This window comes from Spermophilus citellus (genome assembly GCF_964194105.1).
Source record: "Spermophilus citellus genome assembly, chromosome: 4".
Classification (NCBI taxonomy): Eukaryota; Metazoa; Chordata; class Mammalia; order Rodentia; family Sciuridae; genus Spermophilus; species Spermophilus citellus.
Genome location: NC_138185.1, coordinates 166,647,913 through 166,936,270, shown reverse-complemented (window position 1 = coordinate 166,936,270; position 288,358 = coordinate 166,647,913). Strand labels below are relative to the sequence as shown.

At 39.1% G+C, this 288,358-nt stretch overlaps 4 protein-coding genes across 8 annotated transcripts; 1 reads left to right on the top strand and 3 right to left on the bottom strand.

Annotated features, from left to right (window-relative positions):
* Positions 1 to 58,604: 58,604 nt before the first annotated feature.
* NIN (ninein) lies at positions 58,605 to 174,843 on the bottom strand. Of its 5 annotated transcripts, XM_081293530.1 has the most exons (32): positions 174,656 to 174,843; positions 174,089 to 174,142; positions 165,129 to 165,332; positions 152,550 to 152,631; positions 142,046 to 142,132; positions 140,323 to 140,492; positions 126,378 to 126,417; positions 124,989 to 125,179; positions 119,466 to 119,612; positions 118,837 to 119,004; positions 118,220 to 118,356; positions 117,755 to 117,895; positions 117,296 to 117,470; positions 114,633 to 114,743; positions 114,165 to 114,254; positions 111,871 to 112,009; positions 109,910 to 110,031; positions 108,288 to 108,793; positions 105,213 to 107,348; positions 103,825 to 103,950; positions 103,643 to 103,712; positions 101,802 to 102,017; positions 99,234 to 99,347; positions 97,371 to 97,493; positions 93,104 to 93,217; positions 92,206 to 92,352; positions 76,496 to 76,675; positions 74,838 to 74,987; positions 72,880 to 72,981; positions 68,537 to 68,734; positions 64,814 to 64,927; positions 58,605 to 62,412 (listed from the first exon to the last, which is right to left on the bottom strand). In XM_081293530.1, exons 3-32 carry the CDS (start codon positions 165,309 to 165,311, stop codon positions 62,203 to 62,205), a joined length of 6,489 nt encoding a protein of 2,162 aa, XP_081149656.1. In that variant the 5' UTR covers positions 165,312 to 165,332; positions 174,089 to 174,142; positions 174,656 to 174,843; the 3' UTR covers positions 58,605 to 62,202. The 5 variants fall into 5 exon arrangements, with proteins under 5 accessions (XP_081149656.1, XP_081149657.1, XP_081149658.1 ...); XM_081293531.1 differs by lacking the exon at positions 142,046 to 142,132; XM_081293532.1 differs by lacking the exons at positions 58,605 to 62,412; positions 64,814 to 64,927 and adding an exon at positions 66,439 to 66,944.
* LOC308648642 (polypeptide N-acetylgalactosaminyltransferase 1-like) lies at positions 93,894 to 96,820 on the bottom strand. Its single transcript, XM_081293540.1, has one exon. It carries the CDS (start codon positions 96,531 to 96,533, stop codon positions 94,854 to 94,856), a length of 1,680 nt encoding a protein of 559 aa, XP_081149666.1. The 5' UTR covers positions 96,534 to 96,820; the 3' UTR covers positions 93,894 to 94,853.
* A 38,406-nt stretch (positions 174,844 to 213,249) lies between the features above and the next one.
* On the top strand, positions 213,250 to 246,670 carry ABHD12B (abhydrolase domain containing 12B; the record flags this gene model as incomplete). The annotated part of the gene is given in 15 exon segments (XM_081289708.1): positions 213,250 to 213,344; positions 218,199 to 218,326; positions 219,180 to 219,282; positions 220,952 to 221,071; positions 223,194 to 223,224; positions 226,784 to 226,829; positions 226,938 to 227,067; positions 227,495 to 227,532; positions 229,402 to 229,481; positions 237,379 to 237,461; positions 238,799 to 238,877; positions 239,895 to 240,013; positions 246,456 to 246,487; positions 246,490 to 246,551; positions 246,554 to 246,670. Coding segments are annotated over 15 exon segments (1,263 nt in total).
* Positions 241,110 to 276,771, bottom strand: PYGL (glycogen phosphorylase L). Its single transcript, XM_081289704.1, has 20 exons — positions 276,314 to 276,771; positions 271,322 to 271,423; positions 268,696 to 268,774; positions 266,804 to 266,907; positions 259,494 to 259,625; positions 256,120 to 256,231; positions 255,747 to 255,829; positions 251,955 to 252,098; positions 251,635 to 251,727; positions 250,820 to 250,966; positions 250,320 to 250,483; positions 249,707 to 249,821; positions 249,129 to 249,230; positions 248,858 to 249,005; positions 248,678 to 248,736; positions 248,431 to 248,572; positions 246,622 to 246,829; positions 244,364 to 244,498; positions 243,857 to 243,923; positions 241,110 to 241,424 (listed from the first exon to the last, which is right to left on the bottom strand). The coding sequence occupies exons 1-20, from the start codon at positions 276,554 to 276,556 to the stop codon at positions 241,248 to 241,250; spliced, it is 2,556 nt and encodes an 851-aa protein (XP_081145830.1). The 5' UTR covers positions 276,557 to 276,771; the 3' UTR covers positions 241,110 to 241,247.
* Positions 276,772 to 288,358: the final 11,587 nt, after the last annotated feature.

The following is a 288,358-nucleotide window of genomic DNA, read 5'->3' as shown; positions in this document are numbered from 1 at the left end:
GATTGCCTTGAGCCTCAGAGAAGACTTTGGACTTGAACTTTGAGCAATCTTGGAACTGTTGAGACTATGGGGACTCTTGGGAATGGACTAAATGTGTTTTGCTTTGTGAGATTTTGGGGGGCTGGGGTGGAATGTTATGGCTTGGATATGAAGTGTTCCCCAAAAGCTAACACGTGAGACAATGTAAGAAGGTTCAGAGGAGAAATGATTGTGTTGTAAAGGTCTTGAGGGAATTAATCCTTCGATAGGGATTAACCAAGTGCTAACTGAAGTGATATGGTGTGACTGGAGAAGGTGGGAATTGGAGTGTTGGTATGAGTACATATTTTGTATCTGGAGAGTGGAATCTCTTTCTTTCTGCTATCTAATCACCATGTAAGCTGCTTCCCTCTGCCATACTCTTTTACCACGATGTTCAGCCTCACCTCGAGCCCCAGGAATGGACTATGACCTCTGAAACCATGAGCCCTCAAATAAACTTTCCTCCTCTATAATTGTTCTGGTTGGGTCCTTTAGTCACAGCAGCAAAAAAGCTGATTAAACAAATACAAATAAGAAAAGAAGAACTCAAACTATCCCTATTTGCCAATGACATGATTCTGTATTTAGAAAACCCCAAAACTCCACCAGAAAACTTCTAGTACTCATAAATGAATTCAGCAAAGTAGCAGGATATATAATCAACACCCATAAATCAACTGTGTCTCTATACAGCACTGATGAATCAACTGAAAGAGAAATTAAGAAAACTATCCCATTCATGATAGTCTCCAAAAAAAAAAAAAAAATTCTGGGAATCAATTGAACAAAAGAGGTGAAAGACCTCTACAATGAAAATTACAGAACACTAAGGAAAGAAGTTGAGCAAGACCTTAGAAGATGGAAATATCTCCCCTGTCCTTTTTTTTTTGGGGGGGGGTACCAGGGATTGGACTCAAAAGGCACTCAAACTCTGAACCACATCCCCAGACCTGTTTTGTATTTAGAGACAGGGTCTCACTGAGTTGCTGAGCACCTTGTTTTTGCTGAGGCTGGCTTTGAACTCATGATCCCCCTGCCTTAGTCTCCTGAAATGCTGAGATTACAGGCATGTGCCATCACACTTGGCAATCTTCCATGTTCTTGCATAGGCAGAATAAATATTGTCAAAATGGCCATACTACCAAAAGCACCATACAGATTTTATGAAATTCCTATTAATATTCGAATGATGTTGTTCATAGAAATAGAAATAGCAGTCATTTGGAAAAATAAGAGGGTGAGAATAGCCAAAACAATCCTTAGCAAGAAAAGTGAAGCAGGAGGTCTGGCATCATACTATGAGACTTTAAGTTATACAACAAAGCTATAGTAACAAAAAACAGCATGATATTAACACAAAAACAGACATGAAGACCACTGGAACAGAATAGAAAACACAGAGACAAACCCACATACAGTTATTGAATACTAGACAAAGGCACCATAAACACCCATTGGAGAAAATATAGCCTCTTCAATAAAGATACTAGGAAAACTAGAAATCAATATATAGCAAAATGAAATTTAACCCCTATCTCTTATCTGGCACAAAACTCAAAGTGGACCAAAGACCTAGGCATTAGACCAGAGACCCTGCACATACTAGAAGAAAATGTAGGCCCAATTCTCCATCATGTTGGCTTGGGAACTAAATTCCTCAAAAAGACTCCCAAAACACAAGAAGTAAAAGCAAGAATCAATGTATGGGATGGTATCAAACTAAAAAGCTTCTTCATAGCAAAGGAAATAATCAAGAATGTGAATAGAGAGCCTACAGAATGTGAGAAAAATCTCTGCCACTTCACTTCAGATAGAGCATTAATCTACAGGATATATAAAGAACTCAAAAAATTTAAAACCAAACCCCCCCAAATAACCCAATTAATAAATGGGCAAAGGAACTGAACAGACACTTCACAGAAGAAGAAATATGAATGGTCAACATATACATGAAAAAATGTTCAACATCACTAGCAATTAGAGAAATGCAAATTAAAACTACACTGAGATTTTATCTCACTCCAGTCAGAATGGCAATTATCAGGACTACAAGTGACAATAAATGTTGGTGAAGATGTGAGGAAAAAGATATACTCACTCATTTCTTGTGAGATTGCAAATTGGTACAACAACTCTGGAAAGCAGTATGGCAATTCATCAGAAAACTTGAAATGGAACCACCATTTGACCCAGTTTTCTCACTTCTCAGTATATGCCCAAGGGACTTAACATCAGCATAATATAGTGTCACAGCCACTTCAATATTTATAGCAGCTCAATTCACAATAGCTAATCTATGGAACCAACCTAGGTGCCCTTCAACAGATCAATGGATAAAAAAAAATGTGGTACATATACAATGGAATATTACTCATCCATACATAAGAATGAAGTTATGGCATTTTCCAGGAAATGGATGCAGCTAGAGACTGTCACACTGAGTGAAATAAGCCAGTCCCCCCAAACCAAAGACTGAATGTTCTCTCTGCTATGTAGGTGTTGACTCACAATAAGTGGAGGGATCAAGGAGAAGAGGTTCACCAGATTAGACAGGAAGAAATGGGAGGAAGGGAGGAGGAATGGAAATAGGAAAGACAGTAGGATGAATCAGACCTAACTTTCCTGTGTTTTTATATGAAAATACATGACCAGTGTAACTCCACATCATGAAAAACCACAAGAATGGGAAGTTATATTCCATGTATGTATAATATGTCAAAATACATTCCACTGTCATTTTAACTATAAAGAACAAATAAAGGGAAAAAAAGAAGGAGGCAGAAAAATAGTATTATGAGGTTTCACTATGGAAGAAAGAGGTTGGTTAGTTTCAAGGATGAAACCCTGAGTCAAAGAATGACCCAGCTTCTAGAAACTGAACAGGCTAGAGCCTCCAGAAGTAACCAGCTCACTGACACAGACTTTAGCCCAGTGAGACTGATTTTGGAACTCTAACCTCCTCAGCTATAAGATAATGCATTTGGTAATTTGCACCACTAAGTTTGTGGTAATTTGTTACAATAGCAATAGGAAACAAACATAAGGAGTTTGCAAATAGTGTCAAAATTTTTGATAGCCAAATTCCCATCAGCAATGCATATAACTTCTAAACTTAAGTGCATTTCCTTTCTCATTTGAATAGCCTGTAAACTTCTCTAGGATATGAAATGTATCTATTACCTCTCTTTTTTTTATCTCAAATAAACATCTTAAACCTGATGGATCCTCAAAAATATGTATTAACGATGTTGATAAGTTCCAGTAGAGTAGAAATAGTTGACCTGAAAAATTTTTCAAATGGGTAAGTTCCACTTTGGGTCCTTACAGCTAAGTTGAGAAGTAACATTCATGAGGCCCTGGGTTCAATCCCCATTATCAAAAGAAAAAGAATAGTAGTAGGTATAAATATTTCCTAGATCTGATATTTCCTAGGACAAATTTACCAGATGCACTATGCTGTGTTACCAAAATGAGGAAAAAAATTGAATGTAAATCATAGAAGTAGAAATATCAAACTATACAGAGTAATATGTAGCAATCTGCATATGCATTATGATTAACAACCTCAATTATACATTCTTTTCTTTTTTTTTCTTCTGTGCTACTGAGGACAGCTCTACCTTGGGTTGTATCCTCAGTACTTCTTATTGTTTGTTTTTGAGGTGAGGTCTCACTAGGTTGCTGAGACTGGCCTTCCTCAGTCTCCTGAGTAACTGGGATTACAGATGGGCACCACTGCCCCCAGCCTTCATCATTCTTTTTCCTCTGATGTTGTTCTAACACATGTTTTTCCCTGTCCGATTTCCCCTTCATTTTTTTCTTAATGACTTTATTGAGCTTTAATTGATAATAAAAGATACATGTTTTAAAATGTACAATGCAGTTAGTTTTGACATATGAAACCTGAGAAAACATCACCACTTGAGGATAATAAAATAGCCTTCACCCCCCAGATTTTCCTTGTCTCCCTTTATATTTTCCCCTTTCTATTCCTCTGGCAGGTCCCCATTCCTGAGTGTTTTATGTCACTTTTGATTGGTTTACATGTGCTTGGAGTTTATATAAATTAAATTATACAGTATGCTATATGAGTCTTTTTTTTTTGTTTTTATTTTTACTTTTGGTTTTGTTTATGTAGTGCTGGAGATCAAACTGAGGGCTTCATGTATGCTAGTCAAACATTCTCCCACTGTGCCATATCCCTAGCCCCAGTGTACTGGGTGTCTTTAAAATTTTTTCTTATCATTTCTTTCAGAATAATTATTTTTGGGTTGCCATGTTATGTGTATAGTAGTAGCTCATTTTCTCTTCATTGGAATAGTAGCTCATTGTATGAATATTCATAATTTGTTTATCCATTCATTTATTGATGGACATTTAGGTTGTATTCAGTTTTGGACCATTATAAATAAAGCTACTATGAACATTCATGTACACATCTTTGTATGGACATGTACTTTCACTATTATTGGCTAAATGGCTAGAGAGACAATGACTGGATAATGTGGTAGGTGCATTCTTTTAAAAAAATTTTTTAAGTTGTGGATAGACACAAAACCTCTATTTATTATTTTTATATGATGCTGAGAATCAAACCCAGTGTCTCATGCATGCTAAGCAAGTGCTCTACCACTGAGCTACAGCCCCAGCCCAGTAGGTATGTTCTTAACTTTTTAAGAAACTGCTAAATTGTTTTCCAAAGTGATTGTACCATTTTACAATCTTACCCGTAGTGTGTGTAAGAAGTTCAGTTTTATAAGGATGTATCTCAATGTGATTTTTTAATACTGTCATTTATAACTAATTGTTTTAATTAATTTTTAAATTTTTAGAAATTTAAATTTAAGTTAAATTAATTTAAATTTAAATTTTAAATTAGCATTTCTCTATTAACCATTGATGCTAAGACTTTTCATGTACTGTTTTCCATCTAATTGTATTAATTAGTTATACATGACAGTAGAATGCACTTTGATCAATCATATATAATGGAGTATAATTTCTCATTCTTTTTTTAATATTTATTTTTTTAGTTGTAGTTGGACACAATATCTTTATTTTATTTTTTATGTGGTGCTGAGGATCGAACCCAGAGCCTCCCACATGCTAGGTGAGCGCTCTACCACTGAGCCACAATCCCAGCCCCAAATTTCTCATTCTTTTGGTTGTATGTGATGTAGAATCACATGGATCATATGTGTACATAGGGTAATAATGTCTGATTCATTCTACTACCTTCCTACTCCTATAACCCCCTCCCCTTCCTTCACTTCCCTCTGCCTAATCTAAAGTAACTCTATTCTTCCCTAGCCACCCCCCATTGTGAGTTAGCATCTGCTTATCCAAGAAAACATTTGGCTATTGATTTTTTGGGGATTGGCTTATTTTGCTTAGCATGATATTCTCCAGCTCCATTTGTTTACTAGCAAATGCCATAATTTCATTCTTCTTTAAGGCTGAATAATAATAATAATAATAATATTATTATTATTATTATTATTATTATTATTATATATCACATTTTTTAATCCATTCACCCGTTGAAGGATATCTAGTTTAGTTCTATAGTTTAGCTATTGTGAATTGAGCCATTTTAAACACTGATGGGGCTACATCACTGTAATATGCTGATTTTAAGTCCTTTGGCTATAAACTGAGAAGTGGGATAGCTGGGTCAAATGGTGGTTCCAAATTTTCTGAGGAATCTCCACACTGTATGATTTTTAAATTACCATTTCTCTTTTAACTATTGATGCTAAGTATAGTATTGTTTTCCATTTTATGTGTTGTTTGGTTGCTATTCAAATCTTTGTACATTTTTATTTGGTTTTATTGTAGAGTATTGAGAGTTCATTATACTTGTAAAAGTCCTATATTTTTCTCCTAGTCTCCAGCTTGTCTTCTTATATTATGAATAGTTTTTGAAGAGTAAAAGTTTAAAATTTTGGAGTCTATCAGTTTTTTTAATGGGTAATACTTTTATCATATCTAATAAATATTTGTCTAGTCCAAATTCACAAATTCATATTTTCCTGTTTTCTTTTGAGTTTTATTGTTTTAGGTTTAATACTAGGTCTATGATCCATTTGGGGTTTTTCTTGTATGGTGTGAGGAATGAAATAAAAATTCAGGTTTTATATTATTTATTTTTTGTTTGTTTATGGCTATTGAGTTGTCCTAGACAAATTGTTAAAAAGTCTATCTTTGCTCAATTGCCTTGTACCTTTGTAAAAATCTATTGACCATGTATGTAGGTCTATTTCAGAACTTCCTGTTCCATTGATCTAGCTGTCCATTTTTATACCAGTATCATAATGTCTTGATTCCTGAAGCCTAAAGAGCAGTCTTGAGTCAAATAGTCTTATTTTTCAGCTTTGTTCTTATTTTTCAAAGTTGGTTTGGTCATTTTCATTTTCATATGAAATTTAGGATCCAGTTGTCAATTTCTATAAGAAGTTTACTGGGATTTTGATTGTAATTCCATTCATACTGCAGATCAATCTGGAGAGAATCCATATCTTAACAATATTGGGTCTTCCTGTTCATGAACATGGTATCTCTCTCCATTTATGTGGGTCATTTAAAAAATTTCTATTAGAAATGTTTTATAGTTTTCAGTATAGGTATTTGTAATGTAATATTGTGCTATACCAAGAAATATGTGTTTGGTCTCTGCTTTTAGTTCCTGAGATAGGGCACCTAACTCCCTCATAGATGGGTGTTCAGAGAATTTTTTTTGTTCTAATAGAGGTCAAGCATCCCTAACTAGAAAATGCAAAATCTAAAATTCAAAACTATTTGAGCACTGATATGACATTCAAACTTGAGACATTTCAGATTTATATTTTTGGATTAGAAGTACTCAATCAGTGAAGTATTCACAAATATTCTAAAATCTGAGAAAGCTCTGAAATCTGAGACATTTTACATTCCAAGCATTTCAGAAAAGTGTATAGTTTCTGACTTTTTTTTCCTGACCCACTGTTCCTAAAACCTTTATAAATTCTTGAGTGATAGCAATGTGTGACACAGAGCTCCTAAATTCTTTGGACATTTCTAGGTGTTAGGAGCATCTTTTGTTCTAATGAGTTGACTCTTGGTTCTATTGTTTAAACCTTGTTAAACAAGTTTGTGGTAATTTGTTACAACAGAAAAAGAAAACTAATATGCTTGTATGTGTAGTTATCACTTCCAATGTTCTTCATTTTTTGTATAGATCTAGGTTTCTAATTCATGTAATTTTCTATCTTCGTGATTAAAAAATCTGAAATACTTTTTATAGTGATGCTGTATTTCAGCTAGTTTGTGTCTGAAAAAGTCCTTATTTTGCCTTTTTTTTAAAAAAATATATTCATTGGTAAAGAATAAATATATTCATTGGTAAAGCTAGTAGGTTTCTTGTTTTGTGTGCTTCATAGATGTTATTTCGACATCTTTCTGCTTGTATTCTTTCTGATGAAACATCAGCCGTTATCTTTATCTTGGTTCTCTGTAGTTAATGTGTTTTCTCTTGCTACTGAAAATGAGTAGGATTTAGATTTTCTTGTAGTTTCCATTTTATTATTTTTTCCTAAAGACAGGCTTTCTTCATTCTTTAAGGACTCAAATTCTTACATGAGCTTTGGTGGAAGTCGTGGGGCAGCACCAGCAGATCTACACTAAAGAGGGGGTGTTTGGTTCTGAGCTTCACCAAATCAAGTCCTGAGTACCCTGCTGGCACAACTCCCATGCAGTAATGTAGTCTCACAGCTTGGGAAGCACATGAGCATTGACAATGCTCACTTTAGAAATGTTGGAGTTCAAGGTGAGGCAGGATATCATGGCAGAAGAGTGAGGTGGAGGGAAGCAGCTCACATGATGCATGATCAGAAAGCAGAGAGAAAGACTCCACTCTCAAATATATACACCAAACCATGCCCCAATTCCCACCTCTTCCAGTCACACCCTATCACTTTAGTTAATTCCATTAGGGATTAACTCACTGATTGGGCTAAGGTTATAACCCAATCATTTCTTCTCCAAACCTTCTTGCATTGTCTCACATGTGAGCTTTCTGGGGAGATCACATCTAAACCGTAACACCTTAGTTTATTCATCTTCAAGAAAATGTCCCAAAGTGTGTGATATGGGAATACAATTGATGAAAAATACCTGTCATTAAGGAAATTTGAAGTATACTTAATGTAACTTTTAAAAAAAATATTTATTTTTTAGTTTTAATTGGACACAATACCTTTGTTTTATTTATTTATTTTTTAGGTGGTGCTGAGGATCGAACCCAGGGCCTCACACTTACTAGGCGAGTGCTGTACCGCTGAGCCATAACCTCAGCCCCTTAATGTAACTTAAAAATTTAAAAAAAAAAAAATCAAGGATGTTAGTTCTACAATGGCTGTGCTTTAAGTGGATTCTTTTTAATGAGGTGAATAGTAACTTATAAATAAAAGAAAAAAAATTCTATCCAAAGTCTGGGGCTGGGGTTCAGTGGTAGGGCACTGGCCTGGCATGTGTGAGGCACTGGGTTTGATTCTCAGCACTGCATATAAATAAATAAAATAAAGGTCTATCAACAACTAAAAAAATATTTTTAAAAATGCTGTCTAAAAGCCTAAATTTGAATAACTGAAGTTTTTCTATCACTCTTTCAAGCGAAATGGTGAAAAAAAATGGAGAAAAAAACAGCTAGTCTATCACAAAGAATCACATAAATACTTTTGTTTGAGATAATCATCATACTTTGATATAGAGCAAAGGTGTTTTCTGTGTATTCACTATTTCATTGCATGAAATACTAAAAAATGCATTTGGAAGAGTCAAGATTGTATAAAATTAACTATTATTACTGCTTCAGTAAGCATCTGATAAATGTATCCTAATATTTTGGGCTCACCCATCTGCAATTCTCAATATATTTAGCTCTTATAGTATGGAAAACTAATTGAAACAAAGACTTTAAATTCTTCATTATTGTATTTCTTTCTAGTATATGTTGTGTAAAAATACAAAATTAAATAATGAATTATTATATTCCTTAAAGATATTTAATCTCTTGGAATTTCCATGTCTTCATATAAAAAATTGTAAGTAAATATTTATGGCACAATGTTCTCTGAAAACTTAACACTGATTGTTCTTGGTCCATGTTAGATGACAAAAAGAATTGTTCAAGTGTCGAAATATTATCTTGATGATAATTTTATCTCCCCAAAGACAGAAGAAACAACAAAAGGAATTACTGCTCTGTATTTTATTCCAAAAGAAAGAAATTAAAAGTCAATGGTAGAAATCGTGGGAAAATCAAGCGGAGTTAAAATTAGAGTCCTAATAGGGGGAGAAAAAATGGACATAGATTATCAAGACTGTAAGAAGCATATCTCAAAAAATTGAGAAAAAACAGGATTAAAGAAAAGAGAGAGAATATTATTTGATATGGGACCTTAGAAGGAAAGATGAATCAAAAGAAATTATAAATTCTCAAAATCTGTAAGTACAAATGCGAATGCTTTCAAAAAGAAGCAAGAGGAATTAAGTCTTATATTGTTGAACAGAGCTCAGATGTTAAAAGAATTTGCACAGACAATGAAAGACAGGAATATAATTAAGGAAGAATATATGAATGTGGCACAGACCTGAAAGAATGCCAACAGAAATAAGAAAAATGAGCTTAGACTTGGAAAAAATGAAGAACAATAGAAGAACTTTCTATGATCTGAGAAATCAGCCATTGGAAGAGGAGAGATTCTGTAAAATGATGTCATATTTGCAGATAAGAAAAACTTCTCTATTCCTATTTTGCTTCTATCTTTTCAGACAAAAGAGAGGTTTTTGTAGTAGAGAAAAAAGCAGAATTGTGTGAGATCCTAAAATAAAGAAGATACACTGATGGCTATTCCTTTCCTGTCTGAGAAAAAATAAATTTCATGTTAACAGAATTTGTGAATGAAATTGCTCAATTTCTACCAGGGACTTTTGAAGAATCATGGATAAAGTGAGAAATAGTGTTGGGAAGAACAGAGAAAGGATAATCAGCAACAATTTTAAGAAAACATCCTCCAGAAGATGACAAGGGGTAGAATACGGTTCACAAAGGTGCTAGCTTAGGGAGCAAGGGTATTTTACTCATTATAAATTAGAGAAGAGATACAGGGTGTAAGTAGAGTTAGTAGGGATGGTTAAAGGAGATCATTAATTCTGAGAAATCAAAAGGAATCAGATGATATTAGTTGAGAGTAAGGATGAAAATGAAGGTATTGGGGCTTTGAGTAGAAAGAATGTGTGAAGCCATATTCTAAATGGAATGGAATGGTTAAACAGTGTTGAAATATGTTCATAAATTTTTTGGTGGGGATACTGGGAATTTAACCCAGGGACGCTGAGCTACATTCCCAGCCCCTTTTGTTATTTTATTTTGAGAGAGAGTCACTAAGTTGCTTAGGGCCTCACTTGTTGCTGTGGCTGGTGTTGAATTTACAATGATCCTCCTGCCTTGGCCTCCCAAGCCCCTGAGATTACACATATGCATCACTGCACCCAACTTGTGTTCATAAACTTAATGTGAGTCATTCAGAACAGCTGATTTAATTTTTCTCTAGTCATTTTCAGTCCTGATGTAATTGCAAATTGAGTTTAACCAGGTTTGAGATTGTCCTGGGTTATAATGAAGGTTGATAGGGGGAAGCAAACTGATTGTGTTTCACAGCTGTGGACATGGTGATGGATCATGGAATATGAACTGTGCAAAGAGTTCTAATGAGGACATGAAGAAGGTACATGGATTAGTGATAGAGAGTAAAAAAGTATAGGACTGGTGGATGAAGGAAAGGAACTTTAGAATTGAGAAGAGGAAAGATATATGTTCAGATCTGGATGCTTTAAAATAAAGACTTCATATCATGATGAAATCATGGTGACAAGGTAGGGTGAGGGAAGAGGAAGCCACATGACACGGATGTATCAGTTACAGGATATTGAAAGCATTAAGTAGTAGTGGAAAGGATTCAGTGATTCATGTTCTAAGATCATTAATTAGGGGTATGGTCAGGAAGTAGGTAAATGACCATAAAAACTAGAGGTTAGTTCATTTTAATGGTAGCCTCCTGTTGGGATTGGTCTCTTGGGCAATTAGTAGTGGTCAGGCTGAGGTTTGTGGTGTCCATAGCCAGGAGAGGAGTAGTCTAAGCAAAAACATACAGAGGATTCTTGGCTCATTCACAGGTTTCTGTGGATAATTTCTCAGCCAATGAAGTGGTCATCCTGGTAGGGAAGAGATACTGAACCGAGAGAGTAGAACAAAATGAAAACTCACTTGTTATTTTTTAGACTTTGCACTCAGAAAGTCTGAAGAAACCTAAATAATCTTTTTGAAGTAAATCTTCAACTATGTTCTTTTAATATAGTTTAACACTTGTTTTAGGACCCATCATGAATGGTAAGTAGGTAAGAAAAAAATCTGCAGAAAACTGTCTAGTGCCTATATTCTGATTATACGGCTCCTTTGGGCAAAGAAACTTATATCTTCTAAAGACCTTACATTCAGACAACAGCTGCAGTTCTTAGAACCAATAATGTCAGAAGGTGGTCTCCCCAATACCACATCTGCTTGTCCAATTCTCTTAATTGGTCAAGACCAGTCTTATGTCAGAGGCAAAGTGCAGCCAGTTTAGTACTGCTTGAGAATCCAGGGGCTGGTGCATTGGATGTCAATATAAAAATAAAACTGCTGTATTTATTATTGTCTACTACTGCTGGCTGCTGCTGCTTTGTTTCCTCTCAAGATTCTACCACTCCTTTTCTCCAGCCAGATATATCACATTTAAATATAGAAATTGCCCTTTTCTATCCAGGAAACCAACTGCATAACTATGTTCTTTTTTCCTGGCCTTCCCTGTCTTTCCTAGAATGGCATACATACTGCATCTTCTGTAGGTTCAGGTTGAATGATCAAGACATTTCATTTCACTCCAGTATTCAACTAACTCCCAGTCTCAATTAGAGTTAGGTTTGGCTACACATGATAAGAAAATCCACAGTAACAGTGTCTCAAACAAACTAAAAGTTTATTATTTTCATGTACAGAAATCCAGAAGGAGTTAATTCTGACTGTATATGACAGCTACACAAATTTGTCATACAGACTCTTTTCAGCTCTCCACTGTGCATGTGTAAGATGAGAGCTTACATTTATTATGAAAGATGACTGCTGGATTGCCAGGCTTTTCACTCCAGGCAGCAGAAACAAAAAAAGGGACAAAGAAAGGCTTGTCCTCTTCCTTTAAGAAGTTCTCCCAGTCTTTCTACACACCAGTGGCCCAAACCTAGCTACCTGGCCACATCAAGCAGCAGAAGCTGGGGAATGTGATCTTATAGCTGGATAATAACAGGCAGGGTTAAATTTCATTCTTTTTCTTCTCTTTCTTCACGCCCCTCCTCATTATTATTCAGAAAAACAACAACAACAACAAACATTTGTCCTGACTCTCCTTCCCTACTCAAAACACAGGGCTGGGGATGTGGCTCAAGCGGTAGCGCGCTCGCCTGGGATGTATGCGGCCCGGGTTCGATCCTCAGCACCACATACCAACAAAGATGTTGTGTCCGCCGAGAACTAAAAAAAAATAAATATTAAAAAAAAAATTCTCTCTCTCTCTCTCTCTCTCTCTCTCTCTCTCTCTCTCTCTCTCTCTCTCTCCTCTCTCACTCTCTCTTTAAAAAAAAAAAACACAGGTACAAAATAGCAAGAGACACCCTTACATTTGAAAAGTTGAACAAATTAAAAATGACTGAGTCATTGTGGGGCAGGGAGTAGTGGTGAATAAGAATCAGGGATTAGGTTCTGAGCATGAAGGACCTGTAAACTATGTTAAAGAATTGAGACTTGAGCTTGAGGATGCCGTTAATACTTAAGGATTTCCAGGGACAAGGTTGGATTGGAGAGATGTTGAACAAGGGAGACAAAATTCCTGTTAGGTATGAGGAATAAAAGTAGGAGATATATTGTAAATCATGGTGACTAAGGCTAATAACCATGTATTATATTCTTGAATATTGCTAAGAGGATTCCTTTTGAGTATTTTCCTTTAAAAAAAAAATGGTGGGCTGGGGATGTGGCTCAAGCGGTAGTGTGCTCGCCTGGCATGCATGCGGCCTGGGTTCGATCCTCAGCACCACATACAAACAAAGATGTTGTGTCCGTCGAAAACTAAAAAATAAATATTAAAAATTCTCTCTCTCTCTCTCTCTCTCTCTCTCTCTTTTAAAAAAAATTTTAAAAAATGGTATGTGAGGTAATGCATATGTTAATTAGATCAATTTATCCATTTCAAAATGTATATACATTTAAAACACATTAAGCAGAAGTGTGTCATGCAATTTTGTTCTAGAAGAACTATTTTTGGAGGCTGTGTGAAAAACAGGTTGCATTGGGGAAACTTAAAGAGGATAATGATGATCTTGGCAAGTGAGGATTTACTGACATGATGAGGGCAAGAGTTAGGAAGGCAATTCCAAGCTTTCCAGATGCTTGATTTCCTCATTTCTTATAATCTTTTCCTCCAGATACTTTATCACTACTATGTGGACTCCATCAGAAATTTTTATTTTAAACATTCTACTTTTTGACCTTCACTTACTTTAGCATCCCCACTTCAGAAAGTCTGTATTCCCCAACATTGACCCTACTGCTTCTCAATATATATTCCAAAACACATATCCACAAATAACTCTCATTTTCATCTTTACCGATCTCAAATTCTTCTCCCTTTATCATGAAGATGGTACCTGTTATTTCTACTGCCTAACATCAGTATCTTCTCACAACCTGTAATCTTGAGTCTCTCCGATTTTAAAATAATAGTCTTCTTTCTAGATCATACCCTCTTCTACCTCCCACTTTCTTTCTGGGATTCAGGTGCTAAACTTCAATAAATGGGGACAACTAGAGGGTGAAGTAGGCAAAAAGTTGGTAGTTGGGTCTCTTGAGTGATCTTATAAAGGAGGAAGACCACCCAATCACGACCAATATTGGGTAACTCGCTATCAGCTGAAGTATTCAGAGTTTAAATCCAGATTTATACTGATCAAAACAAATAATGTGGGGCTGGGGTTGTGGCTCAGTTGTAGAGCGCTCTCCTTGAACATGCAAGGCCCTGAGTTCAATCCTCAGCACCACGTAAAATAAACAAATAAAAAAATAAATGTATACTATATATATAGTATATATATAATGTTTATAATATATAAAACATACATATGTTAATTATATATATATATATATATATATATATATATATATATATATATATATAAAATGTTTAAAAATAATAATAATGTGACATGGACCCCACTTGTGCTGGACTGCTGTGACCCAGATCCCTGACCATGCAGACCTACTGCCCACTCCGCTCCTCATTTATCAACACGGGGCTCCCCACCCACCCCTGCCACGTGGATTTTGGAACTCTGCAACCGCTGCCATAATCTCCATGTGGTAGCCTCCTAGGGACAGTGGACAGGGCCTGGAGGTAGCCACCTGCCATAGCACCACATGCCACAGCACTGCATCTCTGAACAGGCCACCCAATGCCACCACATGGCTTGCCCTTGCTGCCCCAACTCTGAAAGCAGTCACCTCCATCTTTGGACACTTTTGCCACCATCTTGGGTTACCTCTGCTACTGCCATTGCCATCTTTAGTTGGGGAAACTTCCATCTTGGGATACCTGCCAGTGCCTGGAAGCCTAATATCAAGGTACCTATAGTCTCCCAAACCACCCCCAGCCACCGACCCAGCCCGGTGCATAGAGCTACATAGCTGGCCTTCAGCTCTCTCTCAAAGCCTGGTCCTGATATGCTGCATACAGAACAGCTTCCTATGACAGGGGTGCAGGTCCAAGCACTCAGCCCTCAGGACCTCCAGAGAGAGAGAGAGAGATTCCTGATTGGGAAGTAGAAAGGGTGAGGGTAAGATAAATATAGTTTAGAGACTAAATTAGAGACCAGGAATTGTGGAGTTCATGGGTGACATAAGGGGCTAGGACCAGGCACCTACACCATTACAAGTGGACTCCAAAGGAGATCTCTGGGGTGCAGTCTTCTAACAGGGCCTGGCAAGTGCTGTTCCCCACCTGTGGGAGTCCCACCTCCAAGACCAACCATCCCACCCTAATAATCTTCACTAACCCACCGGTAGAAAAACCAGCAAACTCCAGACAGCACCACCTATCAGATCAGAAGGGAAGCAAGGAATATGTTAAACTTCAACAGAAATAATCATTCAATTTTCCTTCAAGATATTTTCTTTCTTTCTTTTCCTGCCCTCACATCCCCAACATTAGTAAAACCAAGTACTTTTCAAGCATTAGGCTACTGAGGATTAGGATATTTGAATAATGTATTACAGTTTTGTTATAGATTATTTTATCTTTTATTTTTACAGTTTTTTCTTTTTCTTAGCTTTTTTTACTCTCTTTATTTTCCTCCCACTTATCTGTCTCCCCAGAGTTTTTTTTATTTCTTTTTTTCCTGTTAAGAGCCAAATTCTTTTGGCTCTTCTTTCATGCTTCCTATGATCTATACCTCTATATTCTCACCTCCTACCTCATTAACATCTCATCCTACACCCCTATTCTCTTTTCCACCAGTAGAAACTGTAGACACTTTTGCAAACCTACTGTTTATATTGTAGATAATAATCGAACTCACCATTATGGTTTATTGTGACAAAACTTTAAAATTTTACTAGGAGCTATTTGGTTTAAGGCTGCATATTATTTTCATGGGGTGCTATTAAAATTGATCTCCCCCTTAAAGTTAAAGTACTGAAACCTTTAGGAACACTATAAGTCAATAGGGTAAAAACTGTAATATGAATAACATGAAAAAAAAAAAACAAGGGAAGAAAGTGCCCCAAACAAACCAAGCTGCTATAATAATAGAATCCTTTGATAGCACAGTAAAAAAAATGTCACAGTAGTTCAGTATGTACATAATTAAAATGACCTGTAAAGTAAAGAATGATATAAGAGAGCAAACATAGGCAACAAAGATCACTTCAATTAAGAGCTTTGAGACCAAGTATAGGAAGCAAAAGATTACTTCAATAAAAAGATAGATATTCTGAAAACAAAACAAACACAGAAATCCTTGAAATGAAGGAAACAATAATTCAAATTAAAAACTCAATAGAAAGCATCATCAACAGACTACATCACTTGAAAAACAGAACTTCAGACAATGAAATATATAATCTTGAAAATAAAGTTGACCACACAGTGAAGATGTAAAAAACCATGAACAGAACTTTTAAGAATTATGGGATAACATGAAAAGATCAAATTTAAGAATTACTGAGATAGAGGAAGGCACAGAGTTCCAAACCAAAGGAATGTACAATCTATTCACTGAAATAATATCAGAAAATTTCCCAAACCTGAAGAATAAAATAGAAAATCAAATACAAGAGGCTTATAGGATGCCAAATATACAAAATTACAACGGATCCAAGTCACATTATCATGACTATATAAATAAATAACCTAACATTACATCACAAAGCCATAGAAAAAGTTAATGCCAAAAGCAGTTCAAGAGAGGAAGTAATTAAAATTAGAGCTAAAATTAATAAAATTGAAACAAAAGAAACAATTGAAAAAAATTGACAAAACAAAAAAAATGGTTCATTGAAGCAATAAATAAAATTAATAAACCCTTAGCCATGCTAACAAAGAGAAGGAGAGGGAAAACTCAAATTACTAAAATTTGTGATGAAAAAGGAAATATCACAATGGACACTACTGAAATACAGAAGATAATTAGAAACTATTTTGAAAATTTATACTCCAATAAAATAGAAAATCATGTAGACATCAACAAATTGCTAGAGACATATGATCTACCCAAACTGAATCAGGAGGACATACACAATTTAAACGCATAAATTTCAAGCAAAGATATAGAAGACACCATCAAAAGTCTACCAACCAAGAAAAGCCCAGGACCAGATAGATTCTCAGCCTAGTTCTACAAGACCTTCAAAGAAGTATACCAATACTCTTCAAATTATTCCATGAAATATAAAAGGAAGGAACACTTCCAAACTAATTCTATGAAGCTAGTATCATCCTTATACCAAAACCAGATAAAAACACATCAAGGAAAGGAAACTTCAGACCAATATCCCTGATGAACATAGATGCAAAAATTTTCAATAAAATTTTGGCTAGTTGTATACAAAAATATATTAAAAACCTAGTGCACAATGATCAAGAGGGGTTCATCCCCAGGATGCAAGATTTGTTCAACATACAGAAATTCATAAACATAATTTATCACATCAATAGATTTAAAGATAAGAACCATATGATCATCTCGATAGATACAGAAAAAGCATTTGACAAAATATAGCACCCCTTCATTATTCAAAACACTAGAAAAACTAGGGATAGTAGGAACATACCTGAATATTGTAAAAGCTATCTATATTAAGCCCAAGGCCAACATCATTCTAAATGGAGAAAATTGAAAAAATTCTCTCTAAAAATGGGAGCAAGATAGGGATGTGCTCTTTCATCACTTCTATTTAACATAGTCCTTGAAACTCTAGCCAGAGCAATTAGAGAGCTGAAAGAAATTAAAATGATATGAATAGGAAAAGGAGAACTCAAACTATCACCATTTGCTGATGACATGATTCTAACTTAGAGTATCCAAAAAATTCTACCAGTAAAACTTCTAGAACTAATAAGTAAATTCAGCAAAGTAGCAGAATATAAAATTAATACCCATGAATCAAATGCATTTCTGTTCATCAATGATGAATCTCTGAAAAAGAAATCAGGAAAACTACTCCATTCACAATAGCTTAAAAAAATACTTGGGAATCAACCTAACAAAAGAGGTGAAAGACCTCTACATTGAAAAATACAGAACACTAAAGAAAGAAATTAAAGAAGACCTTAGAAGATGGAAAGATCTCCCTTGTTCTTGGATAGTCAGAATTAATATTGTCAAAATGGCCATATTACCAAAAGCATTATACAGATTTAATGCAATTCCAATTAAAATCCCAATGACATTGCTCATAGAAATAGAAAAAGAAATCATGAAATTCACTTGGAAAAATAAGAGACCCAGAATAGCCAACAAAATCCTTATCAAGAAGAGTGAAGAAGGAGGTTTTCACAATACCAGACCTTAAACTATACTACAGAGCTATAGTAACAAAAACAGCATATTAGTACCAAAATAGACATGTAGACCAATAGAATAGAGGACATAGAGAAAAACCCACATAAATACAGTTATCTCATGCTAGACTAAGGCACCAAAAACATACATTGGAGAAAAGATAGCCTCTTCAACAAACTGTGCTAGGAAAACTAGAAATCCATATGCAGTAAAATGAAACTAAACCCCTATCTCTCATCATGCATAAAGCTCAACTCAAAGTGGATCAAGAACCTAGGAATTAGACCAGAAGAAGAAAGCACCTAATAAAAGAAAAAGTAGGCTCAAGTCTTCATCATGTCTGCTTAAGACTTGACTTTATTAACAAGACTCCAAAAGTACAAGAAATAAAGAATCAATAAATGGGATGGATTCAAACTAAAAAGCTTCTTCTCGACAAAGGAAACAATCAATAAAATGAAGAGAGAGCCTACAGAATGGGAGAAAGTCTTTGTCACCTTCACCTTAGAACACTAATCTAGAGGATATATAAAGAACTGAAACTTAACAGCAAAACAAACAAACAAAAAACCCAAATAACCCAATCAATAAATGGGCTAATGAATTGAGCAGACACTTCCCAGAAGATATACAATCTATCAACAAATATATGAAAAATTGTTCGACATCTCTAACAATGCAAATCAAATCAAATGCAAATCAAAACTACTCTTAAAATTTCATCTCACTCTAGTCAGAATGGCAATTATCAAGAATACAAGCAACAATAAGTGTTGGCAAGGATGTGGAGAAAAAAGTACACTCATTCATTGCTGGTAGGACTGCAAATTGGTGCAACCACTCTGGAAAGCACTATGAAGATTCATTAGAAAACTTGGAATGGAACCACCATTTGACCCAGCTATTACACTTCTCGGATTATACCCAAAGGACTTAAAATTAGAATACTACTGTGATACAGATACATCAATGTTTATAGCAGCTCAATTCACAATAGCTAAGCTAAAAAGCTTCTTCTCAGCAAAGGAAACAATCAATAACATGAAAAGAAGCCTACAGAATGGGAGATGACTCTCAACCTAGATGCCCCTCAATAGAATAATGGATAAAGAAACTGTGGTATATACACACAATAGGATATTACTCAGCCTTAAAGAAGAATGAAATTATGGAATTTGCAGGTAAATGGATGGAGTTGAAGAATATCATGCTAAACAAGATAAGCCAACCCCCCAAAGGCCAAATATTTTCTCTGATAAGTAGATGATGTTCTATTGTGGGGGAGGAGTGGCAAGGGAAGAATGGAGGAACTTTGAATTGGGCAGAGGGGAATGAGGGAAGGGAAGGTGGGGGATGGGAAGGATGGTGGAATGATATGGATATTATTACCCTATGTATGTGTATGACTCCGCATTATATACAACCAGAGAAATGAAAAGTTGTGTTCCATTTGTGTAAAATAACATAATAATAAATAAAAAAGGAAAATAATGTTATTTCTTACATGAAAGTTGTGAATAAACCATGTGTGTCCTATCATATGTACACATACATGTGTGTCCTGTCATTTATTAAAAAAACTGGATAAGCATTAATGTGTGTGTATGTATACCTGTAAACATAGGTTATGTCTGGAGGAGAAATCACTAAAATTTTAGCATAGGTTCCATGAAAAAAAAATCACTAGAATTTTGTCATTTTATTTAGAAAAAGTTTATCCTGTTACATTGCCTTTACAAATAATTTGTCTGGGTATTAAATTTGTTCTGCTAATTTTCAAGAGTTGTTAGATTTTGATTTTTTAAAAATTTTTATTTGTTCTTTTTAGTTCTACATGACAGTAGATGTATTTTGGCATATCGTACATACATGCTGTATAACTTCCCATTCTTATAGTTGTACATGGAGTTACACTGGTTGTGTATGAAAATAGGAAAGTTATATCTTATTCATTCTACTGTCTTTCCCATTCCTATCCCTCCTCCCTTCCTCCATTCCCCCCTGACTAATCTGGTGAACCTCTTCTCCTTGATCCCCCCACCTACAGTGAGTCAACATCTGCATATCAGAGAGAACATTCGGCTTTTGGTTTTTTGGGATTGGCTTATTTTACTTACCATGATAGTTTCCTGTTCCATCTATTTCCCGGCAAATGCCATAATTTCATTCTTCTTTTTGACTGAGTAATATTTATATTATAAATATATATATAAATATTTTCTTTATTCATTGATCTGTTGAAGGGCACCTAGGTTGGTTCCATAGTTTAGCTATTGTGAATTGAGCTGCTATAAACTTTGATGTGGCTGTGTCACTGCAATGTGCTGTTTTTCAGTCCTTTAGGTATGTCAGGAGCAGCGAATAAATTATAAGTTTATCTGAAATGTCCCAAGGTAGAATTGATATCCCTCTGAGAACTCTTGGTGGAAAAGTGCTGATCAAATTTGCTTAGTCACTGGTGACACCTGTTCAAAGGGGATTCTGTGCAGCTCCCAGAATTTATTGGTTCATATCCTTGAGTTCAAATGTCAGTTACCTGAAGGTAGAAGAAATATGGACACAAGTTGAAAAGTCCCAATTAGGCTGTTTTGCTCATAGCTTTGTTTTGTTTATCTTGAAGAAGCTTTCTCATAGTTAATCCTTTTGATGTTGAAACCTATATAATAAACACGCAGAGCCTCTCTTGGCCAGTCTTCTCCCAGCAGGATTCTCCCATCAGGAGTTTGGCTGGTCCACTGAGTCCCGATTTCTCTATATTTGTGTCTGTTTGTCTTATTTCCAATCCCCTCATCAGCCTCAGTTTGGGAAAACTGAATACAGGTTGTGTGAGCCACGACATGGGTATTTGCTGAGGAGTGGAATAACTGGGACAAAAGGTGGTTCCAAGTGTTCTAAGGAATTGCTGTATTGCTTTCCAGAGTGGTTGCACTAATTTTCATTGCCACTAGCAATGTATGAGTGTACATTTTCCCCCACATCCTCACCAAAAATATTGTCACTTGTATTCTTAGTAATTTACATTCTGACTAGAGTAAGATAAAATCTCAGTGTAGTTTGATTTTGCATTTCTCTAAATGCTAGTGATGTTGAACATTTTTTCATATATGTGTTGACCATTCGTATTTCTTTTTTTTTTTTTTGACTTATATTATTTTATTTTATTTTATTTTTTTAATTTATATTTTTTTTATTGGTTGTTCACAACATTACAAAGCTCTTGACATAACCCACTTCATACATTGGACTGAAGTGGGTTATGAACCCCCAATTTTACCCCAAATGCAGCTTGCAGAGTCACATCGGTTACACTTCCACATTTTTACATAATGTCCTATTGGTAATTGTTGTATTCTGCTACCTTTCCTATCCCCTACTATCCCCCCTCCCCTCCCCTCCCAACTTCTCTCTCTACCCCATCTACTGTAATTCATTTCTCTCCTTGTTTATTTTCCCATTCCCTCACAACCTCTTGTATGTAATTTTGTATAGCAATGAGGGTCTCCCTTCATTTCCATGCAATTTCCCTTCTCTCACCCTTTCCCTCCCATCTCATGTCTCTGTTTAATGTTAATCTTTTCTTCCTACTCTTCCTCCCTGCTCTGTTCATAGTTGCTCTCATTATATCAAAGACGACATTTGGTATTTGTTTTTTAGGGATTGGCTAGCTTCACTAAGCATAATCTGCTCTAGTGCCATCCATTTCCCTGCAAATTCTATGATTTTGTCATTTTTTATTGCTGCATAGTACTCCATTGTGTATAGATGCCACATTTTTTTTATCCATTCATCTACTGAGGGGCATCTGGGTTGGTTCCACAGTCTAGCAATTGTGAATTGTGCTGCTATGAACATCGATGTGGCAGTATCCCTGTAGCATGCTCTTTTAAGGTCTTCAGGGAATAGTCCAAGAAGGGCAATAGCAGGGTCAAATGGTGGTTCCATTCCCATCTTTCCCAGGAATCTCCAAACTGCTTTCCAAATTGGCCGCACCAATTTGCAGTCCCACCAGCAATGTACAAGTGTACCCTTTTCTCCACAACCTCTCCAGCACTTATTGTTGTTTGACTTCATAGTGGCTGCCAATCTTACTGGAGTGAAATGGTATCTTAGGGTGGTTTTGATTTGCATTTCTCTGACTGCTAGAGATGGTGAGCATTTTTTCATGTACTTATTGATTGATTGTATATCCTCCTCTGAGAAGTGTCTGTTCAGGTCCTTGGCCCATTTGTTGATTGGGTTATTTGTTGTCTTATTGTCTAATTTTTTGAGTTCTTTGTATACTCTGGATATTAGGGCTCTATCTGAAGTGTGAGGAGTAAAGATTTGTTCCCAGGATGTAGGCTCCCTGTTTACCTCTCTTATTGTTTCTCTTGCTGAGAAAAAACTTTTAAGTTTAATTAAGTCCCATTTGTTGATTCTTGTTGTTAACTCTTGTGCTATGGGTGTCCTATTAAGGAATTTGGAGCCCGACCCCACAATTTGTAGATCGGATCCAACTTTGTCTTCTATCAGATGCAGAGTCTCTGGTTTGATATCAAGTTCCTTGATCCATTTTGAGTTAACTTTTGTGCATGGCGAGAGAAAGGGGTTCAGTTTCATTTTGTTGCATATGGATTTCCAGTTTTCCCAACACCATTTGTTGAAGATGCTATCCTTCCTCCATTGCATGCTTTTAGCCCCTTTATCAAATATAAGATAGTTGTAACTTTGTGGATCAGTCTCTGTGTCCTCTATTCTAAACCATTGGTCCACCCGCCTGTTTTGGTACCAGTACCATGCTGTTTTTGTCACTATTGCTTTGTAATATAGTTTGAAATCTGGTATCGCTATACCGCCTGATTCACACTTCCTGTTTAGAATTGCTTTTGCTATTCTGGGTCGTTTATTTTTCCATATGAATTTCATGATTGCTTTGTCAATTTCTACAAGATATGCCGTTGGGATTTTGATTGGCATTGCATTAAACCTATAGAGAACTTTTGGTAATATCGCCATTTTGATGATGTTAGTTCTGCCTATCCATGAACAGGGTATGTTTTTCCATCTTCTAAGATCTTCATCAACTTCTCTCTTTAGGGTTCTGTAGTTTTCATTGTATAGGTCTTTCACCTCTTTTGTTAGGTTAATTCCCAAGTATTTTATTTTTTTTGAGGATATCTTGAATGGAGTGTTTTTCCTCATTTCCGTTTCCGAAGATTTGTCGCTGATATACAGAAATGCCTTTGATTTATGCGTGTTGATTTTATATCCTGCCACTTTGCTGAATTCATTTATTAGTTCTAGTAGTTTCTTCGTAGACTCTTTTGGGTCTTCTAGGTATAGAATCATGTCATCTGCAAATAGTGATAATTTAAGTTCTTCTTTTCTAATTTTTATGCCTTTAATTTCTTTCATCTGTCTAATTGCTCTGGCCAGTGTTTCGAGAACTATATTGAATAGAAGTGGAGATAGAGGGCATCCCTGTCTTGTTCCGGATTTTAGAGGGAATGCCTTCAACTTTTGTCCATTCAGAATGATGCTAGCCTGAGGCTTAGCATAGATAGCTTTTACAATGTCAAGGTAGGTTCCTGTTATCCCTAATTTTTCTAATGTTTTGAACATAAAGGGATGCTGTACTTTGTCAAATGCTTTCTCTGCATCTATCGAGATGATCATATGGTTCTTATCTTTAAGTCTATTGATGTGGTGAATAACATTTATTGATTTCCGTATGTTGAACCATCCTTGCATCCCAGGGATGAATCCTACTTGGTCATGGTGCACAATTTTTTTGATGTGTTTTTGTATTCGATTCGCCAGAATTTTATTGAGGATTTTTGCATCTAGGTTCATTAGAGATATTGGTCTGTAGTTTTCTTTCTTTGACGTGTCTTTGTCTGGTTTCGGAATCAGGGTGATGTTGGCCTCATAGAATGAGTTTGGAAGAGCTCCCTCTTTTTCTATTTCCTGAAATAACTTGAAAAGTATTGGTTTTAATTCTTCTTTAAAGGTTTTGTAAAACTCCGCTGTATATCCATCCGGTCCTGGGCTTTTCTTGGTTGGTAGTCTTTTGATGGCTTCTTCAATTTCATCCATTGATATTGGTCTGTTCAAATTGTATGTATCCTCCTGACTCAGTCTGGGCAAATCATATGACTTAAGAAATTTATCGATGTCTTCACTATCTTCTATTTTGTTGGAATATAGGTTTTCAAAATAATTTCTAATTGTCTTCTGTATTTCTGTAGGATCTGTTGTAATATTGCCTTTTTCATCCCGTATGTTAGTAATTTGAGTTCTCTCTCTTCTTCTCTTCGTTAGCATGGCTAAAGGTCTGTCGATCTTATTTATTTTTTCGAAGAACCAACTTTTAGTTTTGTTAATTTTTTCAATAGTTTCTTTTGTTTCAATTTCATTGATTTCCGCTCTAATTTTAATTATTTCTAGCCTTCTGCTACATTTGCTGTTGTTTTGCTCTTCCTTTTCTAGGGCTTTGAGGTGAAGTGTGAGCTCATTTATTTGTTGGTTTTTTCTTTTTTTGAGGAATGACCACCAGGCGATGAATTTTCCTCTTAAAACTGCTTTCATTGTGTCCCATAGATTCTGATATGTTGTGTCTGTATTTTCATTTATCTCTAAGAATTTTTTAATTTCCTCCTTTATGTCTTCTGTAACCCATTGATCATTCAGTAACATATTGTTCATTTTCCATGTGATGTAGGATTTTTCCTTCCTTCTTTTATCATTGATTTCCAGTTTCATTCCATTATGATCAGATAAAATGCATGGTATTATCTCCACCCCTTTATATTTACTGAGGGTTGCCCTATGGCATAATATATGGTCTATTTTTGAGAAGGATCCATGTGCTGCTGAGAAAAAAGTATATCCATTTGATGATGGTTGATATATTCTATATATGTCAGTTAAGTCTAGGTTGTTGATTGTGATATTGAGTTCTATAGTTTCTTTATTCAATTTTTGTTTGGAGGATCTGTCCAACGGTGAAAGAGGTGTGTTGAAGTCACCCATAATTATTGTGTTGTGGTCTATTTGATTCTTGAACTTGAGGAGAGTTTGTTTTATGAATGTCGCAGCACCATTGTTTGGTGCATAAATATTGATAATTGTTATGTCTTGTTGGTGAATGGTTCCTTTTAACAGTATATAATGACCTTCTGTATCCCTTTTGATTAACTTAGTCTTGAAGTCCATTTTATTCGATATGAGGATGGCCACTCCTGCTTGCTTATGAGAACTGTGTGCGTGGTATATTTTTTCCCATCCTTTCACCTTCAGCCTGTGTATGTCTCTTCCAATCAGATGTGTCTCCTGGAGGCAGCAAATTGTTGGATTTGTTTTTTTAATCCATGATACCAGCCTATGTCGCTTTATTGGAGAGTTTAGGCCGTTAACATTCAGAGTTACTATTGATATATGGTTTGAACTTCCATCCATGTTTGAATGTTTATCCTTTTTTTTTTTTTAAATATTTAGTTTGTTTCTCCGTGATTATCTTTCCCCTCGCCCTCTGTCTTTACTGAGGCACTTCCCACTGATGGTTTTGGTTATTGTTTTTCATCTCTTCCTCGTGTAGTGTTTTGCTCAAAATGCTTTGCAATGCAGGTTTTCTGGCTGCAAATTCTTTTAGCTTTTGTTTATCATGAAAGATTTTTATTTCGTTGTCGTATCTGAAGCTTAATTTTGCTGGGTACAGAATTCTTGGTTGGCATCCATTGTCTTTCAGTGTTTGAAATACGTTGTTCCAGGATCTTCTCGCTTTCAGCGTCTGTGATGAAAAATCCGTTGTCAACCTTATTGGTTTACCCCTAAATGTAATCTGTCTCTTTTCTCTTGTAGCTTTTAATATTTTCTCCTTGTTCTGTATATTGGATAGCTTCATAACAATGTGTCTTGGCGTTGGTCTACTGTGATTTTGTGTGCTCGGTGTCCTGTATGCATCTACAATTTGTATATCTGTTTCCTTTTTTATTTCTGGAAAGTTTTCTGTAATTATCTCATTCAGCAGGTTATTCATTCCCTTGGCATGAATCTCTGTGCCTTCCTCTATCCCGATGACTCGTAAGTTTGGTTTTTTTAAGTTATCCAAAATCTCTTGGATGTTTTTCTCGTGATTTTTTACCAGCCTATCTGAGTTGGCTAGACTCTTTTCAAGTTGATATATTTTGTCTTCATTATCTGATGTTCTGGCTTCTACTTGCTCCACTCTGTTAGTGATACTCTCGATTGAGTTTTTAATTTGGTTTATCGTTTCCTTCATTTCTAGAATTATTGTTTGATTATTTTTTATAATCTCTATCTCCTTATAAAGATGCTTAACTTCTTCTTTTAGCTGTTTATGTAACTCATTCTCAATGTGTTCTTTCGCTGCTTGAATTTGCTGTCTCGTATCCTCTTTGAGGTTCCATTCCATCTGTCTAAGGTGTTCCTTGAGGTCTTTATATGACCTTTTTTCTGATGACTCTAGGTCCTCCTGAATATTTAGGCTGTCCTGCATTGCTTGTACTCCTCTTCTTCCTTGCTTCTTGAAGCTGCTCATGTTGCTTCTTGTTCTGGTTGACTGCTAGGTTACTGTTGTTTTCCTATAAATTTATTTGATGCTAGGGAGGAAAGGTATTAGAAGGGAAGGGAAGAAGTCACTAAGGAGAATGAGAGTAGGCAGGTAGAATTCAAGGAAGGGGGGATAAGAAAAATGAAAAGACAAAAGAAGAAAGAAATAGGAACTAAAAAAGAACAAAAATTTAAAAAAATATTAATAATAATTAAAAAAAATTAAAATTGAGATTAGAAGAGAAAGAAGGAAAAAAAAGAGAAAAGAAAGAAAAAAACAAGATTGAAAAATGAAGATGAAAGAAAAACCCCAATCAATCAAAAAAAAAAAAACAAAAAAAAAACAACAATAAAAAAGACTAGTAAATGCCGTCTTAGAGTTTGATTAACTTCTCTTCCACTAGGTGGCGCTGTGCCCACCAGGTCAAGTCTTTCCCGTCAGTACGCGGGAACCAATCACTGTGCAGCAGCTCCTCCCAGACTGGGCGAGTCTCCAATCCTGAGTGCCTAGGGCCTCCTCTTGTGTCCAAACACTTCCACTTTTCCTCTAGCCAGGCCCCTCTCACCACAATACTGGCTACAGGCCAGGTCTGCTGCTCCCGGGAGCCCTGTTTTCATGAACGACTGGGCTCACTCCTCCAGATTGCCATTCCCTCAGACCCTAAGCTTGTAGAGCTTGGTGCTGAGAATCCTCAGCGAATTTTGCTTGCCCTCCGGTAGCCACACCCCCGTAGATGGTGCAAGAGACCTCAACAGCCAGCCCTGGAGGGAGCGGCAGTCCCGCAGCACCTCTGACTCCCTTGGGCTGGCTGTAGCACTCTCGGGAGAGCTGGGAGGGGCTCTTAAGGTTTCCCTGATGCGTGGAGAGGGAGAACCAGGAGACCACACACCTGCTGCAGCAGGCTTCAATGAATTTATCTCCTCCGCCGCAGTCCTGCCACGCCAGCTCTCTGCCACAGTGGTGTCCTCCGCAAATGGCTGCAGTTCGCCTCCCCCTGCCGGGTGACCAACGCCACGGGGGGGTCCCCACTGTCTCCCAAGCCCCGCCTGGACCCTGCGGCCACTACCCACGAAGGCCCGGCAGGCTTCCACCTCCGGGGAATGAGAAGGGCTGACCAGCCGCCTCAGCCGGATAGCTTAATGCTGAGTCGCAGCTGTCTGTCTTAGCTTTTCAGACGCGGTGGTGCGGGGCACGGAACAGGAGGGGCTTACTCACTTCCCGCCGCCATCTTTCTCCTCTCCCCATTCGTATTTCTTATATGAAGTGTCTGTTTGGTTCCTTTGCCCATTTATTGATTCGGTTATTGTTATTATTATTTTTTGGTTTCAAGTTTTTTGAGTTCTTTATATATCCTGTAGATTAATATTCTGTCTGAGGTGAAGGTGGCAAAGATTTTATCCCATTCTCTAGGCTCTCTATTCAAGTTCTTGATTGTTTCCTTTGCTGTAAAGAAGCTTTTGTTATAATCCCATCCATTGATTTTTGCTTTTACTTCTTCTGCTTTGAAAATCTTGTTGAGGAATTTGGTTCCTAAGCCAACATGATGGAGGATTGGGCCCATTTTTTCTTCTACTAGATACAGGGTCTCTGGTCTAATGCTTAGGTCCTTGGTCCACTTTGAGTTGAGTTTTGTACAGGATGAGAGATAGGGGTTCAATTTCATTTTGCTACATATTGATTTCTAGTTTTCCTAGCACCATTTGTTGAAGAGGCTAATCTTTTCTCCAGAGGATGTTTATGGAACCTTTGTCTATTTATGTGGGTTTGTCTTCACATCTTCTATTCTGTTTCATTGGTCTTCATGTCTGTTTTTGTGCCAATACCATGCTCATTGTTGAGAGCCACAGCCGAGTCAGAATGACACCTGGCATATCGCTAGAGGGAATGGTTGAAAGGTAACTCCATCGAACCATTGAGATGATGTATGAGTTAAGTTAACCATTGAGTTAAGCTGTATATAACTGCTGTGATGCTGGATTGATTGAGTTGTATATGGACTCTGCTCCTGGGGAATAGGGCGGCTCCAGGAATCTGCCTTGGGCACCCACTACTTTGGAGTTCCCGTGCAGTTCTCGCGGGGGTCCGGAGACATTGGGCGCGCGGAGCCTGGTGGAAGGAGTGTGTTCCCGAGTAGTGTGTGTGCAGTGCCGGTGAGAGTTGGGGAATAAAGAGTTGCTGTTTGAACCTATAAGGCTTGTGGCTGCTCAGTTATTTGTGCCCAGTCAGACTGCAGCATTTGGTGGCCCGTGCAGGGAATGCCTGAAGTTTGGAGGTAAGTGAAATTGCTCGCCCCTGAGGAAGAGCGAGAGAATGGGTGACCACTTCAAAAAACAATGTGTTCTTGTTTTGATTTATTTTGTTTTTATTTCAAGTTGCCTGTCCCTAGAACTTTCTCAGGAAAACTGGGGAAAATGGTTGGCTCAAGGCTTGAAGTTGTTCGCCCCTGAGATAGAAATAGAAATAGACCACAAATATACATTTCAAGAAAATAGGAAATTTGATACAATGCATTTTTGTTCCATTTTGGTTTCATTCTGTTTTGGTTTTGTTTTGTGTTATCTTTATAGTAGAAATATGGAATCAGAAATTAGTAAAAAACAAACTGAAAGAGTGTTAAGTAAATTGTTAGAGATTCAGACTATGATAGAAAACATGTTAGATCAAGCAAAAGAGAAGGTCTCTCGAGCTAGTCAGAGGAAGAAAATTTAAAGGAAGAAAGCTTACAGGAGAAACAGCTATCAGGAGGGAAGCTACAAAGGAGGCTGCTACTAACACCGTTCTATCACCAGAGGGTGTAATTCAACCAACAGCTCCATCTATGGAGACAGCTGAGTGGCCCTAAACCCCTGTAGTTGATAGATGGGATCCTGAGACAGGACCTCAAAGTTTAGCATGCTCTGTACTTGAGCAGGCAGGAGGGCAGCGAATTCACCGTGCTCTAGATTTCAAAACAGTGAAGCAGTTAAAGGAGGCTGTAACAACCTATGGTCCCCAAGCACCCTTCACTGTAAGCATGGTCAAATCCATTACCAACTTGGATATGATGCCAGCAGATTGGGCTAGTATGTGTAAAGCTCTGCTAAGTGGAGGGCAATATTTGTTATGGAAGGTTGCTAATGAGGAATTTTGCATGGAGACAGCTAGGCGAAATACCGCACCAGTTACCCTCAAAGAAATCTAGATATGTTGTTAGGAAAAGGACCTTATGAGGGTCAGCTTCAACAAATTACATATGATCCTGCAATATATTCACAAATTGCTGCAGATGCAGTTAGAGCATGGAAGACTTTACAAGGACATGGAGATTTACAAGGTCAATTATCTAAGGTAATACAAGGAGCTAATGAACCTTACGCTGAATTTGTAGATAGGCTTATTCAAACAGCTACCAGAGTTTTTTGGGGATACAGAACAGGCAATGCCATTAATAAAAAACTGGCATATGAACAAGCAAATAGTTTCTGCAAGCAGGACATTAGACCATGGAAACATGAAGATTTAAATGCATATATTAAATTATGTAGAGACATTAATGAACAAGGGCAAGTCTTGGCAGCTGCAGTACAACAGGCTTTAGATGCCAGGCCGAAAACATGCCACAATTGTGGAAAAAAACAGGACATTTTAAAAGGAATTGCCCCATAGGAGGAGGGTTTAACAAAGCTAGGTATCAAAGGAGTAGAATACCATGTATTTGCCCACGATGCTGTAGAGGGAGACATTGGGCTAATGAATGCCATTCTCAAATCACCATAGAGGGTACTTCATTATCAAAAAATGGTCAAGGGCCAGGTGTTTGCCCATGATATCATGGAGAAAAGCATCAGGCTCCATTGCCAAAAAATGGACTGGGAGGCCCAATGCTCTGGGGCCCACGACCACAAACATACAGGGCACTGGAGGAACCCAACAATACCAGGGAGGAACCCAGCAACACCATCAGGGTAGTGCCCAGGACACATTATCCATCAGATCTCTCATCAGATGAACCAGAGGGAGCGCAGGGTTGGACATCTGCGCCTCCGCCAGAGCAGTACTAACTCCAGAGATGGGAGTTCAAATCATTCTCACAGGAGTAAAAGGACCTCTTCCCCAAGGAACAGTAGGCTTATTGTTAGGACGCAGTTCTTCTACTCTAAAAAAACTTATGATAAGTCCTGGGGTAATTGATCCCAATTATGAAGGTGAAATAAAAATTATAGCTAGTTCTCCAAGAGGTATATCAGTAATTTCACCAGGAGATAGAATAGCACAGTTATTAATAATACCCAGCCTGCATGATAAATTTTCCAGACATACTATAGAAAGAGGTTCCAGGGGATTAGGTTCCACAGGTGTAGATTGGGCTATGCTGTCTTTATTTTTTTTTTTTAATAATAGAATCAAGGCTTTATTGAAGTACACAGGTGGCAGCTGACCAGAACACAAAGCTGTTCCCTTGATTACCCTCAAATAATTGTGAGGGTGCTATGCTGTCTTTGAATTTAGATTCTCACCCAATGCTAAAACTAAATATTCAAGGATATGAATTTAATGGGTTACTGGATACAGGTGCAGACCTTAGCATCATCTCTCGTCAAAAATAGCCGAAACATTGGCCATTATAACAGGCCACTCAAACGCTTTGAGGCCTAGGAGTGGCAACTAATCCCCATAGAAGTGCAATGGTATTAGATTGGAAGGATCTTGAAGGATGTGAAGGAACCATACAGCCATACGTATTGTACCATCTTCCTATAAATTTTATGGGGATGAGATGTCCTAGATCAATTAGGTTTGACATTAACAAATAACATCAATCAAAATGCGCCCACTATTAGGGCTAGACAAGGTTTTAGGAAAGAAAAAAGATTAGGAGAACAAGAACAAGGTATAGCAGCACCAATTCAAATAGATCAAGGAATAAATAGACATGGATTGGGTTTTCAGAAGGGACAATAAAAATTACTTGGAAATCAGAAAGACCAGTATGGGTTCCTCAGTGGCCCCTGACTAAAGAAAAGATACAAGCAGCCCATGACCTGGTCAAACAACAATTAGCGGAAGGACATATACAACCTTCTGTATCTCCCCATAATACTCCCATTTTTGTCATTAAAAAGAAATCTGGTAAATGGAGATTATTGCAAGATTTAAGAGCCATTAATAATGAGATGGTTATTATGGGACCTGCTCAATCAGGGATTCCTCAATTGTCTGCTTTGCCAAAAACCTGGTATGTTTTAGCTATAGATATTAAAGATTGTTTTTTTTTTTTCAATTCCAATTCATCCTGAGGATAGTCCATGTTTTGCATTTACTATCCCTGCACTGAATCATGAAGGTCCCGATCAGAGATATGAATGGAAAGTACTCCCTCAAGGGATGGCTAACAGCCCAACTATGTGTCAAATTTATGTTAACAAAGCAATCCAGCCACTTAGAAATCAAAATCCTGAACTACAAATATTTCACAATATGGATGATGTATTATTAGCACACAAAGATAAAAACACATTGCTAGAATGTTATGCCACACTTACAAATTTATTAAAAAAGTATAATCTAGAGGTAGCAATAGATAAAGTACAATTAAATTTTCTAATTAATTATTTAGGAGTTCTATTATCCTCAACCATGGTCCGTCCACCAAAAATTCAAATACGAGTAGATCAACTCAAATCACTTAACGACTTTCAAGAGTTATTAGGAGACATAAATTGGATAAGAACTTATCTAGGCATACCAACAAGAGAGTTGGAACCTTTATTTGATATCCTAAAAGGTCCATCAGATCCAAATTCACCCCAAATTTAACATCTGAAGCAAGAAAGGCATTAAAAATTATTGAAACATATATGGAAAATATGCATTTGGATAGAATTGATATAAGTTTGCCTTTATTGTAATACCAACAAAAAATATTCCTACAGGAGTATTTTGGAAAGAAGGTCCATTATTGTGGATACATTTATCTTATTCTCCTGACACTATTCTTACTAGATATCCTGAGGCTGTAGGACAATTAATACTCAAAGGAATAAAAGCAGCAAAGGGAGTGTTTGGGATTTCTCCCAATAAAATTATTACTCCATATACTATGGATCAAATTGATGAATTAGCTAATGAGTTAAATACTTGGGCAATAATCATGTGTAAAACTAGTGTTTCATTTGATAATCTCTTACCATCTAATCCTTTATTGTCTTTTTGGTCTAAGCATCCTGTAGTTTTTCCAAAAATGACAAGAAAAACCCCTATCATAAATACTCCAAATATATTCACTGATGGGTCAAATAATGGTACAGCAGCAGTAGTTACTCCTGATCAAACTTTTACATTTTTAGTACCCAAACAATCAGCTCAAAAGGTAGAGCTTAATGCAATATTACAAGCTTTTGTGGTGTTTGAAAATTCTGTATTTAATTTATTTTCTGATAGTCAGTATATAGTTAATGCTATAGTATCCCTTGAAGATGCTGGTAGGATTTCCCCTTCCTCTACTGTTTTCTCTTTGTTTTCCACTATACAAAGTCTAATCTGGGACAGAAAAGATTCATTCTTTATAGGACATATCAGGGCACATACAGGATTGCCTGGAGCCCTAAGTTTGGGCAATTGTTTAGCAGATAAAACTACATATGACATACATATTTTCTCTACACTAGAAGAAGCTACAAATTTTCATAAAAGGTTCCATGTCAATGCTAATACTTTACAAAAGTGTTTTAAAATAACTAAGGAACAAGCTAGACAAATAATAAAACAATGTCAAAATTGTGTGACCTTTTTACCACAAGTTAATCTTGGAGTCAATCCTAGAGGACTGATACCTAACCATATTTGGCAGATGGACGTCACACACTTGCCAGAATTTGGAAAATTAAAATATTTGCATGTTACAGTTGATACTTCTTCCAGATTTTTGATGGGCTCCCTTCATGCCGGAGAAAAAACTAAAGATGTTATAGCTCATTGCTTACAAAATTTTGCCACTGTGGGCGTTCCAAAACAGTTAAAAACAGATAATGCCCCTGGCTATCCCTCTAACTCTTTTAAACAATTTTGCTCATCATTTGGCATTACTCATATAACAGGAATCCCATACAATCCATAGGGACAAGGCATATTTGAAAGAGCTCATCAAACTATTAAAATGTACTTATTAAAGCAAAAAGAGGGAATTGGAAAGGGGTATATATCCCCCAAAGATAAACTTAAAATAACGCTTTTTACTCTAAACTTTTAAAATTTGGATTCATCAGGGCTTAGTGTTGCAGAAAGGCATATGTGTCCAAAAAATGTACATAAGCCCAGGGTACTTTGGAAGGATATTCTAACAGGACAATGGAAAGGTCCTGACCCAGTGATTGTCTGGAGTTGGGGGTCTGTTTGTGTGTTTCCAGAGGGAGAACAGCAGCCGATTTGGATTCCAGAGAGACTAACCAAAGCGATTTCTACAGACCAAAAAGAAGATGATTTGACTCAAATCCATAACAGCTGATATCCAGAACTCCAGCTTGGCTATTCTTACATTTGCAACAGTGATTCTCCCACACCTAGAGGATAATGAATAATGAACACCATTAAGGCCTATTTCAAATGTAAAAAACCTTGGGGCTTGCTTGTGGGAATACCTTCAGACCCATATGCAAGTTATAGGAAGAAGGATGGGATAACAAACAAACAAAAAAAGTCAAACCCAGGTTTAACCAGGATGCTTTTTAAAAAATATCTATTTTATTATTGCCTTTTCCCATGTCATAAAGTTTTATATTGTTTTTTGAGCTCATACAGACCTAGGTTAATGTTTTTCTGATCAGTTCTACTTTTTGACTGTGGAGTTTTTAAACATTGCAATGGAGATTTCACCTATGAAAACCTACAAGGCCTTTACTATTATATTATGTGTTGTATGTTACGTGTGCACACTTGTGTTTTGTGTTCTATGTCGTATATGCGTATTTCATATATTATATATGAGGAGCGCTCATGAAAAATTTTTTTTTATTCACAAGATTTAAATGGTTTAATTTAAATTGGGTAAACAGCTGTTGAGGATTGTTTTAATATGTGAACAAAAAGGGAGGTTAACAGATCTGTTTGTTTACTTTCACCTTTCCTTTTCATTATATTTAATAATTCTGTTCAGGGTAATGTAAATTGTTCAGAAAATTGTTTTCTTAGTGCCTGCTGGAATGTTACATAAATTTTTTTTAGCCATCATTGCCAGAATTCCTATCTTCATCCCAGTGCCAGTGAAGACAAAGATAAGCTTCTACTATAGCTATTACAACAAACTGTATAAACTGATGCATCAATGAATAATAACTCAACAAGTGATGCTCAATCAAGGAGTCGATTTACTTTGGGAGGAAATGGACATATTGATGGATTCCTCTGCTTTGAACTGCTTCCAGAACTTGTCTGGACTATGTATCGCTTGTATGCATTGTGAACTATCTGTTGGTGCAGCGAATTGTGGTAGTGCTGAGGCATCTTTGCTGATGGTGGTACAATCTTTCCAAAAGGAACCGTCATTTGGCTTGGTGTCGTGGCATTTCTGTATCCTCCTCCCTTCTGCTTGTGATGGTCTAAAATTTGGGGGCCAACTGAGGTGAGGCAAAGAACATCACCCCCCCACTGGTGCAAAGGCCTATCCACAAGTATGGCTGTATGCTGGACCGGTAGTCAATGACGGGTAAGATCCAATTGCAATGGTACCAACCTAAGAAAAGAGGCTGATGCCTTGAGGTCAGCTCATCTGATGACAGGTAAGGACAATATGTAGATTTGGACAACCTAAGACAGGCACGGTTCCTAAGCCACATGCTCTTTTTTTTTTTATTGGTTGTTCACAACATTACAAAGCTCTTGACATATCATATTTCATACATTAGAATCAAGTGGGTTATGAACTCCCATTTTTACCCCAAATACAGATTGCAGAATCACATCGGTTACACATCACATTTTTACATAATGCCATATTAGTGACTGTTGTATTCTGCTACCTTTCCTATCCTCTACTATCCCCCACTCCCCTCCCCTCCCATCTTTTCTCTCTACCCAATCTACTGTCATTCATTTCCCTCCTTGTTTATTATCCCATTCCCCTCACAACCTCTTATATGTAATCTTGTATAACAATGAGGGTCTCCCTCCATTTCCATGCAATTTCCCTTTTTTCTCCCTTTGCCTCCCACCTCATGTCTCTGATTAATGTTAATCTTTTCTTCCTGCTCTTCCTCCCTGCTCTGTTCTTAGTTGCTCTCATTATATCAAAGAAGACATTTGGTATTTGTTTTTTAGGGATTGGCTAGCTTCACTAAGCATAATCTGCTCTAGTGCCATCCATTTCCCTGCAAATTCCATGATTATGTCATTTTTTAGTGCTGCGTAATACTCCATGGTGTATAAATGCCACATTTTTTTTTATCCATTCATCTATTGAAGGGCATCTGGGTTGGTTCCACAGTCTAGCTATTGTGAATTGTGCTGCTATGAACATCGATGTGGCAGTATCCCTGTAGCGTGCTCTTTTAAGGTCTTCAGGGAATAGTCCGAGAAGGGAAATAGCTGGGTGAAATGGTGGTTCCATTCCCAGCTTTCCCAGGAATCTGCATACTGCTTTCCAAATTGGCTGCACCGGTTTGCAGTCCCACCAGCAGTGTACAAGAGTACCCTTTTCCCCACATCCACGCCAGCACTCGTTGTTGTTTGACTTCATCAAGGCTGCCAATTTTACTGGGGTGAGGTGGTATCTTAAGGTGGTTTTGATTTGCATTTCCTTGACTGCTAGAGATGGTGAGCATTTTTTCATGTACTTGTTGATTGATGGTATGTCCTCCTCTGTGAAGTGTTTGTTCATGTCCTTGGCCCATTTGTTGATTGGGTTGTTTGTTTTCTTATTGTCTAATTTTTTGAGTTCTTTGTATACTCTGGATATTAGGGCTCTATCTGAAGTGTGAGGAGTAAAAATTTGTTCCCATGATGTGGGCTCCCTATTTACCTCTCTTATTGTTTCTCTTGCTGAGAAAAAACTTTTCAGTTTAAGAAAGTCCCATTTGTTGATTCTTGTTATTAACTCTTGTGCTATGGGTGTCCTATTAAGGAATTTGGAGCCCGACCCAACAATATATAGATCGGAGCCAACTTTTTCTTCTATCAGACACTGAGTCTCTGATTTGATATCTAGCTCCTTGATCCACTTTGAGTTAACTTTTGTGCATGGCGAGAGGAGGGGATTCAGTTTCATTTTGTTGCATATGGATTTCCAGTTTTCCCAACACCATTTGTTGAAGATGCTATCCTTCCTCCATTGCATGCTTTTAGGTCCTTTATCAAATATAAGATAGTTGTAGCTTTGTGGATTGGTCTCTGTGTCCTCTATTCTGTACCATTGCTCCACCTGCCTGTTTTGGTACCAGTACCATGCTGTTTTTGTTACTATTGCTCTGTAATATAGTTTGAAAGCTGGTATCGCTATACCACCTGATTCACACTTCCTGTTTAGAATTGTTTTTGCTATTCTGGGTCTTTTATTTTTCCATATGAATTTCACGATTGCTTTATCTATTTCTACAGGAAATGCCATTGGGATTTTGATTGGCATTGCATTAAACCTATAGAGAACTTTTGGTAATATAGCCATTTTGGTAATGTTAGTTCTGCCTATTCATGAACAGGGTATATTTTTCCATCTTCTAAGATCTTCTTCTATTTCTCTCTTTAGGGTTCTGTAGTTTTCATTGTATAAGTCTTTCACCTCTTTTGTTAGGTTGATTCCCAAGTATTTTATTTTATTTATTTTATTTTTTTTTAATATTTATTTTTTAGTTCTCGGCGGACACAACATCTTTGTTTGTATGTGGTGCTGAGGATCGAACCCGGGCCGCACGCATGCCAATCGAGCGCGCTACCGCTTGAGCCACATCCCCAGCCCAGTATTTTATTTTTTTTGAGGATATTGTGAATGGAGTGTTTTTCCTCATTTCCCTTTCAGAAGTTTTGTCGCTGATATACAGAAATGCCTTTGATTTATGTGTGTTGATTTTATATCCTGCCACTTTGCTGAATTCATTTACTAGTTCTAGTAGTTTTTTTGTAGACCCTTTTGGGTCTTCTAGGTATAGAATCATGTCATCCGCAAATAGTGATAATTTAAGTTCTTCTTTTCCTATTTTTATGCCTTTAATTTCTTTCATCTGTCTAATTGCTCTGGCCAGTGTTTCGAGAACTATATTGAATAGAAGTGGTGATAGGGGGCATCCCTGTCTTGTTCCAGATTTTAGAGGGAATGCCTTCAATTTTTCTTCATTCAGAATGATGCTAGCCTGAGGCTTAGCATAGGTAGCTTTTACAATGTCAAGGTAAGTTCCTGTTATCCCTAGTTTTTCTAATGTTTTGAACATAAAGGGATGCTGTACTTTGTCAAATGCTTTTTCTGCGTCTATCAAGATGATCATATGGTTCTTATCTTTAAGTCTATTGATGTGGTGAATAACATTTATTGATTTCCGTATATTGAACCATCCTTGCATCCCAGGGATGAATCCTACTTGATCATGGTGCACAATTATTTTGATGTGCCTTTGTATCCGATTCGCCAGAATTTTATTGAGGATTTTTGCATCTAGGTTCATTAGAGATATTGGTCTGTAGTTTTCTTTCTTTGAGGTGTCTTTGTCTGGTTTTGGAATCAGGGTGATGTTGGCCTCATAGAATGAATTTGGAAGAGCTCCCTCTTTTTCTATTTCCTGAAATAACTTGAAAAGTATTGGTATTAATTCTTCTTTAAGGGTTTTGTAGAACTCCGCTGTATACCCATCCGGTCCTGGGCTTTTCTTGGTTGGAAGTCTTTTGATTGCTTCTTCTATTTCATCTATTTATATTGGTCTGTTTAAGTTGTGATTTTCCTCCTGACTCAGTCTGGGAAAATCATATGACTTAAGGAATTTATTGATGTCTTCACTATCTTCTATTTTAATGGAATATAGTTTTTCAAAATAATTTCTAATTGTTTTCTGTATTTCTGAAGCGTCTGTTGTAATATTGCCTTTTTCAACCTGTATGTTAGTAATTTGAGTTCTCTCTCTTCTTCTCTTCGTTAGTATGGCTAGGGGTCTGTCGATCTTATTTATTTTTTCAAAGATCCAACTTTTGTTTTGTTAATTTTTTCAATAGTTTCTTTTGTTTCAATTTCATTGATTTCTGCTCTGATTTTAATTAATTCTTGCCTTCTGCTACATTTGCTATTGTTTTGCTCTTCCTTTTCTAGGGCTTTGAGATGAAGTGTGAGTTCATTTATTTGTTGGTTTTTCCTTTTTTTGAGGAATGACCTCCAGGCGATGAATTTCCCTCTTAAAACTGCTTTCATTGTGTCCCATAGATTCCGATATGTTGTGTCTGTATTTTCATTTATCTCTAAGAATTTTTTGATTTCCTCCTTTATGTCATCTGTAACCCATTGATCATTCAGTAACGTATTGTTCATTGTCCATGTGATGTAGGATTTTTCCTTCCTTCTTTTATCATTGATTTCCAGTTTCATTCCATTATGATCTGATAAAGTGCATGGTATTATCTCAACCCCTTTATATTTACTGAGGGTTGCCCTATGGCATAATATATGATCTATTTTTGAGAAGGTTCCATGTGCTGCTGAGAAAAAAGTATATCCACTTGATGATGGTTGATATATTCTATATATGTCAGTTAAGTCTAGGTTATTGATTGTGATATTGAGGTCAATAGTTTCTTTATTCAACTTTTGTTTGGAGGATCTGTCCAATGGTGAGAGAGGTGTGTTGATGTCACCCATGATTATTGTGTTGTGGGCTATTTGATTCTTGAACTTGAGGAGAGTTTGTTTTATGAACGTCACAGCGCCATTATTTGGAGCATAAATATTGATAATTGTTATGTCTTGTTGGTGAATGGTTCCTTTTAACAGTATATAATGTCCTTCCTTATCCCTTTTGATTAACTTAGTCTTGAAGTCGATTTTATTTAATATGAAAATGGCCACCCCCGCTTGCTTACGAGGACCGTGTGCGTGGTATATTTTTTCCCAACCTTTTACCTTGAGCCTGTGTATGTCTTTTCCAATCAGATGTGTCTCCTGGAGGCAGCATATTGTTGGATTTGTTTTTTTAATCCATGTTACCAGCCTATGTCGCTTTATTGGAGAGTTTAAGCCATTGACGTTTAGAGTTACTATTTATATATGGTTTGTACTTCCTGCCATGTTTGATTATTTATCTTTTTTGTTTTCCTAATTTAGTTTGTTTCTCCATGATTAGCTTTCCCCCCGTCTTCTGTCTTTACCGAGGCACTTCCCGCTGATGGTTTTGGTTATTGTTTTCCATTTCTTCCTCGTGTAGAGTTTGCTCAAGACGCTTTGCAATGCTGGTTTTCTGGCTACAAATTCTTTTAGCTTTTGTTTATCATGAAAGATTTTTATTTCGTTGTCGTTTCTGAAGCTTAATTTTGCTGGATACAGAATTCTTGGTTGGCATCCATTGTCTTTCAGTGTTTGAAATACGTTGTTCCAGGATCTTCTCGCTTTCAGCGTCTGTGATAAAAAATCCGTTGTCAACCTTATTGGTTTACCCCTAAATGTAATCTGCCTCTTTTCTCTTGTAGCTTTTAATATTTTCTCTTTGTTCTGTATATTGGATAGCTTCATAACAATGTGTCTTGGCGTTGGTCTACTGTGAATTTGTGTGCTCGGTGTCCTGTATGCGTCTACAGTTTGTATATCTGTTTCCTTTTTTATTTCTGGAAAGTTTTCTGTAATTATTTCCTTCAGCAAGTTACTCATTCCCTTGGCATGAATCTCTGTGCCTTCCTCTATCCCGATGACTCGTAAGTTTGTTTTTTTTATGTTATCCCAAATCTCTTGGATATTTTTCTCGTGATTTTTTTACCAGCCTATCTGAGTTGGCTAGACTCTTTTCAAGATGATATATTTTGTCTTCATTATCTGACGTTCTGGCTTCTACTTGCTCCACTCTGTTAGTGATACTCTCGATTGAGTTTTTAATTTGGTTTATCGTTTCCTTCATTTCTAGAATTATTGTTTGATTTTTTTATTTCTCCTGATAAAGATGCTTAACTTCTTCTTTTATCTGTTTATGTAATTCATTTTCAATGTGATCTTTCGCTGTTTGGATTTGCTGTCTCATATCCTCTTTAAGGTTCCTTTCCATCTCTCTAAGGTATTCCTTGAGTTCTTTATATGACCATTTTTCTGATGACTCTAGGTCCTCCTGAATATTTAGGCTGTCCTTCATTGTTTGTACTCCTTTTCTTCCTTGCTTTTTTATGCTCATGATACTACTTGTTCTGTTCAAAACATTAGAAAAACTAGGGATAACAGGAACTTACCTTGACATTGTAAAAGCTATCTATGCTAAGCCTCAGGCTAGCATCATTCTGAATGGAGAAAAATTGAAGGCATTCCCTCTAAAATCTGGAACAAGACAGGGATGCCCCCTATCACCACTTCTATTCAATATAGTTCTCGAAACACTGGCCAGAGCAATTAGACAGACGAAAGAAATTAAAGGCATAAAAATAGGAAAAGAAGAACTTAAATTATCACTATTTGCAGATGACATGATTCTATACCTAGAAGACCCAAAAGGGTCTACAAAAAAACTACTAGAACTAATAAATGAATTCAGCAAAGTGGCAGGATATAAAATCAACACATATAAATCAAAGGCATTTCTGTATATCAGCGACAAAACTTCTGAAAGGGAAATGAGGAAAAACACTCCATTCACAATATCCTCAAAAAAAATAAAATACTTGGGAATCAACCTAACAAAAGAGGTGAAAGACCTATACAATGAAAACTACAGAACCCTAAAGAAAGAAATAGAAAAGGATCTTAGAAGATGGAAAAATATACCTTGTTCATGGATAGGCAGAACTAACATCATCAAAATGGCGATATTACCAAAAGTTCTCTATAGGTTTAATGCAATGCCAATCAAAATCCTAATGGCATTTCTTGTAGAAATAGATAAAGCAATCGTGAAATTCATATGGAAAAATAAAAGACCCAGAATAGCAAAAACAATTCTAAGCAGGAAGTGTGAATCAGGTGGTATAGCGATACCAGATTTCTAACTATATTACAGAGCAATAGTAATAAAAACAGCATGGTACTGGTACCAGAACAGGCGGGTGGACCAATGGTACAGAATAGAGGACACAGAGACTAATCCACAAAGCTACAACTATCCTATATTTGATAAAGGAGCTAAAAACAAGCAATGGAGAAAGGATAGCATCTTCAACAAATGGTGTTGGGAAAACTGGAAATCCATATGCAACAAAATGAAACTGAATCCCCTCCTCTCACCATGCACAAAAGTCAACTCAAAGTGGATCAAGGAGCTAGATATCAAATCAGAGACTCAGTGTCTGATAGAAGAAAAAGTTGGCTCCAATCTACAGATTGTGGGGACGGGCTCAAAATTCCTTAATAGGACACCCATAGCACAACAGTTAATAACAAGAATCAACAAATGGGACTTTCTTAAACTGAAAAGTTTTTTCTCAGCAAGAGAAACAATAAGAGAGGTAAATAGGGAGCCCACATCATGGGAACAAATTTTTACTCCTCACACTTCAGATAGAGCCCTAATATCCAGAGTATACAAAGAACTCAAAAAATTAGACAATAAGAAAACAAACAACCCAATCAACAAATGGGCCAAGGACATGAACAAACACTTCACAGAGGAGGACATACCATCAATCAACAAGTACATGAAAAAATGCTCACCATCTCTAGCAGTCAAGGAAATGCAAATCAAAACCACCCTAAGATACCACCTCACCCCAGTAAGATTGGCAGCCTTGATGAAGTCAAACAACAACGAGTGCTGGCGAGGATGTGGGGAAAAGGGTACTCTTGTACACTGCTGGTGGGACTGCAAACCGATGCGGCCAATTTGGAAAGCAGTATGGAGATTCCTGGGAAAGCTGGGAATGGAACCACCATTTCACCCAGCTATTTCCCTTCTCGGACTATTCCCTGAAGACCTTAAAAGAGCACGCTACAGGGATACTGCCACATCGATGTTCATAGCAGCACAATTCACAATAGCTAGACTGTGGAACCAACCCAGATGCCCTTCAATAGATGATTGGATAAAAAAAATGTGGCATTTATACACCATGGAGTATTACGCAGCACTAAAAAATGACAAAATCACGGAATTTGCAGGGAAATGGATGGCACTAGAGCAGATTATGCTTAGTGAAGCTAGCCAATCCCTAAAAAACAAATACCAAATGTCTTCTTTGATATAATGAGAGCAACTAAGAACAGAACAGGGAGGAAGAGCAGGAAGAAAAGATTAACTTTAAACAGAGACATGAGGCGGGAGGGAAAGGGAGAAAAAAAGGGAAATCACATGGAAATGGAGGGAGACCCTCATTGTTATACAATATTACATATAAGAGGTTATGAGGGGAATGGGATAACAAACATGGAGGGAAATGAATTACAGTAGATGGGGTAGAGAGAGAAGAGGGGAGGGGAGGGGAGGGGGGATAGTAGAGGATAGGAAAGGTAGCAGAATACAACAGTCACTATTTTGGCAGTATGTAAAAATGTGATGTGTAACCGTTGTGATTCTGCAATCTGTATTTGGGGTAAAAATGGGAGTTCATAACCCACTTGATTCTAATGTATGAAATATGATTTGTCAAGAGCTTTGTAATGTTGTGAACATCCAATAAAAAAAAGAAAGCAAGTAAAAAAAATAATAGTAATAATAATAAAATAAAAAGAGTTAAAAAAATTGAAACCATTAATAAAAAAGTTAAAGAACAACAACAACATATACAACAAAAAAATGAAAATGAAATTAAAAAAAAATAAGAATCATAAAAAAAATAATAAATGCAGTCACAGAGCTCGATTAACTTCTCTTCTAGTAGGTGGAGCTCTGCCCACTGGGCCAAGCTTCTCTTCTTGATAGGTGGGATCCAATCACTGTGCAGCAGCTCTTCCTCCCAGACTGTGCGGGTCTCCAACCCTGAGTACCTAGGGCCTTCTCCTGTGTTTCCTCAAGCCGGGCCCCGCTCACCTGTGACACTCACCACAATACTGGCTACATGCCAGGTCTGCTACTCCTGGGAGCCCAGTTTTCATGGATGCCTGGGCACACTCTTTCTATTTGCCTCCCTCAGACCTTATGTTTGTAGAGCTTGGGCTGAGAACCCCCAGCGAATTTGTTTGCCCTCCGGTAGCAACTCCCCTGGTAGCTGATGCAAGGGACCTCAGTTGTCAGCACTGGTGGGAGCGGTAGCTGGGAGTTCTGCACCGCTAGTCCCGCGTCACTCCTGATTCCCTCAGTCTGGCTATCGTGCTCGGTTGGCTTTTACCTCTGTGAGTTCAGGTGTGCCGACTAGTTATTTCCGCGGGATCATTAGTGCTGAGTCACAACAAGCAGGCGAACCGGAGCTAGAATGCAGCCGATCCGGCTCAGTGTGTTCTGAGAAGGCCAGACTGTTCACCCGGGATCCACATCAGCTCAACATTGCCTAGTGGTCCTGAGCAAACAGCATGTTGATAGTTTACTTCTCCCTATGCCTGTGCAGCTGAAGGGGTTAGAGACTTGATCTCTCCGCGTCCGCCACCATGTTGGATCACTTATATTTTAAATTGTCACTCATCTTATCAGCTGTTCCAGTTTGCTCGGCAGGTCACTCGCGCGGTGAAGAGTCTGCTCTAAGGTGCTCTGCAGGAAGTGGCGGCAGCAGCTGGGCAGTCGGAACGCCCGGGGAGGGGGTGCGGGCTCGGGGAGGGGAGGCAGCCCCGTCGGGCCCATAACGGGCCGGGTGACAGGGCACACGAGCGATTGGGCAGGGCGGGGGGAAAGAAATTGAGATCTAGATTTAGGGAGTGAGCGTGGGAGGAGAGACGGCGGGGGAGAAGCAAAGCGGAAATGTGGAGAGGAGAAGGAAAAGGGGCCGAGAGAGCCGGGCAGCTCGGGGGCTGCAGCCTTACGCTTGCACTGGAGTCGTGACAGGCTCACTCCACCTTGGCTGGAATCGTGACGGATTCACTCCACCTAGGCCCCTTTCTTGACACGGTGCTTAGTCTTTGTCAACAGATCTCCTTTAATGATCTTTACTTTTTCTTTTAAGACGCGGCAACACACGCTGCGGGCGCGGTGGCGTGGAGCAGGGATTGGCTCACTCCCTTCCCGCCGCCATCTTCTGAATGAGCTTATTTGACCTGGCAAACACTCCCTCGTTGTTTAATTAAACAGAAGTGGGGAGATGTTGAGAGCCACAGCCGAATTAGAATGATGCCTGGCATATTGCCAGAGGGAATGGTTGAAAGGTGATGCCCGCGAACCATGGAGATGATGATTTGAGTTAAGCTGTATATAACTGCTGTGATGCTGGATTGATTGAGTTGTATATGGACCTTGCTCCTAGGGAAGGGGCAGCTCTGGGACCTCGGGCGCCCACTACTTTGGAGTTCCCGTGCAGTCCTCGTGGGGGTTTGGAGAGATTGGGCGCGCGGAGCCCGGTGGAAGGAGTGTGTTCCCGAGTAGTGTGTGTGCAGTGCCAGTGAGAGTTGGGGAATAAAGAGTTGCTGTTTGAACCTATAAGGCTTTATGGCAGCTCAGTTATTTGTGCCCAGCCAGACTGTGACAGCTCATTTTATTACTATAGCTCTTTGTACAATTTAAGATCTGGTATTGTGAAGATTCCTCTGTCATTTTTCTCACTGAGGATTTCTTTGGGTATTCTGGGCCTGTTATTTTTCCAAATGAATTTCATGATTTCTTTTTCTATTTCTATGAAGAATGTCATTGGAACATTAATAGGAATTGTATTATATCTCTATGGTGCTTTTGGTAGTATGACCATTTTGACAATGTGAATTCTGCCTCTTCAAAAACATGGGAGACCTTTCCATCTTCTAAGGTCTTCTTTAATTTCTTTCTTTGGTGTTCTGTAGTTTTCATTTGTAGAGATCTTTCACCTCTTTTGTTAGATTGAATCCTACCTATTTTTGGCTATTTTGAATAGGATAGTTTTCTTAATTTCTCCTTCTGTTGATTCATCACTAATATATAGAAACGTAATTGTTATATGGGTGTTGATTTTATATCCTACTACTTTGCTGAATTAATTTATGAGTTCTAGAAATTTTCTGGTGGAGTTTTGGGGTCGTTTAAGTATAGAATCATGTCATTGGCAAATAGGGATAGTTTGAGCTCTTCTGTGGGAAGCCATTCATGAACTGTATGTGAACTAAAGCGATGTTCAAGCCATTGCACAGGAAGCCTGGTATCAGGAACTCCCAGGAGAAACTCACTGGTTTGAGAATGCTTGGTTCCTGTGGTGTCCTGCCTAACTCACCACTCAAGTTCTAGCATAGCACTGGAGGTGGGCGTGACCTGCTAAGAGCCATACAGTCTGCTTACCCTGCCCACATCCTGTTCTTTGTGAAGAAGCAAGCATGGAGTCAAGATTCCTCCCACACTGAAACCTTATGCCTACCAATTCCCTTTGATCTGTTCTGTTATTAATAAAACAAGCTCAAGCTCCATCTTTATTAGATGCTGCACCCCTCTGGTTGGCTTCACCCATAACTGCACCTGCTCTACAAAATATATTTCTGGTCTTTTGTGTCTATTTTGTGGTTCTTCCAGAGCTTTTATTTTATAGCCAGCCCATCCCTCTAATCAGAACCCATTTCCTGGCGCACATGCAACTTGAGCAAGACTTTCCATTTCCTATTCATATTTCTTTAATTTCTTTCATCTGTGTAATTGCTCTGACTAGAGTTTCAAAGACTATGTTGATTAGAAGTGTTGAAAGAGGGCATCTCTGTATTGTTCCAGTTTTTAAAGGGAATATTTTTAATTTTTCTCCAGTTAGAATGATACTGGCCTTGGGCTTAGCATATATAATTTTTACAATGTTGAGATATGTTCCTAATATCCCTAATTTTTCTAGTGTTTTAACCATGAATAGATGCTGTATTTTGTAAAATGCTTTTTCTGTATCTACTGAGATAAACATGTGATTCTTGTCTGGAAGTGTATTGATATGATAAATTTTATTTATTGATTTCCATATGTTGAACCAACATTGCATGCCTGAAATTAACCCCATGTGATCACAGTTCACTAATTTTTTAATATGTTTTTGCATGTAACTTGCCAGTATTAAGAATTTTTGCATCTTTGTTCACTTGGGATATTGGTCTGAAATTTTCTTTCTTTGGTGTATCAGTATCTGGTTTTGGTATCAGGGTGATGCTAGCTTAATAAAATGAGTTTGGAAAGTTTCCCTTCTTTATTATTTCATGCAATAATTTGAGGAGAATTGGTGTTAATTCTTCCTTAAAGGTCTGGTAGAACTCAGCTAAGAATCTCTCTGATCCTAGGATTTTCTTTGTTGGTAGATTTGATAACATCTTCAATTTTATTGCTTGAAATTAATCTAGTGTAGTTCTTTCCTTTCTGGTTTTCATTTTTATTTTTCATTTCTTCTTTATGAGATATCTTATTGGGTATGTTTTGGAAAGCAGTCATGAATTCTCTAAAGCTTTAGATATTGTGGAAAGTTTTTATTTAATCATCAATTCTGAAGCTTAATTTGATGGGTGTAGTTTTCTTGGCTGGTCTCCATTTTCTTTCAGAACTTGGTATATATTATTCCAAGACCTCCTAGTTTTTTTTAAAGAGAGAGAGAGAGAGAGAGAGAGAGAGAGAGAGAGAGAGAGAGAGAGAGAGAATATCTTTTTTTTTGTAGATGGACACAACACAATGCCTTTATTTTTTTAATGTGGTGTTGAGAATCGAACCTGGGTCCCGCCAGTGCTAAGCAAGCGCTCTACCGCTGAGCCACAATCCCAGCCCATGACCTCCTAGTTTTAAAGATCTGTTGATTATGAAATTAGCTGAGATCTGGATTGGTTTCCCTCTAAATGTGATCAGTTATTTTTCTCTGGCAGTCTTTAAAATTTTATCTTTATTCTGTATGTTAGTCATTTTTATAATAATTTGCATTTGTGTGGGTCTGTTGTAATTTTAGATATTTTTGGTCATATAAGTCTGCTGTATTTGATTTTCCATTTCATTCTGTAGGTTTGGAATAATTTTTGATAGTATATCATTGAAAGTAGTGTGCATTCCTTTGGTTTGTATTTTGGTTCCTTCATCTATCCTAATAACTCTTAAGTTTGGTCTTTTCATGTTTTCCCATAATTCTTGGAAGTTCTGTTCATGGTTTTTAACATCTTTTCTCCACAATTAACTTTACTTTCAAGATTATTTATTTTGTCTTATTTGCTTGAAACTCTATTTCCAAGTGGTCTAGTCTGCTGGTGACACTTTCCATTTAATTTTTAATTTAGTTTATTGATTCCTTCATTCAAGGATTTCTGTTTGATTTTTTTCCCAGAATCTCTCTCTTTATTGAAGTGATCATTTACTTCCTGTATTTTCTTTCTGATTTTATTCCTTACATTATCCTTTAACTTGCAGATTAGTTTAACTATGTACATTCTAAACTCCTTCTCTGGCATTTCTTCCACTGTGGTGCCCATGGATTCTGTTATTGAAGTATCTTGGTTTATTTGGGGTGATTTTTCCCCTTGTTTTTTCATGCTTTTTGTGTTTCTACCCATCTTACACTATGGATCTGAGGCAGCAGAGTTTCTATCCTGTGTACTTATAATGTCTCTGAAGGTTTCTAGTACCTCACTGTTTGGGGACAGATAAACAGCCAATACAAATCATACACAGCATTAAGCCAAATAGTTCTGGCTATGACATCTGCAATGTTATTTGTCATAATAAACAAAATGATGTGATTGGTTATTGTGTACAGTAATAACAATAAGTTTGCAAAAGTGTTTATACTTTCAAATGTTGAACAGGGAAGGGAGAGAACAGAAGAGATATAAGATGTGATGATTATGAGGTATTAGAGAGAAAATATAAGTAAAAATTAAAGGAAGAATGAAAGAGAACAATAATGCTTGGATGTTAGCAGAATAAAAAAAAAGAATCTAGGGAAACAGATAAATAAGAATATATATATATATATATATATATATATATATATATATATATATATGATTAAAATTCAAAAAATAAAAATAAATATAAACATAAAATAGAACCAAAATATACTATTTAAACATTCTAGTCCTCAAAATACTAATTCATAAAAAATAACTGCCTTCAGAAATTCTAGAAATGGGAAAATAGAAACAAGTATGCATAAGTGTTCATGAACCATTCAGGACACAATTAAACACAGAAAAAAAATTGTGATTAAAAATTTAATGCTTCCTTTGGAGTTCAGAAAATTCTCAGCTTCCTTTCTCAGCATTGTTAGGTGGGGTGGACGAGAGTGTGATATCTGCTTCTCCTAAAGGGTGGGGTTGCTAAAGTGTGAGAGGAAATCCTGTTAGCTGGCTTCCTGGTGCTGGGTTTTTTGCTTAGGTAGGCTCCAGATCCTTCATTTAAGGGCAATTTTTTTTTGAAGATTTTAAGTCAGTACACTAGCAGGGCTGAGCAGTTGCTGGTCCACACTAGGAGACTGCACCTCAGGAATCTCCCCTGGATTCCACTCATGTGGTGGAGGTGCCAATCCTTAGTCCTCTCCATCATTCACAGACCCCCATGTTTCCTGGTCTCTTAGGTTCAGTCTCCAGACTCAATCACTCCCACCCCTGCCCTTTTGAATTCCTGGCCAGTCACATCTCTGGCCAGCTGGTCCTGCAAGCCACTGCAAGCCACTGCAAGCCACTGGACTCAACGGGTTGGGAGTCCTGGGTGGGTTTCCATGATCTGTATTCCTCTGTATAAATCCCTCTCCATGTTTGATTTTCTCCTGGTCACTTAGGCACTGTTTATGGCATGCAGTGTGAGTTTGCCAGGCCTGTATTTTGGCCCCACTTTTGGTTTTCCAGGAATTTGGCTCCCCCACCTGCTGTCCCCGAGCTGCGGCTGCAAAATGGTTATTTCCTCTGTCCTCCGTAGGCAGCCGGGAGTGAATGTGGTTTCTTTCCTGCACTAGGATATTTTGCAGCATGCCTTTCAGGTTAGTCCATACCCAGATAAATCACAGGCCTCCTAAAAATGCATGCTCCTTTAATTTCCTTATCCATTCCCTTTTCTCACTGGGGAACCACTCTAGTGGGCACCACCACTGTTAGGGGAAGCAGTGGCACTGGGGATGTTTTTCTTATTATTTCCGACCTTCTGAGTCCCCAATTTGTTGATCATTTTGAATGTCCACTGTTAATTCCCAATAAAGCTCCCCTTTTATTCACCCACGTTGCTGAGAAACTGCCCATCTGCTTTCTTGGTTTCATACCACAGAGAAGCCAGAAAAGTGAACCTCCTCTATTCTACCATTTGAAACTCCTCTTTCACTTTCTTTGTGTGAGTAGTAGTAGTAGTAGTAGCTCTTGTGGGTGAATTTCTTTCTCCATGAATTAATTATTATTGTATACAAAGCTACTGATTTCTGTATGTTCATTTTTGTGTTCTGCCACTTCGCTGAATTTGTTTATCAGTTCTAATATTATTTTTTGTATGGAATCTTTAGGCTTTTCTACATACAGAATCATATAATCTACAAACAGGGATAGTTTGACTTCCTCCCTAGCTATATGTCTTATTTGCTCTGGCTGAAACTTCTAGTACTATATTGAATAACAGCAATGAGAGTTGACATCCTGGTCTTGTTTCTGATCTTAGAGGAAATACTTTCAGTTTTTCCCAGTTTGGTGTTTTCTGTGGGTTTGCCATATACATACAACCTTTATTATGTTGAGGTCTGAAACTTCTATTTGTTCAGAATTTTTTTTTAATGAAGAAATGTTGATCGGAGCCAACTTTTTCTTCGATCAGACGGAGAGTCTCTGATTTGATATCTAGCTCCTTTATCCACTTTGAGTTGACTTTTGTGCATGGCGAGAGGAGGGGATTCAGTTTCATTTTGTTGCATATGGATTTCCAGTTTTCCCAACACCATTTGTTGAAGATGCTATCCTTTCTCCATTGCATGTTTTTAGCTCCTTTATCAAATATAAGATAGTTGTAGCTTTGTGGATTAGTCTCTGTGTCCTCTATTCTGTACCATTGGTCCACCCACCTGTTCTGGTACCAGTACCATGCTGTTTTTATTACTATTGCTCTGTAATATAGTTTGAAATCTGGTATCGCTATACCACCTGATTCACACTTCCTGCTTAGAATTGTTTTTGCTATTCTGGGTCTTTTATTTTTCCATATGAATTTCATAATTGCTTTATCTATTTCTACAAGAAATGCCATTGGGATTTTGATTGGCATTGCATTAAACCTATAGAGAACTTTTGGTAATATCGCCATTTTGATGATGTTAGTTCTGCCTATCCATGAACAAGGTATATTTTTCCATCTTCTAAGATCCTCTTCTATTTCTTTCTTTAGGGTTCTGTAGTTTTCATTGTATAGGTCTTTCACCTCTTTTGTTAGGTTGATTCCCAAGTATTTTATTTTTTTTGAGGATATTGTGAATGGAGTGTTTTTCCTCATTTCCATTTCAGAAGTTTTGTCGCTGATATACAGAAATGCCTTTGATTTATGTGTGTTGATTTTATATCCTGCCACTTTGCTGAATTCATTTATTAGTTCTAGTAGTTTTTTTGTAGACCCTTTTGGGTCTTCTAGGTATAGAATCATGTCATCTGCAAATAGTGATAATTTAAGTTCTTCTTTTCCTATTTTTATGCCTTTAATTTCTTTCGTCTGTCTAATTGCTCTGGCCAGTGTTTCGAGAACTATATTGAATAGAAGTGGTGATAGGGGGCATCCCTGTCTTGTTCCAGATTTTAGAGGGAATGCCTTCAATTTTTCTCCATTCAGAATGATGCTAGCCTGAGGCTTAGCATAGGTAGCTTTTACAATGTCAAGGTAAGTTCCTGTTATCCCTAGTTTTTCTAATGTTTTGAACATAAAGGGATGCTGTACTTTGTCAAATGCTTTTTCTGCATCTATCGAGATGATCATATGGTTCTTATCTTTAAGTCTATTGATGTGGTGAATAACATTTATTGATTTCCGTATATTGAACCATCCTTGCATCCCAGGGATGAATCCTACTTGATCATGGTGCACAATTTTTTTGATGTGCCTTTGTATCCGATTCACCAGAATTTTATTGAGGATTTTTGCATCTAGGTTCATTAGAGATATTGGTCTGTAGTTTTCTTTCTTTGAGGTGTCTTTGTCTGGTTTCGGAATCAGGGTGATGTTGGCCTCATAGAATGAATTTGGATTGTGGGGACGGGCTCAAAATTCCTTAACAGGACACCCATAGCACAAGAGTTAATAACAAGAATCAACAAATGGGACTTTATTAAACTGAAAAGTTTTTTTCTCAGCAAGAGAAACAATAAGAGAGGTAAATAGGGAGCCCACATCATGGGAACAAATTTTTACTCCTCACACTTCAGATAGAGCCCTAATATCCAGAGTATACAAAGAACTCAAAAAATTAGACAATAAGAAAACAAACAACCCAATCAACAAATGGGCCAAGGACATGAACAAACACTTCACAGAGGAGGACATACCATCAATCAACAAGTACATGAAAAAATGCTCACCATCTCTAGCAGTCAAGGAAATGCAAATCAAAACCACCCTAAGATACCACCTCACCCCAGTAAGATTGGCAGCCATGACGAAGTCAAACAACAACGAGTGCTGGCGAGGATGTGGGGAAAAGGGTACTCTTGTACACTGCTGGTGGGACTGCAAACCGATGCGGCCAATTTGGAAAGCAGTATGGAGATTCCTGGGAAAGCTGGGAATGGAACCACCATTTGACCCAGCTATTGCCCTTCTCGGACTATTTCCTGAAAACCTTAAAAGAGCACACTACAGGGATACTGCCACATTGATGTTCATAGCAGCACAATTCACAATTGCTAGACTGTGGAATCAACCCAGATGCCCTTCAATAGATGAATGGATAAAAAAAAATGTGGCATTTATACACCATGGAGTATTACGCAGCACTAAAAAATGACAAAATCACGGAATTTGCAGGGAAATGGATGGCACTAGAGCAGATTATGCTTAGTGAAGCTAGCCAATCCCTAAAAAACAAATACCAAATGTCTTCTTTGATATAATGAGAGCAACTAAGAACAGAACAGGGAGGAAGAGCAGGAAGAAAAGTTTAGCATTAAACAGAGACATGAGGTGGGAGGGAAAGGGAGAAAAAAAGGGAAATCACATGGAAATGGAGGGAGACCCTCATTGTTATACAAAATTACATATAAGAGGTTATGAGGGGAATGGGATAACAAACATGGAGGGAAATGAATTACAGTAGATGGGGTAGAGAGAGAAGAGGGGAGGGGAGGGGAGGGGGGATAGTAGAGGACAGGAAAGGTAGCAGAATACAACAGTCACTAATATGGCAGTATGTAAAAATGTGATGTGTAACCGATGTGATTCTGCAATCTGTATTTGGGGTAAAAATGGGAGTTCATAACCCACTTGATTCTAATGTATGAAATATGATTTGTCAAGAGCTTTGTAATGTTGTGAACATCCAATAAATAAATTAAAAAAAAAAAAAGAAATGTTGAATTTCATTGAATGCTTTTCTTCATTTATTGATGATCCTATGATTTTTATCCTTCATTTTTAAATGGGATACTGATTTGTGTATGTTTAAACATCCTTGTATCCTTTAAACATACCTTGCATCCCTGAAAGGTAACCCACTTGATTATGGTGAATGGTATTTTTGATGAGCTGTGGAATTTAATTTGTTAGTATTTGGTTAAGAACATGTATATCTGTGTTCATCAGGGATATTGGTCTATCTAAAAGTTTGTTGATTTTTGTTTGTCTTTTAAAAAAACAAAACTCTTTGTTATGCTGATCTTTCATATATATGTAGTTTTTAGTTTATATATTTCTGCTCTAATCTTTCTTCTACTGATTTTGGGGTTGGCTTTTTCTTTCTTTTCTAAATCCTTGATATGCCTTATCAGTTTATTTGAAATCTCTTTTTTAATGCAGACACTTATTGCCATAAATTTCCATCTTATTACTGCTTTTGCTGTATCCCTTAAGTTTTGGTATGTTGTATGTCCATTTTTATTTGTCTTGAGATAGTTTAAAAATTTCTTTTTGATTCCTTTAATGATCCCTTTTTCATTCAAAAGTGTTGTCCAGTCTCTATATATTAGTATAATTTCAAAAATTTCTTTAGTTTTTGACTTCTAGTTTTATTTCATTGAGATCATAAAAGATACAGGAAATTATTTTAATTTTTCAAATTTGTTTAGACTTGTTCTATATCCTAATAAATGATCTATTCTAAAGAATGTTTCATGTTTAAGGATGTGTAGCCTGAAGCTGTTGGCATGTTCTGTAAATGTCTAAATTCATTTGATTTATAATATAGTTTGTTTCTTTGTTGATTTTTTTTTTTGTCTTCATGGTCTGTTCCTTGATGAAGATGGAGTATTGAAAGCCCCCACTGTTAGCATACTGTAGCTGTCTTCCTTTCTCCCACCCCCACTTTATGAATACTGCTCTTATTCCCAAGAAATAGACCAAGATAAAACCCACCTGCCTGGAGACATGCTGGTCTCTCCCTGTTCTCTCATTGAGAGATAGGAGACAACTTACAGGCCCCTGAGATGGGGATGTACTGGTTTCCCTGTTCTCTCCTTGAGAAGATAAAGGGACACGCCTATTTCCTTGTTCCCCTTTCTGAAAGATATGAAAACTGCCTGTCTCTGTTCCCAAGAAACAAACTTGGCTTCCACAAGATCAGGGGATGCTTAGTATATCAGTCACTAAACCCGCCCCTAGTGCTCAGGGATGATTCTAGCCTATAAAAGGTAACATTCAAGAGGGGAGTTGCTGCTGCTCTCCCTCCCTCCTTGCCACTGCTGTCCCTCTCTTTGTGCAGGGCAGCCTTGTCAGGCTCCTGACAATACACCTGCTTCTTATCCCAGGTGTGTGATCAGTCCTGCACCACTTTTCTTTCACTCACTATTATTGTATCGGAGCCTATCACTTCATGTAGGGTTTGATTTGATAAAATTGGGTGCTCTGTCATTGGGAGCATATAGATTTACATTTATTCTATCTTTGTGTTGAATTGTTCCCTTGATCATTATATAGTGAACATCTCTGCCTTACCAGCCTGTTAATTAGAGAATTTAGTCTGTTTATGTTCAAGGTTATTATTGATAGACAAGGATTTACTCTTGCCATTTTATTTTCTTCTAGTTGTTTTACATATTATTTGATCTTTTCTTCCTCTCTTGTTCATATTTGTGCTTTGATGGTTCACTGCATTGATGGGTTTTGATTATTTTCTATTTGTTTATCTAATCTAATGGATTGTACTTTCACATGCTATCATGATAGTAGCCATCTTTCTTTCACTGTTGGATGCAAGACTTCCTCAAACACCTTTTGTGAAGTTGGTTGGTGACCATGAATTACTTGTTTTTGCTTCACTTGGGAAAACTTTATTTCTGAAGGGTAGCCTTGCTGGGGATAGTATTCTTGGTTGGCAGCAATTTTGTTTCAGGACTTGAAATTTGGAATTCCATTCCCTCCTGGCCTGTACAATTTCTGCTGAGAGATCTACTATTAATTTAATGAGGATACTCTTAAATGTGACTTGGAGCTTTTCTATTGCAGATTTTAGATTTTTTTCTTTGTCTTATACTTTTCACCGTTTAACACAGAATCCTGTAAGCCTACTCTACATGGATGTCTGTATCCTTCCCAAGATTAGGGAAGTTTTATGCTACTATTTCATTAAATGGGTTTTCTATGCCATTAGCTTTTTTTCTCCTCACTTTTGGGTATTCTAGAAATGTTGATATTTATTCAGTTAACATGTGTGACTGGAATATTTCAAAAGATTTGTCTTTAAGTTCTTTCTTCCACTTGATCTAGTCTGTTGTTAAGGCTTTCAACCGTACTTTCTGAATTATTGATCTTTTCATTTCTAAGATTTCTATTTGGTTCTTTTGTAAAATCTCTCTTTGCTGAATTTCTTTTTTATATCCTGCATTGTATAGTTTTCTTTAACTGTTTATCTGTATTATATTTGGTTTCCTTGAGTTTTTTTTAAATAATTCTTTTAAATTCTTGATCAGACATTTATTCATATTGATCTCTCTGGGAATCTGTTGTTAATTATTATGTTCTTTTGGAGGCATGATATTACCTTGTTTTTTCTTGTGTTCTTGTGTTGAGATTTTCACATCTGGTAGATCAGGTATTTCTACCACTTTTGTGAGGTAGCCTTAGCAAGTGGATTTTTCTTGGAAATGTGTCTGGGGTATTGGTTTGTTATGCAATTTGGCTTTATTTTTAGCCAGATGCCATAGTGTAGTCTCCCTATAGCTTCTTTGGCTATGATTAATGACTTTGGGCATGATGTGTATTATGGTGGAGTAAGATCTACTGTCCTTGCAGCTACACAAAGGTGGGGACACGCTAGCCATTCAGGCAGGTGTGCTACAGATAGCAGTGGGTATGGGGTTCTCACTGTGTGACTACTTTGACAACAGTAGTGGTAGCCCTATAAGGTCCACAGTTACCTCTGATTTCCTCAGGCACCACTGATGTTAACTCTGCTACTACTAAGGGCTTCCGGCACTATTGCCAGTCCCAGAAGTGGTGAGGGACCTGAAGCATTGTCCTTTGAGCAATTAGTGACGGGGACCCAGACGCCAACGGGTGTGGTAGAAACCACAGTATCCCTCCTGTGTTGCCCACACCCAGTCCTGATAGCAGTGGATGTGGAGGAAGGGTGGCAGTGGGAACCACATAGGTGGGGTGTCAGCAGGAGCTATGATGTTCCTCTCTGCTGGTGGCAGTGAATGCCCAGGAGTTGGACGTGGCTGTCAATAGGCAAAATCCTCTTGGCTCTCTGACCACATTGCCAGGGCTGAGGGATGGCTGAAGCTGGGGCTCCTTCTCCACACTACTGCAGCAGTAGCTTGTATCTGGGGGCAGGTTGGCAGCTGGAGCCATGAGAGTTGCTCAAGTCTCCCTAAGCATGCTCCTGTGGGCAGGGCAGTGGAAACCACTGTGTTCCCTCCCTGTCCTGTCAGTAAGAGAAACCTGAGTGAGGTGCAGGGAGGGGGGTGGCAGGAACTATGTGGGTGTCTGCCTTCAGTCCTAGCACTGGTCTCAATGAACCAGACCTTGTTCTTAAGGGTGGTGCTTTCCATTCCCCTTTGCATCAAAATACCAGCCCTACATTGCAGGTCACCCAGATGGCTTAGGTCACCTAGATCAAGTTAGGTTCACAAAGCAGGCAATCCTCAAGCCAGTGTGGTGGAATGTCTATGAAGTCACAGAGATGGAATATGTGGGAGTTTCTGACCCCTACAGCAGTCTAAACTCAGACAGTAGCTTACTTTTCAAGATTTCTCTGGGCCACTGACAGATGATGTGAGGTCCTTTTCCAAAGCAAGGCTATTGTGCAGTTTCCACGTTACTTATCTAGGTGGGCTGCCAGCCTGTGAGGATTGTGTAACTTTCTGGTATCTAAAATTGCCAACATCTGAGTCAGTGGAGTTTTCTGGAATTCTCTTTCACCCTTATCCCTGTGAAGAGGAGATTCCCCTCCCCTGGCTGTGGAGCAGGGTGGCAGAAGCTAGGATATTTTGTTTCTTTCTATACTGTTATCCCAGATCTCTGAATCTTAGAAGGTTCTGGTCTCTCTCTTGCTGACTTCACATTCTCCCATGGTCATTCACCTTGAAATGTAGCTACATACTTGTTAGCTTTAGTTCTCCTTTGTGGAGGAGGAGATGAGTGCTAGGCACATCTATTTTACCACCTTGGATTGTCCCCTCTACTCCCAGGAATGTTTTATGTTTTTCTTGAGAGCACACTGTACATGAATCAACATCAATTAAATGTTCTTCCAGAAATAGGAGTTGATCCAAATGTTGCAGCACATTAACAGACAAACCTGGACGAGTCCTGAGTCCATTACTTAGTTAGCACTGTGGCTTTCAGGAAACTACAACTTTGCCAAGCTTCAGTTTTCTCATCTGTAAAGTGAGGATCATAGTTCCTGCCTCATAAAAGCAGTGTAAGGTTGACATAAAATCTTTGAAAACAAAGCAGAGTTCCTAAGATGAGTCTAGTTTGGCTGACATTTTCATTCCACATTAGCAGTCAGCCTATTAATAATATGCCTTCAACATTTTAAAAAATTTTTTCTTGTAGTTGTAGATGGACAGCATACCTTTATTTTATTTGTTTATATTTATGTGGTGCTGATGATTGAACCCTGTGCCTCACACTTATGAGGCAAGTGCGCTGCCACTGAGCTACAGCCCCAGCCCCTCAGGTTAACTTTTGTATCTATAATTAAAACTATCTCATCACTCATGAGCAGCCAAAGTAACAAAGTCCAAACCATCCACCCATAATGATGGCAAAGTGAAATAAAGCCACCTCTGAAACATCCAAAATCCCAAGTAGGCCCTGGCCTGAGGTCAAGTCAGAATTCTGCTGGGGAATATACACTACCACAGTGTGTGGGACCCCAAACTGCCATCACTTCTTGGACAGTAACAGAATCTCAATGCTCTAAATCACAAACACATCACTTGGGGATCACATTAAAACAAAGATTCTAGTTTAGCACATCTGGAACAGGGCCTGAATTTTGGCATTTGTAGAAAGTGTTTAGTGTGATATTTTGATGCGTTCTTGCTCAAGACTAAGGATAAACACATTGAAACTGTTTATAAAAGTTCAGGGTAGATATAAAACAAGAAGTATATTTGTAAAATTATTTATTTACATTTTAAGCTCACATTAAAATCTTTCTAGGATAGAATGGCTAAGATGAAATATACAAAGCTGATATAAACACATACACTCAACTTTATTGGAAGAAAGTTCTATGGATTTTAGATAAATTCAGGTTTTCTTTTACAAAACCAGTGTTTTCTTAAACCATGCTGTGATAGTGTGTCTCCTCAATGAGAATAAATCGAATTTGTATCATTTTAAAAAGTTGAGAAACAAAAAGCTTTGACTTGTTGAATAGTTATCCATAAAAAATTATGCCATAAAGTCAAAATTATTTTACAGTGCTGAGATGTTTAAATAGGTCCAAACAAGATATAATGAATATATTTTAAACATGAGTACTTTGGTTGTTAAGCTTTGACTTGGTTTTGGCATTACTTATATAATTACATTATTCAAATGAATCATTCATTACAGGTAATCCATTCAAAACATGACTTGCTTAATATTACAGTATTGCAAAGCACTTAGACTTGCCTTGATTTGGAATACCTTCAAAGATGTTGACAATAGCTACATGTTTCCTTTTCTTCATTTAACAAAATAAAAAGAGAAGTCACAAATTCATTTTCCATGTATTAAAAAGCCTAAATCTGTCACAAAACCTTATTCATTTCATTAAAAATTTTCCCCTCAAAACAATACCTGTTCTAGGTACTGGTGCATTATTAAAATACTAGACCCGTAAGATCTCTTTCTATGCCTCAAAAGCCTATTATTTCATGATCTATTTATGTAAAATGCACTGATGAATATATCAATAGTACACTGATACTTCAGGGGTGGATTCACATTTAAAACAACTTTCAAAGCCTAGATTTACTAAGAGTCTTAGAAAAATAAATAAAACAAAATGCTGTGGTTGGTTCTACCCCTCTCCTCCACTTTTCTCCCTTCATAGTTCTGAGCTTGGATTCAAACTTTTAAATAGCAGAAGAAAGCAAAATAGGATAATAAAGGCTTTACTACCCACAGTTTCCTTTTCTTATGTAATGTACTATCCCCAAGGTAAACTTGATGCAAGGAGGATCACACGTTTGAGGCCAGCCTCAGTAACTTAGCAAGACCCTAAGCAACTCAGTGAGACTCTTCTAAAAATAAAAAAAGCTGTGCATGTAGCTGAGTAGTGAAGTGCCCCCTGGCTTAAATCCCAAGTTCCAAACAACAACAACAACAAATCTGTAAACAAAAGCTAAACATAATTTGAAGTTTACATTTAATCTCTTTGAAATTCTGTTTAAACTCTAAGTTATATCATAAATGATCTCTTAAAACTCCCACTCTAAACTTTCTCAAAAATAAACTGTCACAAAAATTTATAAATTTAAGGTATCCCTGATGTTTCTTATATTCATCTTTTTTCCAATTTTGTGGTGGAAAAGCAGGAAATTAAGTTCCGATATGTGGCTAAATTTACTTGCATCTGATTTTGGATTAAGTATTTTGTATTTGTATTTTGGATAAAGGGATTCTATGTGCAGTCTAAAACTTTCCCCAAAGCCATATTTACATTAATCATACAACATTTTATATACACATAATACAAATTCATAGGAAACAAATTAACCTACACTTTTCATAATGTAAAAAATAAAAATAAAAAATACAAATGTGACCACATGCTAAGTTGACTGAGAAATATGCGTGGTGTCTGGTTCCAGTGGTTCCTGGGGTAACTTGAAGCATGTCACATAAACACACTACAGATGCTTAGTTTATTGTTGACCTCAGCCTAGGCCAACCCACAGTTTTAAGTGAAAAGTTTTCTGTTAAAGCTAGTGCCATACAAGTACTTGAGTTTGCTGAGAATATCTGCACAGGACAGAAAAGATTTAGGGAAGGCATGATAGTAGATGGCAAATGTTTGGAAGCATATTATAGGGAAGGATTAAAATTCTTTTTCCAGGGGGAAATCAGAGCTTTCTAATAAGAGCTATGCAAATCCTGAAAGTTCTGCTTCACCAGTGTGAACTCCTAGTCCTGTGAGTAGCAGTGCCTTTTCAAGGGCCTGGTAGTGAGGACTCCTGGACTGACAAGTGGTTAGCCTGTTAGGATCTCTGAAGTTCCTTGATGGAAATTATTTTGTTGAGATTGATTTTCTGGCATTATATGACTTCTTAGGCAGCTGGCTTTATCTTGTGTTTCTGCCTATAAAGCAGTGTTTGATTTCTGTTATACTCTTTGTAAATAGAAAGAACCTCTTGAAATAGATCAAAGTAAAAATTTCTGATCTCATTACTCTCCCATGAAGACAAGTAGGTGGCTGTGATGAGCTTTGGCAGCATTCTGCACCTTGTAAGTCTTCCGCCATCCACTGAAGGAAGTAGGCTAGAAGCAAAGAATTAAACTGGAGGTAGTGGGGGTGTTATCCAGTTTAAAGTGTTTACTGTTCCATGATTCCTGATCTTGAGAAAGAATGGGAAGTCCTGTTTGACATTCCTTTGCTTCAGATGGCATGCCAGTACTTACCACAGTAAGGAATTCTTAGGATCAGATTTGAGGTATAGTAGAGTAAGAAGCATGGACAATTTTGACCTATATTTAACAAACAATAACAACTCTCCTATAAGTTGGAAAAAGTTTTTAACTCTAAAATCAAGGCCTTTTTCAAACACTTAAATGCACTAAAATGTACATGAAAACCCTATGGCTGGAAATATATAAGACAAATAAATAAGGTCACATGGTTCATACATCTCAAATTCTTAGAGAGGCCTGGCAGTAGTTCAGGAAGACAGTTTAAAGAAATGTTCCCTGAGTTCTTGAGGCAACCTCACGGATAAGTCCATGACCTCCAAGACTTTTGAGATAGGAAAACTCACATGGACCGCATATCCCTTCTCCAAGAGTGAGTGTGTAGTCCAAAGTGGTTTGTTCAGTGCTTTTCCTACAGTTCAAATGCGTTAAGAATGTGGCTTTATCCATTTTTTAGAAAATGAGGGACCAAATGAAACTTCTAAGAGGAGGAAGAAAAAGACTGTTTAAAGAAAAGTGAAGCTTCATCATTAGTTAAAAGTGCAGTTGAATAAATCAGTTCTAAACCTCTCACATAGCAAGAGTAGTAATAGTAAGTGGAAGAAGGTAGAGCTCTATGGACTTGGGTTTTTCTGGTCTCAATTACTGAGCCCAGCCTTCCTATCAAAGAACCAAAACTATTAAAAGCAGAATGATTTTTCAGTATTTAAATGTGCAATACCTAAATTTGTTTTTAAATAAACTCCCTAATAACCATTTTAGTAAGGTCTCAAACTTAAATATATGGAATTTATATGTATACATATTGGCATACAATGGTGCTTTAAAAACACATTGAAAACTGGGATTTAAAGTTTCTTAAATTGTTTTCATATATTAATTTTCTTGGTACCTACTAGAATACTTAAAAAATAAATTATCTGTGTTAAATTTAAACAGTCAAATTGTTATAATGAATAGACTCCAAAATTTAGGTTGGCTTAATTTTAAGCCATTGAAAGTTTTTTTTGTTTCTTTTTTTAAACAGGGTTAAGAGATACTACTGAAATGTTCCTTCTCTTTCAGTAAAGTGCACAAAAATGAGTGCATCCTTTGGTGTGGCTATGACCTCAAGGGAGGCATAGAAGTCAATGGTGCTGGTGTCAGGTTCCTGACTATATTACTGAGGCTGGCAATCTTCTCTTCTAGGAGGTAATTTTTCTTCTCTGCTGTTTTCTGTCGCTGTTCGGTCATTTCCAGAGCTTTCAGCAACTGGGCATTTTCAACATACAAATCCTTCACCATTGCATCAGCTTTAGTATTCTTGCAGAGCTAGAAACAGAACCAGAAACACTGTGACTCCATTTCTGTAATTAATCTTTTAAATTTAAGGAAAGATATCAGGATATACATTATAAAGGCAAATCATGCCTACCAGTTACATTATTATCTTTTACAGTACAGCTTTAACATCAGATTCAGCATCAGGGAAACAAGAACAAACCCACTTTTTCCAAGCTCTTTGCATGTTTGTAGAAGTTACTAATAGAAAGAATAGATTGCTGTTTGAAGGCTCCAAAATGAAAGACTTATTTCCCACCTAAATAAACTAGATGTATTCCTTTATTTTTTTAAACATCACAAATATTTTTGTAACTTTAATTTTTGAGGTGTAAGGAGTGAGTGAATTGTATTAAACTCCACTCTTAATAGTAGAGCCTGAAGCTTTCCATTCGTAACTACAGCCTATTATTCATTTCAAAAACGGGCTCACAAATTACAACAAAGAGATGAGATGTGAGCAGTTGTTTTTCGTCAGCTTCTCCCTTTTTGCATGGGGCCTTGCTTAGAAGGTATATACTAATCCTTATGGTTAGAACATATCATCTAGGTTGGGGTGGGAAAACTTTTTAGCAGACCTGGAATACTTTTATTTTTGCTCCTTTAATATCTTCAATCTCCTTTCCCATGTTAACTCTTCACTCGACCCCCAATTTCAAGCAGGGCATCTTAAAGAATAAATGTTTAAGGGAATAAAGACCAACTACAAAATGGCTAAATTATTAGCATTTCAAAGGTCAATGATAATTTAGATGACTGGCAGGTATAACATACTAGCATTTCAGAACCTACTCTCTTTTGAAATACCACCTGTCTTTCCTTTTTCCCTCCCTTCTTTCACTTAGGAAACAATACAATGGTTCCTCATGACCTACAGAATAAAATTCCCTTTTGGGATACCAAGTAAGGCCCTCTTTTTCTGTCCTTTCCCGTCTTTTCTCCCAGGACAGTAGGAACTTGCAATATCCATGTATCTATAGATATCCACACCCCACATGGTGACCCAACTTCATGATGCTCTCATAGCCTAGAATGCCCTTCCCACAGTTATTCACTTGTTCAAATCTCACTCAACTCTCAAGATTTGATTTAAGAGACCTCAAGGAAGCTTTCTTGAAATCTCTGGGTTTTATCAAGGTCTCTTCTCTTGTGTGCCATCTACTGAAACAGGGATGACCCTATTTTATATATTTTTGAACCTATCATTTGGTGGAATACTTGGTACCTTGTAGGTGTGATAGAATTCACCTTCCATAGGGGCAGGGATGTAATTTTGTTCACTGCTGCATCTCTAGTGCCCCATATAGGACATGGCCCAAAGTAACTGTGTTGAACAAATGAGTACTTAAAGGATTGAATGGGAAAATGCTCACTGATAGGATTTTCTCTTTCTCCTCTGTTCATTAAGTTATAGGGCAAGGAACATTCCTGTCTACACCTATTTCCAGACCCTCTCTTGGGGTTATCATTCTCAGGTTTTATTTATCTAGAAAAACAAGTTGGGCAATTTCCCCTGCCCCAGTCTGTCTCAATCTTGGTTTCCAGAGAAGCTGATAATACTTTCCTAGGAGGTGGTTCTCTTTGCATAGTTTTTTTTCTTGGGGAGGAGTTTTGGGGATTGAACTCAGGGGCACTCGACCACTGAGCCACATCCCCAGCCCTATTTTGTATTTTATTTAGAGACAGGGTCTCACTGAGTTGCTAAGTGCCTCGCTTTTACTGAGGTTGGCTTTGAACTTGTGATCCTCCTGCTTTAGCCTCTCGAGCTGCTGGGATTATAGGCATTTGCCATGAGTTCCCAGCTCCCTCCTTGCCTCCTTGCGTAGCTCTTTGGAAGATGCACAACTAACCTCTAACCACCGAAGTCACTTCTGCCAACAGCAGTTGGAAAGGATAAGGCTTCTTAGTGGTCTGGCATTTGGGGTCCAGACTTTATACAAGGCACATCCTTTTAGGACAATGAGATACTTTTTGAGCTTGTCATAGCTGTTGGAAACAGGAAAGCTAACTCTCCATTCATTATCCACCAATATCATTTTTCTGTTTGTTTAAATGGCATATTGCTTATGTTGGACAGAAAAAGATCTGTTAAGTATTCATTTTGAGCCACTGAACCTCATCAGGAATGCTTTAGATCCATGTTAACCACTGTTAGCAGATATTTATTTTTTTAAACTTGGGGTGGACAAACATATACCTAGAAGAGTTTTGGAAAAATATAGAATATACAATTTACCTTTTGTGGGCATGTGAGGGAGAGTGAATCCTAAGTTCTTCTAGACATCTATAGAATTTGCCTTTATTAGACAACACGAGTTAGCAAGTTAATGGCAAGAAAGGAATGTTAAAACTGGAATGTGGGGTGGTGGAAGATGTGTCTGGGGAGGCTCACTTGTTCTTTGAGCTGATTCACTTTCTCTTGAAGAAGCCTTTTCACCAGTTTCAGTTTCTGTTCAACTTCTATCATTCGTTCCTCCATGACAGTTACCAGCTGTTCCTGGCTTCCCTGAAGGGAAGAAAAAAAGTATATCATCATTTGAAAATCATGCTACATTTAAAGCACTAGTTGTTTATTCTCCCCACAAGATGCCTAGAGGAAGTACAGCCAATGTTTCACCTTTTAAACAGGAAGGATGGATTTCTGATGAAATGGGGGAGTTCTGAGCACTGCATTGATTGCACATGTCAGAAAAGAAGTCCTATCAGAGAAAGAATCAAAGAGAAAACAAAAAATCTTACCTGTGGTATACCATTGTCCCCTGATAAAAAGAAAAATTCTTAAAACCCATAGTTGAATATCTGTGTGCACTTCATATATAGTAAAATGGGTATCCAAAGTAAATTAAAAGAGGGTGATCAATTCCCATCCTGATTTGGGTATTTATAATATTTTGGGTCTCTCGACAACAAAACAAACACTGAGTTTATTCAGGGTTGCTTAATGTTTCCATTCAGCTTGCAACACACGTCTGTTTTTCTTCAGAAATAAATGATTACTTTTTTGAGGGTGTTAGGGTTTTTTTCTTCATAGTAATCATATCTTCCTGCCAGTTTTTCTAGTCATCTGTTGACTTGTCAATATGAAGCAAACATCTGGATTGGAGGATGGATTTATCATCAGAGTAAATTGAAAATTAAGAAGCTTCCCTCCACAGACAACTCCTAGATAAAACCATTGGGCAGGAAGGGGCCCTAACTTTCTCCCTCTCCTCACACAACAGGGCGAGGTGTGTGGGTTTCTGGAAGCAGAGTGATGTAAACAGAGATTAGAGTCTGACTGATTGTCCCTCTCCTCTGCTGGCTCCCAACCCCTCAAAATTTCCAGAGAAGGAAGTTCACATTTCAAAAGGTGCTTCAAATCTTGTAGTTCAGGTGTTAATGGCTGATGGAACTTAAATATTCCTTTTTTTAAAAATTATTTTTTAAAGTATTGGGGATTGAACCTAGGGGTGCTGTACCACTGAGCTACATCCCCAACCCTTTATATTTTCTTTTGAGACAAGACCTCCCTAAGTTGCCCTATCCTTGAACTCTCCACCTCCTGTTTTAGCCAGTTGCTGGGATTACAAGGGTGTGCCAAGCCACATACTGGCTGCCCTTAAATATTCTTAAAAAGGCATACTTTAAAAAATACTCAGAATGACCAAATGTGTTAAAGCCAAAGTTTGCTTGGATATTAAATAACTAGCATTTAATTATAAAAGAAATAATTAACTCATGTGACTAATTTGAAGATAAAAGTTGTAGGAGGCAAAAGTCTAATGCAAAAAACTGAATTTCAATAAATTGGGCCTTGAACATCTAGACCCAACAACAACTTTTAAATAGTTCTATTTATTTTAAAAGACATATGGCTTTTTAAAGTTCAAATACAAATAAAAATATTTGATTTCCACTTGCATAAAAAAATCAAAATATAAAACCACAGTTACAGAAAATTCAAAGTATACAGAGTACAGCAAAAGAGTGGGGGAAAAGAGGAAAAACAACGGCAGGCATATATTTAAAATTTATTTTATTGTTTCATCAAAATTTTCCTTTTTTTCTGGCAAAAAAGTATTATACATCTTATACAAAACAGTATAAATAACCCTGATTGTCTTCAAATTCCATATATAAAAGTAGTACCTTTTGTTAAAAATAATTACAACTTATGGAATGAGAAAATATATAGAATACATCCTTTCAAGAATCTTAAATCCACACTCTTTAAATGGTATAAATAAAATGATTTGTAACAAGCAGAAATTTGTGAATTTGATTCACAAGATCTGTCATTTCTACATAAATAAATAATACTGCAAAGGCTTAACATAAAAAATCATAAAAAGAATAATTTTAAAGAGCACTTATTTCATGTCTCAGCTTATGCCTCTGTTAGTGTGGTTTATGTGTGTGTGTGGGTGTGTGCATTTGAGAGTCTGCCATAGTAACAAATGCCATCAATAGCAGCCCAGTTTTCACAGGTGCCCAATCCTTCTGTAGGAATCTGCATGCACTGCTCGCTGCTCCGGTAGCAAGGCCTAGAGAAAGAAGGCAAGTGGTATACTTCACCCTGATGTCAAGATTATGTATTTTTAGGGAGTCTAAATTCACACATTTATGATGCAATTTTTCAAAGCACACACATTAACACTACACTACACTACACACGCAAGCAAAGCAACACAAAGGCAGAAGACATTACATCACTCCACACAGACAACGTGCAGATTCCAATAATATTTTGTATTCTTAGAATTAGTGTCAGCTGGGCAATCAGAAATGAGAGAGTCTGAAGTGGTGATCTAGTCAGAGTAGCAGCACCCTTTGCTCTGGCTGGGTTTTTTTTTTTTTTTTTTTGGTATGAAAATTTTAAGTTTTGGTCTAATCCTGAAGCAAATGGAGTAAAAGAATGTTTTTAATTTTTAAATACGGGTGGGTGGGTGGGTTGGGAAGAGCATGCTTTGAAAATAGTGTTTATGGGAAGTCAATGAATAGAATCTTAGTCAAATCATTTAGTTTAGACAGTCCATTAGAAATGGAAGTTAAGGTCGTATAGTTCAATGATATAATAAAGAGTTGAAGCATCGACCATTGCAATTTTAATTTGCAAATTTAATTTTAATACTGGGAAGTTTAAAGCATAAACTTCAAAGTTTTGTTAGGAAGAATAGGTAGCAGGAGTACCAAAAAAAAAAAAAAAAAAACTAACAAAGCCCAGATATATACTAGTAGTAGAGAAAAACAACCGTTCCTATGGATAATTACAGTGCTCATGTAACTTTGCCAAGCTACTCTGAAGGGATTAAGAAAGAGTTGGGAAATTCCTTATCAAACATTATTGGAGAGGTAAGGTGTATAGAAACAGAAGTGCATCTAAAGCAGAAGGAATTTAGAATTCCACAAAAAAATTTATTCCTAATTATGAATTTACTACGTGGGCAAGACCAAAGAGTTATGAAACTTCTGAAAAAGGATGATTATGAATGAAGCACCAAAGAGAAATAACTGTTTGAATACCTAGGTAATATAAGATGGTATTTGGTAGTGACCCAGAATAAGGCTAATTCAAAGCCAACGGGAAGATCTTTATTTTCCTAAAAACCATTTTTCAAACTAGATTATAAAAAAATTGAGCTTAATGATCATATCAACTAAAAAATGTCACCAACTACACTTTCTTCTACCTTAATTGTGAAACGCCCTACCTGTAAATTCCATGGATGTTGGTGGGCCCCACCCGTCTGGTGCAGGAAAGTTAAGTATGTTTTGTTCCTAATGTAAATCCTAGAGCTACACTTGCATTTTTGTAGTATTTTTGACATGAGATGAGAATGATGGCCAAGTGTACACTATGCTCAAGTGATTCTGATGCTTTGTCTTCTACTACAAGTATGCAAAGGAGACCCAGAACATCTTAGAAGTGAAGAGCTGGAAAGTAGTGCTACAAAAACAAAACAAAAACCAGCACTGCAGAACTCTGGATTTGTGATACAGGGAAGTTGTCACTCTCTGAGAGTAGATTTAGGTTTTTTGTCCCCACCTTTGAACTGGTTTTATTTGAACTTTCAAATAAAAGTAAAATTAATTAGGCGATCTGAGTTTACTACTAGAGTTAAAGAACGCTTCATACCTGTGGTGTGTTGGTTTCAGAGGTCCTGTTGTCAAGTTCCTCCTGTAGGTGCTCATTTCTCCTTTCTGCCTGTAGTAGCTGGTGTTGAAGCTGCAGAAAGTGCTCCCTGGGCACCATTGGACAGGCTTGCTGCTGGAGCAGCTGCAGATCCCAGTGAGGGGATGGGCTAAGCATCACAGTGGACCTCAGGTGCTGCATCTGAAGGACAAGGGCAAAAGCCTGGTCAGCAGCAGTGCCTTCTATCACAGAGCTTCCCTTGAATGTGTCAAGCAATAGTGAAGCCTATAAATTTGTTAATGGCCCCACACCCACCCATAGCTTGGAAACAGGACAGCACATGAGCCCGAGAGAGATGTAAATGTGAAGAGCCATTTTGTTTAGGAACATAATATAATCAAGAGCAGGCTTTCTCAAGATTATTAGACTTTAAAAAACAGCACTTCCTCATCTTGAGTGACTGTGGGGGTCTGGGGCACAATAGTATATCTGAATTCCATCTCATTTTTTCTTATGTTTGATAACCCTCCTTTAAAAAAAAAAAAACTGAAGTTAGACTAGGGAAATAAGGGGAGTAAGTGATTATGTTTTAGGCTTGTGCTACTTTACTTACCATTCATAAAGATTCTTATTTTCCAAACCCAAGTAAACAAATTTTTAAAGAATCTTTTCCTGAACTTAAAATTATTTTAACCCATCATTGGTTTATCAATAGATAGTGAAACCCTTAAATAGCACAAGACAGGCAATTCTGGGGTATAAGGCCATATCCTAGAACATCTGGGAACTGGAGGACAAGACAATGAGGAAATGTTACATCAACATGAGAATCAAATTTAGGGAGAGAAAAAGGGGGAGACTGTATTTTGGCCAATGGAGCACGCCACCTCACATCTGTCAACACACGCAACAGACACAGGGCTCAAGGGAAGGCATGCAACAGCATGAGAAGAAGCACCTCCAGGCTTGAGTGGGGGAAAAAGGACTTCTAAAACTCAAACACAATTAAATGCTAAGATGAAACTTCAGAGCCACTATTCATTTCTTTAAATTTCTCCCATTTTGAAATACTTCTAGTTGATTCAGAAAAGCTACCACTTTATTTTCATGAATAAAAAAAATATGGAGAACTATGATCCCATGATTTTATACCAGTGGGATAATTTTCTTCATATAATGCTTTTAATACTGATGAAAATCCTAATGTAAATGCAGAAACGTATTTTACAGTTAAAACAAAATAAAAATGAATACTGGCTCTTACCAGAAGTATTTATTCACTGGTATAGTCATCAGAAATGATTACATGAACAAAGAGTTTAATGAGATGGCCCCATGCTATGAAAATTCATTGAAAGAGAATGTTCTACCTTCACACACTATCTCAGGCAGAGCACTGCACCCTTCTCTGCCACTTCCAACCACTGAGTTCTAGATACAGGTTAGCCATAGACAAAAACAAACAAAAGAAAATCACAGGAGTTAGAAAAAGAATAAGAAAAGTAAGAGTTACAAAAAGAGAAGGAACAGTATCATTTGGTTATGCTATATTCATGAATAAGAGCATATGAAGAGCTAACATTTACATTTTCCTATACATAAATTTAATAGACATTAAAATGTCTTAATAGCTTTACTTTTGCAACTGCATCCTCATTGTTATAATTTGGTTGATTTTGTGTGTGTGAGAGAGAGAGAAGAGAGGAGAGAGAGACCATGGGTACCCATCCCACTATAATTATTTTAAAAATTCCAGGTCTAGTATGGAATGGATCTGATGTTAAAACCCTTGCCACTGGAGATGCAGAATTTGTTTATTAAATATTTTTTTAGTTGTCAATGGACCTATATTTTATTTATTTATATGCGGTGCTGAGAATCGAACCCAGTGCCTTGCACATGCTAGGCAGGCACTTTACCACTGAGCCACCACTCCAGCCCTAGAATTTAAACTAAAACATTTTTGTTCCACTGTCTTAAGTTATTGGCTCTTACAGTGGTGTATAGCAGACTTGAGAACTGCTAAGATGGTCTGTACCACCTCCCTCTTCTTTTTTCAATGTTCAAACTGAATTGTTTATTGAATGCTGCCTCATCTAGTTAAATCCCTGGAGTGGAAGTCAAATTCTAGCCCTAATTCTTCCATCTCCTACTCTGGTAATTTGCACACTTTCATTACACTGGAGTAGGATATGCATTGGATTACATCAGGGACTTTCCAACTTGTATATAGAGAGGAAGAGAGACTTCCCCTCAAGGGAACTTGTACATCAGATCAGATCAGAACTGCCTAGAAAGCTTTGCTCAAATTCCCTGAAACCAGAGACATATCTCTGATGTAGACACATCTCCCTGTCTGCACACCACCCCTAACCTCACCAGGTGAGAATCTCTGCCAGAGAGGAAGGACTACACAGATCCCTCAGGTAAGCTTAAAAAAAAAGATGATGTGAAAGCCATGGCACATCCCCAAACTCGCTTAATGTATAAATACTGTACTCTAATAATCCAATTTATAAGGCCAAAAGTGGGAATGGTTAACGCTTAATGGTTATTCTGTTTAGAGTGATAAAAAGGTTTTGGAAATGGTTGTATGACATTGTGAATGTAATTAATGCCGTTGAATTTTAAACTTAAAATTGGTTAAAACAGCAAATTTTATGTTATGTACATATTTACCACAGTTTAAAAAATTAACAAGGTAATATACCCCAAACCATTTAACTGTTTACTTTAAACATGTGAACACCATATGTGAATTTATAGCTCAACAGAGTTGTTAAAAACTCCAATCTGTATAAATCTAGAGTTAACAGTTCTTATTTCCTAATGGAAGTTTCAACAGAAGAGTGTACGAAATGTTCTCTTTAGTGTTTGAATAGAACATTCATGCTTTTTCCTTATTCAGTTCCAGCGCCGAGAATACTCAATTTTCCTTATTTATTAGCAAATATTTACTACTGATCAGGGGAAAAAATCATAGGGAATTGCTTATGATGGCTAATAATATAAAGTGGGACTGAGAGATAAGGGGGCTTCCCAGGCTTGTAGAACAGGCGGAGAATCAGCCTCTTGGCAGAGCATTTGGAAAGCATCCAAAGGTATAATCACCATAGTAAGTATACCCTGTTACTTCTGAGTTTATTACCAGACACATTGGGCTTAGCTTCAGATATCTTATTCATTGGAATATATAATTATTTTGTCAGAAAAAAATACCTACATCTAAGTGTAGCCTGCAACTCAAGATTCTGAGTGTGTTTATTATATGCTGTCAGAAAACATGGTTTGGGTTTTACTATTTATAATTTCACTAATCTCCCTAGTAGCGGATAAATCGGAGAACATAAAATTGCCAGAAACCTCAATGGTCATTTAAATGTCAATGTGATATGTTTGCCCTTATTTCCCACATTATAAAACTAAGCATTAATTTTTAAAGTCAGCTAGCATGTATTCAGCCTTATAAAAAATATTTAAATATCTCTTCTGTCCCATAATTCTGGCTTAAAGATATTTCTATACAATTTTTAAGAGCATAAAAGATATTTTCTATACATACTTCTCTACCTTATATAAAATTTACAGTTAACTAAATGTTGGATTAATTAAAATGCTTTTATCTATCCAATGCAAAATATCTCAGTCTAAGTTTTACTTATTAAGGAGGGCTTATATATAAGTCGTTTTCAATGGTATTCAGTATGTATCACTAGGTAAACTGACTGAAATTCAATGTCCAAGCTGATAAGTTTTCCAAACATTTTTACATTGATCAGATGTACCTCCCAAAAGGCAGTGCTGTGGTATAAGTGCAGTAATGAACAAAGGCAATTCGTCCCCCCAGGGCTTGGGAGTGAACCTAGGGCCTTGCACATACTAGTGAACCTCGGCCTTGCACATACCCAGTCCTACAATGGCAATTCTTGAAAATGAACTTAAAAATGGAAATGCTCTCGGATTCCCTGGATAGATTTCCTAACTGAAGAGGTTGTTAGTGAAATACAGGAGTATCAGGACACTGTTAAATACACACCTATGCTGAGAGCTCTAGGCCCCTTGGCCAATATCAGGCAGAAGTTATTGCCACTGAATTTGTTGAGGTACAGGTCTTGGCATTTTAGGATATTATTTCCTCTTCTGAAAAGCAGTATGGAGTTACCTGATCATGTAATTAAGCAAAAATGTCTATTAAACTTGCTAAGATAGATCAAAGAATGCAGCTTGGAAGTATACTCAGATTTTCAGGACAGGAATTCAATGCCAGGTCTAGTTTCTTCCAACAAATGGCTCATTCATGGATTAAAATATTCTTCATAGTTAAGGCCATTTGCTTAAAAACTTACCTCCAGTAGCTGCTCATCCAGTTTCACTTGTTTCTTTTTCAGGCCTTCATTTTCCAAATGAATTGTTTCTAATTCTCGTTCAAGGGAATTCATCTGATTAACCTGTTAAAAAATAAAATTCTTTAATAAGAGAAAACAAACAAACATGAATCGCTCTATTTCATTTTGGTAAATTTGTATTAGTCAGAAATCTTGATTCTTGGAAGAAAATCAAGATAATTCAGCAAAGAAAAACAATAATGCAATTCAGTTCAATGCTGATATTTAAGTCATCTGGGTTGAACTAAAATTTAAGTAATGTAGATATCTTAAAAAATATATTTTTAGTTGTAGATGGGCACAATACCTTTATTTACTTAGTTATTTTTATGTGATGCCGAGGATTAAACCCGGTACCTCACACATGCTAGGCATGCGCTCCACCACTGAGCTACCATTGCAGTTCCAGTAATGTATGTCTAATCACTACTTCTTGCATGTAACAGATTCTTTAAGGTAGTTGACTTTTAATCTCTGTGTCATCCACTGTAAGAAATATGTTTTATTCTATAACCCCAAACCCACACTGTATGTGTATATGTGTGTGAGCACAGTTACTAGTACATGTCACAAAAAGAAAATGTTTATTAGGTAGTAATTATCCTTACCAGGATCCCTATACTGATATTTCCCAGTATATTTCATTAATAAAAAAATGCTGATTTTTAACTCAGTTGATTTAATGATCCTCTACTATAGATCTGCAGTGGGGAAATCACTGTCTTGAGAGTATATAAATCTTGGTTTATATAACTCCTTTTTCGATTTTAAAGATGAAATTATAAGATTTTATGGGTATCCACTTTTGGAATTCTCTTTATTATAATAGAATCTAATAAGCTACAGGACACTGGGATTCAGAGGATTGCTAAGTAGAAAACATGACACTATTCTAGATGATTTTTGCTTCTATTAAAAAGAGCCAAGGACAGCAGCTAACATTTCTAGGTCCATTTAATATTCATTGTTATTTTAAAACCCATCTTAAGACTTTTCACTTGGTGAGATTATAGATGAAACCTACTCTTTTTCTGACAACTTTACTTAAAAGTAACTGTAATTTCAACTGATATTTCAACTTAGCATACCAATTTTCTTACTACAAATGGTTATACTTTCACAAGTAAAAAAAATGAATATAACAAAATATTGCTCATTCTTCCCATAATTTTAAGCAAATTTTTTTAAAAATAGGCATCTGTTCCATTGGCTCTTTTTTTTAATATACCTTTATTTTATTCATTTATTTTTATGTGGTGCTGAGGATTGAACCCAGTGCCTCACATGTGCTAGGTAAGCACTCTACCACTGAGACACAACCCCAACCCCTTAAATGGTTTTTAAGAAGAGGAGGGTATTAGAGAAAACTGAGTTTAAGTTTAGGAAAAGAAAAACAAGTAACAACAGAAATCATGAGAATAACATGATCTAGAACCCTAACTCCATGAGAAAAGTATAGAAAGCAACTGGAGCTGGGCTACAAAAGTTTGGCCATGTGGTAGCCAGCCTCCAAGATGGCACCCAATGGTTCCCACCTTACAGTCTGAATCTGTCATGTAGACTTCTCTCAGACCATATCAGGACTAATCTGGGTATGTACAGACAATAGCAAAAGTGATGGTACGCCACTTCCAAGATTATGTTATGAAAGGCAGTATAGCTTCTCTCTTGGTCTTTTGGTGCCGTCTGTCTCTTATCATCACCTCAAGAAGAAATCAGCTGCCACATTTGGGCTGGGGTTGTGGCTCAGCAGTAGAGGGCTCACTTAGCAGGTGTGAGGCACTGGGTTCGATCCTCAGCACCACATAAAAATAAATAAATAAAATAAAGTCATTATGTTCATCTACAACTAAAAGAAAAATTAAAAAGAAAAACAAATAGCCCAAGTATACACATAGTGTATACCTCCCCAAACTCACCTTCTTATTAGTAGGAGATTGTTCTTTCTGAAACTGATCACATTCTCTCTTTAAGTTCAACTTTTCTTGCTCTGTGGGTTTCACAGTACCTGATGGGTTTAGATGTTTTTGGTGCTTGGAGGGAAGAAGGTTGGATTCCAACTGACGAACCTAGCAAAAACAAATGTTAAGAGGAAAAAATGGTTATGTAATCATGTAGCCAGAAAAAAATAAAAAATAAACATATGGGGCTGGTGTTGTGGCTCAGTGGTAAAGTGCTTGCCTAGCATGTGTGAGGCCCTGGATTCAATTCTCAGCACCTCATAACAATAAATGAATAAAATAAAGCTCCATCAACAACTAAAAAATATTAAAAAAAATAAACATGCAAATAAAGTTTTAATTCAGTACTTGGGTTCTGTGTCATTAAAAGTCTTTTCTTAGCAGGGTGCCTGTATTCCTAGCTTTAGGGAGTCTGAGGTGGGAGATCATTTGAGCCTAGGAGTTGGAGATCAGTCTAGCTAGGCAAGATAGCAAACTTGACCACATATCAGAAACCAAAAATGAGAGCAATAAAAAATGTTTTTCAGTCTAGCTTGCCAATTTTTTTTTTTTTTGGTACCAGGGATTGAAGCTAGGGGTGCTTAACCACTGAGCCACATCCCTAGCCCTTTTTAAATATTTTATTTAGAGACAGGGTCTTGCTAAGTTGCTGAGGCTGGCTTTGAACTTGTGATCCTTCGGCCTCAGCCTCCTGACAGGCTGGGATCACAGGCATGCGCCATCGCACCTGGCTTAGCTTGCCAATTGTTGAAGCTTACTTTTATGGATTTCCAATGATCCTTTCTAGGTAAATCTGGTTGGGTCTATAAACCCAACATCGGACAAGGTAGAAGGGATCTATCAAGACTCCAAGGGTCAAATTGTGATGTGATTATCAAGATCACAGACATAGCAGTCCTAGTCCCTGCAGCTCTGGCATGAGTAAAACTTTCAGAAGTGAACAGTCCCATCTGTTCTGTATCAGACTGCTTGTACCTGAAACAGTACATTCGCACTATTAAGTTCCATGAGGACAGGGACCATGTCTCTCTTGTCCCCCACCATGGCTTCAGTGACAATAGTTTCTAAAGGAAAATCTGTGACTCTCTAGTTTCTCCTCAGTAGAGGTCCTGAAGCACAGATTAAATATAAACAGTGAACTTAAGAGCAGAGGTAAGGAATTCAAGCATAGTTTGTTGGTTGGAAAAGATCTTTAAAAATCACTTTAACCTTGAAATGCTGACTCTAACTAACTCCTTATAAGGAGCTAGACCCATAAGATCTGAGTCTAATTTTGTCATTTTTGTAACTTCTGGTCTGGGCAGCTATCCAATTGGAATAAGAACTATATGGTTGACATAATTTCTACCAGTCTATATTTTTTATAACAGGATTAAAATCACAGATTTATTTTAATATAGAACTCCTTATACAAAATGAAAAAAATATTTTCTAAACATACTTGGATAAAATTATATGTAAGTAAATGATAAATGATACACTCTTAAAATAAGTCTTCTTTCACAGGCTACTCAAATCTGTACCCTAGAACCACTTCAATCATATCACACATTCATTTTCATATCAAACTAATCCTTTTCAGACATATGTCATGATGTGCCAGCCTTTGGAGTTACCTTTTCCCGGGAGTGTGTGAGTTCTGCTTTGGTGTTCTGTACCACAGTCTGGAGTCTCTCATTCTCTTGCCAAAGCAGCTGTTGTTCCTCATTTATCAGATGATCCAACTTGTCCCAAGACAGCCTTTTCTGCTGGCTATGGAGCCCTGATGGATGGGTGGCTTTTTCTGGGTCCCAGTTCTTAAGAGAGAATTGCAGAGGTAAGCCTTAAAATGACCCTGATGGGTCATTTCTGTTTTAAGAATTGTATCCTATTTACCTAATGACATCAATACTCATTAAGCACCTTTCAACCTTTTTTGTGTGCCTAATATGTATAGATATGAATAAACTATATTCTTAGAATATAGATATGATATGAATATAGATATGAATAAAACTATATTCTTGAAATTTGATTTTAAAAATCAGGTTTGGAAATTCTCTGTTCAAAATGGCCTTTGGGAAAACTGGCCAGTCAGGTTCAATAGCAAATAGGATTATAGAGCAAATCCCAATTACTAATAGGACCCAAGTATATGGAAGTTGGTGGCATGAAAATTGCCTTGTTCTTAGGAAGTTATCTTTGAACCCATATAATACTCTTTTTCAAAAAATATACATATATTTGTATAGATATATACAAATGGACACAATGGCTTTATTTATTTATTTAATGTGGTGCCAGGGATCAACCCCAGTGCCTAACGCATGCTAGGCTAGTGCTCTACTACTGAGCCCTAGCCCCAGCTCCTGAACCCAGATTTACTCTTTTGACTAACAGAAAACACAAAAGGAACTCTGAAAGGCACTGCCAACCTGAAACCTTTTACCAGCCAAACTTTTTTGTTTTCACATATGCAATCATATCCCTTTTTAGAATCCAAAAACACATATTGTCCATGTAATTGAGGCCTGGATTCAGGAATGTGCTTTAAATTAGCAGAGTGATATATTTTTTGAATCTAAAAATAATTTTAAAAAACAAAAACAAAAAAGCAATACACCTAAGTAAGTCTCCTCCCTTTTAAGCTAAATATGAAAAATAAAAAAGGGAGAATCTCATTTAGAAAAAAAGTCAGCCCAAAAGTAATTTTTAAAATACAAACTACATTATTTTTAAAAAGTACCACCAAGAGATAAAAATAACTGAATTAGTGCCTACTTTCACTATAGACAAAATCTTAACATCCACCTAAAGACTAGCATCTATAAAATTCTTAATTTACTTGTATACAGATTGATTAGCATTTGTGATAGTTTAAGATGAGACACTTTCTTTTTTTTTTTAGTTGTTGATAGACCTTTATTTTGTTTATTTATTTTTATGTGGTGCTGAGGATTGAACCCAGTGCCTCACACATGCTAGGCAAGTGCTCTACAACTGAGCCACAACCCCAGCCACTTTCTAACAACACTGTAATGTGCCAGCTAAGGCTTTAACCAGCTCTTCCTGGTTTTCCTGGTACCATAGGTGAAACCCATTAGGTAGCAATGAATTATCTCCTGAAATTCACCATTGTTGTATTATGCAATAGTTTTCCTTCTCAGGAAAAGCTTACTTTTCTTGCAGCCCTTGTGTGTGTTTCTTGATTAATTTCTTGTAATGTTTTTCTTGACTTAATTTTTTTAGTCACACTAAAAAATAGAATGCTCTTACATATCAAAGTTTGGAAGTGTTTTAATTTCATTACTACAAAACTCAACTCAGCTATGGTCTTTTGACTTGTTCAATACCAAAAAAATGACCTTTTGATATACTTTATATTTTCACTTATATGATGTTCAGAAACAAGCATCTCTGACCTATGGTGACAGAAGGTACATAAATCCGTCCCTTCCCAAGAGCCTCTCCTCTCACTGGTTCAGTGGGCACCCACATGGAAAGTCAGTTTGGCCCCAGAAAAGTGACCGTGAAACATATTTGCTGAGAACTTTAGGCAGTGGGAAGAGTGATCTGCTCGGTAGAGGGAGGCAGAAAGTACTTCCATTCAAAAGTGTAAGTTTGCCCTTTGTGACAAGGAGTGAGACTAGCTGTGTGTGGATTTATGAAGGGGCTGGGACTGGTGGATGCTTGGAGTCCCTCAGCTTGCCACCCCAGCTCCCTTTGGCTTGGTCACCTCCTGCAAGCTTAGAGGAATTCAGAGGCTACAACTGCTGTAGTTTGGACACTTGCCATATCCCTGAGCACATCGACTGGGGGTCTCAGGTCCAAGAGGGCACAATCCAGATAGATCCACAGGCTTGTTTGGTGGCCATGCTCCACCTTCCAAGTACAAAAAAATAAGCATTGGGAGTGAATGTAGCTGAGCTGTGGATAACTTTGCCCTAGCACAAGCTAGTGGGCAAGGAAGGGTGGAGCTCAGCCTACAGACTGCCCTAACTGGTTTGGCCCCTTTGTGTTGGAGCTGAGGAGGAACACACAGGACTGAAGCTGTAGCCTGCAACCTCACCCCCCCATGCCTCGTGGATTCCAAAATTAGAAATCCCACAAAAAAGTATATCCACTTAAAATACTTTGGACAAAAGGAATCTTAGCCTCTTTTTGTTTCTGCCTTCATTATATTCTATATTGTTTTGTTTTCCCTCATTTTATACTTTTATCTAATTTTATATTAAATTAAAATTATTTAGATTTTTTCTTTCCTTCTCATTTTTATTTCCTCTTTTCTTTCTTCTTCTTCTCATTTCTTCTCTTTTCCCTCCCTTCCCCACTTTTCAATATTTTAGTACTAATTTTACTTTAATTAATATGTCCTAGTGTAGCTTATTCTATATTATTTCCTCTCTTTGATTAGTAGACCTTTAGAGGTCACTTCTAATAGGGTTTTTTTTTTCTTTTTAGATGGACACAGTATCTTTATTTTATTATTTCTTTATGTGGTGCTGAGAATAGAACCCAGTGCCTCATGCAGGCAAGGCAAGTGCTCTACCACTGAGTTACAATCCCAGCCCTCAAATAGGTTTTTATTATATGTTGATATCTGATTTGTTTTTATTTTTTATTTTTTTTATTTTTATTTTTTTTTGTTTTTTTTTATTGTTGGTCGTTCAAAACATTACATAGTTCTTAATATATCATATTTCACAGTTTGATTCAAGTGGGTTATGAACTCCCATTTTTACCCCGTATACAGATTGCTGTATCACATCAGTTACACTTCCATTGATTTACATATTGCCATTCTAGTGTCTGATGTATTCTGCTGTCTATCCTATTCTCTACTATCCCCCTTCCCCTCCCCTCCCCTCCGCTCCCCTCCCCTTTACTCTCTCTACCCCCTCTACTGTAAATCATTTCTTCCACTTGTATTATTCTTCTCTTACCCCTCCTTTCCTCTTATATGAAATTTTGTATAACCCTGAGGAACACCTTCCATTTCCATGTGATTTCCCTTCTCACTCCCTTTCCCTCCCACCTCTCATCCCTGTTTAATGTTAATCTTCTTCTCAAGCTCTTCGTCCCTACCCTGTCCTTGGTTAATCCCCTTATATCAAAGAAGTCATTTGGCATTTGTTTTTTAAGGATTGGCTAGCTTCACTTAGCATAATCTGCTCTAATGCCATCCATTTCCCTCCAAATTCTATGATTTTGTCATTTTTTAATGCAGAGTAATACTCCATTGTGTATAAATGCCACATTTTTTTTATCCATTCATCTATTGAAGGGCATCTAGGTTGGTTCCACAATCTTGCTATGGTGAATTGTGCTGCTATGAACATCGATGTAGCAGTGTCCCCGTAGTGCTCTTATTAGGTCTTTAGGGAATAGACTGAGAAGGGGAATAGCTGGGTCAAATGGTGGTTCCATTCCCAGCTTTCCAAGAAATCTCCATACTGCTTTCCAAATTGGCTGCACCAATTCGCAGTCCCACCAACAATGAACAAGTATACCCTTTTCCCTGCATCCTCTCCAGCACTTGTTGTTGTTTGACTTCATAGTGGCTGCCAATCTTACTGGAGTGAGATGGTATCTTAGGGTGGTTTTGATTTGCATTTCTCTGACTGCTAGAGATGGAGAGCATTTTTTCATGTACTTGTTGATTGATTGTATATCCTCCTTTGAGAAGTGTCTGTTCAGGTCCTTGGCCCATTTGTTGATTGGGTTATTTGTTATCTTATTGTCTAATTTTTTGAGTTCTTTGTATACTCTGGATATTAGGGCTCTATCTGAAGTGTGTGGAGTAAAGATTTGTTCCCATGATGTAGGCTCCCTGTTTATCTCTCTTATTGTTTCTTTTGCTGAGAAAAAACTTTTTAGTTTGAGTAAGTCCCATTTGTTGATTCTAGTTATTAACTCTTGCGCTATGGGTGTCCTATTGAGGAATTTGGAGCCCGACCCCACAGTATGTAGATCATAGCCAACTTTTTCTTCTATCAGACGCTGTGTCTCTGATTTAATATCAAGCTCCTTGATCCATTTTGAGTTAACTTTTGTGCATGGAAAGAGAAAGGGATTCAGTTTCATTTTGATGCAAATGGATTTCCAGTTTTCCCAACACCATTTGTTGAAGATGCTATCCTTGCTCCATTGCATGCTTTTAGCCCCTTTATCAAATATAAGATAGTTGTAGTTTTGCGGATTGGTTACTGTGTCCTCTATTCTGTACCATTGGTCCACCCGCCTGTTTTGGTACCAGTACCATGCTGTTTTTGTTACTATTGCTCTGTAGTATAGTTTGAAGTCTGGTATCGCTATACCGCCTGATTCACACTTCCTGCTTAGCATTGTTTTTGCTATTCTGGGTCTTTTATTATTCCATATGAATTTCATGATTGTTTTATCTATTTCTACAAGAAATGCTGTTGGGATTTTGATTGGCATTGCACTGAACTTATAGAGAACTTTTGGTAATATCGCCATTTTGATGATGTTAGTTCTGCCTATCCATGAACAGGGTATATTTTTCCATCTTCTGAGGTCTTCTTCTATATCTCTCTTTAGGGTTCTGTAGTTTTCATTGTATAAGTCTTTCACCACTTTTGTTAGGTTGATTCCCAAGTATTTTATTTTTTGGGGGGATATTGTGAATGGAGTAGTTGTCCTCATTTCCGTTTCAGAGGATTTGTCGCTGATATACAGGAATGCATTTGATTTATGCATGTTGATTTTATATCCTGCCACTTTGCTGAATTCATTTATTAGCTCTAATAGTTTCTTTGTAGACCCTTTTGGGTCTGCTAGGTATAGAATCATGTCATCTGCAAATAGTGATAATTTAAGTTCTTCTTTTCCTATTTTTATGCCTTTAATTTCTTTCGTCTGTCTAATTGCTCTGGCCAGTGTTTCGAGGACTATGTTGAACAGAAGTGGTGAGAGAGGGCATCCCTGTCTTGTTCCAGATCTTAGAGGGAATGCCTTCAATTTTTCTCCATTCAGAATGATGCAGGCCTGTGGCTTATCATAGATTGCTTTTACAATGTTGAGGTATGATCCTGTTATCCCTAATTTTTCTAGAGTTTTGAACATAAAGGGATGCTGTACTTTGTCGAATGCTTTTTCTGCATCTATCGAGATGATCATATGGTTCTTATTTTTAAGTCTATTGATGTGGTGAATAACATTTATTGATTTCTGTATATTGAACCAGCCTTGCATCCCAGGGATGAATCCTACTTGATCATGGTGTATAATTTTTTTGATATGTTTTTGAATCCGATTCGCCAGAATTTTATTGAGGATTTTTGCATCTAGGTTCATTAGAGATATTGGTCTGTAGTTTTCTTTCTTTGAAGTGTCTTTGTCTGGTTTAGGAATCAGGGTGATGTTGGCCTCGTAGAATGTATTTGGAAGTTCTCCCTCTTTTTCTATTTCCTGAAATAGCTTGAAAAGTATTGGTGTTAGTTCCTCTTTAAAGGTTTTGTAAAACTCTGCTGTATACCCATCCGGTCCTGGGCTTTTCTTAGTTGGTAGTCTTTTGATGGTTTCTTCTATTTCCTCTATTGTTATTGGTCTGTTTAGGTTGTCTATATCCTCCTGACTCAATCTGGGCATATCATATGACTTAAGAAATTTATCGATGCCTTCACTATCTTCTATTTTATTGGAGTATAAGGATTCAAAATAATTTCTGATTATCTTCTGTATTTCTGAAGTGTCTGTTGTGATATTGCCTTTTTCATCCTGTATGCTAGTAATTTGGGTTCTCTCTCTTCTTCTCTTTGTTAGCATGGCTAAGGGTCTGTTGATTTTATTTATTTTTTCAAAGAACCAACTTTTAGTTTTGTCAATTTTTTCAATTGTTTCTTTTGTTTCGATTTCATTAATTTCAGCTCTGATTTTAATTATTTCTTGCCTTCTACTTCTTTTGCTGTTGTTTTGCTCTTCTTTTTCTAGGATTTTGAGATGAAGTATGAGATCATTTATTTGTTGGTTTTTTCTTTTTTTAAGGAATGAACTCCAAGCAATGAATTTTCCTCTTAGAACTGCTTTCAATGTGTCCCATAGATTCCGATATGTTGTGTCTTTGTTTTCATTTAACTCTAAGAAGTTTTTAATTTCCTCCTTGATGTCTTCTAAAACCCATTGATCATTCAGTAACCTATTGTTCATTCTCCAAGTGATGCATGATTTTTCCTTCCTTCTTTTATCGTTGATTTTCAGTTTCATTCCATTATGATCAGATAAGATGCATGGTATTATCTCTACTCCTTTATATTGTCTAAGAGTTGCCCTGTGACATAATATATGATCTATTTTTGAGAAGGATCCATGTGCTGCTGAGAAAAAAGTGTAACTACTTGATGTTGGGTGGTATATTCTATATATGTCAATTAAGTCTAGGTTGTTAATTGTGTTATTGAGTTCTATAGTTTCCTTATTTAACTTTTGTTTGGAAGATCTGTCCAGTGGTGAGAGAGGTGTGTTGAAGTCTCCCATGATTATTGTATGGTGGTCTATTAGACTCTTGAACTTGAGAAGAGTTTGCTTGATGAACATAGCTTCACCATTGTTTGAGGCATATATATTTATGATTATTATGTCTTGTTGGTGTATGTTTCCCTTGAGCAGTATGTAGTGTCCCTCTATATCCCTTTTGATTAACTTTGGCTTGAAATCTATTTTATTAGATATGAGTATGGACACTCCTGCTTGTTTCCGCAGTCCATATGAGTGGTATGATTTTTTCCAACCTTTCACCTTCAGTCTGTGTATATCTTTTCCTATCAACTGCGTCTCCTGTAGGCAGCATATTGTTGAGTCTTGTTTTGTGATCCATTCAACTAGCCTGTGTCTCTTAATTGGTGAGTTTAAGCCATTAACATTTAGGGTTATTACTGAGATATGGTTTGTTCTTCCAGCCATATTTGTTTATTAATGTTACTAAACCTGATTTATTTTCCTCTTTGATTACTTTCCCCCCTTTACTGTCCTACCTCCCACTGTTGGTTTTCAATGTTATTTTCCATTTCCTCTTCCTGTAATGTTTTGCCAAGGATTTTTTGAAGAGATGGTTTTCTAGCTGCGAATTCTTTTAACTTTTGTTTATCGTGGAAGTTTTTAATTTCATCTTCCATCCTGAAGCTTAATTTCGCCAGATACACGATTCTTGGTTGGAACCCATTTTCTTTCAGTGTTTGAAATATGTTATTCCAGGATCTTCTAGCTTTCAGAGTCTGTGTTGAGAGATCAGCTGTTATCCTGATTGGTTTACCCCTAAATATAATCTGCTTCCTTTCTCTTGTAGCTTTTAAAATTCTCTCCTTATTCTGTATGTTGGACATCTTCATTATAATGTGTCTAGGTGTGGATCTCTTATGATTTTGCACAGTCGGCGTCCTGTAGGCTTCTAGGATTTGGGATTCTGTTTCATTCTTCAAGTCTGGGAAGTTTTCTCGTATTATTTCATTGAATAGATTGTTTATTCCTTTGGTTTGGAGCTCTGTGCCTTCCTGTATCCCAATGACTCTTAAGTTTGGTCTTTTAATGTTATCCCATATTTCTTGGATGTTCTGCTCATGGTTCCTTAACAGTCTTGCTGAGCTGTCTATGTTCTTTTCAAGTTGAAATACTTTGTCTTCATTGTCTGATGTTCTATCTTCTAAGTGATCTACTCTGCTGGTAGTATTCTCAATTGAGTTTTTAAGTTGGTTTATTGCTTCCTGCATTTCTAGGATTTCTATTTGTTTTTTATTACCTCCATCTCCCTGTGAAATTGATCATTTACTTCCTGGATTTGTTTATGTAGTTCCTTGTCAAAGTGATCTTTCATTGTCTGATTTTGCTGTCATGTCTTCCTTGAGACTCCAGATCATCTGAAGCATGTATATCCTGAACTCTTTGTCTGACATTCCATCTGTTGCAGCTATTACCTCTTCTAAAGTTGAGTTGACCTGCATTGCTTGTGGTCCTTTCTTTCCTTGTCTTTTCATACTGCTTGCGTTTCTTTCTGCTTGGTGAAACTGTTGTGTTTTTGAAATTTTCCCCCTATTTATTTATATTGCTCTTGTATAGTTGGGAAATCTCCCTTGCAGGGCGGGTAGTGGCTGTGCTCCTCCTCTAATTAGGGTGATCTGTCTACCACGCTGGTCGGTCGCAGGTCTGCCCACCCTGTAGGCGCGGGTGGCGGCTCTGCTCTGCCCCCACTCCAATTGTGGTGACGTAACTACCACGCCCTCGGGTCGTTGGTCCTGATCTGGATGTGGGCGGCGGCTCTGCTCGGCCCCTACTCCAATTGGTGTGACGTGTCTACCACGCTGGCAGGCCTCTAGGCCTGTTCCGCCGGTGGGTCGCAGGTCTGCCTACCTTGCGGGCTCGGGCGGCAGTTCTGCTCAGCCCCCACTCCCAGTGGGGGTACCTGACTGCCTCTCCAACGGGTCGCTGGGCCTTTTCCGGACACGGGCGTCGGCTCTGCTCCACCCCCACTCCAACCAGTGTGACGTGACTGCCTAGGTGCTACTTGTCCACCACGCTGGCAGGCTACCGGGCCTGTCCTGCCAGTGGGTCGCAGGTCTGCCTACCTTGCAAGCTCAGACAGCGGCTCTGCACAGCCCCTACTCCAAATGGGGCGACTTGGCTACCGCGCCGTCGGGTCGCTGGTCCTGTTCTAGGCGTGGGCGGCTACTCTCTTCGGCCCCAGCTGCAGTTGGAGTGACGTGATACCACGCCGGCAGGTCACTTGGCCTGCTCTGGGCGCAGGCGGCAGCTCCACTCTGCACCCCTGGCCCCCACAGCACCCAGCAGGACCCGGACCGAGAAGCAGTTACTGCAGGTTCCCCAGCCCTGGACCAAAGCAGCTTTGGGAGCCAGAACCCGGCCTCTCCGATCCCAGCCACGCTCCGCTAGGAGCAGGCTCCAAGGAGCGACCCCCGCGGGTTCCCCAGCCCCAGGCCAAAACTGTTCCGGGAGTCAGGGCCCAGCCGCCCCGAGCTCAGCGCACGCTCCACTTGTAGCTGCCCTCAACACTCAGTCTCCGCAGGTTCCCCAGCCCTGGGCCAAAGCAGCCCGGGGAACCAGAATCCGGTCGCTCAGAGCCCGGCGCACGCCTTGCCAGGAGCGAGCCCCAAGGAGTATTCTCCACAGGTTCTCCAGCCCCGAGCCTGAGCAATCTGTCTGTGAGACGCAGGCAAATACCAGCCTGAAATCACCTGTTCCGTAGCTGAATGAGCTGAGATCAGTAGAAAACAGGGATGATTACATCAGCTCTCCAAGATGGCGGCTGCTGTCCTCCTCCGTGGTCCGACCGGTGTCGAGAATCGAACTGGACCGCTTCTCTCCTGTCTCAAAGCCGGAACTCAGCACTAAGCACGGCCATTGCACCACTGGCAGGAGCCCCCAGAATCCGCATCGCTGCACTCCTGCTCTGGCACCTCGCCGCTTCCCAGCGCGCGCTGCAGACTCCAGCTGCGGGGCAATCCGCCGATCAGGCAATGCGACCCTCCGTGCGGAGAAATCGCCCGCGACCGAGCCCCCGCAGCCAAACCTCGCGCAATGGAAATCCGTCCACTAGATTCTGGAGCACCTCAATTTCACTGGAAATTCCCAACAAGATAGCCTTCAGCTGTTTCACCTCGTCTTTCTCCCGCACAGTGACGCGGCGCACTGGGGTGATGCACTCCCTTCGCCGCCATCTTCCTGATCCTGATTTGTTTTTAAATTGTTTCTGTTTCTGGTGGTAATTTTCTTTTCTCAAAGTGGTGCTGGGGACTGAACATGTTGGGTGGTTGCTTTGATACCGAGATATACCCTAAGCCCAGGGTACATTGTAAAGATAAAGCCACTCACTAAAGACCCCAAACATGATAGTGGAAGAGCTATCCATCTAAACAGATGCATACATCTCAACATGGAAACACACACACACATACAAACAACAACAACAACAACAACATGAGAAAACAAGGGAGCATAATGTCTCCAATTTACAAGCTCTTGATAACTGATTACCCATAAATACTGAATTAAGTGAAATGCCAAAGATATAAAAAAAGATTGTTAAAATGACTAAAATGTTCAAAGATATAAATAAATAGATGAATGAAGGAAGGAAAACAATGAAGGATATGAAGGAGATTATGAAAAAGCATCTAACAGAAATCTTGGCAATGTAAAGACATTAAGTCAAATAAAAACTCAGTTGCAAGTCCAACCAATAAATGAGATCAAGTAGAAGAAAAAATATCATGGCTTGAAAATAAGGCTGAACTAGAACCATCAGATGATATTAAAGAAAAAAATATATAAGAAACTATGAATAGAATATACAAGATATCTGGGACAACTTTGAAATACCAAACTCAAAGATTCATATGTCTTGAGGTAGGAATGGAGATACAGGTTAATGGCACAGAAAATTCCCCAAATCTTGTGAATGAGATGGACATTCTGGTACTGAAGACATTTAGAATAAAAAAAAAAAAAAACCGCAAAGAAAAATACCCCTCCACAACATATTAATTAGAATGTTAAAAATTCAGAATGACCAAAGTATTAAAAGCTGTGAGAAGTGCCAAATAAATAATAAAGGCAAACCTAATAGAATAACAGCAGATTTCTCAACAAACTCTAAAGGACAGGAAGGCATGGAATGATGTATTACAAACCCTGAAAGAAAATAAAAGTCAACCTAGATGACTATCTGGCAAGGCTATCCTTCAGAAGAAATAAAGACCTGCCAAGATAAGCATAAACTAAAGGAAAGCATGACCACTAAGCCAGTACCACAGAGATACTTAAAGGAGTCCTACACAGAGAAGAGGAAGAAAGAATATCAGGGCTTCAAAATAAGGTGGATGAACTAGAACATTCACACAGAAATGAAAAAAAAATCAAGGGAACACAGGAAAGAATAAATCTCATTAGAAGAATAGATGAGCAAATGAAAATTAGGAATGAAAAAAAAATTAGAAAAAAAGAAAATGACAGAAATTAGTACATGCCTTTCTACCATAACCTTAAATGTAAATGGTCTTACTTTTCCAATTAAATGTTTCCTAATGAATTGTAAAAAGTCATCTGAAAATAATGGCAGTTGTATTTCTTCCAATATAATGATTATGCATTTTAAGAAAATGTTGCCTACAAGAAATATCTCACCAGGATGGAAAATAATAGTCTATTCAAATGAAATCATAAAGCAAGAAAGAGTACCTATATTCATATCTGACAAAACAAACTTCAAGCTAAAATTAGAAGAGACAAAGAAGGTCATTACATATGGGCAAATGGAACAATCCACCAAGAACATATAATGATTGTAAATATATGTACCCTGAATACAGGTGCATCCAATTTCACAAAACAAACACTACTCAACATAAAAGGACAAAGAGACCCCCAACTCAATGAAAGCCCAAGACTTTAATACACCACTTTCACAAATGGATAGATCATCCAGATAGAAAAAATCATCATCATCATCAACAACAACAAAAACAGTTAAGCTGTGCCCTACATCAAATGGACTTAACAAGCATCTGCAGAATATTCCATCTAAGGACAACAGAATAAACTTTCTTTTCAGCAGCTCATGGAACTTTTTCCAAAATAGATAATATTTTAGGCCAAAGCAAGTCTTAACAAATAAAAAAAATTGAAATAACCTTGCAACTTATCAGAATACAATGGAATGAAATCAGAAATCAAATGCAAGAGAAACTACATGAACACACGGCAATCAAACAGTACATTTCTGAACAATAAGTGGATATTGAAGAAATTAAGAGGGAACATTGAAGAATTCCTAAAACTAGATGAAAAAAGAAACAACAACCTAGTACACATGTGATATTGAAAAGTTCACATATACATATTTTATAGCTATGAGTGTCTACATTGAACAAATCAGAGAGATCTCAAATAAATAACCAATGCTACACTTCTTGGTCTTTAAAAACAAGAACAAGCCAAATCCCAAAAGAAAGAAATAATAAAGGTAAGAGGTAAACCTAATGAAACAGACAGAAAGAACAATAGAAAGGATCAAGGATACAAAGAATTGGTTCTTTGCAAAAATAACTACTGATAAGCTCTCAGCCAAATAAATGAGAAAGAAAGAGAGAAAGAGAAAAATAGATTAAGAGAGAGATTGAGAGATAGACAGAGAGACCCAAATTAAATAAAATTAGAGACAAAAAAGGAGATACTATAATAGATACCACTCAAATCCTGATGCGCATTAGGGACTACTGTGACTATTCTAATAAATTGGACAGTCTAGTAAAAACTGAATAAATTTCAATACCCTACAACCAACTAAAATCAAACCAAGAGGATATAAAAACCCTAAACAGACCAAGAATAAGCAATGAGATTGAAATAGTAATAAAAAGTCACCCAACAAAGAAAAGCTCAGGAACATACAGATTCAATTTTGAATTTTATCAGACCTTTAAAGAATATCAGTGTTCCTTAAACTATTCCATGAAATTAAATGGGAAGGAATTCCTCCAAATTTAGTCTACAAAGACAGTAACATCCTGATACCAAAACTAGAAAAGGATACAATAAAATAACAAATGAAAACAACAGACCAATATCTTTGATGAACATAGATGCAAAAACCCTCAATAGAATACTTGCAAACCAAATTTAATTACACATTAAAAAGATCACATACCATGATCAAATCCCAGGAATGCAAGGATGGTTCAACATACGCAAATCAATAAAGGCAATACACCACATATATAGAATCAAGGACAAAAATCACATGATCATCTCAATATATGCAAAAAAGCCCCCCCCCAAAAAAAAACCCAAAGTTCAACAAAGTTCAATATCCCTTCATAATAAAAGCCCTGAAGAAACTAGGTATAAGAGGATCATACTTCAATATAATAAAACTATATATGACAAACCCCAAGTCAACATCATACCAAATGGGAAAAAAAAGTGTTCCCTTTAAAATCAGATACAAGATAAGGAGGTTCATTCTCACCAATCCTATTCAATTTTGTACTTGAAATTTGTACTTGAAAAGCCAGAGGTATTAGATAAGATAAAGAAATATAAGGAACATAAATACAGAAGGAAGAAGTCAAATTATTCCTATTTGCAAATATGATCCTATGCTTAGAAGACCCTAAAGACTCTACAAGGAAGGAGACTTTAAGATTTGATAAATTCAGCAAAGTAGCATATGAAAAACAATAACTTTCCTATACACCAATAACAAATCTGATGAAAAAGAATCAGGAAAATAATTCCATTGACAATAATTTAAAATAAATAAATAAAACAACTAGGAACCAACCTAACAAAAAAGGTGAAAATTACAGAACAGTGAAGAAAGAAATGGAAAAATACTGCAACAGGTGGAAAAGCCTCCATATTCCTGAATCAGCAGAATTAAAACAGTTTAAAAGTTTGTATTACAGAAAGTAATATACAAATTCAATGCAATTCCTATCAAAATACTGATGACATTCTACACATAACTAGAAAAAACAATTCTAAAATTCATATGGAATCACAAAAGACCCACAATAACCATAGAAATCTTGAGCAAAACAAGCAATGCCAGAGGTATCATTATACCCAATTTCAAAATATACTACAGAGCTATACTAACAAACACAACATGTTTTGTTATTATAACAAAATAAAAATAGACATGTAGATCAATGATATAGAATAGAGGCCCCAGAAGTAAATCCCCACAGCTATGGCCATCTGATCCTTGACAAACGTGTCAAAAACATATTTTGGAGAACACACAGACAGCCTGTTTAACAAATGGTACTGGGAAAACTGAATACAGACATGTAGAAGATTGAAACTAGGTCTCTATCTCTCAACCTTATACAAAAGTCAATTCAAAATGGATCAAAGTCCTAAGTATAAGACCTGAAACTTTAAAACTTCTAAAAGAAAGCATAAGGGAAACATTTCAAAATATATGCATAGGCAATGACTTCCTGAAAGGACTCCAGTAACTTAGGAAATGAAAGGAAGAATCAACAAGTGTGATTACATCAAGTTAAAAAGCTTCTGCACAGCAAGAGAAACAATAACGAGAGACTTAATAAATTAGGAAAATCTTTGCTAGTTACTCTCCCAACAGAGGATTAATATCAAGAATGTGTAAAGAACTCAAAAAACTACCCCCTCCAAAAACAAACAAACAAACAAACAAACAAACAATACATGGGCAAATGAATTGAACAGACACTTCTCAAAAAAAGTACAAATGGAATAATTACATGAAAAAATGTTCAACATCTTTAGCCATCAAGGAAATGCAAATCAAAACTACCCTGAAATTCCATCTCACCCGATCTTTTATTTTATTTTTTTAATTTTTTTTAGTTGTTGGTGGATCTTTATTTTATTTATTTGTATGTGGTGCCTCATGCATGCTAGGAAAGTGCGCTACCACTGAGCCACAACCCCAGTCCCTCACCTGATCTCTTATATCTCAGTCAGAATGGCGATCATCAAAAAAAAAAAAAAGAGAGAGAGAGAAGAAAAAGGAATACAAAAATTAAGTACTGGAAAGGATGTGGGAAGAAAGGAAAGGAAAGAAAACCCTTATACACTGTTGATGGGAAGTAAATTAGTACAGCCAGTAAGGAAATTGAGCATGGAAGTCTTTTAAAAAAAATGAAAAATAGAACTATCACATCATCCAGCTATATCTTCTTGATATATACCCAAAGAAATTAAAGTCACATACTATAGTGATACCTGTATACCCACATTTATCAACATACAGTTCATAACAGGCAACTTATGAAGTATTATTCAGCCATAAAGAAAAATGAAATTATGATATTTGCAGTTAACTGAATGGCATTGGAGATTATCATGTTAAGAGAAATAAACCAGACTCAGAAAGACAAACATGCATGTTTTCTCTCATGTGGAATGAAGGGGAAAATAAAAAGATGACACGAAAGTAGAAGACTGAGAGGAGGAAGCATATGAGGGAGGGGAGAGAGGTAGATGCATATAGAGGAGGGAGACAGGAGGATACCGGGGGTAATGGGTGGGTAGAAATGCACAAAAGTATGTTATATGCATTTACAAATACGTCACAATGAAATCCACATAAGTAATAAGCACTAATAAAAAAACTATTCAAAGGAACTTCTCTTTATAAAACAAGTGGGTATCAGTATTATCAACTCAAGAGGACACAAGAGCCAGCTGGGTGCCAGAAATGTTCTATATTTTGACTAGTGGTAGTTACACAAACACATTCACAAAAATACAACTATATGTAAAATTATATATATCTATATGATCACATTATAGAAGAAAAAGGTGTGCCTCAATAAAAAAAAATTACCTTGTCACCCACATTCTGAAGTTGTTTGTGTAAAGACATCACTTCCTGTTTCAAAGCTTCCTTTTCCTGCCGAGTCACTCGGAGGTCGGATTTAATCCGAGACATTTGAAGATTCACATTCTGCAGGGTTTCCTCTAAATTCTGAACCTGCATGAAAAGAATAAGCTTACACTGCTACCCAAACCTCATGGTCTTACCGCCACCATATCCAGGAATGAATAAACAGGGACTAGAGAACTCCAAGGCTCCTGCTTCTGCTTACTATATCCAGTTCTCTTTTCAGGAGTTTGGTGGAAACCCAGGATATTATGTAGGTTTACAAGATGCTAAATTATGTTTAGGAAAATGGTAAACTGTGCCTGGAGCAAGGTAGTGCTGATAGTCACCTGGTAGATCGCCAAGTGATAGTTGACAAAGGAGAGTGCCGACTGGCATCACAAAAGGTGGCTTCACTGTGTCCTGGAGAAATCGAGTTTCAGCCTGTGGTACTGGTTTGTAAATGATCTCTTCATTGAAAATAATAATATATGCTTGTAGAATCCTATTTTGCACTGATATCTCATATATATTTCAATTAAAACTTTAAATTTTGTAAAAGGAATGTTGATAGAGATCTTTAATAGGGCATGGACCTGCTTCAGAAATCCTATTTCTAAATTGGGAACAAACACTGATTTCAATATACTATTCTCAAGGTTTCATAATAAGTAATCTCATAATTAAAGAACGTTGAAGGAAATGTTGTTTGCAATATATGGACATATTATATAACATGTATATAAAATTGGATACTATGTGATCATTCTGAGCCCACCTGGAGTATTCTTTCCACTGGGATTTCTATTGGAAGACATAGGAAAATATTCATGTGGTAATGAAACAGGAATTGTCCACACACCTTTTCCTGAGAAGCCACCAGCTGTGACTTCAAGCTCTCGCTCTGGTGCTCCCAAGACTTTTGTTCTTGCTTCATTGTAGCAATTCTGTGCTCTAAACGTCTTGATTTTGCCACCTGTTTCAGGAAGAGAAGCAGTGAGAAGGCATTTTTGCAAACATACCTAGCCTCAGTTTATCACCCTTTGCTTACACTGTCAAGAACAAGTACCATCTACATGGGAGATCAGGGAAAGGAAAAATAAAGTAGAAGTTTTCCTGACTCTGTTCTACTTCTAATTTTGAACCTTTTCATTTTTGGGTTTTCCCATTGTTTTTTTTCCCCCTTACTGCCTCATTTTTTTTTTTTTTTTTTGTAGTTGTAGATGGACAGAATGCCTTTATGTTATTTGTTTATTTTTATTTTTATTTTATTTTTTTTTTAACATTTTCAGTCAAATTTTATTAAAAAAAAAGCAGCAGATCAACATTACAATTCAAGAATCTAATCTAAATATGCACTTGACAATGAAGCACATCTGAGTATGGAGTGAAAAAGGTTTTCCAAAAAAACCATCAAATATATTATCTCCAAATACCCAAATTATAAACCACTCCTTGAAAGCCTTTTGTTAAATGAAATCATAAAGAACTGAAGATTTATTGCTGTGAAAACAAATCTGTAGTACAGTAGTATGAATCTTGGGTATTAAGCATAATCAGCTGAATCAAGTTAGGAAGGTGAAAATGTGGTAAGAATGTGTGTGTGTGTGTGTGTGTGTGTGTGTGTGTGTGAGACAGAGAGAGAGAGAGAGGGGGCGGGGAAGGGAGAGAGAGAGAATGAGAATGAGAGAGAAAAGGGAGGGAGGGAGAGAAACAGACAGAAGACCGAGACTGTAAGCCAGTTGACCCAAGAACAACTGAGATATCTAACTTGTTCAGTTGAGACCAGGCATCATGTTAATTCTCCATTTTTTAGAAGTCAATTAAAAGTCACAATTCCAACAGCCCACAAATCAAATAAAAATATTGTAGAAAGAAATTAAAACTATGTTCAAAGAGCTTTTTCTCCCAGCTCATTTTCAGCACCCCAAGGAAAATAAAAGCATCCATGACTATCACAGATGAAAATAAAATGAACGTCATTGGAATCAGTTATTTTTCCCCACTGAGGTATAAAATCTATATAGAAATTTGATACTATACTATAACAAATTGTACTTCTCATAGTTCTGTTTTAATTTTGTTTAAACCCTGTTTAATATAGTTTTTTTTTTAATGTAAAAATGTTGTTTTCATGATTCTGTATCTGGTTTCATTTCTTTTTCATTTGCTTTTATGTCAATGTTTAATATACTGGCTACCAGTTCTAATCAGGAAAAAAATCTTGGTAATCTCTTCATTGACAGCACACTCAGCAGAAATTACTGATGTGCAAGCAAACCATAAAAGGTGCAGCTCTCCAGAAAGCACATTTTGTTGACTGTTTCACTGTCTGAATATTCTTTTCCATGATTCTTGATGAAAGACTCTTTCAATCTTGTAAACATCAGTGTGCACAGTCTCACTACTATGCAGTTTCATGTCCTTGGACAGGAAGGCTGGTTCACAGCTAGTGAAAAGCTAGAGGAGTCTGAGTTTTAATGGCTGATAAATCTTACATCCCGCAGAGGAGGAAAGCACTTTTCCTTTTTTGCTACTTAAGAATGTGGCAGAAACGTATGCTGAGGTAGCCCAGTCAATCCTTATTTTTTTCTTTTTTTAAAAATTTGGTCTCAGAATATTTCTGGAAGGGTGACATTTCGAAGAAGCCACTGCTGGGACCGGCTTCCACTGCAGTCTCTAATGCTGGGCACCTGGCTGTCCTCTTCCGTGGCTTTATCCAGGCACTGATTACTGTTCACATGCTGCAGGGTTAATTTCACTGGGTCATACTCCCAGAGCTGGTTGCCTTTTAGGTGATGGCACTTGAGCATGGTAACTGGGCCATTAAGTTTGGAAACATCTAAGCAAAGGTCATCTGTTCTAATTTCTTTATTGGCAGTATAAGAGAAAACCTGATTGCCTCCCATACCATGACAATTAAAAATTCCAACTTTTTCATTCTCTTTTCTAGCCATGTTATCTAGACACTGATTTGTTTCCACATTTCGTATCTCTCCCAATGAAAAATAGTGACGTGGAATTTGAGAATCAGGGTAAATATTCTCTAGGTACCAAGAAAAAGGTTTGCATTGTAGTTTGTGTCTTAGACCAAGTCTTGATGATATATCCCCATAATCTACCTTTGTAACACCTGGAGAAATTATATAGAAGAAATTCTTGAATTCATCCATCCATACTTCTGCAAGTCGTCTGTTATTTTTATTGATAATTTGCCCTGTGCCTCCTGGAAATGTGTATGGGGTAGCCTTCCGAAACACATGTCCAACATGTGAGCAAGTGACAATTTCCAAAGTTCCTCCACACTGCCAAATCCTAAAGGAAATTTCTAAGTTTTCTCCTCCCCAAATATCCATTCCAGCATCATATGTTCCAATTTCCTGAAAGTAATCTCTGTCTATTGAAAAAAGGCCTCCTGCCATTGTAGGTGTTCTGACAGGAAGAGTCCTATCACCTTTTCTTCTGTCCATTTCTCTCTGGGGAACAGGATACCAGCGAAAATTAAGCTTCCAGTTGAATCCACCATAAGTCATATCAGAGCCTGCCATGTACTCAAAAGTATCATCACTGATCACATCAATGATAGGACATACCACTGTTCTCCTGTCATGTTTGATCCTTGCTAAGAGAGGCTCCAGCCATCCCACTGTGCACTCACAATGAGCATCTAAGAAGGTGATCACCTGGCCTTTGGACACTGCAGCTCCTTTCAATCTAGCTCTGATCAATCCAGAACGCTGTTCCATTCGAATTACATGAACTGGCACTTTGAGTTTCTTCACATAACTCTCTAGAGGTCTTTTCAAAAAGTCTCTTTCACTGGCATCATCTACTAGAACAATTTCTTCTATCATGTGTCTTGGTGAGCGATTAATGACACTATGGACAGTTCGCAGAAGTGTGCTCCAAGCCTCATTATGGAAAACAATCACGACACTTGTTGTAGGAAGATTATCTGGATACACCTTTGTTTTACACCCTTCTAACCTACCATCTGGTAAAGATCTGTTGAGTGCAATCATCTCGCTTGCCATTAAATTGAACTGATTGATTTTAAACATCTCTTTCATCTTTTCTTGATCCTCTTTAGGAATGACAACTGGTTTCCCCATTTCTCCAGGACCTTCATGAGGTTTTTGTACTGGCTCTAGAACATCCCCAGCAGGAAGTCCTCTTTCCTTTTTCTCATCACATTTGTTGCATTCACTGAAGTAAAGCAGCAAGAACATATCCAACAGTACCCAAATTAAGGAGGTGGCTAGGACCACCTTGCAATATGCAAATTTTCTCATGGCACTTTAAGTCAAATGCAAAATTTTAAAATATATATATATATATATATAAATATACAAAGATCATGAAAATTATTCCAATCCAGTTTCATCAGAAATCACATTCACACCCCCAAAGCAGTTTTTCAAATGAATTAATATTCCAAATCCACATGTCCCACATTTCCTCGCTCTGCGCGCGGCGGCGGCGGCGGGCGCTCCTCCGGGCCGGCCCGGGCGGTCGCGGCGCGGTCCCGCGGGCCGCAGCGCGGGCGCTACTCTGGGGCCGCCGTCCGCCGCGCCGCCTCCTCGGCCACTCTATTTGTTTATTTTTATGTGGTGCTGAGGATGGAACCCAGTGCCTCATGCCTGCTAGGCAAGCGCTCTGCCGCTGAGCTACAGCCCCAGCCCCATGCCTCATATTTTGATGGTAGGAAATGTTGGGCTGGAAGGCAATTAGAAATCTCAGGAGTGTACTGTAACAGGAAAACACAGAATAAGGCAGGTAGGGAGAAAGAAAGAAGAGGTTTTGGATCTGCTAAGGAAACTAATAGAAAAAATTGTCTATGAAATAGATTTCAGATTATTAAAAACAATGTATTAGTTATAGCATACAGAACAGTAGCATTATTGTATGTAGATATTATATATATTAAGCAGTATCCCAATATACTAAAATGAGACAAAGTCACAATCTTGGCTTCATGAGATCTAAAATGTAAGACCAGCTGAAATGCTGTTCCAGGAAACTCTGGAACAGGAAGGCTAACATGGGAGGCCCGTGGTTGAGTACCTCTAGAGAAATGCTCTTTAGGGAACACATTCCATGATGTGGTAAAGTCTTATTGTTTTTACTACCTTATCCACGTAGCTATTTAATTCTTCACTCAGAGCTTCTTTTTCTTTCAGCAGTTGTTCATTGTAGCTTAGAACACTAGAAATTTTTTGCTGGAAGTCAGAGAGATCAGGACATCTGTGCAGCTGTAAGAGATAAACAAATGAGCCCCACCATCATCTCCTGGCTGTGTTCATAAAGAGGTATTTATAAACAGGGAGTTTTCGTGACTGCTGAGATTTCCCTATCTGTAGATATTTCAGAGGACATATAAACTCTTGCAGACTATAATTAACTTTAACAAACCGTTCCCTGCTGGCTTCTCTTTCACTCCCCAGTTCAGTGCTGCAATGTCTGCTCAGATGGACTCAGACAGACATTGTTAAATAATGATCCCAGCTTTCAATTTCACCTTCAGGGTAACGTAACTGTACTGCCATTCTGCCATCCATCTAACTTGCGCACAGTGACACATTATATTGTCCTCATGCTTTTTCAACTAGAAAAAATCTTTTTTCAAAAAATGTGGGTCAAGAATATAGCATCACCATGAACCAAATACAAGGTATCAACACAAGGGCTGTTTAAGAACATAACAATCTGTGTTTTCTAGCTTGTTTCATGTGCCCGTTCCTTTGGAGGATGCCTAAGTTGACTTCCCAGTAGAGTGTTGCTAACGTGAATGCTGGGGCTTCTTCCTCTCCACGTTACAAACTAGGATGTTTCTTTGCAGCATCAATGTTGGTATTATTGACACTTTGGGCTGAATTAATTCTTTTGGCAGCAGGAGTGGGAGGGTGGGGAGAGGAAAACTGTTCTGTACACTATAGGTTGTTTTACAGCATCTCCAGCTTTATCCCCATTTGTGAAAACCAGAAGGGTCCTAGACATTGCTAAATGTGCCAGGGTCAGGGAACAAGCCCCCCATCTAATCCTGTTGATAATCATGGATTTAAAGAGGCCACTTGTTTCTTACACCTCTTAACCCTTCCCCACATTTTATAAATGTTTAATTTTCCACCCTTGCACTTGACTTTCACATTTTTCAGTTCTTTAGTATCATTTCAACAGGGCCATCTTTCTATGTCCTGCTTGAAGTTGTTTTACATTTCACTTTAGAAATAGTTATGACAAATAGATTTTACTGGTTGAATCTTGTCTTCAATTGGCAACAAATCTAACATACTTTGGAAGAATAGGTCAGAAGGATATACTGGTCTAATGAAGAGCCTTCTCCTTTATCCAGGACCTTGCAAATTCCCAGAAAGCTTATTATCATTTTGGATGTCTACAGACTCATGTGATTTCTGCGGATGCTATTTGTGTTTCTTTTCAGTGCAATAGGTAGAAGGCATAGAAGTGCTTGCAAGCTATGATCCATGATATCACATAGAATGGCACATGCTTTCTAGGTCTGAGCTGAAGGCAATGACGATGGGCTGACCTTCCCTTACTCAGGGGTCTGGCGCCTGACGAAATAATTACAAGGAATGATGCTCAGAGGCACCACCTTCACCTGTATCCTCACAAATCAGAGTAAACAGAGTAAGGAAAGTTAGGAGCAGAAGTCGCCTCCTTTTTAAACAAACTAATGCTACTTTTTTTCTCCCTGGCCAGGAGAAAGTAGAACAACCAATTCCTTGGGTTGAAATGGTTGGGCTTCATTTACAGTAATAGAATTTTGGAGTCTCCAACCTAACTAGAAGGAAATATGAATAATTACCAATAAGAGCTCTTGCAAATGGACTTGTCCCTTAAATCCTCAGCTTTACCAAGCAATAAGCTAGTTGAGGGGAACAAGTGCAAAGGAAGTTTGGTGGCTAGAAACACCAGACTAGGGGGGCACAGTCTGCTCCCTCAGCCCCTCCAATGGTATGCAGCCTTACTTGTTTCATTTTCTCCAGTTCATCTTTGAGAAGGAGGTTCTCCTGTTCCACAATATGAGTCTGTATTTTAACTTCAGAAAGTTCTGCTTCCAAAGAAGACACTAAAGTGGAGGACTAAGAGAAAAATAAAAACTCAGATAATAGACACATTCACTCAGGCTGGGGAGACAGACCAGGTTCACAGAGGGCAGTAAGTATGAAGGAAACAATGATACCAATTCAACCACAGGCTGCTTTATGAACTTTGTCCTTGTTTTTAAAGGAACTCACTAAAGCCATCTTAAAAGGCTTTCCCCTTAAATAACATGAATAGGATTCCTAAGGCAGTTTTTGTACATTTCTCCACTGTGGGGTTACTTTTTCTTGTCAGAAAAGCTTTTGAGATTATGAAATTTCTGTTTTCCAATTTTCTGCTTTATTAATGTATGATTAGTGGATTTGGGCTACAATAATTATTACTTGGGTGTTTTGCCTAGGGATGATTTTCTGTTTTTGTCTTTCTACATTTTTTAATTACCATTCTGAAATGAATTCTGTAAATTCTCCCTATTTAATCAATTTTTATGTTAATATGGACTCAGGTATTTATTATAGTCTGTGTTTACTTTATTCTATTAGATATCTATTTTGTAGATCACTTAATTCTTTTTTGCCTAAAATATGTTTCTAGTTATAGATGGACACAATATCTTTATTTATTTATTTTTATGTGGTAGTGAGGCTTGAACCCAGTACCTCATTCATGAGGGGCAAGTGCTCTAACTCTGAGCTACAGCCCCAGCCCCTCCCTGAATTCTTTTCTTCCCCAGTGTGGCTATATCCTGCATGCTGTTGGGCTCCTGCAGCGTTTATGTTCCATTTTGGTACCCTCCCCATCCCCACATCTTGAATGGATTCACTTATGCTTTTCTTGTGAGAGTACTGGAAGATGTAAAACAGTTCTGGGGATGAGCAGCTTCATGAAAATGAGTAGGTACATGGGTATTTTCTAATGTCTCCTTTCTCACATATGTGGAGGCACATAGAGATACTCTTGAATATTTTTTTCACTTAACACTGTGTTCTGGAAATTATTTCACATAGAGAGCTTTCTTATTTTTTTCTCGAACAGTACTAATGTGGTATGGATGTACCCACCACATTTCCTCCACCACTCCGCTGTGTAGGAGCATCTAGGTTGTTTGCACTATTTTGCAATTACAAACAATGCAGCAATGACTAACCCTGTGTATATGACTTTTGATATTGTTGCAAGTAGACCTTTAGGGCGTATTCCTAGAAGTGAGATTGCTAGGCAAAATTTTGTTATTTATTGCCAAATTTACCTGCACACGGATGATATAATTTTGCATTCTCACCACAATGTATGAAAACGTTTGTTTTTCAGAGCTTTTCCCAACAGAATATGTTGTCATATTTAAAAATTACTGCTGGTCTTTTACGTGATAAATTATGCATTAGTGTTGTTTAATTTGCACTTAACTAATTATGACTGATTTTGAACACTTTTTCATAGATTTGAAGACCATTTTTATCTCTTTTGTGAATTGTTTGTTCATATCTCTTCCCAATTTTGCTATCAGATTTTATATCCTTAATTTTTAAGAGTTCTTTACCCGTAGAGGTATGAGCTCTTCTCTCTCTGGTTATGTTGTAAATATTTTCTCCTACTTCGTCAGTTGTCTTTTGACTTTATATAATTTTTTTTTGCCATGCAAAATTTTTTTTTCTTGTATTGCCCTGTTTTAGAGTCATAGATGGCCTTTTTAAAAATGATAGTTAAAGACAAATTCACCCATCATGTTTTCTTTTAGTACTTGTACTGTTTTTTTTATATTTAGACTTCTAATACAATTAGAATTTATCCTTATATATGTTATGAAACATGGATCTAATTTTATCTATTTCCAAGTGTCTATGCAGTTGGTCGGAGGAGGAGGAGGAGGAGGAGGAGGAGGAGGGGGAGGAGGAGGAGAAGATCCATCTTTGCTCCAGCAGTTTGAGAAGCCACCTTTGTCACCTACTGTTATTTCTTGGCATGTGTGGGAGACTGGCTCCAGTACTCTCCACAAATACCCAAGCCCCCAGATAACCAAGTCCCTTATGTAAAATGGCATAGTATTTACGTATACCTATTCACATTCTCCTGTGTATTTTAACTCATCTCTAAATTACTTATAATACCTAGTAAAGTGTAAATGCTATGTAAATAGTTGTTATAATGTATTGTTTAGGGAATAATAAGAAGAAAAAGAACTCTGTTCAGTTCAGATGCAATTTTAAAAAACAGTTTTGATCAGAGGTTAGTTGAATCTATGGATGTAGAAACCATATATTAGAAGACTGACCATACTAGGTATCCATTAGTATTTGTATCAAATTCAAGACTTTCTAGTCCATTTATCTGTCTGGGATAGGGATTAATGTTCCAGTACCACACTGTTTTAATTATTATATTTATGCATAAAAAATTTAATACAAGCATTTCTTCTAGTTCTTGAGATTTCCTTAAAAAAAGGAAAAAGAGAGAGAGGGGGAGAGAAGTTGTAAGGTGGCTGCAGATCATACCTGCACTTTACAGTGTTCTAGTTCTTCTTTCAGATCAGACTTTTCTTGTTCCCATTCCTTGAATTTACTGTTTCCTGGCTCTTTTTCCTTCTGGCACAGCATTGCTGCCAGACGTTGATTAAGTTCTTGCAATTCTTCCTGGTTTTGAGAGTTCTTTTGGCTAAGCTCTGCATTTTCCAAATCCAACTGTTGGTTTTTGATTTTTAAATCTGAAATCTAATTAAAATTGAAATACATTTTTAAAACTTGTTACCCTGCTTCTGCTAAAAAACAGATTTAGAAACTAATTCTTTTTTCCTTTCTATATAAAGTTTAAAAGTAAGTATAAATAATAACAGAAAAAATATGTACCCATTATTACAAATTTGGTCATTCAGAAGTGTATGAGACACAGCTTAATCCCATCCTTTAGGATGATCTATTGTTTGCAACTGGATATGTAAACCACTAGATCATTTTCTATGAATACACATTTCTATGAATATATAAAACCCACATACACATAGAGATTCTTTTCTCTTTTTTAAGCAAAAAATTAGATCATTTCATGTTTGCATAGCCTGCTTTTTCCACTTATAATATCTTACAGATGCTTACGCTTTCCATGAGTGTTTAGAAATTATGTGTTTCTTCTTATGGTTGTAGGATATCCCAAGTAGCAAGATTTTCCATAATGTATTTAGCCATTGTGCACTGATAGACATATAGGTTTATTATAATTATTTCCTTTAATTATGAGGAAACAACCCATCTATATCTGGTATCATTTTACATTTAGGATAATATCTTTTAGAAGCAGGGTTGTTGGGTTAGAAGGTATACATAAACATTGTTGTTTTGATAGATGTCTCCCAAATCTGTTCTTCAGAGTGCTACCAATTTACAATCCTATTGGCAATGTATTTCTCATTTCCTCACAACCTTTTGAATCCTAGATGATATCAACTTTTAATTTTTGCTAGTTCAATTGAGAAAAAAAGAAACTAATTTATACTTCCCTCGTTATTTTGAGGATAACCATCTTTTATGTGTTGTATTATTTTTGTATAATTAGAGCATTCAAATTGATTACCTATTTTTCAACTGGGCTTTACCATTTTTCTACCTTTTTTTTCTTTTTCTTTTTTTTTTTTTTTTTTTTTTGTGGTGCTTGGGATTGAACCCAGAGTCTTGTGCATGCAAAGCCAGCACTCTACCAACTGAGCTATATTCCCAGCCCTGCTTTACCATTTTTGTGAGAGTATAAAATACATTTTGGATGTTAAAACCCTGTACATTTCAAGTGTTGAAAATACTCTTTTCCCAGAATGTCCTTGTCTTTTGACTATTTCAGACATAATCTTAAATGTTCTTCACGTGCTCAACTACATGTTACAAGATTATATAAAATGAACATTGAATGGCACAAGCTATCTGAATAAATTATGATTCTGTGAAATGATATGCTGATTAGCTGGCATTCCATATCTGTGAAATTCTGTCCTTATCTTTCTGCTTTTAATCATGATGAGGAAAAAGAAAGCAACTAACATTGATTGAAGCTGTACAAGGGCTAGAGCTAGTATTCTAGGTGTACTTTAGAGGTATCCCAACTCCTGCTGATTATAAAGCTTGCATTAAGCACAGGATCTAGAAACAATATATACATTATTTTCTAAACAGAAACCCAGTTTAGAGTCAATGAGAGGTGAGTTTCCATTTTTAAACTCAGAATTTACAACTTTACTATCATTAGCAATGTACTATTCTAGGAATATATTTAATTACTATAAATTTGTAAATTTCAAATAAAAAAAGGAAATTTCAGAATCAAGAAACATTGGGAAATACTGTTTCCTTACCTGTTTTTTTAAATTTTCAACCACCTTCTGAACTTCAGCTTTTTCCTGTTTTACAGTTTCTATTTTTTGCCTAAAGGAAAAATGAAAATTTAATTTGGGGGCTAGGCTTTAAAAGTTGAAGTTAAATAGTTTTTTAGTCCTTACAAAATGTCTTAAGAAAATTCAAATATACTCTGTCTTACCACAGTTCTTCCTGAGATCCACTTAATTTTCCTAATTTCAGGCTAGAAATGCTATCTTCTTCATTTAAAGTAGTAATTTCATTTCTCAAAATAGAATTCTCCTCTTGAAGCTTTTCAGATTCATATCTGAAGTACAGAGATTTTTTAAAAAAGTTATAAGGCAGTCATCTGGCATCTTTGGAAAATATTTTTTAGTAACTTCCAATAAAGTAAGTATTGCATGCCAGTTAAAAAGAAAAGTCTAAATTAGTGGTCTCTTAGTCCTTGGAAATCAAGTTTTGACATAAAGATTTACTTCTTTTGGGAAGTAAGAATTTCACTAAAAGACATCAGGGGAGTGTGGCTAAAAAAAAACTTGAGCATGGAGATGGGCATTGAGATTCAATATCAATCTGGTGGTTGATTTTCTCAATGGCAGGCATATTGCTTTGAACAAATGGCTTTATTTATCTCAGTCTCAAGGCCTCCCTGCTCTGAATAGACATAAACCAAATTACTAAGCTGTATGAGTTTTAGTTTTATGCCCACAGGGACCTACAGAAAGAAATTTTACTACATTAATCAAAAGGCCACACTGAAATACGTATACTGTTTACTTTGAGATTCTATTCATCTCATTATATGCTGATGTTTTGAACTAAAAATGGCCTGAGGAAGGAGAAACTATCTCAGAATTTTTTTGTTTTATACCATTAAGATATTTTAAACATGATGTAATATTTTACAAGATGTTTTTAGATTTTGCTAGAAGACTCTCATTTCATAAAATCAAGTGGGCAATAATTTACATTAGTTCTCCCTTTGTCGCTACTCTTTAAGCATATTTATTAGAAACTAGGAGCTCCTTGGTAAGTATATGCTCTAAGATAAATTTCTATTGTTTTTAGAATATCAACATGCACTTCAAGTTATCTAAGTGAAAAACTATAAGCCACAAAAACATCATTCCTATATTAGTATAAGATAAGAATTTTTAATCTACCAAGAGAGTTAATAATACACAAAAGCCATTCATGCTCATATAACGTGTTTCATCAAAATGAGGAAAGTAATTGACATTGAGCAAAATAATAGCTATCCATCCAAATAAAGTTAAGTGCTAGAAAAGAGGTAAAGTTGTACAGTGGTGATGCATGTGGTTAAACAGCAAACACTCGCCATTTTGAACTTTCACACTCCATATGAACACATTTATTTGCTACAAGAAAGAGAATGCCTCCAAGGCAAGGTTATTTGTTAATATGACACAGAAGCAGAAGGAAGTCTAGGGTACTGCTCGTTTCTTGAAGACTAACAGGTTAGTTTCTCTATGCACGGAAAGCAGTGCAAGTTAGATTCGATCAGGTGCTCTGTGGGATTCCGTGAAGTCTAGAATGTACATACGTTACCTCAGAAGTTCAACTTTCTGCTGCATCTCACTGCATGTGATTTGCAAGTCATGCATCATTGCCTTCAGCTCTTCCTCCTTCTCTCCCTGAGAAGGTACATCTTTCTGCTTAACTAAGGTAGTGACTCTCTCTCTTAACTTTCTAGTTAGCTCCTGTAGCTTCTGTTTCTCCAGTTCTAACTCTGCTATTGTGGCCTGACGCTGAACATGTTTATCTTGAAGGCCTAGGAGAACAGGGCTTTCCTCCAGTATAACTTGAGTCCCACCTCTGGAATTTTCTTGATATGTTCTATACACCTGAGGGATTTCATGTGCTTTTACTTTTTTGGAGATTCGCGTTCTGCCCTGCTCAAGGCCCTGGTTTTCTTGGTTGCATTCTTCTAAAATATGGCATGCCCTCAAAACCTCAGGCACACACTCTTCCAGCGTCTGATTGAGTTCAAGTACCTTCTCATCACACTCGACCTTCGAGTTGTCTGAACAGGCTTCCCACAAGGAGAAGGAGCCACACTGCAAGGCTGCTCTTTCCTGCAGTTTTTTAATCTTCCCTTGAAGCTTCAAAACCAGAACATTTAGCTCCTCATTTTCTGTTTTGACCTCATCATAACTCTTCTCCAGGCTAAGGAATGTTTCAGTCACTTCTTCCACTTTCTTTAGCTCAGCCTGCAACCTGAAAACCTCCACAGTGAGCTCTTTGTTGCTCTCCAGAGCCTCCTCGTAGCGTGTCTCCATCACTCTCAGCTCTTCCTGGAGGCAGTCATTTTCTCTGCTTGCATCTTCATATAGCAGCTTATACTTGGGAGAAGCCTCAGGGATTCTCTCAAGCATTTTTAGTTTCTTTTTTAGCACAGAAACATCAAAAAGCAGGTCCTGTTTCTTTTCGGAAGCTCGGTCACAATCTGCGCGTAAGATCATTAGTTGCTCCCGAAGCTGACTAATCTGATTCTTCAGGTCCCAGGATTCGGTCCTGGTCTCTACACTGTTTTCTAGCTCAGAAAAACTCTCTATGGAAGCTTCAGACTCCTCAATTCTGACCTCCTGTCTCTGAACAGAGCTTGTCACAGTACTCCCCAGGTCCTGGACCTCATCATCTTGCAAGTCACTTAGCCTGCATGGTGCAGTTTCACCTTTTTCTTGCTTCATTTGGTTTGGGGATGAAAATGATTCTGTCTGTTCCATAGAATTTCCAAAAAACTCAGTAGTTGGCTCCTCTAAACAAGATGACATCACCGACCCTGGCTCTAGTCTTTGCAGCCTCTGCTGTAATCTGGAAATCTCAGAAGCCATTTGCACATTTTCCTTCACTGCGCGTTCATGAGCTCTCTGCAAGCTTACAAGGACATCTCCGTTTTCTTCCAACAGCTGTTCCCCTTGCTGAAGCAGGGACATGGTCCCATTTCCTTCCTCCTCATCCTCTCCTGTTGTTTGGCAGCTACCCTGAAGCCTGGAGAGAGGAATTGCTGCCTGCTGCATGTCCTTAATTTTATTTTGCAGTCTGGAGATTTCTGTGCTCATCTCAGCCCTCTCTCGATCTGCTTTCTCACAGGTCACTCTGTGGATGGTCTCCATGGCCAGAAGCTTGGCCACCATTTCCTGCTTTTCCTGTTCACGTTCCAGTTGTAACTGTTCAAGCTGCTGGCTGGCCAGCTGCTCTGAGGCCCCTGCCTGGCATAGGACCTGCTCTCGGTCTCTCAGTTCTTTTTCGTGACTGCTCTTCAGCTCAAGTATCTGATCAGACAGTAGATTTTGCTGACTTTCAGATACATTCCGTAGGTCTTCCAGGTCCTGGAGCAGCTGCTCTCTCTCTAGAACCATGCTGTTTAAATGTTCTTTGTATGTTTTCTCCAGCATCTCTCTCTCCTGGGACAGGACCAAAGAAGTTGCTTTCTCCCTCTGAAGAGTCTTCTTAAGCTGCTCCTGGGCTTCTGCATACTCTTGGGTGAGTTCATCCTTCTCAAACTGCCACTGAGATTTCTCCTCCAGTTGCTGTTCTAGAAGGTCCCTCAGCTCTTTGCTGTAGCGCCCCTCTAGGCTTTGAAGAGCATTTTCACATCTCTCAGTGACTTTCTGACAGTCAGCCTGAAACTGGACTTCTATCTGAGAAGTTCTTCTATTATACTCTGTTTCCATTTTTTCCCTAAATGTGGTCAACATACAGTATTACTGAAATTGCTACCAACTCCAGAAACAAACAAATACATTTTTCCATGCATAGAGGAGGCTGCCAAGCAAACAGTTAAAATTCTTTCTAAAAATGATCTTAACTTATTCCTCCATGTTTCATGTGTACCGGGGAGGAATCACATTTCTAAAAGTTAAGAGTGGCAACTACAATTAATTTGGAAGACAGCTCTCTCTGAAGTTAGGAGAATATTTATGAAACCAAATTCTTTGGCATAGACCTGGATGTACTTACAGATTTTTAAACCAAAGTCTTAAACTGGTATTTCATATGAAATGATGAAATATGTATTGACCCAACCCCTAACTTGGGAAATATATAACACTGCTTCATTTTAATTAAACATGCATTGCAGGATGTTAGTCACTTAAATCATACATATTAACAAATTCATTTTGGGTTTGTTTCTTATTTAATAAAATAGCAGTATGTCAGGGAGTGAAGCACCAAAGCCCTCAAATGAACTGGGATTTCACAAAAGGAAGGTGAGCACAAATTGTCATTTCATAACTCTGGGAAGAAATGTAAGGTTGCTCAGAATCTAGCTTATAAACAGCCTTTCTTAGAAAGTAACAGAACCAAAGTAGGAAGAGACCACATTTTGGATCATCTTATCTTCATCTGGAGCCTTAGAAGATAGGTTTTGATACCAGGACCACTTTCCTTTTTTTAAAAAACAAATAGTTCCAATACTCTCCAAGTTAAGCTTAGGTGTAAACAAGGTCAAATCAGTTGGAAATTTTAAGAAGAATCTATACAACCACATGAAAATGGTTGTCAGAGATCAAAGAAATTAGGGATCTGGTTGGTTTTTCCAGGCCTCCTTCACTGACTGGAGTTTCTGGTGCCCTGAGAGGACGCGCCTGGGTTGCTTGGCTCCCCTCACATCCTTACCTTCCCTCTTGAAGTTCCCTTTGGTGCTTTTCCAAGAGCTCTCTCCTCAACTCCTCTTTCTCAAGAGTGTGCTTCTCCACCAGGCTGGTCAGCTGCTCCTGGTGAGACTGCTCTAGGTCCTGAGTCAAGCCCCTCACCTTCTCCTCTGTCCAGGTGCTACTCTGGATGAGTCCTTCCCTCTCTTGGCTAAAGCCTTCCTCCGCCTGCTGCAGTCGGGCCTTGAGCTCCAGCTCGTGCTCCAGCCTGAGCTCCTCCCTCAGGTGAGCCTTTTCTTCATCCCACGTCACCTGCAGTTGCCTCTTCTCCTCCTCATGCTGGCAGCAGGTCTCCCGGTGCGCCTCCTTCAGTGCCATGACCTGCCCCTGGAGTTCTGCAATTTCACTTTGAAGGTCACTTATTTGTTTTTCCAAGGTGTGCATGCCATGCTCGTACTTCTGCTTCATGGTCTCCTGCTCCTTTTCACAGGTGAGCCTGGTCTCGTCCAACTGCTTTTCATAATGGCGCACCTACAAGCAAGACAGGAAACCACCACAAGATTGTTCAGCTCGAGGCTATGGAAAGGAATGTGATGGGGCAGCAAGTATTTTGTTCTATAATCATTTCTGAATTTTCATACTTTGAAAATAACTTATTTCAAACACCTTAAATAAGATATCTAAATCTGGCATAATTTGTTTTTTTTTTTTTTTTAAAAACTTGGTTAAATTATACTAGTTTCTGAGCAACTCTATTAAGAACTGGGAAGACCCTCACACATAGATACTCTTTGTCTTCCCATGAGTCCTTTCCAACTGAAAACTTAAGGTCTTAAAATATTTAATTAATTCAAATATTTATTGATACTACAAGGTACCCTGCAAGCCTCAAGGCAACATAAAATCGATTAAGACATAGTTCCTGCCATTGAAGAGAAGCTAGTCTGGACATGGATAAGACAAGTTTACAAGGCAGAACATCAAATATAAAAAGCCTAGAAAAAAGAACTACTATGTAGCATGGGGAGTTAGAACAGAGAAAAATCAAGTTTGTTTAGAAAATTCTGGAATGACTTCCTGTAAGAGGCAATGTTTGATGCAAACTCTGGAGGGTAAGTGGACTTTCAAGAGGCAAAAAGCAGTAATAACAGCACAGTTTGTAATACTGTGAGCTAAAGGGGACTGAGTTTAATGGAGAACCACAAACCACCCAGTTTGGCTAGAGGATAAGAACTTGCATGGCAACAGAGAAGACTGGGAATGTAAATGGAAGTCCCAAGGTGACCTGTTGGGAGGCCAAGGACCATAACTTATACTTAATTTAGTACATAATGCTACATCAAAGGGATTTTTTTGTGGTTTTAGTAAGATGTTGAAGATTTTTTTTTAACAAGTTGAAATAACACAATAGCCTCTGAGCTTCATGTTCCATGCTTGCAGGGATGAGTATATTATATTTTAGAGAAACTCTCTCAGGAGGAAAAGGGCTTGCCCTCAGCCTGAGGAAGTAGACTTCTGGTAGCCACCAGACATAGGAAGAAATGCATAGAAAGTCCTGTTGTGTGAGAAAGGCTTGGGAAAGCCCCACATGAAAATGGTTGTCAGAGATCAAAGAAATTAGGGATCTGGTTGGTAAGAGAAACTTACCTTGTCTTCAAGCTCCAGTCTTACGTGACACAAGTCCCTGTGATGTTGTTCTTTCATCTGTTCAATGACCAGCTCAGCCTCGATGCTCATATTGAGTGGATTGCATTCTTCAGAACCCAGTCCTAAAAACAGAGGGGACCCACTGATCCTGTGGCAGGTTCTTTCAATAACACAATCTGGCATCTGAGGAGGAACCCCCAATTTACCTAAGGCATAACTTTCAGCCTAAATTTCCCCAGATGTGAGCTACTGGAAAATAAGAGAAGCCAAGAGAAGTCTCTTCTCTTTTCAAACATTAGGGGAAACAAGACACTAAGATGAACAGATTCTTTCTTGTATCGGCAATGTACCAACCTCAGTAGAATATACCTTTTTAAACAGTAGGTAGACATAGGTGTGGAAATTACTGCTTAAACATGACCTCCTCCTAATGAAATGGTATGTGGTGAGGAAATAGTGGGAGAAGTTTGGCCAACCAGCTTTCTATCCATCCAGCAACTACTGAATGACAAACTGGCACAAGGGCAATGTGGCTGGGGGGTGAGTGGCCAGCATACTTGCTGCCAGGCTTTGAGGAGTAGACTTCATGAGTCAGGATGTTTAGCTCATCACTCAATAAAAAGGAAGACTTGGTGTCATTGAGTTTCCTGTTGATCCCCCTCTAAAATTGTTGGCTGAAAAATAGGACATAATTTGGAACCTGGATATAGGCAGGGTTTTTTTGGGGTGGTGGTGAGGGTGAGGATTCACAACTCCACCGTGTGAGTATAACTCTGAAACTGCCCATGATGACTGATGAGGACATCGAGAAGGTAAAGACTAAGTCGAAGGCTGAGCTAGTGCCAAAACACTGTGTGTCTACAAAACAAAGTCTACTATTAGGTAGCAACCTCTTAAGGCAGAGAAGCCCAAGATAGTTTTTCATGTGGGAATATATAGGCAGATGGGAGAAAGGGACCCCTCTTGGGCAGAGACCTCACAGCTAGGATTGACAGTCTTGACCTGGGCTTCCAATCATATGGCATATCCCCAGCTGAGAATCAACACATAGATATAAGCCACCCAAAGATGGCCATCCGTGAAGAGCACAACCCAACAGCTGAATGGAAAAGCTGCTGAAATGTATCATATAGTCTCCACCCTTGACTAGAGTATATAGGCCAAAAATCAGAGAAAAGGGCTGAAGACCTCTTCCACTCCCCTCCTCTACCCCCTGCTGATTCTACAGTAAGTAGGTGATGGAAGCAATGAACCATATTTGTGAGAAAAGTACTTTCACCCAAGTAGCAGAGAGGAAAGCTATTTATAACAAAAGAACTGATTTTGATCCGTTTCTGAAACCTGAACTCAATGCATCTGAGCAAAAAGGCAGACTATCAAGATGGGGGAAAGAGCCAGGAGTGAAGGTCGGATGGTTCCCAAACAACTCTGACTTCCAACCTTGCCCCTGGAAATTTTCCTCAAAGGCACAGGCAACCAAACCTTATTTATCTTATTTGTTGTTCTGCAGCAGCAACAGAGGCATTTAGCATAGCCAGCATAAGAAAACCAGTTACAGATTCTGTGGTTTGTGGCTGGCTCACCCTCCAAAACCATCTTCATACCAGCCAGGCACTCTCAGAGAAAGGATTCAGCAATGGCTCTGTGTCTGAATTCTAACACTCCAAAGGCATGGGTTCTTAGATTTGCAGTCAGTTTGTTTGTTTTAAAGAAAGCAAATACTTTAGTGTTTTGATTTTTTTCATTCCTTTGTTGATGCATATAAAAATCAGATGGACATATTCTCATACAGACTTCAACAATAAGTGAAAAACCTGACCGCAAGTGAAACAGCTCAAAATGAGAATTGACAAGGGCTTTTTTCCCTTCAGATTGCCAGTTTTGCAATTTCACATTCAGTCACAGTTCTTGCAAAGGTTAAATGCAAAGACTCTGAAAAGATAATGTCTGAATGTGTTTACCCTGATCAGGCTCAATGCCGCCGCTATTAACATCAAGTTCTTCTGACAGTGAGTTCTTCAAGGGAAGCCTGAATGCTTTGCCTTGTGCACGATACTCTTCTAGCTCGGACTGGAGTTCATCCACTTGGTCTTGTAATACCTGGGGTTTAAAAACCCACACAAGTCTTAGAAGTGACACCAAAACACACGCAACAATAACAACAACACACACACACACAAAAAACAGATGAATTGGACATCATCAAAATAGACACTTTTGTGCTTCAACAGGCACCATCAAAAAAGTAGACAACCCACAGAATGGGAGAACAGTTTTGTTAATTTCAAATCTGAGAAGGGACTTGTAACTAGAATATATAAAGACTATTACAACTCAATAACAAAATATAAGGAACTCAATATAAAAATATAAATATAAGAAATGGGCAAAGGACATAGGATCCTTTAAAATATCTTAAGAAATTTCTTAAGATACTTCCCCCAAGAAAATAAACAACCAGTAAGTATGTAAAAAGATCCAAAAAATCATTAAACTATTAGAGAAATGCAAATAAAAACAATGAAGGATGTCACTTCATGCCCACAAGGATAGCCAAAATAAAAAAGATGCAGAATAATAACTGTTAACCAAGACACAGAGAAACTGGAACTCTCATACTGGTGGGAATGCAAGATGGAAGAGATTTGCCAGTTTCTCAAAAGGTTAAACACAGAGTTACCATATGACTCAGCAGTTCCACTCTTATATATATGCCCAAGAGAAATGAAAATCTATGTCTTCATAAAAATGGGCACACAGATTTTCATAGTAGCATTATTCATAAAGCCCCTCAAAACTCAAATGTCCATTAACCAATGATAGATAAACAAAACACAATATATCCATATGATAGAATGTTATTCCAACATTAAAAGGAAAAAAGTACTGAAACACTTAACAACATGAATGAACCACGAAAACATCATGCTAAGTAAAGGGAGCCATTCACAAAGGTACACACATTATCTGATTCCATTTTTTTTGTGTGTGTGAAAAGCAAAGATTAGGCAAATCTACAGAAAGTAGAACAGTAATGGTCTAGGGCTAGTGATCATGGGAGTGACTGTGGCTAGGTAGATCAGGGATTTCTTCTTGGGGTGAGGAAAATATTCTAAAATTGACTGTGGTGATGGTTGCACAATTGCGTGGATATAATAAAATACATTGATTTGTACATTTTAGATGGGTGAAATATATGGTGTGTAAAGTTGTTTAAAAAAGTGAATAGACTGGGATGAATTTTATTGATGAATTCATTACATTTAAAGATGTTGAAAGCAAACAGTCCATTTGATTAGGACCAAGAGCTGTAACTTAATTATAAAAGCAGTAGAAATGTTTCTTTTCTCAAAAGTGCACGTGCACCTCCTGAGAAGGCAGCCCAGATACAAGCTCATCAGGAGGGATCTGCTTTCCCCACCTCCGCTCAAGTGCAATTTTTATCTAAAGCACTTAGAACTCAGTTAACCTTGTTAAAATAGACTAGTATTTCTGGCTTAAGGGGGGGGGGGAAATCCCAAATTCCTAAGCTTATGGAAGTTAATTTAGGAAAATAAACAGAGATTCTTCTAAAAGAGTTTTTTTTTTTTTTTTTTTATCTCTCCTGGTAGGTATTGGAAATGGTTTATTATAAACACTTGAATGGTTTCTGCTTCATTTGTTTTGTAAAAAAGGAACTTATTCAAAAATTAAAAAAAAAAAGAAAAAACACAGGACAAAACTAAATTACGCCACATTAGGCTGCAATGATCAATCAAGAAAGGCTAACTTTGGAAAAAGCACATCAACATGGCAATATCATATTCCTCCACTTGGCATAAAATTATATTTTCCTCTAAGCACTAGTAACGTCTGACCTAGATAAAGCAGACCTAAATGCAGTTTGCAGATTCCCTGATGCAGGATATTGACTAACAATATATATATATATATATAAATAAAATTTGTTCTAATTACTTTTACATGACAGTATAATGCATTTGACTCATTGTATACAAATGGAGCACAACTTCTTATTCCTCTAGCTGAACACTGACTAACAATATTAATAGCCAACTTCAACATTGGCTTGTTGAATCTTCACAACCACCTGATGAGTAGGTAGGTATTCTTGTTTTCACAGCCCTCTAGAGGAGAAGGTGAGGCACCCACAGGTTGAAGTGACCTATTCATGGTCATATAGCCAAGAAGCGGTGAGCTGGGATTTGCATGCATGCCCCCCTCCTGCACTCACGTGTTCTCTCCAGCCACTCACCCTGCACTGCTGCTCATACTCATTTCTCATCTGAGTCAGCCTTTCTTCTTGCAGAAAGAATTCAGCACTGCTGGGATCTAGGTCACCAAACTAGAAGGTGAAAGGGCAAAACTGTCATTTTCCCCAAATGCCCTTCTTTGACCTATCACATACCTATCACATACCAGTTTCTGTGTCACCCAGGCTCTTGAGCATGAGAGGAATGCAGTATTTAAGCAGAAACATCATCAACCAGAAGACAGGGAGAACATACAAGAACAAAGTGTTCAACTCAGGCAGGGATGACTTCTTGGTGGCAGGCAATGTTTTCCTTCATAACCACTCACTAAATTATATCCCTGCAAAGTTACAACTTCCTTTAGGTACCCAAATAATTCCCTAATAAAAATGTTCTTGGCACTGCTTCTGCTCTTTTGAATAAAGACACATTGGGCAGCCCATCAGGAAATCAGATTTAGACTGATTTACCTTTTCAGCTAACACATTGTCCAAATTTCGCTGAAGTTTGTTTGTCAGATTCTCATACTCTGCCAACTTCTCTGCATTTTCCAGAAGCTCATTTTCCAGGCGACTGTTTTCCTGAAGAAATTTAGGGAAATTAAATATGGCACAGATTAAGAAATAAGCAAACTGTTGTATCATTTTATATGAAGCATAAGTCAGTGTTCTCGATTAACAAAATATGCCCATCTTGAATGGAAACGAAAATAAACACAAAAAAAGTTGATATCTAAATCACAGCCCAAACGTCTGCCCTTTTTAAAAGAAATCTCATAGAACACGATGTCCAATATGTTAGCCAATAACAGTCACATGTAAATACTGAGTGCTTGAAATATGTACAAAGATGAGTCGTAAGTGTAATATATACACTAGATTTTGCAGAGCACAAATATATAAAATAGGTCAGTAACTTTTTTGTATACTGATTGCAATTTAAAACAATGCCTTTGAGATATTGGACTAAATGAAATGATTTGAAATTAATTTTACCTTTTAATGTGGCCATTTGTAAATTTGAAATTACATATCTGGTTTGTATTCTATTTCTACTGAATAGCACTGCATTAGAGTATTTTTTGAGGATGTTTATTATACTTATTAATGCATATGAATTAAATAAGTGGGTTTCACTTGTAGTGAAACTTAGGGAAATTAAATGAAATATTCTCAATGTATTGTCAAATGAAGGAAGACTTGTTACAAAGTAACTTGTCCAGCCACCAACAAAAGAGAACTCAGAAAAACTATAAAAAGTAGAGTAACTCTAAAATCAATTTTCATTTACTGGTATTATAGTTTGATTTATAAATTAATTTTGGTTTAAGGACGTAAAAGCTATACATTTAAGTGGTTTAAGCTATACATTTTTTAAGTTATAATAAGATAACATCAACCAAAACTCACAAAAAGTTTTATTTAATTTAAAAGGATCTGTACATAAAGTACTTTTTAGAAAGATTTCTACTCACATTGAAAAAAAAAAAACAAAAACACCAGGCATGCTATTTGACATATTTTCTTCTCCAATGGTAAAGACTGATTGGAAGAATGTTATTTCCAAAGCACATTTTGCCAAAAGAATATGGAGCCAGTATATTTTTAACATATTCTTGTTCACACCCTCACATAGCAATATGGAGTAAAGAAAAAAATGTACTTGAAGCATTTAAAAAAAAAATACTACCTTCCCCTAAAAATGCCAGTTCTATACTCTAGCCTTTCAAAGTGTACCTAAACTAATTATGCTAAAATAATAAGGAACAATCTTTATGTATCAGGCACTGTTCCGGTACTCTGAAAGATGCCTAATCAGACACAGATACTGACTACAGGGAACAATCAGGAGCTCAGGAAGAGAAGCAGATGTGGATAAAACTATGATGCAAGAGTTAACTGCACTATGAAGACACAAGAGTAAAGGTAATGGGAATGAAAAAGTCCAGCCCACAGTATCAGGGAAAACAGTGAAGGAGCATAAAAGTGTTCTGTCTCTGAGTGCAGTGGGGTAGGGGCATGGTTCTGGAAGTTGCTGGCAGGAGCTGAGGCTAGAAAGGTATGAGGATGGGAACTCTTTCAGTGGCCTCGAATGAGCACTTTTTTTTTTCTTTTGACAAAGACTATCAGCATGATTATAACTGATCTTTATGGTAACTGAATGGCCATATGAAGGTAGGAGAGATGGGGAAAGAACTGTTAGGGCCCATATAATCAGCTAAGAAATCATGATGAATTCAGAGTCTAATCAGACGCTAGGGAGATGCAGAGGAAGGAGATAAATCTGAGAGGCATTTCAGAGCATCAACACAACTTAGAAACTGATGAGTGATGATGACTGAGAATTTTAACTCCTGGAACTTATAGTGCATTGTGATGACATTGATTAGGGAGAAAATTCAGGAGATGAAAGAACTGCATGATAAGAGTCATAATTGGCTCAGTTTTTGATGTACGGACTTTCAGGAACATTTCATAACAGCAGCGGTAGCATTTCCAAAGTACTTATTTTCCAGATACCATACACATATCATCTGATATAACCCCCACTTCAAAGGGTAAATGTTATTATGGTGCCCATCTGGACATTAGGAAATAGTTTGAGTAATTTCAGCAAAGTATACACTGACACCCATGTCTGAGCCATGCCATCTGACTCTAGAGCTCCTGCATCATATTTTCCATGTGAGTCCAGTAAAGAGAAGGAAAGTCCACTCCTCCACCGAGAGAGAGGAAAGCAGGGAAGACAAATGAGAGAAGAGGCACATATGGAAGCTAACAGAAAACCGAGGCCTCTGTGTGGCAAGAGGTAAGTTTATCTGCAGAGAACAAGGTAGGTGGGCAGAGAAGGGGAAGTAGGACCTGAAGATACAGACAGGCTAGGAGGACCAGATACTGGAATGAGGGTGTCAATTAAGTGCCCAACATCCCTGAGGACCCAATACAACACTATCAGCACACCAGAAGCCTGCATAACCCTGAAATCCAGGGTCCTAGCAGGGTCCCTGCCATGTCTGGATCATGACATGGTGGGGCAAATGTATCAGAGTGAGCCCTGTGTGGACTAGCCCTCTCAGAGCTAAAGCTTTGCATGTGGCAAATGCAGAAGGGATCCCAGCCTTTAAAGAGATTACCTTTAAAGAGAGGGCGAGGCGGTCCCGAATGTAATTCTCCTCTGTTTTTGCCTTTTCGATTTCCTGTTCGAGTTCCAAGCGCTGCTTGCCCACCTGCTGCAGGATCTGCTCCCTCTCTCTTCGGAGTTCATTTTTTAAGGCTGCTATACGTTCCTTGTACTCTTCATCCAGTTTTCTGTAAGGAGGAAAAATTGACAAGCATCCATCAGATCCCCTGGAGTTCCCTATGTGGATCTATCAAACATTGGAAACAGAGTTAATGAGATTGGAAGCACTTTTGAGAAAATATCTAATGTGTCTTGCTTTCCTTGAGGCTTGACCACATCTAAATCTCTGCAGCCAGATGTGGCCCAACAGGCAGGCGGGCAGGCAGGCAGGCAGGCAAAGAATCCCTTGCTCTGTTCTGGCCCTATGCCTGGCAGGTGGGAAAGGATCTGGCCCTTGCCCAACCATTCGCACCTAAGGTTGTACTCATTCCGCCGCTCTATGGCCGCATGGTGATCATCCACTTCCGAAGCCATTAGTGACTTAAGTTTCTCAGCCTTGTCCAGGTCTGACCGTAGTTTCTCTTTTTCTCTGACCACTTGATCAACTCGTTCCCTAGAATCAGAAAGGCACTGAGTTAACAGAAAACTATTTCTAAGCAACAAGTAGACCCCAAAGAGCTCTTATCTGGCTTGCTTAATACAAAAACAAAACCAAGACAACCAAACCCCACCCCAAACATAAAGCTTTTCCATAGTTCCCTTCAAAAGCCTACATGCCAGACTAAGTTCCACCTCATTTTCCTACAGTTTAAGGAAGATCTGTGCAATAGATATGGAGGACTAGTCACATTATGCACACAGAATGTAAAACTGTTTACCGGACTTGTTGGACAGGTGGGAAAGGGAACGGAACAGGAGAACCTTCCACTCAACTTACAACAAATGCCGGATCTCAGCCTTAAAGCTGGCCAGAGCTGCCTGGTGAATGCTGTTCTTGGTGACCAAAAGTTCATTTTCAAGAGCCAGTGTCAATTCTGTCAAGTTGACATTTCCATCAAGGCTGAAATCCAAGGCCTGGAAATCAGAACAGCACAATTTCAAGACAAACCATTAGATCTACCTTCTGAAAGCAAAAAATGTAAAGGTTACATAAACTTGGAGAACTGAATACAGCTTATATATTGGGCAATTACATTTCTTTAGAGACTACTTCAGAATAATCTTCAATCCAGAACAGAACAGTTTTTTCCTAAAGAAAATATAACATGTTTATTTGTTTCTCTTTAAAAAATACTGATACTATAAATAAACACAAATAATAGAGCTCTCATCTTTACCAGCTAGAGATCAGTTAAGCATATTTCTCATGTCAAAAATTCTGGGGTTAAAATTATGGAAAGTAGTTAGCAACAGGGGGGTAGGAAAAGTTACCTCTTATCTGAGAGCTTGTGAACAGAATAATCATTAAAGATAAATCAAAATGAATCAAGAGTTTCAAAAAAAATTGAAAGTTTCCAAGATTTGCCATTTTTCCTCCCATTTTAACTGCCACACCTTTAGGATCTCCTGGCTGTTCTCAATGCCCTCTTCCTGCCAGGTGTCAAGTATTCTCTCTACAGATGCATGGCCCATCCCATCATCCAGGCAGGAGAAGACCCGAAAGCCAATGGTACTCGTCATCGCCGATGGGGTTGTGGTACGACGTCCACTCTCATCAAAGGACTGGAAAAGAGAGACTTCAGCAAGCTCAGCTGTACTCCAGGCATTTCAACTATATGCTGGTCAAGACTGAAACTGGTCAGTGCTGACCACAGAGAGCAGAATTTAATTTGTGCTGCTAGGAAAAAATACTTCATGCAGTTTCCTTTGATCTGTGTTCCCAGGTGAGCCAAGACTACAAAGCTTATCAAAAACAACTATTTTTGACATAGATGGGCTGTCTCTCTACTTAACACCAGGTTTCTCTGACCCCGAGTTGACATCAAGAGACATAATTAGTGGCCTTCCCACTCTGTAATTTATGGTCATTTCTCAAACCCAAGCTTTCTTCCTGACAGGTTAGTCTTTCTTATTCTTCTTTTGCTTTGCACTCTCTCTTTGGCATTTTACTTCAGTCAACAGATTAATTAATTAGAAATTACTAAGTGGGTTCTAGCTTTCACTTATACAAAGAAAAAGCTTACCTGCATGGAGAGGTGCCTTTTCAGTTGTCTGTAAGGAGTAGAGGCTGATGGTGTAAGGGATTTTCCATTTTTAAACAAGCCATAGAAAAAATCTTCTACACTCATTGTGCCATTGGGATCAAGATTATGAAATACTTCTTCAAGCATCTGAAAGAGTCATCACATATTTTAGATGCTTCACTGAAAATAACATAAGGCCTAGGATCTACTTCTGGCCAACAGAAATCAACACCACTGTTGATTCTAAGACTCCAGAAATATAATTATGTCCCTTCACTCTCATTTCAACTAAATGCACTTTCCTTTCCAGTATTGATATACCTTCCCCCTCACACAAACTAAATAAAATCCCATTTTCAACATCTCCATAATTTAATAGAATGTAGCAATTAACTTTCTTTACTCCTAGAGTAGGCAATCTTTAATGATGCCATGTACTTGCAAATTAAAATTTTACTTAAAAAATAAAGATTTAGCTTCCCAGCATTATAATAGTAGAAATTAATAGGACATTCTTCATACCTGCAAACTGTGGTGACTCTAAGTGACGTTTGGCTTATATAAAAATTTGAAATTGGCTAACTAGCACAGCATAATTTGGTCTGGCAGAGATCGTAATGACTTAAGAGTTCGGGTCTGAAACCCATACTTAGAGGTTAGAACCTTACTTGGAACAACACTGTATGTGCTGGAATTTTGTTTTAGCCCAGAAGAGACAAAGATTTGGTGAGACAGGTTTTGTGTGTGTTCTAAGAGATAAAAGACAAGGAAGCTTCAACTGACTCTTACACCCTCTGAGAATAATCAAGTGGTCCTCATCATATAACAAGGGGAACTGGACCCCAGCCCCATCCAGAGGCTTGCCTTGGAGATGGTCTGTTCCTTAGCTTCACAGGCAAGGGGAAGGGGAACAGAGCAGTGTGCATCATTGCAGCCCCAGGAAACGGATTAAAGGCAAAGATCTCCTATTGGAAGTCAGTGTCCCTTGATTTTATGGGGTAGGTTTTTTTTTTTTTTTTCTAAAGGAAAACACCTCCCATGAACAAAACAGAAAGCACATGGGGTTCTTATTAAAATGCAGAGTTTGCTATAGTAAGTCTGAGAGAGGGGCCTAAAATTCTGCATTTCGAACAAGCTCCTAGGGGAAGCCCAGGTCACTGAGTAGCCAGATTCAATAAACAACAAATTTACTCTTGTGGCCTTAAAACTTATAACTAAGTCCATTCTAACATAGGCTTAAATTCTCTGTGACACATCCTCAAATTTTTAATATTCATTTCTTAAATCTGAACTATTGCTATGATTTGTGTCATCTCATGATTGATGTTGTTCTTTATGTAAGTGCTCGAGGCATCTCTTTTATCTCAATGCTCCCCCACCACACACCCCTCACACCAAATAGGAAACATCTGTCTCCATTCTGGAGAGGACTCTGAAACAAGGAAACTATTCTAAAGGGTGGAAATCTTTGGAACAAGTAACAGTTTCTAACAGAGAATCTAGTAATCAAATCCATGGAAAGGCATTTAGGACAAGCTGCAGAGGCTGCCAAGATCCCTTAGCTTTTTGGTCTCATTCTCATCAACCAAAAGAATACTCTCCGATATCAGTATGGAGGATCCTCCAAAAACTAAAAACAGAACTACCCTATGATCCAACTACACCACACCTCAGCATTATCCAAAAGTGTCAAAGTCAGCATACTATAGTGACACATGCATTCCCATGTTTAAAGCAGCACAATTCATCATAGACAAGCTACAGAATCAGCCTAAGTGTCCTTCAACAGATGAATGGATCAAGAAAATGTATAGATAGTGAATGGAGTTTTAGTCAGCCATTTGCAGGAAAATGGATGGAACTGGTGAATATCATGTTAGGCAAAATAAGCTAGGCTCAGAAAGACAAGTTACACATATGAAATATGACATGTGGAAACTAGAAGGAATAAAGGGGATCTTATGAAAATGAAAGGAAGACCATTAGGGAAGAGGAAGGGGATCAGGGCGAAGAAGAAGGGGAGGGCAAGAGAAAGTCCTGGGGACTAAAATTGATCAAATGCATAAACAAATATGCCACAATGAAAACCATTGTTCTGTATGATTAATATTGCCAATAAAATATATATATGTGTGTGTGTGTGTGTGTGTGTGTGTGTGTGTGTGTGTGTATTTATTTATTTATTTTAAAGAACACTCTCCTGGAGGAGGAGGAGGAGGCGGCTTTCAGAACCATCAAACCAAAAGTTATGATGAAATCCAGGTGCCCTGACCAAAGCTAGCAAGGCACATTTTACCTTAGACCCATACTGCTTGACCTTGTGATGTTGGCAAAATCAGCACAGCTTCCAGGTGGCCTAAACACCCATCACTTACTTGGTCCATTCAAATTTGTGGAGCTGGTAAATCCTGCCTTTTTTTTTTTCTTTTTTAAAGTTGGGGGCAAGTAGGCATGTGGTACATAGAGAAGTGAATTCAGAAAAGGGGGAGATGGTCAGGGATGAGGAGAAAAAATACAGGTGAAACAGGCAACTGGGTACCACCTGTGCATGCAGGACCCACATCTAGAACTGCAAGGACATTTTTGCTCCCCATGATGCACTGACCAGATCTTTAAATAGTTAGATGATTTTCCAATGTGTGAGTTAGGAAATAATGTACCAGGATAAAGATCAAAAACCCAAATATGAGCAGAGGCCCAGAAGATGATGGAGACAATGGAGAGGGTGGTTTTAAGACATTGGAAAGTGGTGAGAACTCACTGGACACCTGACTGCATGTCCTTCCCAAGGAGCCTACTACATCTCATGGCCTGCAGAAGGGGGCAAGATCATTGGATTTTTAAAGGAAAATCTCCCAAACTTAAAGTGTACCACACAATTCAATTTTTAAAACCTTGAGCCAGCCAAAGAAAATGACTTTGGGATTAGATGTGGCATCTGGGATGCTGGTTTGCCATCTCTACCTCTTAGTTGTCCTCCCTTCTGGAAAGCAAAGTGCTAGTTAGAGCCGTAAGAGAGGGGCTCCAGTTCCCCCTCAAGACAACAGTGGGCAGCAGTGACCTTACTGTCTTTTATCTATACAATGAAGGGGTGACTAAAGCTCAAATGGCTTTCAGTTGTAAAATCTAGGATTCCAAGTGGCATGTTAACAACATCATCCTTAACTCCCAGCTCCTCTGTGGCTTAGAGCAAATCATAAAAAACACTACAGAATCGCACAGTTTTTCTTTAGGAGAAAAAAAAAAGAAAGAAACCACTAAATAAAAGTTGTGTTTAATAAGCAATCCTTTATTCATACTCAAACCAGAGGAAAAAAATCTTTATTTCTTCTCCCAGGTTTTGGGAACTCTACCACTCTTATATAATGACTACGATTTATTCCAAGAATTGTTTTTGGATAAATAATCCAAGTTTGTGCAATATTTCTTGGCAAAAACAACCCCAGGTTCTGGGTACTGAACTGGTTTATAAATTAGGAGGATGATTGAATTTTATGGCTCAAGAATCACCATTGAGGGCTGGGGTTATGGCTCAGTGGTAGAGCGCTTGCCTCGAATGTGTGAGGCACTGGGTTCAATTCTCAGCACCACATAAAAATAAATGAATAAAAAAAAGGCCCATCAATAACTAAAATACTATTTTTTAAAAAGCCACCATTGAAAAATAAATCACCACTATATACATGAAAAAATGTTCAACATCACTAGCAATTAGAGAAATGCAAATCAAAACTACTCTAAGATTTCATCTCACTCCAGTCAGAATGGCAGCTATTATGAAGACAAATAACAATAAGTATTGTTGAGGATGTCGGGAAAAAGGTACACTAATACACTGTTGGTGGGACTGCAAATTGGTGTAGCCAATATGGAAAGCAGTATGGAGATTTCTTGGAAAATTGGTAATGGAACCACCATTTGACCCAGCTATCTCTCTCCTTGGTCTATACCCAAAGGATTTAAAAACAGCATAGTTCAGGGACACAGCCACATCAATGTTTATAGCAGCACAATTCATAATAGCTAAACTGTGGAACCAACTTAGATGCCCTTCAATAGATGAATGGATAAAAAAATGTGGCATATATACACAATGGAATATTACTCAGCAATAAAAGAGAATAAAATCATGGCATTTGCAGGTAAATGGATGGAGTTAGAGAAGATAATGCTAAGTGAAGTTAGCCAATCCCAAAAAACCAAATGCTGAATGTTTTCTTTGATATAAGGAGGCTGATTCATAGTGGGGTAGGGAGGGGGAGCATGGGAGGAATAGACAACTCTAGATAGGGCAGAGGGGTTGGAGGGGATGCAAGGGGGCATGGGGTTATTAATGATGGTGGAATGTGATGATCATTATTATCCAAAGTACAGGTATGAAGACATGAATTGGTGTGAATATACTTTGTATACAACTGGAGATATGAAAATTGTGCTCTATATGTGTAACAAGAATTACAATGCATTCTGATGTCATATATAAATTTTAAAAAGCAGTCAAGTAGTGTACAATGGCTACATATACAAGTGAGGAAGAAAACATTAAAAATAAAATAATAAATTTTCTGCAAACCAGGATACTGGGAAGTTTTTGATTATAAATTTCTTTGGAAGGGGGGATTAGGAAAATACTACCACTTCTGGAGTGAGCAGAGAGCAGGGTTTCAAATATCATTATAATCAAAGACCCCAAAGCTACGACTGTAGCCCTAACCTCTAACTCCCTAATCTTTATTTTTAGCTTTTTAAAAGACATCTCTTGGAATTACTTACATTCTTATGTTTCACAGCTATTCATGCATTCAGTCCTGCAGAGCCCTTCTTAATTTTTCAGAAAATGTAAAGTTTTAAGTGTTACCAAGTGAGACTCTTTGGGTGGCTCTTTTAAGATTCTGTACTTTCAAAACAACCAACTTACCCTTTTCCATTTCCTCATGACCAGAAAATGGTAATGACCCCTGGTTGTGACAGCTAACCCAAAGCTCTTCTCATACAATAGGCAAAGGCAGCCGAGACCATCCTTAATTCCCAGCTCCTCTGTGGTTTAGAACAAGTCAGATAAACTTTTCTCATATATTGCTCAATCTGCTTAAGGATCCAGGGATGGCATTGAGATATTCTGTCTAAAAACCTAAACTTAACAGCCTGGCTTTCAAAATATTCCTCCAACTTAAATGTGTGAAACTCTCTGCTTAATTTTTCCTCCATGCTTTCCCATGTGTTCCTTTGTGATTGACAGCTTCTAACATCATAGCTCAAAGAGATAGGGTCTGATAGTCTCATCCAGGGTAACAGGTTTAGCACTGTAAGGGGTACACAGTATGCACAAAGTATCAGTTTTTCTTTCTCATAAAACAATATGAATTCCTCAAAAGACAATATCTTCAAGAATGACTTCTTAGGAGGAAAGAAAATAGTCTCTAACAAGCTGCAGGAAGCTATGGTATGGCTGTCCCTGCCTGTGGCCAGCTAGGAGCTTATCATCATTATTGTTCTTGAATCAAAATACACTGCAATGCTTACCTCTCCATCAACATTCTGCAAACCATACTGCTCGCAGATGGAGACCAGCTTCTTCCGGTTCAGGTGACCATCCCGGGTGATTCCCAGATCATCACAAACCTCCTGCAGTTTCTCCTCTATCCAGTCTTGGGGAGGGGAAGACCCACTCTGTGAGGCACTCAAGTCATCTGGGTTCCAAAACCGTAGCTGGCCTGAAATCAGAGAGCACACAGTATTGTCTCCAAAGGAAGTGCAAAGAAAGAGTGAGTGCCTATTCTCAAAAAAAAAAAAAGTACTTTTGAAAATAAATATTATATTTAAAAAGTTGAATATTATAAGAAATGTTGGCCCCCTTCTTATTTGATCCTGATGTTCCAACATAAACTTTTTTTTTTTAGAACCAACAGGTAATCTTTTGATCCATGGCAGTTAAACTGAGTAAAGAACATCCTTCCTATGCAGTACCACTCATAACGCTTTATTCCAACTAATAACATCAGAAGCTTAGGTGGTCATCTGATCATATGAGAAGGCTGGTTGAGAGCTACCCTAAAGTGTTCCAGGCCCCGAACAACTATAGGTTCCAGTTTTATTTCTACTATCTAAATACTAGAGCATCTTTTACTAAGCAAAAAAAATTCATGATGATCATCTCAAGATTTGCCTCTTTCCAAAGTCTGCACATAAGAATAATTCTGACCTATAGAAAACAATCCAACTTCAAAGAATTACAGGTTGCAAGTTCCAAGTTCCTATTATCGGTAATATAAAGGGTAATTTCTATTTGAAGACAGAGATCAAACTACTTATTTAAATATCAAGAATATTATCCTCTATTAAAAAATCCCTACTTCTAAATTGTCCACTTACATATTAGAGAGTCTGTAAAGTTGTCACTTAAACATGAGATAATCACTAGCACAATTTTGTGTGCTGGAAGAATGGAGATCTAGAGAGAACATGTTGTAAACACATTTAAGCACAGTTAATCCCAGATAGGTAGTGAAGTGGCTTGAGAGCTTGTCAGCTGGACCTCAGTGCCACCTGGTGGTCAGAGGATCAATTGTGTTCCAATGCTTTTTATATACATTTGAAATTGCAAGGGATGCATATTAAAATGCTATTTAGGTTAGGTTACTATTTAGGTTATGGTTGTTCAATTAATTAAAAGGCTTGTATCAAGAGAAATTAGTCACATCATAGTTGCTATCTTTTTCATGATGTTAAAAGCCAGGAGTTTAAAACTATGAGCTATCAACTGCAATTGAATTTTCTGTGGCTTCTGTTCCTAATGTTTATTCTCAACTAGCCTCCAGCATAAGATGCGGGAAAGTAGGGTATGGGAAGTGCTCTATGAATGGCAGCCCAGCCCTCCCCTCCCCAGCAGGTCCCCACATGCTCAGCTCTTACCTTCTGCTTCATACTCCTCACCGCATTGCGTCTTCCAGTGCTACGGAGAACAAGAGATGATTAGTGTGCTTTTGAAATTATTCAAAAAGTAATCCAAGCTTTTCCTAGACCAGATTACATTCTGGCTCTGAAATCATCATCTGGGTGGGCCACATGATTTTAGGGCCTGCCAATGCTTCTATCCAGGAGGGTTCTCTTCAGTTAACCAGGTGACTCCTATGACACTGAATATGGTCTTCTGCAGACTCTTATAAGGATTTGTCCTTCTCATCTGGGAGGTCACTTATTCAACAGCAAAAGCTATCAAAACCCATTAAATAAAGCTGAAGTAAATATTCAGAATCCATTAAGAAAACAAGATTTTGTATGCACGCATTTATGAACTTCTTGTTTAATAAATGTGTATTGAATGCTTATTTTTATGCTAGGTCTTAGTAATGCAGTCATAAAGAGAACCAACACATTTCCTGCCTCACAAAGTGCATATGCTAATGAGGACAAGCTGACAAGAAAACAGGAAGTACACAGGAGGATGTTTTAAGTGCTGTGATAGGGAATTTCAGGATGCTGTGATGATGCCTACATGAGACACTTCAGACTCACTAGACAGGGTAGATTTCCTAGAAGAAGCAAGGTCTAAGCTGAGACCCCCAAGGATGAACTAGAGAGAGTGAAGCAAGCGGGTATGAATAAGCTTTGTGTGCCTGTGGCACAGTGAGCAGAGAAATGCAAACCAAAAAATGGGAGGCTAGAAAGCTTGAGCTAAATAAAATATATATTACCAGTAAATTTCAGTAAAAGTAGTAAACCTTATCTGAATTAGACCATTTAGCCATCTTATCATGCTGTTTCTACTTTTTAGTGAGTCTTCCCCAGGGTCACAGCATGTAGTTTATGTACTGGCAAAACCACCCAGCCAAGGGCACAAGTCAGGACCAAAATCCACCATTGCCCACTTTACAGATCTTCTTCCAACCAGCTGCAAACATAGGTCTTCAGTGGCTTTGGCCTTTCCAGCCAGCTGCCCAGTGCTCCCACTTCTACTGGGAGGTTTTGTGACCACTGGCAAAAACATAACTCTGTCAAGGTAGGTGACTTTGATAACAAAAACCAGCCCATTCTCTGAGGTGGCCAAACTATCTAAGATGAATTAATTTTTTTGAATCCTGAAATAAACTGAGCAGTAAAAACAGGCCTTGTTGCCACCTGTCTCCAGACCTGGATTCCTCATGGCAGATGGAGTGCCACCTGAAAAATCCTTGGATTAAAACACTGTCTTTCAGTAGTTTGTTCAAATTGGCCTGAGCTGAGGTTCTTATTTTGGGCCACCTAAGCACATCTACTTCATTCTCCACACTCCCTGAAGTTCTCTGCTTTTAAATGAGGGTCAAGTAGCTACCATGATTTCATAGCTCCTTATTTCCCTTACAAAAACACTGAAGATAGCACAAATTCAGGAGCTGGCCTAAATGTAAACCTCAAATTGACAATGCTCAGACAGAGTGTTCTTGTCACACAGAAGGCACCAAAAGGCCATAACTCCAAATGAGTATGTTCACCATGGCTCATTCAGGTTACAATTGAAAGTCACTAGCATACAAAGGGATGATGATGATGAATCAGTAGGCTATCAGTAGATGTGATTTTTTCACAACTACAGTTTTATCAGCTCACTGTGATAAAGGCAGGTGGTGTGCAAGGCAGGGTGGGAACAAGGGGTGAGTGGCAGAGTCAACAGTCCTCCATGGATTTCTTTACTTACTGCTGGTCAGAATTCAACTGTATTTTATATATGAAATTTAAATCAATAAAGCCCCACTAGTAAAAGTATCTTGCCTGCCTGTCCCTCCATATTTATTTCCTTATCCAACAGAGCAAATTATTTAAATACTCACTCTGCTGTGGTATCCACAATTATGAAAATTCATCATTCAACATTTGAACACCCTAGAACTAAATCCATTAAACCAACCTACAACAAATCAAATACGGTTTATGATCTAAGAAGTGTAGGTCAAAATAAAACCTCTCAAACCACAAATGAGATGATTTTTAACAGCAGGCACTGATGGGAGAAATGGTAGGAGATATATTATCACTGCACCCAAACCAGAAAGAGAGCTCCAGCTGGGATTCCTACTTAGAAATGTGCAAACCTGCAAGGAATCCTTGGTAACACCTTCTAAAGCAATGAATTATGTGTTGTTACACAAAAGTTGATTTATTAACTTTGTTCATTCACATCTTAATTCATTTTAAAATTGAGTTCAAAGAACTAAGGTGCATAGAATTTCTAATATACTGTTTTCCAACATATCACCATCTATGGGACTGTGTGCATATTTCAGGTTGACAGGGACAGTACATGCTTGCTGGTTTCTTTCTTCAATTCTCACGCCCAACTAATAAGAGATTAAGTGTGGAGACCACAGCATAGATCTAGGAGCCAGACTGCCTGGCATCGAATCCTGGCTTACCTATCAGGTTGACCTTAGGCAAGTTTCTTGACCTATCTACAAAATGGGAATAAAGTAGTATAGTACAGATTTCACAGAGGTAAGGGGAAAGGGATTAGAATTGTGCCTGTGCAATGTAAAATTTTTATTTTATTGGCCAGGTGTGCGCATAATAGACATGAAATTTATATTTGTAGAAATATTTTTCATTACTATGTTTAAACTTAAAGTAGGGGCTGGGGTTGTGGTTCAGTAGTAGAATGCTTGCTTAGCATGTGTGAGGCACTGGGTTTGATCCTCAGCACCACATAAAAATAAATAAAATAAAGGTCCATTGACAACTAAAACATATTAGGAAAAAAAACAAAAACTTAAAGTAGTCTTTTGGGTAGGCCTGAGGACGTATTCCCCTACTCATATAAATTTATAAGAAAAAAGTCAAGCCTCCAGCAGAGGTGCAAAGAATATTGACCATTCACATAAGAGGCAACAAAATTAAATAAATTTGGGGAAAGGTTTATCTCAGTACCAATCAAAGTAGTATAAATTTGGGCTGGGGATGTGGCTCAAGCGGTAGTGCGCTCGCCTGGCGTGCGTGCGAGCGACCCGGGTTCGATTCTCAGCACCACATACCAACAAAGATGTTGTGTCCGCCGAGAACTAAAAAATAAATATTAAAAATTCTCTCTCTCTCTCTCTCTCTCTCTCTCTCTCTCTCTCTCCCCCCTCTCTCACTCTCTCTTTAAAAAAAAAAGTAGTATAAATTTAAACCAAGAAATCATAATAGTTTGTACTAAATTAGCAAAAGATAAGTTTAAGATACACTCCTATTACAACTATTATAGTTTAAAATAGGCCTGTTTAAGATGAATGCATAAAGAAACTGTGGTACATATACATAATAAAATATTACTCAGCTCTTAAGAAGAATGAAAATATGGAATTTGCAGGGAAATGGCTGGAACTGGAGAATGTTATGCTAAACAAAATAAGACAGACAACCCCAAGGAACCAAAGGCTAAATTTTTCTGATACGCAGATGCTAATTCATAATAAGGTGGGAGTGAGAATAGAAGTATTTTGGATTGGAAAGAGGGGAGTGAAGGAAGGGGAGGTAACATGGGGGTAGGAATGACAGTAGAATGAATCAAACATTATTACCCTATGTGCGTATATGATTACATGACCTGTGTAACTCTATATCATGAGCAGCCAGAGGAATGAGAAGTTATACTCCATTTATATATGTCAAAATACATTCTACTGTCATGTAAAACTAATTAGAACCAATAAAAATATATTAAAAAAGAATGTAAACAATAGATTTGTTTGTATATTACTTGTAGCAATGTAAATGGGTATTATTCCTTTATTAATGAAAATGGCATTATGTGTCAAAAGCAATAAAAATATTCATACTCTTTGACCCAATAAATTTACTTGCTATCCAAAGGCAATAAAATCAAAGATTGAAAGCAAAAAGCCATAGGCATAAATATGTGTATTGTAGCACTTTTTGTAACAATATAATATTGAAAACAGCCTAAATATTCAACAATAGGGGCATAAAATATAATGATACATCATAATGTAGTCATTAAAAGAATAATTAAGAAACTGTAGGAACATGAAAAAAATCCTAACAAATGAAAGAGCATAACAAAAATGCCATCTACCCTATGGTTACTGCTGGCAAAACTATTTACACAAACAGACAAAGACTGGAAGGAAATAGAGATAATAAAAATAGATACATTTTGGGCCGGGCACGTTGGCACACGCCTATAATTTCAGGAGCTTGGAGGAGGATCGTGAGTTCAATGCCAGCCTCCACAAAAGCGAGGTGGAAGCTATTCAGTGAGACCCTGTCTCTAAATAAAATACAAAATAGGGCTGGGGATGTGACTCAGGGGTCTAGCGCCCCTGAGTTCAATCCTTTGTATACAGCACCCCAAAGAAAAAATAGATACATTTTGGTTGAGGAACCATGGGAGACAATTTTCTACTTCTTCTACTGTTATAAATGCTGTTGATGCAATATAAATAGGCACGACTTTCATTCTTTCTTTTGCCCAACTGCCTTCAAGTTCTCATTAAATTAACTCTTGTGACTTGGGGATGGGGATGGAGGAAGGAAGTTCTCCCCTTTGGTAAGTCCCATTCTGCAACACCTGCAATGCCATCCCGTCTTGTGACAGAGGGAGAAGTATTGGTGAGAGCCTGAATGCAAAGGCTACTAATGCCAGTGCCCCCTAAGCTTAGTGGCAGGTGGAAAGATCTGAGACACTCGCCTGAGACTTGTCTGGGGGGACTGAGACTATCCCCCTTGAAGTAGCCCAATCCAAAGTATGGTACAGGTTTTGAACCCCAGGCAGCACCTTCACTTAAAAAAGTCTCGCATAAACTCTTGAGGCAATTGGGGGTGGTGAGGTAAGGGGTGATTTAAACATATTCTGAAGTCTAGGGGAAACAGTTTCCCAAGCACTTCTCCCACAGCCCTTTGTAAGAAACAGGAACCATCCTGCTAGGAGAAGCAAGCTTATGCTAATGGCCACATTTTCATTCTAAGACCACCTCAGCTGGAGACGAAATTTATTACTCAGATATGATATATGCTATGCTTCTCCTGAGTCTCCACTGAGGGACTTCTCCTTTAACAAGAGGGAGGTAAGCACATGGCAGCTGGAAGTTTGTTATTAAATTGCAATTTCAGGAGGTGGGGTGTGTGTAGGGGGGAGATCCAATTCATTCACAGCTCATTTATTTTCATTCTCATTGCCTGGAGCCAGTTATTCCCATTAAAAAGCTGGGGAAGGAGGGGAGAGCAGGTTAGAAGGTTGGGGGATTAGATCATTCAGCTACTGAACAGCACCAATAAAAGGAGGCATCATTCTGGAACAGGGTCCTTTAATTGCTGATGGTTTCCCCAGCATAGTGAAAGCTGGCAGGTGGCCTCTAGACACTGATCTGCCAGAAGCACGGAAGGGATATAATCATGAAAATCTTTGGATGAGCCAGGCTGAAGAGAGGGACAGTTGCTGGATGCATTCATGAGGAAGGATTTTCCATTTCTTCCCTTGAAATCCTAGGTAGCCTCTCACTGGAGAAAGAATGGCTATTAATGCACTTAAACATTATTCTGTAGGACTCTAGCCCCTCCCAACTCTGTGGGCAATGGATAAGCACAGGGGCTTGGCAGAGAGACTGTCTGGTCTGGCTTAACCACTTCCTGAGACCCCTCCAGTACTTCATCTGCCAAGTGGGATGACACTCTTACATACTTAGGGACACGGAGGCATATGCTTGGCACTTAGGAAAATCAGCTATCATTATCGTTTCAGCTGGAACCATGATGTGGTTAGGCGTTTGGACTTCAGAGCTGTACTCCTTGGGTTCATTTTCACCTTTGACCTTTACTGCCAGGGTGACCTTGGGCAAGTTACTTAATCTCTGTGTGCCTCAGTTTCCTTATGCATAAGTAACAATACCTATCTCCAAAGTTAGGCTGCATTTTTGGAAAGCACTTGGAAGAGTGCCTGCTATGACTTAAGCACTAAGCATTTGTGAAGTAAATAAGAAATACAATTATGAATCCTAATTGGATGTTCAAAAGTAGGACAAGGGCAGAAGAAACAGCAGACAGACCACAGTCAGCTGTAAGAATAACTCAGAAGAGACTCTTTAAAACTACTGTTTTGATATGTTGATTGACTTGATTTAATCATCTCACAATGTACACATATATTAAAACATCATGTATATTATAAACATACAGAATATGTACATTTATGTATGTTTCATCAATTCTACCAAATCTACAGTTTTGACATGGTGATTGTGATGAAGCAATCAACTTTGATTTAATTTAGGATCAGAGCCTCCCCTGGGGACCTTCCCCTACAGACAATGTCCCCTGGGCTGCCACAGCTGGCAGGGACTGTCCTGTGCTTCCTCATTACCATGCCAAGTGTACTGGTCAACAGCCCCATTGAGAGAAAACACAGGAGAGAGGGTCAGAGGTTGCCCAGCCCTAAAATGTCTGCTTCAGAAAGCAGTCCCCAACCCCCCAGGAAGATAAAGGGAGCCCCTACACTCACTGTGCATCTCAGTGTCATGCTGGTCATTGTGGCTGGCTCTTGGGTTTTCTACAGCTGGACGATAGTGCCCTGCACACTTCAGTCACATAGACGACACCAATTTCAGGAAATGTTTTTTTGGAGAGACACCTGCTTTGGTGGACTGCAGAGCAGATGGCTTGAGTTTCTCAGATCCCCGGCTTCCAGCCCCAAGGCCGGGCTAGCATCTGCAGGCTTTGGATCTGGTGCGGCCCCTACCCACAATAGCCCAGTTGCCACCCCCCACACGCCATCTGCTCTAGTGCAGACCTTTGTGCCCCACAGAATGTACGGCTAATTAAAATGATTATGGGGGCACACACAGGGCTATTCTTTCCCGGCAGAGGTTGCTTAGCTGATCTCAGCAGCCCCAGAGCATGAAGCAGATTCTTTTTTGAACAGGGAGGGCCTTGCAAGCCTGAAGAGAAGAGGAAGGAAACTTACTAGAATAGCAAAGGTCCCCAGAGAAACTGAGCTGGAATATCCCTTTTAAAAGGGGAGCACATTTAGCAAAATGAGTCACTGACAAAAAACAGCAATCTGTTTAGGGAGAATGCTTATGATGAAAATTTTAGGACTTTTTAGTACACAGTGTCGGTGGCATGGTTCACTCATAGTTCTACATATTTATAAAGTCTGAGTTGGGTACTGGAAGCTAAGTGTGCCCAGGAGGGCTGGCTATTATTGTTTCAACAGGACACACTTTTCCTGGGACTGAGACTCATTTCCCACTCTGCTGCCTTTGAAGGCAAAGGCAAAGGAGGGCCTGACAGCTCAGCTCCCAGTCTCTATTCTGAACTCAAGGACAAGCTGCTCAGTGGCAGGCTGTCACAACCAGAATGCAAATCAATGCCTTAATCTTTAAAAGCAATTAAATGCTACAAGTAAGTGCTGGGGATAACAGGAATGAATGCACAATTTTTAAATGCATACACATCCTACTACATTGCCAAAAATTCTTTAGTACTGCGGGTGTATGGAAATGTAGAATCGAAGAGTCTGAGCTGTAAGCCTCTTCTGCTGTCAAGGTTGGGAGACTGCTTTAGCTTATTGAATTTCAAAGTCCTCAAAGGGAAGGGACATTTTTATATCTTTCCTGCTCATCAGAGTTGCTCAATGGCTAGTTAACACTATTTTTCTATGTGGAGCATAATTAATAGGAGAGTTGGAAAATGCTTAATTATTATTAAAATTAATTTGATTTGTTATCTAATAGAAAATAAATATTAGAAATTGTTGATCTGGCCAGGTATAGGGGTGCATGACTATAATTCCAGCAGCTTGGGAAGCTGAGGCAGGAGGATTGTGAGTTCAAAGCCATCCTCAGCAACTTAGCGAGGTCCTGAGCAACTCTGTGAGACCCTGTCTCTAAATAAAATACAAAATAGGACTGGGGATGTGGCTCAGTGGTTGAGTGCCCCTGAATTCAAAGCCGGGTACCAAAACATTAATTAATTAATTAACTGTTCTGGAAGAAAGTGGGACTAGATTCCAAGGGAATTCTTTCTGGGATCAAGTCAGGAAGACTCACTGGGACACCGAAGTCCTAAGTCTTGTTAGAGAGAGAGAGAGAGAGAGTGTGTGTGTGTGTGTGTGTGTGTGTGAGAGAGAGAGTCTTATTATAAGCTTCAAAGGGGCTTCTCAGATCACTTTCAGGTAATCTACAATTGCATCTTGAATGAGTGTTTCATTTCTGGAAATAGCCAGATAATCTAATCAGACTAAAGAAACATAAAGGCAAGGACTAGGATGTCACTAATAAAAATATCCAAAAATCCTAGCTGGGCGTGGTGGCACATGCCTGTAATCCCAGAGGTTCCAGAGGCTTAGGCAGGAAGATTGGGAATTCCAAGTCAGCCTCAGCAATTTAACAAGGCCCTAAGCAACTTAGCAAGACCCTGTCTCAAAATAAAATAAATAAATAAATAAATAAATAGGGCTGGGGGGGGGGTGGTTTCAGTGGTTAAGTGCCCCTGAGTTCAGTTCTTGGTACCAAACAAATAAATAAAACAAACAAACATCCTGAGGATGTCACAGCATTTGATGGGGTAGATGGCATAGTAATAAATTGCTTGCTTTGTCAAAGACTGGAACAAAAAATGTTAACATGGATAAGGAGAAAATAGATGTGCTTCCACTACAAAAGATCTCAGCAGAACTTCTGTCAGTTAAGAAGGGTTTGCTCCATAATTAAATATTGACTCTATACAATGTAAATGAATAATTCATAAAGTTTAACTACAAAGTTATGCATATATGAAAATGAACATAAGGGGAAGATAAGTTAGTTTCATACTTCTTAAAGAAGTTTGACTTTTTGTAGGGTAGCAAAGTCAGCTTTTGGTTTTGGTGTGGGTGCTTTTCAACAACTTCCACCCCTATCCTCTCACCCCTGTTCCAACACAACACCTGAATCCACTTGTCCATCCTTGGGCGAATGTGGAAATCAGCTTTAACTTTTTCTCCCAGGTTCTCGCTTAAGTTGCAGTGTGCGAGCCAACAGTTTTAGCTTACACTACTATTGTCTACAGTTGAAGAAATCATTGTTTATGGCCCCTTGTTCTTGATAAGAATCTTACTAGAACTGATCTGTTCCCTGTGGAGGAAAACAGTTAACAAGGTGTCCCCTGTTTTCAACCAGGACAGAAAGCAAAGTGGCCCTGCCCCAATTGTATTAATTGCACAATCTTTCCTACCAAGTCTGAAGAATACAGAATAGAATAATTGAGAATTCATTTTCTCTTTTCCTTCTTTCCATCTACCTCAAAAGAAACATGAGCATAAAATTCAAGGTCAGTTCAGTAGCTCCTGCATATAAAAGGAGAAAAAATGTTCATTTCCAAACCTAAAAAAAAAAAAAAAAAAAAAAAATCTCACTTCTGTTTCTTAATGAAGTAAAGCACAAACAGCTACTATCAAAACCTTCTCATTAATTGCACCTCAGTTTGGAATCGAGAATGTGTCCTTTGTTGGGTTAATTCAAAGTAGATTGTCCTGTTGAATTGACTTGGGTGAAAATGACGTCACGAAAAAAGAAAAATCACCACTTTTCTTTCAATACTACCCAGAAGAGAGGTCAGATGCCCAAGGGATCCATTTGCCACATAAACACACTAAATTGGAAGGCGAATGCATGTTGCAGCCTGCCAGTGGGACCTACCTGTCACTTGTGAATTAGTGCATTCTGCTTCAGGGTTTCCAAATGAAATTCTGAAACACCACACTTCAGTGTTGAAAATTTAGCTAGATTACAGCAGTCTTTTCCCTACAGAGGGCTTTATTGCCTTGTAAACTAAACTTGGTAGGGGAGACATGCTTAATAGCTAGGTTAGATAGTCTCAGTTTCAGCAGGAAAGAATCAAATTTCCTGATAAAAGCACTGGGGGAGGGAGAGGAGGCAGGATGGAGACTATTAAAATGTTTACAATTTATGTCAATGCTTTAACATAGATGTACTGAAACAAAAGTCAAACATGATCAAAAACACCTTGTAACAAGGTTTGTTTTCATATGATCTGTGCAGGGAGGGAGCTACCCCACAGTAACAATGTGGGTTCTCACCCATAGCAGCACATCACAATGGTGCACAGTGAACAGTCACCAGATGAGCTCCGAGTTGCTTGTAGCTAATGAAGCCTGAAGCTTCACATGGGACTTACATTAAATATAAATATAGTTGCTTCAAAGCAATCTCCGTAATAGCCTCTCTCATGCTCATCTGCATTTCTATATGTTTTCCTGAGTTGGAGAGAAAGAGTGGAGTTATAGGTAGACTGCAGAGAATTATGACTGCTGAGAATTACTGATTTTGGTTTTGCTTGTGGGAAAATGTCTCTGTCAAATAAGGATTCAGAAAAACACTGGGAATCACTAATCCAGGAGCCCAGGAACAAATTCCTGTCACTGATAGCAACCTCCCTTACTATGGGGTAGCCCTGGAGGGCAAGGAGGAAGAAGTATTGCTTTTCAGATGATTGCTCACTTACTCTGATGGGATGAGTTCCTAACAGGAAGCAAGCCACATGGGGACAGCTTTTGACAGCTGTAAACTGCTTCATCCTACTGCCCACCCTCTGCAAGTCCTCAGGTAAATAAAACTAGTATTAAATTCAACATGGACTAAAATTAGTTTCTTGTTGCTGGGTGTGGTGATGCACACCTGTAATCCCAGTGGTTTGGGAGGCTGAGGCAGGAGGATCAAGAGTTCAAAGCCAGCCTCAGCAAAAGCAAGGCACTAAGCAACTCAATGAGACCCTGTCTCTAAATAAAATACAAAACAGAGCTGGGAATGTGGCTCAGTGGTCGAGTGCCCCTGAGTTCAACCCCAGTACCCCCCTTCCCTCTAAATTAGTCTCTCATTGCATAGACCTCCCCTCTTTTAATTTCTGACAATAGGTTCAGGTTTTGAAACTGTCTTCATCCAGAAACTCTGGAATTCCTTCCAGATACTATAGGCCTAAGGCAAGCCAAGAATCTTACCTTCACCTAAGCCAGGGCCCAGGAATCAAAGGAAACCCAGGACTTAACTAAGATAGCTATCTCTAGCTGCCCATCTGGTTATTCCTTATAAAATATTTACATCTGGGAGAACGAGGCCCACACCCTCCTTCATTATTGCCTGGTAGCACTGACATAAGTCTGAGCCCAAAGAACAAATTCTTAGTACCTCCACAGACAGAAGACAAGAGGGACTCACGCAACCAAAATGGGAGGAAAAAAGAAGCCAACTGTACAATGAAGAACTCCTGACAGGTTCAGACTCCTTGTGAGAGTAAATGAACTCCACAGGTCACTCAGAATTGTTTCCACCCCACAGTCCCCAGTGGGAGCCACTCTAGAATGGGGTAGCTGTCCTAGACAGCTTTTGTAGAAGGGCAGGATTTCAGAGTGGGCCTGTGCCTCCCAACTTCTGTTGGCTGACTGAGTGGCTCTCGATTGCTGAGGCTAATGCAGTAACCAGCCAGGAGGAGGTTGCACATTCACACAGGGCGTGCAACAGGACCGACACACTGACAAAAGGACAGTGTGAGGCGTTGTGTATCAGCAATGGCATGGGTATGATCTGCATCCAGGGTTGCTGCACAGGGCTGGGATTTGCCCTTTCGACTGCCAAAGGGAATGTTGAAAATGCTACATGAGAAGCTATTAATCTTTTTAGAGATGAATTGTTTTGAAAAATGATAGGATCCACTTATAAAACACTTCATTTTTAGGCAAGAAATAGGTGGTTGAGCTTTGGTTCGAACACACCTTTAGCAATTAAAAAAGGTGGGGTGGGGAGCAGGACAAGAATGGTTGAACACGCTATCAAAGCAGGATTGCTGAGAGCAGAAATCCAGAGAAATGACCCTCTCCAGGCCTCTTATCTGCAGTTCTATTGAAGGAACATGGAGAAAACTGCAGATTCTGTATATAGCATCAAGAGGTCACACCCAAGAGGTTTCTGGAGGATAAAGGGAAGCTATAGGATGTTGGGGCTGGAATGACTCTCCCAATATATCCTTTACAAGCAGAAAGATTGTACCCAGGCTTAAACTTCGGCTCTTCTTTTTGTTTATACATGAAACCAAACTTTCACTTTTTAAGTAAATCTCACTAAGAGTCCAGTAGATAAGATAACAAGGATATAAGAAATGCAGTACCAGCAATTGTCAGATATGCACAAGAACTTATTGGATATCATATCAAAAAATAAGTAACCACTTAATCTCTTAACCCCAAATAATAATCTCTTGAAAACAGTTGGAGAACTGGGAAATTAGACTTAAAAGTGGCTTCCAAATAAAACATATCCACTAAAGTGTTGGAAACATTTTAAACATCCCCCCCACCCCGAGAAGCATCTCATTTATTTCATACTACCCAGAGTTATGAAACAGACTTTATGTAGTAAAATGATATCCTCCCTGATGCAAGACACACACAGTGTTATGAACACTGCACTCCTTGAAGTATGCAAATTACTTGCCTCTCTGAAATTGTATATGTGAAGTTTTGTGCATGTGAGTATGTGTGTTTTCCTGGGAAAGGTCCCTATCTGGATTTTCAAAGGGACCTGAGACAAGGGGAGACCACTAAAACTGTACCTGAGATGGGAAGCAGCCCTTGCCCAACTGACCCACCCAGGGAACCATGATATCCCAGGAAGTGTTTCCCTTCTCCTTGTTTTCAGCCATCATGTCTCACCCACACCCCCCTTTCCTGCTTGATTTTCTTCTCTTCCCACTCACAGTTCTGTCACTTCTGGGGTGAGGACAAATGGCATTTGTTTTAAAAAATGATGCAAACTTCTTCTGTTTGGCAGACTGCTTGTGTGTTCTTGTAAACTTCAGTATTTATTGCCAGTTTCATTTCTGCTCAATACTTGGGTTTCTAGTTAACTCTGGGTTTGTGCATATTCTGGAACGTTGAGCATACCAGATGTTTGATTGCTGGGGACATATTGGAAGCATGTTTCCTGTAGATTTTAGTAAGCTCAACATGGGTGTTAGACAGCCATGAACACACACACAATCAGCTGGCAATCTATAGACCACTTTCAGGAAGCTGAGGTGCTGTCTCTTTCCCAGTTTATATTAGTATCTGAAATATTTGCAGCCCCAGTCTGAGCTGGGATTTGCAAGAAATATTTAGAGCTTGCTCAGCATGGCATTTTCAATCATATTCTGTAAGTGGGATGCTGGTAAATGAGCCATAAAGAAAGAATAAAGAAAATGTTACTGTTTATTGGTAGATTATGGCAATATGCAAAGTAAACAGAAGGGAGCTAAGGGAGGGAGAAGTGCTGGAGAGGGCGACAGACCTGGGTGTGTCAGAACCAGTAGGAAGAACAGTGGCAACTGCTGAGCAGAGGGAAAGTGCCCCTGCTTGGTATCCTGAGGCAAGAATGGAGTATTAGAGCTGCTTTAGCACATCACAAAAGATAAGATGCAGGCTCTTAAACTGCCTAAAAATTTAGCTTTCATTTTCTACCTATAACAGAATGCTGTTTTATAGTTTGGAGTGGGGGAAAGAGAAAGATTTTGCTAGATCTTTAAGTTACTAAAAAAAAATAATAAATAGCTGCACCATTGGGATAAGATATATTCTCAGGAAGAGCTAGAAGTAGAAGACCCCTGACAATATAAATCTAATTGAAATCTAAACATATAAGCATAAAAATGTACAGAATGTCAGCACTCACTCTGAAAGCTGAAACCAAGGAGAAAATATTCAAACAGAAAGATTAATCACTATGTCCAAAAGACAAGTAATAAGATTAATGAGAAGTTGGTAACTCAGAAAAGCCTGCATTCAGTCTTAAGTGCCCTTACTTCTCCCAGCTCCATGCCATGCTGAGGAGCATATCCTAGATGTGCTATTCCACCTACTTACCTCATTGCAGTCACCAGCTGGGATGTGTGAAGGTCGCGCTTCTTCATCTAGTGGCTCAATTACTGTCACCTCTGCAAACTCCTCCACAGATTCTTGAAACTCAGGCAAGGACCTTCGTCCATAACGCTTCCCACCTCTAACATATTTGGGCTGAGCTTCCAGGGAGCAGTCTGGACAAGGAGACAAGAGTTGAGGCCACATTACATGAGAATCTCAGCCCTGAGCTAACATTCACAGCCGTTGGATACAGCCTCTTTTACCAGCCCTGAAATAAACCACCACTGTTTGCCAGCTGTGGTGGCCGTGGGCGTATGTGAGCTACTGGGTCAGATGCAGAGCACAACTTCTAATTCTGAATGATTTATAGCAGCCCAAGTAGATATCTGCATATCGTAGGAAAGATGCAATGGTAACAGCAAAGCATTCTAACTCAAAAGATCAGGAAAAGGTGAGGGATCATATTTGTTCTTCTGTTTACTTAGCTAATGTTCTGCAGGTTGGAGATGCAGAAGTGGGTAGAGAGGGGGAAAAAAAAAAAAACCTAACCAACAGACATCTTGGAGGAAGTCTTGGAAAATGGTAATGCAACAGACCTCACACCAGCACTGTAAAGTTAGCATATTAGAAACACCCTCCCTTACTTCAATGACTCCTTGGTCAATTATTCTACTTTATGGCCTATCAGACAAGTAGGAAGGTAAAGCAAAGAGATGGACACAGCAGGATCTAATCAATTAATGGCAGCTAGTCACGTCTCTGAAGCCTGGCATCAAGATCTCATTATCAAATTAAAAGCTGTGGAATAAAACAGCAAATGTAAAATTCTATTAAGAAAAACGGTGTGTTGTATTTTTTTTTCCTCTTTATGAGCTTCAGTGTTGTACAAAATGAAAAGGAATGTGAATAAGGGGAGGGCCGTCTCTTGGCCTTAAAGGAGGATTTCAGCATTTTGACACTTTGACATGGAAGGTTCAACATTCACCAACTCCACCTTTGCCACCACCACCATTGCTGCTGCCATCATCACAGCCACCAACACCATCACCACAATGACAGACTAACCTCTTTCTACTATGAACAGCTTTAAAGCAACAAAATAAATACTTCACTCTATTTGAATGTCACCTTGAAGATTTATAAAGTACCTGTGCAGTATTAGGAGAATAAACAATTCAATTAAAATATAAAAGACTGGCAATGCTTTGATTTCTGTTGTCTTTTTGTCTATAGACACACTGTCTCTCTGGAGAACACAATATGGGTTCTGTTTGAACATGACAGTCCTCACAAAATATCTCAGAACTCAAGACATGTCGATTTTTAGGTGAGGTATGTAAACATAGCATCAAAATGAGGGTGGCTGATTAGATAAGAGCTGAAAGAACAAAAGCCTTCTTCTACTACCATTGAACCATGGTAGTTTAGCTCTCACTTTATGGCTTTCCAGGGAGGGCCGATGACCCTGTTTGACTAGCCCTTGCCCTTCCTCTGGCACAAGCTCAGATTTCATGAGACTCACAAATGTGGCCAGAAGCATTCTGAGAATGCTCAGCAAAGCTCAGAGTGAAGTATTTATGCTGGCTATACAATCTCTAGTGATATTTATATCCAGCTTTTAAAAAGTCCCAGTCAAGTCATTTTTATTAGGTCGAGCGATTCTCTTACAGGCAGTGTTCAAACATACAAAATTTATATTGAAAATTGCATGCATATTTGAAGGTACCTTTTCTCAGAAGGGAGTGTGTCAGCTTGTGGGGATTCAGGAGCGGCACAGACACCCGAGCTACTTGGCAGCTGACACCCACAGATGCTAGTCAGATAAGAGGCAATGCAGAACCATCCTTAATTTATTAGATATTCTTAAATTTTAGTGGCAGACAACAAGATACACCATTAGTGACGAGGGGGTGGGGGACTTGGAAAAGATTAAAAGGAAAACTTAAAACCTCAGAAAACAGGATTTTCCCAGTATGAGAACAAAGTCACGTCCAAGGATGGAATTGACAGAGGACCTCTTCAATTGCAGGCTGGAATAAAGCCTCTGAAGGAGAAAAGCAACATTCTTAAGAAATCCTACTGTGACTAATCCTAAACTTACCTGTGGATGAAATGATTCCTTGGTTATTAACTACTAACTACCCCCTACTGCAGGGAACAGTGGTGCATTCCAAACAGCTCTTTCTCTAAGCAATAAAAGACAATAGATTGTGAACCATTAGAGACCCATGAAGTTGTGCTTTGCTTACCTACTCACTTCTGCATTGCCAGGAACTTAAGATTTTAAAAAATGTATTCTATTATAATAACCAATTTTAAGCAAACTTTAATATCTTCTACAGAATATACCTATTATAGTCAAACTCTAGAGAGATCTATTAAACTGTATAATCTTTTAGAATAAAGATATTAGCACACAGAAAAGAAAAATAGATTATCAATGTTTCCTCATCACTGAATTTTCAAAACCATCTGTGTGACCAAAAGAGAATTAGAGTCCACACACCATTTAAAAATAGTTATCTCTTAGAATTATACTTAGACATTTCTATTGAGAACATTAATGTCATTGAAATTATATGATAAGAAGAGAAGAGAGACCACAAGAATAAGGAATTCCAGGGAGAACATTCATAGTCAACAGCCACTGCTGTGTTAAGCATCCGAAAACCATGATTCTCCTTATTAGTCTCAACCAGGGCTTCAGAAGTCAACAGCAGCAGTCCACCAGTCAGTCCATGGCCAGGATATTAAGACTAAAGAATGCCTTGGGCTTGGGTGAGGCCCTGGGTTCAATCCTCAGCACCACATAAAGATAAATAAAATAAAGGTATTGTGTCTATCTACAACAAATATATTTAAAAAAAGAAAAAAGAAAAAGAGGGCTGGGGATGTGGTTCAAGCGGTAGCGCGCTCGCCTGGCATGCGTGCGGCCTGGGTTCTATCCTCAGCACCACATACCAACAAAGATGTTGTGTCCGCCGAAAACTAAAAAAAAAAATAAAATAAATATTAAAAAAAAGATTTCTCTCTCTCTCTCTCTCTCTCTCTCTCTCTCTCTCTCTCTCTCTCTCTTTAAAAAAAAAAAAAAAAGAAAAAGAATGCCTTGTTCCTTCTTACCAGGCATAGGAGCAAAAACTGAAGCACGGGGGCAAAGTCAGTTTATTTACTTTATGAGAGTATTCAGATGTAATTTTTTTAGGGTTTTATTCTGAAACAATGTACCCATGCCAGACGACATGGGGTTATTTGGTTTGTTAAGAAATAAAATTATTTACATCCCATAGTTTCCTTTGACATAGATGTAAGGAATGCTCTGATCATGAGCTCCAAGAAGAAATGTGAAATGCCAATTAAACAAAGTAGAACTGCTCTGTCTTTGGTATTTTAGTTCTTTGAAAGTGTATTTATGATTCTGCCTGAGTCTCACTTATGAGTCATTTTTCTTTTTCTCCCCTTTTTCATTTCTCCTATTTAGCATCACTACATAAAAATAAAGATAGTCTCTGAAGGATGCAAACCAGCCTGCCTTGGGGAGTCTCAGATCCATCCCGGGAGAGGTTATAGTAAGGTAGTTGAGAGGCTCTAGGTTTAATTCCCAAAACCAAACAACAGGTTATGAGTAGGGGACAAAAGAGAAACCTTGGTTTAATCCCCTTAAGATGCTTGAGTAATGTGGAAGAAACCAATAATCTCTAACAAGCAGGTGGAGTAAAAGATCTGATTCAAAATTCAAAAGATGAAAGGGGGAAAAAGCCCTATCCCTTTTAATCTTACAAATAAAGGCTGGGTGCTCATTCTTCACTATACATCTTATTTGTCCCAAGAAGAAAAGCTGCAGAGATGTGGTAATTTTCCCCATCCAGATCAGGATGAACCTCCACACACATGTATGACTTGTGACCAGAAGGTCCTGAACTTACAATAAAAAGAAAATTGAAACACAGCATCAGGGAGAAAGATACTCCAAGTGGATGAGCCAACTGCAGGCAGGGAAACAAACAACAGTGGCATGCCCATTCCTCTTCCAACTCTTCCCAGGAGTGCTATGGCAGGAACAGCTTTCCAAACCTGACCCCGGCCACCAACATGATGCAGGTGTCTGCTTGGAATGCTCAGGTGTCCTAAACACACTGCATGGATGGCCAAAGGCATAATGACAAGACACTAAGGGAGGCTCCACTTAATCAAATGCTTTCTGGGCACAAGTGCAAGCTTAGGACCACAGATGAAGTGGCATCCATAGCACACACATGAGAAGTTAAAGCAGGTTTTCAAAGCTGCCCTCTAGTGTTACATTCACTTCACCTCATATTTACTGGACACCTGCCATGGGCAGGGCATTATGTTATACTTATTGAGTCACAACATGGACATTTTATCATTTTCTGAAGCAAACTTCTTGGATCTCCCATATAACCTGATGCTATTTCCAAGGATGAAGAAGAAAGCCTGGCCCTGAGGGTGCAGCCATTCTTATTTTGGAATTGCTACTGCAGACTCTTGCTTTCTGTTTGCCTTCCTGACCCACTTAGCCTAGGCAGTCATTCCCAGTGACACCTCCCCCTTCCAAAGAATCTCAGCAGAGAGGATGCCAATCCAAGCCTGTCATACTGCACTCCTGAGCTCACAGGATTCCTAAAATCCATTTGACATTAACAAAGGATAAAAAATGAAACATGTGCAAACCTCCAGACAAACACCCCAAAGAAGCTTTCTTGGGAAAAGGCAGTCGTGTGGCAAATGAGCACACCGTGCCCCACTGAGCATCCCCACCTCCTCACTGGTTATGAATGTGCCATCACACAGGGACTGCAAATCCCCATCTGATTCTAAATAAGAGAAGGAATCAAAGGACAAACCAAGAACAAGACCAGGAGAGAGATTTACATATGTAGAGCAAATGATAGAGATTGACACAGAGGCAGAAAGACTGAGAGAAAGAGAAAGAGAGAGAGAAGGCGGTGAGGGCACAGGAGATGGCAAACTTAAAGGCTTGAGGAGGAATGCAGGAGGGAAAAAAGAGAAACAAAATGAGAAAGGGGATCAAGAGGCAGGAGAAGAGCAGAGAGGGGGACGAAGGAGGAGGGTTTAGGTGAGTTAGGGCAGTGGAAAGGTGTAGGGAGGAGTAAGAAGGGGGAGAGAGGCCAACAGAGAATGGACAACACAAAAAAGACACTAGCAAAAGCCTTGTGACATTATCTGCCATTCATTCCTTTTGCTTCCCAGTGTGCTCCCCGTCCCCAGGAGACATCGTCCCAAGCAGCCTTTTCTCCTCATACTTGTGTGTGTTGCAGGCCTTTCCAAGACAGCTGCCTGGGGGTCCAGAGACATCAGCATCTCACTTCCCATCTACTCCCCTCTCCTGGAATCACCACAAGAGCTGCAGATGTTCAATTGGGTCTTTCAGGTTCTCCCAGTGACAAAATTTTAAGAGCAGTCTCCATATCAGTTCTTATGGGTAAGATGCTTCTTACTAGAACACAGGTTTTTGGATACAAAGGTAATAAGGGTGGAGAAAGGCTTTGAGAGGAAGGTTAGCAGCCCCCAAAATGGCTGAAGGTGGTGGGTGAGTGTGGTGTGCCCAGGACTGATCAGTGTGACTACTTGGTCTATCTCAGACTTCCAGCAGTTGACAATCAGTCAACAGGAAAAGATCTTTGAGTGGATAATGATTATGATTGCTTCCCCAGCCTCAGCATGGAAGGATCAATTGGCTGATCTCTGTTAGGAGGTCCTGCATCAGAAGCCACTTGGAGGAAAAAAGCATTACATTTCATCTAATTGAATCCTCTCCATTGTTTAAGGCAAAACCCAATACTCATTTCTCTCAAGTAACTTCTTGGCACAACTCTACTGGAACCTTTTTTTCTATGCATTTGGTGTAACTCTTATTGTCTATCGTTTCCAATTTAATAATGACTGTGGTCATATTTTTTCTAAAAGCACTTTTTACATGTTAAGATTGCTTTCTGGGCTGGATGTACTGGCTCACGCCTGTAATCCCAGCCTGTCAGAAGACTGAAGTAGGAGGATTGGTAGTTCAAAGCCAGCCTCGGGAACTTAGCAAAGCCCTAAGCAACTCAGTGAGACTCTGTCTATAAGTAAAATATAAAAAAAAAAAAAAAGGGCTGGGGATGTGGCTCACTGGTTAAGTGCCCCTGGGTTCAATCCTCAGTAAAAAAAGAAAAAAAGATTGCTTACTCATCTTACTTCTTACTAGAACACAGGTTTTTGGATACAAAGGTAATAAGGGTGGAGAAATGCTTGCAGTCCACTCTTCTGAACTTATTGGAATCTTGCATTTTTAATTGAGTTATTATTGTTATTGCTTTTTAGGGGGAAAATGAGTCTTAAAATCACAATTGTTACACTTTCCAAGACAGCAAGGCTTCGTGGAAAGAGACTGGGCCTTGTACCCAGATACTCAACTGCTGTCAGGGTTAGGAATACTTCAACTCAGGAAGGCTTGGTTTCCTCATCTGGAAGGAGTGAAAAGAACAGGAGCTCCATGGAGCAAGGTCACCAATTGGTCTAGCAGCTTCTGTCCCGGGAGCTCTGGCCACACTCTGGTTCTTTCAGACTTCTACAGAGCCAGTGGCAGCCCAAAGCCAACAGGCCAGGGACAGGTACCCAGCAGTGGGTGCTTGGAGGAGCAAAATCAGGAAGAATATCCCAGCCCTCAACCTCACAGTCGATTTCCTCAATTTCATTTTTTTTTTTTTTTTTGTAACAAATAAGATCAGTGGCAAATGTATAATGACATTATGCAGTTTCTCATCTCAGAAACTGGAACTGTCCTGGTCCCGATCTTGTGCTTGTCCTAATTTTCTCTTCCTTGTTAGTTTACTTTCCCTTCATTTGGGCTAATGCAAGAGGATGGGCTGATGCAAAAGGGACACACTAATTCTCTGTAGAAAACCACCATTTTCATGTCCTCTGTTTGGAAACCTTAGAGACTCACTGATGTTAAAATTAAAATATAGGCACAACTTCCAAGTAATCTGCTTCATTATCAAAATTCTCATAAGTCCCATTTACTTAATTTTAAATAACATGAACAGCTCTAGCACAAATACATATAATTTTAAAAGATTGCTTTTGATCCTTAGTAAAATTACCATAACAAGGAATCTTCTATGGCAAAGTTTAATAGCTGCTTAGTCTTTGATTATATAGATATACCACAATTTTTTTTGCCTACTAATACACTGCCAATTTTTTTCTCTTGACACATGCACACACTGACATGAGTACTTATACATAGCTCTTTACACATATTCATAATTACTTATGTTGCATAAAATCTGAGAGTTGCACTGATTAACCAAAATTATTATTATAGTTCTTGGTATCTATTATCTTCTATAATTCTAGAAAGGTTCTATCACTTTATGTGACCACCGGTAGTAGGCATGAGTGTTTTCAATTTTATGATATTAAAAACACACTCTTGGGCTGGGGCTGTGGCTCAGCGGTAGAGCGCTCGCCTAGCATGTGCAAGGCCCTGGGTTCGATCCTCAGCACCACATAAAAATAAACAAACAAAATAAAGGTATGTGTATAACTAAAATATAAATATTTAAAAAATTCATTCTTAACACTTTCTTTCAATTGTATTATAATTGGTGGTGATGTTTTATTTCACTCTTAACTTTTGGAAAAAATTTTTGGTCCTCACTATTAGCATGTCATCAACACCAGGAGAACAGGGATTAAGTTCTCACTTATCTTACTTAGCCAAACAGAGGACACAGAACATGTCTCTTGGGCTATCTGTGTGTAATGCCTCCCCAAAACAGAGATGTTAGCCAGACTTCAGAGGTGGACCCAACACCTCTGAACACAGTTGCAAACACAAATCTTCCATTGCTGCAAATCAAGATGGAACCCAATGCCTTACCATAGAACCTGCTTCACTGCATGTTTACTAAGTGAATGAAAAGATAACTGTTTATTATATTGATGGCTTCTTCAAAGTATAAGAAAAATAATTGTGAGTAGGGCAGTTCTTGGAATTAGGAAGGTCTGTCACAAAACAAAACAATCACCTTCACCACAACACTGCCCAGCCCTGCTTTTCTAATGAGTTGGCTTTTCCAAACCTGAGTTTCTCTACCTCCAATAAACAAAGGAAAGACACTTTCAACGAACCATATCAGGGAAAGGGCTTCCTGCATTATGCTAACATCTACTATAAAACAGAAATCTAATGCAAGATGCATCAAATAAGAGCAAAATCTCTGGGGACTAGATTCAGCCAGCATGCTGATGCCATGTAGCTGAGAGCCTGTGGCAGCATTTCCACTACAAAATGCAATAATCCAGAGCTGTCACAAATTGAATGAAGAGGTAATAATTAACTTGTTGCACCTCTCTTATTCCAGAAAAATAATTTAAAAATTAAATTGTACATGTAGATATGAGGGGAACTATGCCACTGGCAATGCTGGTCAGTTTGAAACGTACAAAGGACTCACCTACATTTGCAGTCCATTATTCTGAACTTATTGGAATCCTGCACTTTTTATTGAGTTATTATTGTTATTGCTTTTTAGAGGAAAAATGAGACTTAAAATCACAAATAAGAGAGTTATAAGATGCTGAAAGTAATCTAGTTCACAACTTCTCATTTTAAAACCTCAGAGAAGTAATAAATAGCAGAGCCAAAGATTATGGAAATAATGACTTAATTTCATCTCCTTTGAAATCCCATTAGATCTTTGATTTTGTTCTATGTAAATAATTTCTTTTATTAGAGGAATGTAAAAGATACTGAGCATTCGTCCTTAGGAAGAAGTACTTTAGAGTGTCAATTTATGTTAGGTAAAATATTATAGAAACACAAAAGCTAGCTTTTTTCAGAGATTTAGATAATGTCATTTAGATATTAGAAGACAACACAATTGAATCTTGGAGCTTAAAGGGATTTTAGGTATTTTCTAATATGACCAATTTTAGATAGGAGCTGATTGAAGACAGCAGAGATGAGACATATAAGGGCACAGGACGATCAGAGGGGCTGAGTCAGTGTTTCCTAACTCCTTGCTCAAGGTTCTGTCTGTCTTATCAAGTTGACTTTTCTATATTACAGCCTGGTATGGCACCTGATAATTTAACTCATAAAAATCCTAAGTGTTATAAAATATGCATGGGCTATCACTATGGCCCTCTTAGTTTTTCAGTCTCCTTCTATTGTTTAAGGGCAGCTTTTTCTCTTCAAGTATACCAGGACCACTGATTTTAAAAGCCAAGGCAAAAATAGTCCTGGCCCTTGTGGTAAAACATGAGTGGAGTACTGAGCACTCAACAATGAAAGACAAAGGTATCCCTGTCACCAACCATCATCTGCAACACATTCTCATTCACTTCTTGATGCCTCTGGCCACTTGGCAGCCTTGTTGGGTCAGGCTGCACTGAGGACCAACTCATCCATTGAAGGTTAAAAGTCCTTAACCTAAACCCAGTACGTCCCTGGTTCCCAGGTGATGCAATATTAGCATCCTCCTCTGCTATTATCTGTGACACTTCAATTAGGCTCTGTTCCTCCTTAGGCTTCAATTTGTTCTATGATAAAACTGCAGAGATCTCTGCAGTTCTAAAATGCAATGGTCTGTTATTTAAGGGACAGTTATTGTTATAAAGGGAGAGAGAAAGCTGAACTCAGGTGGCTTCCTAATGCACTGCATTGGAGTCCTCGCTCTTTTCTGTCTCTGCCTACCCAAACCAGTCAGTCAGAGTGGTTAGAAGAATGCTTGAGGGAAAGAATTGCTGATCCTCATGAACAACTGGTGAAGCCAGGGAGAGATGGACAAAAACAAAGCAGAGATATTTAGAACAAAGCCGGGAATGTGGGAGGAAGGGCTGATTCATGTCTCTTATTAGATAAAATAGTCTTAAGGCACAGACTCAATTCTAGATTTTATCCTGGCAGAACAAATGTTAGGGAAGTCATTTAAATCCTGGCTGAAATGCTATCAGTAGATGTCTTGCTGCTGCTTTACACTAATTTGGGGGCAGTTCTATCACAAAGCTTGCTGCAGTCTACCCCAAGGACAGGGCACATGGCAAGACTATAAAAATCTCTTCTGTGTTATCCTGGGAGACTGGTCCAAATCATAACCTCTGCCCACACAGCAGCAAGATACACACATAACTATGAAACCACCATCTGCAGCTTGATGTATTTGCTTTACTTCCTGCTGTGACCAAGCTCAAACAGCCATGTTCTAGCTCATTCTATTGCTTATATTACAACCCAGCACAAGTCTAGGGGGCAACCTCCACATCTGTGATCACCATAAATCTCTATCTTTATTAGGACAATTTTCTGGCAGGTGACAGTACAGGTTTTGAAGAAAGGGCGGTGAAAGGACCATATGGACTAGTAGCAGGTCTACCCCTTCCAAATCCATACAAAATCACATTATCAGCCCAGAGAAGGCTGAATTTATGTCACTATTACCTATGTTCATATGAACTGAAATGTACATCAGCAGTGATATCACCATTGTCCTATCAGAGTTTCTAGATCTTGTGTAATTGTTATCAAGATGAAAAAAAAATTACCTTTAAAAAGTAAAAATACCAACAAAATGTGACATCCCATAATTAACAAACATCCTTGTTCCAGTAGTAGTCACCTACAGAAATTTTACCATCTGTCTGGAAAAATCTCAAGAGTGTAATACCCTCTTGCTCAGACTCACTGGGGGCTTCTGAAGGAGAGTGCTGGCAAGCCTCAGAGTTGAGACTAGCCTTCCTAGGGATGGTGAGCATCAGCAAACGCAGGGACACAGTCCATAATCCAAGACACTGTGGAAGGCAGAGTTCAGATACCTGGCACAAATCTGGAACATTTCAGAAGGTACAAAGAAGAACTAGATCACTGGCGAGGATAAGAAATGAGTTCCCATCTGTTTCATCTAAATAGGTCACACTGGACATGTACTGGTAGCCACAAAAATGTCAATGATTTCTCCTTGGTCTCAAACCTCATTGTATTTTTGATGTTCTCTTTTTTTTAAAGTCAGGTTTATTGTGATGACACTTACTTTGAGAAAATTTCATCCTCTTAATGCACAATCTACAGGTTGGAAAGAGCTCACATAATCATGTAAACTAACATTACTATTGAGATATAAAAATTTCATCATAACCAAAATTCCATCATGTATGAGTTTTAATCAATCCCTCCATCTAGCCTATGACAACCACTGATTTGATAAACCAGACTGTACTTTGATACAAATTTCTGTACTGTCTAGACTTCCCTCTTAAATATTTACCATATTTTATTGATTCCAACACCAGAATTGAGCACACTGAAATCAGGTCATATTTCAAAATCAATGGCATCTTAATTTATCTGGAAACATTTTTTTTAATTTATTCTTTTTAGATATACGTGACAGTAGCTGACAACAAATTTTAAGAAATACCTAAAATAGCAATGCATCTCATAATGTACAGTACTTTAAAAAAAAAAATCAGTGAAGTCTTTTATTTCTTAACATTCATTGACTACTTACTATGTGCTGAGCACTCTTCTAGACACTGGAAACATAAAAATGAATACACAGCCCTCAAGGAGCTAACACTTGAAAGGAGGAGACATAAATAATAATAAAAATGCCTATGGTAATGTCTGTAGCAAAGGCCTAGCCATTCACTGAGACTAAAAAGAACTATCTCTAGGTCAGAATCTTTCTTTAGGAAAAATGTCCCCCAAATCACAGGCTTCTATGTACACAGGAAATAAGAATGAGGGTGGTCACCATTCAGCTTCTCCCCACTCATTCCAGGAGTGAGTTATTGCCATACCATATGACATATTGCCTAGGAACAATCCAATTATTTTTCCATAATATGCTGCTATAGTGGAGAAGTCTCATTTTAGTGTTCAACAGCTGCAAGGCTTTTACGATAATATCGAAAGAAAGAAGTCACTGGAAATAACTGCTCAATCTGTGAAAGGCAGATGTCCCAAATCCTTCACACACATGCTTCAAGGTCCCCACATTTTTCCCTGGACAACTTTTTTTTTTAAATATTTATTTTTTAGTTGTAGTTGGACACAATATCTTTATTTATTTATTTTTATGTGGTGCTGAGGATCGAACCCAGGGCCGCACATGTGTTAGGTGAGTGCTCTACCACTGAGCCACAACCCCAGCCCTCCCTAGACAACTTTCAAAGGGAAGGTAGAAGAGGAACATCTGTGTCCTTACCTGGTTCTTGAAAGTGCTCCTCATTAGACAAAGTCCTAGACAAGATTAGTATTAATGCTTCTTTGAATTGGTCAAAATGCACCTAAAAAATAAAAATAAAAAATTTAAAATCATTTCTACAGTGCCAAGATATCTATGAGATACCAGAAGAGTTTGTTCCCATCCTGACAGCCTTGAAGTGAGTCATTGCACACCTTTGTCCCCTTTTTGCTACATTTCTCTAAAGTACAGAAGGGACAATGGGCTGATCGTTTTGATATTCAGTGCCATAAACAAATTAGTATTATATCAACATTGATATTTATTCAACCCCCAAGGGAAAAGGCCGTACAGCAAAACCCTCTTAAAAGCTCAAAAGCTTAAAAGATATATGTGTGTGTGTGTGTGTGTGTGTGTGTGTGTGTGTGTATTTAACTCTTAGCTCCTTTTATTTTTTCAAACAAGAACAGAAAAGAAAAATGTTAGGTTAGATATTAGGAAAAACTTCCCAAATAAAGTTTTAGCTCTTAAGATATTCTAGAAGAGGTAAGCTTTCTTTTGAGGATGACTGGACTATGGTCTTGCCTGGGGCAGGAATATAATAATTTATCTCCCAGTTGCCCAAGAGTCTATAAACAAGCATAAGTCAATAGCAAATACAGGAGATAAGAGAATCTTGAGAAGAATTTTCATGAATCCATAATAATACAACTGCCTTGACTGTGGTGTGAAAGAATCTGTCTTATTTAAGGAAATAGTCAGAACTGGGATATTATTTTGCTTAAAAGCATAAAACAATTTTCTTTATGGCCAGCTAGATTTTTCTATAACTTCAACTTAAGGGATAGGAAGAAGAGATGGTAGTTCTTCTCATCGTAAGGCTTCTTGGATAATGTGGCACTTATTTACTCCATAGATAAATACAAAATGAAAGTTTGATAAATGTTGCAACCTTTGCTGCTGTGGATTTTTCTGGATGTCATTACAAAACACTGCCTAGAGGCTTAAACATAGGTGACAGATTAAAAAACACCCCCTAGTTAAATTTGGAAAAGCAAGAAACCTTATTGGTTATCTAAACAATGGGGGAAAATCAGATAAGATATTACCTGTTGCAATGGAAGCAAAGGAGAAGAATCCATCTTCATTTATGTCATAAAATTGTGTTTGCTTACAATTTAACACAAACTTCCAAGGAATATATGACTGCCCGATCACATGATTTTAATTAAATAAAATTACTTCCCCAAATCATATTTCTTTTAGACTGAATGTTACATATTTAAAAATTTTCAATTGCATATATTTAATGTGTACAACCTGGTGGCTTGATTTATATTTATATACTATAAAAAATCACCATAACCAATCTAATTAACATATCCATCATCTCATAGGTTTATTACTTTTAAAACTGCTTGTTGTCACGAGGACATTTAGGATCTATATACTCTTGGCAAATTTCAAGTTAGATTTATGGTCTTGAAAAATCAACAATCAAAGGAGCCACAGTAGTCTGTCATGGGAGGCAGGGCATCTGCTAAAGAGATAGTGGGATACAACCCATGGACAGTTAAACAGTTGCAGAAATGCAAGCTCTGCTAACCAGGTTTCACAACTGACAAATTACTTCAAAACCCCTGGGAGGGAGAATCTGTGGTCCTAGTTTCAGGAATGGGCTTTAAGCACAGTGTACCCCAGCTCTAGTTCACATGGCAACACCATCTTCCCTACCAGCCATTCATAAACATCCTATACCCAGGAGCTTTCCCATCCGGGCCACAATTCCTAGCAGAAGTATTCCTTTTCCCAGGGCAGGCAGCAGAGGGTTTGGAAGGACACAGAGAGGCTCTGGTATCAGGCAGGTCCAGGTTCTAACTCTGGTGCTGCTGATCACTTCCTGTTGTGAAACTGCTAAACCTCTCTGAGCTACACTTTGCTCATCTGTCAAATTGAGGATATCTATCAAATAATATAATTCACTCAACAAATATTTATTGAATAGCTGCTATGTGTCAAGCACTGTCAGATACACTGCACAAATCTGGAACATTTCAGAAGGTACAAAGAAGAACTAGATCACTGGTGAGGATAAGAAATAAGTTCCCATCTGTTTCATCTAAATAGGTACTGGTGACAGAGCAGAGAACAAGAGTGACAAAAGACTTGGCTTCATGGAACTCCGGCTCTCAGGAAATATCACAAGGAGTCAGACAGGTACTATGCTAACAGCACTGTATGAATTTTATGGTTTTTAGAGTAACTCCTCGCTCATCATGATCATTCTTTCAGTTCTGGTTCCATGAAGTGGCACCAGAGAAGTCCCTATCACTTCACGGGGGCAATTTATACTTGTGGTTCTGGATGTTTATCCAGCAGACCTGTGATCCTGGAAAGTGGGAACTCAATTCTCATGAAGTGACTGCTCCTGGTGTTCCTGGAAGGTGTAGGACAAGGATTTAAAACTTCCAGGTGCTACTCCAGAGATCTGAAACTGCATGCCATAGACTTCCCTGCAAATTTGGCTTCAGTCTTGAAGAGGGAGGGATGAGACATGTTGGCTAAATTTAGGACAAATAAACCTTGTATTACTAGTTTTAGATAAGTACTCCTTAGTTGATGAACATGCCTATGTTCAAAGCTGAGAGGGACCCAACCCAAAGTTTAAGGAAATAAAGGAGACAGATACAAAACCTGTAGGGCTCAGTAGACCCAGGAGGTCACAGCTTTTAGCAAAGATGTTCTTGTTTCCAAATCTATTACAATAGCAGTGTTAGAGAGGTAAAATGAAAATCATGTAAAATGTCTAGAACACCCTAGAATTTCCTAAGTATCCCACAAGTGGTAGTTAATACTACTAATAGTGGGGGTGACTGTTCCCACCACTATTACAGTCAAACTGGGCCCATATTTTGAAGTGAAGCAGCTGACTGCGGGAGCAGTTGAGACAGATGAGTGGAAGGGTGGGATGGAGCAGGGAGTTTGCGAGCCCACCTTCCCCCAGCCCCAGGACCTGTGGAATTGCCCAGAACCAGAGGAACTGATCTGGTCTGCTGTGTGTGGGACCCCCAACTCTGGTTTCTTGCTCTTAGATATTCATGGAGGAACCTGAATGAGCCTAAACTTACCCTGGCTTCAAGCTGAATGGCAGGCTTCTGTTTCAAATCCTTCATACTGACTCTGTAGGTCTCCCTAGGATCTTTCAATGGTCTGAATTTTGGCCAGAGCAATGGGAAAGAGCCCTTCTGAATTGTGTCCTGACACAGTTCAATTCAGTAGATGGCAATGGTGAGGATCATCCAGGGGTTTACATACTTCAATTTTATCCCCCTGATAAATGACAATGCACACATAATTTGTACTTCCAAGGCTTTATATGAGGCCTAAATCTCCCTTTTATAAGGTATAACAGGCCTGGGGTTGTGGCTCAGGGTCTGGGGTTGTGGCTCAGTGGTAGGCACTGGGTTCGATTCTCAGCACCGCATACCAATAAATGAGAAAAATAAAAGTCCATCAACAACTAAAATTAAAAAAAAAAATTAAAAAAATAAGGCATAACAAACACAAAAATGCTTGAGATGGTACAAACTTCATGCATATGAAGGCTGTTCATCTTGTAACTCTATCTACCTAGAGTCCAACAGAAAATGAGGAAACTTACAAGGGAGGTGTAATGCTAAGCAGGGCCCTGCAGAGCCCTTAGCTCTTGCCTAGGAACAGCCACAGGACCAACACAGGATCTCCTTACTCTTACACTACCAGATTTATTAGAAACTTCACTATCTGCTTCCCAACCCGCTACAGAGCAGAAGTAGCAAATAAAAGAAAGGGGCATTCCACGGTAAGACCAGGAAGTAACTACTGACGTATTTGAATTGAGAAAAGACATTAGCTATATTCCTTCAAACAAAAGTGATGTATAATATTTTTATGCTTTAAAAACCATTTTTAAAAAAAGCTTTTTTTTTTTAGTTTTTTTTTATTGGTTGTTCACAACATTACAAAGCTCTTGACATATCATATTTCATACATTAGATTGAAGTGGGTTATGAACCCCCAATTTTACCCCAAATGCAGATTGCAGAATCACGTCGGTTACACATCCACAATTTTACATAATGCCCTATTAGTAATTGTTGTATTCTGCTACCTTTCCTATCCCCTACTATCCCCCCTCCCCTCCCATCTTCTCTCTCTACCCCATCTACTATAATTCATTTCTCTCCTTGTTTATTTTCCCATTCCCCTCACAACCTCTTATATGTAATTTTGTATAGCAATGAGGGTCTCCCTCCATTTCCATGCAATTTCACTTTTCTCTCCCTTTCCCTCCCATCTCATGTCTCTGTTTAATGTTAATCTTTTCTTCCTGCTCTTCCTCCCTGCTCTGTTCATAGTTGCTCTCATTATATCAAAGAAGACATTTGGTATTTGTTTTTTAGGGATTGGCTAGCTTCACTAAGCATAATCTGCTCTAGTGCCATCCATTTCCCTGCAAATTCTATGATTTTGTCATTTTTTATTGCTGCATAGTACTCCATTGTGTATAGATGCCACATTTTAAAAAAAGCTTTTTAGCTATAGTTGGACACAATACTTTTATTTTACTTATTTTATGTGGTGCTGAGGATCAAACCCAGTGCCTCTCATGTGCTAGGCAAGCACTCAGCCGCTAAGCCCAACCACCATTTTTAAATCTACGTAACTGATTAAAAAAAAATGGCATGTCCATTCAAAAATAGATTGTGGTCATTAGTGTTGGGATAAGGATTAATAAGCTACTGAAGGAATCCTCAGGGTATCATTCTATTATATTATAAAAGAAAAGCTGATAGATCAAGAAGATTTTATGATCAAGGACAATCTAAGTTATGTTTAATTATTCTTTGATAGGATAAAACTTCAAAAATCTCCAGTAGTCAACATGTTGTGTTCTCTCTCTCTTTCTCTCTCTCTCTTTCATCTGTCATTATATGGGGTAAAAGGTCCAGTTATCTCCAGTTAATCAGAACATTTTATTAACATGAGTCCTGAATAATACCAAGTGAATGAGGATATTTTTGAAAGTTCATTTTTTCCTAGAAATTTTGTCCTTTCAACTTCACAACATCTATGTGAGATAGTCAAAGCAGAGAGTACCCCTCCCCCCTTAAATTTTAAGAGAAGTAGCACAGAGAGGGCACGTGCTTGAGGCCATGTGTCTTGAAAGTGATGGGGTGACTTGGAGACCCTAAGTAAGCTAGGTCTTCTGGTGGGCCTCTTCAAGGCCCAGCAATCCTGCCTGACCCAGACCCACTTCCCTCCTGATCTGACCTCTCTGGGAAAACCCCTGCTGCTGCAAGTCAAACCCTACCCTTCATACAGAGCAGTTGGGTGTAAGATGGCAACAGGGGATCGGTCATCAAAAAGATGCATAACCTCGGAAGTTTATCAGCTGCACTCTAGATTCTAGAAAAATAGGAGAGTGACATGCAGAAGAAAAAAGAAAAGTGCATTCATTATTACAAACAAGAATCTGGTAAGTGCCTTGAAAGAGACACAAACAAGCCAGCAGAGGCCTCTGGTAATTCAGCATGTCCTACTGGGCCAGTACTGAGGGAAACTGGGATAGGTTTTGACTGCTCTAAGATATTCACAGATGGAGTTAAACGTTTCCAAAATGGACTAATGATATAGTTAAATAAGCCTCATTTTAGAAGAAAAAGCATCTATGTGGTTATTAACTCAGAGGTTCTTCATAATCTAATAACATTTTTCTAGCTGTCCCCCTCCTTCCTCAACAATAACAAAAAAATCCCCAACACCAGATACTATTCAGCAGCTGATAAAAATAATTGGAGTAGCTTTAAGTCTTACATTGATCTTTATTTCTTTCTTACAAGGGCATGTGGACACTGGGCCCCTGGATTTTAAATAGCAGTAAATGCCACATCTTTGATTCAAGGAGATAGTTCTCTAATAGAGGCAGGTGATTGCTATTTTCCATCAAAGCTCATGAATACTGATGTGGCAAAAAAAGCCCCCAGGGCACAATCCAGAACCAAAATGTTGACAAATGCCCTCTATTGTGAAGAATCACATAAAGAGTGGGCTAACTATGTTCAGTAACCAGAATTTTTAAGTAACACTTTTCTTATCCCAGGGAGCTTTACTATTGTATTATGTTAAAATTTAGAAATCTTCACAAATACACAAGGCAATTAAATCTCACAGGGTAACAAGCTTCAAGGTTGTGCACATGCTGGTTGTACCTCCTCATTTGAATAATAATTGCTGCCATTCATTTTACAAGAATCTCCATATCTTGTATGCCTCAAAGGGCAGTTTGCAGCAATGGGAAAATTACAGGACTGACTAAAAACACACATGACATTTAAACTAAATTAACAGGAAGACTAGTCAAGTCTGATATTTTTTTGTCAGGTGTCACCACTGCTTAATAGAATTTACCTCATCATTTTTCCTCTCTACATTTTGTATGAATGCTTTTTTAAGAAATAAGATTTGTGTTACTGGGGGGAAAAAAAGAAGTTTATATGCCCCACAAGAAGCAAATGCTAATTCAAACCACAAAGAAACCTTCAATAGGAAGTGGAATAAGGAACCTAACATTGCATAAAATCACCTTGAGCAATCATGGAGATCAAATGCACCCAGTTTGCACATGTATATAGGCAGTACTTCAAACAGACCCCAGAGTGAGAGAACTTAGTTTAATGAATGAGCTTATTAAACAAGGCAAAGTCCGGGCAATTGTCATTAAATTTAGTAGGTTTATATCTAGTAATACAAAGGGAAATCAACGAGAGAGTATTCATAACATTGTTAGGAAATGGGTATAGAAGTATAGACTTATCAGAAGGTCAATGTATAGGAAAATAATATTCATAGCATTATGCAAGGAGAAATGACATACACTGATGAAGAGATATAGTTTTACAGTGAAAGATTCAGTTATGAAATGTTTTATTCTAAATGAAGTCTTTGGGCTATTGTAGCCCAGCAGTCATTTATTGCAGACAGTGTAAGGAGACCAAGACCTTTTTAAAAGGTAGGTTTTTAAAACTAACTATATGAATTTGTATTCCATGACTAACTCAAGGAGCCCTGCCTACAGATGGAAATGGACACAAACTACCACCAAACCAAGACAACTTCTAGCAAATTCATTTTCCATTCTAATAAGTGTTCTTAGAAACACATTACTTTGAAGTCACTATTTATTGAGGACCCCTTCTGGGCATGCAGTGGGTGGAGAAGAGGAGTGTACAGTGAGATATGGTGGGTAAACAATTTTTCCTGGCTCTATGATAAAATTTTGCACACACAATCTCAACCAACTTTCACTGCAATCTTGCAAGGAACATATTATATTTCCATTATACAGATGAAGAAACTGAGGCTCAGAGTATTTAAGATGACATGCCATCATGGCTAAAAAACTGCAAGAGCCAGTACCTGAATCCAGGTCTCACCTCAAAGACCATGCTCTAATAGAACAGAGTCTCCATGTGATGGTGGTGCTGATAGTGTTTGGAGGGGAACAAAGAATGAGACTTATTTTTGCATACTGGAATTGGAGGAAACTGGATATGTACATTTAAAAGCAGGGTCTTGGAACTCCAGTATCCCACGTGGAACTATCTCAAATGAATTGTCTGACCTTGAACAATTCTCTCCAAGTGTTGGGTTTCTTCATCATACAGATGAACCCTATCAGGTAAAATCTGTGATTGACATTGAAGAACATTACACAGACAGGAAGCCACCCATAAAAGTTATCAGTGGAATATTGGTGAAATCTAATGAGCATTCCTGACCAGTCTTCTCTGACATGGGCATTATTGAAATAAAGTAGATTGAAGACAATGGCCATCTAATGCTTGTCACTTCCTGCTTTCACAGAGTTCAAGGCCTTCCCAATAGCTTTCCCTCTCCCCTTGCTTCCTGTCACATAAAATACCTCAGAGACTTAAGAACTTAAGGTACTCAAAACCTAAGTAAATCTCACAATGAGTTTGACAAGAAAGCATTAACACAGAACAGACACAAATCTAACAACCCCCTCATTAGAAGGTCTTTTCTATAAATGCAGAACCATAGACCCACAGGAGTTCAGATCAACCTCAAATGAGACTCCTGTTCAGAAGGAGAATGATAATCCACCTGGAGTCACAAGACCAACGGAGGAATCACACATATAATCCTCATGGCTACAGGTTAAAGTGTGGTAGTTTAAGAGTAAGAAAAAGGCAAAGGGCCAGGCATTTGAGAAATGCAGCAAGGAACATTTCTACCATTCCCTGCAGTAGGTTCGAAAGGTCTCAGATCAATAATATGATATAGTAGCATGATCACAGGATAGATACAAAAAATAGGCGGTGATTGATGACGAAGTGTAATTTTGCACACAGAGAATAATCACTGCCTAAAAGCACTTCTCTATTTCTGATTTACTCTTCAAATGATTAAATATATATTAAAGAAACCTTAAAATGCTCTTAATGAATTGGAAACAAAGAAGTAAATCTACCATTTGAAATTAATCATGACATTTATAAAAGAACCACAAGCACTTTGAAATGAAAGGTAGAAAGATGAGCTAAATTATATATTTGTATAGCTATCAAATTTTAATACTAAAAATTTCAAAGTGTCTTTGATGGCCCAAGTTCACACATCTTATTTGAAAGCCAACGGTGAGTTCTGCTGCCAAGTGGCTTATTCCCATTCAAAAGAGTGGGAATAAGGACAGAGAGATATTTTAGCATTCAAATTCATATTAAGGTAATAACATAGCAATGAAATACTTTAGAACTTCAGGGAGCTGTTTTTTCTTAAAGTAGGTATGTAACAATAAGAAAAGGAAATGCATTTTTAAAACTGAATATAATAAAGGGCTTCAACAATACCAAAACAAACTATCTTCTTTTTATGCCTATTTTCTTTTCTTTTTTTGGGGGGGTGGGGTGGGGTGAGGGTAGGGGAGTGTATTAGGGATTGAACCCAGAGGTGCTAATCTACTGAGCCACATTCCCCAGCCCTTTTTATTTTTTATTTTGAGACAGGGTCTCGCCAAGTTGCTTAGGGCCTTGCTAAGTTGCAGAGGCTGGCTTTGAACTTGTGATATTCCTGTCTTAGCCTCCCAAGCCACTGGGATTACAGTTATGTGCTACCATGCCCAACTTATGTCCTATTTTCTTTAAAAAAAAAAAAAGGGGGGGGGGAGGGGAAAAGAGAGAGGATTATTTGAAAGGAACAAGAAACAGGAAGCACATACAGTTTAGTATCAATTGCTTGAATGATACTTTGGCCCAGTGAGAGAGCTAACATGATTCTCTTTCTTTAAAATTTTGTAGTACTTTCTCCCTATAGTATTCACCTGCCAGTTACACTACCCAGTTAGACTTTAAATTCCTCAGTGGCATTAAGAAGCCCCTTGTGTCAGGGCCTTACCAGCCTGACAGGTGCTTGGTTGATGAGAAAGAGATGGATGAACTCTTCAGATTATCTAATAGGAAACACAAATCAGTAATGTAACTGATAGGAAACACTATTATCTAATAGGAAACACAAATCAGTAATTAGAAATCGATAAGCATTAAGCATTTCAAACACTTGTAAAGTAACCACCATGCTTAGGGGAATATGGACTCAAATTATAAAGAAATATACATGATTTAAAAGATGATTTGGGAGGAAATGACCTATTATGCATAAAAATTGCAAGTGGATTTGAGTTACTTAACACCTATTAAAAGAAACATTATGTTTAAAAAATGTTATTGCAGATGGACTGCCAAATACAAAAATAAATAGACAGTACTCATATTCTTGGTTGAGGGAGAAAATGCTTTTTAACTTTCTTATTTCTTTTTCAAGAATTCTGCCTAATTCCAATAGAGGTAAAACTTGGAAGTTTTATTGCATCTAAAAAGTATGCTCATTAAGATTTAAAACATAAAATTAAAGTCATAAGTATCCAGGAAGCTGATGGGTCCTAATGCATTCAAAAGCTAATTTAACGGAGAACTGCAGCTTGTAATAAACATAAATAAACTGTACCAATACCATGAGACTAGTGGAATGACTGACATGCAGGACACACACAATTCATATTTGCTGAATTTACAAGTAGATGAGCATACGCAGATTTGTCATGCTACCTTTTCCCCTTTTTTATTAAACCAAGCTGCTAACCCTTGAAAGCTTTTCTACAAATACCTTCCAAAGAGAAAAAAAGATGACTGGCATTAAAAACAACTTATATGATAACTATGGCTGACAACAATTAATTTAATATTTCAAAATAGCTGAAAGGATTCTGAATGCCCCTAACAAAGGAATTGATCAATGCCTGCAGTGACAGATATGCTAATTACCCTGATCTAATGATTATATATCCTATACATGTATTAAAATGCCACACTATACCCCATAAGTATGTAAAATTACTATGTGTCACTTAAAAAATTTTTGTATTTATTAAAAACAACTCATCTGATCCCTACTCAACATACATGAAGGTGAGAGAGAGCACTTGGATTGCTCCAGTGGATTCTAAGGAATTTTTTCTTTATCATTTAAAATCATAAACCATATAGGATATCTTAACAGCATATGGCCGAGTTTATGTGATCATCTGAGAATAATTCAGTTCCATAAAAAATGCAAATTTAACAGTAGTGTGTTAATTCATGCCAACACTGCTCTCAAGACAATCACCAGGGACCTCCCACATGAAATCAATATGCATACATCTATTTAACTTTTATCACTGGCTCACTAAGTAAATATCACACTATAGTCCACTTAGGTATTCATTATTCAGGCAAATATCAAACATAAAAAGCAGGCTGGTGGTGTCAAGTTGTTAACAAATCAATCAATAGCTGTTCCCTGGTTTTAGTCTACCAAATGAGGGCAGAGATGTGCAACATCTGGAGAGCAAACTATTAATCTGCTGCCAAGGTGCAGTCTGTTTGCAGCAGAGGATTCCACATTAACGCTGACTCTGAGGAACCCTCTCAAGGAAATCATCAGGCATATCATGTTTTCTCCTGCTTTCGTAGCATTAAAACAGATATGTCCTTTGATATCCCTGAGATCTTCAAGGACCGCACTGGGGGATGCCACTCTTTTGCTCCCCACCTTGTCTAAAATTGAGGCAGAACTCAAAAATATTTGAGTGCATTATATGATGGGGAGCAAATGGCTGAATATTCAAAGCATCCATTTTTATTGCTTTCAAAGCAAGATTTTGGGCATTTTTTTAGGAATCATATATATTCACAAGCAGTTAATCCCCCAAAGTGGCCAAGAATGGCCCCAGTTTTGTGAAGAACTTGGATTGCTCTTGACACCACAGTCATGGGACTGTCACCTCCTCTATATTAATCTCAAAATGAGCACTGCTCTTGTGTCTTTCAGGTTATAGACAGCCACTACATTGCATCTCAGGCTATTTACCCACCTTGTCAGCCAAGAGACAGTGAAAATAAAATGAAGAAGAGGAAGTTCAGTCACTAGAATAAACTTAAGCTTCATGACTGCTTCCTCAATATACACATGATAAAAACTACTGCCTACAGAGAGGCAGCAATGACAGCAACAAAGCTCAAAAAGTACTACCTTTTATTCTCATGCATTCCAAAAACCAACAGCAAAGATTCTGCTGGAGTTGTGGCTCAGTGGTAGAGTGCTTGCCTAGCACGTGTGAAGCACTGGGTTTGATCCTCAGAACCACATTAATAAATAAATAAATAAATAAATAAATAAATAAATAAATAAATAAAAGAAACAAAGGCATTGTGTCATCTACAACTTTTTTTTTTTTAAAAAAGACTACCCAAAGCAATGTAAATATTGTATTACATTGTAAATGATCCATTAATTATAATTATGAAAATTGAAGAAAATCTCAGGTCTTGACATAAAAAGTCCTTCCCACTATCAGCACAAGAGTGGGGGATGTGAGTCCCCTTCCCTCCGCTCACTCACATCTGCGGCAGATCTATGGGGAAAGCGTGACTATTTGTTGTCAACTGTAGAAGTTAACGTTGGCAACGCACACACATCCCTGCTGGAAGCAAGTCGTGCTGGGTTTTAAATGAAGCTACACTGTATTTACTTACCCTCCTGTCTTACTTCCTGGGTGGAAGGTTTAATTAATACTTCACCCAGAAACAATCCACACAAGAAATAGTTTTACCAGGAACAAAAGTCATAACAGAAATCTGCTCTTCCTGTGATGGGCGGTTTTCTTGCTGTGTTTTCTTTATCTTCCATGGAAATCTTGCCCCCTCCTTTCTGTCCCAGTGATGAATGTGGAGTCAATGAAATGATTCACAAAGAACAATAACAACAAAAAGTGGGAAATATCTTTTTTTTTTTCTCTGTATCTATGACGCTCAGTGTACAACATGATTCCACAGCTAAACTAAAGCACCCAAGCACACTGCACTGCTCATGGCCATTACATTTTTCTTTTCAATGGGTTAACGGCTAAGTTGCAACATATGGGGCTTGCGCCACCCCAAGCACCCGGACAGAAACCGCACCCCTCTTCCCACAGACTCATAGTTCTTCCTCACATCTTACCCTGCCCAAGAGGTTGTCTTGAAGCAGTGTCTGTTGCAGCACCGGGGCCACCTCCTCCAAGCTTAGCATGTGGCAAAGGTCAGTGAGCTCTTCCTGTCCAAGGGACCCGGTGCCTGTCGTGTCAAAACTGTCAAACAGCTCCTTGAGTCGGGCCTCATGCTGGTCCTGCTCCACCTCATCCATCCCATAGCCCACAGCGCTCACCTGTGCAAGACAGAGACAAGGACAGGTTGGGGCAGGTCAATTCTTGGTGCACCGATCTCTCCTGGCACCACTAGCTGCTTGGGAACACTCTTCTATGTATGACATTCTATTTCTGACACAACCCGTGGCAAGTCCAGGACCCCATTTTGGCCATTAGAGCTCCCACGCACACTCACACCAGGGGTACCTCTTGATCACACTGGGGGTGACATTACCAGGATGAACAGGTCATGTAGGCAGAGAGACACCCTCTTCTCCTTCCTGCTCCTTAGGTGGATGTCCGGTTTATCAAATTCAAACCCACAAGTGGTTCTCTCCCTATCAGTTCATCTGGTCAAGACTTAAAGAAGGTGAAAGGCCGCTTCTGACAGCCAGTCCAGTGAAATGAGCCAACTGTTAGCACCACCCAACTGTGCAAGCCAGAGCCTCCACACAAGTCTGCATGCTCCACACAACCTGCCCAGATGCTAGGATCTGGCAGTGTGGCCAGGCTGATTAGTTCCACTTCGTTCAGCCTAGATGCCGCCCATAATAGTTACAAGAGACACTGGCTGAACATGTTTGCTACAAAACCATGTCCCTGTTTACATGAGACCAGATGCCTTTTACACGAGAGCTTCACAAAGCAACTCAATTAACTTTGTTGGTGCAATTACATGAAGTGTGACAGGAAGAGTATTCCCTGAAGCTCACCATAGTCCCAGGGAGCTTTAGGTAATGCTTAGTTGCCTAGAGAAAAGGGAAAACACCACTCCAACCCTTGTGACAGAAAGGTTTGAAAGGAGTCACAGACTGGCTTCTGTGAATCAGAGACTCTTAGGGAACCAGAACTCTCTGGAGCAGCTCACCCCTTTATGCCTGGTTAACCTGCCTTGCATCTCTGTCTCACCCCAACCCCAGGACTTTCCATTTTGCCACTTTCCCTCAGATTGGTCAAATACTTAGAGTTATCAATAGCTCTGAGTCATATTTTTGCTAAAAATATACATCATAAAATTCTAAGAACTTCATGCTTTAAAATAGGTTGTTTTTTTTTTCTTGCTCAATTATTCATTTCTAATGTGCTAGGTCTTTTGATGCAAGCCTGAAGCCTGAACATCTGGAAGAAACTTCACTATGATGTAATGGATGCCAAATACAACTGCATACCCTTGAGACAGTGATCTCAGCCACAGACATCAAGCTCTCAGCCTAGGGGCTGGGGTATAACTCAGCAGTAGAACATATACTTAGCCCTGGGTTCAATCCCCAGCACTGCTATCCATCTCCAACCACAAAGGCAGCATCTTCAACTAAACCAAGTGCTGGGTCAGAAAATACTCTGAATTAGAGGTGATGTTCCATAGAGAAAATAATTACTACCTGGGGAAGAGGTAAGCTAGCATGTTGAACAGAGCCAGTAATGAAAATAAAAGAGCTTTCTGTAGCAAATCAGTGCTTCTCTCAGCTGTGTCTGCTGGGTGTTCATAAACAACTTTACAACATGACAAGCCCAAATAGATCCACGACCTTAACAAAATTAGGTGGATTCAGAAGAAGAGTCCTGATCAGCTTTGCCATACAACTCAATTTTTATGAGGACCACTCATTAAAACAACATGCCATGGTTTGGGTCCAAGTCCCTGTTCTTGAAGAGGTCTCCTCTCCTATTAGCAGTTTCCCATTACTAAGGTGCTGTTGGCTCTGGCTGTCTTCCCAGGGTTGGTCTGTTGGGTTAACTAATCACTATGCAAATATTTTCAAAATAAGTTGAGAGTGCTATATAAACATCAAAGCATCAGAAAAGGAACACAAAGGTGTTATGCAAAGTCACAAGAGGTAGGAATTTAGACAAAGCCAAGGCTTGGCTAATGAGATTCACTCAGTGTCTGCCAGTTAATTGTCAACCAAGATTTGCTGAGATTCCCCAAAGTGCTCTGGGATTTTTGGTGTTGCTATGGCTCTCAGGCTCAGTCTGAGGTTTACAGCCCCCTGGGTTGTAATCTGACCACCTTCAGAAAAGACAGACATTCTACCTTTGCTTGATTTTGCATAATATTTAAAAGCTCAAAAGTGAAAAAAAAAAAGTTCGAACACTTCCTCTTTTTAAAATTATTTTTAAGGTGCAGCAATTTATCCATCTAAGTCAATGAAGGAGAGCAGCAGAACTCACAATACACTGAAAAGTCCTTATCTGATGTGCTGCTGTGAATTTTTCTTTCTTTTCTTTTTTAATACTGGGGATTAGCCAGGTGTGGTGGCCCATGCCTGTAATCCCAATGGCTCAGGAGGCTGAGGCAGGAGGATTGCCAAGTTCAAAGCCAGCCTCAGCAAAATCGAGGCACTAAGCAACTCAGTGAGACCCTGTCTCTAAATAAAATCCAAAGTAGGGCTGGGGATGTAGCTTAGTGGTCAAGTGCTCCTGAGTTCAATCCCCAGTACCCACACACACACTACTTCTATATCTATATCTATCTCTATATATAGAGATGGGATGTAACTCAGTGGTAAAGCTCCCCTGGTTTAATCCCATCTATGGTTATAGATATAGATCTAGATATACATATATAGATATAGATGGGATTAAACCAGGGGAGCTTTACCACTGAGTTACATCCCATCTCTTTTTGTTTCTTGAGACAGGGTCTCACTAAGTTGCTTAGCCTGAGCCTCAAACTACTGAGGCTGACCTCAAACTTGTAATCTTCCTGCCTCAGCCTCCACAGTTGCTGGGATTATAGGCATGCAACTGGCCTGCTGCTTTGAATTTAATAAACTATTATGCCCCACTCTGGGGAGATCATTGAACTTTGCTAAATTGAACTTCTTTTGTTTTGTAGCAGCCTTCCTTTCTTATGTTTCCATCTCCCTCCTTCCTAAGATACCAAGCTTAGGAAAACATTCTTTGGACTGAAAGGGGGGGGGGGGAAGGCCCCACCCCTGTGAAACAAATGCTCACAATAAAACATCCAGGAGCTGCTATGCATGGTGACAAGCTGCAAGCACTCATCTGGCACAGAATGTATTTTTTCTGGTTGATATTATTCTCCAAATGTTCATCAGCAATTTCATGTGCAAGAATTTTTTTTCCTCCCCACTTAGCAGAAAGTTCCTTAAGAGTAAGGTCCATACCTACTATTTTATTTTTATTTAATTCTATTTCTTTTATGCCTTCCCTCAAATTGTTCTTCAGGCCAGGGACTTGATCAACCTCATGTACTGACTTACTACATGGACATTCCTTGAGAGAAGACTTACCCTGAATGGGGAGATGTAGGAACAAGCATGGGAAAAAATTTGAAATACCTATTTCTTCCACACATACACCTCCACTTCCCTCTTCCAGTTCTTTTTTAAGGGCATTTTTAGTCTTGAACATACTAAGTAGAAGTACAGAGCCAGCAATGACTACCAAACCACTCTATATAAAGCCATCTGAAGCTTAGTTCAATGGGTTAGTAATTAAACCAATGGATTCACAAACTGCAGCTACATTTTGTTGTTGTGATGGGATAAAACTTTGGAGGAAAATCTGTACTAAAACACTTTCTCAGGTCTTCTCATTTATCCAATGAGAATAACAATACCCCTCTGGAGGGTTGTTCTGAAGGTTAAATATGGCAAGCAAAGTGAGAATGGCTTATCCCAGAGAAAGGTGATATAAGAGGGGAACTGAAAAACAACCAAGAAAACACCCAAGTCTCACAAAGGAGGCACAAACTTAGGTGAGTAACTTAAGTCAATCAGTCATAAATCTACCTTCAAAGAAGCAAAGCAGGAAGTGTGGAAAGTCATAGAACAGAGCTTTAGAGCAGGCATTGAATGTATTATGCATATAAACAGCATTATATTTCTAAATGATAATGGCAGCAGGTAATGTTCATGCTTCCTCAATCTTCAAAGGAAGATTATTGATCATTTAACATCAAATAAAAGCAGAGAGGCTGAAATGTAGCTGAGAATTCAGAAGAATTTATTATAATTACTGTTGCTGTGATTAATCTCTGAGCATTCACTATGAGCTGGCCTATGCTAAGCGTTTCAAGTTTATCATCTTATTTAATACCCTCCCCACCACCCCCATTCTTCAAAGCAGAATCCCCATTTAAGGTATTAAAATTTGGGGCTTGGAAAAATTAAGCAATTTGTTCAAGGATACAGAACTCATATAGGGGTAGAGCTGAACTTAAAATCTGGTATGGCAATAAATTATCCCCCAATGCACAAAGAACACATGAACGGGACCATACTTGGAATGATACCACTGACAAACTTAACCTCCACCTTTATGTGTCAGCCAGCTGAACAGTACTCAGTATGAGAAGCCACCATGGAATACTCCCTGGCCACAAATTTTTCCAAATTAGAATGGGAAGAAGTGAAATCCTTACCTGCTCCCTCCCTTGAACCCTTTACTGAATGAGTACAGGCTGCAAGGCTCTTGGGATACATAGATAGAATAAGCATGCTTTTTTCCTAATGCACCTTTGGGATTTGGGCATGGAAAAAATACATTTTTATATAAAATGATCATAAAGAGTCTCATCATCAATATGGGCATAGCTGAGGAAATGATAATTGTTCAATTAATCTTCCCAAATAAATACTTAAGTATACAATCTAGTGCACTCCATAGCCAAAGCCTAACTGGCATCCATCAGTGGCAGGAATCTTAGAGATTTAAAAAGTTGGGCTCGAGTGGTAAATCCTTCAAATTGCAAAAAACAATTCCAATTTTATGAAACCTGCCATAAACCTAAGCCTTTCCTCACCAAGGACCTTCCCAATCATGTGGTTTGGGACCTTTATGATTCTTTTGGAATAAAAGGGCCAGGGTGGGTAATATTTGGGAGTTCTAACTAGGGATAGTTAAATAAGAGGCAGATGCACAGAATCATTAATCAAAACATTTACCACCCAATAACCAGCTATAATGACAATTGTTCAGAACATCTTTCTTCCAAATAATTCAAAATAAGGCTGCCAAAATGCTGCAGACTCTGACAGGGATGTCCATTACAGATCTGCATTGTTGTGCTCCACTTGGCTGCCCTGGCTGATGGAATTACAGGACCAACTGGGACTGCAAAAGGAATAGGTGGAGGTGTGGCAGGAATAATGGAGTGCAGACACAAGGCCAGGATGAAGTGCTTATGTGAACTTATGAACTTTCCAGCATCTGAGGTACAGAAAGGAGCTTGAAAGAATGGTACCCCAGCCAACAGGGACGTCTGTTCTGGGCTGGAGGGAGTGAAAAGGAGACAAAGTCTAGCAAGTGAAACCCAAATAATAAATAAGCACAATGCCAGAGCCCCTAGCCCAGGCCTTTGATTTCCCTTCCAGATGGTCCAGCAGCTGAACAGCTCTGTGGAATGTCTGGATGCCCCTCTCGGCTTAGCCGCTCTCCCTTCTAGGACATCATAATAGATGCTTTCGGACCTGTGTTCAGACATAGCTGTTGGGGGTCCACAGACTGAGCAGTGACCACCGAGTGACTAATTAAGTTACTTGGGGACTGAAGTGATGAACACAGACAAACTGCTTGGGGAGCCTTTTCATTTAGGCCTTTAGCTTTCACCCTGTGGCAAGTCAGCCAATAATGCCCATGATCAAATTGCAATGTTTCTTTCTCTTCTGCAAACTCTTTAATCTGTTACAAAGATTTCCAGGCTTACTATTTTGGACTAATTTCAGCATGAAAGGAAATAGTGATGAGAATAAATTCAAGTTTAGCAAAAAACTCAACAACAACCAAAAAAAGCTATCGCTCCCATTTGCATATGCATTAGGAGAACCCTTCTGTCTAAAAACTCTGGCTGTTCAGCAGCAAACCAATCACAATCAGCCTCCTCTCTGCTCGAATAGCCCCTCTCACCAGGCTGGTTACCAAAAGCAACATGGTGCTACCAGGAATAAAACTGTGGTATAAAAATATACCATAAAAAATGTAAGTGCCACTACACAGGAAAAAGTAACATTTAAATAAATCTGAAAGTAAACAGTAATCTGTGCTAAATATACTATAAAATTTTATTGAGCTAAGAGTGTCCTATTAGCACTTATCCCAAATCATAAACAAGCTTTAGTATTTTACCACCCTGAACGTTACAGCAAACCAGGCTTTTGTTAAACCTAACAGCAGGTGGATTACCCAATTAAGTAGTTAACTCAGGGCAGTAGATGGGAAAAAACATCAGCTTAGCACAAGGTAGATCCAATAACCTATAATCAACTACTAAGTAAAATTATGGGAGCAGAAAACAGAGTTGCACGTTGACTACTTCTTTTCTAAAAGAGAAAGCTTATAACAACTTTCAATTCTTGAGCCATATTTATTCAAATTAATTTAGGATGCCTAAATCTATGAGTACAGTTCCCTGGGGTATAAGTGAAGCGTTTCTATTCTCACATCCATAAATAATATTTTCCCAACTTTGTATTTTAAGTGAGCTTTTAGGTACAGATGGCTTTGTAGTATTTTTTTTTTCCATCCAAAAGCTTGAATAAGTGCTGCTACAAATAATAATAATAAAAATACTAATCTCAATGTTGCTGACTTGTATAATCCCATAATCTTTTCAAAATTCTATCTTATTTATAAGTGGGATAAAAATATCACTTTGCAAGGTTCAGTAAGTCTCCCCACAAGCTTCTGCCCAACAGATGCAAGATCAATAGCCAGAATTCAAACTGCATTATTTATTGGCTTACAAATGAATTGGCATCTACAAAAATAAGCCTTCTGAAAAGGCTCTGGGCTATCTGAATCCTTCTAAAATGCTTCTGGCTAAACTTGCCAAGCCTTTATCAGTGTAAGACCGATAAAATGTATTTTCATTACCAACATCAAATGGAAGCATCAAGATTGGTGAAATGTTAGTTTAGAAAATCATTTTCAGTGACATTTAAAACAATTTACTTGAACAACATTTGATTCATGATAAGAACATTGCCTATTAAATGAAGATTGGCTGTTCAGAATTCATTGGAGCCAGATTCTCCCCCTGTGTGAGTTAACATCTTTTGATATTAAGGGTCATTACATATCTAAAATGAAAAAATAAGAAAAAAGAAGCCCATGTCATTCTGGGCAAGTGCCTATTAAAATGACTGATCCTTGACATTTTAATGTAAAGTCCATGCTTATGATGGCTTCTTCTCTGTTGCCCCAGTAAAACCTCTCCCTGTCTTGGCAAGATCTTTGCTTAAGTACAACTCATTGACTTTATCTACATTGCAGTTCAGGATGCTTCCCTCTAAAGAAGCACCAGATTACAGGTGAAAATAAACAAATCTGCAAACAACCCTCCATCCCAGCAGTTCTCATCACCTCCCAAAGAGGAACGCTGACAACAGTTGAAGAAAACACACAAACTCATTTTCAGTCATCCTGCAATGTTACTCTTACAACCTGGGAATTTCACAGCTACTTTCAATTCAGAGCAAGATCTACCAATATTCCAGATAGGCCACCAATATAAAATGCTACAACTCAGGCTGGGGTTGTGGCTCAGTGGTAGCATGCTAGCCTAGCACATGTGAGGCACTGGGTTCGGTCCTCAGCACCACATAAAAATGAAATAAAGAATGTGTATCCACCTACAACTAAAAAATAAATATAAAAAAAGTAAAATGCTACAACTAAAGAAGACACAAGATAAAACTATGCTGACAGAAAACAAAATGTATTTCCTGTAGATCATTAAGCCTTAGGAAGTATGTAAACACATATAAATTCATGTTAAGGTATCTAAGGGAACCCAATTAAGAAATCTTCCATGGTCCTAGGAGCCTATCTTATGTGCCCTTATGGACTTTAATCAGGATTCTTATCCTAAAACTACCTTGACACTCACAAAGACAACTATCAATCTGCTTTTATTATTAGTAAACTCAAGAACTGAGTTGTAGGACAAGCCCATCTCAGTAATTCCTCAACACCAGGAGGGGATCTGTCCCAGTGAAGTGGAGAGCTGAAGACCTCATAATAACTAAGTTGTCTAGAAACATGACATAAGGTAGAACAATAGTTTCAGCTCCCATTTTATTCGCACCTTAACCATGGCTCATCAGGTCAGAGGCTAGGAAAATCGCCCCTTTCAGTCTCTCTTTCAAATTCGGGGGTGGGGGTGGGGTGGGGGCTTTAAGCAGTAACTCTTTCCATCAGCTTTGTCCTTTTGTGGGGGCCGGTTTAGTAGCTGCAGAGTTCAGCTGGAACCCTGGAAGCTTCCTCCCCTGACGTTCCTCACTTTCATTAGACACTTCGATTTCTCTGCTCTGGTGACTTGTCACTGTAGTCGTTTCCCCCTTTCCTAGTAATTGTATTGGGAAAGTCTCTACATGTATTGATCCTACACACCTAAAATCTCCACTTTAAAGGCTCCAAATAGCTGTGCGCTACACAAACAGCACAGGCTAACATCTCGGGGTACCTCACGCAGCTTTCTCTTCAGCTTCTCAATCACAGGGCTGCCTGGGCGGCACATACCAACAGAACAGCAACCCTTTCTGCTGCTTCTGGGACTCAAATCTGCTGCCTGGACCAACAGACAGTAGCAGCTTTCAGCTCCAGGCTTGCGGCTGGAGCCAAGAGGGTGGCAGAGGCGCTGCAGGTCTGGGAGGCTGAGGTGCGGCCAGAGGGCAGGCGCGCCGCCCAGGTCCCTGGCAACCCGCAACGCGTCCCCGACCCACCTGTCCATCGCCACCACCAGAAGCCTGAGACACTCCATTGTGTCACCAGGCAGCACGCTCTCTCGGCCCCCGCCGCCCTCGCCTACCTTCTGTCGGCCTCTCCGGAGCGCCCGCACACCCGGCTGCCTGCCTCCAGTGCTCTGCAAAGCGAAGGAGGGCGCTTTGTTAGGGTTCAAGAAGCCGGACAATACTTCGCAGCCGGCGCCGCGGTTCCGGACCGGCGTCCTTCAAAAGGACGCGAATGGGGACCCGCGCGAGCGTCATTTCCATATGTAAGGGGCCAGCTCTTACAAAAGCGCTGCGTTCGGGGGCCGCGGGCTGCAGCGCATCCTCCCAGCCCGCCGGCCCGCCCCCCGCGAGCGCAGCCCGCTCCTCCGCCACGGCCCCTCCTCTCTGCCGCCAAAGCCGCCCCCTCCCCGCCTCGTCCCACGGAGCCACTGGGCCGGGGCCGGCAGTCCAGTTCCCGCTTCCTCCAGGCCCGCGGGGTCAGCGCGCGCCCTGACCCCTGGTTCAGAAGGGGAGCCCCAGTAGGTTTCAGTGCCCATTCTGCCCTGGTGCTCAGGGCCTCGCCGACGGCGCGCGGGCAGCGCAAGGCCTCCCCGCACCCTCAGGCCGGGGGGTCGGGGGACTCTGGGGCTGGGCTCCTTGCTTACCGCGTCCCAGGGCTCAGGCTCCCGGCGCTACCGCGGAGAGCATGGCCGCGGGCGCACTCGGGGCTCGGCGAGGGCGGCAGCGGGCCGGCCGCGCCCAGCGCGCTCAGCTCCCGGCTCGGCCTCAGCCACCCAGAGCTTTGGACGCCCGGGAGGAAGAGCAGGGCCCGCGCGGGGAGGAGGAGTCAGAGGGACGCCGACCCGGGCTCGGCTCCTCCTCCGCGGCCCGCGCGGCTCCTGCAGCCGAGGGAGGAGCGGGTGGCGCTGTCTGGGCCCTCGCGGACAAGTGACCCTTCTGAGCCTCAGCCACGGAGATTTGAACTTGGAAACGCCAGGGATCAGGGTGCGGGCGGAGGTTGCCCAGGAGCTGGCACGTCCGCCCCTCAGCCTCCAGCCTGCAAGCCACCCTTTCCTTCCAAACGTTCCCACACGCACCCGGCGACTAGGACACCCTGCAGACAACGTCTGCAGCCTGTGCGACCTTAAACTGTGAATTCAGGTGCCTCTTTTGCCCGCAAGTGGCCTGGCTTTCCCAGCTCTGGGGAGGCCCCTGCTATCAGGGGAAGAGGGGTCTAGGAGGCAGAGACCTCCGGGCTTGACTCTGAATCCTACAAACCTCTAGATGGCATCAGCACCTGCCCACGGCATCCTCATGGGTTCCTGCCGCCTGTGCAGCCCCTCTGAGGGTACATCCAAACCTAGGTCACAACCAAGCAGAACAGAAACTCTGGAGTTGGTGGTCCCCGAGCCTCACCCGCTTGTATCCGTACTCTACACGCCCCGCCAAAGTAATGGTTTTCGCACCCTCAGCGTACCTATGCTTCTGATTTCAGTGCAGACAGGATCTCAAGTCTAGGCTAGAGGTGGCGGTAGCTGTGGGCCCCAGGCAGCACCCATGGTTCTTCAGCTGCAGGGTTAAAAGTGCTGCCCTTGAAGAAGGATCCGCCTGACTTATTACTTCCCACAGTCTGATTATTTCAGCAAGAAAACAGGAGCAAACCCTTTGCTACTAAGGGAAAGAGCAGCAGCAAGAACAAGACAGGAAGGAAATCAGCATTTATTAAGAATCCAGTGTGTTGAAGACGCAACAGAATTTTTTTTTTTTTTACCTAATCCTCCCACCAACAATCTTGAGGAGGCAGACATTATAGCATTTAATATATGAGGAAACTGGGTCTCCCAGATGTCAAAAGAGCTTTTCTGTGATCACAAAGAAAATACTTAATAGAGCTGACGTTCAAAAGCAGATCACACAAAAATGCAGAGAACTAAAAGTATACACAAACGAGAGCCTGTAAAACCAGTCAAATTTAAATAAGATCTGATTGTTTATGTTGATTTCCTCATTGTGATATTGTATAACAGTTATACAAAATTTTACCACTGGAAAAAAAAAATAGGGCTAAGTACTTAGGGGATCTCTGTATTTTTTCTTCCAACTTAGGTGAGTCTACAGTTATCTTGAAATTTAAAAAATATGAAGCAGATCAGTTATTTTAAAACCCAGTGTCTCTTCCTTCAATACAATGGGCCTGGGGAGTAAGAGGAAGCTCTTGGATCTCTTTGAACACTCTTGGATAAACACACAAATAATCATATATTGTAAGCATAGTTATACAACAGACATGCACACACATGAGCTTGCACGCGCACACAAACACACACACACACACACACACACACACACACCATTCATTAATCTGTTACCAGAATACTTACATAGATGTCATCCTATAAATAAGAGAATAACTGGGCACTCAAACAGACTTAGAAGATAAGGATGAAGAGGTAGCTTCTTTGTTTTGCTCAATCTCTGCCATGGCAGTCTTGTCCTACTGGATCTCTCTCCAAGCATCCCTTTTTAACCTGCAAGAATCCTTAAGGATGAGATAGCTCATTAGTTTAAAGCACTGATTCTTGGGCACAGGAGATAATTGGAGGTGATATTGGCTCCTTGTGGAGGGAGATCAGAATTGCTGGGGGTGGGGTGGGGAAGATGTTGTAATTAGAAAAACACAAGACATACTTTCTTGAGAAGAGCAAATTGGGTGGAGTTGGGGGGGGGGACTGGGAACTGGGATCATCTCCAGCCTTGCTAGAGGAGGGGAAGCTTGCAGCTTGGCTGCTGAATGGTACCAGTTGGCAAGAGCAAGCCTGCAAAGGCAGACCCTTTCTTTAATACAAGGTGTCTGTGGCTTGGGTTGCACAGGGTGAATGGTTATTCTTAGCCCAGCCTAGAGACACTGGAAAAAAAAAAAAAAAGCAGGGACATCACTTGAACTTTTCTCTATTAAATGAAAATACAATACAACACAAATAATAGCAGAAATTGCAGCCACCTTCAATTTTACATTATATGCTATATAAGGAAAAATGAAAAGAAATGTCAATATTTGCCTAGAGGTAATACCTTCACAAACCAAATTTCACTCTTATCTGTTGCAGTTTATCTACTTCTTGTTTTAACTCTCGTTTTATAGAGCCTTGTTAATGGATCCTATCTTCAAGTACTTGTACATGACATTTTTGAGTGATTTTCTGCTACATTTCATGGTGTAGGACTGGCTTTCTAAGGTGGTTCAAACTTTTTAAAAGTTAACTAAAAAAATCCTGGGAAGAGAACAATACTCCTTGTTTCTTCCTGAAGTAACTTTGTAATTATCAGTTTAGAGTCAGGACAGCAAAAATAAATTGGAGAAAGAAACAGACAGAGAATGTGAATTCAGGCTTTATAAATTTCCTGGGATCTCCCACCCCTGGTGCTGGAAGGGCTATAGCTCTAACCAAATTCAACCTACCCTCTCCCAAGTCACAGTTTGGTATTATTTATTATTCACAGAATAACCAAAAACTCTTCTGTCTTTCTGGTATCAACTCCAAGACCTTTGAAACTGTGATGGATTCTTTTGATTCCTTAGACCATTTGAACGCAGCAGAATAGTGGTCAAGTAAGTTGTGAAGCTGGGTTGAGAGAGCCCACTGGTTAAAACAGATGATCAGTTACAGTTCAACCCAAGCCATGTTTGGGTGAAAGCTAAATATATCATACTTTTTATAAGGCCCTAAGGAGGTTGAATGTTGGAAGGGAGATGGGGACAGTTTGGATTCTAGACCTGCAGGTCAAGAACTAGGAGTTTCAGCAACAAGACATTGCTGGTAAAAACCCAGGAAGAAGGGAGACAGTGCAGAGAGAGGAAGGGGAGGAGTCAAACTGATTTACATTTTGCCCCCAGGGGATTCTCATTAGAAATTAGGATTCTTTTTTTTTTTTTTTTTTTAGTAGTGGTTGGACACAATACCTTTATTTTATTTATTTTTACGTGGTGCTGAGGATCGAACCCAGGGCCTCGCAAGTGCAGTAGATGGGAAAAGTGCAAGTGCTCTACCGCTGAGCCATTACCCCAGCCCCAGGATTCTTTATTCATTTTCCCCTGTGAAGTATATGAAAGAAGAGGAAATAGATTCAGTACATCATTTTAAAAAGCACTGAGCTCCTATTCTGTGCCTAGCACTGTCTTGATGTTCAAAAGAAACATCAACCTTGGTTCTAGCCATAGAGAAAGAGGAATGTAACATTCTCTTTTTGGGGAAGCAAAAATTTGTATGTATGAGAGAATAGGAAAACAATATGGGTAGCTTTGGATTCTAATAAGTCCTCCAGGTGAGGAACATCCACATACTGTTGCATGATAGCGAAGAGGCCAAGGACTTCTCTTAACATGCTTCTATCAGGTCACTCAGACCCTTGCCTTTGACATTCAGCCCTAGGTCTCCTTGGCATTCAAGGTCCTGCCCAATCATTGAAAGTGTACATATCTTCAATGTCTGCAGCCAGTCTACCCCCTCCACTCTGTTCATAAGTGCTTCCGAATCATCCCTCTTCTTCTTTCTTCCCAGAATGTCAGTCCTAAAACACATTTGATGCCTTATCTCTATCCACTGTTCTTTATTTGGCCCAGAAGTTAAAGCTCAGCAGGATGTGAGTTAAACTTGAGCCTTTTGGATTTGATAAGTTAAGCAGTTAGTTGCTTTCAAATCTTGGCATTCCCATGTAGAAGAGATGTTATATGTATGCGCATAGGGTAGGGGTCTGATTTTTTTTTCCTTTTTGTACTGAAGCTAGAACTAGGGGTTCTTAACTACTGAGCCACATCCCCAGCCCTTTTTATTTTTCATTTTGAGACAGGGTCTCCCTAAGTTGCCAAAGGTCTTACTGAGTTGCTGAGTGCTGAGGCTGACCTCAAACTTGTAATCCTCCTGCTTCAGCCTCCTGAATCACTAGGATCATGTGTCACCATGCCTGGCTGATTTTCCCTTTTGGTTGTCACTAAAGTTTTATTCAGAGAAGAAGGAAATAAAATTTTAGCTCAAGAAACATTGATGCTGGTTGTGGTGGTACATGTCGGTAATCTCAGTGGCTTAGGAGGCTGAGGTAGGAGGATTGTGAGTTCAAGACCAGCCACAGCAATTTAGCAAGGCCCTGAGCAACTTAATGACACCCTGTCTCAAAATTTAAAAAAATTTAAAAGGAAGGTTGGGGGATGTGGCTCAGTGGTTAAGCACCCCTGGGTTCCATTCCTCGTACAAAAAAGAAAAAAAGAAAGAGAGAAAGAAAAAGAAACATTGATGGTCTTTTTCCTAAACTCTGTCAGTGTGACATGAAAATCTTTACTTTTTCTTTTAAAAGAAATTGAATTGAAAAATGATGTAACATTACTTTTTCCAGGTGAGACTACTTGGAGTTTTCTAGAATTTGTTGTGCTCACAAAAGAAATGGTTCCATTCAGTAGAAATATAATGTGAGTCACATGTATAACTCAAAATTTTCTAGTAGATATGTTTAAAAAATAAAAACAAACACATAAAATGAGTTTTTATATTTTAATTAACCCAATATACCCCAAATATTATCTTTGAAACATATCATCTGTTAAAATTAATGAGATATTTTATATTTATTTTGGAATAAAGTCTGGAAACCTGGTGCATATTTTTCACTTGCAGCACATCTCAGGTCAGACTAGCCACATGGGACTAATGGCTGCCTTATAAATACAATGTTAGAACAAAAAAGGGTTCTAAATTTGTCTAACCCAATTCTCTTATGTTGAAAAGAAGCCTGCACTCAAGAAGTGTTTATGCCTTGTTCAAGACCACACAGTGGATATATCAGACCTCTGGGCCTTATTCTGGGCCTGGCCTCCAACACTCGCCTCCTGGAAAGTTTTTGGGCTGACCTAAATAGCTACCTTGGAATAAAGCACAGTGTTGAAAAACATTTTTTAAAAATCACCACCTTCTAAAAGCCCTTGAAATTTTAAAAATAAAATTTCAGATGAAAATAGCCCAATACATACTATTTTAATACTTAGAAATGACAACTTGGTAGAACATTTGTTAAAGTGTACCCCACCTGTTTTCTGCTCAGCTTTATCAGTGTCTGTGGGGTACCCAGCAGAGAGGAGGCTGAGAGCAGGAAGACAGTGGCTGCTGTGCACTGCTGGTCCTCTAGGGAAGGTGGGAGGGAGGATTATGCATCATCCGTCCTCCATACCACCCACATGAGCTCCTGCCAGCATCCTGAGGACCCATGTTGTTCTCCATGATTAATCTCAAAGGCCTTGAAATAACAGTGACCTTTTTTCTTCTAGGATGCACATTTTGCAATGCCTTATATTTTGAGCTAAGAAGAAACTGAAATACAGGGGGGAAAATGACCATTTCAAACACAGAAAATGAGACCCATATGAAAAGAGCATTGCTTCCAGTAATGAGGACATCTGGGAGTAAACCGAATAATGAAGGCATCTTTGCACCTGGATTGATGAGAAAGCAATTAGATATTTCAAAAAGCAGCATAAAGATCTTTGATTTGCATTTTGTTTTCAATTAGAAGAGAAGGGGTATGGTTTTCTATGGATATAATTCAGATCACTTTGTACCAAAATGCTGAGGCCACAGTGATAATAAATCTCTATGGCAGTGAGCTCTGTGAGTCATTTTGAATCTACATAAAATTCCATCTTAGAGGCTGATGTATTGGAGCTAATGCGGAGAATGCCAGATGCCAAGCTCAGAATTTAATCAAAATGTACTTTGTCTGATTCTTTATTATTAAGGTTCCCTTCTCCCACATTGTGTAGTCTATCTCAGGGTCCCCCAAGGTGCAAATGAGGTAGAAGGAAACAAGATCTGTAGGGAGGAAAAGGCATGTCTAATTATGTGTATCTGGTAACAGGGAGATATCAAGAACAGGGGTGTGAGTGTGTGTGTGTGTGTGTGTGTGTGTGTGTGTGTGTAGAAAGGAAGTATGCTGGATGGCCTCTGTTTGTCCTTTCAGATCCTCCCTCTGCCCTTTTATACCTGCTCTGTGCCCTAAGAGGATAACCTAGAGGTTACTACATCAACAGGCTTCCCCAAGCCCTGGCATCCCTTTAGGTTCGCTTGATGGGGGTCACTGGCAAAAAACTGGAGGAAGCAGGAACATGAGACCAGGGTATTTATTTGCCCAACTTGCTCCTTATAGGGTCTCCGTAGGCTGGCTGCAGAGACTAGCTCCTATCACATAGCCCTCTCCACACAACTATGTCACCAGCTCTCAAAGCCATGTCCTCCTCTTACCAGTGAGGTCTAAGGTTGGTAAGGGCACCCTCTGTTACCAACTGTCAGGCAGGCACGTCCTTGTTTCTCTGTACCTGCCCACACTTTGTAAATAGAACCTTTATTATGAACTATCCTCTGAATGCCTAGTTGGAGTTTATTCACTACTTTCTTCTGAAATCTTGATTGATAGTATGCACACATTCCTTGTTCTAGAAAAAAAAATTGCCTTTTTCTCTATTAACATGAGACTCCTTGAATTTTTCCATTGCCCAGAATCATATTAAGTCTGTTCTCTGGAAGCAAACCCTGAGATAAGGATTCAAATGCAATAGTGTTAAAGATAAACTCCCAAGAGAAATTGAAAGAGAGTATGGTAGTGAGGAGCAGCACGACAGAGAAAGAAGGAGTGAAGAATCCAGGCAAGGGTGTTATTTCAGGCAAAGCCCCAGCATTAACCTCATGTTGAATGGAGCTGTGGAGCATAAATTAACTTCCAAGTTTGCCCTGACTTGAGTCAGGGTACCTAGGCTTTCAATCTCTTGCACCACTATGTTATTGGCTATTTGCACCTCTGGGCCACAGCAAACTCTCAGGAACTTCCAGCTCTCTGTGGAAATAGATTAAACTCCAGTAGTCCAAGAGCAGTCTTCTGAAGATGGTTGTGGGAACCAATCATTAGAAAGTAAAACACAGACTTAGTATGGTGGCACACCTTGTAATCCCATCCCAGGAAGGCTGAGGCAGGAGGATTCCAAGTTGAGGCCAGCCTGGGCAACTTATCAAGACCTTGTCTCAAAATTAAAAAATACAAATGAATGAGTATGTGGCTCAGTGGTAGAGTGTATCTGGGTTCAATTGCCAGAACTGCAAAAAGGAGAAGAGTAGAAGGAAAAGAAGAAGAAAGCAAAGCACATTGAATGTAGACCAAAAGTAGAAGGGCCTCTGGGTAGAGCATGATTAATTTATACTTTACATATATTCCCCATAATTTGCATGTATTTAAGGAGGGAGATACATAGGTTATCAATTGGCTTAACAGTGGAGCTATTGGTGGAGGGGCAAGTGTTATCTATGATGTTAAGGGGACACACACTTTGAAAAAGCACCGTATGTTAATCGAATAGTATTCACTTCAGTGCCCTCGGTTAATATACTTTAAAATAAGTAAAAATCAAATAGGATCTTTAGTCTTCTTCAAAAGCAAAGGAATCTTTGTAGGACTCTTGGCTGCCAGATGCAAGTAGTAGTTCTCTGGTATGTGTGCATGTGTTTGGCGGCGGTGGTGGGGGAATATCAACACTTGCCATTTTCCTCTGAAGCTTCTAACACTTGGAAATTTGTCATAGAAGCTTTTCTCATCTGCAGTTCAAACACTTTTCAGCAGGAATTTAGCTGAAGTTGAAATCACCATCTGGCATCTCATATTGAACCAGGTACTTTGTGTGCCAAGAACTTCTTCTTTTGGCAATGACGCCGACTGTGATCTTTCAAAAATGTTTCTTGGGTTGGCATTCTTGACTGAACAGAGCAAGCAGCCTGTCTTGGAATTTAGGAAGAGATGTGCTGAGCACATTGTTGCCAGAGGAAGAGAAGTGCAAGGTGAATAGTTGATCATTAGGTCTTGGAACCCCAGAAGCCACATACCTTTTATCAGCTAAAACCAACTAGCAGGAGAAATTCAGCAAAATAATCAATAGCAGCAGAATGTTGCAAGAGAATATTTAGTTCGAATCAATAAATGCTGTTTAAGAACTTGTCAGGTACAAAGTGATATTCTACCTGCTGTAGAGATGTAAAGATGACTAAGATGGGGACCTTGCCTCCAAATGGTTCACCATCCACTAGCCAGAGGTGAGGATAACTGTGGTTCATTAGGTGGACTCAAGGAAGGCTATACTAAGGCACGTGGCTGGCACTGTCCGACTCCCCCCAAATACTCTGGCATCCCTTTTATCATTTCTGTGCACTGCAGTAATATCCACTGGCCTGCACCTGTGACTCTACTTCCATGGCTGCCCTTGGACGACTGTGTACATTATAGGTAGCAGGAAGAGCTTGGGAATTAATCACTAGCTAGTTACTGCTTAGTGTGGGAGTTTTTGAGAAAGCATGGTCCCATGCCTCAGAAAAGGATATGAATGAGTATCCAGAATGTCCCCATGAAAGGGAACAAGAAGGCTAAGCCACTCCCTTGAAACTTTGAGACCCTTCCTTAGTCTCTCTCTCTCTTTCCTGTCCTTCTTTCCTTGTTCATTTGCTGATCTCTTCTGAGAGTGTTTGCTTAACAAAACCTTTTCCTACAAATCCATCTGTCAGAGCATGTCTTTGAGAATCTAACCCAAGACAGGGCACAAGAAGAATACAAAAAAAATGCCATCAAAGCATAGAAAGAATGATTAATTCTGTCTGGAGAGCAAGGAATTTTCCATAAAAGGAAATGGTGTTTGAGGGAAATCTTGAAAGGTAATTTGGATTTTACCAGACAGAATAAATTGAGAAATATCATGATACATCTGGGGAAATGTATATGTAAAGAAATAAAGAGGGCTAGGGGTGTGGCTCCATAGCAGAGCACTTGCCTAGCATGTGTAAAGCACTGTGTTTAATCCTCAGCATCACATAAAAATAAATAAATAAAATAAAGGTATTGTAACCATCTACAACTAAAATAAAATAAAATAAAATAAAATAAACAATGAAATGCTAGTGAAATGAAGCTGCTGGAGTAGGTTGAGACTAAATGAAAAAGAGTCTCAAATGTCACTAAAGAGTTGGGGTTTTTAAAAAATTGGTGATAGTGAGCCATTGTAGGTTTTTGAGCAGGAGAGAAATATGATTTCTCAGAAAATAGAAAAGATGAATTAAAGACAGATAGCAGAAGCTAGTTGGGGCACCATTTCAACACTCCAGGAGAGGATGATGAGGGACTGACTTAGGGACATGAATCTGGATATTGAATAGAGTTCAATTAACTGGATGCAAGTGGCAAAAAAATGAAAGAGATCAAACATGGCTAAGGTGTTCGGTTGAATCAGAGAGTGAATGATGGTGCCATCCCCAAGGACAGAGAGTCAAGAAGAAAAAGACAGACTGGGGAGAGAAGTCAAGGAGATCATTTTGGGATATATTGAAATTGGAGGAGATACCTAAAAGACAATCCCCAATAACTCAAAATAATTTGAATGAAATCTGAAAGTAATCTGAGAATGAAGAACACACCAAAGAATTTAGGATGTTCAGATACTCATAAAGTTCTAGTTCAAGGTTAGACCAAATGTTTTAAAATGAGAAATTTCAGAAAAGTACCTTTTTGGATAGGAATCAAAATAATAAAATAAACAACAGAAAACTTGGATACCCTTTAGGAAAAACAGCACTCAGAATTCACTCATGACAAAGCAGAATGCTTCAGTTTCATCATGATTTACTTTGCTGATCAAGTCTAGGGTGGGGAGTCTAGGGACATGAATCTAAGTCTAGGGATATGAATCTAAGGGATATGTGGTCTAAGTATTAGACCTGATATGTTGAAACTGTATGGCTGTTTGGAGCCGTCTCTGAAAGCAGAGTCCTATGATAATGGCAATAAAAGCAAGAAGAAAAATAGTACTTGGAGCGTCCACAGGCTTTTATGTATCTAATATAAAATGCTGATTGTGATGGGGCTATGTACACAGTACTTCCATCCACAGCAGTGGCTGTTTCCTGGCCCTTAATTATTGCTGTTCATTTACTTATGACCTTGCATCGATTAAAAAAAATCAATATGTTCATGTTGGAATTGGCTTCCCTACGTTGTGTTGACATTTCAAACCACATACAATTAGAAGAAGAAGTATAATTGCAGGGCAAATTCTTTTAAAAATCTTTCAGATAGAGGAAAAACTTAACTCGAGACAATGTTTCAAAAGCCAAATGAATTACAGGACAGCTAAGAGGCCTTGCTACTCTGTAACAAAGTTACATTTAAACTTTCTGGAGAACCCTTGATGCTTAGAAACTAACGTTTCCTCCTGTCTTAAGCCAGATGCAGATTTCAGAATAGAAACAACAGAAGAGGGGGTAGAGAAACTAAGAAGCAAGAGAGAACGCATTAGTTGTGTTTATTCACTCAATTTCTTCCTTCTTCCTTTCCTTCCTCTTTCCATTCATTCCTCCCTTTCTTTTTCTTTTTCTTTTTTCCTTTTCTGGGGGCAGGAGGTACCAGGAATTGAACTCAGGGGCACTCGACCACTGAGCCACATCCCCAGCCCTAATTTGTATTTTATTAGAAACAGGGTCTCACTGAGCTGCTTAGTGCCTTGCTTTTGCTGAGGCTAACTTTGAACTCATGATCCTCCTACCTCAGCCTCCTGAGCTGCTGGGGGTTACAGGCATGTGCCACTGTGGCCAGCCTCATCCCTGCATTTCTATTCTATTTCTGGGAGTACCTGAGTGACCACTGTGTGCCAGCAGCTATGCCAAGAACTGGAGATACCATGTTGTACAAAACAAACAGATTAGATTTTTACTCATGGAACATAGTTCTATCACACTTGATTCGATTCTACATGTAAGCAAAAAATATCACTTCATGTTTTATATTAAAGCATATTAATTTCGCCAATTTGTTGGGAAAATATACCCAAACTACCTGAAATCTAACTCTTGTACTTAATAGTTGCACTTGACTTGTCAAGTGATTTAACATTTTGATCCTTTGTCTCTTTATCTATAAGCCATAGATAATAAAAACACATTCTTTGTAGGGTTTAGTGAGTATTACAAGAGTTAAGTTATTTAGATTTACAGTGGGTTTTGGCACATAGTGAGTGATCAACTAATAGCAGTCATTACCATTTGCTGGCACACATAGGAATGAAAAGATGAAACAGTTTTTATTTTCAAGGAGCTTACAGTCTTGCAGGTGGGGACAGACAGGTATACAGATAAAGACAATCAAAGGTGAAATGATGAAGGATGTTTAGGCCATAAGGGAGGGGGTCACAAAGATGGGAGCAATGAAATTCTTTTGGTCAACTCTTTTGAGATGGATGTAATATCAGCCCAAAGAAGTTTCTTATTTCCCTGACCCTTGGGTAAATGATCCTTCCCTATTAAATGCCTGCTTTGCTTGCTTTATTTGCCCGTAGTTATTCCACTGTGAATAATTATGTAAGCACAAATGAAAGCTTTTCTTGAAGGGACATTGTGGTCCCTCTTTATCTACACTTTGAACAAAGGCTCTTACCATCTTTGGTGAGAACAGGTTATATTTTCCTGATTGTTTATGTTCAGTGCCATGTTTCTTACAGAAACCAGGATTTGTACAAAGCAAAAACAGGCCTTTTCTCACTCCAGAAGGTGGTCTTATTCTTTTTGCCAGTGATTAGAAAGTCATGAACATATTTAATCTGGCCAAGGGGACCAAAGGGAAGTAAGCTAAGGACTCCAGTAAAGATTTTCTTAATAATACAGACTATCGGGAGGAAACACTATTATTCTTTACTGGGTGTTGTGGGTCTACATATGATGTTTGGTGCTGCTGCAGTTCTTTTGTAATCAGAAAGGGAAACATGGCTGATATCCTAAGAACAGCAAATTAGAAATCAAGTAGGTCTCTGCAGGCATCCTTGAGCTACTGAATTTACCAACTTGGGCCTTGATCTGTCTCTAGACTTCTTGTTTTGGAGAAAATAATACTTTGGTTATTCAAGTTGCTTTTAGGTGGGTTTTCTATTTTTAATCAATTCCTTCTTATAGTTGCCTGTTTTATTGTTCCCAAGTATTTGAGAAGCTTTCCCTGGGAAGATCATACATACTCCCCCCTGGAAGGCCAGGCATGGTTTCATTACTTTGACTAGTAAAGCATGGGCAGCATGTTGCCAGGAAAAAGCTTCCAGAGCCAACATATGGTTTGTTATGCTTCCTTTCCTCGGCGGGTATCTATGAGCTGAGATGCCAGCCAGCCTGGTTCCTCAAATGACTGCAAGGACTGGGGCCCTCCCATCTCCAGTGGGCTTGTGGCATGGACAAGAAATAGATTTTATAATTTTAAACTGCTGAAATTTGTTGTTGTTGTTGTTGTTATACAGACGAATCTAGTCTATTTTGACCTATAGACATCCTAAAAACTGTGGTAACTAAAAACAGGGAAGTGGAGGCAAGAGCTTGAGATGCAGAACCTTGATTTATTGCCAGAGAGCTGGCTAGGGGCAGTGTATGCCAATGACTAAACTGTGGCTGTCAAGGGCAGACTACTAACTGCCCATGCCACACACTTCCTGGTTGGGGAGATGAGACTTGGAACAATAAGTAATTTAATCCAAATAATGCTGTGAAAATGTCCTCACTTCAATGCATTATTCAGAGTAAATTAATCACAACTTATTAAGTGTCTCTTTAGTATCTCTGACACCTCATCACTCAGCTTCATCAAACTTCTGCTGCGTTTTTTTTTTTTTTTTTTCTTTTTGGTAATGACCTTGCTATGTATACCCTGAGCCATCCACTCCACAGACACCTACCTAGGGAGCTTTTGGAAATGGCTCAGTGGTCATTTGGCTGATGTTCGGTGATCAGGACAGAAGGAAGATGCTCAGGTAGCATGTGCTCTGTACCATATGCCATTCAAAGCACTTTGTATATAGTAACATACTTGGTCCTCACCTTACAAGACAGGCATTATCATTACCTGTCTTTTAGAGAGAGAATTTTTTTTAATATTTATTTTTTAGTTCTCGGCGGATACAACATCTTTGTTTGTATGTGGTGCTGAGGATCGAACCCAGGCCACACGCATGCCAGGCAAGCACGCTACCACTTGAGCCACATCCCCAGCCCTCATTACCTGTCTTTTACAGGTGAGAAAATGGGCACAGAAAGATTAAGAGTCTTACCCCAAGTCATCAACTGAAATGTGGTGACACTTCATTAAGTGGGGGGCAAAGGGACTATTCTTGGAGTAGTTGTTGGTGATTCAGTGGGGCCTGGTGGTTAAGAGCCTGGTTAATCTCTACCTAACTTAAATCCTAGATGTGTGTTATTTCACAATTTGCAAAACATGTCCACATACTGATCTCCTTGACCATGAGATGGTGTTGCTGATAGTTCTGTCCTAGTTGAAAAGAGTGAAGCACATCAATCCCATAGACACCCTAGTATTGAGCTAGACCCTGATAATCACCCCCTGAATGTCACTGTGACAGAGCCTCAGAGATTGTGGAATCTTGGGCTTGGGAAGAGCCATGCACAAATACAAAATGGATTTTTTCTAGGAGTTTGTAGGAGTCTACTGGGTGTAAGTCCTGGGAAAGGCTAGCTGGAGAGTCACTTCAGGGCTCTGGAGGCACTCTGCTGGCTTGAATGTACTCAGGGCACTGATAACTAAATGATAACTAAAAAGCCATTTGGACCAACTGTGATTTAAGAGAGTTGGGCTTTTTTTTTTTTTTTTGAGACACAAAAGGAGTGTGTTGATATATATGATATGAATAGAGAAGAAAGGGCAAGGGGCTTGGATCTAACACTGTCTCAGAAAAATTTTGGAAATATAGCTCATGAGAGATAATATTTGGGGAAAATGAAATAATCTACCATAATCGACCAGCTAGTTCTGTAGGCTGTAAATAAATAAATAAGTGTATACATACATATATATTCATCTATATATTATTAGTACTGACTGCAAATTGAACCCAGAGGTGCTCTGCCAGTGAGCTACATCTCCAGCCTTTTTTTTCTTTTTACTTTTTTGTTTTTAGTTGTTGATGGACTTTTATTTATATTTATTTGTATGCAGTGCTGAGAATTGAACCTCACACATGCTAGGCAAGCACTCTACCACTGAGCCACAACCCAGCCCATCTCTAGCTCTTTTTTATTTTTATTTATTTTTTTTTGAGACAGTCTTCCTAAGTTGCTGAAGCTGGCCTCAAACTTGTGATCCTCCTGCCATAGGCTCCCAATTCACTAGGATTACAGGTGTGCACCATCACCACCGCACCTGTCTAAACTGTATTTCAGGTCTGAACATCTCTCATCATCACTACCATGGCCACTGCCAACATGTATTTAAGTGTCTCCTATCCTTCAGCCTCCTAGCTGTCTCTCTGCTTCTTTCTTGTTCTTGCCTGTATAAAGAAGAAATAAACTGTCCCTACATGCAACATCAACACAGGAAACTCCTGGTCACCACAATGTGTGGGTTTTGTTTTTCCCCACCAACAACCAATTCTCTATCTTTGGGGATTACAGGCATGCACCACAGGGCTTGGCTTGTTCTTGGGTATTAATTCAAATATCACCTTTTCCAATTTCCTGACTGCCCTGTCCCCTGTCCCACTGTTCCCCCATCCATTCTCGGCCACCATCAATCCCAATAGCAGACTTAGTTGTACTCATCACCATTGGAAATTGTGTCATTTGATTGTTGGCTTATTTGTGGGTTTGATGCCAATCTGCCCTATTGGACTGAATGAGCCTGTTTACTGCATTCCTGGCTGTATCCAGCGCCTAGATCAGTTCCCAGTGTGTAGAGACTCCATAAGTTAAGACAGAAGTAATTTACATTTAATTTCCCTCAGTAATGTATTCCAAACAATTTATTTATATGTCCCAGTGGAAAAGCAAAAAAAAGGAGAAAACATTAATTTTATTTATATTTAATTGAATATTGATGTGTTCTTTGGATGATGGCAATGAAATAGTGATATTTGAACATAATTTTGTGAGGTTAATCTACCCCTTGAAAAATCTGAAATTGCATATGGTTCAGAATAAATTAGTTTTACATAGAAAATTAAAAACTCAGGAGCCATTATTGATAGGTTCCTATTTTTAAATATTATGAAAATATAAAATTTAAATATTATGAAAATGCAAAATATAAGCTATAATGTTTCTATAGTAAAGAGCTTATAGTTGCAAGGATAGAGAATACAATGTTAAAAATCTAGCTAACTGTATTTTCTTCATAGATTTCTCTGAAAATCTTAATGGGAGCAAATGTTTATTTGGAGTATAGTAATATAGTAACCTGGGTATTAATTGCATTTACTTATTTGTATTGTTTCTGGATACAGTCCAACTTTTTAATATTTAAAGATTATTAATGGAGAGCCTTCATTTTTCAGCCCACATTATGACTAAATTTGGTCACATTTGCTCATTGTATAAAGGACCCTTTCTGAGAAATAAATATTAATTCTGGCTGGTTTAGAAATAAGAACCCTTGGGGCACCTCTTCTTCTTTCCTTTTTTAGACACCTCTGTTTTAACAGCTCTAACACTTGGGTGGAAGTGTTTTTAAAGGAGCTTGTGAAGATTTGAAAAAGATTTTATTTTTAATATCCCAGATTGCATCCTCTGCATTTGGTTGGTTTTGTTACATGTGCTCCATCTGTCTTAGAGATACAGAAAACTCAGCAGGGGAAAAATGGAAAGGGCAAAATTGTTTCCCTAGTTTCATAAAATGTCTAAAAATGACTTTGCATATAAGATCTAGTGTATGCATTCCTTCACCTCTAATTTCCAAAACACTACCCAGGAGCCTGTCAATCTGCCAGACCAGATGTATTGTCCCCCACCTAACCCTTCCACTGCCCCTGCAAAGCTTCTGCTTTTCAAAGTAGGGAAAGGGGACATTGCTTAGTTACTGTCTGCTTAAAAAGTCTGCAGTAAAGAGCAGAAAGCCTTTTACATGCCTCTGTCCTAAAAGACTTCTGTAAGCCTTCTTATCAATTCAGGTGAATTTAATGAAACACACAAATAGGTTCTTTTATTATGAATTTCTTTAAAGGAGAATATAATCAACTTACTTGCTGACTACAGTTAGTCTGGGATTTCTGTTATCTTTTTTTTTCCAGTGTTTTAGACTAAGTAGTAGATGAAAAAATTTGAAAAAAGGGGAAAAAATACAATAACTTTTTTTTTCCTTTTCCTATCGTCCCACTATACTCGACAGTGAAAGAAGTTGAAATCTTACTCCTCACTGGGCATTACATGTAATTTCAAACTATTATGTTTTCTGCTTCAGCTACTAGATAATACTTAGTAAGTGTTTTTGTTTTGTCTTGTTTTCCAAAAATCAGTTGGTTATATTTGTAATTGGAGCACTTCATGAATTGGGTGTCTGAGAAAGCAAAGTGCTTTCTCGAGCCTATCATTGTTTAATGTTTATTTTTATGTTTATTGAGTGTCTTGTAGCCTTAGAACATGATGAACTTTTAGAGACTAAAGATCTCTTATGATCTTCGTCCGACTACATAAAGTATTGTCTCAAAGGGGACTTTAGTCTGGAGATAGAAAGTAACACTTCTTTGATATGTATTTAATTGCAAGTGATTCTTTGAACAGAATCAAACCTTCAGCAAGTAAAACTTGGCTTCCAACTTTATCAACCTACTGAATTGAGATGATGCCAGGATCTTGATTTGTTAATTTTGGAAGGGTTGCTATTTTAAAATTATCAAAAATAAAGCATTTTCCATCGGAACTGGACTATTGGAGAAGGTAATATTCTTTTTTAAATCATATGGTGTTTAAAGCTAGCTTTACAGTTTGCAGATTTAAGTTGTTAAACCTGTGCATCAGTGCCTATCTCAAATACCGTCAAGTTTTCTCCTGTCTCATGACTTATCTTAATTCTGGTCTCTTGCTATCAATGTCTCCTATCTTGTTACAAGAGCTCATCATCACCTAGAACTGCTTCACTGACCTCTGAAATGCTGAACTTTGAAATTCCACTCTGCCCTCAACTCCCTACCACTCTTTCTCTCTGCACTTCATCCTACAAATCTTCAATCTTTCCAAGGCATCTGACCTTCAACCTTCCCATGTCATAGCCCCTGGTGCTTTTGGCCTTAAGGACACTTTTAGGACAATCCTATCATTAGAAGCACGCCCTTACCTGCTATGACTTGCTAAACCAACAGATCCTCAACCTTGGATCCATTGACCTTCCTGCTTTCCTTGGGGTTATGTTACTGGAGAAAATCACATGATCCTGTAGTCAGATGCTAATTCGAATTTTGAATTTCAAACTTCAACTGAACTTCAAGACCATCTGAAATTCTTTAAGTATTCTTAGTTGGTTCTCTGAACAATTTACCTGGTCTGAGACACATGGGACTATAAGTCACCAACACTAAGGATGAAGCTAATTATTTTATCGAAATGTTTTAAAAGTTCATCTTTTGTTGAGTATTACATGAGCCAAATTTTCCCCACTTGTGTGTTTCCTCCCTCTTACTTTCATTTTCTTTTGCAGTCTGTCATGGTTTAGATATGGGGTGTTCCCCAAAAGCTCATGTGTTAGATAATGCAAGAATTTTCAGAGATAAAATGAGTTATGAGAGTCTTAACCAAATCAGTGGATTAATCCACTAATATGGATTAACTGCCTGGTAACTTTAGGCAGGTAGGGTGTGGCTAGAGGAGATAGATTACTGTGGGCATGCCTTTAGGGTTTATATTCTGTCCTTGGTGAGCAGAACCCACTCTGTGCTTGCTGTGTCCTGAGCTGCTTTCCTCTGCCATTATGTTCTGCCTCACCTTGGGCTGAGATATGGAGTTGACCATTGAAGGACTAAGACTCTGAAACCAGGAGGGTCAAATAAACTTCTCCTCCTCTAAAATTGTTCTTGCCAGGTCTTTTGACCACAGTGGCAAAAAAAAAAAAAAAAAAAAAAAAAAAAAAAAAAAAAAAAAAAAAAAAAAAAAAAACTGACTAAAATTCAGTCTTCCAAATAGATTACTTCCCGTGAGGAGCATTAAAGAGTTCAAAATAATCGCAGAAGGCATACTATGTGCCAAGCACTGTTTCAGGCATTAGCAACATAGCAGTGAGCAAAACAAACAGCTCTGTACTCACAGAGTCTATATTATTGGAAACAAGGCATGGAAAATAATCAAAATAGCAAATTGCACACAGTTGGCTCTCATATTCACAGGTTCCACATCCATGGATTCAACCAACCAAGGATTCTGGACTATGCAGTTCAACATATGATGATTGCATCTGTAATAGACATGTACAGACATTTTTCATGTCATCATCCCCTACACAATACAATACAACAACTCTTTATATAGCATTTACATTGCAATGGTATTATGAGTAATCTAGAGATACTTCAAAGAACATGGGACGATTTGTGTAGGCTCTATGCAAATACTATGCCATTTATATAAGGGACTTGAACATCTGCAGATTTTTATATTTGTATCCATAGGCGTTTCTGGAAACTATCCCCTGAAGATACTGAAGGACAACTGTACTATAATAGAAGGTGCAGAGTCTAGAGGGGAGGCAGAGGCTGTGGGGGCTGGCTGCTGTGAAGAAGGTTCTAGGGGCATGCATGAACCAGATTGCCTGGATTCTAATCCCTGCTTAAGCACCTTACCTTCACTATATATGAAATAAAGATTATCATAGCACCAACATCATAGGGTTTGTTTTGTGTTGATGTAACAAAATACCCGACACTGGGTCATTTATAAAGAGGTTTATTTTACTGATGAATCTAGTGGCTGGAAAGTCCAAAGAGCATAGTGCTGACATCTGATCAGGACACCTGGCTGTTTGACAACACGGTAGAGAAGTGGTATGGGAACTCAATGGGCAGAAGAGGCATCTGTATGAGTGAGGAGGCAGAACCCAGGCAGGGGCCAGGCTCACTCTTTTATTCAACCACTCTCTCAGGAAGGAATCTGTTTATAGAACTACATTAATTCATTCTGAGGATGGAGGTATCATGCTCCAATCACCTTCTACCAGGCCTCACTTCTAAAAGATTTAACATCTCTCAATATCATTGCATTGGGGACTAAATTTCTAGCACATGAACCTTGGGGACAATCTATATTCAAACCATAGCAGGGGTGCTGTAAGGATTAAATGACTTAATACACACAAAGCATTTCCCCTGGCAGGCCCTACTGTAATTCTCAATTCCTTTATTTTATATAGTAGTTTTATCAGGCCCCCACATTCACAGCCCAGCACCAGAGGTGGAGGGAGATTCACCACGAAGGTGCAGCCCACCACTTGCCCAGCCCCTTCCAGGCCCTGAGAGAGCCCCTACCAGTGTGTTCACAGGGTGCTTTTGTCACCTTTAAAAAAGTGAGACCTTTTAATCACATTGATTAAGATGCCATCTGTTTCCATCTGTTTCCTTGTGTTGGCTAATGCTGAGGGCATTTGGGAATCCAGCTAAGAGGAAGTTAAGTTGGGGAAACATTTAGTTTGGGTTTAGCAGGGAATGTTTGAGCTTTTTGTTCATCTCCCTTTCAGTTACTTCTTGTTATGCTGGTGTTGAAGCAGTTCCCAGGACTCCTACCACCCTCTGAGCCATAGGTGCAGGGTCAGACATAGGGATGTGACTGTGTCCTGTGGAGCCTGGCAGCAGAGGTGTGAGGGTAGAGGAGAAAGCAGGTCTCGAAACATGCAGAAACATTCTCAGATGTTTGAAAGAAGAGGAGGATGTGGTTCTCAGGCCACAGTCAAAGCAGAAGTCTCTCCCTCTTAGGAACAAACCAGATAATGCAGCATTGTCAACAATTATAAGTGCATTGTTAGGTGCTGAATGTCTGTGTAACTTCCAAATTCATAAGTTGAAATCCTAACCTCCATTGTGATGGAATTTGGGGGTGATTTGCCTTTGGGAGGTAATGAAGTTTAGAAAAGGTCATAAGGTGTCCCTTCTGCCTTACTAAAAAGAGATCAGAGAGCTTGTGCCCCACGGCCTTCTTTCTCCCTCTCTCCTTCATAGGAAAAAACAGCAAGAAGGCACTTGTACCTGATGCAAGCCAGGAAGACAGCCTTCACTAGAACCCTATCCTGACCTTAGATCTTCTAGCTTCCAGAACTGTGAGAAATAAATATGTGGTTCAAACGACCAGTCCTGTAGTGTTTTGTTACAGCAGTTTCAGCTAAGATATGCATCATAAGCATTTTACTATTTTTTTGAAAATGAGAATCACATGAGATAGAATTTTAATGTCTGTGTGAGCAGAAACCTGTGTCATACTACAAGCAGAAAGGTTTGCAAGGTTTGTGTTTGAAGCTGCAAGCTCAATGCCTCTCAGCCATCAATATTCAAAATAAACTTCAAGCAATCACATTAGAAGAAATACTGAATTAGCTTTCTTGTCTCTCATTAGAAAAATATTAACAAATTATTGTTATTAAGGAGTGATTAGATAGTCAAAGCTGCAGGAAAAACAAAATAATGTAGAAGCATGTCAATTTGTAAATATAAATCTTACATTATTTTCTGACTGTTATAAGGCTTGTGGTATTTGTCTGCCTTTAAAAATATTATTGGTGTGTTCCCTTTCTAATTCTAAATAAATACTTTGTTCCTAATTTTGATTTGGTTAATTTTGTGTTCTTTTTCTTAAACAGGCCATCATCCCAAACAGCATACATGTTATGACCCAAAGCGCTGACTACCCTCTGTGTGGAGGAAACAAGAACAAGGCAGGATCCTCTGTGTTTCTTTTCTTCTCACTTAAGCTTAACTACATGTTCAAGTCCACCTAAAATCCCTTATCAAAGAGGAACAGGCATCTGGGTGTGGTGGTGCACTCCTGTAATCCCAGCAGCTCTGGAGGCTGAGGTAGGAGGATCATAATTTCTTTTTTTTAAATCTTTATTTTTAGTTGAAGTTGGACACAATACCTTTATTTTATTTATTTATTTTTATGTGGTGCTGAGGATTGAACCCAGCACCTCGCATGTATTAGATGAGCACTCAACCTGCTGAGCCACAACCCCAGAATCACCCCTGGCTCCACCTCCTCCAGGATTCCAATTTCAATGCCAGCCTCAGCAACTTAGTAAGGCCCTATCTTCAAAATAAAATAATAAGAAGGGGGACTGGGATTGTGGCTCAGCGGTAGAGCACTCGCCTTGCATGTGTGTGGTCCTGGGTTCAATCCTTAGCACCACATAAACATAAATAAATAAAAAATGAAGGTATTTTTAAAAAATCATTAAAATAAAATAAAAAGGGCTGGGGATGTCGCTCCGTTGTTAAGTGCCCCTGGGCTCAATCCCTGGTTCCCCCCAAAAAGAGGAATAGGTGGCCCTCCACTTGTGCCTTCGGGGTTCCTGCCCCCTTCCCACCCAACCAGCTCTTTCTAGGAAGACTCTTTCCACTGACCACAGGCCGGCTGTTGGATCATAAGCATGACCCTAAGGCCAGTTCTCATTCTGTCCTCCTGGCTTACTGCCTACTTCATTTTAGAGGTTTCCTGATCTGCTTCCCACTCTCCCACCATTATATCTTTTTCAGTTGTTTCTTATGCTGTACCCCTTTCTCTCCCCTACCCCCACCCCGTATGTGTCACCAGCCTGGTCTCAGGCTCCTGGGCTCAAGTGATCTTCTCAGCCTCTGGAGTAGCTGACACTACTGTACATGCCACCCTGTTCCGCCCATGATATATCTCAAAAGAGCAGCCCATACTCAAGGCCTGCACTTTCTTTCTTCCAATTAACTCAATTCACTGGGATTTGTTTTCTGACAGCTTTGCGGGACTGTCCTCTAGAGTCATGCCTGCCGACTCTGGGGTCTCAGGTAGTCCTCATCTGATTTGGTTTTTCTAGTGCATCTGACAATGTTAATACTGTCCCTTGGCTTTCCACGATGCCACTTCTGCTCTCTCTCCTGCCTCCCCTCTGATGACTTAATAGCTGTCCTTTTGGTCACTAACTCTCCCTGGAGGTTTCCTTGGATAGGTGCCCACAGATTAGCTCTCTTCTTCACCCCACTTTGCATTGCTCTTCCTGGATATGCTTGTTTACTTTGTAACAAGTCCATGTCTCTGAAATGAGATTTCTCTGCTTGTGGTTGCTCCTCATCCAGCTTGTGGCCACACTGACAGCATCCCACTGGAGAGCTCCAAGTGCTTGTCCTGTGAGTTTCATACATGACATCTCCACAAATGAGCTCATCACCATCCTCTCCAAACTTCTGCTCCCTCTTTGTTCTCTATGGTGAAACCTGTTGCCATCAATCACTAGGTCATTAGCCAGCTGTTCTTGGAGTCTTCTAGTTTTCCTCCTTTTGACTCCTTACCCCTTATTTCCAATCAACAACAGGTGTAATTTATTTTACCTTAAGTCAGATGTTCTTAACCTTTTTTTTGGGGGGGGTACCAGGGATTGAACTCAGAGGCACTCAACCACTGAGTCACATCTCCAGCCTTAGTTTGTATTTTATTTAGAGACAGGGTCTCACTGAGTTGCTAAGTGCCCCACCATTGCTGAGGCTGGCTTTGAACTCACAATCCTCCTGTCTCAGCCTCCCAAGCTGCTGGGGTTACAGGTGTGCACCACTGCATCTGGCTTTTTTTGTGTATGTATGTATGTACTATATATGCATTTATTTATGTGGTGCTGAGGATCGAACCCAGTGCCTTGCACATGCTAGGCAAGTGCTCTACCACTGAGCTACAACTCCAGTTTAATCCCTTTTTAAATCATTAAAACATTCAGCAGTCTGTGAAGAGTTTGTACTGCTTTTCAGAATAATGCTTTTTAATTCATAAAATAAAACAAAGGATTACAAAGGATGCCATTTTAAAAAATACAGTTTTCAAAATTATGTTGATACAGGTAATAAGGTGCTAACAAAGAAGGAAACTGCTCAGATTGAGTGCCAGGTCTCATTGCCAGCATTTTAAAGTAGCAATGAACACAAATGATACTTGCAGACCATTGCAACAACTGAAATATGATATGAAAAATAACATGAAAAGTCTGTGGTGTCCATTGATGGTAAAGTCATAGATATTGCTAACATTACTATTATAGTTTTCTTACATTAATAATGGAAGGAAATGATAAGCTTTAGTAGCAGGAAAGTGAAAACAGAGATAGAATATTTTTCCCGTTCAAGTTTACAGACCTCCTGTGTCTATCCAGGTGAAGAACACCTGCTTTAAAATAACCTGACACTTGTCTCTTCTTTTCCATTCCACTGACCTAATTAAGGTCTTTATCTCCATGGGGAGTTCCCACAGGCACCTGAATTGAGTGCTCCCCTTTCTTCTAAACCTGCTCTTATTCCAGTGTTCCCAGTGTACCTGAGAAAAGCCACCCTCTGCACAGTCACCTACTCCAGATGCCAACCAAGCATCAGGCCGCCCTCTCCACAGTCTGTCTATAATGATGGATCCAACCTGACACAACTGCAGCCATCTTGCCCACCAAGTGGCCCTGGCACATATTACAAACTTTATAGGACGAAGACATTAAGGTAGCTGAGCATGCTGTGCTAGTCACTGATGTTCAGATGTTCTTAACTGATGTTGGACATGCTAATAGTTTTTAAGAAAACTCGTGTACATTCCAGTTGTCTGTGGCTCAGTTTTATGTAACTTAGCAACTTTTACAGACTCCTTCCTCCTGCTTTGGGGCACAAGGACCCTTCTGTCTCACTGCTGCCCAAGATACACTTTTATCCCAAAGTCCCCGGTAAACTGCACTTTGTGCAGTCTGGGCTCTGACTGCCACTTTTTTGGTGTCACGGCTCCTTATGCCTTTTGACGCCAGTTCTCATAACAGGGTCTGGATTTTTCTGAGAGTCACGGCTCCAGCTTCATCTCAACTAAGCTCAGATCCGTCTTCCTCTTCACCCATCTTTGCAGCCTCCTTTCTTAATTCAATCGCTACAAAGGCTTCCTTACACTGTACTAGCTCAGCCCCACAAATCCTTCCAAAGGCACACGTCCATCCTGCAGCCAGATCTGATCAGATCACACCTTTGTTTTCAAACCTCTTACTGTTTTCAGGATAAAATTTAGACTCCTTAGCATGAAGAATCCTTTCTAACCAGCTCCTGCAACTCTGTGCTCCAGCCATCTATACTTCCTGAGTTACCCAAACTGCAGGATAATCCGGGGTTAGAAGCAAGGACTCTGGAGCCAGAGTACCTCCATTCAAATCCTGGCTCCCCCACCTGCTCACTACATGGCCTTGAAATCATCACTGAACCCTTGTGCCTCAGGGACCTCAGCTTCAAGAACGGGAGTAATAAAAGCACCTGCCCCATGGGGCCATGAGAATTAAGTGGCAGGCCATGTGTGAAATGTTCAGGGCAGAGCTGGGATGGATAGAAATCCCACTGGCAGAGGGGCCTTGATATTGCTTCCTATTTCCCTTTGTGGGGAAGAGCCTTTTTCCTGTTCTCTGCTTGGCTAATGGGCCCTTTAAGACGCAGGCATCTAGTCCTCCCAAGAACCTCCTGTGACCTGGGCTGGGCTGGGCTGGGCTGACTGCCTTTTCTGGGTTCCATCACCCACAGCCTGCCAGATCATCTTCCCACAAGTTCATTGCTTACCTGTGTCTGGCACAAGCAAGTGTGGTCCCTCCAGACAGGGACCGTGGCTCCCTCATTTTCTTTGTAATCCCAAAGCTGCCAGGAGCCAGGCACAAGGCACTTATTTGTCTTAATTCATTCAGGCTGATGTAACAAAATACATAAATGGGATGATTTACAAACAACAGAAATTTACTTCTCATAATCTTGGAGCCAGGAAAGTCCAAGATCAAGGTGAGTGTCAGGTGCAGGCTGGGTTTCTTACAGATGGTGCCGTCTCTTTGTGTCCTCACATGGAGGAGGGGACAATAAGCTCCCTCCAGCCTTTCTTTCCTACAAGGGCTCCTAGCCCTTTCACAAGGGACTCACTTTCTGGAAAGCCTTACCTCCTAACATCACCACCTTGGGGGTTAGGATTTCAATGTAAAAATTGGGATGGGGACAGCACAAACACTATGTAGCTGAGGTTAAGTAAAAAGAGAGAACACAGATCAAAGAACAAAGTGTTAATAAAAATAAAGAGTAGCTGGGTGCTGCAGGCCTGTTATCCCAGCAGCTGGGGGGTGGGGGTGGGAGGCTGAGGAAGGAGCATTGCAAGTTCAAAGTCAGCCTTAGCAACTTAAGGAGGCCCTAAGCAACTTAGCATGACCCTGTCTCAAAAAAAAGGGGGGGGGTGCTGGGGGACGTGGCTCAGTCGTTAAGTGCCTCTCATTTCAATCTGTGGCACCAAAAATAAATACATAAAATAAAGAGTAGCCAGTTCTCTTTCACTTGCCTGCCAATTGGCTTTTCAAGGTATTGTATGGACCTATCTTACTGTTTCTCTGAGTGGTCCTGTTTGTAGAGTCCTTTCCAGGATAATTCTTGAGTCTGGGGACACCATGGCCATTTCAAAGTCTTTTAGCCCTGGAAACTACAACATTTGGAAGAATAATTTAAATAAATTAAGAACAGAAGACAAAAAAACCCACCTGCTATGTTGAGTCCTGTCTTGGGTGTGTCCAATATGGCTGTGGCTTTCACTGGTTAGGGCTGCCCTCTTTCCTTTCTTTTAAAGCACATTATTAAAACATGTTCATTTGTTGAGAAAGGATTAAACAATATAAAAAGGTAGAAAAGAAAAAAACAAAACTGCCTCATTCCCTCAGTCCTACTCCCTACAGGTAACCTCCATTTCAGTGCAGATTTTATTTTATTTATTTACTTATTTATTTTTGTTTTACTGGAGATTGAACCCAGGGGCATTCCACCACTGGGCTACCATCCAGATCTTTTAATTCTTTATTCTGAGACAGGGTCTTGCTAACTTGCCCAGGCTGGCCTCAAACTTGAGATCCTTCTGACTCAGTCTCCCAAGTTGCTAGGAGTACAGGTGTGTGCCACTGTGCCTGGCTTCAGTGCAGATTTTAAAATATACATGAGGTGCTTTAAAGTCACGCATTCAGGAAGGGCCCTGCTGTGCTTTAAAAAAAATTGGAAATGTAAAATTTTGCCAAGACTTGTCTAGAGAGTCAAACTGGATGGAAATGTTACCATAAAAGAGTAATTTTTTTTCTTAAGTTGAAGAAAGAAATTTCCTAAAATAACATAGGAGGAAACCCTTTTTTTCAGAGAGGGCCTATGGTGTAGAGGTATGGCATTGGAGTGTGTCTCTGGGCTCTGAGCCTCCTTCCTGGTCATTCAATGGGCCAGTGCCCTGTAAAATGCCCACTTGATACCACAAAGCTACCAATCCTGCTGGCTCTGAATAGGTTTTCAATATCTGGATTGGAGGTCCTTGGTGGGACTGGAGAGAGTGATCTGCTGCAGGGTGCAACAGTGCTTAGGAGTTGCCAGTTGCTGAGGAAGAACTCAGTCCCACACATCCTCCCTACCCCCTCTCTCTTCCTATTTGTCCAGGCAGACAAAGGCAAAGGGAAGCCCAGCACCTGTACCCTGGAGCATTGGAAAGCAGCAGCAACAGCTGTGTGAAAGGAAAGTCTGGAGCAGGAGGGCAGCTGGGGCTGAGCCTAAAAATGAAACCAAGTCTGACAACCTCACAAAGGCTCTCTTGTGGAGCAGGTGCAGCCAGCAGGGCTGTTTTGGGGCCACGTGGAGAGTGAACCTCCAACCTCCCAGCCTTCTTCCAGAGTGTCATTCCCCAGCAGCCCTCAGTAAACACTCCCTTCCATCCCTATCCCTCTGTCCCTGAATTGGCTGCTGCTTCATTTTGGGATCTAATGACTAATTGGCTGTGGTACCTTTGTTTATAAAACCTTTGCCAGCAGTGAAAGCAAAACCAGGGATGGGCCCATCTTTTTCTTCCAAGGTGGGGATCTGCAGTGTTAAGCCAGAAAAGCAGTTTTCAGATAGGCAGGGATGAAACGGATCTGTCTTTGGGGAGCAAGAGGGAGTGTCCCTGTGTTCCCCCACTTTATAAAAGAAGCCCTGGGAGACCGACTTGTCAAATAATCTTCTCAGCACGTATTAAGTGGATTCTCCACAAAGGCTGTCGTTGTTACCTACTGTGCTGCACAGGGCTTGCTTTCTGTGTCCCTGGGTTGGAATATCCTACTTCTGCTTCCTGAGCTTCAGGTTGGACTGCTCAGGAAGAAGTTTCTCAGCTTTATAAAGATCAAAATGCACAATGAATTAAAAAATAAAATTGTCAACAGAAAAAAAATCAGTGAAATCTGGGAATTAAGCATTAATGCAGAGCAGAAAACTATGCTAGAAGAGTGAAATCTTCTAATATTTAATTTTAAAAAATTTAAAATGTTACAAATGATTTTGAACAGCTAACCATTATTTCAATTTCTAGATACAAACTTTCTCGCTCAATGGAATCACTATTGTACGTTCCTTACTGGCTAACTGCTGCCCCCAAGTGTCAGATCTGAAAAATCGCAGAATTCGTCCTTAATTTTATGCTTTGCAAATTAATTGTGCAAAGCCCCCCCATCAGTCTATTAGCTCCCATGAAAATAAACAGTATAGAATCAAAGCAGTGTTTTGGCTTGCTAGTGAAAGCAGGTAAATTTTCAGTAAGTCTTTCATTTTAGAAGACCTCATTCTATTGTGCCCAATTGATTGTGCCTTTGTTGAAAGGGTAAGTTTAACCCTTAGAAATAATGGTTATGATTATACTAGCAAAGTGAGTTCTACTAACGATACCCCATTCCTGACAAACCATATGCCTTACATTTTTATTTTATAGCATTCAATTAAAATCTTATGTTTAGGGTGATTGAAAGTTTGAATAAAGGGTTTACAATGTAAAATAATTCTGATACATGACCTGAATACTCATCAAAGCACAACCTCCTTGTGTTCACCTGTAACTTTGGTGAGTGTACTAAACTTCAGTTTTGATGGAAAATAGATGTCTCTATTAAACACCAAATCTTTCTATTTTTTAACCATCCATGAATTTCTGTGAGTTGCTTCTGGCTTCATAGAACTGGGGACCAAATAGAATATCAATGTAATCTTCAGTGGCATATGGAAAATGCCTCTGTACTGAATGTATCAAGGGGCCTGCTCCCTTATGCAGAAAGAATGCAGGAGTCTCCTCTTCAATGTTACCTGCATGGAGGAAATGGTTACCTGTTCTCAATACTCACTCCAGAATCTTCTACCCTTGTTTGGCACCTCCCATAGTCATCAGCTAAAGTCTGAGTGTTTCTCTATGGATCTTATTGGTCCTTGCTGTTCAGTTCAAAAATTGCTCTCAGGGAGAGGGCTCAGGCTTCACCTCTTACCACAGCAATCAAAGTAAGTCTGGTCAAAGTCAGTGTCCACACAGGCTCCTGTGAACTAGGTCAAAACCAACTTTATCACCCTGGAAGGTAAGGCAGGGATTATGGGACACACACTGAGTGTGAGTCAGTATTTCTGGGCTATTTAAATTGGCCTGACCAAAGTATTCTCTGAATTTCTAGTAATATTCCAGGTTAAGAGCAGCTATAGCCATTTATCCTTGGGAGATGAGGTATCTATCAATGTCTCTGCAAAGGCAGCTGAGAATTTGTACAGCAGGGGTTCAGGAATTTCTACATAGGAGGAGCTTCAGGGTAATTATCTGACCAGATGTCAGGGCTGAAGGGAATATCTTGAGGTTACATTTGCATTAAGCCTACTATTTTTCAGTGGTGTGTTTATTTGAGGTGATTCTGGGAGTGGTGGATGATGATGAAACTGCCTATTGGAAAGAATTCACTTCGTCAGTCCTTCAACTTTTTTTAAAATACTTTTTTAGTTGTTGATAGACCTTTATTTTATTTATTTATATGTGATGCTAAGAATTGAACCCAGTGCCTCACACATGCTAAGCAAGTGATCTACCATTGAGCTATAACCCCAGTTCAGTCCTTCAACTTTGTAAACAATAGGCATCTTCTAAGAATAACAACCTGCTTTAAGAGCTTAATTAGTCTAGGTAGAAGTCTCATCAACAACACAGAAACCCTGTTGTTGAACAATTTTAGAAGTTACAGAGCAGGGGCCAGTGCCCCTACGTGTTCCAGTTTGGCTACTCAGGCTCGGAGGTCCATTTCTCTCTGTGCTCTCAGAAGCAGTAGTCCTGGAGCCTAAACCCATCTTTAGCCTTGTGCCTTCTTTCTTTGCTATGAACCTCGGCTGTGACCAGTCTCCCATCTATCCAGGACCATGCTGCTTATATTGCTGTGTGTCTGTGAGGAGGGAGGAAGGTCAGGACTCAGACAAGCACTTGGAGCTACAGGATATAGTTTACCTGCTTAGATTGTTGATTAGTTGCCGGGTTTCTGTTCTCTCAACTAAAAGGCTCAGAGGTCACTCCAGGTAAACTGGGCTGACTGGGCTGTGCAAAATAACCACACAAGAGACACAAATACCTTTTTCTTTGGGGTCGCTGTGATGGCTCCTCTGACCTTAAGGGTCCGCAGAAAGAGAGAGAGAGAGAGAGAGAGAGAGAGAGCATGTGCTGACCCATTTTATTGAGGAGAAGCTATTCAAGTGAGGCAAGGGGTCAGGTTTCAGGGGGCTGAGTCTGTCTTCATGATGTCCACTGTCAGCAGGTTGACTGACACCTGGGTAGGCCACACCCAAGGGCACAGTAAGAGGAGGGGACACACACAAGGCACTTGCATGGAAGATTCTATCCTAAACAGGGCAAGGGGTTATATTATAAAGGAACAGGTGAGCGTAGCTTCACCCATGGGGCTGTAGCAAGACACATCCATGCACCCAGACACCGACCCTCGAACCCAAGAAGGGTGGGGAAAGCTCTGCTACATTTCTATGACTGAGCGCCTCAGTGCGCAGCTGGGGAGTGTGACTCCGTCACTTGTGAGGTTGGTCTCCCACAATTAGTCTCAAAGGTTGTGGGACATGTACAGTTTTATTGAAATAAATAATATAGCATAAAGTGAGGATTAGAATTAAATTCAGCTATAAGTAACTAAGAAATCAGAATAACAGCAGCTCAAAGAAAATGAACATCTCTCCATCTTTTTCTCCTTCTCCTTCTTAGCAGTTTTGTGAGGTAGTCAGGCCACTCTTTGAGTACAAGGACATGTCCTTGAATGGACCTGCCTACTTCTCTGACCTTGTCTCTTTTGTCTCTTTCTAAGGGTTCCAAAGCTTCGGTCACACCAACCTTCTTGCTGGGTCTTGGACACTTCATATTCATAATCCTTCTTATTCTCTCTGGCTCCTTCTCTACCCTCAAGTCTTGTCATTAAGACCTCAGTTACAACAGTATCTCTGTTATCTGATTTAGCTTTTTTAGCACCTGACTTAGTATTATTAGTTTGCGTAGTTTTTTTTTTTTTTTTTTGTCTACCCTCTCTCAAATGTCAGCATCACAAGAGCAGGGAAGTCTTAATCAACTTTGAAACCCCAGGACTTAGAACAATATTTAGCATATACACTGAATCTATGTTTGTAAAATAAATGAAGAATGAAGAATGGTCTCCCTGACATCAGGGCTCATGTCTTATATTCCCTCTGTCCTCTCTAGTGCCTGGCATGATAAAAGATCCCCCCACTCCCCTCTTAAGTAGGATTGCATTGGAGAAGGAGCGTCTGTCTCATCTTTATGTGGGTAAAGGGCGGGGAAGGGAGAGATCCCTCATTTACACAGGGTGTGATGGCTGCACTGAACGTGGAACTTGGTTCTGGGTGGGTGGGAATGAGGACAGGTCAGTGAACCTCACAACCAGCCTCCACAGCACACCTTACAAATCATCTGTGAGGCCTGGGCTCTTCCTTGCTCTCATCTTGTAGTTCTGAATTCTACGGGATGGACAGAGAGACCCGTACAGAATGTATGTATGAGACAGGAACTTGTGGTACTGACTGGCTGCTGGATAAATTCAAGTTTTTCAATTATGCATTCAGTTTACACAATATTTACCCAGTGCCTACTTTGTGACAGACATCATGCTAGGTGCTGGGGATACACATGGACTAGATGTGTGAAATTTTGTTCCTAACTTAGTAAGTAATACAAAACACAAAAAAGGAATCCCGACTTATATAGGGCAAGACTATAGGATTGCATGTGATCCACTATAGCCCTTTTGCTTAAAACTTGTTTAACTAAGCAGGGCACAGTAGTACAAGCCTACAAACCCAGAGACTATGGAGGCTGAGGTAGAAGGACTGAAAGTTCAAGGCCAGCCTTGGCAACTTAGTGAGACCCTGTCTTAAAATAAAAAAATAAAAAAGGAGCTTAGTGGTAAATCACCCCTGGCTTCAATCCCCAGTACCTTACCCCCTGCACATTGTTCAACCAGTCGCCTCACAGTGCTATTCAACATTTCCTTCTGGATTAATGATCTGGTTTTTGCTAAATAATTTCTGATTGCTGGGTTGGGAGGACTCCGTGGAGAGTTCTTACCCTCTTTGACATTTAGCAGGCAGGAGAGAGAAGAGTGTCCTCCACCTCCACCCTACCCCCACACATTCCTTTGTCTCTCACAGTGTAAGGAAGGAAGGGAGTCTCCTGTGATATCAATTTTTAATTCCTTTTGGTAGGAGTGAAGCAGAAGAGAATAATTGCATGAACTCCCAGGTATGTTTTCATATTAGTGTTTATTAGTAATTAGACTTCCTTGCTGGTCTACAAGCCATATGTCGATGGTTGTCCTTTAAATGAAGGAATACCAATATACCTAGGAGCCTGACAAAGACAGTATCAAATATATTCATTAATAAATAATATGTAAGCTAATTTTTTTAACTTCAAAGAAGAGCTTTCAGATCTATGATCTCATTTCACATGACATATTATTATTTTAAACCTGCTCTCTGGGGGCAGGTGTTTCATGCAAGCAAGGCTAAGTGGGGTGAAGATCGAAGACTCGCCTCAGGCTACCTGACATCATGGCCCAGGCTGTCCACTGTGGATGTCCCCCGGGGTCTCTCCCTGCTTGTTTAAAAACTAAAGGCAAAGATGAAAACATACATGAATTTCAAGCTGTGTTGGATGTACACTCAGGCATGAACAGGGGAACCGAGGGAGTGAGGCCCCTTTTGGAAATGTCTTTGGAGATTCTATAAACAATGGGGAATAGATTAATTCAAACTGATGTCAGGCATTCAGAAAGCTCAGAACTGGAATCCTTTAGTCTCCTGAGACCAAACAGCCAGTTCCTGTTTACTTCATCACCAGCTGTGACTTTTTTCCTGTCTTTGCAATTTCTTCATGTGTGTGCTTTCATTTTCAGGAAGATTTTTTTTTCAATCCTTACCTAATATTTTAGCTTTTCCTGTTTAACTCCCTCTGGGGTAAAAAGCCTCAGGTCATTATTTACTCTAAAACTGGCCTGCAGACTACAGAAATGACTTTACTTTGGATTTATTAGACAAATAACACACACACACACACACACACACACAAATTCAAGTAGAAGTTAAGAAAAAAAATAATTCTTGATGGTGCAACTTTCCCTATCTTCCTATTCATTCTGTCTTAAAATCAACTCCAAAGTTCCACCTCACAAAAATCCAGGCATGTGTCACCTTCCCTAGAGCAAATACTACAAAGATTGCTTCAGAATTTCCTACCTGGATATCTGTATATCCAGGTGCCATATGACTGGACACCGTAGGTGGTGGTAAATTCTTCCTCCCTGATGATTCAGGAAGCAGAAACAATTAGTGCCTACCTAACCTGTGATGGAACTATTTTAATTCTGCTATTTTTTTAAAATAGCTAGGTAGACTCTTTTTTTTCCTCATTTTTTTTTTTTTAGTTGTCGATGGACCTTTATTTTATTTATTTATATACAGTGCTGAGAATAAAACCCAGTGCCTCACACATGCTGGGCAAATGCTACAACCCCAGCCCCTCACTGAGCTACAACCCCAGCCCTGCTACTTTTGAGGGTAAGCTGAAGAACTAGTAACCCAGTTTACAATCACCTGTTGGGCCCCCCACCATTCTGTTATTGCCCTGCTCTTGGGGATGTTTTGTCAGCAGGTTACTTTCTTGCCAGGTTCTGATGCTCTTTGATGATCAGTCTCATCTTGCCTGCTCTGCTGAATGAGTGCAGCCCATGCTGAACCTTGAATATAGTGGGCACTCAGTAAGTACTGAATGAATGGGACTCATCTTTCATCAGTTGGTTTGAGTCTCAGTTTCCTTTGTAAATGATTGCTTGTATATCTTCCAATTTTGACATTCTGTAGGTCTCTTAGGAAAGCCATTTTGAATTATCTTCTATCTCTGAGGCTGTTTCTAAGCAACAGAATGGTACCTCTCTGGGATCCTTACCTGACCTTTTCAGCCTTCAGGTGTTTCCTATTGAGCCTGTGGTAATATGTATTATTTGTAACATGTTTATTTATTACCTAGTGATAACTCATAGGTTGTTATATAGCTTTTCACATCTGTAGGTCCTTTCTGTGCAACTAGAGTGTGAGATTCCAAAGTTAGATACTATGTATAAAGTGCTTGGTAAATATTTTTCAAAGAAACAGTACATCAAGATATAATAGCAATTCTATCTAGAGGAAATTCTGGATTTATAGGAAACAGAAGAATCAAGATGAATAGTAAGTTAATGGTTTAGGAAACTTGATGTGTGATGAAGTTATTCTTCAAGCTGGGGAATTCTGCAAGTTTGGAGGAGTGGAGAGAGAAAAAGAATTTAGAAAAATGTTTCATTCTATAATTCCCTGTTGGTGATTCTCAAAGAATACTAGGCAAGTGAAGATTTTGAGACTGAAGTCCTAGCCAAAGGAACATATTTTACTGTATTCATCCCACAACACCCCAAATGAATAAACATGGTTTTAGAAATCCTGGTATAAATAATGCAAGAAAAGAGGCAGGACTAGAAAGGAACCCTGGAGAATAACTAGTGTGTGTGTGTGTGTGCGCGCGCGCACGCGCGCATATGTGTGTGTGTGTGTGCACAGGCACACATGTGCATGTGCTGAGGATGGACCCCAGGGCCTTGTGCATGCTAAGGACACACTGTGCCCCTGAGCTACACCACAGCCCCAGAATAACTAACTTCTAAGGAATAGCAGGAGGACCTTTGAAAAAGAGCAACTAGAAAGGTAAGAGGAGATGGTAACCCTGGGTTTTAATCCTGGCTCAGTCCTTCCACTGATATTAGAAAAACTGAGTCCCATCCATTACCATGGAATAGCAAGGGAAGCCATGGGCCATGCCTTGGAATGTGGAGGCTTCTTTGGAAGAAAGAGGACTTTTGAGCCCTTTCAGTATTAACTGATCTCATCACTTGTTCTTCTCAAAGAAATCACTTTTTTTTTTTTGCTAAAAGGAAGCCATATTAACATTCTCAATTGTACACAAGAATAATCTAACATTCTTTCTTAGAGTAAAATGGTCTTCACATCATGTACAACCAGAAGAATGGGAAGTTATACTCCATATGTCAAAATACATTATACTGTCATGTATAATTACTAAGAGCAAATAAAAAATAAATTGATTTTTCATGTTGTACAAGAATAAAAAGTTACATGCAAAAAAAAAGAGTAAACAGTCTTAATTTGGCCTGATATAGGCAAGGACAATAAAAAAACTTAACACAGAAAAAGAAATGTTCCGAATGAGTCATTCCCTATCTTCTAGGACTATTCTTAAACTTATTTTAAATGTTTCTGTATAATCTCAACATCATCAGATCCTTTTTTTCTTTTCCTATTTGTGCATGGGAAGCTCAGAAAGGGTGAAAAGCAGAACAAGGGGAAAGGCCAGACAGTAGTTCACACGTTACACGGTAGGGCTGTATAATGGTGCAGTCATTTTGGAAAACATTTTAGCAACTCCTCAAAAATTTAACACAAAATTGCCCATATGAACCAGAAATTTCACTACTAGTTATGTGTTCAAAAGAAATGAAAATATATGTCCATACAAAACCTGTACACTTACAGCAGCATTATAATAGGCAAAATGTAGAAACAACTCAAATGTTCATCAGCAGTTGAATGGGTAAGCCAATTGGCCATATTCATACAATGGAACATTATTCAGTCATAAAAGGACTGGAGTGTTATACATGGTTAAACCTTGAAAATATGCTAAGGGGAAAAAAATCAGACAGGAAAACAACAAATTGTGTGATTCCATTTATACAGAACATCCAGAATAGGCAAATCCACAGAGAGAGAAGGTAGATTAGTGGTTGCTCAGGGCAGACAAAAAGGAATCATGGTAACTGCTAATGGGCATGTTTTTTTTTTTTTGTGGTGATGAAAACGTTCTAAAATTAAATACAATGATGGATGCACAGCTCTGAATATAGTAAAACTACTGAGTTTTATACTCAAAAAAGGATAAATTTTTTGGTATGTGAATTGTGTCTCAGCAAAACTGAATTCAAAGGAAAAGAAAATGCAAGGGGGATAGATAGAAATTTTCTATTATTATTCTCCAAGTAACAGAAAATTAGCAATTTGTCATTTTCTGGTTCTTCAGTCCAAATGCTTTGTCACCAGCTGTTTACCTCCACAGCTGTGTGGCAGCTGAGAGACCATCACTCTTATCCTCCATTTCTTTTATTACAGAATAATTTAGGTGGCAAGATTAACCTATTTCCAATTGAGATTTCTTTTTCTACTAGTTCAAATAATAGCTAAACTCTTGATTTCTGATATATTTGTACCAGTGACTTTGTTTAAACATTTACACAGTGTAGCATAGGATATGCTCATATATGTGGTTTATCTGTGTATTTCTTTTCTTTCTTTCCTTTTTTTTTTGTATCATAGATTGAATTTATGGATGTTTTGGATGTTTAACCACTGAGCTACATTACCAATCCTTTTTATTATTATTTTTTTTTTTTATTTTGAGACAGGGTCTCACTAAGTTACTTAGGACATAAGTTGCTGAGGCTGACTTTCAACTTGGGGTCCTCTTGCCTCAGCCTCTCAAGTCACTGGGAATATAGGTGTATGCCACTGCACCTGGTTTATCTGTATGTTTCTTAGGTCACTTTTCTAAATGTCAGTGGTAGAGTGTTCACCTAGCATGTGTGAGGACCTGGGTTCAATCCCTAGCATTTGACCTCCAGCATCACTAAAACAAAGTCATGTTTGTTGATATATAATTCATATTCAGCCATTTCACACTTGAAAAGTTTCCAGTTTCATGAATTTCAGTGAGCATTTATAGTCATGTAACCACTGCAGAGCCTAAGTCAGTTTCCATTACCCTAAAATGTTCTGGCATACTCTATTGTAGTTAACTCCCCTTTTCCATCTTCAATCCCTGATTGGATTTCCTTAGGGCACTTTTCTCCTGTTTGTTTGTTTGTTTTTTGACATTGCGCTACATCCCCGGTCCTTCTTTTTTATCATGAGACAGGCTCCCACCAAGTTGCTGAGAGTCTCCCTAAGTTGCTGAGGTTGGCCTTGAACTTGTGATCCTCTTGTCCCAGCTTTCCCAGCTTCCAGAGTGACTGGGATTACAGGCATGTGGAATCAAACCTAGTTCATGCTTCATTCTAAGGTTAGTCTCTACAGATGGGATCCTGGTGTGTATCCCTAGGGAATTCAATATGGTACCTGATATCTAAAAGACACTCTGTCTATAGGTGCTTAATAAATGAATGAAATTTTTTTTTCTTAGATTCTGCCCAATCATATTGGAGACTGCTCTCTGATTTTCCCTTTCCACCCCAAAGAAATTACCTATGGTGGGAAAGCCTCTTCCTGATTCTTAATTCTCATGATGTTATAAAAAATGGCAGAAAGTGATTTTCAGCTTCCAAGATTTGGTTGATCATTTCAAAGTATCCCTAGAAATTGGGCGTATGTTCACAACTTTGTGGCCTCAATTAGCAGGAAGGCTTCTATTCTCTCAACCTAAACAGATGGAAATAGAATCTGGGGCCATTCTGGTTGCTTTTCTCTTTTCCCTCTGCTAGCCATTTCTGGTCCCTTCATTTTCATAAGGCAAGAAAGGCCTAGAGTCTTATCCAGAGCTTCCCTGAACAAGTTCTGTGAGATTCCAGACCATCTTTAGAACCAACTCCTGGAGTGGAATCAGACATCTGCTTGAACCTTTCTCATCATTCAGGGAGTAGCCCTGTGAAAACTCACTTGCAGCTGCCTCATCAATCAGGCTGAGATTCCATTGGTCCTTCTTGATGGATTCTTGTTCTGTCTTGATGAGAATCAGGGAACAAACATTCCCGGAAGGGTTGTAAGAGGCAGTGAACACAATCTCCTTCTGTCTGGCCAGTTCTATGAAATGGTCTAGTTCTCAAAAAGAACCCTTCTTGAAAATTGTGTCTTTTCCTCCACGTTGTTCAATGATCCCCTAGCAGATGGGTCCCTATGCACCCACCTTCTGGGGGCTAGCAGTCTCCTGCTCTGTCCTCTGCCCAAACAGAGCAGGCACCACAGAAAATCGCACTTCACCTCTGGTGATGCTGCACCAAGGATGCATCTTCATCCAAGACAAAGCCTTGATGCTGGCTGGCATCAAATTGCATCCCTTTTCTTCCCTTTTATCTCCACACTTGTGCCCTGTAGCTTCCCTGGAGCAATTCTGGTAGACTCATAATCCCTGCTCCTAGGAGAAAATTATGCAATGCAAATCTGTACCAGGTGCTAACCATTACAAGGTGTGAACAAAAATGGAGTTCTGTTTTATCATGCTAAATAAACAAAGCAACCAAAAGATTTTGTCTTTGGATACCTGGAATAACTGTAGTTCATAACCCAATGGACAGATCAAACATTGCTCAACCAAAGGATGCCAAAGAAATTCTTGCTACAGTAATGATATGAAGATCTTTTAACTCTGTGCCTATTAAATGTTTGTTTGAGTTCTGCCATAATATTACTTCACGCAGGCCTCTTGCTCCTGCGTGCACACGGAGGTATAATGTGAATCAAATAAAAATGAAATGCTGCATAGCTTCACTTAGGATACTTTTGTTTCTATTGAACATCTATCTGTGTATGTATGGGGGAAGCAGGGAGCACGCTGTGCCAGGCAGAAGCCCACTCGCAGGCCGCCCCTGGCTCCTGCTGCGGGTCCAGCGCCTCCCGCAGCATCACGCTGCAGAGCACCCCGCGCCGCCGTTGGCCTGGCGCCTAGAAGAAGGGCAGGCGTGGGCGCCGCAGGGGTGGGGCGGACCTGAGCGGCGACTCTGGGTGGCAGTTCCCGCGGCGGTGGCGATGGCGGTGGTGGCGGTGGCGGTGGCGACAGTTCGGGACACGGCACAGCACGCGATGGACTCTCAGGACTGCGAGGCGGACGCGGCCCCTGGGCCCCCAGCCTGCGACTACGTGGCCACCTGGTGGAACATGGTCCTGCGGAACCTGAGGTGAGTACGCCCCGCCAGCGACACAGGAGCCCCTATGGCAGGACAGAGGTCGCGCAGGGCGAGCGTGCCGCCGGCCCTGACACAGAAGCCCTACCCTAGCCCCACTTCGCGGACTCCTGGCCAGCACTGCGGCACCAGGGGGCTTCAGTGGCTTTCAGAGTCCTCCAAGTTCCCAGGGCTCCTTGGCATGGTCTTATGCTCAGTCTTGGCCCCCCTACCTGGGCCAGTGAATCTCACAGAATTGACCTCCAGAACTTAAAATTTTAGGAGAGGAGGGGGTTTGAAGTTGAGATTTGAAATAGAAGTCGGGTTCCTATACCAAAATCTCTTTTATCTATTTTTTACTAATATACAAAATGGATTTTGATACTACTAACAGTAGTGGTAATAAGAATATACTGTGTGCAATTATCTTTGCTGGTCTTCTTAGGTCAAGGAACTGTCAGTGTAGATGGAAAAAGGTCAGAAAGTTGCTGCCTGGCTCCCCAAATGTGAATGATCAGGTGTGCATTTAGAGAACACCTCCACAAATGCTAAAGCTATGTAGTACATTGAAATCACAAAGTGGTGTTGCCTGTGCCAAGTTCTCACATTGTTTAAATCTGGAAATGTCTGTATATCAGAGGGATATATCCCTCTGATATATATATATATATATATATATATATATATATATATATATATATATTCTTCCCATGGGTTGAATAATAATTTTCAATTACTGGAATTGATTAGCAACATACCACCAGTCTTGTTCGCATGGAAACCAGGTATTAGCTGGAGACCTGGACACGGAAGACTTGTATATTTCCTGTTGTTTTATTGATGTGGTAAGATATTGGCATTTTTGTTTATATTTCTCCTTTCTATTCATTTTTAATTTGTGTGGATGACAAAAAAATCCCAGAATCGTATCCAGACACAGGAGACTTCACTTTGGAATGTGATGATGACCACTGGGGATCTTTTCTCTTCTCTTCCTTCCCTAGCTTAGTGCAGTTATCATAGAGTGGCTCTCTCTGATGAGGTATGCAGAACCCATACCAGGACACCTTTGGAATATTCTGTCTGTACTTTTCAAATTTCACAATCATAGGACTCTCCGCTTCCTGCCCCACCTTATTTGGTTATTCTAGGAAAGCTGGCATCGGCCACCTCTCCCTTTCCTCTCCCTTTCCGTAGACTTAATGGCTGATTACTTAATGTCCATGATAATGGAGCATTGATTAGGTAGAGATTCAAAGCTGCATTTTCATTCTCTTAGAGAACAATCTACTTTTGTTGATAATGGAGTAGGAGGTTGGGAGTTGGGGACCCCATGATTTATATAACTAATTAATAAAAAATAACTCTCAAGAGATGATCTCTGAAAGGATAAAGTACCAGTGTTTTTTGTTTTTTAATCGAAACAGATTATTGATCTAACATAAAACATGTTAAGGTTGAGGCATAGACCTGTTTCTGGCACCTGGAATCCTTTTAGTTTCTTGGAGCCAAGTAGGTATAAATCAGCAAATGTTCATGGAGGATTTGCTGTGTGCTTGGCCCTGCTTATAGTGCTAGGTCTATTGTCACGTTTTCAGAGGCTTAAGGAGAACATTTAATCATATTATATTTTCGGTGGTAGTCTATTTATTTACTTTTCAAAAATTTCATCTGACATAATTGCTACTTAAGGTGGGTTGGTTCTTTACAGTAAGTCTCCATTGCAAATGATCTTTAAATTGGAAAAAATGGAAAACATTCCCAGGAAAGAAGATGGCATAGGTCAAAGGTTATTTTCTTCCTTATTTGCCTGTGTCACCCAAGTTGTCACATTTCTAGAGTGCTTAGTAATATGCAGATAAACTAGTCATTCTTCTCACAGGTTATCTATTATCTGTGATGCTCTTTCCTATATCATAGGTTCAAGGAACAAATGAAATACACAAATAATAATAATAATAATAATAATAATATCTCAGTGATCTCTTTTCAATTGTAGTTCAAAATAAAGAATAAAAGAATGAAGCCCTCAGGGCTGGGGATGTGGCTCAAGTGGTAGCGTGCTCGCCTGGCATGCGTGTGGCCCAGGTTCGATCCTCAGCACCACATACAAACAAAGATGTTGTGTCCGCTGAAAACTAAAAAATAAATATTAAAAAAAAGAATGAAGCCCTCCCTTTCTCCCCCCAAACTCCAAAAATCATGGCTCATGAAAGAAATACACCTTTCAGCCTTCAATCTGTGGTTCAACAGATATTTATTGAACTTGGCTCTGTGCTACACAGGTGAGATGTAAAAGAAGTACACATATCACATGATTCATGCCTGGCACAGTGAGGGGAAGATGGGCTAATAATGAGAAAACTATCAGAGAACAAGGTAGGGTCAAACTGAGGCCCCATTATAATTAGTGGGAAGGATGGAAAGAAAGGGAAGGTCACTGTGGGAAGATCTGTCTTGGGAGACTTCCACCAAGAAGATACACTTGAATGTGTGTGAAGGCATAGGGGTGGAATTTGGTTTGGATGATGCATCTTGGTACTCAGTGATCCACACATGTTGGCTGCATGAGTCAGCAGGTAGGAAGGATGTACAAAGCATCTTCGTATTTGGAATAGTTGTTTGACCAAATGTGGTTGGATTTGGGCTCCCAAAAGCTGGTTTGCAGACACCTCTGAGTAGGAATGTTATCAGCTCAGATTCCACTAGGTTTCACCAGTAAGAATCATCCATTTAGGTGCCGTGCCTCTGTGGGATGCTTCACGGTTATAGCCACCACTGATCAAAGGGCAAACAAAGAACACCAAGGCACCAAGCTTTTTTTGATGTGGCTGGCTGGTAGCAGAGATTGAGCTGAAACTGCATCCTCTGCTCAAATAAGGTCTATTAGCCACTGGTGACTTTTGATCCCCCACTGATCTAGGGGAAGTCAAATTGACAACCCCCTACTTAAAAGAAGCGCCTTTGCATTATTGATGCTCTGAGGAATCTGGTCACTCTGTTCTTTTCCTGCAGTGCTTCTCAGAGAAGTGCCTTGAGCTATTTGAGAGAAAGGTTGTGTATGAATTATTCCTTTAAAAAAGAAACACATTTCCCTCTACTGCTTCTGCTTCCCAAGCAGACCTTCAAAAGATAACTTAGCGGGAGACTACCCTGCCTACCTTCAAAAGATAACTTAGTGGGAGACTAACAGGCAGGGTAGCAGTGAGTGCAGGGAATCTGGCAAGAGCAAGCAGGAGGCAGCCCAAACTGGGAGCAGGCACAACTCTGCCAACCTGTGTTCCCTTGTGCCCATGTTGCCTTGATCTGTGGCTCAAAATGGTCTCCCTAGGTGTTGATTTCTTATCTCTAAAATCAGAACAATGACCTCTTTTTCCTGCTGTCTTCAGGGGGGTTATTTTACAGTGTTATGAAACAATCATCTTCATTTATTTCTTGCCGATTTTATGAGTAGGTAATTTCCCATGTGCAATGTATTTGAAGAGCCATCTACGATCCTTAGCCCATTTCTTTTCCACTCTTTCAGAACTACCGGGAATCTATCTTCTCCCTTCAGTACTTGAGGGAGAATTAATATTTTAGGGGGTATTTATTTGGTGACTTTGTCATCAGAGGGCTTCTGAGAACACAGAAACAGCAAGGAGGAAAGAAGGTGGGAGAAAGTAGGGACCCCAAGAAAGGGCAAGGGTGCAGACGTGGAGAAGGGGATCCTAAAATAAGAGTCTCTAAGAACAGAACTATGCCAGAGGCTGGCCTTGTTCCTGGGGTTCACTTTGCCTACATGAAGGGCAAGTTGAACTCAGCAGGAGAGTGACAGCTCACTGTAGTTATCACAGGGGTCAGGCAGACTTGGGGATGTGTGACTCATTCCTGGGCCTGCAAGGCTGGGAAGGACTTTTAGCTTTGTAGACTCCTCATTTGTGAAGCAGAGGTAACACTTATCTTCTAAACTGCCTCTGGGGTAGGTAGCATAAAAATCAGGACAGTTGAACAGAGTGCTTTCTATCTTTCCAACCTTACAATATGACCACATTGGGCAGTCTTTATGTTGGTAGATTACAATAGGAAAAGGATTTATTGAATAGACGATGTGGACAAAAACTGGAAGCAGATAATAATATTAACCTCCTGTGTCCTTCATCTGTCAAAAATGGAAGACCTCTTGACCTTCATGAGAGATGTGATTCAAGACAGAGGTGGAATTAGTGACCCCCATGGACAAATCATCACGTTGATGGTTTGTGTCACAGAGGACAGTAGAATGCGCAGTAGATGGTCTCATCCCACTTCTTCCAGGTCCCACCCTCCTGCTCCCCACCCTCTTCTCACAGGTGCCTCTCCTCCAGGAATGTCACTCAGAAGTGGGGGTGTTCTCTCATTGGATTTTTTTTCCTCCTAAGACTCAGTCAGAAGAGAGAAGATCTAATGATGTCACTCACTGCTTTATATAGTAGGAGCAACAGCTAACCTGTGTAGTGCTGCGTTGTGATGTGATTTTGAACACAGAAACTATTAAGCTGGCTGCATCTTGTTTACTAATGACTTTGGGGTCTAGTTTTGGCCTTCTATGGGGCAACACGGAGGACAAATCTGACCCTGGTGCATTCGTCAGCTCTTGCTCTCCTTCCCTGTCATGCCCTGGCCTTTTCAGGGACTAGACAGGGCTCTGTCTTCCTCACTGGGTTTCTCTTCAGGGACCAGCTTAGACAAGTATGTGTAGTTCTGTGAAGGATTTTGCTTAAACGCCGAGTTACCTGGAATGCCCAATGTTAGTCTCTAAAGTTTGATTTGAACTATGGGAGAAAAAAACAAACCAAGTCAAACTTGGACTGATTTTGAAAACCTTGTGTGTTTCCCAATATCTTGCAGATCTCTTCCACACTCCTGTTCAACACTCAGAGGAAAAATTGCTGCTCTGTACAACACCTTTACTAGTAAACCATTAAAAGAACACATTTTCCCTCCTCTGATGGACATGCTGATTTATTTTAATTTTTGTAAGTGTATACTTCCCATGAATTTATCCCAAATAAAGAACTCACTGTCCTTAATGTTATAACATAATGAAAAAGACTTGTAAATTATAAATTTGTGGCTAGATTTAAACAGTCTGAAACCTATTTTCAGTATTGATTTTTGGAGGCTAGCATAAATCCTTTAAGCTGTTGGGAATAGGCAAAGTCGTGTGACTTGTGACTGGCCTTGTGACTGGGGTTTCAGTTCAGGACCTCAGTCTTCAAATTAGCTGTTGACATGGATACCTAACTGCTCATGGAATTCTGTTTTTCTCTTTTCTCTCTTATAAGAATCCCTTGGAGAAGTAGGGGATGGGGGAGGAAAAGAAAAAGGGGGAGGAAAGGAGAAGGAAGAGACCAGATAGAGGAAGGGACTCCTGGGTGCTATTGGTCAGTGTAACAGTCCTAGCTCTTACTGACCAGCTCCCTAGTATACCTCAATCACTTCTGGCCTTAGGCTAATGATTAGGTTTTACTTCAGTGGCAGAATATTCATTGTTTCCTTCTGGGCCCTCTTACCTTATCAGAGGAATGGTTTCCTCTGCTGTTAGGTTGAGCCAAAGATAAGGATTGAACAAACTCTCTGACTCTATTGTGGGCTACCATGCTGGTGTTATTATAAAATCTAGCTTTAGGTTTTATTTCTTTTTTATTTCTGCTGGTTAGCCCTAGTTGATAAAACTCTTTGCAAGTCATTTAGTGGCTTGCAACTTAGAAACCAGTTTGCCTACAAAGACTCATTCCTGTTTGTTTGCTTTTTTTTTTTTTTTTTTGGTTGTCATTAAAAAACATGGAATTTGATTGATTCTGGTAGTCAATAATTTTTATTTTCCAGACAAAGCTCCATTTCTTGTGGATTTAAAGAAACCAGAGTCAAAGATTCCTCACACGGTGAACTTCTACATAAGGGTTGAACCCCGAGTGATGCTGGGAATCTGGTGAGTACATGGATTGGACACTGAGATGCTTGATGGACCAGGTTTTCCTGTTAGAAGGGCAAAGGGGAGCAATGCTGCCTTACCTGTCTGCGTGGGGGTTGGTGCTCCTTGGGAATCGTTCCATAACACCTTCTCCTTACAGTGAAATCCGACCTGATTAATTCTGCTTCTCAGGAATTTTTGCTTCAGAGTGTGAGGTCAGATGTTGCCCTTGGCTTGTGGGCCCGGCACCTCTTCTTACTCCACACCACCCTTGTTTTGTCTTCTGCTCCAGGCACATCAAGCCACAGTTCCCCAGGATATGCTTTGTCCCAGCACGTCATTCTGCCTCATCTTCTTGCATGCCCTCCTTTTGCATAGCTAATTGTCTACTCATCTTTTTTGGGTTTTGCTTTAACTGACAATTTTAAGGAAAACTTTTCCTTAGACCCCATTTTAAGCATGTGCTTTGGTGGCCGCCTGGGCTTGTCTTGTCCATGAAGACGTTTTTTTCTCATAATTAAATAAATGTTTGTGTGATTATTTGGTTAATGCCTGTTTTCCTTATAAAACCACAGCTTGCAGAGAAGACAGACTTTGGTGGTGGGCTCTGACCGATTAGCCTAATTCTTGGTACATAAAGGGCATGCAATAAATATTTGTCAGATGAAGCCAGGAACGTTCTGTTGCCTTTTTCTGTTATGCTAATCTCAGTCTTTTCTTGTTTGGTTCTACTACTTATTCTTGGCTGACAAATTTCCAGTGCTCTGTCTTATATTGCGTCTCCCTGAGTTTAAACCTCTAATCATAGAATGTTTGGGAATCAATATGGGTGCACATGGTTTCTTCCTAACCTGCAGGGAACAGGTCAGCTAACAGTGTTGGAATTTGGAAATCTTTCTGTTTGCTTTTTCCCCCTGGCCCTCGGTTTGTTGAGATGGTTGTCCTCATTAGAACCAACTCACTCAGGAAGTGGTGCCTGTCCCTTAATAATCAAGAGAACGGAAGCTTTGTCATTTCTTGATCTGTTTTGCAAGTGCCCTGTGACATGTCATGTGTCAGCATTTGCATTTTTAGGGTTCTTTCATTGGTTTATTTAGCAAGATGGAGGAACAGGACCACACAGGTATTTATGATCACAAGGTCACATGATTTCATGGATAGAATAGCTTGGCTTCATGTTGAAGTTCTCTTTCCTACATAACTTGATTTTTCCTTTAAAATCTCTCTAACTTTTTCTCTTCAGCAAAACTAATGGCAGATGGCAAGTATCTATTATCTTTTACTTGTCTCTATTTGTTTTTGGTTATTTCAATGGACTGCACCTAAGAACTGGAGTCTTGAAAGCTTAATGGGTACAAGACTCAGGAGAATTGAAACAGTAAATGGTTAAAAGTGTTGCCTTTGTTCATGGGCCAGTGGGTCAGGACAGTAAGATTTTCATCATAAGATGTTTTGTGGTATTATATTTTAAATTTAATTGGTGCATATATTACTCATGTAAAAATTTAAAAATATTCTAGAATAGAATATAAATATATGAATGTATAAATAATATAAATACATAAACACACACACACACACACACACACACACACACACAGGTGCCCCATAATGAAGGCCTCAGATTTTGGCAAGGATAGAGAATTCCTCCCTCTTACATGTTTTTGATAACCTCCTTACTCTTCAGGCACACAGTCCCCAGCTGTCGGGGAGAAGATGCCAAGGGGAAGGACTGTTGCTGGTATGAAGCAGCCCTTCACGATGGGAACCCGATTATTGTTTATCTTCATGGCAGTGCAGAACATAGGTCAGTGCCTCTGCTTGCATTTTTTTTTTAAAGGAGATTAAGAGCATCTCAGTGTTGCTGTGGGAGAGTGAAGCAGGATTCAGTTTTTAAACTGTGCTGGCATGTCTTCACACATTTTTTTTTTCCTTTTTTGAAATCTAAGGGTGTTCTGGCAAAAGACTTCTCTTTAGAAAATTGTTTTATGAGAAGAATAATATGGATCCTTAACTGGGATGGAAAAAAGAATGATTCTTCCAAAATCTGGATGTTGATTTCAGAGAAGGCAGTGGTTCCTTTACTCCTTAAGAGTATCCAAAATGATAGCTTGAACCTGTTGTCAGAATCAAAATGGAGTCTTTTTGTCAAGCTTGAACCACAGAGTCAATAAATAAAGCCAGAAGGTTATGAAGATTTGCATGCATCTATGTCCCATAACCTGATAATAGGAATTATTCACAGGTCACTCTGCCAAAACCATAGCCTGGTACAAAGCCCACTTCAACCTTACACAGAAATACTTGTGCAAGGACATCTGCCCAGCAACTATCTGTTCAATCTCTGACTGGTGCTACCCTTGTTATTAATCCTTGTACCTGAGGCTTATCATTTCCAAATATCTTACGTAATCCTCCTGATTTTGCATTTAAGAACTTCCCCTTGCCTCATTCTTTTTGAATACATTCATAGTTTACTGTGGCATACATAGTTCCACGGCAGTGCTCTGCTATTCCTGGATATTCTCCAAATACTCTTTGGAGAATCTCTCTCTGATTGTTATTTAGGTTGACAAACCCATGGATGACTGGAAAGGGGTCAGGCACGCTTTCTGAGGGAAAGGAAGATCAATTTCCACATCAATGGACTTTTCAGAAAACTACAGTGGAGAGTCCTTTATTTAGCATCAACCCTGTTAATTAAAAGGATGACTCCTAGGAGAAATCATCTGGAATTCTGACCACAGGAATTGGGGGCCATCTGACTAATTCTAGTCTAGAATATTCATGCCTCACCTCACTCTCTAGTCCCTACCTTGCTTTGTAAGGAAGAACGTTTCCAGGAAGACTGGCTGTTCTTTGATGTACTGTCAGAGCTGTCCCTGGACCTGTCTCATTACCTTAGGTGATGGATATGAGCCATGACTGCACCTCTTTGGTCTGGGGAGGGGTGCTGAGGCTTGAAGCCCACCGGTCTCCATTCATCTCTGGAGGGAACTTCCAGCTAAGTGACAAGCCCTGGAATCTGCCTCTTGGCTAGCTTGCCTGTGTCTTTTTTCTCTCTCTTTTTTCTGTCAGGTGATGTCTTTTTCTCATGACTTGCTTTTCCTCAAGGGGCTTTCTTGATGTGTCCATTTCAGAATCACATTTGTTGAGGTTTCCTGCGGAATTCGGCAGTCTTCGACATTGTTCAGTGCAGCGTAAACTTGGGCAGGGTGCTGCAATGTGCTTATTTGAAGGATCACGGGGAACATACTTACCGTGTGTGCCTCTGTGTGAATCTGAAATTGTCCCCAGTTGTCCTAGAGTCATTGGCCACACCTGCCTCTTGGCTTCTGCCCAAGAGTCTCAGCTTGCTGTCAGAAAATAGTTTTAAAGAATCCTCTGTCTTTTGACTCATTGTTGTTAATGTGAGAATAATCAATATGGTCATTTTATGGAAGAAACATCTTTTGTCCTTTCAGGGCACTGAGCCTCACTCCTTCACCTCATCTTGTGTTCAATGACACAGCAGATGGGATACAGGCAAATTATAATTTAGTGCAACTTGACTCCATCATCCCTTGTTCTGAAAAGTCATTTTCTGGAACTTACTTCCCTTTAGCTTCTAAAAGTATTCCTAGAGATAAGTCTAGTTGCATAGAAATGAAAGGAAATGGATTATCAGTACTTCATCAGATGCTCACCTCAGAGAGACTTGGGCGCCCAACACTTGTGTGGAGAAATGTCCAACAACAGGGCCATTGATCACTCTCCCTGAAACATCTAAGCTGGCTCTGCTACCAAGAAGCAGTTCTCTTGCTCCCAGTTGTTTATTTCTCTAATCTAAAAAAGAATGGCATGAAATGCCAACAGCATTTGAGTGATTTTTATTGAACTCATCATCGTAATTCATAATTCTTATTTTTTTTCCTTAACCCCTTCTACAGGGCAGCCCCTCACAGGCTTGAGCTGGTAAAGGTATGTCTGAAGAGGCCTCACAGAAGTTTGTTTGCTCCTTCCTTCCTTCCTTCCTTCCTTCCTTCCTTCCTTCCTTCCTTCCTTCCTTCCTTTATTTCTCCCTTTCTTGGTGGTGCTGGGGATTGAACCCAGGACCTTGCTCATCCTAGGCCAGAGCTCTACTACTAAGCTATATCCCCATGTCCTGAAGAGGCCTCAAAACATCAGTTCTGTAAATCCCCGTTGATTCCCTTCTGGGCTATAGTCATAAGATCTCCTTAGGTCCTTAGCCTGGTTATCTCCTGAGAGGTCCCAGGGTGAGTTGTGATGTCTGGGACCTCATACACTTTCATGCACTTGTTCCCTTCATCTCAAAAAAAAAAAAAAAAAAAAAAAAGATTGAAGACACTTAGATTTTTCTTCCCCCCCCAAAAAAAAAAAAAAGGATAGGGGATAGGTGTATTAAATGGGAAATTTCTTCTCCTTGTATAAGGATCTCTTAAGTGGTGTAGAATAAAAATTCGGAATGTCTTCTTTTAAAAGTCCATGAAACCCTGGCTTTAGTCCTACATAAAATTTTGCAGAGTAGCCTGGTGGCTGCGCTGTGCTGTCCTCACTTCTCACTCCGGTTTGTTGGGACATTCCCTGCATTTCCAAGTGTGAGGAACATGGCTGGCTCTCCACTTAGCCATATCTGCCTCAGAACTGGTCCAGCGAGCTGCCTGTTGATTCTCTGCAGTTAGGTAATCTCTGTTGCAGGTGACTGGGCTGCTATTCCATTATTGACCCTGAGGCTTGGTCTTTCCTCCCACACACTGGCTTCCTCCTCAGTTCTTTCCAGCCTATAAACTGGCCTATAATCTGTCCTGTGATCTAGGCCTATAATCCTGCCAGCCTCAGTATCTCTAGCACTTCTTCACCCGCCCTCCCTGTGCAGTCAGGAAACTCCACTCCTTTCCACACCTCCACCCATATCAGTGCATCTCACAGGTGACCCTTGCCGATGGGTTGTGCTGGGTGAGATTAACAACTGAGCACTGAAGAGTTTCAGTAATTTGTTCAGTCACCCAGTTTTCAGAGGCAGGAGGATATCTATTCATTTGTGGGTTTGCTTTCTATCCCACATTGGCCCTTTGCTATTCGTACTTAGGATATGGCCCTTTGCTATTCGTACTTAGGATATGGTGAAGCAGATGATGGTCAGAATTGAGGGTTTTTTCCCCCTCCCACTCAGAGCTGAATTGCATGACCTCAGTGTTCCCAGAAAGAAGAGTTGTAGATACGAAAAGAAGGCGGCTAGTCCCTGTCATGGTTAGGATGGCTGGGGAAGGCAGTGGCTGGTATGACTTTTCCCCTGGCACCTTTTGTGTACCAAGTGCTGCCTTCACCATTGCCGAATAGGACCAGGCTTCCAGAGCCTTCCCTTTTCTACTTTGGATAGGTGCTTTCTTTCAGAAAACAAATTTTTTTTTTTTTTTTTTTTTGGTACCTGGGATTGAACTCAGGGACACGCAACCCCTGAGCCACATCCTCAGCCCTATTTTGTATTTTATTTGGAGGCAGGGTCTCACTGAGTTGCTTAGCACCTCGCTTTTGCTGAGGATGGCTTTGAACTTGGGATTCTCCTGTCTCATCCTCCCAGGCTGCTAGGATTACAGGCATGTGCCACCTCTCCTGGAAGAAAGCAAGTCTTTATTAAATTCTTCCTTGCTTGCTTGCTTCCTTTCTTGATTCTGTTCCTTCAATCACTTAGTGCAGCTATTCACATTTATTTGTATTTCCCCATCTTTATTTCTCTTTTTATACAAAGAGGAAATATGACACTATGATTGTCTCTATATATCTATATATAAGTTTATGTTGTGCTCTTTTAATACTGTTTTGTAAATATCCTTCCATGCTTTTAGTTATCATAATTAACCAATTTAAAGCTTCCTATTTATTTACAAACTTTGTCTACTTAACTCCTCCATTACTGTTGGATTTTGTTTTTCTTTCTTTTTTTGATAGTATTTCTTTTTTTTATTGGTTGTTCACAACATTACAAAGCTCTTGACATATCATATTTCATACATTAGAATCAAGTGGGTTATGAACTCCCATTTTTACCCCAAATACAGATTGCAGAATCACATCGGTTACACATCCACTGAATTCATTTTAAATAGTATTACTACTGAAAACTTTAAGCATGTAGTTTTTTTTAATTTCTTTTTTTTTAAAATGGGACTGGGGATCAAACCCAAAGCTTTGCACACGTTATTCAGGCACTATATCCCCATCCCTTTTTCCTTCTTTTTTGGCATATTTTCCTAGAGATAAATTCTTAGGAGAAGGACTTGCTACTCTTGTTGTTCTTGAGTTGTATTGTCAAATGGTCCTTTAATACATGTGCCATAAGTTACACATGATTATTCCCATTTCTCTGAATGCTTAGCTGCCACGTGTGTTAGCTTTTCTTGAGGGAATGTAATTTGAATTGATATTTAAAAGTTCCATTTAATTTCTAACTATTAGTTCAACTTGTATTTAAAATGTCCTCAGTGAGGTTTAGCTGCTCACATCTGTGCTGAAGGAGGGGAAGCACAGTACTTGGACATAGGCAGAATCTTGGATCTGCCTCTGAAAACTGGGTGACAGAACAAATTACTGAAACTCTCTAGTGCTCAGTTTTTAAATTAATTAATTAATTAATTAATTTTTATGGTACTGGGGATTGAGCCCATTTAACCACTGAAACACATTCTCAGAGTTTTTCATTTTTTTTTTTTTTTTTTATTTTGAGATGGTCTTGTCAAGTTGCCTAGGGACTTGCTAAGTTGCTGAGGCTGGCTTTGAACTTGTGATCTTCCCACCTCAGCCTCCTGAGCTGCTGGGATTACATGAATGTGCCACCGTGCCCAGCTCTCAGTTACTAAGAATCTGTAAAATGAGAATAATATCTAACTTACTGTCATGAGGGTTAAATAAAAACCGTCTGCACATTAATAATGCATTCTTTTTATGTCTCTGTCATTGTGTTTCACTTCATGCAAAATTATTTTTTTCACATTCTTTCCTTCTTTACCTGTGAGGGGCTTGGTGGTGGTTTCATGTGTTCCCATGATCTCTAATTTTGATTGAATTTAATTCTTTAGCTGATCATATTTAATATAAATATCTTCTTAATGCTTGATTGCCTCTACTACAACTGTGTAGAGTCCTTATTTCTCAAGGGAATTCTTTAAAAAGACAACATGCAATCCATGTAATTCTCCAATAATCCTAAAAGTAATGTTTTTTACTTTTCAGAATAATGTTTTTACACTTAAAAGTTCAGTAACTTGGCCAAAGTCACTCAGCTGGTAGGTGTGACCTTGGTGGTTAGGTGTGACCCTGGCAGTCTGACCTTGCTCTGCGAGGTTGCTTTCCATCTTTCCCACTGAGTCTGAGTTCCTCAGGTTTGAAGACATACACTAGATTTCAAAAGTACAAATTTCCCCCACCTATTAAACCATCACAAATAGGTTCATGGATCTATTAAGGAGCCTTTCCTGTTTACACCTTCAGTTTCAAGTGACGGCAGCTCTTTGTTACCCAGGTGCTGAGTGATGGTGGCTTTCATGTTCTATCTGTTGACTATAGAGGTATGTGTTAAGAACAGTGTTCAAAGATTTCCAAATAAGCAAGAGGCTTTTTTGATGATTGCTTGTTTGGGGGATGGTGATATTGTGCTTGCCTTTGCTTGCTGCCAGGGTTTGGGGACTCAACGGGGAAGCCCACGGAGGAGGGACTGACTGCGGATGCTATTTGTGTCTATGAGTGGACCAAGGCAAGATGTGGTGCCACTCCTGTGTGTCTCTGGGGCCACTCTCTGGGCACAGGGTGAGTGAGAGCTGAAGATGTGTCCTTTGGTGGGGACTTGGGGCTTTAGGGTCACATCAAAGGCAGCCGAGAGCAGTGGAAGGGGCACTGAGCTCTAGGAGATAGGGACTCTTTTCTGGTTTCTCTTCTTCTCCAGAAATGGCTAGAGACCTTGCTATCTCAGTTTGCCTGTTTGTAAAACAAGGGAGGGTCCTGTCAGCTCCATGGATCTAGGACACTGAAGTTCATTCTGGACTTTCCTGGAGAGTTTTAAAGAAAAGGATTTTTAATTTAGGGCTTGTGGAAACTCTTGAAATCCTGTGCAAGTTTGTGTCAGAGAGCTCAGAGCTTTCATCAAATACTCATTCTGGATGTTTTGCATTTTGTGTTACTTAATTGACTATTAAGTCATTGCTTCACATATGTACTAATATGCATTGCTTTACAGAGTTGCAACAAATGCTGCAAAAGTGTTAGAAGAGAAAGGTAATGTAAAATGTTTCCATGGATTAATTTCTTGGCTTCAGGTGGGAAATAGAAAGAATCAAGAGACTGTTGTGTCCACTTTGAACACAGAGATGCCAATGGCATCCTTTTGTGGACAGTTCCTTGCAGGTAACAAACGTTCTTCTCTTTACTTAATATAAAATAATGGTTGCTCTGGGGGCTATGAAATTTAAAATTAATACCAAGGGAAGAATTAAAAATGCCTTAAGATGAATTTTCTTTGTGAAGTGATGTTAATTAAAATTTCAGGAGAGGAAAATAACATTATGAAAGGATAGTCAGGACTTGGTTTCTGCAGTCCTTCTTATATAATAGCTATGTCAATATTTCTTCAAGCAATTTATTTATTTATTTCATATCAGGGATTGAATCTAGAGTGCTTTACCACTGAGCCACATCTCCAGCCCTTTTTGTTTTTTATCTTGAGACAGAATCTTGCTAAGTTGATTAGGGCCTTGCTAAGTTGCTGAGGCTCGCCTCAAACTTGTGGTCTCAGCCTCCCAATTTGCTGGGATGATAGACATGTACCACTACACCTGGTCTCAAAGTGATTTGAGAATAGCTTGTATCAGAATCTACTGAGTGCGTTTGTGAAAAATGTAGGTTTCCTGGATCCTACCTGGTTTCACAATTTAGAGTCTTTATGAATAGGGCCAAGTAATATTTTTTAAGATAAAAAATTGGAATTTGCTTCATATATAAAATATTGGATCAATAAAAATATTAATTACCTGAATGCTATCAAGTTTCAAAGTTCCAAAACTCAATTATCTACTTTAAACCCTTTCTTTTGTTCTTTTTTCTTTTTGCCTTGCTGGAGATTGAACCTAGGGCTTCATGCATTTTAGGCAAGCATGCTACCACTGAGCTATACCTCCAACCCCCTTTTCTTTATTTTCATATGTCTAGTTATTTTTGATTAAGTGCTAGTAATTTTTATGGATAATCATAGAGATGATTTAAGACTTGGGGTGATGTTGTCTTCTTCCAGAAATAATTTACTTTTCTTCTGAAAGGCAGTTGTGCTATGAACAGATTACTTGAATCCAATCAGAGATTGAGCTGATTCGAAGCTCTGCTTAAGCCTTTATGAAAGCTGGTTTATTTCTGGTCCATTATTATTCCTCTCCTAGTGTGTAGTTCTTTGAGGTAACAACCAAAAGCTTGAGAAATGTTCTTGGATCTTCCCCTTTGTCAGATCCTGAACTCTCATTTTCTCCTTTTGGTTGTGGAGAATACTAAAAGTACTGTTTAATTTCTAATTCTGTCAACTATCACCAGTGCTTTCAGCTGATTTGAGGGGAAAGGCAGCTCAAACTCTCTTGGCTTTTCTCAGTGGTATTTGCTCTGAAAATTCTCACTGATCAGTAATCCTCATATGCCTTCAAACATATAAATATGCACATACACATACACATACTGTCTTCCCCATACATTTTCTAATTGTGCAGAGGGGTTATTGCCCAAAACAACCTAATCTGTCTCTGGCACATTTTAAACAATAGACTTCAGAATACTCTGTCTCCCTGTAGTGCTTTGCTTTCTTAAATTGTCCACGTCCTGAAAAATCTTGTATTCTTAGAAGAAGGTAGTGGTTTTAACCATCATCTGCATAAAAACCTCAAGGGTGGAGGAGAAACTTTGTTAAAAATGAACACTCTTGTTCCTTACTCCCAACACTGTGACTCTTGAGTGTGGTGTGGGGTCCAGGAAATTGTTAATAAGCCTTGCAAATGATTTTGAAGCAGGTAGTTCATGTACAAGACTGTGAGGATCCCTTATCTAGGGAAGGTGGTATTTGAATAGGGGAATTATTATTTTTTTCTTTTTTATTTTACTATTTTCAAGGATGCCCAGTTGATGCCATTGTCTTGGAAGCTCCTTTTACCAACATATGGGATGCAAGTATCAACTATCCCTTGTTAAAGGTAAGTCTCTGATCCATATTTACAAGTTATCAAAGCATAGACTATATCTACACATGTATGTTTATCAACTATCTTCCTTTTCTTAATTAGTTTTATATGTCTCTAAGTTAGTCTAACCAGAGACAGTTTATTATTAGCCAGTTACTATTAAAGGGGACACCTGGCTTTTGTATTTGGTAGTTTATTTATTTTCTTCTAACAAATTGAGTGACTTAAGAGTGAAAGCCTTTTTGTCCTTTCATTAACTTTACTTGTTATCTTTTATAATTTTAATATAGACTTGCCTTTTATTATTTATTATTCATTTTTTAAATTGAAAATAAGTTTTCATGCATCATTTTTAGCCCTACAAATGTTGGCCATATAACTTTTATGATTTTATCATAAGAAAGTTTATAGATAATTCAAGGAAACTGCTGAATGCTTTTACACACTATTATAGATAAAGACAACAGTCTTCTTAATAAAGTATTAAGAATTGGGCCACAAATTGTCATTTTAAAATCTGTTGTGTATATTATTATAATTTTATTTTATTCAAATTTTATAATTTTATTCCATGCCTATCGTTGTAGAAATGTTGGAAGGAGGGAGAGAGAGAGAAAGGGGGTGGGGTGGGGGGAGAGCGAGAGAAAGAGAGAGAGAGAGAGAGAGAGAGAGAGAGAGAGAGAGAGAGAGAAGGGAAGGCAGGAGGAGCTGGGGCTTTGGGGGTCCTATATGGCCCCAGTTGTGTTGTTTGAGGCATTGAGTCATCATAGGGTTATTTTAATATAACTGTTTACTTTTGAAATATTTTGTACAGTAGATGATCATAGAATGTTCTGGAATTTGTTAACCATTTTTAGGGAAAGGTAGCTCTCACTACTTCTGGTGCAGCCAGTTCACAGAATCACATAATCTTAAAAATACCCTTAATATTTAAACTTCGACTTAACACAAGAATCTACTCCATAATTGAAAATATTAGATGTTGAGTAATGTAAGATTCAATAAATTATACATTATCAACTGTTTCTAGACAATTGAATGTTTATTTTGATATAACCATTAGTTGGGTATCTATTATTTTACTCTCAGTAATTGCAGATAAGTTCATTAAATTATAAGTTTCTAACAAAATTAATCATTAAAAGATTCAATATTTTCATCTAATTTATTTTTTTAAATTCTAATTTGTTTTATATGACAGCAGGATGCATTACAATTCATATTACACATATAGAGCACAATTTTTCATATCTCTGTACACAAAGTAAGTAACACCATTTGTGTCTTCAAATATATACTTAGGGTAATAATGTCCATCTCATTCCACCGTCTTTTCTACCCCCATCCCCCTTCCTCCTTCCTCCTCTTTGCTCTGTCTAGAGTTCGTCTATTCCTCCCATTCTCCCTTTCCCTATCCCACTATGAATCAGTCTCCTTGTATCAGAGAAAACATTTGGCATTGGTTTTTTGGGATTGGCTAACTTCACTTAGCATTATATTCTCCAATTCCATCCATCTACCTGCAAATGCCATGATTTTATTCTCTTTTAATGCTGAATAGTATTCCATTGTGTATATATATCACATTTTTGCTATCCATTCATCTACTGAAGGGCATCTAGGTTGGTTCCACAGTTTAGCTATTGTGAATTGAGCTGCTATAAACATTGATGTGGCTGTGTCCCTGTAGTATGCTGTTTTTAAGTCTTTGGGGTAAAAACCAAGGAGTGGGATAGCTGAGTCAAATGTTGGTTCCACTCCAAGTTTTCTAAGGATCTCCATACTGCTTTCCAGATTGGTTGCACCAATTTGTAGTCCCACCAGCAATGTATGAGTGTACCTTTTTTCCCACATACTTGCCAACACTTATTGTTGCTTGTATTTTTTTAATATTTATTTTTTAGTTATCAGTGGACACAACATCTTTGTTTGTATGTGGTGCTGAGAATCGAACCCAGGCCGCACGCATGCCAGGCGAGCGCGCTACTACTTGAGCTACATCCCCAGCCCCTTGTTTGTATTCTTAATAGATGCCATTCTGACTGGTGTGAGATGAAATCTTAGAGTAGTTTTGATTTGCATTTCTCTAATTACTAGAGATATTGAACATTGTCTTATATATTTGTTGATTGATTGTATATCATCTTCTGAGAGGAGTCTGTTCAGGTCCTTGGCCCATTTATTTATTGGGTTTTTTTTGTTAGGTTTTTTGAGTTATTTATATATCCTAGAGATTAGTGCTTTATCTGATGTGTGTGGTAAAAATTTGCCCCCAAAATGTAGGCTCTCTGTTCACCTATTGTTACTTGTATTCTTGGTAAATGCCATCCTAACTGGAATCTCAGTGTAGTTTTAATTTGCATTGTGATTTTTAACATTAACCAAAAGATGAACTAGTAACTAGTTGCAAGTTTTTAACTAAAATTTAAATCACTGTCTAGTACTTCCTTAAGATCTCAAAAAGATGAACTAAAACATGGTATAGGATAGGAATAAACAGAAGTACTCAGGAATATTTGTTGTCATTTACTATCTAACTGTGTTTTTCAACCTGAGCTCAAGCAAGAAATGAAGAGCAATGTCCAAAGGAGCTCTAGGGGTCACAAAATTGGGAGGGTATTGAATATATTTCCTGACTTAGAAGTAAATTTCACTCAGTAGCAACAAATTTGAAGAATCTGTGGATCCAAAGAGCAACTGGTTCCTAAGACAAGGCTTGTTTTGAGTCATAAAGTCTGCTTTGAAATGAACCTTGCTACATTCTAGCAGATAAGACTACTGCTGTATAACTAGAGTTTTCATTATCTACTGTTCTTTGTGTCTTTGGTTACAGGACTGAATCAAATTTAAAAATTTTGTTAATTTTGAAATTTAGCAAAATAGGGGAAATACATGATTTAATGAATCATTACAAATTAACACATACATGACTACCACCTAAGTCAAGAAATCAGTATCATTGGCCCTCAGATGTCTTCTCTATGTTATTCCCAGTTCAGTAAGCCCCATTTTATGTGATCCTTAATCTTTAGATGTAATCCTTACATCAACTTTATGGTAGTCATATTCAAGTACTTCTTTATAGTATTATTACTTGTGTGTACATGTATAAGGAATATATTTTGTTTTTGAATATTATGTAAGTAGAATCATATATAATGTATTATATTTGTGGGAGTCATTGATGACATGTAGAGCTATAGTTTGGTCATTCTCATTTCCATATAGTATTCTATTACATGGAAATATCACAATTTATTGTTCTATTCCATTATTTATAGACATTTGGATCACTTTCAGTGTGGGGCAATTAATATTGTAGTTGTGAGTATTCTTGAACCCATGTTCTATAAAATGTCACTGGAATGTACCTTAGTAATATAATTGCTGGGGCATATGATATGCATGCATTCAGTTTAATAGTTACAATGTCAAGCAGTGTTCTGAAACACTTTACCGCCTTATTTTCCCACCACTTAGTTGTGTATGAGAATTCCATTTGAATCACATTTTATCCCCCACTTTTATATCTCATTGTTGTTTTAATTTTCATTTCCCTGATAATTAATGAGGTTGGGTATTTTAAAATGTTTATTAGTCATTTCGACATCATTTCTTATGAAGTATTTGTTCATGTCTTTTGCTGATTTTTCAGTTGAGTTGTATTTCATTGTGGAAGTTCTTTATAGATGCTGGATATGAGTCACTAGAAAATTATTTGTATTTGAAACTGTATTTTAGTATTTTGTTTTGCCTTTTTACTCTCTTCATGGCATATCATGATAAAGAAACTATTTCTAAATTTATTTTTTTCCACATTTTTTATTGGTGCATTATGGTTTTACATAATGGTGGGATTTCTTGTTACATATTTATACATGTACACGATATAGCAACATAAATTGGCCAATGTCATTCTCCAATATTTATCCTTTCCCTCCCTTCTTACTTCCCCCTAGTACCTTTCTTATATTCTACTGACATCCTTAGGATTTTTATGAGATTCCTCCTCATTATTCTTTTCCTTTCTCCTTTCTAGCTTCCATATATGAGAACATACAAATATTGACCTTCTGAGTTTGGCTCTTTGCTTAACATAACCTTCCCAAGTTTTATCCATTTTCCTCCAAATGACATAATTTTATTTTTCTTTATGATTTAATAAAATTCCAATGAGTATATGAACTACATTTTTTTATTGATTGACATCTAGGCTGGTTCCAAAGTTTGGCTCTTGTGTATTGTGCTGCTATAAACATAAGTATACATATATCACCATAGAATGCTGACTTCAATTCTTTAGGATAAATACTGAGGAATGTTATAGCTGGTCATAAGGTGATTCCATTCTTAGTCTTTTGAGGAAACTCCATAGTGATTTCCATAGTGGTTGTACTAATTTACAATCTCACCAACAGTGTAAAGTGCCTTTTTCTCCACATCCTCTCCAACATTTACTATTGTTTGTATTCTTGATGACTGCCATTCTGACTGGTGTGAGATGAAATCTCAGTATAGTTTTGATTTGCATTTCTCTTATTGCTAATAATGTTAAACATATTTTTCATAGATTTGTTGGCTGTTTGTATTTCTTCTTTTTTTTTTTAAAGAGAGTTCTCGATGGACACGGACACAACATCTTTGTTGGTATGTGGTGCTGAGGATCGAACCCAGGCCGCACGCATGCCAGGCGAGCGCGCTACCGCTTGAGCCATATCCCCAGCCCATGTATTTCTTCTTTCGAGAAGTATCTGTTTAGTTCATTTGCCCATTTATTGAATTATTTGATTTTTGGTGTTAATTTTTAAAAAATTCTTTGTGTATTATAGATACTAATTCTCTGTTAGAAGAGTAGCTAGAAAGATTTTTCTCCCATTCTGTAGGTTCTTTGTTCTTTGTTCACATTATGACATTCATAATTGTTTCCTTGCTGTGCAGAAGCTTTTTAATTTGATGCCACCCCATATATTAACTGTAGGCATTATTCCCTGAGATTTTGCCAGGATAGCTTTGTAGTATAATTGTAAGTCAGGCATTGTCATGCCTCCAGCTTTTTTTTTTTTTTTTTTTTTTGGCTTAGAATTGCTTTGATTTGGCTATTTTGGGTCTTTTATTCTTCCAAATGAATTTTAGAACTGTTTTTTTTTTTTGTTCTGTGAAAAATATCATTGGTATTTTGATGGGGATTGAATTGACTCTGTATGTTGTTTTTGGTACTATGACCATTTTAATAATATTAATTCTGTCCATCCATGAACATGGGAGGTCTCTTCATATTGTTGTGACCTGTTCAATTTCTTTCTATTTTTTTTTTTGTAGTGAGGATTGAACTCAGAGATACTCTACCACTGAGCCACATCCCAGCCCTATTTTGTATTTTATTTAGAGACAGGGTCTCACTGAGTTGCTTAGTGCCTCGCCCGTTGCTGAGGCTGGCTTTGAACTCACAATTCTCCTGTTTTAGCCTCCTGAGCCACTGGGATTACAGGCGTGCGCCACCCTGCCCAGCCTGTTCAATTTCTTTCTTCAGTATTCTATAGTTTTCATTGTAGAGGTCTTTCACCTCCTTGGTTAGATTTATTCCTAGGTATTATATTTAATTAATTTATTCTTTAATTTCTTTCTGAGCAGATTCATTGCTGGTATGTAGGAAAGCTACTGACTTTTGTATGCTGATTTTGTAATCTGCTACTTTGCTGAACTTGTTTATTAGCTCTAGCATTCTTTTGGTGGAGCTTTTTGGATCTTCTAAGTATAGGATTATATCACCTGCAAACAGTTGTAGTTTGATTTCCTCCCTTTCCTATTTTTATTGCTTTTATTTCCTTCCCTTGCCTAATTGCTCTTGATAGAATTTATAGTGCTATACTAGATATGAGTGGTGAGGATGGACATCCTTGTCTTGTTCCAGATTTTAAAAGAAATGCTTTCATTTTGTTTCCCATTGACTATGATGTTGACTTTTGGTTTTTGTAAATAACCTTTATATTGAGGTCAGTTTCTTCTATCCCTAGTTTCTTCAGTGTTTTTATCAGGAATCAGTGCCAAATTTAATTAAAGTCTTCTTTGTATCTACTGAGATGCCTAAGAGATTTTTGTCCTTAATTCTATTTTTGAGATAAATCAAATTTATTGATTTCCATATGTTAAACTATCCTTGCGTCTCTGAGATAAAACCAACTTTGTCATAATATAAAATATTCTTAATATGTTGTTAAATAATATTTGCAATTTTTTATTATGAATTTTTGAATTGAAGTTTATCAGGGGTATTGGTCTATGGTTTTCTTTCCTTGATGTGTCCTTAGGTGGTTTTGGTATAAGTGTGATTCTGGCTTCATAGAGTGAATCTGAAAGTGTTCTATTCCTTTCAATTACATGGAATAACCTGAGGAGCACTGGCATTAAAGGTCCACTAGAATTCAGCTGAGAATTAATCTGTTCCATGGATTTTGGGGATTGGCTTATTTCACTGAGCAAAATGTATTTCAACATTATCAGGATCCAGGAAAATAATCTGTTATTTCAGTCTTTTGAAATTTGTTGAAATGTGCATTATGTTACAACAGATAATCAATTTTTATGTTCTATATGCTTAAATAGAATGTGTTCTGCTATTTTCTCTGCAGTGTTCTGTTACTGTAACTTGGATTAGGATTCTTAATCATGCTATTCAGTTCTTTATCTTTACTAATTTTTTGGTATGCTGCTTTTTTTTCAGTTACTCAGGGGAGTATTAAAGTATCTCCCAGTAGTATGTAGTTGTTTGTTTCTATAAGTTTTAGTTTAGGTGTTTTTATTTTTTTGAGATGAGACTATTAGGTGTGTCACCTAGTAATATAGTAATGTAGGTTTTATATCTTCCAGGAAGGATAATCCTTTTTTCATTATAAAATTTCCCTTTTCTTTTGTGACTAATGGTGCTTCTTGACTTAAAGTCAGCATTATCCATTATTAGTATACCTTTGCTTTAATCGGTGTTTGCATAGTTTAGCTTTTTCTATTCCTTGAATCTCAGCTTGAATGTCTATATTTCATGCATATCTTTATAATATTTGTTTTTAATGCATACCTCTTGTAAGCACCATATAGTAGGGTTTTGATTTCTTTTTTAGGTATGATAGTTTTTGTCTACTAATTATAGTATTTAGCATATTTACATACAATAAACAAACCAAAAACCTTAACCCTCAAAAGACAAAGCATGGAAAAATAACAACATTCAAAAAATGCTAAAAATGGGGGGGATGAATAAATATGTATATATGTCCGCAAACCAATCAGCACAGAAAGAAACACACACATACACATGCACACTTAAACCTTACCCAATCCAAACCAAACCAAACCAAAACAAAAAGATTCTTGGACCTGGGGGGGGGGGTTGAGATAGATAGATAGATAGATAGATATTTAAATAAAGTACTGGAGCCATAGAGACTTTCCTAATTGTCACATACCTTGTAAGAGGAGGAAACACCTTCTAACTCCAGATGGATTGGAGGTGAGCAGCCTTTGGAATGAAAAAGGGTGGCCAGATGTGAATGGGCTTGTAGTCAAGCTAGAATCTACATATCAAGAGAAAACTTTCAGTCTTTGGTTTTGGGGGATTCACAGAATTTTTGACTGATCAGAATATTGTTCTCCATCTAAACTAGTTAATTATGTTAACTGATTATCTACAGTGGTAGAAATACATAAAACTTGTTTCTTTGTTCCTTTCTGTTCTTTTTCCCCAAAGTTCCTACAAAACATGAATTACCTTTTAAAATCATAAGTTTTCTAAAAAAGTTCATTATATTTAGAAAGTTGCTACTTTCTATGTTAGTATGGCTTGTGGTGAGAAACTATAACAAATGGCACAGCTATGTGGGACAATTATTAATGTTGCTTTTTTTTTTAAAAATAGATTTACCAGAAGCTGCCAGGATGTGTACAGGTGCTTATGGATGCCCTGAGAAAAGACAGGATTGTCTTCCCCAGTGATGAAAAGTAAGCTATGATGAGAAGCTCCACTGTTGCTCCAGGTTAACTAATATGTAACTTATGGTGATGACAGATCTAAATCCTGTCCTTATTTTCTTAGAATATTGTTCTAGCATTCTTAGATGGACACTAGGCTTTGGGCTAGAGTTTCTATGAATTTTTAATATTTGCTATTTCCCTCTTGTCTAATCCAATGTCTTCACCAGTACAGTTTTCCCTATGAACTCAGACTTGTATATTTAGGACCTATAAGACCTTTTAAAGGTCCTCTGGGGTCTAGTCTAATATTTCTTAAGGGGTCTCTGACTTTTAGGCCTCATTCCCCATGTAACCCAAACCCACTTGATATCCATCCTCCTAACCCAACAGCAGATCCAGTGAATTTATGAAATTTGAGAATACTTCTAATCGGTAGTGGTCAACTTTGTTTGTATTTTAACACACCTAAGGAACTTTATCATGCTCAGAGGTGGCGCGAAGTCACCATGGCAGGGGTGGATGGGTATCAGAATTTGGGAAGGACTGAGAAGCGCTGTTTGAGAAAGTCACTCGAGTGGGCATCAAGGCACTGTTTGTGCTGTAGCCTTTTTGGATAACCAAATTAAGAGACTGACCAGGAAGCCAGTCAAAAGCTTGTCAACTGCATGTCCATCCTCTACTATTATGGGAAAGGTAAATTAATTGCCCCAAAGAGGTCTCTGGATCTGTGATACTTTTTATTATTTTTGGGTTTTGAGTTATTTTCTTTTATATTCTTTTAATTAAAATATTCAGATAATACAGAATAAGGTGGAATAAGAAAAAAATACAAGGTCTTCTAACATTGTGCAAATTCAGCATCTCAGTGTATTTCTTCAGTATTTCCCAAAGTCAGATAGAAGTAAGTTAAATTAATGAAATATTCAAATTGTTTAAAAGGACATTTTCCTGGAAAAAAAGTTACCCTATGCAATTTTTTAATACATGAAGCTGTTATTCTTTGGAAGGAAGGATATTTCTTGTAAATGAAGTTTTAGATGAACTTTATGTTTTGCTAAAACTTTACCTGAGAAAAGGAGAGATCATCTTCTTCCTTGTATGTCTTCAAAAAAATATTTGAGTAGTACCTAATATGTGCCAACCATTGTTCTAGATACTGGCGATCTTACAGCTCTTTAGGTTATTTGGGAAGAGACTGAATAATGATAGTTTATACATTATCATCATGATTATTATTTTTATCATGAAATTAGTTCTTTTTATATGTGAGAAAGGAAAAAGGTATTAACTTTGAAAAAAAAAAGAAAAGGAGAGATCTCAATGCACAGCTCCTGAACTGAATGCTTTTCTCCCACTTGTCTCAGTGTTAAATTCCTGTCTTCTCCCCTGCTCATCTTACATGGAGAGGATGACAGGACTGTGCCTTTGGAGCGTGGAAAAAAGGTAAACGATAAGCTCAGAGCCCACTGAAACTCACTATATGCATTTCTTTTTTTTTTTTTTCAGCCAGCTGAACTTTGGTTAGTTTTAAGGAAGAACTCCAACAGTATAGGGGATTCCGCACCCTTAAACAGCCATGATGCCTGGGGTTTCCACAACAGATTTCAGTGTCTTTGGCTTACTTAGCTCAAAGGCATGTTTGTGGGCGGAGTTGGGTCCCTCATGTGGGGTCTGTGGTTCCTAAGTGGAGAGAAGATTCCAGGCTGTGTGGGAAGCTCCATGTTTGTGTTAGTCAGCTTTTTGTTGCTCTAATCAAAATATCTGAGAAGAACAATTTAGAGGAGGAAGAGTTTATTCTGGCTCAGTGTTTTAGAGGTCTCAGTCCATGGTGAAACACTATGGTGAAAGGGCATGGTGGAGGGAAACTCCTCAGCTCCTGGCAGCCAGGAAGGAGAGAGAAGGATCAAGGAGCCAGGGACTGGAGATCTAATCCCCTAGAGCATGCCTCCAGTGACTGCCTGCCTTTAGCCACACCTACCCACCTACAGTTACCACCTAGGATGGTAGTGTTTTCAAATAATTAAATGGATTATTACAGTTCTCATAGTCTGATCATTTTTCCTCCAAATATTCCTATGTTCTAACATAAGCTCTGGGTGGACATTTCATAGCCAAACCACAAAATGTTGCTTCTACTGTAGTGGCTCTAAAATTAGGGATGCAGTTTTTCCCTTTAAACTAACCTCTCCTGGAGTAGGTCCATAACATACCCTGTCCCTCTGCAGTGAGGTACAGGCAGAGGAGGATGAGGTTTGATCAGTGTCCTATATTGGCTGTGCAGCCTTCTTTTCCTTAGCTGTAGAGGCAGCTAGCTGGGGACATGGAGAGGCCTCATGTCTCTGAACCAATGAGATAAACTCCCCAAGTTGGTTGTTTCTGTACTTTTTTAGGAAAATCATATAGGGAGCCTATGGCTTTGAACTGTTGGCCTTTGAGTCCCTTTTTTTCTTTTTCTTTCAGCTCTATGAAATTGCACATGATGCCTACAGGCACAAAGAGAGGGTCAAGATGGTTATCTTTCCTCCTGGTTTCCATCACAATTTCCTTTATAAAAGTCCCATACTATTAAAAACTGTGAGGTAAGAACTGCTTTTTTGAATACATCTATTTTCCTGTAAAAGCAATTAGGACTGCTCTGGCTTACCTGGATCTAAGGAAGGAAGGTGTGGGCTGATCTAGGTTCTTTTTCTGCAGAGATTTCCTGAGTGAGCAGTGGGCATGAGGTCATGCGAGCAGCATCAATCTTCACTGAAGACTTGGTCCAAATACTACCTATAAGGTGTATTTTCCTTATGCAACATTCTCCTGGGATGCTTGAATGAGCTGAAACCACTGACACTTCCCCAAGACACTTGTCATCTAAACAAGGAGAATGTATGGGTGGGATGGAATGTTCTCATTTAGCTCTTCATAGTCTACTTTGAAATATGCTGAAACCTCATCACTGTGGAGAATCAGAATTTGGTAAAATTTGTATCTCATCTAAAAATGTATAGTCATCAGACTGGGGACATTTGCTATGGTGGGAACATCTGCACCTGCCCCCAAATTCATATGTCAAAGGTTATGATGTTGGGGGAGGTGACTGGATCATGAGAGTTCAGTCATGAACAGGATTAGGGTCCTTATGAAATAGGCCCAAAGAGCTCTGTACCTCTTCCACTGGGAGGACACAACAAGAAGACCACACCTATGAACAGAAAGTGGTCCCCACTAGACACTGAATCTGCTAGCCCCTTGATTTTGGACTTCTAATTGCCAGAACTATGAGAAATAAATTTCTATTGTTTATAAGTTATTCCATTTATGACATTTTGTTACAGCAGCCTGAATAGACTAAGACATAGTCTTTGGTTTGGACTTAGCAGTATTAAATAAAGGTGCTTCGGGCTGGGGCTGTAGCTCAGTGGTAGAGCACCTGCCTTGCATGTGTGAGGCACTGGGTTTCATCCTCAGTATCACATAAAAATAAATAAATAAAGATATTTAAAAAAAAACGGTGCTTCACTGTAGTTAAAGAATTTGTTTTTGTTTAATTCATTTAAATAGCAGTATCAAGTTCTAAGCACTTTTCCAACTTTCTGATTAGTTTTGGGTTAAGTCCTTGCAGGCTACCAATCTGCTATAAAGCAATAAGTTTTGGCACTCCTGGAGTCTTCAGAAATTGACACTTTATTTAGTCCTAAATACAACCATACATGTTCCCTTTCCATTCCCAGAGATACTTAACTATTAGCTAATAAATCAATGAATGCTGTGAAAATGTTCAAATTCAATAAGAAGCTCTTTTTTTTTTTAGAGACATGTTATGATTCAGTTTCCATTGGCTTTGTCCACCCCATTCCTAGATTCATTGGACAGGGAGATCTTTAGATCCGAAGGCTCCATGTTCCAGATGTCCCTGGCATATTCCTTAATTGTCCGGTCACTGGAGAATTTCCCAGAGGCAGCTATGTTTTTGAGTACCATCATGTTCCAGGCTTTCTGATTCTGTGAAAAAAATATGCGGGTACAGCCTGAGTGCCAGCGAGCTTCATGACAAACATCAGACCAAGCATATTTCATGGAGAAAATGACAGGAGTAAACTAGAATGAATTACAAACACATTGTCTCCACAGTTGACAGATAGGTATGGAATGCACTTTTCTCATATTCAGAGTATACTTCTCTGAGGAACAAAAAAATATTTTTCATTTTAAGAGAAACTATGGGTGTGAATTTTCTAGTTGGTAATTCTTCCTATACTTAAAATGCTTTGGCATGTAAGTTATATACATTTCCCATGCTCTATTTTGAAGGAGGGCACCTCCCTTTAAACTATGGGGCAGGAAGAGACTAACATTCATTGTCTGCAAGATGCCATGTCAAGAGATTTAACATGTGGCTCACAAAGTATGAAAATCTCTGCTCCAGAATGTCAGCTACAAAACAGTGAAAGACTCTGTTGACCCACTTAGCTTCTCTTGTTCTTTCCGAAGTATATGGCCTAGTAGGTTTACACTAAATTCCAAATACCCCATTGGGGTTCCAAAACAGGGTGAAACAAGACACCTTAATAAAAATATAATATCACAATTTTATGATTTTATGTAAAATAATATAAAATGATGGTTAACTTATAGCCTCGTGATTTTCCAAAGAACTCTGAAAGTTAACTGAGAGCTACTCAAAGTTGTTAACCATGCATAATAAGCCTTTAAGAGCAAGACTAAAACTACCATCAAACCTTAAGTTACTGCAATTAGTTCAGACTTTTGAAACTTACTATGATAACAAAACTTCCACTGGGAGGACACAACAAGAAGACAACACCTTTCTTCCCTTTCTTCAACTGCTTAAATGCATAGTGAACAGCTTTCCCAGCTAGGTAGGTCATGTTTACTAAGCCTCAAGAACATAATACTGTTAAGAGTAGAAAACTGCAATTTGCATTAATAAACAAGCAAGATGGAATCACATCCTGGGCTTCTAGATGGTCATCCTTTGGGATTGGGCCACACATTTACAGAGGAGATCCCCTGTGTAAAACTGACATTTACATTTGTCCCTGTCCTTGTTCATATTTTCCTTTCCTGCTCTGTTCTACTTACATTTCCCTTTATCTGTCTTTGAGTTCATGATGGCTATATGTGGCTGCTGCCTCCAAAGTTCAAGAAGCAGGTAGTGATGTAGTTTAGCTCTAGTGCGGTCTCACTTGTTCAAAGCGGTTACCAACTTCTCTGATCTATACACTGTTGGGGGATGGGTGTGACTCAAACCAGAAGATAGTGGCCAGAAAGCCGCACAGACCTTGAATAATCCCATTTGAAAACCCCAATAGGATACCTATGATGAATAGGAACTACCTGTCACCTGTCTTGGAAAAGGAATAGAAAACAAAGTTAGTGGTGCCGTCCCAGGAGTCTTGGCACAGAGCTGCCTCTCCTGTATCCATTCCATTGGGAGGACCTGAAATTCTCCAAGTCTCTCTTATCAGACATGATCCACCTTGACACATCCTTACAAAATACACCTAGAGGACTATTTGATAAAGGTGTACCACTTTGCATGTGAGCCTTATTCACGTGACTCTAGCTATTATTTTATTTTTTCTGTATAATTTGAAAAAAAATTCAAACATAAAAACTCTCCTCCTTCTATATAGTTTTATTTTATTTCTATAGCCCTACTCTAGTAGTTGAGAGGTATTTACTTTGCAATTTTCAAAGAATGGGGTGGGGGGTCAGTTCTTATTCCAATAAACTAAGGCTCAACCTTAGAATCATCTTGGCAGGTTTTCCAAATACTAATGGTGGATACCACACACTGCTGGGTCAGAATCTCAGGTGAGACAGCAGAGGACAGCAGTGTGTGTGTGTGTGGGGGGCATATCCATACTTTATAATAGTGGCCTTGGTGATTGTGATGTACACCTCTGGTGAAGAATTCTGCAGTGCAGGTTGCTTGAGGGAAGCTGGGCACAAATCTCCTTTCTTGTCTGTGCTATACTCTCAGTGCCAAGCATGGTGCTTGTCATGAAGACCCTGAATGTCTTTCTAAGGATTTATACCCTGAACTTCTAGAATGTGCCTGCTACCTGCTGCTATATGCTCAATAAATGTGATTTTTACTCGGGTATTAAAAAGTTTTACAATTATTACTGAAATCTTGAATCCCAACCTCTGCCTAAACTTATGAAAAGTCAAGTTTTGATCTGAACAATCTGAATAGTTACCTCATTTCATTTTTCTCTTGTGGTGCTGGGGATCAAATCCAAGGCCTTCCTTATATATGTTAAGCATATACTCTACCACTGAGGCATACCCCAAACCCCACCTATTTGTGATTGATTAGGGGGGCCCTGATATTTAGATTTACTGAAACAAAAAGTTTAATCATGCTAAACTGGGTTCTTTCACAAATCTCCACAAAATTTACTCACCATGTACAGCTGACTGACTTTTTCTTGACATTTGACATAGGCTTCATAGTCTGCAAAGACTTTAAATCTGTTTTTTTTTTTTTTTGCGGGGGGGGGTGTTAGAAGGAAAAAACAAAACAACAGAAGGCTTCATTAACAGATGCAAGCTAAGATTCTACTTAAAATTCTCTTTTGCTTAATGTCAGGCATGGCTGGTTTACCTGTTCATAAGAATGTTTGCCAGCCCTCAACATTTTTATGGTTCTTCCCACATTTAAATATATCAAAATATGTATGTTAGAAAGTTGACTATATCAGTGGAAGATGAAAAAGTATGCCAGGTTTGAGGGTCTTATTCTTAAATCTTAGTAGCACCATTGGTGAAGACTCTTCCCATCCTCCCACCCCCAAGCTTAGTTAGCTGATCAGATCATAGACCTAAGCTGATCTGTATGAATGGGCTGTAGTTAAAGAAGTTCTCTTCCCATTTCACAGCCTAAATCGCACCATCTTCTTATAGGAACTCACCTGTCATGATAAAACAACATATTGATGATATCTTTGAAGAGGTCAGGTTGCTTAGGAGAAAAGAACCCATTATCAATTTGATCGATGGCCAGCTGAAGCTCTGGAAGTGCCTCGTAGTACTCTTTTGCCTTGTATCTGTGGGGGAGGGATGGGTGGTGATGACAAAAAGACTGTTAGTGTGTGCGGTTAACCACACAGTCGACACTGCAGTAGCTATAAAAATGCATTAATTGTGGCATATTTGAAATCCACCATTCTGATTAATGCATTCCAATAAAAGTTTTAATTAAAAATGCATTCAGATATACTAGCATTTATAGAAGTCATCATAGATTTCAACATGAGTGCAAATAATTTCTTTTCTAGATTCTGAAGGTTTTTTCCCTTCTAAATTTAATTCAATCCTGTAACCAAAGACACTAAGAACAGTAGATACTGAAAACTCTAGTCACACAGCAATAGTCTTATCTGCTAGAATGTGGCAAGGTTCATTTCAAAGCAGACTTTATGACTCTAAACAAGCCTTGTCTTACAGGAACCAGTTGCTTTTTGGATCCACAGATTCTTCAAATTTGTTGCTACTGAGTGAAATTTACTTCTAAGTCAGGAAATATATTCAATACCCTCCCAATTTTGTGACCCCTAGAGCTCCTTTGGACATTGCTCTTCATTTCTTGCTTGAGCTCAGGTTGAAAAACACAGTTAGGTAGTAAGTGACAACAAATATTCCTGAGTACTTCTGTATATTCCTATCCTCTACCATGTTTTGGTTCATCTCTTTGAGATCTTAGGGAAGTACTAGATAGTGATTTAAATTTTAGTTAAAAACTTGCAACTAGTTACTAGTTCATCTTTTGGTTAATGTTAAAAATCACAATGCAAATTAAAACTACACTGAGATTCCATCTCACTCCAGTCAGGATGGCATTTACCAAGAATACAAGTAACAAGAGGTGAACAGAGATCCTACATTTTGGGGGCAAATTTTTACCACACACACATCAGATATAACACTAGTCTCTATGGTATATAAATAACTCAAAAAACTTAACATCAAAAAAAAAAAAAAAAACCCAATCCATAAATGGGCTAAAGAGCTGAAGAGACACCTCTCAGAAGAAGATATACAATCAATCAAGAAATATTTGAAAAAATGTTCAACATCTCTAGTAATTAGAGAAATGCAAATCAAAACTACTCTTAAGATTCCGTCTCATGCCAGTCAGAATGGCAGCTTTCAAGAATACGAACAACAGTAAGTATTGGTGAGGATGTAGGGGAAAAGGCACACTCATACCTTGCTGGTGGGACTGCAAATTGGTGCAACCAATCTGGAAAGCAGCATGGAGATTCCTTAGAAAACTTGGAATGGAACCACCATTTGACCCAGCTATCCCATTCCTTGGTTTTTACTCAAAGGACTTAAAATCAGCATACTACACTGATGCAGCCATGTCAATGTTTTTAGCAGCTTAATGCACAATAGCTAAGCTATGTAACCAACCTAGGTGTCCTTCAACAGATGAATGGATAAAGAAAACATGGTACATATACACAACAGAATATTACTCAGCTATGAAGATGAATGAAATTATGGCATTTGCAGGCAAATAGATGGAACTGGAGACTATCATGCTAAGCAAAACAAGCCAAATCCCTGAAACCAAAGGCCAATGTTCCCTCTGATATGAAGATGCTGATTCACAATAGGCAGAGGTGGGAGGGGTGGGGGGCAGTGGAGGTTCACTGGATTAGACAAGGGGGAGCTAGAGGAACAGAGGGGGAATGGGAATGGGAAAGACAGTAGAATGAATCATATGACATAACTTTTCTATGTTTATATGTGAATACACGACCAGTGTCACTCCACATCATCTACAACCACAAGAATGAAAAGTTGTACTCATGCGTGCATGTCAAAATACATTCTACTGTAATGTATAACTAAAAAGAAAAAAATAAAATAAAAAGTTAAAAATCACAGATATAGAGAACCAAATAGCTCACTGAGGCTGCAATGGCTGGTAACAAACAGAGACTTCTTCATGTACCTGTGCCTAAGCTTCCTTTATTTTTATCTTCTGGATTTTAGACTTATCTGTGGCCCAGGAGGCTCTCCTGACTCCTCGGGGAGATGTTCTGCTGCCTCAACACATGTGACCCCACCTCAGTGGGATATGTGTACAGGCAGGAAGCCCTCTGAGATCACACACCCTCCTGGGCATCACCTGCCCAACAAAGAGGAGCTGCTCTCTCACCCTTTCTTGTCCAGAGCAGCCACATCATCTATCCTCATGCCGAAGATAAACAGGTTCTCTTCTCCGGCTTCCTCTGCCATTTCCACGTTGGCCCCATCCATAGTCCCAATGGTCAGGGCGCCATTCAGCATGAACTTCATGTTGCCTGTCCCCGAGGCTTCAGTGCCTGCAGTGGAAATCTGCTCTGACAGATCTGTGGCTGGAATGACTGTAAGGGAGACACAGTAGTATCAGTGATTCTCTCTCTCGATTTTGTAACTATTTATCTAGCTGTCCTGTTTTGATGATTAATATATGCTAAATAGGATAAGCATTCAAAGTGGGGTACAAGGACAGAGTTGCTCTTTTTCCTTGATGCAGGCAACCACATTTGTCTACTTTGTCCTTAATTTTTTATTGCTGCATTATAATTATCCATAATAGTGGCATTCATTGTCACATATTCATACATGCGCTTTGTCCATTTGTGATGTGTTATATAACTATGTGCTTATAATACTATTTCTTGGTTTATAAAGTTTGAAGAGTATCTATAGACTTTTTTTAATATTTATTTTTTAGTTTTAGGTGGACACAATATCTTTATGTTATTTTTATGTGGTGCTGAGAATTGAACCCAGTGCCTCACGCATGCTAGGCGAGCACGCTACCACTTGAGCCACATCCGCAGCCCAGTATCTATAGACTTTTGAGCTTTAAATGTTGACATTACATTTCTCTTGTCCTCTTTCTCCTTTCTAATATTTGTTCTAGTTTTATTTTTATTTCTTCTGCTTTATTAAATATATTGAAACCTCTCTTTCTTAGTCCATAAAATGCAGAGAGGTCTCTAGACTCCTCTTTTGCAAGCTCAGGTTGGATTTCTGATCTCTTTCTATTTCTCACCTCCCTCCTCCCACTCTCACTGCAGAGAAATCAGCCACTTGCAACTGAGGTGTGCCTGTGGTTAGACACTAAGCCTCTGTTTCTCAGCCTTATTTATACACAAATTAGAGCTGCCTGAATCCCCCATACCTCCCCTTACCACAAAGGTCAGGGCAATTCTCTGCTTTACTGTGAGATTATTTGTGGATTCAATTTATATTTATTTGCAAACCTAGGAACCTAGCTCTTTTCTCTTTAGGCACAGAGCCTTAAGCAATTATCTCAAGGTATCCCAAAACAAAACAAAAAGAAAGAGCTGCCTTTCTAACTTTTTAATCTGGCAAGTAATACACAGCTGGCATTTGTGTGTGGTTGGTGCTTTGCCAGCATGTGATGCAAATATGCAAAGGTCCCAGAGGCAGAAAAAGGGACAGTGGCTTCCTGCCATCCTGTCCCCATGTGGGAACACTGTGTTTGATCCTACAGTGCCCATCTGAAGCACATCTGAACCTCGTGCTTTGGCAGCCTGATGTCTGCTCTCCTTGTTGTGACATGAACAAGTGACAGCCCTTCTTCCCAAGCAGTGACCAGAGGAATATCTGAAAATTGGATAGTTTGTGTTCTCTTGCAAAACTGGGACTGGGAACTGAAAACCTTCCAAAACTCCATTTGTACAGCACCCTCTGTGCCATGGCAGTCTCCACCTACACCTAGCTCTCCCCAGCTGGAAGGAAAATGCATTTGCATATGTAATCCTGTGATACTGACCCTGGAGACATCAGACTTATTGTTACTTGGGTCACCTTAATAGCTCCTGCCTTATTTTTCCTATGAGTGACACCTTCTATCCTAAATTACTAGCTCCCTGAGGTCAGCTACCCCATTTCCAGCACTTGCAATCCCTCCAATTTGTCCCACCCCCATGGTTTGCAATGAAGGCAGTACCTTTTTCAGCAAGAGACACTCTATAGTTCTCCAAGAAGATGACTTTCAACTTGCTTCCAACCATGGGGTCATTGTTCACCACCTCGGCCACTGAAGTGATCAGCTTTATGATCATTTTGGCCATGTGATATCCTGGAGCAGCCTTAGGGAAGAATGGCAAAGGCATTGACAGGAGGCATAACTGGTGAAGTGGAGAAATGGCAAGAGATAAGAACCCTCAGGTCCCCAAGGAATGCAGTCAGCTTACTTTGCCACCAATTATAACTGTCCTTGGCACAAATAACTTCTTAGGGTCTTTTTTAATGCCTGAAAAAGATGGAGAAGGGAGTGGAATGGAAGAGAGCTATTTGCAGAGGTGGTGGGAACTACCCCCAGACTGTTGCTTCCACCTCCATGGGATTCCTTGGTAGCTAAAGGGCAGACTCACGGTTGTACATGGTGATCACATGCAAGCAGTTCAAGAGCTGCCGCTTGTATTCATGAATCCTCTTCACCTGGACATCAAACATGGAGGATGGGTTGATCTTCACTTTGTACTCCTTCTCCAGGAACTGAGAGAACTTCAGCTTATTCTCCTGTTGAGACAGTGCATGGGGCAGAGCCCTTCTGACTTAGAAGGTTTGGGTGTCTATTTTTAAAAACTGCAGTGTACACCCTTGAAGGCAGCTCCAGGGCAGTGAGCCCATCTGGAACCTTACCTGCTTCACGTTGGCGATTTCCCGGAGGAAGACATCATCGCCCAGGAAACCATGTAGCTTCGTCAGCTGGCTCAAGTCTTTCACATAGTCTTCCCCAATTTTCTTTCAGTGTAAAGGAAGATGTGATTTTTATTCAGGGATGGTAATCAAGCCCAAATGAGCAGCTCTGTCAATATGGGGTGAGGGCCTCTCTTATTGTAAGAGTATAGTTCCTGGACCACACAGTTCATAGAATGGTCTCACTCATTGAAAAGGCTAGAAATTCTCCATGGGAAGAACACTTTTTCTAGTATCTTATATTAGTCACAGTGCTATTGAAGTGTTAAAAATAGGAAATCTACTTAAAGGGGTGACCAAGAACCTAGGTTCTGCTAGTTATTTACATGCTCTTTGTTATTCTCTCTTACTAATACGGATACCATTTTCCATCTGTGTGTCAGGCTATTACTCATGATTAGCTACACAATTGGCAGGGCGTGCTACTGAACCGGGCCCTGCTGCGACTGCGTTTGTGAAGTTAAGTGCACGCATATGCCTCTCACTTTCCAGCCAGACCTCCTGTCAGCTCTTCCCATTACCTCTGCAATTAGGTCTGCCAGTCCCGGGTTGCAGAGTAAGAGCCAGCGCCTTGGAGTGATCCCATTGGTTTTATTCTGAAACTTGTCTGGTTCTAGATCACTGAAGTCCTTGAATCTGGAGGTGGAAGAGACAATTCACTGAGTTTGGCTGCAACAGCAGAGTCTTGCATGCTGCATAAAGCTCAGAATCATATTCGAGAATCTAAGTGTAGGCTTAGAAAGATTACATAAAGGTGAAGGGAGGGGCTAGCAGCAGTTTTCGCTGTCATCCTAAATAGAAACTCATTTGCAATTCAAAACAATTACAAGAAAAGTTCCAAATCTAGTCACCTCCATCTGACTTCCTGCCATTGACATATATAACAGGATACTTTTTTGTTGTTTTTGTTTTTTGGCTCCTAAGTCTAGATTTAGGAAGAAGAGGAAGGGATTTTTTTTTTTTTTTTACTTTTCATATTTTCCTCTTTAAAGAGAAGTGTTCTTTGTATAAAAGAAAGTACTTTTAAATATTTTAAGAGGGCCTTTCCTCATCTGGAAATACAATCTTGCATTTATTAGCATCATTCCATGAACAGTCCATATTAGACCTGCTGCCATGGTAACGGAGGCTCACACTTTTGTCTTCACGATGTCTGAGTGGATCTTAGCCACACCATTCACAGCGTGGCAGCCCACAATGCAGAGATGGGCCATGTTGATCCTTTTGCCTCCTTCCTCTTCTATCAGGGACATCCTTCTCAGACGGTCCATATCTTTAGGAAACAAGGCCACGATTCTCTAGACAAAGGAAGAGAAAGACCATGCTGATCACTCAGGTTTAAGCAACATTGGACTGTTACTGACTTCCCAAGCAAAATCTTTGATGCAGTGAATATAAAACTTCATTCCTACAGAGAGGAGTTGAGATAGCGCTAGGGAGGTGCCACCCTTCCCTCCATTCTAGCCCTTTCAAGATGTTTTAAACACAGCCCCACTCAGACTTGAGTACTTTCGATGTATTAATGATTGAAAAGTGTTTATGCTTCAAGTTTGGAAAAGGGAAACACTGTAGCCACCCTTAACATCTTAAGACTTCATTCTGATAAGGGGTTAGAATCTCTGGAAATGACTTACATCCAAGTGCTTCTGATTTATCTCATAAATGATTTGCAAATGTCGAGGAAGCAACCTCTCTACCAGCTCCACTGGCCAGCGCTCCAGGGCTTCTGGGAGCACAGTGTGGTTGGTGTAGGCAAAGGTCTTCTGAGTGATCTCCCATGCCTGTGGGGAGGGAAGGGTCAGCTGCTTTGTCTGCTCTGCAGGGAGTGCACCTACCTCTCAGGGCCAAGCCCTCCTCAGCTCCCTCCTGCCTGCAACAGGACAGCTCTGAGTGTGTGCTGTCAGACCCACATAATTCCACTAGGTTCCTGAATGGTCCAGATAATGGGTGCATGATTTTTTGGGAGGCGGGGAAAAACTTTATATAAAACTGTAATAGAACTGAATATAACATTCTGATAAATCTTCACTACTATTTTTTCTCTTTTTAAATTAAATGCACAAAGGTTGAAGAGTAAAAACTACAAGAACACTCTCAGGAGACACAAAATATGTTTAAAATGCGGACTTCCAAAGCCATGGGGATACTTTCAATTAGCTGTCTTCTGAGGTTAGAGAAATTTAATTTTAAATCCTCTTAGACACAAATGTGCCAAACACAACATAATCCTTAATACAGCTACTTCTCTGCCTCCCAAGAGGCATGGGTTGATTTTCTAGTCTTATTCTCAGGATGGAGTCAGGTTCGCATCAGGGCAAAATGTACCCTAACCATCAGAAGTTAGCAATAAGAACTTATTCTGAAAAACTGAAAAGAGAGCTTTTTTGGTAGTCCTTCAACAGACATTCTGGTTAATAAAGGGGGGGGGGGGGAGCCAGGCTATGCAGACCTTAGACCAGGGCAATTTTTCAATATCCACAAAAATCCTCATCAGTTCAGGAATGGCAAGTGCAGGGTGAGTGTCATTCAGTTGGATGGCCACCTGGGTGGGGAAAAGACATCAAGGTGAAGGTGACTGATGGCCCAGGGTCTGGCTGCTTTGTCCTTACATGTCTGGGGAAAGCACTGAAACAAAATGCCCAACTCCTAGGAAACACCAGAAGCATCTTATTCCCACCCAATTTTTTTAGCACTGAGAGAGAAGAGCAAATCTGCTGGAAATCCCGGTCCCTAGCTGACCCTGTCTGCATCCACATACTGAATACTTGCCTGATCTGGAAAGGCGTCAAAAACAGTTCCTGCACTGTCAGTGGAGCCAAACTTGGAGGCTTTGAAACGTCGGATAACATCTTGCAGGGTTGCCGCCACCACAAAATACTCCTGCTTCAGTCTTAGCTCCTTCCCTTCAAAAAACTTCAAGCCAGAGAGACTGAATGAAAGTGGTTCACATTGTAGGTGTGGCTAAAATGTGATCAGAGTCTTCCCCCCAGGACATGTCAAGGTCAAACCCTCTGGACAGCTGGTTAAAGATGGCAGGTTGAGCATGTTAGCATTAGCCTTTGCTCTTCCCTGAAACTCAGCAAAGGAAATTAACAAAGGTATTCAGACAAAGGATAAAGAGCCTGTGAGAAACAACAGCAAAGATGTTTTAGAAGTTGAAAAACAGTTGAATGGTAATTGAGACAAAGACCCAAGACAGCCCAATTCTGACCTGGTAGTGGAAGAGTCATAAAACAACTCATTTGATACACCAGAGCCCTCCCCAAAGCCCAGGAATTGGCAGCATCAAGTGTCTTTGAAAGTAGGAGTGAAGTTGGGGGTAAAGGTTAGTTGAAAGTTTAAGGAACAGCTGGTCTCAGATCACATCTCCCATTCCTGCAGTTAAGCAACTTTCTTTCCCAGCTCAGGCAGAAGTTGGATTTGTATTCTCTGGAGGTGGTAAGACAGGGATCTCTGAAGGCAGGGGTCTCAGCCATCTCATACTGACAATGTGGAGAGGGGGGTCAAGTTTATGTACTGAGTTCTGAGACTCTCAGCCTTCTCTCTACCAAACTTCAGAACACAGACAGCCAAGATATTGATTTTTAATGTTAATTAATCTGATCAGAAATACATTGTACTTCTCAGCCAAAAGGAAAACTGGAAGGAAATTTAAAAAATAAACAAACATAAAACCCTGAGAGTGTTTTGGTATCCAGGCAAGTTGTGAACGTGAGGGCAGAGTGAAGATGTTTTCTGATATTCAAGGTCTCAAAAAAATTGACTTCATCCATGCCTTCCCCAGGAGGTGCTGGGAGCATATGAGTACCAATAAAACAACAACAAAACAAACAAACAAACAACAACAAAAAACAAAAACAAGAAGGAGAAAGACAGGACATACAGGAAATAAAAACCTTAGATAAAAGGTGACTACATAGGTGCTCATAATGATAGGGAAGGATCCCAAGACAATAGTAGAATTGCAACCCAGGGAACAGCCATCCTAGAGAGATCCAGAAGATACTGTTCAAAAGACTGGGTAGTGGAATACCTACCATGTTTGGATATATTGAAATTTAAAAAACTGGGGTGGGGTATACAGTAAATTAAAGAAAAGTACTTAGAAAACCAGGCAAGCAAACAAAGCAAAATTATTTACAACAACAACAACAACAACAAATGAAACCTTTAAAGGAAAGGCAATCATTATATGAGAACAGTTCTATGCACAGATAGCTGCTGGCTGCATTTACAGAGTTAGAATAATGTGAACACTAAGGAGTGCATGGAAATTACATGGACTTGTGTAGAGAGAACCAGGATGGGAACTCTGTGTTTGTGTGGTGGAAGTGTGTATTGTGAGAATGTGAGGTCTGTTCTCATCCTTCAGAATAGGGAGTTGACAAACATTTAAAAATGGGGGAAAAAATTACAAAGTAGAAATAACTCTGTTCTTCAGAAATATGGAGGTAAGAACCTGAAAAAATCAACTAAAAGCAAAGGGATATATTGCTTCTGGGGAGTTGGAAATGGGAGACTATGTTTTTATAATAAGCTTCATAGAACAGTTCTTAAACTATGTGTAACTTTGACAAAAATTAAAAGTCATTAAGAGAAATGGGAATTTACAGGTGCAGAATTAGGCTTTTTTAAAACTTTATTCTTGGTACTTTTTTATATTACTTACATTTCTTTTCTAATGGTATATATCACAGTGAAAACTGTAATGAAATACAACATGACAATTTTTTAAAAAATTTGCATTAAGATGTATGAATGGTACTTTGAGAATGTGGGTAATCTGGTAATTCTTCATCTGAGCTCTGAAAGATGAGTAGGAATTTGTCAGATTAACACAGAGGGTCAGAGCACTCCCTACAGGCAGAGGAAACCAGTGCATACCACCCAGGTGGAAAAGAAGAGGGCAAACAGCCCTGGACAGCTGGGGCCTCACTGTCAGGAGTCACAGGACAGTCAGTCACCCCAGTGAAGAACTTGGGCTGCATACCTAAGACTCTGTACATCCCTTGTACCTGATCAGAAGCCTTTAAAGGACTTCAAGCTGGGGACAAATATCTCACTACTAGCAGAATGAGGATGGGCGCACTCACTCTGGAAGGGAGACTAAAGAATGGACTAGGGGTACTGCCAGGCTGAGGAGAGGGAATGAATTTGTTCTTGTGTTAAAGGTAAAAAATGATTTTATCAATCCATTCTGAAAAACAAAACAAAACACAATCCTGAGAGCTCCTTTTACCCATCAAGTCAACTTTTTACCACACATTAACTTAGTATATGTTGTCAATTACTGCAGATGATTATTTCCAGATGAAGCCAGGTTTGGTCCTTATTTGCAGAAGGAGGAGGGATTTTTTTTTTTTTTTTTTTTTTTTTAGAGAGAGAGAGAGAGAGAGAGAGAGAGAGAGAGAATTTTTTAATATTTTATTTTTTAGTTATCGGTGGACACAACATCTTTGTTTGTATGTGGTGCTGAGGATCGAACCCGGGCCGCACGAATACCAGGTGAGCGTGCCACCGCTTGAGCCACATCCCCAGCCCCAGGAGGAGGGAATTGAAGCCCTTTTTGGTTGCACAGTTTTGCAGGCCTGGGTTTGGGAGGTAGTATGGTCCTGTGCTTGGAAGCATTCTTATTTTGACTGTGAAACAGAGCAATCTTTTCTGTATTAGAGATTTACCTGAAATGTATTGAAATTGCAGCATTTTCCCCAAAGGAAAAATAACATACATGAGTAGGTTCCTGAAAACCACTCCAGCAAATCCATACAATCTTCCTCCCTTCTTAGAGACGGTGGTTTATCACCAGAAGATATCCGGTCTAAGTAGGTTTTACATCTATGTCCCCAAGAACCCTGCTTTCTACCATGTATGCAAAGCAGAGTGCTAATTTGATTGCATCCAAGATTATGTTAAGAAAGAATTGTTATAGCTTCAAGAAAATGATTTTTCTCATCGAGAAATTCAAGTTACATATGTTTGAACCAACTAAGAATTTATAGCAGTCATCTGAGATCTAGTTCCACGTTTTTTTAAAACTAAGTTATTTTTAAAATAAAATTGGAATAATCACTTGTAAGAAAAAGTTTAAAGACATGAGTAAGTACCAAAAGAAGCACGTGTTTGTTCATGAGTCTGTTCCCAGGACCATGACCACACCAAGCTGGGGGAAAGAAGGTCAGGAAGAGCCCCGTCAATGAGGGAAGAGGCCAGGCAGGATATCTTCAGGATTTTTAACTTTGCAGATAAATTTTCTGTCTGGAAAGAGAGTAGTGCTTCACCAGTGAGTCACCATTTTTTTTTTTAATATTCAGGTTCTATTTTGAAACATATCCACAAAACTCCCCAGTTAGAGAAGGGGTCATTAATCAAGGACAAAATACTTATTCTGTTTTTATGAATTGTACGAATTTGTTTTCCTTACTTGTATAGGAGGGGAAAGTTAGGCATTTCAGGAAGAGACATGAAGCCTATTCTGTATGTAAAGAAGAAGAAAAACCAATATTACATATGTATTTTATAGGGTTACTGAATAGGCTCTTTGGTCGCCACAGGATCACTCACATTATCATTGGGGTAGAGCACCCGGGAGATGTTCTCAGCCAAATTTCGGTCCAGCACAGCTTGAATGTAGTCTCCAACATTAACTGAGGGGAATGTCAGAAGAACAATAAATAGACAAGCCAGCCTTGATCTCACTTAATGTCATGCCATGTGTGATTCCTTAGATGCCCCAAAATCCAAAAGGATGTCAGCAATCCTTCATTCTGGGCTTCACATGAGGTCTGAGGGCCAGACTGAAGGATTGCTTTAAAAACTTCCCTCCCTACTCTCTCCATAAAACTTTTGCTTAGTCGCTGAAGACTTCAGATCAGAAACTAAAGCTCAATTTGGTTCTGACTAGCAACCAAAAAGATTAAACAGAAACCGTACTCACAGTCTCTGAGGTTGAAGTCATTTGGTGCTCGGGCAGACCAGAGGCGCATGGTGTTGACAGTGTTATTCATATACCCAGGCACAGGGGTGTCATAAGGCAGGGCCAGGACCACCTGTGGAAATGAATAGATGCAGCTGCTTATTGTTTCTCATATATAGGTTAACAATGGGCTGAGAGACTGCAATGGAATTCTATTCCTGGCCCTATATTAATTCAAACTGTGTAAGGTATAAACCAAGAAGAGGGTCCCAGGGCTGGATGGGGTAGTAGAGATCATGTGATTCCTCCCCCAACTGGAACATCCAGGTGGATGGTTCTTTATAGCATTTCTGTGTTGATATTCCATGTGCCCTTGCCCAGATACATAAGTAGGAGAATGCTAACTGTGGTATTAGTATTTGAAAAGGCGTATCTTTCATATTCCTGATCAAGCTGCTGCTCAATAATAATAAACATGCAAGCAGAGTGTCAAAGATGAATCTGTACCTACCCAAAGGTAACAATTAGGATAAGTTTTGTGCAGGTTACTCATTGACCCGATTGCAAACATGGTGAAAATCAGTGGAACAGGCATTTCATGAAGACAGAACATTACATACGATATTTAAAATGCATTTTTAAAGTTACATATAGAAGAGTTATTTTAGTGGTTCCTACAGCAATCTGCCAAGTCAGGTGATAATTAGCTGAGTTGGGTCTAAGATGAGAGCTTTGGAAAAATCTCACTCAATCTTTGTGACAGTCATTGAAATAGAGTATAGGAAAATGAACCATTTTTCACAATGCATTTAAAATTTATGTGAGAAATGACTCATGTCATGATTCATGTCCAAACCCTGCCTTGTCAGAGTCAAGCTCTGGAAGGAGAATGACAGGATAATTGAATTGGAGAAGGCTAGACATCATTTGGTGCAACCCACTCATTTTGGACACAAGGAGACTACGTACCCAAGGTCACAATCAGTGGCAGAGTTGAAACCTAAACACACACCTTTTTACTATTGCCTGTTGAATTATGAATGAATGAAGCATTATGGCTGGTATTAATCTGATATATTCAGTCATGCTTTCACGATCACTGTGGCTTCAAAATAATATATCACCCTTATTTGAATATCATCCACTAAAAAATAAAGGTCTCAGAGGATGTTTAAAGCAAGTTGTGATCAATCAGGAAAAGTCATTCACATAGAAGGACTGAGTCTGGGTTCAGACAAGATTTGTATTTCTGACTCTTGAAGTACACCACTTGAATCTCCTTTCAGACAACTTCAGAGAGAATCTGCCCCCTAAGAGGTCACACTGAAACTGTGCACTTTCTCCAGGAAGCTCCAGCATGGTTGAAGCACCAGAGTTGTGACTCTTCTAATGGACAGTTTTTGACTCCAGGCCTCATGGGTCCAGCCAGTTGCTCAGAGTGGCACTGCAGCCTGGAGCTCTCCCTGAGCATCCTGCTTCCTCCTGCTTCTCTTTCACAGCTGGCACCTTGGTCTGAAGACTTCCCATCTCATCCCGCTCCTTCCCACTTTACCCATCACAGGAATTCCTCCAATGTATCACTTTACCTCTAATTCTCTCTGGTCTCCCAGAGGACTCAAACACACACAAAATTAAAATGAACAGCTCAGTTTCCTGGAAGCCACCCCATGCGTGCACAGAGCGTGTCTGGCCTCATACTCTCTGAGCTCACTGGCTACCACCATGGGGCTGATCAGGTGATGGCTGTCATCCACGAAGCCTTGCATGACCTAGCTCAGCTTCCTGGTTTAACCTTTGCTTCATAATCTTGCTTTTATGGGCACAGAAACACACTCTCTCATTGAATTGTGGGATAGCTTATGAAAATATCTGAAGGTGCTTTGTAAATACAAGTTGTCTCAGCAGTGGAACCGATAGTGTAAATAGAATGCTTCCATGATAGGTGTGAACCATACATTTTGATAAAAGCCACTGGTGAAGTTTTAGGCATCAAATTCCATAACACACTTGCTAGTTTCATATTAGATACATATGTGAAATCTTTAAGTGGATTAATTACTGATTTGTTTGCATCTTTCTTCACGATATATATATATATATTCAATTGCAACTTAGATTTTGGCCTATTATTTAACTGAAATGAAAAAAAACAAAATAGGACCTTACCTTCAAATAACAGTATTAATTTATTATCTATACCATTATACTTTTTATTATAGCTCCTAGTGTGTCATCTTACATGCTTAATAAATTCATATTCTGACAGGAAATATTTTTTTAAAAAAGTCTTATTTTTCTGAATTGTAAACAGCTCTATAAGAATTAGCAAAATAAATCATATTTTTTTAAAAAAAATAGCTATATAATATGATCTTGGCTCTTTTAAGGTAAAATAAAGCATTTACTCAGAAAATAATCCATAAATCAACCAAATTTAGCATTACAATATTAATTTTGACTTCCAGTTTTCATATATAAGAGCACCATTTAGTTGGTCGTTACCATTTTCTTCGAGTGTTTGAAGAATAGTCAGTGGTTGATCTTTTCAGCCTGAGACTTTTTTTTTTTTTTTTTTTTTTGTGGTGCTGGGGATTGAACCCAGGCCTTGTGCATTCCAGGCAAGCACTCTACCAAATGAGCTATATCCCCAGCCCCTGAGACCATTTCTTATTAAACAAATATTTCAAGTGATGCTCCATTGATTAGGTGGGGCTGTCCAGTACTTAATAGGGGTTATATCAGCAAGTATGAAGATGGCAAAGCACAAACCACCACTGGGGGTGCCATTGTTCAGTGATAGAGCAATAGTCAAATCTAGTGACAGAAAAAGTTCTTCCCCAACAAGTAAATGCACTTGAATTGATACCAGCATTACTTTTCTAGAAGTGATCTGTCACAGAATAACACAGTACACTCTGCATAGTTTGCATTGTTTTTCTGACTTTACAATGAATAAGAACTTTGATAATCTTTTGAATAAACCCTGAAGTGTTAAAATATTTATCTTGGAGAAACTGTAAGTAAATGTATATATGGCAGTGGGGTGAGGAATGGCATTTAAATTTATTCCTCCTTGGCCTCAACAACTACTTCATAGAAAACTGGAGCACTAAGCAGAATGGATATTACAGAACTGACTAATTTCTGATAAAGCTGATTGCAAAATGACTCTGCTAAATCAATTGACCTTGGAAAAGTTTCTTCTCTCTTGGTGTCACTTCCCTTGTCTCCAAAATGAATGGATAGCACTAAGAGAAATGACAGATTTATTTATAAAAATGCATTCTATCATTCAATACAAAACATACTCCTCTCAATGTCACATGCATATTACAGTGGGTACTTCTTACCACTCTACCTTACACAAAATGTTCATAGCGAGGAGGCCAGAATACCTGAGTGTCAATCCACTTGGTCCCAGTTGGGGTGGTCTCTACTTTTCCATAGAAGTGTACAGGCAGCATGAATTCAGGGCGGGCCTTCTCCCAAGGGTTTCCATGCCTAAGCCAATCATCTGCCTCTTCTACCTGCAAAACAGACACTGCTTAGAATTTATTTTTCAAGAGATGTGGACCCAGTCCTTCAATTATTTCACAATAAAAATGTCTCCAACTGAAAGGACTAAAGAATATTGTTTTGGAGAGATTTTGGATTTATCACTATCAATTCATTTTTGTCTTATATCACAAAACAACAATACTTGCTAGTACTACCCTAAATGTTTCATATATATTATTGCATTTAAACCTCACACAACCCAATAGGAGGGAACTATGGATCATCCCCTTTAAAGGATGAGGAAACATAATTGCTGGAGGTCACACAAAGACTAAATGGTAGAGCTAAGATTGACTTCAGATCTGTGTGCTCTAGAGCTTCTGTCTAAATATCTGTGGATCCAACTGTCCAGTTTGAACTAAACAGAGAAGACCTCCATGGATGTTTACCACTGGATATATGAACCTGATGGGTTCTGCAAGATTCTCAAGTTTAGAATATACAGAATCAGGAAATGATACTTAAAGAACAAAATGTTTTATTTTTAAAATAAAGTATTTTTAAACCAGAAACCATTATATTTCATAGAGTTTTTTTTTTACCTCAATCCTTATGTAATTTTTTTAATGATACACATTAAGGTTCTTTTTGAAAATGTTATATACTAAGAGGTAAAAATTTATTTTATTGACAATCACAACATTTCCCCAAGTATTTATGCTAATACATAACAAAATATTTCTTATAAAAAATTTAAACCATAGTTTTTATTTAGGGTATCCTGGACAGTGAACAAATTTTGGTTTGTAACAAACAAACATACCAAAGCAAGAACAATAATAACATCAAACACACACACACACACACACACACACACACACACACGCATTTGGAGGGATACAGTTTTAAGGTAAACTGTGTAAATGAAACTTCTGAAATAGTACAAATATATTAAAAAATGGAATTCTGTTCTGGCAAGAAAGAGGTAAACATTTCCCTTGCCAATAAGATCATGCTGATAGATAACAGATATGAGTGACAGGAGCCTGAGGTGAAGGGGAATAATTCTATAAACGGGTCCTCTGTGCTGATTCTGACATGCTTTTTAAAAAAAAGGCGGCAATTTACCTGAAGCCCTGCCTGCCTAGCTTAAGTCAGTAGGATATGCTACATTCCTTAGCAAATAATCTGTTATCTGCAGGAGAAGTGCAGGTCTGAAATGTTGATAAGAAGAACACAAGTTACCCTTGAGTGGGGGACTACAGATCAGGTTCTAGAACTCAGGGAGATAAAGATACCCCCCCTAACCATAAAATATATAAGAACAAGTTCATTTAGAACAAGTCATCATGGGTCAAAGTGACCTAGAATTGTCATGCACAGTGAGGTCTTGTAAGTCTGATATCATCTTGCTGTCAGTCAAAAATCTGGATGGGACTCTCTGGAAATTTCTCTGGGACCCCCAATAAAACTGGAGGGCAGAAGGGCACATTGTACTTATCCTCTTTGACAGGACCCACCATCTCCCTTGAGAGTGTCCCCTTTTCCCTCTTCTATCTCTTCTAATAAGCTCATGCCTGCTTCTCTGAGTGACATGTCTAAAATCTTTTTGGCATGATTGCAAAGACCAATGAGAAAGAACTGCTCTGGCCGCCACAGCTCTGTGGCAGGCCCTTGCCCTATAACAATTCCAAATGTGGTCATTTTACCTATTTGATTCCTCACTGTCACCTCTTAGACCACTCATCTTTGTTTTAAAAGATATTACTTAGGAAATTATATTACAATGCTGGATACCCCATGATCCCTCCATGTGAAGCCTGACCAGTCACAGTGTAGAGAGAGAAATAAACATAGCTACTGTCTTTTGGGATATGAGGCAAAACATTAATGTCAAGAGCCAGGCAAGTAAATACACATTCACTTTTTTCAAATATAGCTCATGACTTTATATCAAGAAATGATGATGCCCAGAAAGGGAACTCACAGACAACATCTTCAGGTAGAAGAGCTGGGAGTTTGAAACCTGCTGGACGCAGCTAAGGATAGAAGGGAAATAAAGCCTACGGGAGGCTGGAGGTAGATTTGGACAAACTGTCAAATCACATCTTGTTAGAATGCAGATTCTCAGCAGGTCTGAGAGGGGGTCTGAAATCCAATATTTTAACAAGCTCCTGATGCTGCTGGTCCCTAGTTTACCCAAAGAGCAGCCTGGAGAGCTACAAGGTGCTCAAAGCTAATAACTAATTCTGTGCTACAGAATCCAAAACTAAACTCCATTATCCCAGTACTAAAGAGAACAAACAAAAAAATAAAATAAAATTTTAACAAAGTTTCCTAACTAATGGACTGGACAAGAAGCTTGTCCAGTCCATTAGTTAGAAACTTTCCAATAAGCAGATGACAATATCAACAAAGTAGCGAAACATCTTGGCTTGCAAAATCCTTTATGCTGCACTTGGGTAAGGGCAGGTTTGGGGTTATAAAATACTGGTCAGTGTGAACACTGCTTCCTGTCTCAGAATAGAAAGTAGCCCATTTACCTCATTTCAGCACTCAGGGCTGCTGTGGAAAGCTCCTGAAGGGACTGTGTGAGGCAGGAGGAAGATGAAACAGCAGGTTTTCCTCTGCCAACTCCTGTGTGTGGGAGAACTGACACCATCTCTTCTGCTGAGAAAGGCAGCAGGATCACAAGCTGTGCAGAGGCTGGCTCTGCACGACCCCTGCTGGGCCCACTCCCCTGCAGCTCCTGTGAAGTCCCAGTTTTATTTGCTCTTTGAGGGAACACTTTTTTCCCCCCTAATGCAGGGGTTGAATCCACTGGTGCTCTGCTGCTAAGCCACATCCCCAGCCCCTTTTATTTTTATTTTGAGACAGGGTCTTTCTTAGTTGTCCAAGAAAATAGAATAAAACTGCAGGGCAGAAGGGCATACTTATCCTCTTTGACAGGACCAACCCTCTCCCTTAAGAAGAAAAGATGATGTGATCAGTGCACTATGAACACCTTTGTAGAAATAGTACTGTGAGACCCATTAATCTGTACAATTAGTATGTGTTAATAATTGTAGTAAGAACTTGAACTTGTGATCCTCCTGCCTCAGTTTCCTGAGTCACTGGGATTACAGGTGTGTGCCATCACACCCAGCAAGGGCACACTGTTATGTGACCAAGAACTAGTCAGTTGATCAAGTCTTAATGCCCCTAAACATTGGCTTACTTTTTCCCTCCCAGTTTAGGGCTGGTTTTAATTTTTCGGAGCTAACAAGTTTGTAGGAAGCCCCATTTGCTTGCTGATCTTTATTCTGAGTCTCTTGATGATTTGGTGAAGGATTAGTGAGTAATAACCTCACCTTTACAAGGCTTGTTTTTAAGGTAGATTGAAAAACTGGTAATTTATAAGCACAAGTTCATCTCAGCAGATCAAGGGAAAAGACAAAACTGCTCCCTGTTCCCTCTACTAAATCCACAGAAGCCATGGGATGAGGATAAATCTTCACCTTACCTTGCTTTCTTCCAGTGGATTAACAAAGCCCTCTGTGAATTTAGATTTCCAGATAGCCAGTAATCCTGAATGTACAAGTACTGAGTCAAAATGGGGGTGAGGTGGGAGGAAAGTGTCATTCACAGCCAAGTGGGCTGATCTGTTCCCTTCAGGGGCTCTGCACGACTGACCCAAAGCAAATGTGCTCTCTGGAGTGGGAGAGCCATGCTGGGTGGAGGCAGCAGCTCGTTGTGGGTCTCTCTAGAGGAGTTACTCAGTAGAATCTGTATCCCAGCAAGCAGTGAAGCAGAGGTCAGCTCAGGGGGCTCTGTCTGTTACTGAATTTTAAGAAATGATTTTCCCCTCAACTCTGTGATACAGAATACATGGAGAAATTGTGGACAAACCAGGAGAATTAATAAACCTAACTTTGTGATAATATATTGTGGTGATATTCACTATAGCTAAGCTATGGAAGCAGCCTAGTTGCCCATCAGCAGATGAATGGATGAAGAAAATGGATTACATATTCACAGTGGAGTATTATTCAACCATAAAAGAGAGTGGGATAGTATTATTTGCAGGAAAGTGGATGGAACTGGATATCATCATGTTAAGTGAAATAAGCCAGACATGGAAAGTCAAGTGTTGTTTGTGTTCTCTCATGTATGAAAACATAAAAGAAAAAGAAAAGACAGTAGAAGAGGAATTGCTAGGGATTGGGAGGAAGGGGGGAAAGATGAGACAGGAAAAGGCAGAAGAAGAAAAGATGGGTGTGATCAGTGCACTATGAACACCTTTGTAGAAATAGCACAGTGAGACCCATTAATCCGTACAATTAGTATGTGTTAATAATTGTAGTAAGATATATAAATAAGAATATTGAGAATATTTCTGGGGAACTCCAAGAATTCCACAGTGATAACTGGAAGCTTGCTGGGTAATGTGAACCGTGTGTAACTGACTGGAACTGGCTTGGCGCGGGTTCTAAGAAGAGAGGGGTTCACAGACACTGTGACTCAACCCTGAGACACACGCAGTGAGCACCCTTCCACTGGGAACTGTGGTGTGACTGCTAACTTTTATGTAAGGTTTTTGTAGTCACCTTCTCCCACCCCACCTCCCAGTGGCCAGTTATTTTTACTGAAGACTATTTCTGGTAAGGTTCCAGTGATCTCCATTAGAACTCTTGGTAAGTCCAGAATTTTATCAATGCAACTCTTTTCCTCAGGAGGGTTCATAATGAACAGTTGTGTTTCCCCAGCAAATCTTCTTTGAAGAGACTTAAAAATTAAAAATCTATCAACCTTCACAGACCTTCCAGCTCAGCCTACTGTGTACCTGCCACTGCAGGGTGCCTGCAAGTGGGTGTGACCATGCTCTTGAAGGGGCAGCAGCTTCTGGGGCAGATTTTTTTTTGTTTTTAATGGAAATGTGTGTGTGTGTATGTGTGTGTGTGTGTGTGTGTGTGTGTTAATGGAGTGATATATTTTATATTTTCACTTAAAATATTATGTATGCATCGAATTTCAAGTCAGAATTAAAGATATGGTGATGGCTAGTGAGGCTAGGTTTGGAATATTTGGATTAGCAAAAGCTATTTGGTCTCTCTCTCCACTTTCTCTAAGGATACTGGAAAATGCATCTCCTTGTTCTGTAGAAAAGGGGATGGTTTCCCAAAGTAAAGACCATTTAAAAGGAAGGATGATTGATAATGACAGATGTTTCATAAAATTTGGCAGGAAAATATACCTGAAGGAGGTGAGGGAGAATTTTGAAATCTATTTGCTGAGTAATGATGTGACATCATTCCACCATCTTTCCTATCTCCTGCCCCACAGCATCTTGGTTTTGCTGAGGCTAGCTTTGAACTCATGATTCCCCTGCCTCAGTCTCCCGAGCTGCTGGCATTTCAGGTGTATGCCACTATGCCCCGAAAGGGCTATATTAATATTTTGTGGAATACCACAATTTATTAAATCATCCTCCTTTTCTTAGACAGAATTAACATTTTATTGAGTGCTTGTTTGTGTGTCAGACATTCTATATATTTTTATGCTAATTCTATGAAGTTGGTATCTCCATTTTGCAGATAAAAAAACTGAGGCTTAGAGAAGTTAGGTAACATAAAGGAGGCAGCATGATTTATAAAGGTAATGAGTCAGAATTAGGTCTCGAATTAGAAATTGGGGCCCAACCTTTTCTTCTATACCATGTTGGCTCCCAGATTTTAAGATTTTTTTAGGGGTGACTGAAGATATACAACCCTGGTCCTTAGCAAAACTTGGAATTCTGTTTACAATATGTCTTTTATAATATGTTCTAATTATTCTCCTTCTGAGTATTTTTTTCATTCTGTCTTCAGGCTGAATCTTTTAGTTCCTTTCTTCCTCAACCCAGAAAGTGTCCAGATACTAGGGAAGGGAACTGAGGACAGTGGTGACACTTCCTTTCTTCTGGCTTTTGTTAACTCCAGCCTTGGTCCCCCTATCCAATCCCTCAGCACTCTGCCATTGGACTCAGTCTTGCAAGTATGGAAGGATGCTCAGAGCTCAGTCCTTTTGGAAATCCAATCCAGACATTTTTGTCAATGGTGTGCAGGTATGAGATGAAGATAAGAAGAGAAAGTCAAAATCACATTTAGTATCAGGGAAAATTATCCACAGTAGAGCTGATTGTAGATGCAAAGATCTAACAAAGAGAAAAGAAACAAATACCTAAGAACCTGGTTTGGTTATACAGAAGTAAAACTAGAATCATCTGGATGGACTTGTGCACATTTATATGTAACATTATACAAACTAAATATGTGCTAGATTTATTTGATGCAACAGTTAATAAGGTTGTCTGATTTCATCTTATAAAAAAATCAAGACATTTAGCTTTTTATCTTATAAAAAAGGTGTGTTAAGGAGGGCAAACCTCTGAAGATAGACAATAATACTGAATGTGGACCAGGAAATCTGGGAATACATATGCATATTTTCCAGCTGATGATCTGGGGTAACTTCACTTCTTTAGAGACTAAGTTTTCTCTCCTACAAGATGGAAATATATTTCTTACCATCAAGGGTTACTGGGAGGCTGGGGATGTAGCTCAGTGGTACAGCATTTGCCTAGCAAGCAGAAGGCCTTGAGTTCAATCCTCAGTACCATAAACAAATAAACATGCAAAAACTAGAGGAGATTTGTATTCAAGCAAGCTGCAGAGTGGAATGTCAGAAGCTGTAGGTGGTCCACATTCAGGCAGTCAGTGATAAATATTTTCAGAACTCCCTTCTCAATGTCAATGTAGCAAACACCAAGGCTCCAACCTGCCCTCAAGAATAATAAAAATAACTCCAATTTGAGGATCTGTCACTATGGGTAGGCACTCATTAAGTGATTCTTTCAGGTTATTTTTCTTAATCATCACAATAACTATGAGATGGATGAACTATTATTATTCTCAATTTATAGATGATAATTGAGAATCAAAGAGGTTAAGGGCTGTGAGGGAGTCAGCGAGTATGAGCAGGCCCTGTGCTAGGTGCTGTGGATCTGATGGTGAGTGACACCCACAGCTCTCTTATATATTAAAGGGGAAGAATGACTGTATTCACTGCTGTCAAAAATGCCAGAGAAATTAGTAAAGCTTTTGTTAAAGCCCACAAAGTATAAAATACCCAGAGCACAAGAAGTCATGAAGTACTTCAATAATAAAATTTAAAATAATGGTTCCCATACCTGCCACCCATCTCGGATCTTCTGGTTGAAGATTCCATATTCATATCGGATGCCATATCCATAGGCCGCAAGTCCCAAGGTTGCCAGGGAGTCCAAGAAGCAGGCTAAGTTAGAGAGTGGCACAAAGGACAGAGTAAGCTTAGTGTAAATTTCAAGGCTTTCTCTCCAAAACAGAGAGCCTCAGAACAGTTTTCTATGAGAAACCATTTTTATATTTTAAACCACAGAGACTGCTGTACAATGGGTATTGATTTTTTAAAATAACATTTTCTTCTAATTATAAAAATAACACCATAGAAAAGTTAGAAAATATAAAAATTTATAAAGAGGAAAATAAATATCTCCTATTACCTTACCATCTAGAAATAACCACTGTGTATATGCTGGCATTTTGTTTAAGAACAGATAAGGAAGCTACCTACTTGAGATATACAGATTATTGTTACCTACACTGTCCTTTCTAAGGGAAGCTGTTTCTATTGTCCCCCTGCTTAAAAAGATAGCTCCAGGGGAGTATAACCTATGTGTGACCCATGTCCTGACTACTAACTAGACCTTTGTGGAAGACTCTTTCTTACTGAATTTCACTGTTGTTTGGATACATATGACCATGTGCTCCAAGAAGTCTGGACTAGGAAATGAACCTTGATTAATTGGCCTAGTAATTTTATTTTCTTCATCAGTGACTGACATTGGCTTGGGCGTACGTTGACACTCAATCCACTGAGTGGTACTAACAAGGTGCAGGGCCACCATCTTTTGCTTCATGGTAGGGGGTGGGTGGGGATTTAGAGGGTAGTGTAAAAGAACCACAGAGACCTAGAGTCCTGACATAATCATGATGTTAAATAAACCCTTCTTCTAATAGCTCAACCTCTGCAGTTCCTGTTCTGTGATAACACACGTCCTTGTTGGTTGGATAATTCTTTTTGCTAGGTTTTCTATTAACTAATGACACAGCATCTGGACCAGAATAGTCAATCATCAGGCAGAATAGGGATTTATCTTGTGGTTGGGTGCAAACTCAGGGGTTTCACTAATCAGATTGTCCCTCTCAGGAATTTGAACTGATGCAGAGAATGAGGAAATGTACAATAGGAATTAAAAACTGAAAAGAGCATTGAAAGCTGTAAAACAAACAGAAAGATGTAAATCAAACAGGTTCATGGGTCAACTCTAAAACAGAGATCCATGAATGCCAATGACGGAGGCCTTCAAGTTATTTTAACATGTCCAGCCCCTGTGCCCAAGTGGCCTGGCTCTACTCCATTTCTGCTCTCTCTGGGTTGTGGCTATATGGCTTTTTCTGGGTCCTGACCAGTTCCTCCTTAGAGCCTGACCACAATGGGGTCCCAACCTTTCCAGTCAGGTAAGAGATGAGATCACCTAATGAGAATTACTCAGCCTCATTTGCTGCTTCACTCTTTGACCTTACCAGTCAGCTGAAAAAGTGAAGTCATTTAAGTTCTCATTGTTAAATGCACTTTCCATTGGCACTGCTGGTCTTCCTACAGCCCAGGAAGCCTAGTAATGCCCTTACAACTTTAGGTCACACCACACAAATATGTGAGTTGAGCTGCTGTGAACACAGCAGTGAAATAAAAGAGACAGTTTGGAAACACTTATGTGCACAGGGAGGATCTGGTTAACTGTGGGGTTTTAAGCAACGCCTCACAGATTTTGAGCAATGTCTGTTTTGTTCAACTTCCTTTCTCTGCTGCTTGTCTGGATTCAATTCAGCCACAGTGAAAACTCAAGAACAAATTCATTTACGATAAAGCATACTTTGCACTTCTAGGAAGCCTGTCTGCTGCTTTTAAGTGTGGTTGTGCATGGCATCTGAGGAAGTATCAATCGGCCAGACAAGATGATACATTCCCAGTGTCACTTACCAGCAAGCCTCCCAAGACCACCATTGCCAAGTCCAGCATCTTCTTCAATCTCTTCTAACTCCTCCATATCCAATCCAAGCTGACAATGAAAGGAAAATAATACTGGATGTGGATACAAATGTAGGCCACTTGGGTCAGGTACCCAGGTGTATTTGTGTACTTGAACCAGTTTCATTTCTCTCACAGCTCATTCTGGCATCAGATGCCCACTGCAGACACTGGCAACTGCAAATGCCAATGGTACGATATGGTACAGCAACAACATGGAGAAGAACATGGACTCTAAATGACCGTCACAGACTCGGCTACTTCCTTACTGGTGACCCTGGGTAAGTTACTAAATCTTTTTGTGCATTGCACTCTCTTATTTTAATAAGGTGGGTGATAAAAAAAAATGCCACATTTAGAGTTGTTGAGAATTAAGATATTATGCAAAACATATTCCTGGACAGATATTCCTCAATAAATGTTAACTATTATTATCATTATATGCGTGTGTGTGTGTGTGTGTGTGTGTGTGTGTGTGTGTGGTAGGGTTAAAACCTCAGAAATAGTCCAGTACCAAGCTGACATTTGCTGGACTGTGGGAATTTGAACATAAGCAAAAGGTATAAGGTAAGACTTTTCAGTATGGACTGAAGTTCATCTTCCCATGACCACAGCATATTTACTCAGTAGGGTCAAAACTGTTAACCCAAATCAGTGAGTCACTGCAATGAGATGACTGGAGGCCTGACAGCCCTCAGGAAAGCCTCAGTCCCACAGTCCAGGTGGATGGAGATAAAATCTTCTACTTCTTTCTGGAGTAGATAAGAAGCTACTGGAAGTCAAGCAGCTACTGGAAGTCAAGGAGCATCTGTGAACTTGGAATGAAGGTAACTGGTTGTCCATGGGCTTCCTGCCCTTAAGTGTGAGGGGTCACACAGGCAGAGTCTACTAGCACCACTATGGGCTCCTGTCAGAGTTCTGCAGCCTTTAGGTCACTGTGGGTTGCCAATTTTACAATGAGGAAATTGATAGCCAGATAAGTTGCAAGACCCATTCTATGCTGACTAGATGATAATCTAACCCAAACTTGGCTAAAGGATGGCCTGTTGTGAAATGAGAATGTTCTTTTCTGAATGTCATTCAATCACGAAATTGGATATTTTTTAAGATGGAAAACTAATTTACTTATTGAGAATACAGGCCTGAGATGTAACTCTGCTTGAAGACAATGCTCCAGTTTTCATGATCTCCACTCTTATATCACAAAGAGCTTTCTCATGTAAAACTTGACCATTATATCTTATAAGAGTTAAGCATGATTTTGCTTCATTTCACTATTTTGAATTTACTCCCTAGTAACCAGAGCCTACTGGGATCCTTGTGCAATCCAACTGTAAGTGCTAGCACTCAGGATTTTAAAATTCTAAAAATAAAAGTAGGATCTAAACCTTGAGCAAGAAGCTGAGGAGCACTTCATTTCACTTGGTTTTATTTTTTTATTTTTTGGTACCAGAGATTGAACCCAGGGGTGCTTAATCAATGAGTTACATCCTCAGCCTTTATAAATTTTATTTAGAGACATGGTCTCCCTGAGTTGCTTAGGGCCTTGCTGAGTTCCTGAGGTTGGCTTTGAATTTGTGATCCTCCTGTCTCAGCCTCCCAAGCCACTGGAATTATAGACATGTGCCACGGCGCCCGGCCCCAATTGTCAAATTGTGATCAGTTCTTAAAAAGTGGACTCAAGACCAAAGTAAAACTTGCAGTTCACACAGCAGAGACTTTCGAAGGCTTGTTCAGATGCTAATTTCTAAAATGCAATTTTTTGTTTTAAGCAAAGCTATATTATTTTCAGCTAATATTAGGGGAAGTAAGGAAAAGGGAACTGGAGGAGAATTGCAATGGTTCCTTCACAGGAAATGCTCTAAACCCACACAAAGCCCTCAGTGATAAACAGCTGGTTGCATAGTGTGACAATCCCACCTCAAGGGAAAGGAAGAGTTCAAACAGTCTCTCATTTAGAATTGACTTTGTGAATACAAATTCTTCATTTCCACCACATTGAAAAGGTTAACAACTCTGTTTTTGGTTGAAGTCTGAGGCTCAGGAAACAAACAGTTAAATATATTCATAAAAACAAATTAGTACATTGGGGCTAAGACCTCAGACTTTTCCTTTAGGGAGGTAATACATTTTACATTATCATTAAGCAACAGTAAGACAAAAGGATTTTAAAACTTATCATTTTCTAAATTGCCTTTATACACTGATAACTGTCAAACTATGATCAGTTCTTAAAAGCGGACTCAAGACCAAAGTAAAACTTGCAGTTCACATAGCAGAGACTTTCAAAGGCTTGTTCAGATGCTAATTTCTAAAATGTAATTTTTGGAGGAATGCTGTCAAAGACTGATTGCAAAAAAAAAGTTCTCATGCATCATAACTAGTTCGCTAACTTCTTTTTCTGGTCCTTTCTTTTATGACAGAGATCACCAGTAATGTCTGTTTCTAATAGTTTGTAATGACCATCCCCATATCAATGGAGCACATTGATAGTATATGTGCTATGTTTTGAGAGTTCTTTAAGTGAACTTGAAATTTAAAGGGAGAGGATGAGAGAAATGAGATGGGAACAAAGTACCTGGTAAATGGCCTCATCACAGGCATTTTGCAGGCCAAGGTTGATCATGGTGTTCTGTAATGTCCGGCCCATGTAAAATTCCAGGGAGAGGTAATACACTCTCTAAAATAAAGAAAGGTAAGGTCATGTTTCCACTACTAAGCCAACCATCCAAATACAAGGTCATATGTTAGGTCACCAAGAAGAAACAGAAGAGGAGGTAGGTCTACTTTAACACAGCTGCAACACATATGTATGATCAGATGCCTAAGATTATTCCTGACATTGGTTTGGGAAAACCAATTATACCATTTTAGCAAAGTGTTCAGTATTTTTTTATCCTCAGGGAGTGGGGAAAAAGCAAGCTCATTCATCCAACGACTTGGATTTAATATTTTGTGTTTTTCCCCCTCCTGTTCAAGAATCTTACAAATAAAGCACACTTTAGATAAAGAGAGGTTAGACTGCCCCAACTCAGCATTCCATTTGAAGGCGTGGGTCAGGTGGACTAGCTATGATCAACCATCTAAAGTCATGCAAGACATACAAAGACCAACTCCATAGACTCTATGGCTAGAAAATATTTCTTTCTGGCTATTGCAAGAAATTTTACAATTTTAGAATTAAAACTGCTCTTGAAAGTCTACTAACTGGGAATAGTTCCTTCTGAATAAAAACACCTAAATTTTATTAGATTTGTTCTTGATGATATAGGGAATTTCTCTATTGACTTAGAAGCTGTTTGCTTTTGACATGGTAAAAGCCTGGTAAATAATATCAGAGTCAAAAGTGAGAGGTACAAAGTTCAGATATGCCTAAAGCCTTTCACATACAAACATAGTTTACTAATTAGGAAAAGGAAAAAAAAGAATCCACGAGTAATTTCATTATCTATTTTTACAATATCGTATTCTACTCTCCATTATCAGTTATGTTCTTCTCCATCAGGTATAAAACAACAAAAACCTGTAAATGCACCAATATAAAGTCACCTCAAATTTTAGGTGTTCCCTCATTTCTATAAAAACTAAAAAAGAAAAGTGTTTGGTCAACCAGAAAATATATAAAATTATTAATAGAGTCCAGGATTATAAATATGTTACATAACAATAAATGACACACATATGAATAAAATATTATTTGAAAATATCAATTTAGAAGTTTCACTCTTTCATTTTGTGAAACAACTGAATTTTGTCTTCACATGGGTAGTAAGCATCTCTGCCTTAGTGAGGCCTCTAACACTCGGTCCTCATTTTTTATCCAGGTTGTTTGAATGTCTCTCATGCTGTTATTAAGGCCTCACCAGCCTGTCAGATGCCTTCATGGGAGTGGGAAAAGGCACCGTTCCCTGGCAGACTGAGGCCAAATAGGGGCAGGGCCCACTCAGACCTCTGGCTGGTGTTCTTACACACAATGCTACGGCTGTTAGAGGAAACTGTATCTCAAGCCACAATGCTCACTTGTAGAATATTAGCACAGACTTTTTTCATTCTTCCGTATGTATTTTCATTATCTCTATAACATAACCACAATATTTTGCCATTTTGTTTAAAGTTATATATAAAAAGCTTATTAATAAATACAGTATATATGTAATGAAATTGTGAGGTCATCACCCCAGGAATAATGGCTACATTTATATTAAATGTCTTTGCCTTCCTTTTTTAATGATTCCAAGTTAGCATGGACTGAAGATATATTAAAATATATAAAATATTAAGAATATTCTAAGATATTTCTAGGTCTTCCTTAAAAAAAAAGAGGTTGTTTAAACACAGTAAATGAGAGTCCCTTCTTACATGGGAGATATTATAAGGATAGAAATTTTAGATAATTTCCTAATTCTCAAAAATAGTTTTTCTGAACCCCCTCTGAACCTCACCTAATATTTGAGGGGAAAATACACACATATATATTATATGTATTTTTTATATTATTTTATATATATATGACCTTGAAAAATAGATCTCTGTCATCATCAGTTTTTAACATTCTGAGTTTGAAAAAAGAGATTTAGGTATGTTTACAAAGCATTTGGAAGTGTAGGAAGGACTTTGAAAAAGAACTATTATTGCCTAATAGCAAAATATTTGAGCATTTCCAAGATACTTTATAAAATATATGCATGTGTCACTATTACTAATATTTTATGTATAGTACACAAAAAATGAACATTTTCAAAAGGCTTGCAAAGATAAAGAAGACTTAACAATAACCAGAGTTTTGAAGTATTTATATATATATATATATATAAAAATACATTTTTAATATTTATTTTTTTGTTTTTTTAGATGGACACAATATCTTTATTTATTTTTATGTGGCACTGAGGATCGAACCCAGTGCCTCATGCATGCCAGGCCAGCACGCTACCACTTGAGCCACATCCCCAGCCCCGTATTTTTATATTTTATTCCCAGAATTAATCAGAGGAACTGGTACTTCTGGGAAGACATGTGGAACAGGTGATAACAAAACTGAGACTTGAAGGAAAGGCAAGAATGAAACATAGACATGGTGGGAAGGGCTTCCAAGTAAAGGGCATAGAGTGAGCAGAGGCCCAGAAATGGAGTTTGGTGGAATATTAAGGTAGGCACTGGGGGGTAACACAAGATGAGCTGGGAGAAACAAATTCACCCAGATGGAGAAAGGGTTTTAAAAACTTAAGGATTGTGGCTGACTATGGGAGCCCATGATAACTGAGCAGAGGGCAAGATGTGTTACTTTAGGAAGCTTAGCAGAACTACAAGGCATGGAGTTGGTGGGACTGCAAATTCAAATGCCTGCAGAAACCAGGCAGAGAAAATAAATGAGGGTCATATAAAATGATGTGGAATACTAGGCAATGAACTGGTGTGTGCAAGAGTTCTGGCCCAAGCCACTGAATTTAAACTGGTGAAGGCATCTTGTTGGCCAAACAAAATACGTCTACTAGCCATAGCCAGCCCCATGCTGCCAGCTGTAGCACTTCTGAGAATCAAGGTCACCACTTAGAGACCCACTGCAACAGAGCTGTAGCCAGGGCCTCAACTAGCCAGCAAGTGAGAATGGAAGAGAGTGGGTAAGAGGGTAATTTCCAGGGAATCTTCAGATATCAACAGATTTTGGTAACCCATTGAATGGTAAATACCGGAGGAAGTCAAAGGTAAAGCTAAATTTTGCGTCTGGGTTACTGTCAAGATGAAAATGCCATTAAAACTAGAAACACAGAGGATAGGGCAGGATTAGGAGGAATATGATTTGAGTTTTTAACATGTTGATTTTGAGAGAGAGGAGGAGATTTAGGAAATGTAGGAAGGAGTTTGAAAAGGAACTTAGAGATCCAGGTTTATGATTCATCAGCACAGATACTAAAGAGCAAGGGATTTAGGAAAGAAGCTTGGACACATACTGGCTCTACATTGTACAAGGGCAGGAACCATCTGTTTAGTTAAACAAGACTGTCATGGGCACTTTGTTAACACTTGTGGAATGAATCAAGTTCACTGTTGTACCCTTAGTGGATCAGAATACCTGCCTTATACTTTCACTCAAGTAGGAAAGGAGAGCCCACACAATTAACTAACCAAAGAACCAGGAAAACCTATAAAATACCAGATAAGCCACTGGAGGGGAAATATGCAGGGCTTTACAGGAGGAAAAAAAAAAAGCTCATTATGCCACTCTTCAGCTTAAATATTTTAACAATCATTTTAATGCAAGGGACAGTATAGTATACGTAGTAACGCCCCTTTTGTGTAAATAGAAAAGAGAGTAAATAAATGTATACACAAAATGTTTTCTAAGGATACATTTAGATTTGTAAGAACACATGTTAGCATTTTGATATATTTGGGTGGTTGGCCAGGCATCTGGGGTGAGCAGTGGCTGTCTGAAAGTGTTGTTACAGTTGTAACTTCTTACTATTAGAATCTCTCTCTCTCTCTCTCTCTCTCTCTCTCTCTCTCTCTTTCTCTCTCTCTTAAACATTCTATTGTTTGGGGGCACTGGGATTATGGATCATTTTTTCTTCATGCTTTTACATATTAAAGATCCTAATAAATATTTACATATTTTTCTCATTGTCTCCAGGATGTATCCCAATCTTTCACCCTTTCCCATTTACTCTAACCAGCTTTTCCAGTTTCATCTTCCAAGATGAACTCAAACACACCCTCCTTACAGCTGTCAGCGGCTGTCTCTCACTCTTACTCTGCACATAGTATCTCTCCCTCTCTCTACCCTGTCCTCCCCGCACCCTCAATTCTTCCCATCCATCTCTTGTCCCTTTCCCAGATTCTCAGGAAGAGAGAGTGGGCTCAAAGCATGCTAAGGGACTCTCCATTCCAGCCTCCACGAAATTGATGAGCTAAACCCCTGAAGAGCTTTCCTGCAGCTCTAGAGGTAGGTCTCCAGCGGGTAGCAGATATTTCTCTTGGAGGAAGTCCAGGAGCTTCACGCCCTACTCATCAGAACTGGGGCAGGACCCCTACCCTTCCCTCTGCACCACAGTTACGCATTCTCTTGGAGAAACCTGGAACTTAAAACTATTTGAAGGAACTCTATATTTGTGTGTCTTCCCTAAACACTAAGCTCTGCCAAGGCAGGGCTTTTGTCTGTTTTATTCATGGCTGAAAGTCAGGGGCATAAATTGTTCTTGGCAGCCCTGACAAGAGGCGCCGGTTACCTCTTAATTCAAATGCTTGGTGTAGATGCTCCAAAAAAGTTTGTGAACAAGAGATTGCTAGGCTTTTGCTTATCCAGCCGTCCCCGGGTGTAGGGGTTCCGGTGGGGCGCTGGGGGGCAGCGCCGCAGAGACGCGATTGGGGTGCTGGTGGGGTGGTGGTATACGTTTCCTGGTCTGTCCACCCACAGCTCAGACACGTCTTCCCCGGACTCTGGGGCAAGGGCAAGGCGCGCAGGGAAAACACGCCGGGGGTATCCCTTTCGACTGGCTGCAGATCCCACCCCCCTCCTCGGCCCGGGGCGGGGAGTAGGCTAGGAGACCCCCTGCCAGCCCGCCCTCCCTACCTTGGGGCACTTCTCATAGTAGTACTGCTGCGTGCGGATCCAGCGCCCCACCAAGTGGTCGCGCACTGTGTGAGCCAGCGCGAAAAAGTAGTCGCGAGGGGTGGCCACATTGCGGTCCTTGACGAGCGTGAAGTGCAGGTGTCGGTTGAAGCCCTTCTTGAGCTCGGCCACGTTCTCCACGCCCACGATGCCGCGGATGCTGATCTGCCGCCTCTTCTCCTGGTCTGTCAGGGGCTTCGCCATTGCTGCGGGCGGCGGTGGCGCAAGAGCTGGACCTGAGGCCCGAGGCCGCTGGCGGTGGGACAGGGGCGGGGCCGCCGCGCTGGCCGCTGCTTTTGAGGAGCAGGAAAGTTTGAGGTCCGCCCCTCGGCGCGGCACCGCCCTCCGCGCTCCCCCAGGGTTGAGGCTCCAGTCCACCCCTAGGCGCCAGGCGCTGCCCGAGAGGAACCGCGGGGGGAGGTGGGGTGGGCGTGGCCGGGGACCCGGCGGAGGCTCTGGGCTGTTTACAGGGACCGTGTGCAGGTCACGTAGCGCTCGGAGGCTTCCTTCCGGATCTGCCAAACTTGGGAAAGCAGGGTTTGTTCTGGCTCCCTGCTACAGGTCCCAGCGCCTCCAGGACGTGGTTTGTGAGAAAACACCTTGTTGGCAAACTGTCGTTGACAGATCTATGTTTGCAGTGCGATTATTATTATCTCCCACCTGGGATCTTGCTATAACTTCAGGTTGTCCCACCTCCCTTCCCATTCCTTCGCGTCGCTTCACGGTGGATGGTCAGCGTGCCCCAGTTGTTCTTAGTTTTTGAGGATATAGAGACTCGGGTTTCTGGTCTCCTAGAACCAGTCTTGACCTGCCCCTAGCACCTTACCACATTCTGTAGAGATGGGTCAGTAAGAATCCGTGAATCCAGGAGTCTATGCTTCAGATTAGATTGTGTGCCAGTGGATTTACATTATGTTTGAACTGAAGGAGAGGGCGGAGAGAAAAGAGGAGGGAATGTGTGTGGAAAATGAATGATCGCTCATTGGGCCAGTTGCCTTAGTCACATAAAACAAACTGGTCTGTGGCAATCTACAGGGCAGGCTGATCTTTGCTCTGTTCACCTTCAGCTCCAGTGGTATTTGTGGTGTGTGTGTGTGTGTGTGTGTGTGTGTGTGTGTTTACACCTTGGCAAAGGTAAACAAAACACATGGAATTTTAGGAGGTCAGAGGGTTTTTAGCCAAAATTGATTATTTTGAACTAATGCGAACTCACCATAAAATCTAAGTTTAAATCCCATAGGTCTGGCCTCATTTCCAGACTCCTGGTCCTCCTTACTTCCGGGGCTTAGACTTTAGCCCTTGGGGCAGAACTAAGGCTGAGGTGGGCTTTATGCAATACCTACCCTATTGACAACCAGCAGAGGAAAGTTGGTAGGAGAATTGAGGATGAGATTTGGATTTGGATGAGTCCTGAATTAAGAGAGTGGAGTGAAGCCCTGTGAGGGGAGCCTGAAGGAGAAAGAAATTCTTTTGTTGCAAGTTTTTTTTTTTTTTTTTTAATCAGCTTTGAATACCCATGGAATAGTCACAGCATTATGCCAGTTTTGGGTCATTCACATATTAGTGTGATATACTTCAGTCAGGTCTAATAGCTGGATGGAAAATAAGGTAAAAGGCTAAGTGTCAGTAGATATTACTCACATGGAGGTCTCTAAGCAGCAGAAGGCAAAATAAAGTCTGAGCACTTGGATGGGGAGTGAGAAAGTAGGATACAAAAGAAGAGAGGGAAGACACCAAAGCAAACTTATTGTTTCTTAGTTTTGCTTAAGCCTATTTCAAGTAGGTGCATCCTAGTCTCCTATGTACTTAGATGTAGTGAATTCTTGTTGGAGGTCCAGGTTAATGATGAACTAATGCACATACTATTTTTTTGATTCCGCGTCCAGCCAGTGAGCCCACTCTCCTGAATTGAACATCTCTCTGTGGAAAAAACTGTCAAATGTTCTAACCATCAAATTAGAAGTTCAAACTGTAGAATGTGTTCAAACTGTAGAAACTGGGGTATAATCCTGTGTTAAAGGGGATATAAAAGCACAGATGACTTGGGGTACTAGTAGACTCAGTCTTCCAGACACTAAATCAACTGCCTAACAGTTATTCCCTTCTCATTTCCTTTAGGTTTTCTGAAAAGTCTTTGGTATTAGCATTTGTTAATCTGCATTTTAAACAGAAGGTAGACTCTTCTTTTTTTTTTATTCTAGGTTTTAGTATCTAACTAGAATTCAATAAATTGTATTCTAATTATTATGAGTGATACTTTTCCAATTTTTGTTCCAATATGAGCCTTATTTTTCAAATTTTCAGTTAAAATGAACTTGTTTCTAGAAAAATCATATAGATTGGGTGGTACATGACTGGGGCAAAAAAGAAATGGTACATCTGTAATTGAAGTTTGAGAAACCAGGAGATTGATGGTCACTGAGGTCCCTTCAAAGTCCAACATCTGATCCTTCTATACTAGTACAGAAACCTGAGGCCTCAAGAAGTTAAGTTACTTGAACAATAAGATCAATATCTTTAAAAACCTCTCCTTTAAACTGGGTGCTGGGGCACATGCCTATAATCCCAATGAATCAGTAGGCTGAGGCAGGAGGATTGCAAGTCTGATGCTAGCCTTGACAACTTAACCAGACACTGTCTAAAAAAAAAAAAAAAAAAAAAAAAAAAAAAAGAAAGAAAGAAAAAGAGTTCTGGGGATGTAACTCAGTGGTAGGAACAGCCCTGGGTTAAATGCCAGGTACCAAACCAAACATCAAAACCTCTCCTTTAGCCTCTTCCCTGACTGAAACACTAAAAACTATGGGTGCCTGAAAAACCATCAGATTTAAGTGGTTCACATGTTTACACCAGCCTCGTTAACAATGACATGTATTATTCCTGTTTCTTCTCTACTGCTTCCTGTGGCTTCTGTAATGAAACAGCATTTGTGAATAGCTGAACAAACTGTCCAAACCTCACAGGACAAGAATAAGCTCCCCACTGTCAGAAAAGAACCAAGGTAAAATGTGTTAATTTGCGTCCTTACAGAAGCAGATGCTAAATAGGGTTTCAATGTGAAAAGGTTTTATTAGGGCAAATGTTTGTGGGAGAGACATGAGGAGGGAGCCAATTTAGACCAGGAGAGCAGCAGACCATGATGCAAGCTAATGCAGAGGGAAGAAGAGAAGGAGGGGAAGGGAGCAGGTCATATCCCAGGCTGCCCTGTAGTCCTGGAGGATCCAGCAAGGTCACTGGGTTGTTCTGAAGCCAAAGCCAGCAGTGGGAGGAGTCCCTGGTTCTTTGCTTGTCATTGGTGGAGTGTCCCCAGGGAGACTTGACCTCTGTGCAAACACAGCAAGGCTATCTACAGCCCTGGGTCAGTTATACTCACTACCGTTGTGTGTGTCTGTGAGACCCATTTGGTGGTTATAGCAAAAAGATACTATTATCCACTGTCTCAAAGCAGAGCTTATTGTGCTGATACATCACTTCCAAATTCACCAGGGCTGTAACTAGCATTTTCCAAAGGGTTCTGGTTAGACTTTTACATACATTACCTCATTTAGTCCTCTTACCAGCTCTGTGAAGCAAGATCTATTTTTCTTTCCATTTCACAGATGAAGAAACAGGCTTAGAAGTTATGTAGCTTGCTCAGGATCTTCACAAGTGAGTGGTAGAAATGTTTTTCACATCCTTAAACATTGATTTCACTCCCCTGAAACAGGATTTGGGATCTGTTATGTAAACCCAAATTCAGACTGCATCTTAGCTAACCAATTTATCTATTCATTTGGTTGTTTTGGGTTTTTTTTTTTTTTTTTTTTTTTGGTACTGGGGATTTAACCCCGTACCATTTGCCACTGAGCTACATCCCAGGCCTTTTTAATGTTTTTATTTTAAGACAAGGTCTCACTGTGTTGCTTAGGGCCTTGTTGAGTTGCTGAGGCTAGCCTTGAACTTGTGATACTCCTGCCTTAGCCTCCTGAGCTGCTAGGATTACAGGTGTGCATCACTGAATGCAGCTTCACTTGGATTTTAAAATTTTTTTTATTTGTTTCACTTAGTTACACATGATAGTACAATGATCTTGACATACCATACATTTGAATCAGATGGGATTCACTTGGATTTTTGTGTGTGCTATTTGTTGACCTTTTGGTCTACTTTTTTTGGGATTGAACCTAGGGGCACTTAACCACTGAATCACATCCCCAGCCTTTTTTTTTTTTACTTTATTTAGAGATGGGGGGGCATCTCACTGAGTTGCTTAGGGCCTTGCTAAATTGCTGAGGCTAGCTTTAAACTTGCAATCCTCCTGTCTTAGACCCCAGACCCACTGGGATTACCAGTGTGCACCACTGTGCCCGACTTGGTCTACTTTTAATCAGTCCTGGGTCCAAGGAAATGCCAGATGCCCAAAGTGGCCCCACATACAGATCATTTACATCCTGGAGAGGGGAAGTGTAAAAGATGGGCTGAGCATTATGCCCAAGGAGTAGAGGTAAGTACATTTTGTTCAGGTATTTTTAATGTATGAATCTGTCAACCAAGGTCACTATCCAGGCTCTGCTGTTTTGAATAATTAGAAAGATGACTGAGAGGCTGGATTGATTATGCTACGGAACACCCCACCACCTGCAGACAATGTGGCTAACCAAATTGCCATCTCTGTAATTGGCTGTGACTTCGATCATTCTCTTGCTACTTGAGTATAGTTGGCTTGTCTTAAAGAAGTGGATGTTCCTGGCATTTTTACTTCCTGTCATACTTGATTTGTTCATTAGTACAGTAGTTTGGCTTGTTAAGAGTGGTCTAGTGGGAATTCCTGAAAAGCTGGAAAGTTTTACAACCCACTTTTTTTCCCCTGTCTCTTGAATCATGGACAGTCTCAATATGCCTGTTGTGGAAGATGCTGACACCAGAGAATCAGGGCTTCAATTTCAACTTCTGCAAAGTAAGAGTAATGCTCCTTGTCCTTTTCACTCTGCAAGATGGCTTAGCTTAGAAAAACCATGAGTAGAGACATGAGAGGAAAGGCTAAAGGCATTATGGAAATGTAAACTTCTGGGAGAGGATTACATTTTGAAGTATTAATTTTTGATTTTCTCCCAATATTTTACTTTTCCCCGAAGTGCTTATGAGCTCTGAAGAGACATGAACCTTCCTGGTTTGAAACTGTGCGTTAACATGCAGAAGTCAAGAATGAGGGTCTGAGGAGAGTGAGGTGGTGGTGAGAAGATGACATAGGGGTATGGGGAAAAGAGAAAGAGCACCTTTCAGAGTGAGGAGCCTGGGACTTGCTTTCCTGAGGAGGCAGCAGAGATCACAGGTAGCCTGAGTATCTCAGAGAAGCAAGGGACCTTATCTCCATTTCCTAGGAAAATCCAGGGCAGGTAGTAGGACCCCAGGGAGAAAGTGTCTTCTTGGAGACTCTCAGCAATCTGGATTTAGGCTTGTTTACAAGGACTTCCTATCTCCAGGGAGACTCAGGGAAGCCACTGGTTGAAGGCTGATTCAGAGAATACCCAAGTGGTCAGAAAGAAAGTCTGGAGGCATCCCATCCCCTATCCCAGCCACTTGACACTAGGGCACCCTTGCTTGGGGGACCTGAGTTGAGTGGACTGATTGAGATCAAAGTTTTCTCCTTCTTGGAGGACTCAGAATAATATAAAAGTTATAAACTGTGTGCCTTGCATAACAGGGTCTGTCTACTGCATGCATTTGCTTCACCCTCTGGTATTACTATTCCTGCAACAAGACTCACATTTCAGAAAAGGCTTTCAACCATGTATGGGAAAGAATGAGGAGATTAACTCTGGGAAAGTTTTGCAAACCGACATGAACAAATCCTGACCGAGGAAAGGAAGTGAAAAATGTGCTAAGCACAGGGTTTCAGCAGACATGCTCAAGGGATGGCCCCCTGTCACCTTGACCCAGGGCCGCTGTGAAGTAAACTTCTCCTGTCCATGTATTGACCTGCCCTTTGCACGCAATCGATTAATTGCCGGAATTAGCCATACAAAACAAGCAGTATTAGTTTTCAGAATTTTGATCCAGGGAGGGGGCAAAACCTAAAGAATCAAAACCCCAGCTTCTCAAATGCCAAATACTTTAACTTAATCAGAACTGTTTAATTATCTGCCTTTAAAGCTCTAACTAGTAAGATGCTTAGATACAGATGGGTTACATTTATTAGCTTTAAACCTCCAGAAATCCAAAGAGAGAATGGCTTTCTCTCAATTAATATTTTCAAGGCTGGGCATCTGGGTGTTATATTAAAAGCTAATGTCGTACACAGACTCAGGACTCTTTTTTGTTTTCATTTCTTGTTGTCTTAGATGGATTGTAATTTGTTAAGCGAAGCTGTGTATAGCCCAATTTTCAAATTCAACATCTCAACTTTTTGATTTATTTATGACAATATTTGTTCAGCACCTACTATGTGTGTACAGCATTGTGCTGGCCATTTGGAATATATTAGTAAATCAGATTGACTATATAGAAACCAGAGATGTTGTCACTCCAGGGCTCCATTTTCTGGGAACTGTCTTTCTTGTTTTCTTACCCTTTCTGCCTTATACTTAAATATCAGTCCATATGTTTATTTTGGGAATTGTCACTTTGCAACCTGACCTAGGTTTTATAGCTGTACTATAGGACTCCACTATGGTCATATCCTGGGTGAGAAAATGATCTGGAAGCATTTGTCAATTTGGAACATCAACAAAGCAATCACTGAATGAACAGCAATCATTAGATATACAAGGCTCTGTGTTTGAAAGACGTTTGGTCTCTGCCTTCCCCCAAAACATTAAAATTAGTTCAAGGTACCACATTCACAAGAAAATACAAAGTAGACCATCGGACTATAATAAGAAAAAAACAAGTGTCCCAGACCTGAAGTGCTATCTAAGGTCACAGGAAACCAAATGAAAATAACTGTTTCTCTATGGAAGTCGTTAGTAAAAGGCAAAAGATTTATAGGATCTGAAGAGAAAGCAGAGTATTTTTTCTCTTCTTGGAAGTTCCATTTTATTACACCACTCTCTTGAATTAGAATATCTTCGTCATTTAATCATTTTAAGATGAAGATCTGGAATTGCACACTACTCCATTTCATGAGATATTTTTGATGAATGGTGTATGAACTGCAGAGACAGGCTGGCACCAGCAGGTGGAGGAATTCGCTGTTGTTGGGAAGCAAGTGGTTGCGGATGTGACTGTAATTTTAATCATGCTTTAGTTCTCTCTTTGTTACAGATATTCATGCACCAAAACCCTTTGAAAGAATGACCCATAATATGAAGAAGATAAATGAAAATTGTTTTCTTATCATTTTATCCAGAGTATAAGGTAGATGGCACTTTATCTCTCCCAGAATCTTAGATATAAATATATTGAAGTTTAAAGAAATCATTTATTTTGATAGAGAACACTGGAGAAAATTTAAAAATGGAAAAATGCATGGGATTTTAATATTTTTATGCCAGATTTAGAAAATATTCAATGTTTGATATATGAGTGGCATGGGCCTGCCAGTCAACCATTTCAATTTACAGGATTAGAATAACTACAGGGGTCTCTGCTGGGGTCTAGCACAGGGCTTCAAGTCTGTCTGGGCACATCTGTGAACTCATGAGACAGGCCTGAGTGAAGTCAGCGTGCTCCAGGGAGATGGAGTCATCTGGTAAAGATGTTTGGTCATGCCCATTGCTGGAATACAGATACACATGGGCAGTTTAGCCATCTGTGTATGGCTCTCAAGGGATGAGAAGCTTCCTAGGTGAGAACTCAACCTAAAGGCAGATATGGTTGGTGCCTAGCTTTACTGGGAAACAAATTAGTTGTCAGAGGGAATCCCTGAGTCTGGTGATGACATTATGGCAGTTTCTTGACTTTGATCCTTGGTCCAGCTAACTGGAAGTAAGTATACCACAGGGGTATGTAGGGCTGTCAGTACCCTGAATCTTCTAAGTTTTATATAAAATACTCAGATGCCAGAAACACTGTAGTGCTGTCCAACAGGAACAGGTGAGTCATTCATTGTCTTCTATCCTCTTCTGCATAGCTTGGAGGAGGACCTGGGTGAACCCTGGTGCCTTGAAAGAGGATGTGCCTGCAGAGTGTGAACACATGGGGACACCTTCTGGACACTCCCAGAAGTGCAGAACATGGGATACCGGGCACAGAGGTTTTGGTAAGGCAAGTGCAAGCAAGAACGAGTGAGTGACATTCATGTTGGATTTTAATGGAATGTCCTCTGATTCAGACTCAAGAGGACTGGAGAAATATGCATGATACATATAGATCATATATGATATGTCATATATATATTATACATTATATATAGCCATCCATGTTCTTAGAGATATTTACTAGTTGAACTTAAATAAATGGTGCTTCTTAGGATGTATAAGCTCTCTGCAAACCTCTTTTTCTAAGGGGTGGTAAATTTTTTTATAGGAGTAAAACATCTACAGACAGGTATATAAAAAGTTTGTAGTACAAATGAATGACTCATGTAAACCCCACCTACACTGAACTGTAGAATGTTTTGAGAATCTCAGAAGCTCCTCCTGTGCCCCCATTTCTAGTCATTCTTTCTTCTATGGGTAATTGGCACCCTGATTTCCAATGCTTCAAATTATTTTGCCTGTTTTAATTTTGTATAAATGGAATCATACAGCACATCTCTATTCGTCTGACTTCATTTACTCGGTATTTTGTTTGAAGTTTCTTTTATCTTCCTGACAGACACGCTTTCATCGTGGTCTTGTAGTCTGTTATATGAATGTAGCACCATTTATGTATCCATTTTACTGCTGATGAACATTTGATTTGTATCTAGTTTTTGCTTTTTATTAACAAAATGGCCATAGCCACTTTTGCACATTTTTTTTTCTTCACACATTCTCTCGTTTCTGTTGGGAATATGATTACTAGATCTGATATATGTTTAATGAGATCTTTTTTTTTTTTTCCTTTCTTATGTGGAGAATGCAGTTTGGTGCTGTGGTTGTCTCTTTTGCATATGTCCCCCAGAGGCTCATGTGCTGGGAGTGTTCCCCAGAATGGCACTGTTGAGGTGGTGGAGACTTTAAGAGATGGGGCCTAGCTGAAGGTGGTTATATCACTGGGGACACTGCCCTCAGAAGGGATTACTGTAGTTTTCTCAGGAGTTGTTATAAAAAGAGCAAGCCTGGCCCCTGAATCCCTCCTGTCTTCTGTCCTGCCATGTGATTGGCCCCTCTCTTCTGGCACATGCTCTCACTAAGAAGGCCCTCTCCAGAGTCTGGACCAACGAGACTGTCCAATCTTAGATTTTCAGCCCCTAAGACTGAGCTAAATCAATCAATCTATCTATCTATCTATCTATCTATCTATCTATCTATTTATTTATTTTTAATGGTGCTACTGAGAATTGAATCCAGGGCCTCATGCATGCTAGCCAAGTGAGCTTCCACTGAGCTACTTCCTCTGCCTTTTTTATTTTTTATTTTGACCAGGGTCTTGCTGAGTTGCTGAGACTGGCCTTAACCTTGTGATATTCCTGCCTCAACTTTGCACCACTGTACCCAGCAAACCTTTGAAAAAATATCTAGCTTCAAGTATTTTGTTATAGCAAGGAAAAAATAACTAAGACATTTGGGTACAGATGTACCGTTCTTTTGAAGGTATTACAACAATGAAGTAAGTACATTTGACAAGGAGGCTAGAATAAATGTAGGCATTATTTAGAGAATCTGGGTACTTATAATTTTGGTATTTATCAATGTTAAATCTTATTAGTTATCATAAGTCAGAATAAGTGGTAGGAATATAAACTACCGCATTGCTTGCTCCAAATTAAAAAAAAAAAAGTTGTAGGGTACTCTTTCATTGCCACCAAAAACATTTTTAGGATACCTCAAATTAATTTTTAATATTAGCTCCAGGAAGATATGCTTAGGAAAGTAATTTTTAATTAAAAGATGATTTCTGTCTATTTGTGCAGATGGTTAAAAGTTGATGACAGCACTCACTATTTACAACACTTACCACTGAACACTGGAAAGCATCAGGGTGTTACGGAATTTTTAGTAATAAGTTAACAAATCTGTTTGGAGCGAGCATTGACTGTTGTGTTTCATAAGTTTAAACTATGAAGAGTAAGTGGAAGGGAATGGTGTTGAGATTAAGGCCCAAGAGACAAATTCTTTGTGATGTGGACTTCACCTGGAATGTCTGTGACTTAAAGTGTTCCTGGAGTGAAAGTTACCCAGTGGGTCTCACCCTGCAGAGTTGGCATCTGATCTATAGAAACATTGCTTAGAAAATTTGTTGGAAACAAACTTTTTTTTACTGTTTTCTAAATATGAAATTGCTTGTGTTTATTCTAGAAAATTGGAAAGCATAGGAAAATTATAAAGAATAAAAATCATATGGAATAGCATTATCCTTTATTAATATTTTAGAGTTATTTTCTTTCAACTTTTAATTACCCATTTTAAAAAGAGATCATTTATTCAACACATATACTTTTAAGAACTTCTTATATGTTGATGACAAAATTGAATAGAACCAGGAATCCTGCAGTCCCTTACAGGATCTCCAAGACTTGAGTTTACACAATGGAATCCAGAACAACTCCAAGGGGAGTGCTTGGGAGAGAGATGTCTGAATGACTGTGCAGAGCTAGTATCAAAGCCCTGAGACAGTTGTCCTTAGAAGACCTACTTGCAAGTTTGGCTCATGGCCAGCACCTGGGAAGTTGGATTTCAGTAGTGTCTTCACTACTGGTTTACTGTGCCTAGATTGCACAATTTTTTTTTTTTTTTTTTGGTACTAGGGATTGAATTCAGGGGCACTCAACCACTGAGCCACATCCCCAGCCCTTTTTTTTTTGTATTTTTTTAGAGACAGGGTCTCACTGAGTTGCTTAGTGCCTCTTTGTTGCTGAGGCTGGCTTTGAACTCTCCATCCTCCTGCCTTAACTTCCCAAGCCGCTGGGATTACAGGCCTGCGTCACAGTGCCCTGCTGCACAACTGTTTTTTTAAATATGTTTTTTAGTTGTTGATGGACCTTTTTTAAAAATTTATTTACATATGGTACTGAGAATCAAACCCAGTGCCTCACACATGCTAGGCGAGCACTCTGCCACTGAGCCACAACCCCACCCCCAAACTATGTTTTATGCTGAGCTCCCATTTTCCTTCTGGGAATCTGGAATTATAGAATGTGCGAGGCAGAGGGTTCCAGTACAACTAGCCCCCAGTAAAAATCTTAGGAATGAAACCTAGTGAACTTCCCAAGTAGACAGGGAATGAATGTTGCCATGTCATTGCTGGAGGAATGAAGTATGTTCTCTAGAGAGAAATCTAGAAGCTTGTGCCTGGTTCCCTCCAGGTTTTTCCCCCTGTGACATTTTTCTTTGCTGATTTTGTTTTGTATCCTTTTATTGTAATAAACTGTAACTGTGAATATAACTATTTCAGAGTCCTGTAATTCCTTCTAGAAAATCACTGAAGATGAGGGTGATTCTGGGTGTCCTGACACCATGACCCACTGGGAAATTAAGTTACCAGATGAATCACTGCCTTTGCTTTCGCAGTGGCCATTAGGATAAAGCTGGGAATATGACTCTTTGAGTGGGTCTACTCAAATGTGAGGCTCTGAGACCAGAGGCTTGGTCAGGAGAAAAAGGTAAATTATAGCCACCAGAGAATCGGGGACACTACCTGAAGAATGACTGTCTACCTGTTCAGTCCATATCCTCCTCTGCCTGAAACATCCTATTGCCACCAAGAGATGGAAAAACATTCCTAGTACCAATCTAGTTCAATATCCCCTAAACACAGAGCCAGACATTTGAGGAAAGCTAATAGCATGACAGGCGTGTATTTTTTGGACAGAACTGACCCACAAAGGGGGGGTGGAAAGAGTCAATACAAGAGATAAAATAAAATTTAAATATAGGTATAAGTATGTAATGAAGTTGAAAGATTTTTATTTACATAGTCAGTTCTCCTTCCTGAGAACACTGTGTG

What these genes read in the sequence shown, in the direction of transcription:
- LOC308648642 (XM_081293540.1), bottom strand. Translation starts at nt 96,533, where the DNA reads ATGAGAAAATTTGCATATTGCAAGGTGGTCCTAGCCACCTCCTTAATT.
- NIN (XM_081293530.1), bottom strand. Translation starts at nt 165,311, where the DNA reads ATGGATGAGGTGGAGCAGGACCAGCATGAGGCCCGACTCAAGGAGCTG. An exon ending in TTGAAAATTTAAAAAAACAG is followed by an intron (nt 102,018 to 103,642) that starts GTAAGGAAACAG and finishes AATTTTAATTAG; the next exon opens with ATTTCAGATTTAAAAATCAA. An exon ending in AACTGGAGAAAATGAAACAA is followed by an intron (nt 97,494 to 99,233) that starts GTAAGGCTGCAT and finishes TATCTCTTACAG; the next exon opens with CTGCACAGATGTCCTGATCT.
- PYGL (XM_081289704.1), bottom strand. Translation starts at nt 276,556, where the DNA reads ATGGCGAAGCCCCTGACAGACCAGGAGAAGAGGCGGCAGATCAGCATC. An exon ending in CCAAGTGGATTGACACTCAG is followed by an intron (nt 256,232 to 259,493) that starts GTATTCTGGCCT and finishes TCATTTCCACAG; the next exon opens with GTGGTCCTGGCCCTGCCTTA. An exon ending in TAAATCAGAAGCACTTGGAT is followed by an intron (nt 250,484 to 250,819) that starts GTAAGTCATTTC and finishes TCCTTTGTCTAG; the next exon opens with AGAATCGTGGCCTTGTTTCC.